This window comes from Podarcis muralis, chromosome 7 (assembly GCF_964188315.1).
Source record: "Podarcis muralis chromosome 7, rPodMur119.hap1.1, whole genome shotgun sequence".
NCBI classification, from domain to species: domain Eukaryota; kingdom Metazoa; phylum Chordata; class Lepidosauria; order Squamata; family Lacertidae; genus Podarcis; species Podarcis muralis.
In genome coordinates, this window is record NC_135661.1 from 41,647,150 (window position 1) to 41,901,871 (window position 254,722).

The window sequence follows — 254,722 nt, forward strand, 5'->3', positions numbered from 1 at the left end:
TGTCATTTTTCCTTTGAGAGTTTGTATGATATGGCATCTAGAGAGAGAAACATAGGGACAAAACTCATAGCAGGGAAAGCCACAGAAAGCTTAATAGTGAAGTTAAGGTATTTTCATTACTCTAGTGTCCCATAGTAGGTCACCTGTGAGGGGAAAAGGGGCCTCATTTCCTCTACCAGTAGCAATATACAAGTTTGTCAAAAGAAGTCAGACTTGACCATTTTATCCTTTTACTACCAAGGGTTGAACATTTTAGTCAAAGCAAGTAAGTGACATGCTATTTCTCTATCACTGCTTCTATTAGCTTAATTCAAATCTGAAATGCAGTGTGGGCAAGCCTGGAAGTGCTAGTTACTCTCTCTCTCTCTCCCCCCCCCCCCCAATTCATGCTGTAGCAGCAGCCGGGGGGGGGGGAGCTATTCCTTGCTACTGCTTAGATTTCTGAAAAGTTTCCAATGACTCATTGGTGTACAAACACAGCACTCTACCAATGTCACAAACTAAATAAGACCAAAAGCAGCCAGCAATCAGAATCAGTCAGATGAAACACTAGTAGCTTTAGTTTAGCTATTCACTGTTTAGATTCTACACTGTTAGTAGCAATACAATCCTGCTTAACAATTGCTTTTTGTGAGCATCTTAAAGGTTACAATTAAAGGCAACAATACATTGTTATACTATGTACAGTGGTGCCTCGCAAGACGAAATTAATTCGTTCTGCGAGTTTTTCATATTGTGAATTTTTTTGTCTTGCGAAGCACGGTTTCCCATAGTATTAACGGTTTTAAGAAAAAGGAAACAAACTTGCAAGACGTTTTCGTCTTGTGAAGCAAGCCCATAGGGAAATTCGACTTGCGAAGCAACTAAAAAAACGAAAAACTCTTTCGTCTTGCGAATTTTTCGTCTTGCGAGGTACCACTGTATTGTTTTGTATTGTATTCTCTGTTTTATTGAATTTGTATGTAGCCATTTTACTACATTTTTTAAAACAAAGAAACAAACAAGGTTACAAGTCCGTGCATGTTTAGGTGGCAGTAAACCCCACTGAACTCAAATGGCATTTACTCCTAAGCAAGCATTCATAGACTGGACCAAAAGAGATTTAGCTACAATAAAGTGTTGGACTTTCCTTTGGGTGGATGAGAAGGGAAAGCAAGACAGAACATCCTATAGATTGTTTTCGGTACTGTCAAAATATCTTTGATTTTGAGGGTTTGGGGAAATGATGAAGCCACCCCACCGAGCCCACGCAGATTTATTCGCAACCTAGCAGAGACACAGCAAAGCAGACGACAGCTATAATTAAACGAGAAGAGAAAAGATGAGAAGAAAGGAAAGGGAGGCCTTGATTAGCTCGGAGAAAAGGCTTTCGCCCGGACTAGGCCCGACTTCTAGCGATTAGGCCCTGAATGGGTTACCCATAGCAACCGCAGCTCAGAAGAAGTAGGGAGGGGAAGGGGGGAGGGGAAAGAACTTTAAAACACGTGACACATCACGCGCTTGTCATCAACGACGCGCTAATCCGTTTGCCCAATCCCAAGATTTGCTTTCCCCCCTCCCATCGGGTCCCTCCTCCTTGCGCCCGCGCGCTCCGAGGAAAAGCAACGTTCCTTTAATCGCGTCGCACGCGCGCTCGCGTCACTCCGGTGTCTGCGGCTGCTCCTCCTCCCTGTTCACCCCTCCTCCCCCTCTTACGTCCCACCCTATATCGTTGCTGCGCCGGCAGCCAATGAGACGGAGTGTCTCATTGGGCCAATGGGGAAGCTCGGCTCTGGTGGCGAGAGCAACAGCGGCGGTGGCCGTGGAGGCTGGGGCTGTGTGTGTGGGAAGGGAGGAAACGGCGCTGGCTGGGCGAGAGAGCGAGCGAACGAGGCAGGCACCGCGGCGGACGAGGAAGGCACCGCTGGCGAATCGGCGCTCGGGACAGCGAGGAGGCAGCGAGAGCCGCCGGGAAGGCGGGTGGGCCATGGAGCGGGCGAGCCGGAGGAGGCGACGCCGGCACTCGTAAAGGCCCGCTGCCCCCTGGGCGAGCGAACGAGCGAGCGAGGCAGGCGGGCGGCCGGGCGAGAGGCCTCACGCACTCGCCCTCACGGGCCTCGGGCCTCAGCGGCGCACAGGCACGGGAGAGAGGCGGCGGCGGCGCAGGGAACCACGCGCTCCGGGTAAGGAAGGCTCCGCACCTCAGTGAGGGCTCTCGGCGGGGGCGAAGGGCCTGCCCGGCTTGGCGGCGCGAAGTCCACGGAGGCCCCGCGCGGGGTAGAAGCGGGTGTTGAAAAGGTGCCGAATGACGGGGGTGCGGGCGGGGCGAAGGAGTGCTAGGATGGTGCCTGACCCGGGTTTGCGGAGCGACATACGTTGCATGCGTGAGGGGCACCCTGGAGGGAGCTGCTGCCGCCACCCCCGAGAAACTGATGAGGCCTACGGTGAAAACGAGGGGGGAAAGGGTAATACTGGCCACGTGTGTGTATTTGTGTGTGTCGAGTATGTGGGGGGCGGGGGGAGGGTTGGAAGGGTATTTAGTCAAAACGAAGTGGTGGGGTTTTGCGGGGGATTAAAAAGAAAAGAGAGGCCTATCTGTATATGAGGAAAGGGCGTTGAGATTACATTGTAGGGCACGTTGGTACGTTCTCTTCTATTTTGGTGAGAAGGAGCATTTTGTTTTATTTCCATAAGCATTTGTGGTAAAAGTGGTGGCCAAAGAGCATTGGGGTGTGTGGGATTTTAAAGCCCTTCAATCTCATCCTCTGGTAGATGCACAAGTGTCTTCCCACATTTCTAATTGCCTCTTTGGGGGTGCAGGTTCTAATCTGTATTAGTGGTTGTAGGTACAGATCTGTTGTACAGGTTGAGGTAACTACAGGACTGTGTTGTATGTCACAAAAAAGTGAAAGGAAGTGGGCAGAATGTGTTGGTGTTCATGAAGCTGATGAGCTGGTGTGTGTGTGTGTGTGTGTGTGTGTGTGTGTGTGTAGGTACGTGGAAAGGCAAGGGTTGAGTCTCTAGAGTTTGACTGGGATGTGATGGGTATGGGAGATTGGGCACGCAGCAGAAATGTGGAGATGGAGTATATTGCATAGATGCTTTGTAGTTGGAAACCAGCTGCTGAAACAGGGAGGTGTGGAGCGCTGGTGCTGCAGAGGCAGATGGTGCAGGATTGAGTGGGGGTGGGGATGGGGTGAGGTCAGAGTCTGGTAAAACTCACAGCAGAAAGGAGTGGAAGTTATGGAGTTGAAAGCCCAGGGTACTAGCAAAATGTCTAGGAGGAGGGATGTTATTTGTTGGAATAGATTCAGTGAAGATTACGCTTGCTATGGTAATTTCCTTTTCCCATTTCATCATCTTTCAGTCGGTGTTAGCTCTGTGTATATGTGTAAAAGAAGAGCTTTTCTGCCTTTTCTTGTTTCTTTTTCTTAGTTTCTTCTGTGGATTGTCTTCCTTTCTCTTAAAACAAGAAATAAAAAGCAGCTGCATGTCTCCAAGCAGAATTTAGGATCCCTCTCACTCCTCCTGTCTCTTAAGAAAGAGGATTGATTACATGTTTAGAAAGGCAAATCGTCCGCCCCCCCCCCCTTCTCCAAGAAGCTTGGATGAGCTGAGCCCTCCAATGCCCTCTGCCCTTTTCCCAGAGAAAGCAGCTGTCTTGTGAGGGATGTGTGCGTGTGGATTGAAAATCAGTCTGTTCATTGAGACACAAGGGCTGGTGTGTTCAGATCGGCTCCTGCTCATTAAAGTTGTGGCTCTGTTTTGATATTCAGTTGCAGGAAGGAACTTGTCCCCTCCCCCTCAGTTTGTACACAGATCTCCCTTGTCACCAGGAACCTGGCCTTATAGATTAAGAGTGAGCAGATCAGTCACTGTCTTTTAAAGCCAAATGCATCTCAGGGGATAATTCTAGAAACTGAATGGGGGACAAAATAGCTAAGGCAAAGAATGTAGTAAAATTAGGTAACATATTTTTTTGTTTGAACACTTTGTAGTTTTAATTCACAGATGATCAACTGTAATGGACGATGGTAATTTTGCTTCTTAGTTTTTCCAGCTCACAGTATTTCTATTTTTTTCAACATTGCCATTCCATTATCAGTTCCATTTCCTGGGTAAAACGCCCTCAGAAAACAAACAGAGGTGTTGCTTTCAGAATGGATTTTAAGCTTTTGTTGCAGACGTTTCTTCTAGTTAAGAAGGGAGCTTAAATCTGTGATTTTTTTAAAAAATGTCTCCCAGAGTTCTAGTGAAAGGGAATTCCCAGAGTAAAATGTCAATATCTGAGGCACTTTTAATGGGCAACAGTGGGTATCAGTAGACGGCATGGTATAGGGAGTTAGAGTGCTGAACTCAGATCTTAGGAAGCAGGGTTCAAATCCCCACTTAGCCATGAAGCTCATAGGGTGATATTGGGCCAGTCATTATCTGTCAGACCAACCGACCTCATAGAGTTGTTGTTGTGAGGATGAAATGGAGAGGGGGAGAAGTGTGTACGGCACTTTGAGCTCCTTGGAGAAAATGTGGGATATAAATATAAAAATCAAAACAGTAGTTGAAAAATAAGTGAATTATTTAAACTGAGAAGTTTGTATATTGTATGCTAGATAGAAAAGTAGCTTAAAATGGGTTTTGTTTTGTAGTCAGAAAGTATGCATTTCTCTCTCTCTCTCTCCAAGTCTACTGGAATTGGATTTCCACATACAGATATGTTGTTTAACCTTAGGAATATCACAGAGGTAGAGTTACCTGGTAACAAGGATAGAATCATACAGGCAGCCTCCATAGTTCACACATGGTTTTCTCATGCTTCTCTTTGCCCTTTTATAATTAACTGCCTAAGCTGGTTGAACAGGACAAGTTGTTGAGGATGTTCTTGAGACTCCTGTCAGTCTAACATTAAAGCACCAGTAGCTCTTCAAGACTGGAAGTGTGGATGAGAGTGTTTCATGTGCGGTTGCCATAGATGGGCAGCATAATGGTTCCTGTATGCACAGCTCTGGTCTCATAGCAGAGGCAGATAAATCTGGTCTGCATTTGAAGACACAATTCTTTTTCACCAGAGAGAAGACTTATGTTAGTAACACACTGCAAAATAATGATTTGGTGTCTCATGCAGCAAATGTTATTGCCCTCTGCTCAAGTACTATATACAAGGAATTGATAAGGCTAGCCTGTGCACATCTAGGCCTTCTCCCAAGATTGAACTGGATAATAAATTTTACATCAGTTTGGGCAAGGCAAGGACAATGTGCTAGTTAGCTGTTTCGGGTTAGGAGGGAAGGAATTGTCTTAGTAGGAAAGCTTTAGAAGAGCTGCAGCTCTGTCCCCATGGTATTTTGCATATATCTGGTTGCATGAATTACTTGAAAGCATTGTTACAATTTGTTCAATATTGCGACCTTTATAGTTAGTGCAATTTGATTATATTCCACTGTGCTAATATTGAGATCATATAGGTCCTTGAAGAATATTTGGTTCACAAGCATAGGCTTCTTTTTCATTCCGCTGTTATACTACTCTGAGTATTGTCTGGCTTTATTTATGCTATATCAATTAGGGAAATCTTTTAATGAAATAAAAACCTTCAATTCTTGCTTTACATTTAGCTTAAGGTGAAATGAAAATATAATATTTTTATTTGCTTGAAAATACTTACCTTATCAAGATATAACAATAATACAAGCTTTAAAAATTGATGAAATATTAAGTACTTTATTTTTTGCTGTTCAAATAATAGAATGAGTATGTTGTTTTAAGCTTCTCTCCTCTGCTTTGATATTGTTTCAGGCTTCTGTTGAGCTAATTAGGCAGATCCTATGCTAGTTTGAGTGGTTAGTTGAGCTGTGCTTAGTCAAGCTGTACTGTAAAAGCAGTATTTCTTTTTTTCACTAAACCAAAATTTATATAACTTCTGTTTGTTTGATCCATATAATTCTAATGTAGTTCATGCAAATAAGGTGCAAATATTTCAGGGATTGGCTTTGAGTTTGCTCATTTCCTGTTCTAAGTGTGGTTTGTAAACATTGGGTTAAAATATGATATTTTTGGTGCTGTTATAGGTAAACATACTGATTTTTAGCAATAGGATTCTTAAGTGGGAAAGGCAGCAGTGAGAGGAAACATATCAAGAAGCAATTGCATGTGTTAATGTTCAGACTACAGGGATGTATATGGTATGAGTGGTTATAGTTACTGAGCTGGGAGTGAAATCGAAATGCCTGCATTGTTCTTTTATTTATACTTTACATCTGCAAAATAGAATGCCTATTCTCTTGGTTTTTTAAAATTCATTTTTTGTGGGAGAGATTTTCTGTACTTCAGTGAATCATAAATGTCTTTAGGATTTTGGTAAACCTTGCTGTTGGCGGAGACACTGATGACAGGAAGGATATTTTCCTAAATGGAATGATATTTGTAAATGTCTGTTTTCTAGAATTCTTTGTAGATTTGAATTTAATGAATCAGGAGTATTTGCGAAGTGTGTTAGAATGTTCTGAATATTGCAGCACTTTTTTAGTAATTACTTCAAGGGCAACCTTTTCTATGTATCCATATATACACACACAGGTGGCATCCATTTTGAGTGGGAGTTCCATTCCTGGCCCCTGTGTGTGCGTTGGCAGAGCACGCATAACCCTGTTCCACCCCCATTCTGCCCTATTCCAGGTCCAAAAGGACCCACGTGCTGGTAGTTGTGTGTCGATTGGGCACACACAAAATGGTCACTGCCTATAGTAGTCAAATGTACTGATCCTTGAGTCAGAACATTTAATCTGACTTGTACTTTGCTGCTAGACTGTATGTGGGACAGTACTTGATTCAGCTTTTGGGAAAAGTATGTTTTGAATCCCAGATGGCATCATTTCCCTTATGATTGTTAGTGTTGGGTTTTAAAGGCCTTCCCTGTTGTTTCCGTATGAAGTCCAATAAGCCAAGTTAAATAAATCAGTTTGAATCAATGGGAAGAGTGGGGTCATTTATAGTGTTAGAGATGTATAGGATACTACAGGAAAGAAGGATAGGCAAGGCAGGAATACATTGTAATGGAGAGAAGCAGAAAGCTGTAGAAACGTTGTAAGTGACTTGCTGATTGCTTAGTCATTGTAAGTGACTAAGGTGAATGTGGAATTGTGTGTTAATTAATAAGCAATTGGAGACCCATGCATCATATCTGCCCTCCTATGTGTGTTGCCTGGTTCCCTAGATGGTGGAAGAGGTTGGAAAACATGATGTGAGTGACAAGAGAACTTGGAAGACATCACTTTAAGGATTGTGGGATGAAGGTTACTTCTTTTTATTATATTTATATCCTGCATTTCCTCCTAAGGGATCTCAGGGCAATAGGGGCATCCCCTTACTTCTCAGAGTGGCTGTCCAGGAAAATTGGTTGCTTGCTTAATATGGATGGAGTGGTCAGAGTTCCAGTGCTGCGATGGAACTCAATAAAAGTCTGTTGACAAACTGGGTTTATTCCTCAGAGTACATGGGTGATGAGCAGCAGTGAGTGTGGTTTGCTTTGACAATTGATTAAATATAACATTAACATTTATTGTTAAATACTTCAGAATTATTATGTATTTGTAAAGTAACCTAAGGTCCCAGCCACAAATACTAACTTCAGATTAAATGTCAAAATTGATTTGCAGTTGAATTTGAGTATATGTTTAGAAATTTGACCTTTAATTGATTTTATTCTCAAAGTCAGAAGTATTTACATTCACTGTTGCCAACTCACTGTGGCTAGTGTTGGCATGCTGTCTACCAAGCAAATGGTGCAGCCTGACATACTGTAAATGTTTAGTTGGAAGTCAGTCCCAGTGTGCTGAATGGGGTTTCTCCCTAATAGGTGTGCGTGGGATTGCAGCTCTCTGGATCTGATGAGTTTGCTTGAGGGTAAATGGAAAGCGTCCAACACAAAGTATCTTAAGATCTACTTTGCAGTGAGCTGTTAAAGATGGATTCAGTAAGTTTCCCTTCAATAGAGCTGCTTTCTTAGTTGTCCTGTGTGTATTAATTTTCTCCAGATGTGTTACAAATGCAAAGGATCGCCTCATAAATAATGGTGGTTTTTTGTTGTATTAATGTAGATACTTCACACATATAATCAATTGTTTTAATTCTGCATGTAGTTGTCCCAGAGGTAGGCAAAGAGTAACAAATGTTTCCCAGAGTGGAAAAAAGGTGTTCCAGAAGCTTGTTTTGTCAGTTCGTCATTCTCCGTTTTTTGGCTGTGCTTTCAAATAATTTTACAACTTTGTAAATATGCTGATGGGGCTTGCTATCTTAGAGGATAACACTGAAACTCAAATAGCCAGGCCAGACCTGACCACCTATCCTTTTTATAAATCTATGGGACATGATATCCAGGTCTCTTCTTTTCTGAAGCTTTTGTTGTGATCTTTGGTTAAACAAACCTAATCATTGTTCAAAAACTGAAAGGCTTACATTGCATATCTTACATGACACCTTGATTATATTTAAGCTGCATTGTAGAGTTATGAAATACCATTTTGGGGAGCCTACAGTTGCTGTTATGAATAGTTTTTATCTCATTTTCAATTCCCCCTTTCATTATCTAAAACCAAGTTTTAGGTATGAAAAATAGCCTCCATGACAAACTTTGCAACTTCAGCAGTAGCTAAATCTGTCAGATTTCCTAGCAAACTGCAATATCTTTTTAGTTCACTATGTGAACCAAGTATGTTCTATTCAACACAATTTGTGTGAGCATAGACCAAAATTGTGCGAGCGTAGATCAGTTGGGATATCATCATTCACTGCCCATAGACATACAGTGAGTAATATTGGGGATCAAGAGCTGAGAGAGAACTTTGGTAACAGTATTTTCTCCCCATTGCCTTCCCAGGTCACGTTTGCAGTTGCTTTTATGCAGTGATGTGAGGCACACACACGACTGTCTGCTTTGTCCCTGCCATCTGGATAAATGCAACATTCCAGTTTGCTGCACTGCCCTTGGCATTTAGGCTCTGAATTATTTATCCTCAAGGAGTCTGTAGGCAGTCTCTTTGCGTCTTTAAAGAAAGTCGAGAAGGGTCTGTTGGTTAAAACTAGTACTCAGCCTGCTTTATATACAGAAAATTTAAATTGTATTTAAAAAGCTATCTGGTTAATGCTTTTGATCTCAATTCACTGTCACAGGCAGGGTTTTTATCTTGGTTACTATCAGATATTTCATGTAAAAAAAATCCAACTTTGGATATGCTTCTGGTAAAAATATGACATTTTTTTAGATGTGTGGACTGTAATGTTAGCATGTGGAAGAAGCTACCAGGCAATATTTGTATATATTTATGCAATAGAGAAAGGAACTCTGCATTGTGGAGTAGATTGCCAGGATGGGTGGGTGACCATAGCTAACTAATGTCACTGCTTCTCAACCTCTGTGCAGCTGGCCTGCATATAGGAAATAGATTTTTTAAAAAAAATTGTGGGGGGGGGGGGCAGCAGCATGCCACTGTTAAAATCCAGTCATGAGGTGTACAGTGTGTGCTAACTGGAGTTCATACTGGAAAAATGGAGGACACTCAACATTTCAGAGGATGTTCCAGAATTGATAAAGTGGAGATGGACTAAAAATTAGTTTTGAACATCTCATACTTTTAAAATGGTTGAAGGCCAATGGTTTTTTGTTCTAGAAATTTGTAAATTATTGAGTGACTAGCTTTACTAAAGCATAATCATTAAAAGAATTGGTATGTTGACCCCTTTCCCTAAATTTAAATCAGAGTTTATTTGCATCTCCGGTGTCTCCTGTAGTTATTCAAAATGACAACCCATTCTGGACCGTCTCCCAGTCATAGGATTAGTATATTAATGGTGGGCAGAAGAAGGAAGGTCTCTGGGTGATTTGGAGTAGATCATTAATCCTTACCAGCTCCAATTAAAATAATAATCATGATAGTTTACGTCAAGTTGCCTATATACTTTTACTGAATGCAAACATTCCTTCTTAAGCCCATTGCATTTAATGTTAGAAAGTGATTAAAAGACAAAAAATTAAGAGGAGAAAATGAGACAAAAAGAGGGGAAAACGATCATAAGTAAAAGGAAAAAAGAACAATACAGTATATATATTTTAAGTGACTTAGTATTTCAATATGTGTAATGAGCCATACCATGAATTGTATTTTAATTCTACATATAGTAGTTCCAAAAATCATGCCAGATGGGTTGAAATTTAGTTTCTTTCAATGTTTTAGTGTATATATGATCCTTTACTGAGCTGTCAGCTTAAAGTGATCATGTGTCCATCCATCAATATTGGGTGCAGTGCATGTTTTAAAAATGTTTCTGGGATCTGACTGCCTTGAGTTTGCTATAGGATTTTACCTAAGGATTGTTGTATGTTAGACTTATAAAGGAAATGTAATTGGAAACAGCCTTCCCATGGTGTCTGCTCTGACTGGACATAGAGAACTACATACCCCATGAATTGTTATTGCACTGTCTGTACAAACTTGGCATGGGAATTGTTCACCATGGGGAGCTAACATGCTGCATGGCACTGGATGAATTTGAGAGACCTGAATTCAAATCCCTGTTTAGCCTTGAAGTAACTGGGGTCAGTCCTCTCTGTTTAATCCTGTGTTAGAAATCAGCCATGTGCTAGGCATGTTTTGCAATTGGCACAGGTCCAACTGCAACCACAAAATGCCAGGTTGGTTTCTGGGGAAAACAAAATGTAATTTAGAGAAGGATCTGAAATATTTTCCTTGAAACTTGAATTTGTTTTATTTTGAATTGTTTTATTTGATGTTTTAATGTCTTGTAAACCACTTTGATTTGTTCTTTAAAATATAAAGTGGTATAGAAATGAAAACAACAGCAACAAACTTCATGGGGGGCATTCCATTGTGGCGACTGTAACCTAGGTTTAAGGTGCCATTGGGTATTAGATTATATTTCTGAGTTTCTAACACTGGTAAACTAATTAACAGGATTGTTGTGAGGATCAAATGCACTGACATAATATACTGCACCTTAAGCTTCTTGGAGGAAGGCAGGGATGCAATTGAGATTAAACTAGTGGTATCACTGTGGTTAAGTATAACTATTATTCCAGTTGTAAGCTACTTCTTCTTTTTTGCTTTCTGAAACAATTAGTGCTTGCTAGAAATAAGCAAATGATCCCTAATTTCAGACAATGCCAGCAGTTAGATGCACATTTGGTGGAGGCCAGGTGATTGTATGCTATTGCCTGTTGCTGTCTTCCTTCCTCAATCCAGAGGAATTTCTGGAGCATTTGTGCTTCTGTAGTTAATTTGAAGACGCCTTCATATTCCAAGGCTTCCAGTTTGACCTCCAAAGCACCTAGAAAGAGGTAATGACACAATACAAATGTTAAAGCAAGATTTTATGGGTGGCCACTGCATTGCACTGATGCTATTGCTGACATTGAGCTTTGTTTTTTCATGCCAAAGCCCTAATAATATATAATCCAATTATTTAAAAGATAAGACCAATGTATGTACATGCATTTAGCTCTCCTTTCTTGTATTTATTTTTAGTTAAGACAGAGCATTAATTTCAGAAGAGCTATTTTTGATAGATTGGTGATTGCTTATTTCAGAATTTGATATGTGAATCGTTATGGGATTTCAACTGAAAAAATGTCCTTCCCACTGTGTCACAACAGTGCTATTTATTCAGCCTGAGTTCTCCCCCACTCTGGAGTTATTTGACATCTGAGTATTGGCTGTAGTCCTAAAACATACTTTTAAGGCAGGCAACAGTGGTCTGTAAATATGGTTGTGTAATTTAAAGATTTTGTTTTGCTTGGGTTTCTGCTGTGGCATAGTACAAATGTCCTATATCTGTATATAGTATTGGGTAGCTGATTCTATTGATCTACTGTACTATAATTGCCCTAGCCCTCTGTCTCTGAGTGGCAGGGGTCTGGATAACTTCCCAGGCAAAGTTTCTCCTACAGAGCCTTTCTATTAATGTACAAAAGGACAACTTAGGCTTTACATACCTTTCATCTTCTTGATCTGCCCTCTTTTTGCATCGGTGTCCTTATGACACTGTACTGTTTTGGGACTAAGAGTGAGTACTGTGACTGGGTGTCATCTTGACACTGGCACAAGGCCAACCGTGGCCTCTGACCACTTGGGCAACAGAGCAGCTCATCACATGATCAGATGCTTAAGAGTATTTATTTTTGTGTAGTCAGTCTAGCAACCTGTTGGCGTATCTAGTATTCTGTTGCCATATCTCCTTACCAACCTGGTTTAGTATGACTTTTTATTTGCTCTGCAAAGAAAAGCAGGGTGTAGCTTTAAACATATAAACAATTTTTTAAAACTTCACTCTTGTCAAACTGGAACAAAAAAAAAATCACACAAAGAAACACATAATTTGTTGACTATTGCTCTGGCATGGCAGTTTTAACAATGTTGGAAGCATGTGTGCATGCTATTTTGTATCAGTTGTGCTCACTATGTTACATCGGGCAGATAATAAGCTTGCTGACCGGAAGGTCAGTGTTTTGAATCTGCGTAATGGGGTGAGCTCCCATTGCTCTCAGCTCCTGCCATCCTAGCAGTTCGAAAGCATACCAACGTGAGTAGAAAAATAGATGCTGCTGCAGCGGGAATGTAAATGGCATTTCCGTGTGCTCTGGCACTCCTCTTGGTGTCCCGTTGTGCCACAAGCGGTTTAGGCATGCTAGCCACATGACCTTGAAAGCTGTCCATAGACAAACATTGGATCCCACGGCCTGAAGCGAGATGAGGGCTCTGGAGGCTAGTACTTGGGAGAAAGCTGGTGGAGCAAATCTGTAACACGCATTGTATAATGTAAGCTGTTCTTTTAAGAGTGTACTATACTACAGAACACCTTATATTTACTCATTCAATTATTTGCATCAAATTGTGCTTCATATATTTAGCTACTGAAGGTACCTATCTAATCTCTGCTCCCCAATCAAGTATATTGAAGTAACTATGTTTAAACATTAAGCTTCGTGAAAAATAATATGCTTCTGGTGCTATCCAGTGAACAGCTTTATAAACAGGGTAGGCAGGGTAGCCCTATGTAACTTTTCCAGTATAATAAAGGGTTACAGTTCTGGTGAGTTATGTACAGTGGTGGTGGACAGGGCAGGGGAATAAGTATCAGGAACCTTGTAGATTCAAGGCACTGTTAGTTTCCAGGACATGAAGTGTCTTAATATTCTCTCTCCTCACAATGCTCCTCAAAATAGTTGAACTGTTTGTAGTTAGCAATGTGAGAGTGAAATCTGTAATGCATAAAGTAAAAAACTGAATGTTTGAATATTGACAGTTTCATGTGGAATACAGTACAAGCTATGGTTTTGGGTGTGTTTTTTACCTAAATCTATCTATTAAGGTATTTATGGTAACATACAAGAAAAAACAACAACTTTACCCAGATATAAGTACTGTAGCTAGAAAAATCCCAGCTTGTTAAAATTCTACAAATTACATGTCCATTTAAGTTGTGGAAGTTCAGTATTTATTACTAGTTTTTAAAGCAGCCACACTGATTCTCGGGCCATTTCTGGACATGATTCAAAATGATGGCATTTATATTTTTAAATTCTGTGGTTTTAGGACTCTGTTTTAATGTGAATTTAGTTCTTTTTGAAATATTTTTTATGAGTGTTTTATTTGGTTCAAATTTTTTGGGTAAATTGCTCCGGGAGAATTTTGAAATTTAAGAGCAGGGTAAATATAAACAAATAATTAGAAACTGTTATGCTCACATTTACTTGTTGCTGATCTCAGCAAAATGGTTGATGAGTAGTTTGAATAAATGACCTTGCTATAGGTTTCTGCCTGTCTGACTTGTCAGTGTAATTGGCATACCTGGTCTACTGTTGTTATTATTTTTTTCTTTGTGGAATGCTTGATTATTTAAACAGGCACTAACTACCCTGTAAGCAGGAGACATTCAAAGTGCAAGTCCTTAAACAATGAAAACAATGTCTTGTTCCAGCCAATTCCAGAATTCTCAGTATCTTAATATATAATTCAAAGCCATATGTTCTCCTAGGAAGCAAGTTACAAACCTATTCACCAGCCATTGTCTACAGAAGTGAAAACTGCAGTCTTAGAATATCCAAATGCCAAATTTTAAATTGCCATATTTTTTTTTTTAAAAGCAACAACTTGGTGTATTGCAGGTGCAAATGGTTTTATTTTCTTTATTTTTGTTACTTTAAGGGTGTTTGCACCAAATGGAGGCAAACAACTGTGGTAAATAAGTCTTGGCAATTATTGTAGTTAATTATTATTTTTCACTGACATTGTACATTGGGGCATTTCATCAAAAGCTGTACTGCAAATGTTCCTGCATTTTGCATGTATTGTCATGGAGTGTAATTTTCGCTTAACTGTAGTTTGCTTTTATATATTTTTCCCCTGGTTGTCATGGAAACTCAGTCCAGTGTTGCACTGGCTGCTAACAAGTGCTAGGTTACGTTGCCTTTTATAATGGAGCTGTGTTAGTCATGCTGCAGTTTTTCAGCGATGGAACCCCGTTTGGAGATGTACTTCATAAAATTATAACATGATTGCAGCATTTTGAGCATCTTTCAGAATGTAAATATTGGATATTTTATGAACAGTTTCTTTTGTTACAAGAGTTTGGTGCCTAAACTGGCTGTTGGAATCTTCACAGCATCTTTTCATGATAGGGTTTGAAATCATCTATATTATATTCATGATATCAAATAGCTTGATTAGTAGTATTTTCTTCCTGTGCCATGGAGCTCTGGTGGAAGATGTTAATGTTCTGGTGGAAGATGTTAATGTTCTTCCTTGTGTTCGTATAACTTCCTTAGTTTTTTTGTTAAAAAAACACTGTCAAACTTGGAATATATTTAACTTTAGGGCCGTTGAGGTGGTTTTTTTGTTTTTTTTTTTTAGCAATGGAGTTCTTATGCAAAATAAATCAAACTGAAAACTGCATGTTCTTTTAGAGTGACAGAACAGATCTTGTCTTCGCTTGCTAGTACAGAAGGGCAAATCATGGCCCACAGTACTAAATCAAAGCACAAAATACAGGCAGGCAAATTGTTCTGCGTGATGGGCCACTTTGCAGAATGTGGGTTGCTTCATATTGTGAATCTGCATATGTTGTTATTGTGATGCGAGACCATTAGTAATGAGGCCTGTAGATCATGGGTAGGCAAACTAAGGCCGGGGGCCGGATTCAGCCCAATCACGTTCTAAATCTGGCTTGCGGACAGTCAGTGTGTTTTTACATGAGTAGAATGTGTCCTTATATTTAAAATGCATCTGTGGGTTCTTTGTGGGGCATAGGAATTCATTCATTTCCCTCCCCAAAATATAGTCCGCCCCCCAAGGTCTGAGGGACAGTGGACTGGCCCCCTGCTGAAAAGGTTTGCTGACCCCTGCTGTAGATGGTTTTCAGCCTTTCAGCTAGCCTATGAAAGACCAAGAGTTCTAGTAACTTAATACCTTTGGTACTCAAAATTGATTTAGTTCTTGAGGATATTTTATAGGCTCAGAGAATAAGATATTGAAAAATAGCACAAATATTGCACAAATCTGTTAATAAAAACTGCCTTCATGTATTCAAGTTTGTCTGCTTAGTCATGTGAGCTGGAAACTTTTTTTTTTAAAAAAGCAAAGATTTCAAGGATTTTTCATGAAGCTGTGGGCTGCACAAATATCTCAGCATGTGGTTTGTGGGCCTTACATTGCTTGCTGATGGAGCACAGTCTGTTCTAATTCAACATTTTCTTTTAGCCTTAGACATGATCTAAGATCAGTAAAGGACAGCTTGTGTAATTCTCCAGAACTGTAAATGTACACAATACAAGAAAGCTATGTATAGAAAAAAGCAGTTCAATCCTGCCTAAATCATGTGAACATAGACTCTAAAATCTCCTTTCAGGTTATTCTCAGTGCTAAGATTTGCTCTTTGCAAGTTCCACCTCAGCTAATTGTTAAGGAATTTTTCAAAGTGCATTGCATAGTTTTTAGGAAAGAACAAATATATTATGTACCTTAGGTGTGTGTGGTTATAACAAACTAAAACAAGTTGTGTTTGTCTTTAATTTCGAGCATCTGTTTTGTTTCAATTTTTTATATTAAAAGGAAAGAGGATTATATTTAGGATTGGGATAGTAGAAATTTTAAAAAAAAATCATTGCTTGAATAGCTTTCTTGAGTGTCATGTGCTTCATGTTATTGTGTAGACTTCCAAAATCATGTTATTTTTCTTGCTGAAAAATAGTCTGAACAGATAAAGGTAGGATCCAGCAAGTATCTTCTGTGTATCCAAGTATTTCCACATGCATTCATTGGGAATACTCTGGATCCCCCCATTTGAATGTGGCTGATTCATTGTGTTGGAAGCTATTACAAAGCATTTCCCTAAAATTTCTGGTGTGCTTATTTGATTGACTACAGGCTGCAGTGAAAAAGGGGAGGCCTCTGTAGTGCAAAAATGGGTAGAAGCATAGAGCAATATTTTCACACCTCTTTGCATCCTGCACATTAGCAGTAAGCCTCAATTGTGGAAATGGTGGTGGTGGGGGAACAAGAAAGTCAGAAGTCTGAGTTTCATTATGAAAGGACTGTGTTCCTGAAGAAGCCTGTTCATGTGTGGAGCTGAACATGAAATGTATGAGTGGAAGGCTGATACCAACTACTGTAGGATCTGGGGAAGTAAGTATTATTATCTGCATTTTTGAAGGCAGAGCCTTTAACACTGGGTTGGCGAAATGTGACCTTCTAGATGTTGCTGGGAGGAAAAAAACCCATCATCACTGACTTGACCACCCTAGTTGGGGCTGATGGAGATAGGAGTCTGACAACATCTGGAGGGCCACAGGTTCCCCACCTCCACTTTAACTAATGGTTAAAACAAGCCAGATATAAATGGGTTTTTGCAGCTTTTTTGTGTGTAAAGAAATAAGATTATTATTTATTTATAGCATTTTATACTGCTCATTAGCAATAGGATTTTAGGTCAATGTACAGTTTTTAAACCATAAAATACACAAATACTGCATAAATATAGAATCAAAGATAATGTAAAACAACAGTAGTGCCCAAGGTTTAAAAAGGGCTTTGACATGTTTGCTTTTCTGATTCCCTTTTAGACCTTGGGCACTGCTGAAAAGCTTTAGAAAATAAAAGCCTCACAAAATAAAAAGGGTATTTACCTGGTGCTTAAAAACACTCAACACAGGCACCAGTTGAAGGCATTCCACAACCAGGACACCTCCACTGACAATGCTTTACCCAAAGCAATTGTTTACCCCACCACATTGGGGGGGGGGGGGCATTAATGCATTGGTGTCCAGTATTGTGAGCCAAGGATACCCATGTAAAACCAAAACAAATGGCTATTGTAAAGTGATATATCTCTTATTGGTCTAAATATGTCATTTGCTAAAGTGATACCTTATGTACCACTGAGGTAGATTAGATGCTATCTTAATTTGTATTGCATTGTCAGGGTCAGCTCAGCAGAGATACACCAAGAAAATGTTAATTTTTACTAGCTGGCTTTAGACGAATAACTGCCAGCTTTTAAGTATTTGACATATAGGCTTGAAGGGATGTGAAGAACTGAAAGGGGTAGACAATACATATATTGTCAAAAACATTCTCTGAGCTTCTTAAATCAGGATTCATACTCTTTAGGTACTTAGCTTCTTTCAGTTTTCTCTTTACATGCATATATCAACATGAATAAATGTAGGTATGCTTACCCATACAGTTCAGAGGCAGCCTTTTGAGCTTGACCCGTGGGTGGTGCTGTGGGTAAAACCTCAGCACCTAGGACTTGCCGATCGCATGGTCGGCAGTTTGAATCCTCGCTGCGGGGTGAACTCCCGTCGTTCGGTCCCAGCTTCTGCCCACCTAGCAGTTCGAAAGCACCCTTAAGTGCAAGTAGATAAATAGGTACCGCTTTATAGCGGGAAGGTAAACGGCGTTTCCGTGTGCTGCTCTGGTGCCGGTTCGCCAGAGCAGCTTCGTCACACTGGCCACGTGACCCGGAAGTGTCTGTGGACAGCGCTGGCTCCCGGCCTCTAGAGTGAGATGAGCGCACAACCCTAGAGTCTGTCAAGACTGGCCCGTACGGGCAGGGGTACCTTTACCTTTACCTTAAAGATAATCCAGTGTGCAGAAGCTGCATGGAGAGTGGGGGAAGTAAGTTCCAGTTTTCATGAATTTATTTTTTTTTGAGAAAGCTAGAATTGTATTAAACAAATATTACTTTCCGTACATGTTTTCAGTCTTCTTTTAGGGATTGACACATTGTGGTCCAGCCTACCTTCTAGTAATTTAATGAAAAATGTCATAATTATCAGATAGAGAAGTTACCTGTAGTATCTTAGACAAATCTAATAATTGAATAATTTTACTTTAAATTGGGGGTGGCTAACTGGCAGATGTTTATGAACTACAATTCTGATCACCCCCAGAATCTGTGGTTAATTGTCAGGGATGATAGGATTATATTCCTGTGGAAGGGAGACTAAAAATTAACAACCAAGGTGGGCTCTGTAAGATATTTACTCTGCAAAGTAAAGTAAACACCTAGGTGTTTCCTTGCGCTGCTCTGGTTCGCCAGAAGCGGCTTAGTCATGCTGGCCACATGACCCGGAAGCTGTCTGTGGACAAACGCCTCGCCTATAGTGTGCAACCCCAGAGTCATTCGCGACTGAACCTAATGGTCAGGGATACCTTTACCTTTATCACCTAGGGTTGTTGTTTTTTTAAAGATCTTGTTGCCCTTTCTACATGTTTTGTTTATTTAAGATACTTGTTCGGACTGCTTATATTTATTTGTTTATATTGAGATTAATCAAATAATCTTATCCTTGATGTCAGCTGGTGATTTTTTGTTTGTTTTGATTTTTAAAAGATTACTATTATTATTTTTCTTATATTAGCAGACAACCTTTTTTAGAATTATAGGAGTTATAGTGTAACAATGTCTAGAGGGAACCAGGTTTGCCACCCCTGCATTTAATGGCATGCTTCTCAGTAACAGTTGCATGTTCTGTAAACTCTCCCTCTTATCCAGGGTACCCCACTCAGGATTATTTTTTTAAGCTGCCAGTAGTTCTTTTTAGCTGAATACAACTCCTGTATTAGAGTAACTGACTATTCAGTTGGTCAGCAGGCTGAAATGAGTCATCTTGAGGGATCTGGTTTTGGCTAGAATTTTGCTAAAACAACCACAAAACACTGTTTACATCTGACAAGAACTTGTTTCTAATAAAAGGAAATTACACGCAATTTCATGTACAATATAGGTTTGTCTTAGGTTTCCAGACAAAAGGGGAGGTAAAGCCCTATTTACAGTGTACTATAAATCCAGCACATTTATGTGCTGCAAATGTGGCTGGAATAGTCCAATATCCCATCAACTGTGGTGTTGGTGACATCTCGCTTTCTGTTAGCTTCTGTTATACTAGAAGTAGGGATTGGCACAAGGGTTTCAGATGGCTGGGGCATTAATTTTTCAGTAGCATGAGCCTATTTACTTAGGATTCCCTAATCATTTATTGCTAATAGTATATAAAGGACTGTGCCTGTGCAAGAAAAGCTGTCAGTCTGTTTGAAACCAAAACCTGGCCTCTAAGATATTCTGTGCTATAGCTGCAGTTTTCCTTTTCATTTGAAGTTCAGTATTTTTCAGGGTGCTGCTTGGATGTCAGCAATGCAAAATCTCAGAATTAAGAATTGGAGGAACAACACCAGAAATATATCAGTGTGAGCAGACCAGGGTGGAAAATAATGAATACACATAAGTGCTTGGTACTAATCAGTGGATGAAATACACTGTGATTGTTGGGTGCACACACTAATGCAGGCTTCCTTAACCTCGGCCCTACGGATGTTTTTGGCCTACAACTCCCATGATCCCTAGGTAGCAGGATCATTGGTCAGGGATGGTGGGAATTGTGGTCTCAAAACATCTGGAGGGCCGAGGTTGAGGAAGCCTGCACTAACATAAATGAAAATAAACTTCTTGAGTTGTGGCTTTTTAAAAAAAAGATCAACATTGTTTTGCAACAATTTGTTCTTTAAAAGGAATAAGGTAGAATTTTCAGATGGACCAGTGTTTTTGCCAAATAGAACCTCTATGAAGGCTTCCATGTACATTTCACTGAAAGATTATAAGAGTATCAGTTGTTATAAAGATAATTTTCAGAAGTGTTAGATTCCCCCCCCCATTTTTGACACATTCTAAGATTATACTTCTGTTCAACATAAAATGCATATTGCTTGCTTTCTCTTTCCTAACTTCTGGAATAGACATCTGAATTAGCTTTTTAGACACTAAGTACCCAACTAAAATATTTATTTATTACACTGCTATCCCGCCTTTCCTTCAAGAGGGTCATACGTAGTTCTCCATCTTCCCATTTTACCACAACAATCCCGTGAGGTATGCTAGGCTGAGAAGTAGTGACTGGGCCAAGGTCACGCAGTAAGCTTCATGGCTGAATGGGAATTTAAACCCTGGTCTCTCAGGTCCCAATCCAATCCTCTAACTACTGTAGTATAGTGACTGGAGTGTTGAACCTGAACTGGGAAATGAGGATTAAAATTCTTCAACGATGAAGCACTGTAGATTGCTTCAGGCCATATTTCTGTCTAAATTGCTTAGCAGGATTGTGAGGATAAAATGGGATAACCTTTTGAACTTCTTGGAGGCATGGCAAGATACAAATACGATAATCAAGGATGCAGGATACTAATATTTTCTACATTATTATTATTATTATTATTATTATTATTATTATTATTATTATTATTACCACCACCACCACCCCACCCACCCATCTGGGTTTCCCCAGCCACTCTGGGCAGCTTACAGCATATAAAGTTTGCAGGCTTCTACAGTCTTTCCCATAAAAATAGGCCCAATAAAATGTATCACTTTACTTGCTTTGTTTCTTCTTTGTATTACATGCAGCTTCCATTCTGTTTAGCATTGCAAAAGATCCCTATGGCAGAAATAGAAGTGTAACATGAGAGAGGCATTATGCTTTGTCTTTTTTTTTTTTTTTTAAGTGCTCTCTTGAAAACTAATCAGTCCTCCTTTGCTTTTCATTTCAACACTCCCTCCCCATCTGTTCTTTACTTTTACCTAGTTCCCTGGAAGTCCATGTACCACCTGCCTCCTAAATTTGCCCTTCTTTTCCAGTTACTTGTCTCCAGACTATATGCTTCTTTTTCATGTTGTTCCTCCTTTTTGATGTTCATGGTTATGTGTTTAAGATTGCTAGTCTGGCTTCACTCTTCTAGCTGACATAGGTGCTATGCACATAAATATTAAAATGTGTTTTCAGGTCATTGTATTAAACTAAAACCAGTTCTGGCTCTGATGTGTGGTTAACTCCATTGCTTAGGAGCATCATGTTAACAGAGCAGGAAATCCTTTGGGTTTTTCTCAGTACAGAAGGCTTGGTACTGCCATAAAAGGAGGGGTTGTTTGTTTTGATTTTTGGTATATGAAGGGTTTCTTTCCAAAGAAAGAATAGTCAGCCTTGCCTTCATGATTAAATAAGTAGCTCATATTTATGTACATGAAATCTTAAGTAGCAATGCATAAATTTCATTTTTTAGTTCAGCCCCTGGAGTTCTTATATGACTTAATTTTAGCAAACATTGGTGGTTGACTAAGCTGGGATACTAGTATTAAAGACTGCTCACCATCTGCTTCAGCATTTTTGAACATGTCAGAGGTTCTCTCCAAATGGAATGTTCTGTACTTGGCTAGGCCTCCTGCTGTCTGGATTGGTTTGTCATGCATTGTAGCACACTGGTTCATTTTCCTAGTTCAGTTCTGGCTTTTATTGTTATATTTGAAGTCATTTTAATATGTCTATATAGAGGTATCGCTATAAAGCAGGCCTGTCCAACTGGTTGATCGCAATCTACTGGTCGATCACGGGCTTTCCCTGGTCGATCCTAAAAAAAACCCCTCAACAACTGTGGTCTCTCCCCCTGAAAAAAACGCTCAACAACTTTGGTGAAGCCTCCCTCAAGAAAGCTCAACAACTCTGGTCAATCCAATGGGAAGATCACTGCCAGTTTATTTATAGTGGGAGTAGATCACAGTCTCTTGGAAGGTGGGCATCCCTGCTATAAAATATTGCTATATATTCAGGTATTGTAGCACAGTTTTTTAAATCCACAATTAAAAGACAGCTCATCCTTTACAAGACCAAAGAGCGTTTTTCGCCGGCCTGGTATGGAGACAGTATAATCCTCTCCTTTTGAATGAGTTAGTACTCTTCAAAGTGCTCTACAACTTATATTTTCACAATGACGCTGTAATGCTAGTTTGTAATTGAGGCTAATTTTTTAAAGGCCAATGTTCAATGACCACTCAGATAGAGGTCTCTGAAGCCCTAGCCTAACACTCCTATTACTCAGTACCCCACAACCTCCAAAAGAGGTTTATGCATGGGACCCAGGTGTTTATAGGGCCAGGCGTGCTAAGCTTCAGCTGTAGAACTGCATCATGCATCTGGCTACAGTTTGATGACGATTGTTGCATTACTTTGCTCAAATTTAAATAGCCTTGCCGCCTTTTGTTTTTCTACTAGAGATTGGTGATTTTTATTGTAGTTGCCTAGTGCTGTCTTTTATAGGTTAGCCTTGACTTCTTTTACTTAAGAACAGCTGGCTTCACTGCAATTATGAGTCACAGTTTGCTTGTTCTGGAATGATAATAGCAAGCACCAGATATCTTATTCTTATGGTAGTGTTAGCTATAAAAAAATATGAAGGTGATACTTAAAAAGGAAGGATATATTTTATTGGTGAATATTAGCTTTGCTAATGTTTATGTAAATGCTAGCATGGGATAGTTATATGATACAATTGCCAGTAAATTTCACGAGCTCTTACCTGTACGGTACTTACAGCATATTGTTATTACTTTTGTATTTAAACCAGGACAAGAAGTAAATAGTTTGATTTTAAAGTAGTATTTTTTTTCTGAGGGAGCAAACCTGTGCTACTCTTTCTTTGTGAATGTACAGTGGTGCCTCGCAAGACGAAATTAATTCGTTCCGCGAGTTTTGTCGTCTTGCGATTTTTTTCGTCTTGCGAAGCACGGTGTCGGGAAAGTTTTGGAAAAGCTTCAAAAATCACCAAAGTCTTTAAAAACCTCAAAAAAGGCTACCACACCACGTTCTATGAGTTGCTCCTCAAAGTCAAGTCTCAACTGTATTAACGGTGTTAAGAAAAAGGAAACAAACTTGCAAGACGTTTCCGTCTTGCGAAGCAAGCCCATAGGGAAAATCGTCTTGCGAAGCAGCTCAAAAAACAAAAAACCCTTTTGTCTAGCAAGTTTTTTTGTCTTGCGAGGCATTCGTCTTGCGAGGTACCACTGTATTGTTTCTATTCTCTTGTCTTGAAAAAAATTCAGTTCCTAAGAGTAACCAGAATGATTAGTAAATAAGTTATGTAGTTATGTGAATCCCAGGTTATCTTGATCAAGTAGGTCTCTATAAGTGTAAGTGCAAATTCAGTGGCTAAGATTCCACCCCTCCCCGAAACCTACCAAAGACCAGATATCTTTTCTTCTCATTTTATTCTGGCTTTCTGAAAATATTTTGTCAAAATTTATTTCAATATTTTCTATGTATGTGACTCTGAAAATAGATTATTTTTTAAGAGGGCTGAAAGGAAAATCCCAGTTGCACAAGTAGGACATCACAGTACTATCACCCAGTGGACTGTTGAAGTAGCAAAGCACATTGGGAATAGAATTCAACAAGATATTTTTATGAGGTATAATAATTTTAGCATGCTTTCCCCCCCTGAAGCTTGCATTGTGAGTCTTTATATATTTATGTAAGATAATTTTTGTTTGTCTTTCAGAATACAGAGCTTCTTTGGAGACATCTCTTTGTTGGATTTTATCCATGTCCTGCTAACCACTACTTTCAGCTATGGAATCGGTAACTATTTTATTGCTTACCCCCCCCCCCCAGCACTCCCCCCCTTCAGTGGAATAGCTTTTGTAATAGCGAATACAAAAACAAAATATGACTATGAATCGTGATAGTGATTTTTCATGTATTATTCTTAAAATGTAAATATTTAATAGGTTTTGATAAGAGTAGTTGTGTTAGAATTGGTTTTGTAGTGCAGATAAAATGTCTTCAGCTTATTAAGAAACTAGTTTTAGTTGTAGTGCAATGTATAGCAGCATCACAAATAAGGCCTGAGGGTGAACTTCCCTGCAGTACCTGACAAAGGTTTTGTAGGGAAATTACAAATACAGGCTATGGCTTTCATTTTATCATCACCAAGACATATATTGGGTAAGTTATCATCTCAGGGAAACTTTCTGATTTAGATGCTTGGATAAAGCAGCACTGTGGCATTTTTCTCTGCAAAGACACCGTTGAATCAGCAGCCAAGGACTTATAAACTACCATAAAACCTGCCTTGCAATTAGGCACTTGGCTGGTTACCTGTGGCAAGCAACAACTATAAGCTGACAATCCTATTACAGTACATGCAAGTTCTCTACAAATTCACTTGCATGCAACACAAGGGAAGAAGGGGAAATGATTGGAGTCACTATTCTTAGAAGTAAAATTTGTAGAACATTTTCAGTGTGATTAAACAAGGTTTATATAACAGAGTAGTCTAGTTGTGGGCCATTCTACAAGACCTGCCTCCTGTGTCCACTCATACAGCTCTCCCTCTCATCCAGATTGAATCTGTCAAAGCTTATACCTACCACACACCCCATGGTGCTAACAGAGACCCAGCAGTGAGAGGCAAACTTAGTTTTTTGTTCCTGAAAGGAAAAGGTCTTTCCCTACTTCTGGAGGATGGAGAGAAATGTCAGATATTTGGCTAAATTGGGGATTGTTTCCTTACTGTAGGTGAGAAGATTCATACTGAATAATGTTCTCTCTTAAGGACTTTTTCTAGGGTAGTTTTTACCAAAAAGAGATAATTAGTGAATGTGATCTAGGATTTAATTTGACATTATCAGGGTGAAATGTAATCAGTTAACAAGAGTAATGTTTGAACTTGGTGATTAAGTTTCTAATTAAAAGAGGATTCATTAAAATCAAGTCTGGACTTGGTTTGAGCTTTAAAAAATTCTGCACCTTCAGATGCACCCAAACTCTGTATAAGAGTGTGCTAAAAATATGTGCTGCAGGTTTTTGTCACTGCTGACAACTTTTTGAAGCCTGTCAGTGGAGCACCTGTCTCAGCAATGACATTGAGATGCATCTTCTGATGTGGGTCTCATGTCAGTTAACAAAACATTGGAAAAGACTGGGATAAAAAGCTGTTTCCTTAGCTTTGATGAGGTAGCAGCAACAGTAGCTTCTTGCCTATTTTGTAATTAGTATGATACAATGCACCCATGGTCGATTGCAGACTCCTGTTGAAGTCCCTTCTTCGAGAGTAATGAGAGAGGTAAAACCTGCTTCTTGGCAGATGGTGTAACTGAGTGTCCTAGTAGTGCATACCAGTGTCCATCACTGCCATTTAGGACAGTCGGTGAGATGGGCCCTTTTAGGGCATTCCGTTATTAATTGTTGCTGACTTGCAGTTTGTTCACATTAGATTATTGTTTTTAATGTTTGTGTGTTTATTTTATAAGTATTAATCCTTTGGAGAGCAAATAAGAAAAATTGGTAGAATGTTGTTTTTGTGTGGAACAACTAACATACACACTTGGAATAGTAATTAAAACCTGAATTCTTTAGATAGAATTATTTAATATCTCACATTTTACACAAAAAGGTTTCTGCTCATTCTGCTCACAAGAGACCTGGAGAGCAGAATATTGCTGCTACAGAGCTTAAAGGTGTATTTTCTCACTTGTGTCATCACCATACCTGTGCACGTGTAGGTAATTTTCCTTACTGCAGGGGCCTTAATGAGATTGTCTTAAAAGTGGTGATTGGAGCATAAATTTTAATTTGTCATGTTGAAATTAGGTGTGCATTCTTCCCTTCCAGTATTGAATACCCAATAAGTAACAGTGCTAATTTCCACCTGCCACTGATGAATCATAAGGGCTTATTTGCCCAGAGTGATGATTTTGTTGGTATATAGAAATTAAGAATGTTTTCAAATTCTTGGAAAGCTTACTGAGTACTTGCATATTCTTGAGTTGGGGCAAAGTGCAAGACTGTCCAGTGAATTGGATGTGTGGTACTTGATTTGCAGAATTCTTCATGGCCAAGCTATTGCAGAATCTGTGACCAACAATATGATGGCTGTGTGTTAGTGCTGGGATTTCTGTGAAAGAATATGTTCTAATGAAGCTGGAGTTGTGGCAGTTTTATGTTCTTTGGTGACATCTATGCAGTTATTTCCACGCAATATTAGTGTCTGAAGTGTATATAGGCTTCTCCTTAGCATTCTTTCTTGTAATAAAAATTGGGTCATGTGTAAATTAATGGAAAGTGGAATAATAATAAAAATGCAGCGCAGCCAAATCACTGTATACCACACGTATACCACACTAATGAATATGCTCTATGTATGTATTATTTTCTTGTTGAAAAGCATTTAGGCTTCCAATGTTTATGTACTGTTGAGTTTCTTGAAGAAGCATGATAATCTGGTGCGTTTCTTTAGCTGTAAGCTGGCAGCTGGTTAAACTCTCAATACTCACATTTTTCATTACAGAAATTGACAGATCAAGACTTTTGAGCAGAAGTGAGATTGTGATGGTGGTTTTGGAAGTGGTATTTCACAGAGTTCATAATGAATATGTAGGTGTCTAGGGAAACTTTTAATATCTGAAGGACTATTGTATTTTAATCTTTTGTTGGAATCTGCCCAGAGTGGCTGGGTATAAATAAATTGTTGTTGCTGTTGTTAAAAGGATGAATATGGTGGGGCTGCTAAGCAGAATTGTTTTTCCAAGCTGGAATCTTGCCTTGTTCTGACCTTCCGAGAAGAACGCTATTGTGAAGCTGAGCTTAGATAGTAAAAATGCAGTTTCAACACATGCTTTAAGAATTGAATTGTCTTCGGAAAAGTCACATTTTACAATGAAGATAGAATTGCTTAGACAAAATGGGGCCAGATCTTGGTATTCATTTAACTCAGATCTTTTCCATTAGTGGCACTTCAGCTTGGATGCATTCACTTTTAAATATTTACTGATTCTTGACTGCATAGGGAAAGGATTTGTAAAATCAGGATCTGTCACAACCTTGAGTTAGATTTCACTCTCCTTTCCTGAATACATTTTTAGATGTAGCATAAGGTAACAAAAAATGTTTCGTTAATGCAAGTTTTAATGACGAGTGAACCTTTGCAACCTAATCACTTTTAACTGTAAATTCAACATCCTTGAAACCAGTGTTAGAAATCCAGCCATATAAGCTAGGCTTCAAATGGCTCTTTAAACCAAAGTTACAGTCTCCAAAATGGAATGTCCAGTTGCCATTTTGGGGCAAGACTGGCAAGTCTTATTTTTCAAATGATGGACAGACTGTGATTGATACTCAGTTAAACATCTGGCTAGTTCAGATGACAACCTTGAGCTGGGTTAAGAGCTTTGAGAACTTGAAATGTCTCAGGGACAGTCCACATATATCTTGGCTTATTCTGACCTCTTTTTCTTAATAGTGACTGCTCCTGCTCAAGCTGCACAGGAATAGCATTTTGGTTCCAGAAATTCATTATGATTGTGAAGCTAATTCTACATGATGTGGTATTAGCATGTGAAAAACAGTCCAGATCCAATCAACTGCAGTCATGCAGCTCCAAATGGTGGAGATGCCAGGCGCCACCCTCGCGCGCAGGCATCTTCACTTGGTTGCAAGTGAACGAAAGCCAGGTGTAAAATGTGCCTGATGTCTGGCTAATTTTTAACACTGCTCAAGACCAAATACTTCAAAATGTCTATTTGGAAAACATGTGAAAAGACAAAAGTAAGGTGATCTTGGAGAATTGGATAACTGCAGTAGGCAGATATTGTGAACAGGCAGAGGAGACATGGGAGCAGGTTTTAAATGTCTCTCTTTGTATTGGCTTCTCTCTGTGTTAGTATGTCCTGGGTGGGTGGAAAGAGCGGGTTTTCTTCTGCCTTCAAAGACTTTGCGTGAAGGGATGAGGGTTGGAGCTAGAGGTGAATTCTCTGGAAGATGATAGCACTACATATATTGCCTCTAGAATACTTTCATATTTAGACTTGGGCCTGGAAGCTCACTTCTGTGGGGTAACTCCGGTCTACCCACTTGGCAGGCATGCACTACCCCAGATAATAATATGGGAAGAGGCCAATAAGTTGAATGTAGCTTTCATACTCTTTGTGCTTTGTCTTCCACTGGGCATTAGTGAGATTTACTTGTTTAAATTTTATGTATTTTTGAGGTTTTTCTGTAATTGTATTTTTTGCTTCTATATTTGTTAGGGACACTGCCAGAGAATGTATATGAGTGGCCTATCCAATGGTCAGAATCCTGTGTTCACTGTTGACTTTAAATATTGTTACCAGAATATGTGAAACTTTCTTTTTCTAGTCTGTGGTAGTGTAGCTTCTTATCTTTGCCAAAGGGAAATACTTGTATTTTATACTCCTCAAAATATTTGGAAAAACTATCTCATAGTTGGGGAGCAAACTTGCTATAAGTTGCTTCAGTGGGTAGGACTTGAGCTAAAATTCAAATAGGATTCAAATTGGAAGAAAAAGGGTTTAAACTAAACATTAGGAAGTACAAGCTGATCAGCAATGGAACAGATTGCCTTGGAAGCTGGTGTACTTACCTTCAGTAGAGGTTTTTAGGCAGAGGCTGGATGGCCTCCCCATCATGGAGGTTGTAGTAGTGGATTTTCAGCATTGATAGGAGTTGGCGTAGATGGCATTTGACATCCCTTCCAACTTTCATTCTCTGCAATTTTTAAAATGAAGCTTTTAGGTATGTCTACAGACATGGATGAACATTTGTAGCTGATAAAAATTCTGGAGATCCGAGAGAAGCTGTAGCCAGGTTGGGATTTGGTGCTGCCCCAATGGACAATAGGCAACATTGTAAGCTTTAAAAAAGAATAAAGGAAGCTGCTTGTCTTAGCTTAGCCTTACTCCTCCTTTATTCACTCCCCCCCCCCATGCTTCTCAGAAAGCAGTCATTTCTTCCTGACGCCTGTTGTTCACCTTTCAGGCTGGTCATTTCCTTGTTTCTTTTACCACCTGTTGATTTCCCATCTGTGTTTAGTCTTATCTTTGGTTCTTCTCTTCAGTGCTCCTTCTGCCTCTGTGGTGGTTTCGTTCATTTTTGCTGCCTTTTAAGCCATTAGTTCCTTTTACAGTATTTGCAGTCCTTTTCCTTGGTAGAGCATCTTTCCAAGGTAAAAGTGACTGCTTAAAAAATCCTATACATAGGATCTAGTCATTGTAAAAATAATAAATATGGAGGAGTGTGTGTAAACTAAACAAAAACATAAATGCATTTACTATCCTTATCTAAGGATGGTGCATGTGGCTGTGGTATGACATAGCAGTTGTATTCAGGGGGAAGACTGATGTCCTATGAAGGCATGGAATGCAGCAACTGTGCCAATGCTAAACAGGCATTGTCTGAATGGAAAATTGTTGGGGGCGTCTCATGTACAGTCTCCTGAGTTTCGTGGAAGAAAAACTGAGTGGACCATAATGTGCTTCTCACAAAAAAATTATTGTTATATATTCTCATAACATATGGACACACAAAAGTGGCTCATGAGGCCTTGGTGATGTTGTTGTTTCCAGATGTAAACATGTTTCCTCCTTGTCCTTTACTATTACATAAGCTATTGAGGAGAGCGTGGACATGGTGCACGAGCACTTTATTGCTCCGAGGCAGATCAAATGACAATTTTTGAAAGAGATGTTCAGTCATATAGTCAGGGGGAGACAGCCTGTAAATAGTTATATGGAGTGGTATGTGTGTCTGATGAACAGGTATGAGAAGGGAAAGTCCAAATGGCCTTTGGTTGGTCGAAATATTGAGGAACTCAAATTGATTCCTTCCGCTAAATTAACAGTCACTGCATTGGTGTTACAGTGTTACTGCATTGGATCTATTTTTGATGTGAAATTCCTTCTATGGTATAATCCTGTTCTTCTTTAGAACTAAGTCCCACCGAGTTAGAAGGGTTTACTCCACAGTAAATGTGTTTAGCATTGCAGCCTTAGTTTTCTGGTCCACAAATGTCATTCTCTGTTACATAGACCCCTCAAATGCTTGATGCAATAAGATGTTGCTAAGTTTGGAATGTAAATTATGTGAAAATGGCTCTTAAATTTTGCTTGCTGAATGCCAGATGAAGTGACAGCCATTTCTGTTATTATTACATGAATATATTCAGGTTGCTGAGTTCATTAAGAAACACTGTGCAGTCCTTCATTCAATGTGTGTGTAAATAAAGGAATTTTTGAATTGAAATTTGATTTTAAAGGGCCCATCTAACACTGCCAGTACTGGAATTAGGAGCAGCACCAGCACCCATAATTGTGTTGCTTATAACAAACAGAGGTAGACATGTTATTTTTGATGTCTAGGGATGAAGTGAACTTAGAAAAGAACTGGATAAAATAATTCTAAATATGGCCATTCACATATTGCTGTAGGCTTATTTCTTGCATTTCATCTTTTTATGATGATGAAAAGGCATAAACCTTGCGTACTGTGCTTTCCAAGCTGAGCACACCACAGAGGATGACTTGATTAAAATCATATGTGACAAGTTAACATTTTAATGACTAATGCTGCTATGGATCTTGGGAGTGGATCAGCTAATTTTAGTTTCTCTCTCCAGAGGCAGAGCTAGAAAATGGAAGAGTCATTTGGGGCCACGATTCCCAATCCTGCATGGTGGAACAATCAGAGTTGCATTTCCTTTTTTCTGCATCATTCTTTTCCTACCTTCTTTCAAATAGCAAAATGATGGGTGAGACTGTTATGTTTTCAGCCTAGAGGGGAAGCTGCCCATTACCTCTGTGTTGCAAATTTAACGCTCAGCCAACCTATCCATTGGTAGTTCGTAGTTTCAGATCAGTGATAGGGAATCTTTGGTCCATGAGCCTAATTGGCCCTCCAGGACTTCTCATTTGTGCCACAAGGCTGTTTTGGCCAAGCCACACTCACCTACCCTACACATAATGACATGTATGATGTATGACAGATAACAGACCAAGTCTCAGCCAGTCGGTGTTTGTCACCATCAGTGATCACCTCACATGATTGCCAATTGCTGCCTAAATACATAGAATTGCAGGAGGGGGGGGGTAGGTGAGGTTTGGCTACATCAAATGATCTATGCCATAGGAGAGGGGCCACTATGTCCAAAAGATAAAAGGAAGAAAAGAAACCAGGGAGAGGAGGAGGAGACAACAAGCATGAAAAAGGAAGGGGCCTGTCTTCCAGCAGTGGGACACTTGGAGGCAGAATGCAGAGGCCAGCTGAGCTAGAACATGAAACCGAGGAGGAGGAGGAGGAGAAGAAGAAAAAAGAAAACAAACAAGTGCCTGGTTGGAAAGAAGCAAAAGCAACCATATATTCCTAGGGCATAGGCGAGTGACTGGCACATCCGTGAACCATTTATAGGGGGAAAGGGAAATGGCTCCATGGCTCCATGGTTTGTAAGCATACTCACTAACCCACATAGGATAAGTTTTGTTTGCAGCTAACAGGTGGATTCTTCGTTACTACCAGTGTAAGTAAGTATGGGATCCTTTGATATTTACCCCAGTGAGCCCTATTGAGACAGATGAGAACAAACTTTTGTGAAATAAGACTTGGAAGTTTTGGGACACTTTAGTTGGCATAGGTCTCCTCAACATGACTACACCTGCATTTCAGATCCCGTTGACTTTTGCTTAATCTTGTGTGGTTAGGTTAACATGGTAATTGTTCAAAGTTATTTAACCATTCTGCTTATTCTCAGGCAGTGATAAACTTATTACTGCAGTCTTGCAAGAAGTAGACTTGCTCTTTGTGTTGTACAAAGAGAATAAAATCCATTTGTTGTACTTAGTCTTTTTTTTTTACCTCATTCTTGCAGTCTTGCCAATATCCTGTATTTGTTTTTCATAGGAAAGCTTTTAACTTTTCCTTAATGCAAGTTGAGTTGTGATAGCTTCTGCTTGTTTTAATGTTTTGCTGTTGTAACACAAGGCAAATATGCTCAGGCACTAAAGCTAATTTTTCAGTTAGTGAAAATGTTACTTTTCTCTACTTTTTGGAATGTTACTTTGAATTAGATCAAGGGATTTGTTGGACTTTGTTGATGCTCAGTTTGAAGTGAGAGTGCATTTTAGAACACAAAGCACTGTGCCAAGACTATGCATTACAGGAGAAGATGAGCAGTGACAGGGAAACTTGGCTGTCATTACTGGCCTCTTCAATGAAGAGTCCCTGATAAGTTTTCAAGGTACTCCAGGGCTGCCCTGAATGCAGTTTGGAAATCAGCAATTTAAATTTAGTGTAATGTGATGGTTATTCTAGTGGGTTGCCACCTTACTAAAACCAAATTGAGGCCAGTGCTCCATTTTCTAATTTATATCTTCTTAATAAACACTGAAAGCTTGATATTTATCTTACATGATATGAAGCTGTATGAGTGTTTGCAGAGGATTGTGCTTGAGCAGATGCTTATTGGTAAATAATATACTTCTGACAAAACCAGTGGGTGGGTGGTGTTGTATAGATTTATAAATTTATCCACGGAAATCAGGGTCTGAGAGACAGTGGACCGGTCCCCTGCTGAAAAAGTTTGCTGACCCCTGCATTAGTGGTAACAAAATGTTGATTGCTTTTACAACTCTTGGAGCAGCTTTGGAAGGAAGGGAATTAGTATATTTAGGTAGAGGATTTTAGTGTAAACTTTTAAAAAGGTAACATCTAGAATGTTTGCTTTTTGTTCAGACATTTTCAAATTGAAATCCAAATCAGAAATGTTTTAAATAAAAGTTGCTTCCAAATTTAATTTTTATTTGCTGCATCATTACTTTGTGCTGCTTTGGTGGCTTCCTCACTGGAATGCAGCTCCACTGCAGTAAGGGAAGCTGTGATTTATATACGTTATGCCTTTTGTTGCTGTTTCAATAACTACATCATCATGTTTTGTCTGAAAACACTATACAACACCGAGAATGCTCTTACACATGTTTGAGGCCAAGCAACAGGATTAAAAACAGAGCATTGATGGAAAAATAGGGCACCGAGTTGAGTGTAATGAGAACCTGGAATTCTGGCAACTTGTTCACAGAGTGCTGTAAAATAATGTAATATGGCTGGAACTATTTTCCATTCACACCCAAAGGTCTTTAGGGAATCTTAGTAGAATTAGTAAGCACAATGTGTTTGGCTTCAGTTAAGATATTGGTTTTTTGGTAATACTTGATCACTTAGCTTTTGATTGAAGGTAAAACTGAAGTGGTTATTTTACAAAGACAGTTTGCAAACTTTTCTGCCTAGGAGTCAGATGCTTGTACAGGGCCATCTTAAGCATATCTGGCGCTGTGGTGCAAAGATTCCTCCGGCACCCCCCCCCCCTTTTCCAGAGTTGTTGACCTTTCCCTAACCCTCTGCAGGGATCGCTCTCCTCCCGCAGAGGCTTGGGAATGAAGCTACACGCCCCGTCAGCCATATGGTTGATGGGGCACAGCTGGAGGGCATGCAGGGAAAGGAGAGGCCGCTGCTAGCGCAGCTCCCCCACTCACTGGAGCGCCACTTAGAGGCCAGCACCCTGGCGCAATGCTCCAGTAAGCCCAATAGGAAAGACGGCTCTGTGCTTGTAGTCACCCTACACACCTGTACACATGCACACAGGGGCAGAGGTACTCACCCTTCAGGTGATTTGTGCAGATTAGCTGATGAGTGGACATATTGTCCCCTTTCTCATCATGATCAGTCTGATGATGGAGGGAGCAATTAACATCTTCATCAGGTGCTGGGTGAGCAGAAAGTTGAAACTTCTATGTCCACCACAGTTTGTGTCTGCTTTAACTTTTTAAATTTTTGCTGCCACGAACATAGTAGGGGGGAGGCTATGGGGCTGAGTACAGCCAATGGGTTGTTCACCCCTGCTCTGAACTGGAGCAGAACCTTGACTTTCAACCATATATGGGCACTGTTACACTGTTACATCTAATGCTGAAATGTTACAAGGCTAAATAAATATTCAGAATGATCAGCTTTAGAATCGTGGGAAAACTCAGAGTGTTGCATTCCAGCTCACTTAGTAATTTAGTAGTGAGTTATCTTCAGTGGGGTGCAGGACCTGAGTTAGAGGATGTAAACTTGGGAGAAGATAGCAAGAGGTGCATGGGTTGTACAACTCTGGTAGAACCTGGCCTTTAAATTGTTGTCTGATTAAAAGACTAGGAAACTTCGCCTGTTTGTCCCAAGCTTCTTGCTTTTGAGACTCCAGTTTTCTTGCACAGAATTTCTAGTCTCTTTATACCAGCATGGTGCTTGGACAGGTAGAATTTTTTTAATGGAAAACTTTCCCAGGGCTTTATTTTTCCATCTAAAATTTTCTTAAGTTTATTAATAACAGTGAATGTATGTCAATTGCATACAAAATTAAGCAACCCTGCAGTTTCAAAGTTGTAATTAATGTTTTTCAGGTGATTATCACTAGCAAGTATGTGAGCCAGCTTATCGTGCATAATTGTTAACATTGTTAACATTTATTACTGTCAACAGTTTTCAGTACATTATCCCCTTGAATGTAAACAATTCAAGTAAAGTACATGCTATTGTCTTTAACTTTTTATGAGTATCCCAATTAAAACATATTAATTGTGCTTCAATTTCCCCCTTGAGTATTTGTATTGGGACAAAAAATGCTAAACACAAGTAAAATAAACATGCTAAATGATACAAACTAAAGGTTTTCCCATGCTGATTACCTTATGCAAATTGACCAAATTAACCTCATTCCTAGGGGGAAATCTGAAAATTTTTCTAATTCAAAACCTTTCAGAAACTAAATTTGAGAAGCAATGAATAAGCTGGTAGTTTTTATTGGTATTTCTAACATGTGATAATTGTGTATGCAAGTCTTTAAGCTTCATAATTTTGTTCTTTATCTATAAGCAGGTCATTTTGTCATGAAGCTTACTTGTGCCTTGGAGTGATGCAACTTGGCTCTGACAACAGAATAGAAGGCTCAAGCACTTCAGAATGAAAATATCAGGCTAATGACACATGTACATTGAAATGTATCTGGAGTGTATGTAATCTGTCCATGACGTGTACTACTGTAGAATGTCTTACTATGAATATGCAGCAGTGTAGAGCAGTTAACAAAGCAGAGCACAAGCTGTTTGCATGCAAAATTGTCTAGATATCATTAGTAAATCTTACCAAAGAGCTAACAATGTAAACACTGCTTTTGGGGCAGCTCAGTGAGAAGGCAAAACATGGGCATGTACTAGTAAAGGGAGGTGTACATTTCCCACCAGACATGTGGTTCCCTTATTGAAACTATAAGAATGGAATCTTTTTCAAAACTGCAGGACCTCTACATCAGCTGAGAGATCCTGGTCCAGCAGGCTTCACTTAGCATCTAGCTGTAGCCATTTCATCAGAATGCAGCAATAGAAGGGCCGCATGATTGGCTATACTGAGAGACCACCTCCTTCAGGCTCCATTTGTCTTTCAGCTGTTTCCCTCCAAGCTCCTCACTATAAGAACCACATGACAACCTAGAAATGGATGCCTCAGTCCCCTCCCACCGTCTTTTTCACTTTGTGCTGCATCTTTCAGATCTAAGCCTAGAGACTGTGTTGTTATATTATCTTCTGTAAGCTGCTCTGGGAGCCTCTTCAGTTGAAGAGTAAGGTAAAATGATGTAAATAAATAAAATTGGAGAGAGAGCGGTTAAAATCTGTAGTAGAAAACGTTTTATTGCAGTGCACTTAGTATTGACTTGCAACAGATTTTATGTTAAGTCCATTTTTTAAAAAACTGAAAACACTAGAGCTACATAGAGCTCACCTATTCTAAGTGATTTGGAATGGTTTGGTCATTTTGACAAGTTAAAAAGAATGGGTAAGACCATGTGTTCTTTTCTTTTTTGTCTCAAATTTATTCAGATCAGTTTGTGGCTCCGTCCTTTTCTTTTCCAGCTGCAATGTAATGCTAGCTTTTATAAATCCCCTCAGGTCCACACCCGGATCTGTAATATAGCTAGTACACAGATGCATTGTTTTGAGGTCCTGCATTCCACAAAGATCAAAGAGTCACTGGACCACATCCACTGAACATCTGAAGCTGTTACAACCCTCTACAGCCCTTCCGGATCCAGGTGCTTCACAATTACTAGGTTAAAGGCAACAAGAGCTGTTGCTTCTAGGCTTTTTTGTTTAATTCTGACTACTTTGATTTGCTACAGCTGGTGAAACAGATTTGGTTCAGGCATGTATGATGGTAGTTCATTTCATGCTCAGAATTGTAATTATGTTCATTCCTTTCAAGCTCACAGCTGTAAAAAAAAAGTATTCTATTATGCTTTACATAAAACTTGCATGGTGTGGGAAACGTTACCAAAATTTACTAGCAACTATAAACTTTTTAATTCTACCACAGTTCCTTGTTTACCTGCCTACTTTTCTTCACGTATAGCTGCTGTAATGTTACTTTTAACTAAAGGCGTGAAGGAGACCATTCCATAATGAAATGTAAGCTGTTTTAACTTGCCCAGCTGTCATTGACATCTGCCTATGCAGCTTGACTATACCATCAGCCTCCATACTTTACTGCCTATTCATTATCTCCAAATCTTTTTGAGACCCTTGAAGGTACAGCCAGTTCGTGTGACTATAATACATTTGATCTACACTGCACACTATTTTAGTTTTCTTCTGCTAGTGGGTTGGTTCCAAGCAATAACCAGCAAAGATTCCATCTGTGATGTAGTTTTAGGGAAAGCACACAAACATTCCTAAACCACCCCTGGAGATTTTGCCCAATTTAAAAATTCTTGACACCATAGTAAGATGTTCTTAACAAAGTAAATTGGAAATGTGTGTGTGTGAGAAAGATCATGAGGTTTACGGAGGATAATACTAAAGTAGTTTGAACTCTAAGGGAAGTATTGATGCATAAAAGGGAAAGGCACTTTAAAAAGGATTAAAGCAAATTGAAATGTGTTGTGAAATCTGCATTGCTTATAGACCATATTGGTTGTGAGTCTTGGAAGACCTGCTCCCTGTCTTGTAGCCTTTTTTTCACCTGGCCTAGGAGGACAGGGCCCTGACTGACTGACTCCAGTTACAAAGCCTGCTGAATAGACTCTTGGGCTGGGGTATTGTTTGGGAAGAAGGTTTGTAGCTGTAGCTGTTGCTTTTTTGTATCTTTATTTTATATCATGTTGTGATTTATGTAGAAATTGTTCAGTTTGGTTGTGTATATTTTAATGCTTTTATCAATAAATGAAAACATACATAACTATAATATTATGTACATAAAATTATGTATCTCTAAAGCTTGAAGCCCGGCACCTTGATTTTAAAGTTCTACATTAGTTGGTTATACACATTCTACAGGTTGTAGAAGTTGTATGGCTTGTGCAGCAGTGTCAATAGGGAACTGTTAAGCTCTTTGACCTCATCCTCTGAACATTGTTTTAAACAACTTTCAGAACCATCTTGGCATGTATGGTTAGTTGGGATCCTTATTCTGAAGCACAAGAATGGAATGTGAGCCCCCGTTGGATAACAGTTCTTTGTGTCAGCATCTTAATACAAGTTTTAGTACCCCATAGACTTAGTATTTTTACATGCATGTTGTGTCCTTGTGCTAAGAAGCTTTATTTTGTTAATGGTTAAATAGTTCAGGCCAGAGGAGAGACGCCAGTGTTGTATTAAACTTTCCACATTGACTTGTCTACTGAGGAACCCCTCAACTGCCATGGACCTCTGTATGATACAGAGGATTCTGGAGCATGCTTTAGGGCAAACATTCAGTTTCCTTGAGCACTAGTCAGTCCTGTCAGCTTGCAGTAGCTAGATGCATTATCCAGAACATACCTTATATTTCCAAGAAGATTACAGGTTAAGATCGATAATAATTTTCAGGCCATCTCTCAAGAAGCTTGTCTGTCATACTCTGAACTTTTAGTTGAAGAGGTCTTGGTATGCTTCCATGGCATTCCTGGTTTCCCAGACCACAAGTTTAAAAGCTACTGGAAAATGATGTTGGGCTTACTGAGAATTCTGAGTTCTTTATGATCTTTAAATTCACCTGCAGGAGCAGGACAGGGGAGTTAATACGAATTGAAGAACTTGGTCAGTTTACAATACTTTCCTGTAGCGTACAATGCTTAAGTATATTGAAGCAGGTTACTTGGATTACAGGCTTATTATTTAAAAAGTTGTTGCAATGATGCCTCCTAGCATGGTTTGAAAAATAGAGTAGATTGATTTTAAATCAGGTTTTCTGTATTGTAATTTATACAGTACTCAAACAACAATGTATACTAATGGGTTACCAAAACAATAACAACATATTGTCTCACAACTAAACAAAGCCTTTATAAATTACTTGCAAACATAATAAAAAAAATTCTGAGCACCCTGTTAGGAGGCCAACATTCTTTATAGACAGAGGAAGAATTGCAATCCGACCTGCACCAGCAGTTGGTCCTTGAAGAGGCTGGGGAAAAGATTTACCATAATTGCTCTCTCTGACATTTGCCTTTTGGTGCTGTTTGCCTCCTCTAGAGGACAGATATGGGCTCCAGCTTTATGTCATTTATCCCTTCTATCTGAACTGAATTTAAGTCAGGTACCTTGGAGTGCAGCAAGACTAGGATCAGAAACTTTATTGTCAGTTAACTTTTTGTTTTGGTTTGTATTTATGTAATTATGCCTAGATTATGTGGGTTTTTTTGGGAGGGGGTAATACATAATTCATTCTAAATCAAATATTTTCCAAATCATTTATTTTTGCTATTTTGAATTTCTGACATTTTCTGTATTTTGTATATTTGTATTTCCAATGTTCTCTATTTTGATGTTTTGAATGTTTGCAGTAAGGCACTTTGGGCATAGCTTGTTGTGGAATAGCAGCATGTAGTAAAATCAATCAATTGATCAAGAGTTGGGAATTAGGGGTTCTGAGCTCAGTACTACTATTAGTTTAGTTCCATTACAGAATGCAGATATGTCTAGGTCCTGATCAGAAATCTTATCTTGTTGCATGTGTGAGAAAACAGGTTGATTTACCGTACTTCTTAGACATTCTCAGTGGAGAAAAAGAAAATGGTTAACATCTTCCTGTTGCGACTTTTAAAGAGGGATCTTCAGATAGAACCTTCATTTAAAATGTTATGCTGTACCTCAGCTTTCAGAATTTGTACATTTCAGATTTTTAAAAAATCAATAACCCCTCGATGTTTTTTTGGACATGTGAGTGCTTACTTGTGTGCATGCACATACTCCACTCTGGTGATTAACCTATTCCCAAAACTGGAATTACAATCTGGTTCGTTGAAGTACTTTTTGGGATTGTCGTAGGAAGGTTAACACATGACTTTAGAGGAAACTATCAAAGTTTAGATTGGCTCCTTTCGCAGCAGCTCCTATTTGCTTTTTCAAATCTATAAAGAGATTTTAGGTGGACTTCAGTTTTGCTTCAGTATTCAGTTTTGCATCTGGGGCAAAGGTTCTACTTTGCTCTGGTCCACTTTAAAGGTAAAGGTAAAGGTACCCCTGCCCATACGGGCCAGTCTTGACAGACTCTAAGGTTGTGCGCCCATCTCACTTAAGAGGCCGGGGGCCAGCGCTGTCCGGAGACACTTCCGGGTCACGTGGCCAGCGTGACAAAGCTGCATCTGGTGAGCCAGTGCAGCACACGGAAACACCGTTTACCTTCCCGCCAGTAAGCGGTCCCTATTTATCTACTTGCACCCGGGGGTGCTTTCGAACTGCTAGGTTGGCAGGCGCTGGGACCGAGCAACGGGAGCGCACCCCGCCGCGGGGATTCGAACCACCGACCTTTCGATCGGCAAGCCCTAGGCGCCGAGGCTTTTACCCACAGCGCCACCCGCATCCCTTCTGGTCCACTTTATGTATGGTTTAACTTTGATAATCAAACTACAATTCATTTCTAGGCATTTTGAATGTGATATGCCGTTTCTGGGGGGCTCTTGTAAGATTTCGTGGGGCCATCCAAGTTTCTGTGAGATCTTATGTGAGCATCCTAGCCTCCAAGAGCCTGCATGCCAAATGGGCTTTTCCCTACAAGCAAGGCGGAGGGCTTAATAGCTCTTTCTGAACTGGGTCTGCCTGGGTTACCTGACACTAAAGATCTCCACCTTGCTTGGGCAAGACCCACTTGGTGCATGGGTTCTGGGAGTATTCCCCCTTACCCACTACCTGCGGGAGTGTCTTCAAGGTTTTAGGTATTATATGGAACCCCTGCATAACATGTGGTAATTTTGAAACTGGCTATAGTTGTTTAAGGTAGCTTGCTCAGCCCCAGTTCAACAGTCAGAGATAACCTTTGGAGACTGGAAATCCCAGTGTGTTCCGTTTTTGATCCAAACAGCTGTAATAAATAAAAGATTGTGTTATCTAAGCTCTACAGAAGCATTGCTGGTCTAGTGTGCTGCATTTTATGCAGATCATGTTAACAGCAGTCTGACTTCATGGGAGCTTGGCATTGTGACTGAACTATAGTTGGATAGTATTTTGAGGGCTTCTGTTCTTGGTCAAAATATGCTATTATGTGGGGAAAGCTTCAGTTTGTTGTGGTGCCATCCACTTGGTAAAAATGAAGTCTCAGACTTAAAACGCTTCAGTGCTATGAATGAAATGCTTTAGTTGGTGCTTTTTGCTACAAGCAGCTTTCAAAAAAGAACCTCTGTCATCATCACATCTTAAACATGTTTATGAAAGGAGTATAAGTATGGAAGAAAATTTTAAAAAATTATGAAGGGTAAAGAAACACACTTGTGTAAAGAAAAACACTTGTGAAGCATTGTGCAGCCTTTTCTTTCCTCTGAGTGACTTTAAAAAAATTCTAGCCTGAAATAGGGAAGACTTAGATTATGCTTTTCACATTGACTGTCTTGGTGCTAAGGAAGGCAAAACGCAAATTTAATCCTTTCTTGTGTCAATTCTTAAAATGTCCCCCCTCTTTTTTTAAAGAAACCAGCATTGTTCAGTGGTTAGATTTGTTTAGAAGATCTGTTCTGAAGATCAGCTATGAAGTCATTGGCTGGCTGCATTTGAACATCACCTTAAACGATAGTTTAGTCTGTAAACTTTAGTGAGATATGAAAGATCTAGGTTCAGGGCTTTTACATTAACCCACCCCCCATTTCTGTTGTTAGTTTCAAACAAGCTAACTTCAATTTATGATTTATTAAAGTCGTTTGTTTAAGCTAACCATAGTTAGTGCTAATTGCAGTTTAGGGTCCAGTTGACTTGGTAAGTTTTGGTTAACCAAGAGGTTGAAGCTTCCAAACTTCTAGCCACATGGGAGAAGCAGTGGGTGGGAAGAGTAGAATTCCAGGAGGAGGCTAGAAGTGGCCACATCTTTCTAAACCATTGTTTGGTGTAATATCTGAACATACCAACTATGTCTCAGGTTAATGAGCAATGTATTGTTGACAGTTGTCTAGCTGAGAGTCCAACAGTTTTTGGCACCTCATCACCTAGAACTTTCTACCCTAAATGGTCATTAGAAGAACTTGTAACTAAGAATTTGTACCTGTGTTTTCTTCTTTCCTCCTTTCCCAACCATTTGTCTGTTAGTTGTGTCTAGTATGATAAATGAAAGTTGTAATTCAGCAACATTTCATGGGCACCAGGTTGCGGAAGGCTGCTCTATTCCTTAAACTAGATTTCCAGATACGAAGCAATTTATAAGATTCTCTTCATAATTTATGCACATATATAAGTGAAGATTTGAGTGGGGTTAAGCTTCATTTATTCTATAAGTAAGGCTTTTCTTCTAATTTTCTTCTAAGTGTAGAGAGAGAGTAGTCTTAACTCTTGAGCTCTTTTTAAATTTGATATTAGGAAAACTGTGATCTGTATATGATTCTGATTTCTACAGCTGAATTCAGCTGGTTAATTACAGATACAACCCTTTATGGTTTGAAAGCAAAATATTTGAAGGACTGCCTCCTGCCACATAAATCTGCATGCCCCCAGTATAGTATGTATTTGAGGACTTATGACTGGGTTGCCTTGATTGCGGCATTCTGACTCTGGAATTCAGTCGCCCTCCCTACTGATGGTTTTTAGGTGAGAAATAAAAACTTTTTATTCTGCAAGCACTTTAACCTGCTTTAAATTATTGCTTTAAATTTCATCACTGACTTTTGATTTAATTCTTCCTGTTTTTCATTTTTGTATTGTGCTATTTCGATTCTGTTTGCCAATTTGTGGGTCACACTGAAGATAGAAAGGTGGAGTATGACTAAATTAAAGTGCTCAAAGAGTGAGGCAAGTTGCCTTGTCAATTCTTATAGCTGTAGTGCTCTGCGGGTCTTGCATAAAATGATTGACAAGAGGATGCTAAGAGATCAGCCACTTTGGGTACTGGTGAAAATTGAGAAGTAGTTTGGTGCTTACCATAGCAGCAAAGTTTTGACAATGAGAGCAATATTTGAGGGAGGGGAGGGTTCAGCATAGTTTGTTCAGATGGCTTCTCATACTCCTACTTAATACTGCTAATACTTCACATTTATATATGGCACATTTCAAGAGTTCAAAATGCTGTACATACATATTTTAGTAATTCTTAGAACAGCCTTGTGAGGTATTCCAGTGTTATTCCTACATAGCAGGTGAAAGACTGAGGCTGAGAGAAGACTGCTTGAGGCCTCCAAAGTTTCTAACTTCCTATTCCCACTCCTGCCTACTCTGTCACACTGCCTCAAATGCTAATTTGTCTGACACAGATTAACATTCAGTTTAGGGAGGGGAATGAAAAATGTGTGGATAACAGCAGAGGTTGTCTGCATTTGATCCAGGTGGACATGTCAGAAAGCTAATATGCACATACAAATTGGATCCAATGCTGGTAGTTGAGTGGATGAAAAGACTTAACCTTTCTGTATCCATGGCATTTGCATCACGGACTGTTGAGTAGACAGAATGGTGTTAGATTCTAAGCAAAATGCTCTCAAAATTGGAAGTCTTAAATATGAGACAAGTTATACAACAGAATCAGGCTGATAGGCATTATCTGTATAGACTCCCTTGAGGACAAGTTGGATGAGGTCATATGAAAGGCATACATGGTGGTAGTTTGCCAGCTGAGGTTCTGTTCATTCCAATTAAATGTTTTGATTGAGGCACAGTCAGAAGAATTGCCTTTGTTTGCTTTTGGGCTTCTAAAATCTTGCAGTGCCCTTTTAGCTTTGTATTTCTGATGTTGCATCTGAACTGTCATGTTGAGGCATATTCCTCTAGTTAACCAGAAAGTAATTGATTATGCTGTTCTTTAGGGGTCAGGCTTTAATGTTAAAAACAGAAGCTGAAGTAGTCTTGGTCCTGAGGAGGTTGGGCATTTCATGTTTAAGGGTTAGGGTAGTCCTCTTCTGTCCAGGAAGCCTGACTTTGGGAATTTTTCCACAGTGGTGATACAGCTGTTTAAAAAGGCAGAACAGACTTTGAATTCTCAAAAGCCAATAAGAGCAGTGACTTCAAAGTGCTATAGCTCAAAGAACATAACACTATTTATGTTTAAATGTTTGAACAGAGTTCAGTTTTTGCAATGATGTGCCTCTCATAAAAAAAAAAAAATCCTTACTCATCACTTATTTCAGGCCAGTAGTTCAAATATATAGTGGTATTCTCCTCTCCAATGAAAGTTATATTCTGAGAGGCTGGGGCTTGAGTTACCTCTTCCTGTTAGTACCTGGTGATTTTCTGCCTCTGCAGAAACAGAAAACCATTTTAAGTTGCAAGTGGAGCCGTTTTCTACAACCATAGCCTGGTTTTTCAGCTAAGTTCATGATTAAGCCCTTTGTTCCTTATTGTAATACTGTAGTTTGATTCATTCCATAACTAATATGGCATGGAAATTAGTTGAGAAGAATTTTGGTTGTATGTGCCAGTCAGTTACTTTCCTTTGAATGAAACTAGCATGCATGCTTGTCCTAAATGCATTGCAGAAATTCCAATGACTTTCAGCTGAATTTTTCATACAGTGAACTCTCCTCCAGAGGTTTTCAAGCAGAGGACTGGTTGGCCTTCTATTAGTAGTAGAGTTGGACTAGATTATGTCCCTTCTGTTTTTTGTTATTTAATGATCACAGACTAAATGATAGTGACTGTGGATGCTATAATGGTTTTACTAGGGCTGTGCATGTGCACAGTAACTTAGAAAAATCACATTTTTTGTATGTGTACTGAATTCAGCATCCTGAGAACTCCGCTTTTATGTTAAAAGAAATGTAGCATATATGCCTGTGAATGTAGGCTAGATATTTGCAGGTCATGTCTTTTGAAATCTTTGATGCATGAAATGTGCTTGTGGCTCATTTTGATTTCCAATCGTCAGTGGCCAGGGCTTCTGCATGCTGGATAGCTCTCTGCCTACTTCCAGGGCTAGCAAAAGTAGAATAAATTAGGCAAAATTAGCAACTGTGCTCAAATTTAATTTGTGTAATTTTTGCAAGTTGAAGAATATTTACTCTTGCATTACCTCTTTAAAGAGTGCATGAACTTGCTGGAGCTTTTGTTTTGCATTTAATTTATATCTGTTTGTAAAATCATTTTAATAATGCACTGTCTGGGAGACAGAGGCTTTTGTTAGAGAGAAGTTATGTTACTTAAGTGCACTTGTTATATAGCACCTTTTAAGTATAAAATCGAGTTTTAGGAAAGCTTTGGATATCTTTGGAGGTGCCTGTCTGTGTTACTGAGGCAGTTCTTGGCATGTTTTGCACACACTGGAATTTAATTTCTGCTGCAATTGAATAAAAGTGTGTTCATATTTGGTAAGCCTCCTTGCACCTGTCTAATCTGCTTTGCAGCCTGGACATTAACAGAACTGCCTGTCATTCAGATAACAGTGTTGTCCTATGTAGTGAGTTTGCATTGCAGGAAGAGAAAAGTATGGTTCAGGAATGGGCTAAACTAAGGTATACCTCAGTGCTCTCAACTTGAGAATGCAGTGCATGGAAATAAATTGTTGAAGGACTCAGGTTTCACATAGGTAAAACAACAACATAAGTTCTCATTTTAATGTGGCCCACTTTATTTAACATATTTGTTAGTGATATATAGATGTCCTAAGGGTTGGGCAGATTTTGTACATGTAAAATGTGAAGACAAAAGAACCATGTCACAACTGAATCCTTACAACAGGCAACTAAATATGGTTGTGAGCCACAATGACTATGCTCTATCTGCATTAGGTGCCGTATGCATCTGAATACCAGCAGTTGGAAATCACAAGCGTGAAGCACTGGAGAGTGATCTTGTTTTCAGGTCCTGCTTACATGCTTCCCAGAGACATCTGGTTGGCCACTGCAAGAACAGGATGCTGGACTAGGTGTGTCTTTGGTCTGATCCAGCAGGCTTCCTCTTATGGAAGGTACCACTGTATATTCAAAATGCCTAGTCCATTGGTACACCTAAAGCTTCAGACCCATTGCAAGCACTCAGAATATGGCCTTCTTGTAAAGGGATTGTTCTACACTTTGTTTCACATTCCTGTCCAGTAGTCTTGAATAAAGGAAAATGTTATATCTCCATGGAGCATAAGGGGAAGAGATTTTCTTGCTGTCAGCAAAAGCCAGGGCAGTAAATCAATCTTCTTTCTCTCAGAGGACAAAGAGACAGGCTAAGTTGCATCCTTGGTGGTCTGGCTGGGGCAGTGTTTATTAGTTAGCCACATGTTATGTTTAGAAGCATTACCTTTCCCCATTATAACAAGCCAGACTTGCCTGCTGTTCTTAGAACTATTTGTTGCATTCTGATGGTTAACTTCTGCAAACAGAAGGTTGGCCTACTTACCATGACATGATGTGTCTAGATTATGTTAAACTGAAGGTTAACATTTTGATGATGTTTGGGATGGTGTGACAGAAGTGGGATTGCATCATTATCTGGTAGCTAAGGGAGAATCCTTTGAAGGTTATAGATAAGGACAAAGCTTAAGGTAGGATAGGGTTATGTGATTAAAAATTACATGTGGTTGAAGCTCGTAAATTACTAGGATCCATATAATAAATTACAGAATCCTATATACTGCTTTAAATAACAATATTTAATTAAAATGGATCTGCAGAGTGGTAGGGCCCACTTTGAGTGCTGTAATTCAAGTTAATGTTGCTACATGTCAGAGGTTGGAGGCTTTGTGAAATAAATCCAGAGCTGCCAAACCATGAGTGCTTAAAGGCAATGCTTATTTTTGCACTAGCTTTGCCTATTTTGGGTGTATATGTTCTTCTAACAGTGGCAAAAGCCATTCTGTTTGCCCCTGCTTTGAAGCTTTTTGTGGAGAGGTTGTTATATTTATGCCAGACTTTTTTCTTTGCATGTAAACAATTTTGAAGTAACTAGGACTGTGTCTAAGAACTTAGCTTTTAATGTTTGTGTTCATCTGCATATTGCTGGTATATAAATAGAGAATTTGAAAATTGAAATTGTGACTGGATTATTTTCTGTTGGCTAGTTCATCAATCCTTTAATAGCCTCTCTTGTTCAAAACAAAACAAAACAAAACAAAAGCCCCACAGTCTTAGCTAAATTACATCCATGCTGAAAAATCTCCGTGCTATTTTTCTGTCATACATTTTCCTTTAGATTAACTGTTAATTATATTTTACGTAGCCGAAACTGTGTCTGTTGGCACCTTAACAGATATATTGTTGCATAGAGACCACTTTGTCAGGTGCATGATTACAACATTTCTGACTCACTCTTGCAACATTTCTCGCTGCCTGATCCCAGACCCATATATATGTTCTGCCAACTGAGGATAACACATGAATTTGACAAAGTGGATTGTAATCTCCTCCTCAGTACTTTGCTAAATGAATTAATTTAGATTGGCCATCTTTCCTTAAAAAAATCTTATACAAAACATTCTAAAATTAAATGAAAAAATACAGAATTTATAATGTTTTAAAAACATTATATATGAAGTATATGGTTCATTTTTCCAATAATCAATATATATAATCCATCTTGTCTTCCCTATCCATCTACCCCAGCCAATATTTTAAATTAGAAAAAAACTGATTTTGCACCTGCCATACAATATCATTAATAACTCCACATTTGGTAGTGACTAGAGTGCTGCATTTAGATGGGAGACAGTGGTTCAAATCTCTTGTTAAACCCCCAGGCTAGTTACCACTTTACCAATCTAACCAATCTACCAATCTAACTTTCCTCAATGGCTACTAAGAGGATATTGGTGGGGGAGGGGTATATCACCCGAGCTCTTTAGAGGAAGGAGGAATAAAAAATTAATACAATTTCATAATGTTTGAAATTAATTTCTGAGTTGCTACTAAATGTGCTACTAATGTTCTACTAATATCTTACCAGTGCAGTTATCACTGATCTGCCCCTGTTTGCATTGTTTAGCGTCTTTCTGGAAATCTCTGTTCAGTGATCTGGATATAATGAATGTAGCTTCTAGCAGAGCATAGGAAATTTATAAAATGCTGCCCGATAGTTAAAAAGTTAACAGTTGCAGGTTTCAAAGTTTGTTTTTTATGATAAAATATATGTTCTGCTGAACAAAAGCACTTTGTATCTGATATCTTAGTGGTATTAATGGAACCAAATGGAACCAAATGCCTGGACCAGGGTCCACAATGCTATGCAGTGATTTATCAGCAAGCATCACTAGTTTAGAGATGGCTAGGTGCCCTATTTGGCCTGCCTTTGAGATTTCATATATTTGTGTGTTTCCACTGAAACCTGTTTTCAGTAATCTCTTCATTAGTAAAGGGGTGTTCTGCAGGTGGATAGTGGGAACCCAAATGAGTCCAAGGAGGTGGATGCTTGAGTCATGCAGTTCTATGGAGAAAGAAAACTGACTAACCACTGGGGGCTTTGCATTTCCTCTGCTTTAGAACCCCAACAGCAGAGAGGCTCCTCAACTGGAAGTTAAACTAAAGGGAGAGAAACAGAAACATTTTCCCCTGTAAAGATGGCTTGCAATAACAATATTAAAAAGCAAAACAAGTTGAACAAATATTATTAGATAAAATTATACATTGAGGGAAAGCAGTAAAATCAAGAAAAAGTTTGAAAGCATATAAGTCTTTAAAGTCTGCTTAAAGGCCATTGGGCAAGTGTGCACAGATGGAGCTTTCCAAGGAGGGAATTTCACAGATGTAGGACCACAACTACAAATGTCCAGTCCCTGATTCACATAAACTAAATTGACAGAGAACAGGGCATCTGGGGAGGTTTATATGGATGTAGGTCAGGGGATAACTAATGTGGTGCCCTCCAGATGTTGTTGGAGTTCCGTTCCCAGCAGCTTCAACCAGCATGACCAGTGTCCAGGGATCATGGGAATTACAATCCTTCATATAAGGTGGCCATAAGCTGTTCAGCACTTTAAAGGTTGGTACTAGCTCTGAAAATGAATGGCTGACCAGTGCAACATATTCAGAGTAGGTACATGATGTTAAAGTCACCTAGCTCTCACAGGCATCGTGGCAGCTGAATTTTGCACCAGCAGGCTGTCTTTGAAAGACAGTCTTACAGTGTCTCGTCTGGATGTAACCAGAATGTGTACAACTGGCCAGGTTCTTTCCCTACTTAGCTTACTTATAAATAGCCTATATTTGCTTAATAATATTTATATCCTGCCTTTCTATTTAAAAACATTCAAGGTGGCCCACAGCACATTTTTTAAAATAGTAATACAATAAGACAAAATAAGTTAAAATACTGGCGTACATCAGACAAATTTCCAAGAGTTTAATGAAGTGCATTCAATTCATCAGGCCAAAGGCCTGATGGAAAAGGAAAGTCTTAAGAAATAGTGGTGGTAGAAGCATCGGAGGAGGGACAATATGAGCCTTTTTTGGTAGAGGGTTCCAAAGTCTGGACATAATCACAGAGAAGGTTTTCCTTCTGTTACTGCCTGCTACACGTCCACCATTGGAGCAGAGCCTTCCTGGAAAATGTGATGAGTGAGTAGGCTCATATGGGAGTGGGTGGTGCTTTAGTCTAAACCACTGAGCCTCTTGGGCTTGCTGCATGGAAGGTCAGCAGTTCGAATACGCGCAATGGGGTGAGGTCCCGTTGCTCGGTTCTAGTTTCTGCCAACCTGGCAGTTTGAAAGCATACTAGTGCAAGTAGATAAATAGGTAGTTCTGTGGTGGGAAGATAAATGACACTTCCGTGCGCTCTGCCTTCCGTCATGGTCCCATTGAGCCAGAAGCTGGTTAGTCATGACCCGGAAAGCTGTCTGTGGACAAAAGCTGACTCCCTTGGCCTGAAGTGAGATGAGCGCCGCAACCCCATAGTCACCTTTGACTGGACTTAACCATCCAGGGGTTCTTTACCTTTTTTATGGGGGGAAACAGCGGTTGTTAGAAATTAAAAGGTGATAATAAACACTTTGATTTGAGCCAGATATAGACAAGAAGCCATTGAAATTGTTGTAAAATAAGCAGTGTCATATGTTCTGGTAAGCACTTAAATTGCAGCTACCAAGTTAATCCTCTCCCCCTCAAAATACGCCATCTGATTTCTTATGCAAGAAAGAAGCCTAGCAGTATATTTTAACAGCCTGCTATAGGGGGATCTTGCATATAATTTCTTTGGTAGTTAAAACCATTGCAGGAAGAGGGCAGCTGTCACTGCCTCTCGATGATATGTGACTGAAGTGGGTTTAACCAGAGTTGGCTGCATTGAGCCAGGAAATGTTGGGGTGAGGGAGAGATGAGATCTTTTCCCTGCTTTTTCAGGGAGTACATTGAATTCCCACATTCTTAATGGTTGAAGCATTGTATTCTAAGTGGTGTAGATTCAGAAATGGAGAAATAAGGGGTTGGAGGGACAGAGGAGAATGTTAATTTATGTAACCTGGTTTACTGCTCCAGGATTGAGGCTCTTCCACAGAATAGAAACAAACCTCCTGCTCAGCCAAGGATTAGATCTTGTTGGCTGATAAAAATAGAGCAGTTTATGATGTCGGTGTCAGTCTTTCTCATCTGGCTGGGTTTCCTGAGCAGATCTGAAACACAGCCTTTCGTGAATCAGTCTCTGTATATGTGGTTCATCCTTCGCCATCTTAAAAAATTGAAAAAAGGAGAAATGTGGCATCATTGCCATTGTTTGCACATTATTTTTATGACAGCTTTGTAGAGGTGTCTGCACTTCCTTTTCGGTCCTCGAATTAAGGGTGTTGTTGAAAGTGTTAATAAAAGGGTCAGTTTTCTCAGGATTAGAAATTACTCCTAAAAAACCTGAAGCCTGGATCTTAAAGTTGCTGAATATGTAGCCCTTGACTACAAAGGCCCACTCTTGCAACTACAGAGTCTCACTGTAGTTCAGTGAGAAGGTGGTCCAAATGAAGTGGATCTTAGTCAAGTGAAATGACTAATACATACAAAGAATTGATTCAATAACTTGGATATGGGGCAAAAAAATTCAGAAAGGTTTTATCAAATGAAGGGCTTACCGTAAGTTGATTTGGAAGGGCTGGGTTGTCAATCCTGTTTTGGATAGCAGTCAAGCTTAGAAACAAACCTATCCAGCTACTGAAAAATCACCATTCCATTATAGCAAAAGACCCACATTCTTGAGGATAAATTAGGATTGCCTTTCTATTATTACTGTTAATAATATTAATATTATTGTAAATTGTGGTATTAAATGGGGAGGAAATCTAAGAAAGGTGTATATGTGCCGCAAATGAGACAGCAGTTTCAGATAGAAAAATAGAAGTTGGTTTTCACCTCTTGATAGTTCAGTTTGAATAATCAGTACAATAACTGTTTCCTTATGCACTCATTAATTGTTTTTTAGAGCACATTCATGCACACTTAGAAGTGCAGGGGTTTTTTTACGTGGAGGACGTACTTTCAATCCAGTAGGGTGTTTGTGTTACTGCAATTTTTATGTTACAGGGGAATTTGGAATTCTGTACTAAAAACTTTGCAATTATTCAAATTTTGCTAGGAGGTAGTTTATGTAACATGTGGAAATATTTCCATATTTATAGTTATCCAGGCATTTTGTGTTTGGTTTGCACAGCTTGTGGAGTTTTGAGTTCATGTTTTTGACCAGTGACTGTGGAAAGGGAAACAAATCAGTCATTTCTGTGTTAGTATACATTCCCTTCAAATGTAAACTAATAGTGGAGGTGGGGGAGTGTAGAATCTTATACCTTAAATGCCAAAATTTCAGTCAAGTGTTTACAACATTTCTCAGGGTGGTTGGTCTAATGAAAAGATTTGGCTTTCCCTTACAGTGGTACCTCAGGTTACATATGCTTCAGGTTACATACGCTTCAGGTTACAGATTCCGCTAACCCAGAAATATTACCTCAGGTTAAGAACTTTGCTTCAGGATGAGAACAGAAATTGTGCAGTGGCGGTGCAGCAGCAGCAGGAGGCCCCCATTAGGTACTTCAGGTTAAGAACAGTTTCAGGTTAAGAACGGACCTCCGGAAAAAATTAAGTACATAACCAGAGGTACCACTGTACTCTAAATATAGCTTATAAGAAAGGTGGGCAGATAGACTGTCTTCTGTTGTGACATGAAACTTCCTGAACACACCTTTGGTAACAGATGGGTAGCCGTGTTGGTCTGCCATAGTCAAAACAAAAAAAATTCCTTCCAGTAGCACCTTAAAGACCAACTAAGTTAGTTCTTGGTATGAGCTTTCGTGTGCATGCACACGAAAGCTCATACCAAGAACTAACTTAGTTGGTCTTTAAGGTGCTACTGGAAGGAATTTTTTTTGTTTTGACACCTTTGGTAAGAACTGTGTATCTGAAGAAGTGTGCATGCACACGAAAGCTCATACCAAGAACTAACTTAGTTGGTCTTTAAGGTGCTACTGGAAGGAATTTTTTTTGTTTTGACACCTTTGGTAAGAACTGTGGTATCCAGAAGTCAACTTAGATGGGCCTGAGTTGTAGTTGAAGTGGGGTAACCTATTTTTTTTCCTCATATTCTAAGCAAGCTGTGAACTGTCCTTGCATCCTCTTCTATGGACATGGAACTTTACAGCAGAGTAGTTCATACGTGTCTTGGTTATTATTGCTACACTGCAGCCTGCTCACCCCCTCCTCCATCATAACTAACTCTCAGAGAATTCTCAGGCTTCTTAAAAAAAAAAAGACCAGAGATGGTTTTGGAAACAGGAAGCCACAATGAAAACGTGCCTTTAGCATAAAATGAGCTCCAAATGCTCTGGCAGCCAGCACTTCAGCTGATTGAAGAGCCACGTTAACTTTGTTGAATGGAGCCCTTGTGTTCTCCCACTTAAAATTTTCAAATAGTGCAGTTGGTTCAAGAGGCAGATGGAGACTCCCCCCACCCCCTGAAATACAAAGTGCTTAGTTCTAGTACAGTCTAAAGGAGTGAGAGACAAGTGGTGCGGCCACTGTGTGTTGCTCTATGTCAGACATAGCTGCATAGCTGCTGCAGACGTTATGTAGCATTTTCTTTATAAGAAGGTTTGTTTGTTTGTGCCTAGACTAGAGGCAAACCAACTACATTCCAGCAAAGCAAGAGACAAAGTTGTGTTGTCTGAGTCATTTCACTGTAGGAATGCTGCCTTTTGTTATGCACAAGTGAAAGAGCCTTAAAAGAGGTGGCTGCCCTCACTTCCATTGTTTCTCTTTCTTTTCTAAGGGCTGTTTTCTGGTCCCAGTGCTTTTGGATGCTCAGCTGCAATTCTTTGTGCTTCTATTTCAGTGCTGCCTTCTTGTCCTTTTGATCTCCACATCCCAGTTTGTATTTTCTTCTGTCTTCTCCTTTCCTGCTCCCTATTTCCCCTTTTATTAAAGTAGGAGATAGTCAGCTCTAAGGTTGAGCAATACGTAGGTTGAAAAGGCTTTGAAGCTGAATTGCATTATTTACTTATAGGTTCCCCCAATCTGCAGATTAAACAAAATGACATTTTACCCTCATGAAGGCAATAACACTCTATTTTTACTTGAAAGTGCTTTCCCAGACCAGACAATCAATTAAAAACTGATGCTGTGATTCACATAAAGTTCACTGAAATTGATACAGATGATGTGTTTGCTTAAAAATGCCTTTGTTTACATTCTATCAACCTAGCAGATTTTTTACTCCAAGAGAGTTTTCCTTGGAATCTAATTAATGTGGCTAGCTGCAATATACTTGGTTTAATGCCTTGAAATTTTTCTGGTTGTATGGTAAAATTTAGGTTGTAGTTCTCCTATGAGCATTAATTTTATTAAAATTGTAATAGACAATGATGGCTAGTTAGCTTTTCATCTGGATTATTTTAATACCAATGCAAATAATTTCTGAAGAAATCAAGTGTGTGCAGTTATACTTTTCATGTTGGTGACACATTTTTTGGACATGCATCATTTCGCGACACAGTAATTCAGTTTTACTAGCAAACTGGAGGTTAAACAAACTCCTATCCAACCCTGGGAGGAGCGTGGGGAGCGTTCATGCATCACACCTACACACTGCAGCTGACAAACTAACATGTCACAACACAGTTTGGAAAGCTCTGGTTAAAGCAATAGTCAGAGGTGCCAGCACTATATTTGTATTGCTGAAGCATCCATACTATACTACATTGTACCATGGTGGTTAGCTCTGTACAAAATTAGGAAATTGTGCCTCCTGCTCTGAAGCTTTGAAAAATTTAATTGGTGAGTCAGATGGTCAGGAAATTAATAGACTGCAGTGGTGGCAGGGAACTTGTCATGATTTATAGATAATTAATGCTGAGTTAAGTGGTAGGGAAAGTACATAAGTCATTGCGGAGGTGTTGGAGGATGATTATGGGGAAGTAGTAGTAAAATTTCAGAAGGGAATGGATAATAGGGACTTGGGTATAGGAGATCTTCAGAGTACAGTGGTACCTTGGTTCTCAAACTTAATCCGTTACAGAAGTCTGTTCCAAAACCAAAGCATTCCAAACCAAGGTGCGCTTTCCCATAGAAAGTAATGCAAAACTGATTAATCCGTTCCAGACTTTTATAAACAACCCCTAAAACAGCAATTTAACATGAATTTTACTATCTTTGATTCATAACATTGATTCATAAAATGAAAGCAATAAACAATGTACTGTACTATAAAATAAATAAAATAGTATTGTAGATGATAAAAAATTAAAATTAATTTTTTTTCCTGCACTGGTGATAGACATTGTTTAGATGGGGGGGCTTTTATCCATTTCTGCAGTCAATCAATCAATCAATCAATCAATCAATCAATCAATCAATCAGCAGCTGAACTGGGATCCACACAGTCACAAAAACAAATTAACTGAAAAAGCCTCAAAACAAAAAATGCAAAATAAATAGCAAAAACAAAAGCACCAAATATAAGCTTCATAGAACACTGCAATCAGAAACGGAAGGCTTGAATTACAATGGGGGCGGGGACTCAAATTAGCAGCGCAATGGGAAACACAGGGGGAAGCACGTTCAGCTTCTGAAAAAAAAAGTTCGAAAATCGGAACACTTCTGGTTTTGCAGCATTTGGGTTCCAAGTTGTTCATGAACTAAGCTGTTCAAAAACTGAGGTACTACTGTATAATGCAAACCAACTTGTTGTGTTGAGATCACAGCTTTGGTGGAAAGTTGTATTGACTACACTTCCAACTTTTCATCTGTGCAATGTCTACACATCATTTCAAAGCAACTGGCACGGAATCTGGCTTATAAGAACCTGCTTCAGAACTCTAAACCACCACCACCCAGGGTCAGCACTGTGTAGACTTGATTTCTACGTGCAGAATGACTTAATTTTGACTGTAGTTATTTCTTTGCCTAGCTGTGTGTACATACACATTGGAAGGTCAGCAGTTTGAATCCGCGTGACATGGTGATCTCCTGTTGCTCTGTCCCAGCTTCTGCCAACCTAGCAGTTCGAAAGCACACCAGTGCAAGTAGTTAATTAGGTCCCGCTGCGGCGGGAAGGTAAACGATATTTCCGTGCACTCTGGCTTCTGTCACGGTGTTATGTTATGCCAGAAGCTGCTCACATGACCCGGAAAGCTGTCTGTGGACAAACACTGGCTCCCTCAGCCTGAAATCAAGATGAGTGCTGAACCTTTAGTCGCCCTTGAGTTGACTTAACCATCCAGGGGTCCTTTACCTTTTTTTTACCCTCTTACATACACACAACGTATGCAATACTTGCTCTCCTCTGTTTTGGCCTTGGTTTGCATCAGCATGTCTGTTCTCACTAAATTTGGTATATATGTGCGTCTGTGTGAAACTACTTTATTTAAAGAAGGTAGCATAAAGAAGGTAGAAGCATATTTCACAAAATGTGTTAACCCAGGTTTTTTTTTGTTGAATGTATGTTTGGGATATACCAGGGAACACCTCAGGTCTGGTATTCATTTTGGGGACTTGTTTGTTATAATTTGTTTCTACAGTGCCTTGTTTTGCCTGAAGTTCAGGTGACTGCAGCTTAATGCTACATGATTGGCTTGAATTTTTTAAAAGTCTTCATTGAAGAATGAGTGGGCAAATTGCAGCATGAACTACCATGGCAACTTTTAAAGGGTTTCTACCATAGCTGCAAGCCAATAGCTTTTAGTGCTCCAGTGATTTCTGATGTGTAATAGTTTCCAGACCATTTAATTATTTTCTCTTCAATTCCTGCTTGCATCCTCTTAGAAACACCTTTAAAAGTCCTCTCCAGAATGTTTGTGTGGTTGGACTTGCATTCAGGTTCTGACTTCTCCCAATTATGATTATTGCCCAAGTCTCAGTAGAGAAGAAATACTTCCATGCATCTGGTTACAACATCACTCTTCTTTAGGTTAGTCAGAGCAGAAATGAAAGCTCTGCAGGACACCGAAATTAGCTAGACAGGGTATTTCCTATGTTTGTCATTTATATGCTATATGCAGCTGTCCAAGAGTGCAGTCTTTATGCACAAATTCTAGTACAAGCCTCCTTTTCTTCTTCCAGAGAAGCTGATTTGCATCAAAAACTAGCAAAGCAGCTTGATTGAGAATGAAAGAAAAGAGAAACGTAATTCAACATGTAATCTTAGTTTATCCTAGGATATTGCATTTTGAGTCATTAGGAAAGTGTCTTGCATAATATTTACCAAAAGAACAGCTCTGCTGGTCTATAGCAGGAAAAAGGTGAATAGTTATCTGGGTATCAAGTGAGCAGTTCCTTGGCAGAAGCCACCTCATGGTTTTTGGGACAGTCCCTCTGCTACTAGAAGAGGCTTTTCCCAAATAGCAATGGGGAGCCAGGCTTTGAAGTAAACCCCAGTGTCAGCTTTGTCGTTTCTTTTAGTTTGACAGTACTGTTGATGACCATTACAACATTGGCTGTGCTGCTAACATCACATTCATCAGTTCATCCTTGAATGTCATGTATGTCATCCATCAGTAATGGTCCTCCCAAGTTGTTAATTTGGCTTATCCTCCAGCTTCCTCTGTGTGCATTATGTTCACACTTCAGCCTTAGTCCACTTCTGCAGCGAATGGTGCATTTAATCAGTCTCTGAGGTGCCACAGCACTTTATTTATTTTTCTTTAATTTAGAATACTTTTAACCTGTTTTCCAACAGTATAATCAATCAAAATATAGAGCCATGAGAAATAATTTCAAACAGCCATGGCAAGCAGTAAATTACATCTTTAACTGGTCTGTTCATCAGTTGAAAGATAATCAGAGAGTTGGAAGGAAACTTGAAAGTTATCTTAGTCCAACCCCCCTGAATAGAAAAGTTTTCGAGGCCAGCGTAAACTAATCAGACTTCAGGATCTGATTAATTTCTTACGGGAGATGGTGGCACAATCATGATGCAGCAGGAAATGCAATATTGACCATTCCTACTATTACAAAAGCAGGAACTTGTAGCAATTTGTTGCTACTAGATTTCAGTGCGAGTGTATTAGGGAATCGTGTTACAAGTGTCCTGGACCCAGTACAGTTCATAGAAACTAAAAGCTACCCCTTCTCCAGAATAGAACTGCCCATTTATTAAGACCTACTGGGGAGACTGAATTTTCTGCACCGTCTTTAGTTGAGGCCTACTGTGTAGCAGTGGGGAACTGAGTGTCTTCTCTTTTAGAGCACTCTCTCCTCTGTGATAAGACTGATACCTACTCTTAAGTTTTAGATACTTGCTGAAGACCTGGTTATTGGCTCAGACTTTTAATGGAATCACTTCTCAGCCTTTTGGCTAAGATCAAGTGTAGAAATTGCTATGCAATAAAAGAGCAGGCAAGAGATTTATTTATTTATTTAGACAGTGTAGGTTTGGGTGTGGGGAGCAAGACCTCCCAAACTCCTGAGCAAAGACATAAATTTCTTAATTTACGGTAGCAAGGACTGGGAATACACCAGCTAGTTTCCTCATGAGGCCAGCCTGGTGATGCCTCACTGAGGATGGCTCATTGAAGAAACAATGGTGCTGATGGCCAGCCATAAGCCCCTCAGTAGAAGCCATCGACCAGGCAGGAGGCTCTGGCAGGAGGCACTGAGGGAGAAATTGCTGGGATTACAGTGGGCAATGGTGCTACCGAATGGGGGAGTTGCATTTTGTAAGGGTTTTCAGGAAGAAGTAAGGGACCAGAAGGACATGCGGGGCTGGCCGAAAGGGGCTACACAGATACCGGGGGAGCATGGATGGCTTCTGTTCTGAACCCAAGCTTGCTGAAGACACTCTTGGCGTGTAATGTTCTGCAGCCCTTCCTCAAAACTCAGATGTAAATATGTACCGTATTGGCCCGAATATAAGCAGCATCTGCAAATAAGCCGCACCTTTAAAATTCAAGGGGGGAGGGGATGGAAAAAAGACAATACCCGAATATAAATTGCTCCCTTAAAATTCTGCAGGCACAATGTTCCGTTTTACCGTATGTCTGTTATCGTAAAAGCCAATTTTTGTAAGGTTGTGAATTTAAACCGCACTTTAACTTTCCACAGTTGGAATTTTGGAAAAAGTGTGGCTTATATTTGGGCCAATACGGTATAAATAAACCATATTTCTTAAAGAAACAGCAGACTCTGCTGTGCCAAGACCCCTGGAATCTTCCCATCCAAGCTTGTATTTTCTGCTGTCTTCTCCTTTCCTGTTTCCTGTTTCCCTTTCATTAAGGTAGGAGGTAGAGCAGATCTCAGGCTGTTCCAGTGTTACTGGTCAAAAATACTTTGTCTACCTAAGGCAGGCATGTCCAAAGTCCATTTCGGGGGCCTAATCCGGCCCCTGTGGCAATTTATTTCCTGGGGTAAAATCCTAAAAAGTTCAGCAACTTTGGGGTAAAAATAATAAAAAAGCTCAGCAACTTCAATCCAAAAAAAGGCCAACAACTTTGGTTGGCCCTTTGGTCAGCCCTCCCGGCCCTTCACTTCACCAAATCTGGCCCTCTTTGAAAAAAGTTTGGACACCACTGCTCTAAGGTCTCTCTCTCTGACCCCCTGGCAAACCTATAATAATACTTTAGAAGCAACTTGAATTTGACCTGCCAACAGACTGGCAAACTGTGAAGCTCATGGGAAATTGGTAGTTTTTTTGTTTTTTGTTTTGTTTTAAATCAGCACTAATAATCAGCCTAATTGCTGTATTCTGTACAAGCTGAAATTTCTGAATTGTTTCCAAGGGTGATCCCACGTCAAGTGCATTGCAATAGTATTAGCATGAGGTTACCAGGACATATAGCATAGTGGCTAAATTACTGTCTTCCCAAAAGAGACATAGCTGACATATAATTTATCATACTTGATAGGACAGTACCTAAACCTGAGAATTCTGGATGAGTCTTAGATCTAGCAGCATCCCCAATATACATACTTGGTTTTTTTCCTATGGCAGTACATCTAGAACTAGCATTTCTATAATATTTCATTGTCATTGTGTCCCATCACCTTTTCCACATTTTCTGAACATAGCATCAGTTTATTTATCCTCCTGCAGTCTATTATCACCTGCAAATGGTTATTCCTTTCCACATAAAGAAATGAGAAAGAATTGGGAGGTACAGCCCACTCCAAAACTCCAGACTTCCCTAGTAGTTTCACATGGAGATTTAAAAGCATAGTGACCAGAGCAGAGCCCTGTGGAAGTCCACAGGGAAGAGCAGCAGTCCACAGCACCACCTTCTTCGAAAACCTATTGTGAGCAGAACAATCTGTGTACATCAATAAGCTTTGGGCCAAATCATCTCCTGCACCAACACATTTGGAATACAGATATCCTAAAATCCTGTCCAGTCTAGTACTTCATTTGAGTGCAAGTAATGCTCAAACATGTAGCCCCCATACCATTTTTTAAAAATACATACAAATGAATGACGAACAAAATAATCTTTGAGCAGTCACAAATGATACGGTCACTGCCATACCACCAATAGACTGTCCTCTATGAGACTTCTAGCATAATTTCTAGCCCAATACAGGCAACTCCCCATTTGTGTGTGCTCTGTTTGCATGTGACCGAGATTTGTGCAGTGCTGGGAAACCAGAAATGGATCCTGGAAATGAGGAGCACCCTGGAGAGTCCTTCTGGCTCATGAGGAGACCTTCCTTAGAGCCCAAAGAGGACATCCTCTTTGGAGAGTCTCCATGCGAGGCTGAGGGGCTTTCTCAGCTGACACCCAGGGAAGCAGTGACTGCTTGGTGTGCTGTCCCACACACCAGCTGTTTGGTGGGGAAGCTGACTCACCAGAATACTCCCCATTTTACACAATTTTGTGTATGCGCACAGGGGGTTGGAATGTAACCCTTGTGTAAATGCAGAATCACCTGTACATGTTTTAGGGCAAGTCATTCTCATGTATGCAATCCCACACCAATAACTGTCATTGTACACATCATGAATAAGGAACTGGGATGTGCAGCAACCAATAAGATTTGAGCTACCCAAAAATGCCACTGCTGCATCACCAGAAGACTGTCTCCTACAAAACTCCTTAGCATTGTGTTAGGTTAACAGTAATTCTTTTGGAATGTATTTCTGCAACTGCAGGGCCATCACCAAGAAAGCCCTTTCTCTTGTACCTGCCAACGTGATTGATCTTACTGGTGAGCATGCAAGTAGAACTTGCAGTCTTGAGCTTAACAAATGGGTCAGAGTGAAGATGGTTCTTCAGGTAGGCTGGCCACAGAGTGTTTAAGGTTTTAAAGATTAATGCTATTAACTTTAACTGGGCCAGGAAGTGCATTGGCATTTTGCACAATTGGTGCAAAAATGGTGTTGTGCTTGGACTTCAAATATTTAGGCAGTTGCATACTGAACCATACTGAAATTTCCGAATCTTGTACATTTTCCAGAATAAACCACAGTCCATTAAGACTCTTGAAATGGTCTTTTGTTGCAAACTGAGACTGGTTGGGCATCTTGAGTGTAGTTAGCACTTAATGCTGCCACTTACTACCAAAAGGAAGACTTTAACAGGAATGGTTAGAGGTCCAGCGCAAATCATATTAAAATTATTAGAAGGCAATTTTGAAAGGCCAATTAATCAGAAAAATCTAATTCTACTGCACTGGCAAAGTAATAGAATAGGATTACAGGCTGATCCTTGCAGAAAGAGATAAAAATTCATAAAGATTTTGTGTTATGATGTATTCATGTTAAAATAGCAAGAAATAGAATGCTGCAAAGATAATCAAAAAGAAAAAAATGAGAACATAAGCATGTACTCTCAAAATGTAAAACCTGTATAGGTACTAAAGAAATAGACATCATATTAGTAAAATGTTGGGATGGGAGGATTGAGATTTTTTAGCTTCAGTTGGTGTTTAGTTCATGCCATTTTAATTTTCAGAGGAGCAGCATCTTTCAGGAAGGAAACTGGGAGCAAGAACAAATGTTTTTAATTGCCTTTATTACTCACTCCTAGAAAGAACTGTTCAGTTGTTTGGAGTGTATGCTTATCAAAAAGTGAAGTGGAAAGAAGCCAGTATTCTATAAATTTGCATTGCATCTAGCCAACATTAATATTTTTTGTTGTTGCAAAGAAAAATGGGATCATCTGCATAGAAGTGCAGCTTATGAGGAAAATGTGTAAGGAATATTTATTTCAAAAGATTATAACCTTGCTTTTCTTTCCCATGGGATTTATACTGTGCTCCACGCAGGATACACAAGTATATTCGGCTAGTGAGTTCCTCTTCCTTCTTGCACTTTATTAATTCCAGCAGATTTTTAGTTCATACAAAGGGCAGCTGTAAAGAACAGCACGCTCACAGTTCCCTGTCACGTGCTTCAAACAGCCAAACTGTTATCTACAGAAAGGGGGTGACGGCAAAGTGACAGTTCAGTTCACCAGTCTTATTTTTAACTGTACAAGGTTTTTCTTCTCTCTATATTTTAGTTTGCTCGTCCACTCTTCAAGCCACTAGCCACCTGTCTCCTTTTCAGCAGAGAGCACAAGGCACTCCTTTTTACTCAGCGATACCTGCTCTGAATGCAGCTCATGTAGCAAAGCAATGTCAATGTGAGAGAGGCAGCACGCACCATTCTGCAGCCAGAGGAAGATGAATTAAAAGGAAGCCAGGGCAATATGAAAGGGCACAGATGTGAGCATCTTCCTTGCAGGGGACCGCACAGTTCACTTGCTAGCTTGTAAATGCCAGAGGAAGGGGTTCTTTCCCTCCCTTCTCTCTCTCCCCCCCCCCACTTATTGATATGGAACATGTAGAAGCATGTAGTGCTCAGTGTGCAATACACAAAGAACTATTAGTAGCAGCCTGTCAGTGTTTGAGGTTCCTAGCTTGACTTGCATCAGTCTGCTGACTGAATGAGCTTCACACATGAATTGATGAAGTAAAGAGGAGAAATGATGACACCAGCAAGCTCCAAGGCACAAGAATTCAATGAGTGACTTTACTCTCAGTAGGGCTCGGTTCACTCATCAGGGGATACCATCTCCCATTGAAGAGAGATACCAATCTATAAGTTTGAGGTGCAGGAGTAGACTATAGTCCAATCTTTTCAGGTCCTTGGGATGTATTTTCACTGTATGAATGCGGCACAGTGCCAAGAATTTAAATTTGTGTTCCAGCTGGATTGCTGGTATTGGCATAAACGGGAAGCGGGTGGCACTGTGTCTAAACCACTGAGCCTCTCGGGCTTGCTGATTGGAAGGTCAGTGGTTCAAATTCATGTGACAGGGTGAGCTCCCGTTGCTGTGCTCTGCCAATCTTGCAGTTCAAAAGCACACCAGTGCAAGTAGATAAATAGGTATCGCTGCAGCGGGAAGATAAACGGTGTTTCCATGCTCTCTGGCTTCCGTCATGGTGTCCCATTGTTCCAGAAACATTTTAGTTGTGCTGGTCACATGACCTGGAAAGCTGTCTGTGGACAAATGCCAGCTCCCTTGGCCTGAAGCAAGATGAGCACCGAACCCCATAGTCGCCTTTGACTGCACTTAACTGTCCAGGGGTCCTTTACCTTTTACCTTTTTTTATTGGCATAAATATCAGTCTGCCATTGCTGCCTAGGGCAAAACAGTTGCCATTTTCTGTCAGTAGAAGAAATGTACATAGTAAGGAGAGAATGAGCAAGAGAGTTTAAATCACGGATGGAGAATCTGGTGTGCCTGCTGGTAGACTACAGTTCCTATCATCTCTGACCATTGACTATGCTGGCTAGGGCTAATGGGAATTGGAGTCAACAACATCTGGAGGGCTCCAGGTTGCTTATCACTGATCTAAATGGAGTGCAAATATTAAAGTAAATGTACACTAATAAATAATGCAACATTTAACATCAAAAGAGTTTCACATACATCTAGCCTAGTTGTTTTACATGCTGTGCTGTTCCAAACCTATAAAGTTACCAGTTGTTTATTGAAAGCTTCAAGTAGGAGTAGTGAAAATCCCTGCATTGCTGCATGGAAATGTCATTTGGAATATATTCTAGGGAATGGAGACCCCAGATTGCTGCAGTCACAGTTTAATGTACTGTTCACTTCAGAAATGACACGTGTAAGAAGTATTCTTGCCTTGCAAATAAGCTTACTGTTAGTTTGGATTGTTTATATGGCTGTGAAAAGCATTTTTTGTTTTTTTTAAAGCAATGACCAACTGTACAAATGTAAGTTAAAAGGCTTAGATGATAGACTACAGTTGCAAACAAACATAATAAGAGCAGATGAAGTTGTGACACAATGTAAAAACCAAAATGCACTAAATCCCTTTTGCAAAAAGCATTTCCTCTGCCAGTCTGGAGTACAAAGGAATGCAAATGTAACATAATGAACACAGTTGAATGCACAACATCAGTGATGCATGTCAAAGTGCAAATACAGCTCATAGTTTGAAATGGTGGAACAAAAGTTGTGGTTGAGCAGCCTGCAAATTGAAAGAGGGCCTATGCACTATTGATGGGAAGGGAAGTTTGGAGGGCTGGAGATTGTGGGTCAGGGAGCCAAACAGATACATGGGTTATATAGAGTTGATAAGTCTCGTTCCAGACTCTTAACAAGAATGCTGCGAAAACTTTTGTCAGTTTTTGCTTCTCAGTCATGAAACAGAAGCTATGTAGGAAAGTTGAGGTTGTTATATTTCATATACTGTATAGCTTTGAACTAAACAGTCAGTCTCAATGAAGGCTTCCAAGTCCTCCTCCTCTTCTATGGCAATCACTCATAGCCGAGTAAGATTGTCTTCCATGAACACGGTCTTAGCGGTGTGTACAAAGCTGAAAGTGAATGAACTGCCGCTAAAACTTTATGTTCATTTTTCACATGGCCTAGTCCTCATCTGAAGACTGCAAAAACAAAGCCATGCTTCCCCTGCTCACCTCTTAAGAGCAGGGGTCAGCAAGGTTTACTTCGCCTGGGCCGGTTCACTCCAGCGGAGATCCCTCTGTGGGCCGGAACGTGTGCGTGCGTGCGTGACTGCGATTTCCAGTATCTGTGTCTGCGCAGACATGATTTCTGGTATCTGCGCAGATGTGATTTTCAGCACCTGAGCATGCGCAGATGCAGACGTGATTTCCGGCACTGCGGAAGCGTGATTTCCGGCACTGTGCTGGTTTAGCGCAGCGTGCAGGGACTCGCTGAGTAGGCGGCTCGGTTCGGGGGTGACTTGGGGGCCAGTTAAACGACCCCCATGGGCTGCTTGTGCTCCATGGGCCTTAGGTTGCCTACCGCTGCTAAAGAGGGTCTCTTCTCCAGTCTTCAGAGAATGGCTGGAAGTAGAGAGGCAGAAAAAGGTCCTCCTTTTACTTTGCAGACAAGCCCTGGATTCTTCCTACACCTTCTTTCCTTCATATAAATATATCTTTTTGGCACCACAGTTAACACATATTAAAGACCTTTACAGCTGATGGCAGACCCACCTTGAGTGTCCAGCTTGCAAACATAAGACTTACCGTATTTTTCCATGTATAAGATGTCCTCATGTATAAGACGACCCCTAGATCTATTGGAAGTCTGGCGGGGAGGAATTTCTCTTCACACACTCTTAGGCGCAGTACTGCACCAAATCTTAGGCGCAAAACTGCACCAAGAGCTCAGAAACAGCTTGTGCCTATGAAATTCGCTGTTGGAAAATGCACCTAGAACAATGGGAGTTTTGAATGCTGCTTCAAAGTCCATGGCACCTTTAGTAAAGGCTGTTCTCCAGCTGAAGCACTCACGGGCCATTGATTGCTTGTTCAAAAGTCACCTAGTAAACTAAATGGCTGAACTGGATTTTTTTTTTATTTAACCCAGATCTCTCAAATGCAAGTTCAAAACAAAATCCATAGCATCACACTGTCCTTCTTAATAGCCCCAGGGCTAGTATATATTACTTCTATGGGGGTAATGTCTAAATCTGGCAGAAACAGAGGATAGATGAATGGTGTGGGAAGTCCCCACACTCTCACTGTTTTTTCCTATCTGATCTACCTGTGCAATTTGATAAGATTTAGATCTGCTGCAGCATGGAATCCAGCCATGGTGAAGTAGTATTAGAATTGGGCATAAGAGAATATTCAGAGTGGTTGTAATTTACATGTATTTTTTATTGATTTAAAGTATTTCCAGGCCACCTTTAAGAGTAAATCCACTCAAGGTGGCTTAATAATATATATACAAGAACAGCATCAGTTAATGAATCATAATTATAATAGGATCATAGAATAACACACATCCACCCACAGATATTAAAATGCAGTACAAAATACAGTGGTACCTCAGGTTACAGACGCTTCAGGTTACAGATTCCGCTAACCCAGAAATAGAACCTCGGGTTAAGAACTTTGCTTCAGGATGAGAACAGAAATCATGCGGCGGCAGCGGGAGGCCCCATTAGCTAAAGTGGTGCTTCAGGTTAAGAACAGTTTCAGGTTAGGAACGGACCTCCGGAATGAATTAAGTTCTTAACCAGAGGTACCACTGTATAGCTAAAATTGTTAACATCAATTAAGCTGCAACCCAAGTGAAAGGAAAACAAACTGACCTGATGGTCTTTACTAAAAGCATCTAATGATGACTCCTGGATGGTAGTGCATTCCAAAGGTGTGTGCCCCTGGAAGAAAAAGGCAGAGTCTCTGTGATATATTCCCTACTGTTACAATCCCAGTTTTCTTCACTTTTTTGAAATTGGTGTGGAAAACAAGACCTATAGGCAAACTGAAAAATTCTCAGTGGCTTAAGATCTGGTTCACTTGTTCCTTTGAGGTCCATGTCTGCTAACAGAGAGAATTATTTGAAGATGGTCCACCACTGGTTTTCCCCATAAGGCTTAGTGCTCCCCATAAGGCTTAGTTTCCAGACCCTTAATTGTCTTAGTTGCCTTTCTCTGCACACGTTCTAGCTTGTCAACATCTATGATTTCAGTCAGTCAACCAGCTACAAATCCACCTAACAGTTACCTCGTTCAACCCACATTTTCCCAGCTTGCTGGTACTGTTGGCAAACAGGTTATCTTGGGAACTAAGCTATGTCTCTTACCCATTTTTGATGGTGCCAGTGCTGACCTTCTCAACAGTAATTCTTTATCTGTTGGTTTCCACTTGTCTAGGGTGGAAAGACACATCTTGTTATTCTGTGGGTGGCTGCCATAGTAAAGGTGTCCTATGCATCAATTGCCTAACCCCTATAATACTTGGGTGGCCACATTCTTAGCCATCTGAATTTATTGTCATCTTTAAAGGCAGCTCCACATAGAGCACATTACAGTAGTCCAGCTTGATTGCCATAAGTGCATGGGTAACCAAAACAAGGCCAGACCTTTCCTTATAGAGATACAGCTAGTGTACAAGCCTATCCTGGTGAAATGCAGTATAAGCCAACACTGCTACCTGCTCTTCCCAAGTTAGCACCAAGTCCAAGAGAACTCTTAAACCACACACAAAGTCCTTCATAGGAGGTGCAGCCACACATAAGGCAAGTTGTAGGCCACTATCTGAAGTACTCTGTGTCACTGCCCATAGTGTCTCAGCTTATTTGCCCTATTCACCTTAGAACCCCCTCTAGGCACTGGTTCAGTAATTGCACAGTTTCCTTGGGATTAGGATATAGAAATCTGAGATATTGATGAGACTTTAGCCCAAACCTCAATCTGACTTCCCCCAACAGTTTTATGTAATTGTTAAAAAGTTGGGGGGGGGGGATGGAACTTAGTGGCATTCCATGCACATACTTTCTTGACCTGCTTTCTCTCCCCACTTCTCTCCTGGTTGCTTCATTTTGCTTCTTCTAGTTTCCTAGATCACCCAGACTCTCTCCATCCCCAGTCACCCCACTTTCTGTTCAACTGCTCAGATGGCAGCCTCAGCCTCGTAAAGCACATAGAGTTGAAAGAGGAAGTGGTACAGTGTGTCACTCTTTCAGCTTCCTTCTGTGTACTTTCCAGTGCAGTGAGGGGAAGTAACCATGCTTGCCATCTCATGACAAATATGGCAGTGAGTGAAGGGGCTCCAAGGTTCATAGGCACCAGGAAAGGTCCTTAAGGGTATCATTGTACCCATAGGCCAGTGTTAGAAACTCATGTATATAAGCTAGGCATTAAAATGGCTCCTTAAATCAAGGTTATAGTCGCTAAAATGGAATGTCTAGCTGACATTTTGGGGTAAAACGGCTCTAAAGTCTTATGTTTTAAAAATGCTGGACTGACTGTGATTGATTTCCAATTAAACATCTGGCTAATTCAGTTGACAACCTTGAGCTAGCTTAAGAACTTTGAGAACTTAAAGAAGAAAAGTCACTTGGTCCAAGGACAGTCCACATATATATTGGCCTATTCCTGCCTCTTTTTCTTGATGGTGACTGCTGCTGCTCAGGCTGTTCATAAAAGCCATTTTGGTTCCAGAAATTCATCCTGTGTGCAGATAAAATGCAACTGATAGAATTCTACAGGATGTGGTATTAGTGTGTGAAAACAGTCCAGATCCAGTGATCCCCAGGCACGTACCTCCAGATGGTGGTGACATCAGGTGCCATCCTGGCACCCAGGCATCTTCACTTGGTTGCGCCTTGTGCCTGGCTAATTTTGAACACTGCCATGGTCATCATGGTGGTAGTCTTGAGTCTAGTAGAACCAATAGAGTTGCACTCCTTCCTTCTATTCCCTCTCATAAGCCATCTACCAGGGTGACGTAAAGTCTTTCTATCATGAAACCAGGTCTGAAAGTAAACTGGAATGGATCTAAATCAGAATCATCCAACACTAACAGGATGGCAGATGTCTGCAGCTTGAGACAGAAGTCATCTATACCTATCTGATTCATTTGCTCCTTCTGTCTTGCTCACAGAGAGCTTCTCTATCACATGGTGTGTTAAAGCTTAAATCATTGTTTGCCAAGCACTTTTGAGATCCCCTCACAAAGGCACTAGAGAGAAGCTATGGGATTATGTAGATTTTATATTTATATCTCTTGAGGAATGAATGAATGATGTTAATTAGGTCTTCAACAGAGAGGAAAAGTGGAAGTCTTCTTTCCACGCACTAGGCACTCTTGGGCACTGTTGCACCTTGGCTCAATGATATACCCAGGAGCACCCCAGACCTTTGAATTTGAGTGACCCAGGGATGCTAAAATTAGGTCAAAGTTTGTTAGATTTACAGAAACCTACTGTTTCAGTGAGATATAGCTATCCTGCTAGAGGACAAAACAGACTTTTTGCATCTGCAAACTGAACTTCAAAATAGCATTTACCTTAACTGTTACTCAAAGAAAATCCCACCATCCTCATTTCAGTCACTGGGGAGCTGATATCTGTTCTTAACTACCTAAATTAGTTAGATTACATTTCAAATGATATATAAGGCTTACTGACAAGAAGGGAGAGGAGCAGTTGCTCGTTCGTGGATGACATATTTGGAAGAGATGTCTAATCAACAGAACTGAATCAAATGGAATCTATACAGTTAACAAAGCACAAAGACACAGAACAACCAGGTCCGAGAGGCAAAAGGTTAACAGGCTCTAGTAGTGGAATGGAAAGACAGAGATGACTGTAGCTCGGCCAAAAGGAGTACCAAAAGTACAGCATATTTCATATCCCCTCCTTCTCCCCATTGTTAGAAACTGGGATAGGAATGCTAGGAGCCACGTGGCTCCTGAGACCTAGGTTGTGGGCACCAAAACAAAATGTCCAGGTGCCCTCCCTTTTTTTTGCTGCCCCCCTCCACCAGACCAGGCAGCCCTGCAGCCAAAATGAAAATAAAAATGCCTCTGGGTGAATTGGGGTCTGCAAAGTAGCGCTGCAGCAAAAGATGCATCTTTTGCTACATCTCTACCCCACCAAAAACCTGATTCATCCAGCAGCAGGGCAGTAAAAAATGTGTTTTAATTTTTTTTTATATAAAAAAAATTCAGCCGGGTGAATCGGGGGCTGCTGGGTAGACACTAAACACCTGATTCACTGGGTGCCACAGCAGCAGCAAAAAACCAAAGATGCATCTTTTGCTGCTGCGCTACCAGGTGAATTAGCTGTTTGGCGGGTAGAACGGTAGTAAAAGATGCACCTGGATCTCTCCATCAAGTCACAAATGGCTGGTTGCCAGTCGCAAGATGTGACTGGCACCCGCTAATTTTGAACCCTGCTTTTCCCTCCATCCAGTCATCTGCAGCTGCCTATTTGCAGCATACCTGGCTACAGATAAACCAATGGCCTCCTATAAGTAGTCTTGTGGTCACAAATCAGGCCAGTCATTGATATTATGGAGAATAGGCTGATGATTCAGATTTCTTTCCAAAGATAAACTTTTAGCGACTTCCAGCCACTTAGAATCCTATAAGTTAAGATTTTGCCCTAGTACTGGGTACACCCATCAAACAGTGGTGTTTAATTGGTTTCAGTATTCTAGATAAATAAGTTAAGATTTTGTCCTAGTAGAAGAAGAAGAAGAAGAGTTTGGATTTGATATCCCGCCTTTCACTCCCTTTAAGGAGTCTCAAAGCGGCTAACATTCTCCTTTCCCTTCCTCCCCACAACAAACACTCTGTGAGGTGAGTGGGGCTGAGAGACTTCAAAGAAGTGTGACTGGCCCAAGGTCACCCAGCAGCTGCATGTGGTAGAGCGGAGACACGAACCCGGTTCCCCAGATTGCAAGACTACCGCTCTTAACCACTACACCACACTGGCTCTCACTGGGTTTTGTTTTGTTTTTAAAAAAAGAGATATCTGGGTTGAGCAGTTACTCTTTCTCTGTGCACAAAACTAACGTATTTGCATGATCATGAAGTCTTAATTTATTGGAAGGACTGTAACTCAGTGGTAGAGTATCTGCTTTGTATGCTGAAGTTCCCTTGTTCAACCTCCAGGTAGGTCTGGGAATGAGCACAGTCTGGAATCCCAGAGAGCCTCTGCCGATCAGTGTAGCACTGAGCTAGATGGTCTTACTCAATATAATGCAGTTTCCTATGTTCCTATGAGGGACGTGGGCGGCGCTGTGGTGTAAACCACTGAGACTCTTGGGCTTGCCGATCAGAAGGTTGGTGGTTCAAATCCCCGTGATGGGGTGAGCTCCCATTGCCTGGTCCCAGCTCCTGCCAACCTAGCAGTTCGAAAGCATACCAAAAAAGTGCCAAGTAGATAAATAGGTAGTGTTCCAGCGGGAAGGTAAACCACGTTTCTGTGTGCTGCTCTGGTTTCGGCGTTCCGTTACGCCAGAAGCGGATTAGTCGTGCTGGCCACATGACCCGGAAAAACTGTCTGCAGACAAATGCTGGCTCCCTCAGCCTGTAAAGTGAGATGAGCGCCGCAACCCCAGAGTCGTCTGCAACTGGACTTAACTGTCAGGGGTCCTTTACCTTTACCTTTATGTTCCTGTGACATGCACATTAACTTGACTGTTTTCTGTTGTCCAAGTGCCCAGAAACATTGAGGGCTGTATGTAGCTTGTGATTTTGCACTACCAAAAAACACTTCCACTGGAGCAATGTGGAGCACCCAGTTTTTGCTGATCTTGCTTCATACTGAACCATTTTATGGGTGGGGTGCAGTTTGCACTAAGCTGTGTGGGATAAGGAAAAATTGGATACCTGGTCTTTCATGAACAGAAGTAGTTTCTTCTAGGTGTAAAGTCATAATTGTGTGTGCATGTGCCTACTGAAGACCATCCTTTTTCAACAAGTATTTTCCATGCAGATTTTTTATGATAGTCTGCATCTGTGTTGGATTTGACACCCTCACAAATAATAGTGTTTATTAGATTGTTTTGGGATGTTTTATGGGAAGTGATTCATCAAATAAATAAATGGAATTTGTAATGTTAACTTTTTACTTAATATGTAACCTAAATCTTTTTCCACTGGCATCTCCAGGGAAGATTGGGAGAGATTACTTGTTTGAAATCTGGTGAGCCGCTGCCAGTTGTTGTAGACAGTACTGAGCTACATTGACCGGTGGATCTGATTCCGTATAAGGAAACTTCCTATGTTCCTCCATTAGGGCAAAGCTTTTCTGCTGTTCAGAAGCAAGAATTTTTCTGGCATGGATAGAAGTTTCAAACTTGGGCTTTGTAAATTCAGACTTTAGACATCTGAGGAGCATTCTGAAAGAGCAAAAATTTTCTTCAGTATTTGAGCATATGCATGTGTCAAATGTTTGCTTTGCTTCTTTTAGGAGGTGGTATGTGTGTTCTCTTCATGGAGAAAAAAAAAGAAAGCTTGGCAATGACTTTGTATAAAGATAGACAGTTAGAACCATTAGTTAGAACCATTTTATTGCTTGGTGTTGAGCATGGAGGCATTTTCTTACAGAGGACCTTCCAGGTATGTTCCAAGCTGTGGCTTAAAATGTCTTTAAAATTGCAGCTTATTGTTGGGAAAAGCACCCCCAAATTTATTTCTTATAACTTTTGGAGAAGAGCTTGTGAATTGTTTGTAGTCTTAGTTTCTGATTCTGCTGTACATATTCTGTAATCTTGTTAATAATATTTTAAGCAAATTTTCTGGCTTTCATCTACTGAGGCAATGTATTCCCCCACCCATCTAGCACCACAGAGTTCTCAACATGAGCCACAGAAGATGGACTTCAGGGTAGAGGGGTTGGGGGTATCAGTTGACCACATAACACCATGCTTGTATTTCTTCTTTAGTGACCTAACCAGGCATGAGAAGATGGAGGGTCATGCATTTGGTAGAGGACAACTGAATTTGCCTTATCCAAATTTACAAGCACCTAATTTTTAATTCCTACAAGACTTTGTCACATTATAAGAAGTGAAAGCTATATTTTATTTGCTCTACTCCTTAAGCCCCCAACCAACTAGTCCTATTCCAGTGAGGTTTGTTACTTTCCAAAACACAATAAGGGCCAAAAGCATGGGCTCCTGTATTTCCAGCAAAACTGATCGACCACAAACAGTGGGTCCGTTTTATTTGGGATGTGTTTAGGAATTTTGTGATGGGCTTCTCTCCACATGATCATTATTTCTTCAGGATTGTGTGTATCATGTGTCACTCCAATCCATTGTTATTTCTTCCTTTTGCAGTATGTAGTGGAAGATCAGGAATCGGCAAGGTTTACCTCTCTAGTGGAGATCCCTCCGTGGGCTGCATCGTGCATGTGTGTGAGCGCGTGCACCCGCAATTTTCGGTGTCTGCGTCTGCACAGACTCGTTTTCTGGTGTCTGCATCTGCGCAGACACGAAGCGAGTCCCTGCACCACGCTACGCTGGTTTAGCACTGCATGCGGGGACTCGCTGAGCGGGCGGCTCGGTTCTGGGGCGGCTCTTGGGTTGGTTAAACGACCCCCGTGGGCCGCTTGTGGCCCATGGGCCTTAGGTTGCCTACAACTGTGCAAGATCTGTATTCATGAGATCTTGCTGTTCTTGTTACATCTTGTGAGGTGTTCATAAGTTCATAAGCAACACAAGTGCTGCTATTGTCACTGGGTTTCCTCAAAGGTTCCTAACCATGGCTAGAGCAGAGTCTGAGAATCAGATTTGTATCTTGCAGGCTCTGGGTCAGAGAGTCTGTACAATGTTTACTTCATTGAAGAAACTTGCCCTGAGAGAGAGAATGAGAATGAATTGAGAAGGCTGAGTGTTGGGGGTGAAATCCTTACCATATCAACTTTGTCAATCTGTGTACAAGTAGCTGAGAAATAGAAAGCTTGTTCCTGCCATATTTTTCTTGAGCCTTGTCTTGGTGTACTATAAGAGGTCTTGAACTGCAGCAGATGATCTGACCAAAGCACGTAGGCTGAAGTAAGCATAGCTTTAAAGCTGCCATTCAGAATTGTGTTAAGTGTAATGTTGTGCTCTCAGCTTCAACCTCACTGTTTAATTAAGTATTTGCAGTTGAAGGGCAAAACCTTCCTTAGTGAGGACCACCACAATGCCATCTGGAATTCAGAGCAGATTTTGAAGGCTGCTCTACACATGACATTTGCTTACACAGGTGGTGAGGAAAATGTGTACATAGTAGTGTTTGGAGATGTTGGCATCTATATGTGTGTGTGTGAGTTTTGAGTAGCACTACCTACTCAAAGTGTACATGGGGGGGGGGGGAGCCATGTGCCAAGTTCAGATCTGGTGGTGTACTAGTGCAGATAAAAATCAAGGGGGAAATGGGCCTTCCTTGAATGAGAGTTTGCTGCTCTAAATTTCCAAACAAAGTCCGATCGTGACTAGACTTTTTGGCATTGCCTTGAAGGTTGTTCCTTTGCTTTGCCTTACCAAAAGTACTGTTGTACTTGAATCAGTTTCTGTTACATGGCTCCATTTTCACAAAAAAATTGTTTTAAATACAGTGATACCTCAGGTTAAGTACTTAATTCGTTCCAGAGGTCTGTTCTTAACCTGAAACTGCTCTTAACCTGAAGCACCACTTTAGCTAATGGGGCCTCCCACTGCTGCCGCGCCGCTGGAGCACAATTTCTGTTCTCATACTGAAGCAAAGTTCTTAACCTGAGGTACTATTTCTGGGTCAGCGGAATCTATAACCTGAAGCATATGTAACCTGACGCGTATGTAACCCGAGGTACCACTGTACTGAACTCATATAAGTTTCTTGTTAGTTTGTTTAGCAACTGTATTTATTATTTCAATTGTAAAATTGTGATTTATGGGCAAGATTCTTGTGTGTGCAGAGATGAGCACAAAACTTTTTTCTTTTTCTTTTGAAAAATCATTTTAGCAAAACATAGTGCAGCTCCAGTTTGTAGGGTGCAGGGAGGCAACAACAGCATTAGCGGATGTAGAAGTAGCTGGAATGAGAAGCTTTTGTGCCATTAATAACAGTTTTGGCTGGCAGCCAAGGCTCAGAGTGTGGGATTAGCCTGAACAATCAAGACTGCAGGATCAAAACAAGGAGGCAGGAACAGCGAGGTCACACTGCTGCCATCTGCGTTGCCGCAGTGCTGGGAGGGGAACGGAAAAAGATGGGGGAAGGGCTGAATGAGAAACGTGCTGCTCATAGCTGCAGCCTGGAAAGCACCTCACTATCTTTTAGAAAGCTAGTCTTTTAAATTGAGAAAGAAACTGGTGCTGCTTGGAGATTAAAATGCCTTCCTACAGCTTACATAGAGCAACAAAACTGTAAAGGGAAGCGTGCCTGGAGAATGTTGCCAATATTTCTGATGTTTAGCCCTTTTATTATCAAGTTGCACACACTCATCTTTTAAATGTTTGGTTTAGTATAGCAAAGGTTCTTGTTTCCGAACAGTATTTATATTTCAGTATTGCTTAAATGTGTAGCACAATATCTTATCACAACTATATTTTTAGGATATTATTTTGGACATAGGTCATTTTGTAACATGCATTCAGACTTCTCAGTAATCTAAGGAAATATTTCTTATTGATCAGGCTGCTGTATGTAAGTGATTGAAGCTATTTTGACTTATCTCTCTGTTCATGAGGTTTCTCCAGGCACACATTGTTTGAAATAGGTGGAAGTAGATGCCTTGCTTAAAGCTTGTCATCTCTGAAAAGTATTTTTCAGAAGGATATTTTAAGTGTTCTGAAGACAATTGCATTGTATCTTTTTGGGGCTAAAAAATAATATCCACATAGTATACCATAGTTATAAATGCAGAGGCAGAAATTTCACAGCAGAGTGTCTTAGTGCGTGCTAAAAATATTCCTGTCTAGTGCAGTTTACTCTCAGCATTCTTTTGTCTGACTGCCTTTGAATGCCCTAATTGAGGTGGGGTTGAAGGCAGTGTGTATGTTAGCTGAATAGCTGAACTCAGTTGTTCAGCAGTGCTCTATTTTTTTGCTTTTCAGTTTTTTCCATAACACAAATCTAAAATTTGGGATGCATTTTATAAAAGGTTTCCAATTTTCTGTGACATAGCCCTAGTTTATTCAGTACATCCATCCACCAAACTGTCTTAAAAGCTTTTTTGCAAATGAGCTTGGACCAAAGTGCCAGCAACGGTTTCTAATTTGCCAGTGATAGAGCTTGGGGAGCTTGCAAGTTTTAAGGAGTCATGCATGTTTTATGTGTTACTGGGGGCAGGGGGAATCATTTTTGCTTGTACATACTTTAGTTTTCGTTTTTCCTGTTTAGTCCCATTATGAGGATTCTTGGGCTTGAAATGCACTGAGGTTCATTCCACTTCTCTTGTATCAAATAGATTTTTTAAAAAAGTTTCTTCTTGGTGGTGCTACCCTTTTAAAGTATGCGGTTAGCTTTTTGGGTAAGCAGATCCTTCTGCAGTTTTTCGTTTACCTCCTTGAAGGAGACAGTTTTATATATTGCAGTGGCTGAAAAGAGCAATTACTGCCTTTAACAGTGCCAATTTTTTAGGGCTCAGAGGGGGGGGGGGATTTTCAGAATTTGATTCCAGCCAATTGGGGAACATGTGAGTAAGCTGATGTCATAATGCTACCTTGACAGATTTTGAGGTAGGTTGGGTAGAAGTACATCATATTACTTTTCTCTCCCCCTCCCTTTATGAAGACCTTTCTCCTTTTTCAACTCTTTATCAAAAAAAATTCCAAGTTCATCTCTAGTTTTAGACTAGAGCATATAAGCAATTCCTTTGTGACATAGAACTGTGTTTACTCTTGATTTATTTTTATACTTTGATTCACTGCATATTTGGCTAAAAGGTGCAGAGAGAGCTGGCCTCCGCTGGAAGCATTTGATTGTGTGCAGGTTTATGTGTAACTTGAAAATGGAAAAAAAGTGTTCACCATAAATAATTTTTGGATGTGGCCATTGTTAAGTGGCTAGATTTCTTTATTAAATTGAAAGGAAAGCAGAGTTTCATGCCCCCAAATTCCTGGTTTGAAGTAACACATGGCTCTTTAAAAACACCTCTCCCCCCAAACTGTGTTAATCTTCCTGGCTTGTAAACCAGTGCTAGTATTGCATGCTTCCTGAACATGTATTAGATGGGGAAATTGTACATAAGTCTCAAAGAAGCTTTTGTTTAGCTACATTTTCAGAAGCCTAGGTTTAGTCTCCACTATTTTTCCTTAGTGTGAAATGTTTCAAATCTGTTTGGCAGTGATGGCAAAGCAAGCAGAAATTAATCTGTTTTCTAGGATAACTGCAGTGAAGCATGCACGGGGGAAGCCTCTGTCCTGCATGTTGCTCTCTCATTACCAAAGAATCTTACCCATCCTCCACTCACGTAAACAGAGCTGGGGAGCATCTCCTCTTTAAACAGAGAGCTCAGTGCTGCATGCAGCATTCTAGTGGCAGACTGGCTGAGAGCCATCCTGTCTTTCCAGCCAGCCCAGTGCCTCATTTACTTACCTTCCATTGGCAGGCTGGAAAAAAGGGTGGGGGTATCTTTCAGAATTATCCCTTGAGGTTTGGGTATTTCATAGTTGTGCTGAAAATTCAGAGGAACTTGATCCTCCTTTGTCTGCTGGAGAGAGGGCATGAGGAGCAGCTGGCCGAGTTGGTGGGTTAATTTCAAATGCTGAATACTCTGCTGCTTTGTGTTGGTTGAAAAGCAGACAGATAACGTTCTTTGAATATTTTCAATATGAGTTGGACTGAATCCTTGTGTCTTTGGGCCTTGGGGAGCGTGGAAAAACCCAGGAGTACAGCTTCTCGGTGCTTGCTGAACCAGTTTTTTAATCACACCACTGGTTTTCTGCGGGGAAGATGTTGGTGTAATTAAGAGTGCCCCGTGGTAGCAATCTACTGATCTGAATGGAGTAGAAAGCTACCAACAGCTTTTGATGGTGCTTGTGTTTGGGGATCATAATACAAGCCTTTCTAGCCAACGCTGCACTACTCGTATCTTCCCTTTGTACATATAGCTTGGGGAAGCTCCGTGCCTCTCCCCAGGGACAAGCCAAGATGATGCATCAGAACAACAAATGTGTGGGCTGCCTACACTTGTAACAGCTTGTTTGATCTGGAGCAAAATAAAACAGGGAACTTTCTTTGCTTTAGGCTTATGTAGTCCAATCTGTCCTGCACATCCTTTTTCTACGAGTTTGCTATGGGGAAACCCCCCAAAGACCTACATTTTGCTAGTTTAAATTCACCTCACAATATCCTTATATGGTCTTAGGTCATATCCCTTGAGCTCTATTACACACTGTGGCCTGCCTGATCATGAAATTGTCTGTTTTATGCAGGAGACACAATGGTTGCCAGCTCCTCTAGCTAGCAGGAAAGACATGGGCAAATAGCCAGCAAACCCCACACTCCACCCCTTTGGAATTTGGCTACAATAGGTTACTTGATGGTTTGCCTTTTGTGGGATGGGTGGGGTGAAGTAGAGACTGAGGGAGCTAGACAGCCTTTTTAAGAAAAGCTTGCTGCAGAAATTCTTGAGCCATTCAGCTCATCAAGTTGAAATATTGTGATTTTATTTTCCATTTCAATATAACACTGAATGTTATAACCCTTTAAAACTTAGGAAGTTTTTAGTGTTCTTTAAGGTAAAGGTAAAGGGACCCCTGACCATTAGGTCCAGTTGTGGCCGACTCTGGGATTGTGGCGCTCACCTCGCTTTATTGGCCGAGGGAGCCGGCGTACAGCTTCCACGTCATGTGGCCAGCATGACTAAGCCGCTTCTTGCGAACCAGAGCAGCACACAGAAACACTGTTTACCTTTCCGCTGGAGCGGTACCTATTTATCTACTTGCACTTTGATGTGCTTTCAAACTGGAAAAACACACACAGAGAGACACACGGTCACACTGCAGATGTTGTAACTGGTCAGAACCTGTACTGGTACTGTGTTCTTGTATAACATGATAGAGGTGATAGGGGAATAGCACAGTTCATTGCTTGGCCTCAGGGATGTACAACAGGAATGTGAAGACTCACTTCAAAGTAGCCCTCTCTCAAAGTAATGTTCTGGTTTCTCAGTTGTCTTTTGGTCTGCTTCAGTTTGCATTTGAATAGTCTTCCTTTTGGGTGCCAACACTGACATTGTCTTTCCCAATAGTAAACTGGACCATGGTCTTAGTTGTTATTGTTGTTGTTGATGTTGTTGTCGATGTTAATTATTATCAACAATACAAAGTAGTAATAGTATTATATTTAAATACCACCCATCCTTCCATAGGAGCAGTAATGTGAATTAGGGTCACAAAACTGCTGCATTTCTGTAACCTCATTTTTTTGTTGCCTATGCTTCTCTGAAATACTTTCCCATGAGTCAAAAATTTTCCATACTTTGTTTCAGGTCAGTAACAACACAGGCAGTGCAAGCCAGGTTTGTGAAATCTTGCAGTGAGGCAATTGGAAAATATTTTCCATTTTAAATAGGAGAGCAAGCTGCCTAACAACTCAGAAGGCTGAACTGGTTCAGTATGCATCTACAGATCCCTTATATACTTTATTCAGAAGTCAGGGAGCATAGATCTTTGTGTTTTATCATATCGGCTATATTCAGCTACAGAAGGTGTTGCTCTGGAGTTCTGCAGATTTTGCTATATGTAGCACAAGTGGGAAAGTGGAGCATTTTTTACTTAGAAGCTTGTTAAGGAAGAGTAGCTGCACTTAACTGTCACACTTTGCTCATTCTAAATTGCCCTCACTTCACTGCACAGCCTTGGTTTCTCTGGAAGGTATAGCCCTGTGTGTGCTGGGAATGGAAGAATCATTCAATTAGTAGAACTGGATATGAAAATAATAAAGGAACCAAGGGACATTCCCCTATATTCATTAGTTACTTTTGATGTTTTCAGGGATTGTGACCAACATTACAGAATAGTTTTGTAGAGTAGCATCTTCTAAGAATGGAGGGTGCCGCTTGATCACAGTTTCATAGGCATTGGTGATAAGTGAATGGTTGTGACATGGTGGTGCAGACTTCTATTCTCTGCATCTCACTCAGGTAAATAAGATAAGGATAAGGTAGAAGGTAGTATTTATAGAGAGAAATGCAAAAGTGAAAAATGTTTCAATATAGAGAATTGGGAAATGAGTCGTTGAGTGTTGACGTCCCCCAACTATGCCATTGATTAATTAGTTTTGTATTGGATGTTCAGTTTATTTATGCCCCTTTCCCGCTTCTTTGCAATTGATTTTTAATTTCGAGTAACAAAACATACCCATTCAAGGAAAGCAGACCATAGTAGTTGTACAGAAAAGAAAGAAAAATAGTGGCCGGTTGTAGTTTTAGGCATTCCAAGTAAAGCAATCAAATGAAAATGTCTCTGCATAAGGTCCCAGGAATCAATGGAGGGTGAAAACTGTGTCTTAACAAAGTCAATAAAAAGATATCATGACGTATAGAAGGTGTGAGATAGTCTCCCCCTCCCCCCCCCGATCAATATTCCTTTTGTGAAATGGTTTATTTGTCTGTAAGCGTGATGTCCTATTCTTGCAAAATCCAGGCTTCAAAAAGATTTGTATTTAATTTTTTTCAATTTTTTTGCAATCACTTATATAGCTGCAGTTAATAAATAGAGGATGTGGTCTTTATTGGTTATGTTATTAATCTGAGGACTAAAATAAGATAGTAGGTCTGAATTTGCATCTGGTTGTAGTGATTTTCCCATCATTTCATTAATGGTTTGAAAAGCTTTTTCCAAAAGGGAATATTTATGGGCAAAACCATCACATGTGTACTAGAGTGCCAGGTAAATTGCATTCCTGCCAGCAAAGGTTGGGTGTGTTATGATTAATTCTATATTATCTAGCTGGGTACATGTACCAGGAATGTGCTATCTTTAAAGCATTTTCCTGAGTTCTAATCGAGTTCTAATGGAGCCAAATGATAGTTTATTCCAAATATATTCCCAGAGTTGTTTTTCTAATTCTTCTCCAAATTCTTTCCCCCATTTAGTCTTAATGAAGTGAGAGGAAGGGTAGCCAGTTGTGTGAGGGTTTTATGTAGATAGATGAATCCCTTTCCCAATGTGTTGGTTGAGTTAAGTAGATGCTTAAAACTACTTAAGCTGCATAGTGCTTGAGTCCTTATATTTGACTGATATGGATTGACTTTATGCATGAAATAGGGGAATCTTATAAAATTAATGTAATTGAAATAACCTAGAGGAGACAAAGTTTAGTGTGCAGTTAAAGAATGTAATCTGGGAACCATAATGGGGTGACCGGAGGCCATGTTGAATCCAACTACAAATTTTTACATACAACAAGCACCAACTATGGAATGAATGTTTATTTTTTTAAAAAATGTATATTTTCTGTTGATTACTTATGTTACACAGTTTTAAAACCAATAAAGCATTAAAAAGAAAAAGAATTTTTTTTTTTTTACTGATTTAGAAAATGTATAATCTTGTATATCTGTAACCAGCCACATGATATATCTCCCAATATAAAATTTATTTCTGAAGCTGTAAGGGGCTTTGGGTGAGTGTAGAAGTCCCTGAGTTCATATAATCCTACTTTTTCCCACCTAGCAAATGAGCCTGATTTGGCTGTTGTGCGAAAGGAAGTGTTGAATTATTGGGACTAAAGGGGAAAAGTTTCAGTCTCTCTCCCTTCTGTATACTTAATAATGTTTTATAGTGTCTTGTTGTCCATTTTGTGATAAGGGAGTGAACAAAGTCTTGACCTTTTAGACTGGTTCATAAAGTCTTGCTCTTCCAATTTTAACCAGGGGACCTGGTCTGAGCCTTGCAAAATCAACAGGATGTTGTGTAAGTGGAGTCTTTATACCATTTTAGGTTAGCTATTGCCATACCTCCTCCTTTCTTGACCCTAAGAAACATAGCTAGCGTCTTTTTTTTCTTTTCTTTTTTGGCATAAATAGAATTTAGTAGAATTTTTAAAGCAATTTATTAACATAAAAGATGGGTATGTTTATTGGTAAGACTCAGAATAAGTAAAGTGTGGCAATAGCATCATTTTTGTTATAGATACTCTGCCCAACCACGAGAATGTTATATTTCACCAGTTTTTTTAGCTTGGTTGTTAAATATTTTATCAAGGGAGAAAAGTTCAATTTTTTCTTGTTTAGATAGATTAGGTATATTCACTTCCAGGTATCAAAGTAGGTATTACTGAGTTGCAGGCCAGTTGTTTTCTGCCAATGCAGTTGTAGGTTTGGCGGGGTGTGCATACACATCAACTCAGATTTCGTAATGTTAACAGTGAACCCAGATATCTTGCCATATATAGCAAATTGGTTCATAACAGCAGGGAATAAATTTTCAGGATCAGAAAGGAATAGCACATCATCTGTGAACATATAGATAAGATAGGTTCCCCCCTCAAAAAAAAAAATACTCCTTTTTTTTTTTTTACACATCATCATCTGCTTTCAGTGTCAAAGCTAAAGGTTCCGTGGCTAGGGCAAAAATAAGGAGAGACAGTGGGCAGCCTTGCTTTGGTACGCAGCCAATGGGAAATGTCAAAAGCATTCCCCATTTACCAAAACTTGGGCCAATGACCCATGGTATAAATTATAAAGCATACCAACCTGGGATGCACTAATACCTAAGGAAAGTAGAATTGTAAAGAGATATTGCCAGTTTAAGCAATCAAATGCCTTGACTGATTCCAGTATCAGGAGAACAGAAGGTTCTGGATGTGATTGACTCCCAAAGAATTGCATTGAAAACCTTTCTAATAGGGAAAGCTAAGCCTTATTAATCTGACTTGGTCATGGTGAGCATATTTGGGTAAAATTTATGAAAGCTTGTAAATTTAGCATTCACATAATCAGTGAAATATGTCTATATAATTCAATTAGTCTGAGGTCTTTCTTTGGTTTGGGCACCCAAGTTTCAGGAATTCAGCCTCTATTCTATATGTCAGCAAACAATTTCAAAAGAAAGGGCGTTCTATATTTCTTAAAAAATAAAAAAGGCAAATGAGTCCATCGGGACTGGGTGCTTTGTGGAACTTAATATTTTTGATCCCATTTTAGATTTCTCCTAGAGTAAAATCTATTGATTCCTTGTGAGTCTACTGTAGTTAAATTTGGGATTATTATTTTTTTGTAAAATGTTGTGAACATTTCTTTTTGTCTGTAGAATTTTTTCACCATTATGCATTTCAGGAGAGTGCACCACTTGTTTTGCTTGCTTTTTGTGTCATTGTCTCGCTAGGAGGCTGAGTTGTTGTTGTTGAATCAAAAAAATATTGCTTTATCTTCTGAGGTGAATTAAGTATACGTGAGTTTTCTAGAGATCTAAGCTCTGCTCCTTTTCTTCAGTACTTTCTGTACACTCTTTGGCTTTGCATGTGTTTGTCTCATTTCCAGATCTTGTATTTCCTGAATTAGTTAGAATTTACCTTTCGTTTTTCTTTTTAAATTCTGTTTCTTTCACTTATAGGTATGCCATAGACCACAGTTTTAAACATGTCCCAAACCACAAAAGTTGTCTGTTCTGCTTTATCATTAATCTTAAAAAAACCAGGAATCTCTTTAAGGACTTTCTTTGTAGTAAAATAAAAAATATTTAATATCCAGGGGTCTAAATTTCAATAGAAAGGTTTAGGTTTGTGTACTCCCTATTGCATACTGGATAACAGGGGCATGGTCCCGAGATATTAAGAAGACCAATCTCCAAGCTGTGAACCTGGGAAAGAAGGCCTTCTGTGGTTAATAAATAATACAATTTGGCATAATTTTTGTACCTTGCTGACCTATGTACATAATTCCTTAGCTCTGGGTTGGCTATGCACCAAGCATCAAAATAATTGTGATTATGTAATATGTTGTAGAAGGATGTTTTAAAAGAAGGTGGCTTGCACGAGTTTTGTGATAGGTGAGGCGTTTTGCTTTTAGCAAAGTACCTTATTTTTTGCTCTATAAGACTCACTTTTCCCCTCCTAAATAGTAAGGGGAAATGTGTGTGCGTCTTATGGAGCGAATGCAGGCTGCGCAGCTATCATAGAAGCCAGAACAGCAAGAGGGATTGCTGCTTTCGCTGCGCAGCGATCCCTCTTGCTGTTCTGGCTTCTGAGATTCAGATTTTCTTGTTTTCCTCCTCCAAAAACTAGGTGCGTCTTGTGATCTGGTGCGTCTTATAGAGCGAAAAATACGATAATCATTAAGTACAAGATTTAACTCATCACCTATCACCATTTCTCCTTGTTTAAATGAGGGAAGTAATGTAAAAGTTTCATCCAGAAATTGTTGTTGCTGGGTATTAGGTACATAAGTAAAGCATAATATCAGCCAGGAGTTATCCATCTGACCAATCTTCCTTTAGGGTCACTTAGTATATAATTTAATTGAAAATAGAGTTTGGGAGAAATCCAGATTGCCGACCCCTACTTTTGGAAGTACCATATGAAGTACACCAATCTCCACCTCCACCTGGGATGAAGGCTTTTGTATTAGTATTGTGTTTCATTTGTTTGTTATGTGTCTCTTATAACACACACACACACACACACACACACACACACACACACACACACTGCTCTGAATTAGTTTGAATGTTTAACTCCCCTTCCCCTCAAGCTTGCCAATAGAGTAATCCCTACACCTATGGTTGAGAGCAGGATATTCCATCTCTTCCTTCATTAGGTGAAATTAGGATACGTAAACATTAACCTAGAAGCAGATTTTTTTTTACTTTGTTATATTGCAGAAAGAAAGAAAGATAGCCCAGTTCTTCCCATTTTGGTTATAGAGGTCATAGCTCTTGGTCAAACTTCTAGTTGGTAGTTTCAGTGGGATCTCAGGCAGAGAAGAAGTCATCTGTGGTTTTTGTTGCTGTTGCTTTTTTCTCATTTTTTTGCATGTGCCTTTTTCGTCATGTTTATCCCCCAGCCACCCACACTTTCCCCCATTTTGTCCCAAGTCTCCTCCTTTGAGTTTTGTGCCTTCCTTATCACTGCCTACTTCTCTCAGTTGTCTTCATTTGGTTTTTAGCTTCCTTTTGTGTGGAGGCAGCTTTAGTTACTTGTTCATAAGTTAGCATTTTGAATGGGTAACACCTCAGTACCTGCTGTGATGTAAATTTTAAGTTCGTCTGTGTTGCAGTGTACCTATGTAGAGATCCTGGTAGATGTTTATCATTTAGTTTTCTATTAGGATTTTACCCAGTGTTCTGAACTTTTGAAATAAGTCATTTTAAATATGAAGGAGCTAAAACAAACAACAATGTCTCTCGAGGGTTCACAGCTTTTTGGCTTTGGACGGAGTGCTCTGTGTATCCTCTTGATGTGGCCTGCTTGTATAATGGCAACAGAAAGTAAAGTAGATCCTTCATCCAGGACACAAAAGCCTCATGTAGTTTTGAAAGCTCTCCAGAGATCCTCGGAGGTGTAGATTATGGTAGTGGTCCCGATCCTGCACAGTTTGCTGTGAGGTTGAGGTTTTAAAAAAATATTTTAAATTATAGTTCTATTCTTCATGCTGAGTTCAGTTGCTTCATTAGCTGTTGTGGAAACATGTGAGACTGTTGGGTTGTTTTAAAATATATTCTCTAAGAGGTTTCAGTGCTTTACTTCAGTCCTCAGGCAGTTTTAATTAGGGCAACTAAAGCTGCAGTGTCAAATGAAGCTTCTGATCTCCCTTAGTTTTTTTTTTTAGTTTTTTTTTTACTGCCTTGAGCCCTGGCGGCCATTTTGAAAATCACTGTGGCCTGAGCTTTTGATTCTCTGATGACCTGGGAAAGGGGTGAAAACCTGTCGTCCAGAGTGCTACTTTGTGGTTCTCTGATTCTGCAGCTCATAGCCCGTTTGAGCAAGACTTTGTTTTGGATCAAGCTAGGCTATTTTTACTTCTGGAGAAGGAAGGAGAAGCAGATCAAGAAACCATCTTGCCTAGTTGATGTCACACCCCTCTATGCCCATTTCCCTCTTTGTGATGGGAGTACAAATCACTGCCTGCCTGCCTCTGCAAAGTCCTTTTTGGTGATCTGTAGCCAATTTCTTTTGTATCTGCTCTGATTACCATCTTTATTATAGTAAAACCTGGGCTGTCTTGAACACAAAGTTGTGCAAAGACTGACTATATATTGTCATGGCATTACAGAAGGTAGCATGTTCAGTGCTTACTTAAGTAGTTGGGTGGATGGGCTGTGATCTTGAGGCTCATTGTTTGCTGCTGTAAGTGTCAGTGCTATCTCTTGTTCCAAAAATAGGGATGGAATGGGTAAAGAGAAACATTTATTACAAAGACAAAGCTTTGTTTTACAACCCAGGAATTACAGAAGTATATTCCACCAAGGTGAATATGATTGTTTTCACCATTGCTTTCTATTCTTTCTGTTGAATTGCATAGTTACTTTTTATGAAACAATCACTTTTCTCCGATTAACCTAATCAGCTTGCTACGAAGATCAGGATTTTGTCCAACATATGGTCAAAAGAATATTGACACCAATTTTCCTGGAGTTTTAAAAGGCAGGAGGTAATCTGGAAATAGTTTTGCATATCTTTTGTTACCATTCATGGTGTCCTTCAGTTAAAAGTAGGGTTTTGCTGTGCTGTGTTTGAGATGCAGTTGAGGGTAGTTCATGAGGTAGTTCATGAGGTTTTTTATTCTCTCACATAAATTATGAACATTTACTTTATCAGAGATGGCTTTTTTAATTAAAAAAATAGAACCTGTGACTCTTCACAATGCATATTTGCCAGTGATCACTATGGCTTTATAGAGAATATAAAAAGTGTTAATTACAGAATGGCAAAAATTTTGGTCCATTCATAATCACAGTCTTTTATAGAATCTTCATTTTACAGCTTTTGCTGTATGCTGAAGATACACCTCTTTACCCTAGCTGTTGACAGTGAATATATTTTGTTTTGTGAAACCCACCTCTTTTGCTAGATTTATACTGTTCTGTTCCATTTGGAATGGTTTTACTTGTTTTTTATTTGTTATGACTTTATCTGTTTTTATAATTGCATATTCTCTTGAAAACAAATATGTAAATAAATAAAATAAAGGCAAGCTAATTTTGGCGAGGCAAAGAGTGGTTTAAAGTGTGTGTGAGACAAGGATTAAGCTAGGTTCTTAGGGCAGCCATATTGATATGTCTGCTTGATTCATAATTTTATTAATAATTCTAACATCAAAGGAGGTGCACAGGTAAGGGAAAACTTCTTCCTTATCTGTTCAGGCACTTTACATGCAGAACACCTTTGTGAGGGGCACTGGGAAGTTCTGCTGCATATTTCTTTTGGTGTAAAAATCAGAACACTCTACCCTGTACACAAACTAGGAAGTCATGTCAGCAGTCGTGGCTACCTCTGTCCTATTTAGTTTGTCCCTAAGATGCCTGCTTGCCTGCTACTAAACATGTTTTTAGGCATCTGATTAAAGTTGAGCTGCAGTACAATAATATGTGCATCGCAATCCTGAACTATTGACCCCCCTTTTCCCCTGTGCTGCACTGTTTTCCTGCCCTGGGATTAGCTAAACCACCTGCTTTACCGTTTTTGCTCAGATCCATGCTGTTGTCTTTGGCCAGAGGTGCTTCTTTCATGTTTAATAATAATTCTGTAAGTTAAATGTTACTGTTTTCCATATGTTGAAGGTTAATTACTGGGTTGTGTCTTTCATTTGCTTGATTCACAGTAATATAAACATTGACTTATTTATTAAAATAGCCTTGCCTAGGTGAGACTGTTGGTTGGTTTTGAGGCCATGTGCCTTAAGTAATGAAAGATTGTAATTTCTATTTAACTAGCAAGACACTTGTGAAATTTTGTTTCCTTTATCCAAGCAAATCAACATGTAAACTTCTAGACATAGTGGTTGACTTGGTCATTCTGGCCATTCTTTTTCAGAAAACAGGTTAATGTTAGATGTTTGGTGTATGACCCCCATCACCACACACAAACAAAATGTACACACACAGAGGCTTGATGTGCACATCATATTAAACCAGGTGTAGCCAGTGCGGTCTCTCCAAATGTTGATGGAGCACTCCCTTTATTTATTTATTTATTTATTTAAATTTGTATACCACTCTATATCCTTAGATCTCAGTGTGGTTAACAACATAAAATTATCTGACCATTAGCCATGCTTGCTGGGGCTAATGGGATTTGTAGTCCAACAACACCTGAAGTGCACCACATTGACTACCCCTGCTTTAAACTATAGTTAAAATAAACTATGTCTTAACATGAACAAGCGGCATGTTGTTGAAAAGGTAGGTGTTTCACTCCTGCTGGTGCTACACTACCAAGAAACAAGCTATAGTCTGATTTGTCACATTGTCTGAACCCAGACTTGTCGTTTGTTTCTCTCCAAACACAGAAGCAAAAGCCACATATGATATGTGGCAAGTGTTTTACAACTGGTGTACAGTGGTGCCTCGCAAGATGAAAATTCGTTCTGCGAGTTTTTTCGTCTTGCGAATTTTTCGTCTTGCGAAGCACGGTTTCGGAAAAGTTTTGGAAAAGCTTCAAAAATCACCAAAGTCTTCAAAAACCTCAAAAAAGGCTACCACACCGCGTGCTATGAGTTGCTCCTCGAAGTCAAGTCGCAACTGTATTAACGGTTTTAAGAAAAAGGAAACAAACTTGCAAGACGTTTTCGTCTTGCGAAGCAAGCCCATAGGGAAATTCGTCTTGCGAAGCAACTCAAAAAACCAAAAACCCTTTCGTCTTGCGAGTTTTTTGTCTTGCGAGGCATTCGTCTTGCGAGGTACCACTGTATTGAATGTGTGTGTTGGGGGGTGTTATTGTTTCATTATTGTTTATTATGAATTTTATGCTTTTATTTTGTATTTTTATGTTGTAAACTGCCCTGAGATCCTGAGATGAAGGACAGTATGCAAACAAACAAATTGCTGACCAACTAACTACAATACCACAGAATACAGTACAGTGGTACCCTGGGTTAAGAACTTAATTCGTTCTGGAGGTCCATTCTTAACCCTAAACTGTTCTTAACCTGAGGTACCACTTTAGCTAATGGGGCCTCCCACTGCTGCTGCGCGGCCGCCACACAATTTCTGTTCTCATCCTGAAGCAAAGTTCTTAACCCGAGGTACTATTTCTGGGTTAACAGATTCTGTAACCTGAAGCGTCTGTAACCTGAGGTACGCCTGCATAGCTTTCTTCAAAAGGCAGCTACGTCATGCCACACTGATCTCCAAAGAAGTCTGTGACTATTCTGCTGAAAATACAGGTGTGGAGGCAGGCCCCTTTATGACTACCTGTTTTGAAATTAAAAAAAAAAAAAAACATTATTTACTAGGTTGATCCATTGCTGATTTTAAATCTTGGCAGAAAAATTCAGTTCACCTTCTTGTAGATGCTTAGAATGCTATCTGTTGATAATTGTAACAGAATGCAACATGCTACTGGGAGAGTTGAAAATATCGTGCCACTCATTTGAAGATAAATTCATACTCTCCTCCAGGCTGAAGGTGTGCTTCAGCCCATAAACAAATATATACAGGCTAGCTAGAGGTCATTAATCTAAAAGCAGTCGAAGCACTTAAACCTATTTAGGCAAAGAAGACTTTCTTGTGTACTATTCCATTGTCAGGGATAGATGTACCAAGATATCTGGGATTAGCCTTTTGGATTAAAGTAATAATTGTTTTAAGTAGTTAAAATGTAAATGTGGTTGCCATCCACAAGATGCAGAGGCCTGTTTCCACATCTTGGGCTGTGCTTTTGCTGATGCAAGTTGGGTGTTTTTAAATATGTCTTACCTGCCTAATGGCTTCAGTTAAGGTTTCTATATTTTTGTAGCCTTTTGGCTGCTCTTGATTTTCCTACCTGGTGGGATTTGTTTAGATAATTCTTACCTTTTTTATTTTGGAGTTCCATTCTTGATTTTCCTACCTGGTGGGATTTGTTTAGATAATTCTTACCTTTTTTATTTTGGAGTTGCATTCTCAAAGAAGAGATTATGCTTTGCATATGCTGCTCAGTACTTTGTCCAGCAAAAATCTTTAGTGAACTTGACTTTCTCAGAAGTCTCAGTAGTACTACAGGAATTGTCTGGAGTCATTGATTGTGTTGTCAGCTTTTATTGAAGGCCAAAGGCTGCTGGCAAGCTGTCTGCCTGCAAATTCAAGAAGGTGATATAGGATGTTGGGTCATACCAATACCAGTTCACCACCTCCCTAAGTAAATGAATGATTACATATGCAGCAACACACAATCTATTCATAGAGATTATCCCTTTAGTCAAAAACAACTACAGTCTTAGTTTTACCCATTTCTGCTTACGCTCTCAGTGAATTTGTGACAGAATTATTAAACCAAATATAAAACAAGTTACTGAGAAACGGAATTCAGGGAGAAGCTCCTGTTTCGAAAGGCATGTATTGATAAAACAGTTATTGATATTTTTAAAAGGCTATGTGGTTTCAGCTTCTACTGCAGCAAGGACTTTTTAGCTTAATGCAAAATGTATTTTGCCATATGTTATATTCATTTGTGGAGTTGCACACCCTGCTAGACACTGAGCAGGCATAGGGGTATTTCAAGTCCCAGGGCAATTTATTATTTAAAAGCAGTAAAATTACATTGCAGATAAGGAGAACACAAAGTAGAGAGAAGTAATGATGTAATGGGCATTCGTACTCCAGTAGCTGTAAGAGCCACTCTGTACATTAGTGTGTTGGCTAGGGTGGTTGCTCCTATCAATTATTTATAGTCTTCTGGCACACTGCCTGGATAGGGTCACATCGCTGAAAGCTAACTTTATCTTCATTGTTCCCATCCTCCTGCCCAGCTGTCACTCTGTTCCCTAATTTAATACACTTTGAGTGTGGTGTGAAAGGATGCAAGGTTTCTGTTAGCCAATGCCCATCACTTAATGCTGAAAGAGTCATAATTTTAATTTAATTTGGTGGCTAATACCCTAGTGTTTATCTGAGTTTTTCTTCACTTTATTTACAATATATTCACAAAGATTATTGAGCAGCATTTTTGAGACCTGCTGTTTTCCCTTTGTTTCATATCTACGTATTAAGTATGCACCAGTGAAACGCAAGGCAGCTGTACTTCTGAGGTTCACTGTTATGCTAACATATCAGATGCAGGGCAGGTGACAAGCATGCTAAGTTTTTCTTCTGTCACAGCAAAAGGTCCTGAAGTAATGGAGTTAAGTTGATGCTAACAGCAGGGGATCCCTGCAGAGTTCTGAACCAAAGGCAAGACAGACTGTATCCTGCTTAAATTTGGTTAGGTGAGACACATACTTTGTTCTGATAGTATTCAGAGTGCAGTTGTGGCTTTTTAACAATTAACAGTTGCTTAAACTAGGGAGGATTTTGGATATGAGGTAATGCCTGTCTACAGTGATTGGCAGGGGCAGGGAAAATAGAAATTTCTCAAAAGTTAGCACTTCCTTGTCCCATATTTGTGTCTGAATGTTTTACTTACTAATAAGTGTATTTTAAAATAGGCTATTCTTTACACTAGATTGTTGTGTAGTTGCTAACACTCTGACCATTTTCTATTTATAGCTCTGGCTTATTAAATTACATTTTCCTGTTCTCTAGCCTTCTGATGCAATTGCTATTGTTAAATACTTGATTTACTGCTGGCTATTCTGTTCCTGATTTGTTCCTCTTACGGTAAAGACTGTAATGATGATGATGATTATAATAATAATAATAATAATAATACCCACTACCTTGCCAGCTGATAGGATGGGAATCATTGCATAATTTATGCAATTAGATGGAATATTTTAGCAAAATATCCCCCGGCTTTCCAAGGCCTACTTAAATACCTGTGTTTCCTGAGAAAGGACAGAAGAGAATAACCCTGGACCAGAGGTTTATGCAATCAGCCCATAAATAGAACACCAACAGCTGGAGACTGTTCTATATCTAATATTTTTTGTTCTTTAAAATTTGCTTTATTGTTATAACTTGTAAACCATCTTGAATGCCTTAGCAGAAAAGCAGCATATAAATGTAACAAACAAACAAACAAACAAACAAACAAACAAACAAACAAACAAACAACTCTTCAAATAGTGTTCATTGTAATTGGGAGTATTATTTTTCTTTATAAAGTACCTATTCTAACGTTTTCCAGGCACTGTGCAAATATTTTAAGAAGCTTGATGGAAGGGAAATCTATCAGCGACTGCTAGCAACATTTGCTGTGTTCTGCCTCCACTGTTGAAGGCATGGTTGGAGAGGGTTGCTGTGCTCAGGTCCTGCTTGTGGGAGGGATGCTTCCCATTGGCATCTGATCAGTCACTGTGAGAACAAGATGTTGAACTAGATGGGCCACTGGTCTGATCCAGCAGGCTTTTCTTGTTCCCTCCTGCAGGCTTACAATTTAATAGACATGATACAAAAGGAAAAGGGAAAACCAATTCAATCACAAATTTTACATAAAGTTAGTAAATATTTAATGATAAGATTGAATGGCAATTGAGGAAGACAGTTATTGGAGAGGAGGAGCCAGGGTGCCAACTTGAAAACAATATTTTGTGGGGAGGTAAGCTCCACCCCGCATAATCAATCACAAGACGCGGCACACTATTTGAATTGCAATGCCCATCAACTTTGGGAGACCCCACCTCCCTCAAATATTTTATGGGTAGGCAAAGGGACCTTGGCCCCTATGAGCTGACATTTGGTCCCAGTGAAGCAACTGTGGGGTGGGGAGTGTCCCCCCCCCCAATGCTCTCAAGTGGAATTGCTGCTAGTAGGATTTAGTTAGAATTGGAGGAATCAAATGCAATTCGATGGGAATTGACCGCAGGGGAGGACTTCTCTCTAGTCAGCTGAAATCATTTGAGTCTGGCTTGCTTCCTCTCCTCCAAAAAGGCCTATGTCATAATGTGTCAGCTGATAAGATAGCAGGGACTAAAAAGAAAAGTTAATACTAGTCACTAACCACCAAAAAATAAATGTGCAGTCGTACCTCGGTTTCTGAATGCCTTGGTACTCAGACGTTTTGGCTCCTGAACCCAGAAGTGTCTGTTCTGGTTTGTGAACTATTTTTGGAAGCCAAACGTCTGATGGGGCTTGCAAATCAGAAACCGCAATTTGGTTTCCGAACATTTTGGAAGTTGAACGGACTTCCGGAATGGATTCCGTTTGACTTCCAAGGTACGACTGTATTGTGCAATGTACATTAACAGCACACATTACTGTTAGCATTTAATTTAGTAATGTATATATGGAGTTGTATAAACCTACCTTGTAATGTCTCTTGGTTGGTTGGTTGGTTTTAAAAGTGTTATTGCAACCATTTGGTGAGTAAGTTTTGTACAAAATTTTCCTAATAAAGTTTTTTAAAAATTGTCTTGTGTCTTGGAAAATTTCTTATCAGATGACATAATTACTTGAATATCATTGCCATAGCATTCTGATGAATTTTACTTTGGCTATATTCCTTCCAGCTATAAAGCTGTGTTCCACAGAAGACTCAAACCACTTAATCTTGGATTTCTTCTCACTTGAGTGAGCAGATGAACATGAAACTAACTAATCTTTCCATAGGTGCATGGCAGATTGTCAGTAAGTGATGGAGAGCTCTAAACCAAGTTGCATTGACTGTTGTTTCCCATACTTGCAGGAAAATGTCACTGCAAGCATCTGAAGGGTTTCCATAATTTGTGGGATGGATACATTGCATCGTTATTGATAAATTCAAGATGGAAAATAGCTGGGTAGAGAAAGTATGCAGAGAAATATAACAACCCTAAGTATTTAGGTATTTTGGAAATGTGTCTCCTAATGCTGATAATGTTGAATGGTTTATTTAAATATTAAGGTTCATTATTGTTTCACAAGATGTGTATCTCTTTAAAGGCCAGAGTAAATATCATGACCTAGTTTTATAGCTGTGAAGCAGTATAGCAGGTGCTGTTAAGTTGTGTTAGTTAAGCTGTGTCAGCAATTGGGTGTAGTATATAAAGAGCAGCGTATATCTCTCTCAGTACGCTGGTGAATGGGTCATACTTATAGATTTAACGTAAGAAATGTTTTGGTAATTAAAGCCAAGCAAAATATATTTTTGTGTTTCTTCATTGTTTCCTGAACGTGTGGTCTCCCCAGCACGCTTTCTGCAGCGCAATTAATCTGCTAAATACGCAACAGATAGGAGTCAGGCATGCCAACACTATAGGGCCAAGGTGTCTTCAGCCCCCTCAATATCTGTTGTGAAGGGGCTGGGCTTTTTCAACGTTGAGGAGCCCGAGCGGGGTATGGCACCTGAGGCTGGCTCATCCTGAGCGTGAGAGAGGAGGAGACAGCAGCCATTGAAGCTGAGCTGTGCTGCCTCCACACTTGCTCTCCCCCTGACAATGCAATGCAGCATGTGTGTCGCATGTGTGTCATGCATATGATGTTACACGAGCCACACAACAATCACATGACATCACATCTGTGTACTGGGCTCCCTCAATCTTGGCACCTCTGATAGGAGTGCAACAGTTATATGAGAGATGTGAATTCAGATAATCGGGGTGGGGGGGAGTTTCCTGCTACCTTCATAAATGTAACGGTATTATGCAATTTCCCCACTGCATTAAGTGTAACTGGGGTGGCTGTTAGTCAGATACTGGGCATCATTTGCCCCTTTAGCTTTGCCTCTGCATTCAGTTGCATGCTATTCTCATCTAACACTTCAAAAGCCCTTTTTGAAAAAAATGTGATAGCCAAGTACTTTTCTCAGCCCTCAATTCTGCTCATCATCCTGGTGTTGAACTTCAATATTAGTCCTACTCCTTTTTCATTACCCACTTCCTGGTGTCCCTTGTTGACTCTATGCAGTGTGGTTTACTTTAGCCAAAATAGCTTACATCATGTATATAAGTAAAATGCTGGACAAAAGTCAGCTGCTCGTTCTCAGAATTGAGAACGGCATAGCGGTGGGGAACCAGTGTTTCTCCAGATGTTGTGCTTACATCAGCTCCAGCTTGCATGGCCAGTGGTCAGGATTATGGAAGTTGCAGCCTAGCAACATCTGGGGTGGTGGTGGCAAGTGGGACGTGTCATAGGCCTAAGGGCTACTTCAAATGGTTTGTTTGTGCATGCAATAAATATATTTACAGCCATGTAGTTTCAGAGAACTAGGAGTGGCCACTTACCGTCCCACCCTGTGCACACATGGCAAATATGCATACGCTGCCATACAATATTAGGAATAGAGTTTAGATGGTTATTTTGCAGTTATGTGTTTTAGTTTGCAGGGAGGTTTGATCAGTTTTAGATAAAAAGACATTGTCAATACCTGTGCCATTATGACAATAGTCTTGTGAGAGCCATTCCTTCCGTTTTTCATTCTCACCTGTTTTACATTCTCAAGTTTTTGCACCTTGTTATATGAGACCACGAAAACACAACAATCTCTGGTTGGTACTGCCCCCCCCCCATCATGGGATTGTATGATGAATGACATACTTTTTTGAGGGGGGAACCCCACTCTTTCTGGTATAGCCAGACATAGTATAATTACAACCTCTGTTACTCTTTTCTATTCACTAATTTTTATAGGGCACCAAGCTTGTTTCATAAAGGAAATGATACAGCATGGGTTTATTTGAATGTATTATTAAGCAAGAGTTTAAATGCACGTGCCTTGGTATCCCCTGAGATCACGAAACAAGGAGGAATACAAACACTCTTGAGGTTTACAGTTAAGGTGGTCCAAATACATAAGTGGGTGACTAATGCAGTAGCTGTGCTGTCTCCTACATTCATTTAACATGCAAACTGTCATCTTTGCACAGCAAATTTAGCTTTCAAGCCCACTGTGTGTGTATGCTGTGCACGAATGGTACTGCTCAAATTTTTATTATTATTTGAAAATTCTATTAAGCCTATTTCCTGTTTCTTTCTCTATGTTGCTTTACCCTTCAGCCATTTAATGCATAGAAACAAGATGCAAAGCAGAGGCTTATTCATCTTCCTAGGCACATTTTAAAAAATCAGAAATATAGGTCAGAATGAAATGAATAAAAAACAAAAGTATATTGTCCTCCTGTTGTGTTCTGGTAGCTGCTGAGTGGGAGGCTCTCTAAATAGTGTAAGATCTTAATGAGGTACCAAACATGAGGTAATGCTGGAATATGAACTGAAAGTCTTTCAGCTGCCTGCTTGTCAGCTTGGCTTCCAGCTTGTTCCTGCTGACCTTATTGCTAGCAATGACTTTTGCCTGCCCTTCTCCCATGAATTGAGATTGGCAGCAGCGCTGTCTTCCCTCATAATGGTCACACATATGCATTAGGCGGTATGCTGAATGTCACCTAGCATATTTGTTAGTAGGTACCAGCAACATGGGGGAAATATATCTACATCAGGGAAGCTGGTGGAAAATCCTAGGCATTGGTCTCCTTAAATCCTAGAAATACCATTTAAAAGATGACGCTTCCACGTCTAGGAATGTGAAGTATTTTTCCTGACCACACCAATTTAAAATAGGATGTGTGGGTGTGGGGAGAGTGAATATGCATCAGATAGCAAAACAAACTGTCTTACTCTTTCCTCTTCTAAATTTGTTTTGAAGCCCTGGGCAATGTAGCCCTCCTCCTAGCTTCCCATAGGTGGGGGAAACCCAGAGGGAGCAAAGAAATACATGGTTTGGGGGGAGGGTGCAGCAGCAAACAGAGGGAAACCCCCATCAGCAAGTGATTATTTCAGGCCTCTGGTAAGGGTAGCCTGTCTTTCCCCTGACAAGCCCACAGGGCAGAAGAGGAAGGGAGGGGATGCCCCTGCCCACTTTTGCTCTGCCCTGCCACTGCCCCCAATGACTTCAGCCCTGCCCACTGTTTTCATACAGTCCTTCACAGATTACTCCTGAGGAAATGTGAACCTTGGCAGAAAAAATGTTCCCCTACCCCTGCTTTAGTAGCCAGCTGGCTATTTTTAAACCATGTGTAATTTATGCAAGGACACGAAGCTAATGGCTTTAACTGTAATTATACACCTAACAGTTCCAAAGATTTGAGGGAAGAGGGGTGCACAAACAAGTTTGCATACATTGAATTACTGACAGTATCTTAATAGTGTGGGTTTTTAGGGCTTGGCTTGGATCCAGGACCCCACCCCCATGCTATTATCCTCTATTTACAGCTTTCAAAAATCAGCTGATGTCACTGCACATATGTTTAGTGCTGTTGCTAAGGTGATTAGCTGCAGAATTCAGCACCTACGCAGTCCTGTTGAAAGGCTGAGAAGCTCTTTGGTTTAATGCCTGTTCTCATATTGATGCATGATCAACCCAAACTGTTAATAAGCATGAAGGAACATTCTGTATTTGGGGTTAAACGCTTTGGCCATGAGTGATAACTGTTGTGATAGCCAACACTTTTCACATTTGTAGGTTTTCTTCTGCACATTTGCCTGTCATGAGCTGTGATTTGCACAGTTCAGCAGAATGCTGTTCCTCTGTCATGAAACTGCTTTATTGTGCTAAGCATATTATTAGTCCCATTTATGTAGCTCACTGGGGTTCAAAACTGTAGAGTTATTATTATGCCTGTTTGGCGACTGGATTTCTGAAGCAAAATGAACCACTTCCTATGACAGGCAGGATCGGAACTTGGATCTGCTTGCCACAGTGGTTCATGGCAGATTTTGTAGGTGCCATAGGTCTAACAATTGTACATCATCATCAGAGGAGAGCTGTGGTAGTCACTACACATGCTGCTATGCATACCTATATTGTCGGTAGCTTTCTGATTCATCAAAAGGGCTTCCACTATTGCAGTCACTGTGCTTAAAATCAGGTTCCCCTGTATCTTAGCATGCCCAACCATTTTGCTGCTTGGGCTTGTGAATTCTGGCATGTCATGTTTTGTCCGGGGTGGGGGTGGGGGTGGAATCAAACCATGATCTGTGTTCTGCAAGTCTGTTCATTTCTGGCAGGAATGAAAGCAATTTATCTTTCACCACCCTGCCTTTAAAAATATGGAACTGTATCCAATTGCTTTTTTACACCACAGCTGAGATTCTATTAACGTGCACCCTCCAGACTTTTTAGTAAAGCAAGAGAATGCCTTTTATTCATAACAAGGAAGCCGTGAAATACAATAAACCCAACCCACAGCCTCCACTGAGCTTTGGCAAACAAATTACTCTTTGACAGCACTATAGGCAACCCTCCCTCTTGGTGCATGCAAAATAAAACAATATTTCCTCAAAGACCTGAGTAATCATTAGCTTCATTTAGAAAGAGCTTGTTTTTTCAAACATAAAGGGATTTTGTTTTCACTAACAGATGCACTCCAAGTTTCTACATTTCTTGATGTCAGCATTCTGTTTGGAGGTCTCTGCCTTCCTCTGTATAGTTACCTTTCAGTATAAAGCTGGAATTACTTGGTTGTTGGGGCCCAGAGACAATGTCTAGGATTAGCAGCCAGCCATTATTTCTAGAAACCACGGTCCTTCCTCTTTCCTTCTCAAACCCGCTCTCCACTCATTCCCTATCCTCCTCTCAGAATTGAGATTACTAATCAGAACACCGGAGTAATTATAATTACGCATCTAAACAAATACAAGTTTATTTTTCTCACAACTTCATTTCGCTTCCAGAATTAGATAGTTGGGTTTGTTTTAAACCCGCCCCCCCCCCGCCAACTTCAAGGGCGGGGTGAGGGGAAGCATGCTTCTTTGAAACAGTCTGCTAGCATTGTTTGACAGGAAGATTGCAAAGGAAGTCAGGGGACAAAGATAGCCCTTTTCAAGGCAGAATCTCTCTCTCTCTCTCTTTCTCTCCCCACACGTGTAGCAGGGGAATAAGAGCCAAATTGATCTAGTGGAATTTGAGTTCTCAAGTAAGCATGTGCAGATAGTACTTTCCCATCACATTTATTAACCACAGCATATATGTGGGGCAACTCTGTTTATTTATTAAAAAAAGGGAAATACTGCAATAAACAGTTGGAATCAGAAATAAGGTGCAGAGGGAAAAAAGCTCATGACAAGAAGCATACTATTAAGGCAGAACGAAGAGAGCAAAAAGAGGTGATGGGAGTTGAGAGAAACCCAAAGTAGGAAGGGAGGGAGGTAGAAGAAAGATATTAGTATCAAAACTTGAGAGAAAATGAGTATTGATGTAGTAGAAGGTGCACAAGTAAAATAGGAGGAAAATAAGAAGATAGAATGGGGACAGAAAAGTTGCAGGAATATTTTACTGAAGTGAAGATGTGTCCCTTTTTTCTTGACAGCACACAGGAAAGCAGCTTAAATGCAATTCAGCATGGAACTGTGCTGGTAGGTGGGTGTGCAAGGGTTTTGGGTACTGGCTCCACAGACTGTAAACCAGAAAAATGTCAAGAGGGTTGGCTGCTGCAGCTTAGTGAGTCTTAAAATGTTATCACCATTGTGCCATACCTTCTCTGCATCTTGTTGACGTGCATGTAACTAGCAAACTAGAAGTAGGAGGATGATCACTGAAAATCAGGTGCTGCTTTAGAGCTTGTCTTATTTAGAGCAATGGTTGCAGTCCACACAAAATCTCATTTCCCATAAATAAATATATTGTCATTGCTGGCAATCTGACAAATGTGTTCCCAGTCTGTTCATTATTACACAATTCTTCTTGGAACCCAAGTTAGACTTGCATCTTCACTTAAGGTCTTGGGAGGATCTGTGTTGTATTACAGCCTGTTTTAGAAGCATCTGAGTGGGTGTGTTTAGTATACAAAAGAAGTTCCTTGAATGCTTTCTTTCTTTCTTTCTTTCTTTCTTTCTTTCTTTCTTTCTTTCTTTCTTTCTTTCTTATAATAGAAATTCAGGACAGATGCTGTCCTCCTACTATTTAAACCTATGCAACTTCTTAGCATTTACTTTAAGGATGGATTCTGCATGTTGTCCACAAGACTCCCCAAAAGTCAATTTTATTTGAAAGTATTGGGCACAAGTGCCAGCTTTAAAACCTGTTTGGCTACCAAATGACTTTGAGTTTGCAAGTATTTCTGCAGCTTTCTAATAAATGCTACTGGAATCTTCAGAAAGTCTCTATTGTATTTTCAGTTCCTGCTACAGTGGTACCTCGCAAGACGAATGCCTCGCAAGACAAAAAACCCGCAAGACAAAAGGGTTTTTTGTTTTTTGAGCTGCTTCGCAAGACGATTTTCCCTATGGGCTTGCTTCGCAAGACGGAAACCTCTTGCAAGTTTGTTTCCTTTTTCTTAACACCGTTAATACAGTTGCAACTTGACTTCGAGGAGCAACTCATAGTACGCGGTGTGGTAGCCTTTTTTGAGGTTTTTGAAGACTTTGGTGATTTTTGAAGCTTTTCCGAAACTTTTCCGACACCGTGCTTCGCAAGACGAAAAAAATTGCAAGACGACAAAACTCGCAGAACGAATTAATTTCGTCTTGCGAGGCACCACTGTACTTTAGTAGTGCTTAGTAGGAAAGAAATTGATGGAATTTGAATGAAGTTAAAGCAGATGGAGAAGTATCAGGTGTCAGAGCTTGCCTGGAGAGGGCAAAAGCAGGATTTCATTCAAAATCTACTTCCTTTCCTTGGAAACTTGGCTTTTTAATGTTAAAACCTCTTGCAGAGCAGCTTACTTTGTTGGATTCAGTGATACTCAGCTACTGTTTTATGGGAGTCAGTGAGGAAAAGGTTCAGGCAACATTTTCACATTTTGTAAAAACACTCATAAGATCATTCATTCACAGCCCTGTTTATGGAAGCTTTTAACATTTAATAGGTTATTGTATTTTAGTGTTTTGTTGGAAGCCGCCCAGAGTGGCTGGGGAAACCCAGCCAGATGGGTGGGGTATAAATAAATAAAGCATCATCATCATCATCATCATCACCATCATCACATTGTGTTTTTGCTACTTTTAGTGCTAAGGATGCTGAAAATGTTAAAGGGTGTATCTGAAGTAGCATATACGAATTTTGAAGGCATTCTTAGGATAAAAAGGGAGAGGGACCCCTGACCATTAGGTCCAGTTGTGGCTGACTCTGTGACTGCGGCGCTCTTCTCGCTTTACTGGCTGAGGGAGCCGGTGTACAGCTTCCGGGTCATGTGGCCAGCATGACTAAGCCGATTCTGGCAAACCAGAGCAGCACACGGAAACGCCGTTTACCTTCCTGCCGGAGCGGTACCTATTTATCTACTTGCACTTTGACTGCTAGGTTGGCAGGAGCAGGGACCGAGCAACGGGAGCTCACCCCGTCGTGGGGATTCGAACCGCCAACCTTCTGATCGGCAAGCCCTAGGCTCCGTGGTTTAACCCACAGCGCCGCTTAATAAGGTATTGTTGGTTCTGTTTTGACAATTTTTGCTTGGCTAGCTTCATTACAGTTATATATTTTGCAGTGCTAATAATCTGAGCATGATCTGCCCATGTTTCAGCATTCATCTCAGTACTGGCCTGAGACTGGTCCCCACTCCCAAGGTAACATGTTTCAGATTAGATCACTGTGGTTAAATTCCTGTGCTGTTAATCAGTGCAGATCACCTTAGAGCTCTTAGTGAAGGAAAGAAAATAGGTCAGTGCAGTATGTCATCCCTTCCACATCAGTCTTGTTCTTAAACTATCTAAACTACCTAACTCCTCTCTCTTACCACCCCCACTCCCCTGCTCTCCTGTCCCATTCCCACTTCTCCTGTCACACATTGCAAAGATGCCTTAAAGAGAATTAAAAATTACCTAACTGGACTTTAACTTTTAAGGGCTCGATGGTACAGAATAAAACAGAGATGTCCTCTTGTGAAGGGTTAAAAGGCTGGAGAGATCATTGATGTGCAGGTGATCTGTGCTGGAGCATTGGTATTGCATAGAGCTGTAATGTTCAAGACTAAATAAGCAGATGTAATGAGCACTTTATTATCTTGAACCATGCATTGACAAATTATTTATCATGTTGATCTGTCATTCCAAGGAGCTCATTATGACGTACCTTCTGCTGTCCCAATATATCCTCAACAGCCCTGTGAAATAGGTAAGGCTTAGTGTGTGTAAGGTAGGGCTTAGTGTGTGTGACTGACCACAGCCGCCCAATGAGCTTTAGAGCTTTTCCGGAGCCTGAAGGCCAGCATTATTTCCAATCAGCCACATATGTTCTTATATGAGGGGTGGTGTGTCCCATTTCACTGCACTCTGCCACCCTCCTCTGCCACTGGCAGAAAAGTAGCACCAGCCTTGGCACCAATTTTTGGTAAGATTTCAGCAAGATTTTTTGAGAAATTGGTGGCAGGGGCAAGTGGGGGAGCTTCCACTGCCTTAGGTGGCTGCTTCATACTGCCTCATGGGATGAAAAAGAGCCTAAGAACAACCAAACTGTGATCCAGCCCATCTAATACTGCAGTCTGTTCTCACAGTTGCCAGCCAGATGCTGATGGGAAGCCCACAGGCAGAACATAAACGCAATAGCACTTGCCTACTCATATAAATGTGAGATCTCTTGCCAACAAGATGGATGAATTGAGGCTGCAGGCAGCAAAGAACAGCCTTGTAAAAGATTGCTGCGTTTTATTTGTCATTGAGACATGGCTTCAACCGTCCATACCAGACACAGCTATTCAGTTGGAAGGCTGTGCGGTACATCGTCATGACCGAGGCATGGACTTCGGAAAAACCAAAGGAGGGGGGCTGTGTGTATATGTGAACAAATGCTGGTCCAATAATTCGAAGACTGTGGGCAGTCACTGTTCACCGGATTTGGAATATGTGGCTGTTAAATGTAGACCAGCCTATCTCCCTAGGGAGTTCACAGCTGTTATGTTAACTGGTGTGTACGTGCCACCAGATGCCAATGCCAACTTGGCTTTGGGATGCCTGCAGAGCCTTATCAGCAGCCAGCAAGACAAGTATCCTGAAGCTGTGCACATCATTGCGGGAGACTTCAACCATGTTGAACTTAAAACAGTGCTCCCAACGCTCTATCAGCATGTGAAATGTCCCACAAGAGGGGACAAGACACTGGATAAAGTTTATTCGAATGTAAATCACGGCTATAGGGCTTTACAGCTGCCACACTTGGGCCAGTCCGACCATATGTCTCTGTTCCTGGTACCAGCATATATCCCACTCAGGAAACGGGCTCCCACAATATTAAAATCTGTTAAAATCTGGCCTGAAGGTGCTATTCACCAGCTGCAGGACTGTTTTGAGAGAACCAATTGGGATATTTTCGATCGTTCAGACCTGGAGGAGCACACGGCGGCAGTTCTGTGCTATATCAATCACTGCACAGACACTGTCACAGTAAATAAATCCATCCGGTTTTACCCCAATCAGAAACCCTGGATGAATAGAGAGGTCCAGTGCCTGTTGCGGGAAAGGAACAGGGCTTTCAGGTCAGGCGAGGTGCAGCTTTACAGTGTGGCAAGAGCAAACTTGAAGAGGGGTATTCGACGGGCAAAATTGGATTATAGGCTGAGGATTGAGGATAATTTAAGGAGCAACAACACAAGACAGATGTGGCAGGGGATTCAGCATATTACCAACTACAAACCTAACCTTGGTGCTGTCGACGGTGACCCTTTGCTGGCGGAGGAGCTTAACCTCTTCTTTGCTCGCTTCGAGAAGGAGCCACCTGAGACGCCGGTATTACAGCCACCAGCCCATAGGGGCCCCTCATTCACGGTAGAGGAACATGAGGTGAGACAGGTATTGAGGATGGCGAATCCGAGGAAGGCGGCTGGACCTGATGGCATCACTGGAAAGGTGTTGAAGGGCTGTGCGGATCAGCTGGCGAGGGTCTTTACTAAGATCTTCAATAAGTCCTTACACCAGTCTATTGTCCCACCCTGCCTGAAGTCGTCAACTATTGTCCCTCTGCCTAAAAAATCCACAATCAGTAGTTTGAATGACTACAGACCAGTTGCACTGACTCCAATCATCATGAAGTGTTTTGAGAAACTGGTGCGCCGTCACATTATTTCCTGTCTTCCATCAACTTTTGACAACTACCAGTTTGCATACAGGGCAAATAGATCCACAGAAGACGCTATCACCACCACTCTCCATGCTGCTCTGTCCCATCTGGAGCAGCCGGGGAGTTATGTGAGGCTGCTGTTTGTGGATTTTAGCTCTGCTTTTAACACTATCCTCCCCCATAGACTGGTGTCCAAGCTAGAGGCGATTGGACTCTCCAACTCCACCTGTCTCTGGGTTTTGGATTTTTTGTCAGAACGTTCTCAGAGGGTTAGAGTAGGGTCACATATGTCCACAGCCCTTAGCCTTAACACCGGCTCACCACAGGGTTGTGTGTTGAGTCCCCTGCTCTATGCTCTCTATACGTATGACTGTACAGCCATCTATTCCAGCAACAAAATCATCAAGTTTGCTGATGACACTACGGTGGTAGGGCTCATTTCAGGAGGGGATGAGTCCGCCTATCGGGACGAGGTGGAGCGGCTCTGTGTTTGGTGTGGAGAGAACAATCTGGCTCTTAATACGGCTAAGACCAAGGAATTGGTGGTGGATTACAGGGAAAAAAAGGCGGACATTCAGCCCTTGTATATCAACGGGGAACGGGTGGAGAGGGTGGCGGAATTCAGGTTTTTGGGAGTAACTATCGATCAGGGCATGACTTGGAGCGCAAATACCACTGCTCTGGTGAAGAAGGCCCAGCAGAGAATTTATTTCCTCAGACTTTTAAAGAAGAACAATCTGAGTGAGAGACTGCTGGTGTCCTTCTACCGAGGCTCCATAGAGAGCATTCTTACATACTGTATTTGTGCTTGGTTCTCCAGTTGTACAGCTAGGGAGAGGAAGGTGCTCCAGAAGGTCATAACCACAGCCCAAAGGATTATTGGTCATCCTCTCCCATCTTTGGAAGAACTGTACGGTTCCCGTTGTCTTAGGAAAGCAAACAACATCCTGCAGGATTCATCTCACCCGGGACACAGTCTGTTTGCACTACTGCCTTCTGGCAGGAGATATAGAAACATCAAGTCAAGGACAAATAGACTGAAAAACAGTTTCTATCCAAGAGCTGTGGCCTTTTTGAATGCTGTAACTCGATAGTGTGACCTGGGAGTTTGATGGGTGTTGGTGTGGGTGTGGCTGGAATGTGGTTTGTTTGGTTGTTGTTGTTGTTTTGCTTTTGTTGTTTTTAAGGGATGGCATCCAATTTCGTTGCACTTGTGCAATGTTGCACTTGTGTAATGACAATAAAGAATCTATTCTATTCTATTCTATTCTATAAAGCCCAGCAGCTGATACTCAGAAGCATACTATCTCTGATGCTAGAAGTACTACGTAGCTGTCATGACTTGATGATAACTTTTTTCTCCATTGATTTGTTTAATCCCCTATTAAAAGCTCTCTAGTGGATGTCCATCACTACATCTTGTGATAGCAAATTCTACGGTATAACTACACCCTGTTTGTAGAGGTCATTTCTTTTGTCTGTCCTGTATCTTCTGGCATTTCAGCTAAATTGAATGAGCCTGAGTTCTAGTATCAGAGGGAGTAAGATGAACTTCTCTTTACCCTGTTTGTCTACTTCATGCACAATTTTATATACGTCTGTCATGCCCCCCTACTCATCTTAAAGTAAAAAGACCTAAATTTTGTAACCTTTTCTCAAAAAGAAAAGCCCCCTGATCATTTAGATTGCCATTTTTCTGTGCCTTTTTAAACTCTACAACATCCTTTTTAGAGGTGTGGCAGCCAGAACTTGTATGTTGCTTTAATTCATTGCTTTTTGACACGACGTTCTACAGAGGCAGATTGTATTATTATTCCAAGTTACGGGGAACCAGGCAGAGGGCCTTCTTGGTAGTGGCGCCCACCCTGTGGAACGCCCTCCCATCAGATGTCAAAGAGATAAAGAACTATCTGACATTTAGAAGACTTCTGAAGGCAGCCTGTTTAGGGAAGTTTTAAATGACTGATGTTTTAATGTATTTTTATTCTTTGTTGGAAGCCGCCCAGAGTGGCTGGGGAAACTCAGCCAGATGGGCGGGGTATGTATGTATGTATGTATGTATGTATGTATAAATAAATAAATAAATAAATAAATAAATAAATAAATATTTAGACACTCATCATTTTGATTGCTAAGTAAGAAATTTAGCTGATGCCTATTCTAGTGCTGTCCACTGACATACTTGTTTTGAGTAACCCATTTGTTCATATAAGTTCAGTCTGCCAGCCTGAGACAGCTGTGGAAGGCAGGTGTGTCTGTTCTGTTCTGCTTGGTTTTTTCAGGATGATACCCATTTAAGTCATATTCAGAGTAGATCCATTGATTTCTACTTGAGTACTATACAGCTATCACCATTGGTTTCTAAGTTGCAACTGTATATTCTACACTATGAGTTGGGGACTTTGGGAGAGAAGCTGATGAATTTAATTCAGATTAAGAATTTTTATTTCCAAAACTTGTTATACATATTTTTCAAATAACACTTTTCCAGACACCAAGGAGGCCTTGGTGCTATGGGTATTGATGAGATTTCATTTTCTGTTCTCGGTAAGAAGGCTGTGCTCTTACACAGTACATCCATTTACAGGGCCTAATACAATGGGAGTGGAACAGTTGGAATGTAGATTAGCAGGCAAATCCCCAGACTAATCAGTGTGTCTGTGTGGTGGCCTTAGCACCAGTGTGAAAAGCTGAGCATTGCTGCTGCACTGCTGGCTTAGGCTTTATGCTGGGAGGTAAATCATTGTGAGCTACTTTCTAGCAAGTTTTCAGACAGGAAAATAAATCACATCCCAGTAAGAAGGAGGTATGTGAAAAATGGCCAAGTTTTAAAGGAAGGCCAACAAAAAAAGCAAGCCTTGTTTGTTGCTGTTTAATCACCATGAAGGTCAGAGACCAGTTTTACAGAGGCAAGCGGGGAAGAACAGCCTTTTCTGTAATTTGGATTATTTTAAAAACAATACAAAAACTCCCAAATGAAAAGAATCCCAGTAGTAGTGGTAGTATCATTTTCTGACTTTTGAAGTGCAAGGCAGAAGCATTAACAGGTAGATGGTTTATTTTTAATCATTTAAATTTGTGTAAAAATTTTATGTCAGGGGCCTAATTTGTTGCAAAATGAATTTAGTGTTCTAGCTGTTGGCTCGCAGTAGTTAGGAGCTCAGGGCTTTCTCAGGGTAATAGTCAGATTTGCTTAACTGATTGGGAGAGACCTAGTTTGCTTTGAAGCCCTATATTTCCTTGGATTGGCTTTTTATCTGCTCTGTTTTATATCATGTGCTTGAGCAAGACAGCTGCTGCCAGTGTTCTAAGTGTACTCTATAGTAGCCATAGTTTAAAATCTCATACAAACACACTTCTTGTGCGTGATGAGTCTACTTGCCTCTCATACAGGTCTAACCACTGTTTCAAATTTATATTTGAAATACTTCTATATGGCTCTTTGAATAGCTGTGTGGTGACAAATATGGGAATAGAGTCAAAACAGGAAACAGCTTTTCCAAATGCCATTTGCCTGATGCTGGAAGCAAGTACACACTATAAACACTTGATACCATATCTCTCTCTTGTACAGCCTGGACAGTTTTGTTAAGTAACCCCAAATGACAGTAGGCAGCAGGACGGGTCCAGAATTCCATGACACCAGATTATGATGCTTTGATGTGTTCCAAGCAAACTGATACCTAGGCCCTACTTTCACTAGCAAATCTGGCACTGTGATGAGGAAATGCAGTTTGGCACATTCCTGACTTTCTACTGACCCAGCTCAGGCTTACTGCATCAGTCAGCTTGACACTCTTCCATTATTATGTTGCAGTGTCTTTCCAGTGAGTCCAGACCCACAAACCATTAGGGAAGGCTTTCAAAAAGTAACATTAAAAGATGACATTTTAATGAAGTATTTTCCATAATAAATTCTCTACCATGCAATCTCTTGTACCAGAGACTGTTTCTCTCCGATACAGCCACTTTTTGTAGTTTAAAATTGGTAAAACCTGGTGCTTTGAAGTTTTCCAGCTGGAACTGCTGTTTTTCCAGAGGAGGTTACCAGCCAAGCCTCTATTAGCTTTTCACCATATTACTGCTTTGATAAAAGCAGCATTAGAAATTAGAGAAGGGCAGATTGGAACACAAAGGAAAATAAGCATGAAAGAGCCTGGACAAAATAGCCCAGAAGATTAAATGTGAGCAACCGGTCTGAGTGAGTGTGTCAGGCAACTTCAGCAGCAAAAGCCAAGCATCTTTCACACAATTTAAGCCAGGGTAGGCATACTTCTGGCATCTTGGATCTACTTTGTTTTTTTGTTTTACTAGAACCCCAGATTTATCCAATAGCTAGGTGCAATATAAGAACAGGGTATGCTGGAAATCTGTACGAGACTATGAATTTGTTTTCAGTAATAGAATGGAACTGAGCTCACATTCCTTTCACACAAGTCTACACCTGGGTAGCTTGATTCATTTCAAACCCCACCCCCCATTTAGGAGAAAAAAGGTAGGTTTGTTGATAATCAAGTTTGCAATCAGAATCACTTGCCAATTCACGGCAAAATTCCCAGATTTACCAGTGGATTTTAATCTACCTTCTGCCTACCCCTAATTTAAGTGAGTGAGACTGAAACCTTAAAACTGAAACAGTTGCTTAATCTATATGAAATTTAATATACTGTACAAAGTTAAGCAACCACCCATTTTGTCTGTATATCTGGACCTGAGAGACTGGCTGTCCTCCGTGCTTTCAGTTGCTAACTACATTAAAAGAAGCCCCCCCAAAAACCTATCTTGGTAGTTTTCTAAGTACAGTCATACCTCGGGTTGAAGTAGCTTCGGGATAAGTGTTTTCGGGTTGCGCACTGCAGCGACCTGGAAGTAACGGAGCGCGTTAATTCTGGGTTTCGCCGCTTGCGCATGTGCAGATGCTCAAAATGACGTCATGCGCATGTGCGGAAGTGGCGAATCGCGACCCGTGCACGCACAGACGTGGGTTGCGTTTGCTTCTGGATGTGAACAGGGCTTTGGAATGGATCCTGTTCGCATCCAGAGGTGCCACTGTAAGCAATTGCATTAGTTGCCCAATGGTGTATGCTAAAGCAAATGGTAATTGCTTGTAGCACCCCAACCAAATTACTAAATTGTTAAAATATTGATATGAAATTGAGGCTTCTATTCCTACAACTCCTATACTGCAAGGCTTTATGGCAAGAAAGGCACCACATCTTTCTGGCATTGAGACAATAACATCTTATCCCAAATGAGAACAAAGATTCCAGGTTGCCATACTACCAAGGTGAGACCAGTGCTGGATTTACGTATAAGCTAAACAAGCTATAGCTTAGGGCCCCACTCTCTTGGGGGCCCACAAAAAAATTTAAAGGAAAAACCCAACGATGTACATTTCCAAAATATAAGATAAAAAACAAAATGGCTTTAGATACCTATTGGGTCCATAAATTAACCATATAGCATATATTCAACACAAAAAAACAGTGACAATTTGTTGTTGACAAAGGACAGCTGGACATATAAAGGGCCCCATTACCCTTAGTAGCTTACCCATTACCCTTAGTAGCTTTGGGCCTCATCAGACCTAAATCTGGCCCTGGGTGAGACCTTTAGCCAAGAGTGCTTTTCACTTAGACAGCTGTGCCAGCAGTTTTTCAATGAAAGGCACATCTGGCTATAGTCATATATGCCTTAGTTACATCAAGGTTGCATTACTGTAACATGTTTTCTGTGGGACTGCCTTTGAAGAGTGTCTAGAGACTTCAGCTAGTGCAGAACTGCTGTGAGGTTTCTGACCAGAGGCAGTTATTTGAAGTATGTGACATCTTTCTTGTTGGCTGATCTGTGCAGTGTGTGCTTGTCTACTCTTTCTAGAATACTGGGGTACTGGGCATCTGAATATCAGGTACTGGGAACAAGTAGCAAGAGGTAGCTGTTTCACCAAAATGGTACTGTAACACGAGATCTTCCAGAGGAAACAGACTGAGCACTGTTGGAAACTAACTGCTGCACTAAATGGACCTTGGTCTAATCCAGCAAAGCTATTGTTTTGTTCTCATCAGATGGGCACATGTCTAGTTGGTGATAGTCTATTGGCTCTTTGTTTCAGTTTGACATCTATTTGATCCTGCCCTGCTGTCCTCTGTCCTCTTCTCTCTCTCTCTCTCTCTCTCTCTCTCTCTCTCTCTCTCTCTCTCTCTCTCTCTGAACTAATCTCTGGAAACCACCTGTATTATGTTTTCCCTTGTGAAGGTTGACTCCTGGAATCTCATGAAGTACTCACTATGCTTCCCCACTTGTTCCTCATATCTGCCTTTGCCTTGCCTTCATTCAAATTGAGTCCTGATTTTGTGATGCTATATGGCCTCTAATTCTGTCCTAGGGCCCTGGTCTTGAATGTGCAAGAGTCTACAGCCCGCTTTCCTTTCAATAACCATTTCTGTTGACAGCTTTCAATACAGAATTCTTACTTTTTTGAACATGGGTGTTCTCTCTCTGATGTTTTATTTTTAAATTGTTTTGTTGTTTTCTGTAAGCTGTGTACACTGTAGGGTGGAGTATAAATGTGCTTAAATACATTCTTAGAAAAGACCGACGAAGCTAAGCCAAGAGACTGTGGTGCAGGCCACCCAGTGTGGATCATAATTGAGTAGGGATTTGACGCTTGGCCTCCCATGTTCAAAGGCAAGTTTCTCTTCACTGAAATGGCATTGAACTGGACTTTACATGAACTCTGGCTTTAGTTTCTCTGCTGCCTTTTTCTGTGCCTTCATGGTTGAACCTTCTATCAGATATTCTGTCACGTGAGGGCTCTCCTTTTGCAACTCTGGAAATGCACGAGTCCTTGAAGGACCTCTAGCAGTCTCTGATGGAGAGTGCTCATACTTTCAGAAAGTCATCATCATTTATAAGGAAAAAAATGAAAGGTTTCTTCTTTTAAAAATGAATGTATTTATGCTTCCATCCTCAAAGAAAGATTTTAAAAGGTTTGGAACCACTTGGGTATTCATTTCAAGTATTTGTAGATGTGCAGCCTGTTCCTTGCTTCCAGAAATAATTTGAAGGAAGGACAGGGCTTGTGCATGAATGAGAGCTACTGCTTTTCTTTGGGTCTCTGCAGCATCATGCAGGGCATGGGGCAGAACCAGAGAGGAAATGAAGGCTGTCTCTTCATGTTGATTTCATGCATGTGTGCATGTACTTTCCCAGGAACAGCCATGTCATTCATTTTCCAGGCATCTGTATGAAAAATCTATAGCTTTTATTTCATATTTGCCGTGTGTTTCTCCAGAAAAGCCAATTATAGTATCAAATCGTATGTAGTATCAAAACAACTTGTGTTTGTCCAGCATTTAAAATTGTGCATAAGCCACATTGAGAGAGAGAGAGAGAGATTCTAGTAATGACTAGTTGTGCAATATACATGTAAAATTGTTTTGTTAATAAGAATTCAGATCTCTTTACTTTGGCTGGGATTATTTTAATACTATTCTCAAAGGAGAGCTGGATATTGAGGGTGAATGTGGGGGTGGGAGAATGGGACATGTGGGCAGAAAACCAATCCTTCATAACACTAATGCAGGGCTAGGTTTGCTATTGGGGGCCAGTGGTAAGTTAGAGGGAGTGATTACTCTTCCTTTGCTAGTTGTATTCACCCAGGATCTCTCCCCCCCTTTTATTATTTTTCACCACAGCTATTATCTGAAATTGTTGGGGGAGAACTGGCTTTTGGACAGGGAGTGGCATTTACAGGTGACAATTGGCAGATGCAATAAGCATTGAGCACCCCTTCCAAGTGCTCCCCACACAGGTGACCTCTGTGTCTATAGTCCTTTTATCTCTGCAAACACAGGCTTGGACCTTGCCTTTTTAAGATAATGCCTAGTTCTGCTCTCAAACACTTAAATCAGAACTAAATTGCAGTGTGCTTAGTGTTCTCAGTGTGTGGCACCCCTCCTCCCATAAGAGACATTGTGTGTATTCACAGGTGATCATGCTTTTTCTCTGTTTATAACGTGAAATATAGTTCTAGGGAGTTCGTAGTTGTCTTGGTCTAAAGGAATATCTGAAATGTTTGTTAGTTAGCCCCCAAAGGGCTTTCATTGTCTGCCATGGAACCAATTAGTTTGGCCAGCTACAAAAAAATTAATGGCAAGAGTATCTTTTCTTTTTGAATCCTTCCCTTCAATCTAATCTCATAGATAGTAATCTGGTTTCATACAGCCTCCCTGTAGAACAGGCATGGCCAAACTTGGCCCTCCAGCTGTTTTGGGACTACAACTCTCATCATCCCTAGCTAACATTACCAGTGGTCAGGGATGATGGGAATTGTAGTCCCAAAACAGCTGGAGGGCCAAGTTTGGCCATGCCTCTGTGGAACATGAGATGGGCTCAATAACTCTAGAAGTTGAGGAGGACCACCTCACTTTCCCTTTTTATAGAGGTTGCATGCGTAAGAATGGGTAAATTGTCTGTTTCCTCTTCTGTATTTTCCTTAGGGTTTCTCAAGCAATATGATGAGAAAACTCATTCCTAATAGGTGATAATAAGCTGAAGAGATTTTGTTTAACTTCCTGAAGCACCTTCCCTTTGAAACCAGCATCCAATGATGTTCAGATATCTACAGCTTAGTACCAGGTGTCATGTAGGGATCTGTACTAACATCACTGAATCTGTGTGTAAGCAGTGTTTGAAATTAGCCAGGCACCAGTTGCATTTTGTGACCGGGAACCAGCCTTTTGCAACTGGATGGAGATGCCCAGGCGCCACCCTTAACACCTAGCATGTCCACCTGCCTGGCTGCAGTCAGCTGGTCTGCAGGCACAGCGGCAGCAAAAGAAGCTCATCTTTTTGCTGCTGTGCTCCCCCCGCCAAACACCTGATTGCCCAGCAGCGCAGCAGCAAAAGACGCATTTTTTTTTGCTGCTGTGCTGCCAGGTGAATCAGGTGTCTGGCGGGGTAGTGGGGTAACAAAAGACACATCTTTTGCTCCCGTTCTAACTTACAGACCTTCCGATTCCCCTGGCAGCAAAACAAAAACAAAACTGCCAGGTGAATCAGGTGTTTAACACGGTAGCAGAGGAAGAAGAAGAAGAAGAAGAAGAAGAAGAAGAAGAAGAAGAAGAAGAAGAAGAAGAAGAAGAAGAAGCACGTCCTTTGCTGCCATGGTACCTTGCAGACCCCCTGATTAGTCTGGCAGCAAAATGAACATTATTATTATTATTATTATTATTATTATTATTATTATTGCTGCTGCGCTGTCAGGAGAATCAGGTGTTTGGCGCTGTAGCAAAAGACACATCTTTTGCTGCCTTTCTACCCTGCAGACCCCCTGATTCTCCGGGCAGCATTTTGTTTTTTAACTTTTTTTGTATGCTGCAGGACTGCTTGGTCTGGTAGCAGGGCAGCAAAAAACAACAACACAAGCACCTAGGTCCCAGGAGCCACATGGCTCCTAGCATTCCTGTCCCACTTTGTAACACTGTGTATAAAATGATTTCACTCAGCAGGTTGTAGATATGTGATTGCAATTATCCACATAAATTAGAAAAAGTGAAGTACAGTGATGGGTCACGCTGCCATTTCTAGTCCTGTATGTTCCTGGTCACCAGCATGTGCATTTGTTCAAAGTTATTACAGTAATAGTTCTAACTACGCAGATAAGAACACTTTGCAGTGAACATTAATGACCCTCATTTTCTTCCATCCCTGTGTGGGAGTATTAATGTTCTAAGTAGTGTAACTACTGGTTTGAAAGCTGGCTTTGCTGAAAAAAGGCTGAAAAAGTACTACCAGCATCTTACTTGGGCACAGACTGATCACAACAACTGCTGTGGTGGTTACTGATTCTGTAATGTGAAGTTCATGCTTGCTGGCAGTTTGCTTTGTTGAAAAATAACATGATGCAAACAAATACTAAAATACTGTTGTTATTTCTTTTGTTTTGGGAAGAAGCCAGTTGGACAATAGCTTGCTTCTGTACCAACATTTGTATTTGATACCTGGTCATTTTTCTTGGTCTTTATATGTGTGTTTGCAAGATTGCAATGTATGTAGCCTTGTGTTCATTATTATTGAGTTTGCTCATGCATCGGTTAAAAGCTTCACATGTAAATGTTGTAGAGTTTTTAATAGAGGTTATCATTTTTATAATTTTTTAGAAAGTAACAAGTACACACATGATGGGGTGTAAAAATAATAACATTTAAATACCCTGAAAGATTCTTTTTAAATTTGCAGATTATTTTGATTGATTGGTCCCCTCTGCTACATGTAAATGCTCTACAGCAGTTTTAGATAAGCAAGCTAAAAATATCATTCGAAAAGAAAGTCAGGCAAATGGGCTAAAAGGTAGAAATCTATACCCATCCCCCTACATAGTGGAATACCAGACTTCAAAGTTTACCTGTTTACTACTGCTTCTGCTACTCACACCAGGTTAATAATTACCAGAATGTACTTTGGTGCCAGGTATTTGTTCTCCTTCCTCATGATGTGCAAAAGCAGATAATGAAATCAGTTTGCTCATTTTGTAGATCCATGAAGCTGGCTTTAGCCACGTTGCCAGGAAACTGAAATGGGCCAGGCTGCTTCCAGGGCTTGTGTTTGCACAATCAGCTTTGGGGCAGCAGCCTGCTATCATTTGCAAACAGTGCTCACAAGAGAAAATGTACTGGAATCATAAGAGGAGCTCTTTTCAAAGGCAGCATCAAGCACGTAGGTGGATGTGTTAACATCATGATTTGAATGCAGAACTTTTAGTTTAGTTGGTACAGCCCTCTTATACAGTTGCCTACATTCATAGAGTGAGGGGGTTGTGAAAGCTCCATGAGGTTAATAGTCAGCAAGCTCTGTGCCCCAGTTTGGCTGTTCTTAATCCTAGGATTTTTTTCTGAAGAGACTCTAGGAGAGGGGAATCCTGAAAATGTGCTTTCATATTTTGAATAACACAGAATTAATATATTTTGTACATAAGATGCTCTGGGAGCCTTTTCAGCTGAAGAAAAGGATAACAATTATTTAAATAAACAGACTCCATCCACCCCAGAATTATTATTTTGGAGGAACGAAAGGATACAAATGCAGTAAATAAACTTACTGTTTTGTGTACTCATGTCAGGGAATGCCCATGAGCCTGATAGTTGTGGTATGTTAGTTCAAAAGTGATTTGCCAGAGGTCCTTAATATCTAATGTTAGTTAAGGTGAACATAAAGGCACTTGCCTGATGAGCTTATTGTAAAGCAAGGTGGCTCATCTGTGCCTTCCTGATATTCTTCAACTTTTATTAGCCCCAGCCAGCATATTCAGTAGTCAGGGATGATGGAAACTGTACTGCAATAACATCTGCAAGACACAGCTTAGCCACCCCTGTTTTATAGAGCACCCCCATCTCCACAAATAAAGGGAACATTTGCCCAAGCCTAATATTAAGTAGATTGTGAGCAAGCCTTACTCGAAACATAGGCAAGTTACACCCACCAGGAGTGACACCTCAATGCCTTCCATATATGCTGTGCCAGGAAGATTTTGGGCATCACATGGCAGGACACAGTCTCAAACAAAAATGTGCTCTCCCAAGCCCACATTCCCAGCATGTTCAAACTTCTCAGTGACGTCTATGCTGGCTTTGTCATGTCTACAGAATGGAAAATGGCAGGATCCCCAAGGATGTGCTATCCAGGGAGCTGGCTTCAGGTACCAGGCTTGTTGGGAGACCAACTCTGCATTGTGCTATGAAGACTGGCAACATTAACTCTGCCGTGTGTGAATCCCTTACAGACAACCATGCTGCCTGGAGACAGACAGACACACAGGTTGTGTATCCACAGCAGTGACCAAAGGAGAAATGACCACTTGGAGGAGCTCCATGGTGCATCTGTAAAAGTGAAACCAGATGCCTTCATCTGTCACAACTGCAATAAAACATTTCTCTCCAGTACATAGTAGACACTGTAACTTGACTTTTACCCTTGATGGCACACTCTTCCATTGTCTCTTGAGACAGATTGTAACAATGTTGTGGGAAATGAAGGCTAACAGTATTGATACATACAGAGTTTAAATATTTCATGAAGGAGGAAACATAGTTGAGGCCTGCAATTCAGAGTTAAATAATTGGGGGACATTATTTTTTTAAACAACCAGAAAGAGGTTTGGAAAAGGAGAGATGGTGCTGGCTGCTCTCCTTAGAGCAGGTATAGGTAGATTTCTGGTAACAATGTTTTAAATGAAAGTTAAGCTGTATTCATCTTTTAAAGGCATTTTTCAAAACTGAGCATTCTCGATACTTTGTCTTGAAAATAGTAAATTGTAGCAAGTCTGTTATTTTTACAGTGGTACCTCAGGTTAAGTACTTAATTCTTTCCGGAGGTCTGTACTTAACCTGATACTGTTCTTAACCTGAAGCACCACTTTAGCTAATGGGGCCTCCTGCTGCTGCTGTGCCGCCGGAGCACGATTTCTGTTCTCACCCTGAAGCAAAGTTCTTAACCTGAAGCACTATTTCTGGGTTAGCGGAGTCTGTAACCTGAAGCGTATGTAACCTGAAGCGTATGTAACCTGAGGTACCACGGTATATAGAAGTGTGCCTGCTTTTGTTTAACATATTTTCTGTTTTGTTATATAGTGCATGCTTCCCTTAAACTTTTTTTTCGTGGATGGGTAGATATCAGAGATGGATTATTGGATAGCAGGGCAAGGAAAGGAGATCCCTGAGACTTTGGGGTACTACTCCAAGTTCAGCTCTGGTGCTAGATCAATCATCCTCAACCTGGTGCTGTTGCAATGTTTTAGAATCCAGCTTCCATCACACCTGCCTAACATTGCCAATGGCAAAGAATTATGGAAGTTGTATACAAGTCCAGCAACATCTGGAGGGCACCTGATTGGGAAAGGCTGGGCAGTTTCATATATTCATAATTTACTTTGAATTTACCTTTTTATTAAATTTGGTGGGGTGGGGAAAATCAATATCCTTTTTCTATGTGCCATTGTGTCCATGGCCATATGGATAAATTTAAGAGTTCTATATAGCTTGATTATGGGAGGATGTGTGGCACACTACTAAGATTATTGGCTTGTGTGACAGTATAAAAGTGAAGATACATAGAATATGCACTGTGTAGTTGTTTTTCTATAGTGGTGAGAGCTATAAGTGAAGACAAAATATCTTGGGCTGTGGAAATGTATGGAAGTAGGAATAGCTGGAGTGGGGGAGTAAAATGGTATAGTGCACAACCAGTTCTCCAGAGAGCAACTTATGTAGCAGAAGAAATCCATTGACATACAAACAAAAACTGCTGCATTTAAGCAGTTCTTGGAATCCTTCTAACATGCTTAAAAGGAACAAGTTTTATTTGAAGGAGGGGAAATATTTTATTCAGTTCTGGAATTCCAGCTTTGGCCATTGCATTTGTACTATAACACAAACGTTCAGGCTTTCTCTTGAAAGAGAATTCACAGCAACAGTGAGGGGCTCATAAGCTATGCTAGTCTGGCTGCCTTTTTAGGAAAATTGGTAGGAAGAAGGATGATAGAATTGTGGAATGGTGTTTCCACGACATATGCTCTGAAATTTGCAGTTTCTTGCCAAAACCCAGCAGTACCAACCGTTTCTTTTGCTGTCTCATTGCCTAGTTAAACATTACGAGGATAGTTCTTTTTCTCTTGTGAGGCTGCTGCTCTACAGAGATCTGTATCTCATACTTGGGGATGAAACAAGCTCATTGAGATTCTAAGCTCCCTTTCAGAACATTTCAGACGATATGTGATCCTTCTTATCTTCTAAAGTAATATGAGAGGCAGCTTTTTCTAGGTGCACATGCTAGACGAGAAAAGAATCAGAATAGGATAATGCACGCCATATGAAGGTACAGAGCAGCAGGAGAATGTGTACTGTGTGTGAATTTCCTGGCTTCTGTGCAACAAACTTTCTGTCACTTGAGTTTTCTGTATGCACATATTAAACAGCCACCAAATAATTATTTCCATGTGGGAGAAATGTATGAAAATTCATCTATCTGAACAGACTCCTCAGCAAAGTGCATCATGACAAATCATCCTCCCATTGGAATTCTTTTTTTTTTTAAGTAACAAAAGAAAGCTTATAATATTGTTAAAGGACTGGCAATATCAATGTGTGCTACTTCCAAACTTTCTTGCCCTTTACCTTAGAATGTTACAAGAAGAATGAATAAGCAACATTCACACCAGCTGGGTGGCATTACTTAACTCTACAGATAGGGCTTGGCTCACAGTTTGTAAAAACCTAGGTTACTAGTTTGTCTAAAGTTAACTGAGCCAAAGGGTAAGTAAGCATATTTGTAATCAGTAACCTGCTAAATTAGTTGATAATTTCTGCTTCCTTGTATTCCTTGTATCTGTGTATTCTCAAGGAGGAAATGAGAAACTCAGGAAAAATAATTGAAGCCATGAAGGTGTTGCCCTTTTTTCTTTGTTCTTGTTATCACAATAAGGTTCACAGTATTTCATTGCTTAGTACTATAAAACACATGTCTGCAGTACAGTAACCAGTTTATCTAAGATGGGATGGGTATGAGGAGCTGCTTATTCCACTTGAAACAAACCTATATCCAGTATGACAAGCTGAATCTCACGGGGCTTCAATCTCCTAAGCACTGTGTAGTAAAGCTGAGCCAAAAGAAGGAAAAGCCAACAAGTCTTTATTTCATATGCTTTCACTGTAAAACATGAATTCCCAGTTTCTTAAAATCAAGAATAAAAAAATGCAGGTTAAAATTCAGCATTCTCAATAGTGACTCATTTGTGCTAAATGTGGGCCATCCTCCTGCTGTGACAGTGATGCTATTGTGTTTCGCAGAATTACCTTTGCATTATTGTTTCCTCTCAGCCTTGTCTTTTCCTGGCTCTAGCATGTAGGCATGTTGAATCATAGTGGCAGACTTCTGGTCTAGCCTGCCCTCCACCCATACAAACCAGGAAACATCTTGCTAAAAAAGCTAAGCTTGTAGGATCTTAAGCAGATCCAGAAAGCCCACAGTGATAGGAGTCTGCAACAATGAAATGAATATAGGGGTTTGAGTTCTCATGCATGGCTCTGCTCATAAGTCACTTGAATTGCACTTTCTTTTTCTTTGGTTTTAGCAGAACACCAAGAGTGAATTTGCAGCTTTAGAGGCAGCCAAATCCTGTGAACAGTTTGCACTCCCTTCCCCCCCTCTCAAAACACTAAGATGGAAGGCTTTAATAGCTGCTGTAGTACATATGATGCTTAGTTTTTGTCAATAGCATCTCTTAGAGTGGTGAATGGCACTATTTAGAGGGAAGAAATCACAATGAAAATCCTCATCATTATATATTTTACATGGCTGTTTATTTGTATATATTTTAAAATTTTATATATTGATTTTTATGATGGCCAATATTTGTAATGCCTAATAAAGGACTGGTGAAGCGAAACATATCATGCTGTAGTATCATATCTAAAGAGACTTGCATTTCAAATCTTTCATCTTAATTCCTGATTATAATTTAAACACAGGAGCATGTTGTATGCTCCCTGGCATTCTGGTTCTTTGCAGGTGCCTCTCCAAAAGTAGTATTACTTTGAAACCATATTTTCCTGCATGTATTTATAGAGATGAAGCTGACAACCTCAATTACCAGACATCCTCTAAAAGTCAAATCATGTTTTAACATCTGGCTGGATAATAATTAGATCCATGTCTTAAATGAATCAGGGCAGGGGCCATAGTCTTGTATGCAGACAGTCCCAGGTTCAACACCTGGCATCTTCAAGAAGGGCTGGGAATGTCCCTTGTCCAAAATCCTGGAGAGCTACTGCCAGAGATAATACTGAGCTAGATGAACCAATGGTGTGACTCAGAGTGTGTTCCCAAAGTTAGGCAAATGTCTGGAATCTGATTAAATGAAACAAGTGTTTGAGGTATTTGCCTTACTACTTGCAAATTACAAAGATGGCAGCATATTATTTATGTGCAATAGAGGAAACCCACGTGAGAAATGGGTGAATTGCTATAAGGCTCTAAAGGCAGCTGACATGGAACAAAATAACTAGGTCAGTGGTTTTGAATCATGCTTCCAGGACCTTCATTCCCAGTATCTTGTGTTTGAACCTCCTCTGAATTTAATATTTGTAGTGAGTTTACTTACCTAAGTATTGAAATCTAATCAAGTCATGTAATTACCACTAAATTACAATCTAATTTAATATCCAATTTGAGCTATTGCTTGAAAAGAGAGAGAGCCAAGATGACTAGGAATGTCACTGGCATGTGAGAACAGTTTTGTGGTTCTTATGGGACTAGCCACCACACAATATCTTGGCAATGAATTCCTTAGGTTAACTTAAGCATTTGTAAATGACCCCTATACAATACCATGCAAATTAGAGTTAGAACTAGCACATGAAAACTCATCTGTTGTTTTTGAGATTGCCCTTCTGCTGAAGTCTCTGTGGTGCTTTCTAGAGGGGATTCAGATGAAATTGCTTTTTGGTGGTGGGGTGCACGCGATCAGATGAACAAAGGGAGCTAAAAAAAGTAAACCTGCTGCTTCCTAGCCTCTTTGATTTTAAAGAAGGGATGTTAATGATATTTAAGAGAAGATGATAATGCTTGGTTGGGAAGGGCAACAGGAACAGAAATAGCTTGCACATGACAGCTCAGATGTTAGTCCCATATCCAGCTTTACCTATATCAGCCTGACCATAATAAGGTTTCACAAATCAGCAGGCAGCTTTGATTTATGTGCTGTTATGTCTCAGGAAGACTTTTCCCTTACCCCATGCACCCTTTGTACCATTCCCCCCTGGAGAGATCTTGTTGAAACCAGTATATAAAAAATATTTGAAAATGAAACAGCTTCTTTTGCTGTTTCATAGAAGTGTGGAGGATTATATAATGTTTCTTAGCCAACTTGGTCTCCTGCTTCCTTACTTCCTGACAGCCATTAAGTTCTCTGGTTCAAGGAGCTAAGTTAGCTGTTTAGAAAACAGAACTGTTTGATGACAGAGTTCCAGCACAGGAAACAGAATTCTGAAAAGTAGATAATAGAAATGCTAGCCTACCCATGTTGGGGGTTAGAAGGGATTTGGGCCAGGTTTTGTATAACATGGGCCCTCACATTTTTTAGCTGGAGTGCAGTTGTACAAAGCGAGCATTTGTTGTCTCCTCTTTCCCCTCACCTCAAACTCCTTAACAATGTGCTGTAAAACAAAATGGGGATTGCAGGCACTGCTGGTAATTGTTGTGCAAATATAATACTCCCTCCAAGCTGCTAAATAGGCCAGTGCTCTGTTTACATGAAGAGGCAGCCAGCTTTCCAAGTGTAATGAGTCAGCTACATGAACAGAAGGGGTGCGGAATTAATCTGGCATCCTTTTGACTTTCTCTTAGTGAACTCTGTTTCAAAGCTCCCTGTAAAATAGGTGTTTACCCTGGTAACAAATGGTCACATTGACATCCAGAGCAAACAGATTTTTAAAAATAATAAAAATCATAATTGATCTCTCCGTGCATGGGCAAATGCCTATGGTTCATTTTGAATTGGAATCCTCATTTGGATGTGGTTGTCAGTGACTGAGCCTCTGAGAGGATTGAATGTCCTGGGTCCCATTTCCCACATGTTTCTTTTTATGTTACCTTAACTGTGTGGCCAAAGGAGTTTAGTACACATGCTAATATGCAGTGTAGCCTGAATCTGAATTGGCATCAGCTGAGGCCAAGTTATTTTGGGTATTTATTATGCGCCTGGCTGTGCTATCAGTTTGTGGCTGTTTGGCTACAACAGTCAAGGTGGTGCAACTCCTTTCCCAAGCTAACAAATACCATACACCTAGCATTTCTTCTGTGTTTGCTAATTTACTTTGAGTCCTAGATTATAGATTAGACTTTTTAAAAAGAAGTTTAAGAAAAGGTGTAGGATATAATGGCAATTTCCCGTCGAAGGGCTCTGAGGTGAACTATCCACCTTTGGTTTCATATTAGGTACTGGTGGGGGGTTGCTTATCTAAAGATGAATGCCTGAGTAGCATAGAGTGAAGAGAAGACAACATACTTTCACTGTTTGATTTAGCAAGAGAAGACCTCAAAAGCCATTTAAGCAAGGAGCAGTGCACTGAAAGTGATTGTTAATTGACCCTGCAGCCGGCCTTTCAGATTATAACATACAAAATGAAATACACACCTTGCACCATTCCCCTTCAGTTGATTATTTTGTTCATGGCATTGAATACACGAAGGCAATCTTACTTCAAGGGTAGGGGTGCCCTCCAGATGTTGCTGGACCCCAGCTGTTCAGCCCCAGCCAGCATGGTCAGTAGTCAGGGATGATGTGAGTTACAGTCCAGCAGCAACATTTAGAGGGCACTATATTAGCTACTGCCTCTTAATTCCAGTTTAGGTACTTTGCCAGACTTGCACAGCACTGCTCAAATTGGTTCTGCTCATTCCTGGGATGGAGGTTCCATAAGGTGTTCGTCATCCAGTCAGAACCTTTCCTATAGAGCAGGCATGGCCAAACTTGGCCCTCCAGCTGTTTTGGGACTACAACTCCCATCATCCCTAGCTAACAGGACCAGTGGTCAGGGATGATGGGAACTGTAGTCCCAAAACAGCTGGAGGGCCAAGTTTGGCCATGCCTGCTATAGAGGCTGGTAGGTAAATCATTTTTCAAGCAGGCCTGTTAACTTCAGAACAAAAAAGATGGGTTTAGTGAATAGTTGAGGGGTTGGTGAGAAAGGATACTTACTTGTAAAGATTATTTCTTTTTCTACACAGTTGCTATGTAGTTGCTACATATGTCTTTCAATTAATTTGATCTCTCTCTATCTTATCACTATCATTGCACCCTCAGTCTTGACTTTTTTGGGGGGGGGGGAATGTAGCAGCAACAGTGTGCATGGAACCTTTATAGAGATATAGATTATTTACATATTATTGTCAGTTTCTTTTTGCTGTTCCATTGGAATGCTGAATCCATACTTCAGACACATGAAAAGAGTGTTTGTCTGAATATCTTCTGAAGTCATCTTTACACTTTTCGTTTGCTGAATTTTGGTAACTGGATTTGTTTGCTTATTTGATTCAATGTTTACATCCCGCTTGTCTACCCGACACCAGCCATTCTAGGGAATTATTAATTTGTCTTGCATTAGGGAGGACAGGGGTGTGGGGATTTTTATCAAGTTAATGTTTATTAGGGTTCAGTTTTGTATGATAGCATTTTTTTCTTCTTAAAAAAGAGTTGCCATAATTGGGCAAGAGCTCTTGAAATAAGAGTAAACTAGATCAGTGTTTCCCAACCTTGGGCCTCCAGCTGTTTTTGAACTACAATTCCCATCATCCCTGACCACTGGTCTTGCTAGCTAGGGATGATGGGAGTTGTAGTCCAAAAACAGATGGAGGCCCAAGGTTGGGAAACACTGAACTAGATGTCTGGCTGAAGTCATGTGATGCTCACTCAGACTGTAAGTGAAGTCACTACTGCTGCTGTTCTATAGAATATTTTATAGTGAATATTTGTATTTGAGGAAGCTTAGCATGATCATAACTCATTGTGTTCTTTCTCTGGAGTTAGTTAAGTTAAGCAGGTCAGTTTGGGATTGTTGTGCTTTTCTATTTTTTTCCTCAGTACAGCTACATGTGTGCTCTCTTCTGTGTTTTATATCCTACTTAACTAACATTATGTATGAAGGTGGTGTTTTGGGTTGTTGAATTTCTCATGTTGCTGCCCAAAGAGGGAGCATGAAGCATTTTGGATGTATGATGTATGGGGTCCACCCGAGCCTTGGGGTGGATTTGAAAGGGGAAAAAAAGACTTTATGTAGGACTCGATGATGTACCCACTGCTTATGAAAGGTGTTGAGTAGAAAGTTGTTTAGGCTTTTGACTTCTTATATTGGGGCCAGACACTGCAAAAGCCATTCCTTTCCATCCAATTTCCCTCAGGTTTTTGTCAGTTTCCCCAGATTTTAAAACTCATATTTGGGGAGGGGAGGGGAGGGGACACTTTTTGGTTTTCATTGTCTCTCCCCTTTACCAAACCTGTTCTTCACTGACAGTGAAATGGGGAGTTTCCCTGTTCCTGGACCATTTCCTTTATTTGTTTATTTAAAAGGGAAATAAAACCCTGCTGTTTATGTAGCTATGTTGCTAAATAGTGTCTATCTTATCAGGTGGCAGTTAGATTTTTCCAGTGACCATTTCAGCATTTCTGCTTCATGGCAAGTAGCGTAGGGTTGCCATATTTCAAAAAGTAAAAACCAAGACATCCCAAAAGTTGTTTAGCTTTTTTAAGGAAACCCCCAAAATTGTTTAGCTTTTTAAAGAAAAACCTCAAAGTTGTTGAGCTATTTTTTATTTTTTTTTACAAAAACGCCAAAAGAACCTGAAAAATTGGTAATTGAAATTCTGGTAATGTCCAGGAAAATCCAGATGTGTGGTAGCTCTAAAGTAGAGTAAGAACTTTACACTAGCACTTAATTGACTGCTCATATGATATTTACCCCAGGAGAATGATAAAGATGGCTGTATACCATGTTTCAGATCTCTGTTACAATGCACAATTCTTATTGTATATTGCAGGTGTCAGTTGTCTTTTCCACCCTGTAACTAAGCAACTCATAGCATGGGCAACAGAGTTTTGTTGCTGTGCTTCTAAATTGTGCCTCACCTAGACTTACATACAAAGGCAATACCTACCCAAACAGGGAAGGCTGCATATCAACTCTGCTGAGAATATTAGAAGTTGCCTTTATGGTTTACCATCTTTGCTTCAATCTAGAAATGGTTCTGCATAAGAAACATATTTCTTAGGCAGATTGCAGTTCACAAATTGCTTTATGTGATAGTCATGCGAGAATCAGGCAGATTAAGTTTTCATTGCATTAACCATGTGCATAGGACACCAAGGCATCACAGAAGTCTTTATGTGTGTCAACACAAACAAAATTTTTGGATAGCTTTGGTCACTCTATGGGCACCTAATACCTACCCTAAGAGCTATAATGTCTAAAGGAACCATAAAGTATTACAGTCGTATCTCGGCTCCTGAACACCCTGGGAGTTGAACGTTCCAGTTCCCGAATGATTGAAAACCGGAAGTGAGTGTTCCTGTTTTCAAACTTTTTTTGGAAACCAAATGTGCGGTGTGGCTATTGTTTCTGGTGCGCCTGCACAATCAGAAACCAATCGGAAGCCGTGCCTTGGTTTCTGAACTTTTCAGAATTCCCTTCAACTTCCACGGTATGTCTGTATTCACAGTTGGTATTTGAGGGACTGTTGTCTATCTTCTATCTGTACAAAGGAAGACCATGTTGGTTCCTGACTCTCTTGCAACTCCTGTTTTGGGAATTTGCATCTTTGCCATAGAGCAATACTCTGAGAATGCCAGCACAGTACTTCAGTTCATTAAAGCAACAATTACTATGCCTCACCCCCCTCTTTTGGTTAGCTGTGGCTTGAACATCTGTGTATTTCCTTTATCATTGCAGACTGTTGATGACGAAGCGATGGCAGCATAAATGAAGGCCAAGTAAGGAAGGCAGAACGATGCCCAAGGGTGGGTGTTCTAAAACACCACAACTGGAAGATTTCTCTCTCAGCAACGACATGGTGGAGAAACAAACTGGGAAAAAGGTACTGTGCCTTTAGTATACCTGTCTTCCTCATACTCTCTCTCCCCCCCCCCCCCACTGTAGTGTTTTTGTTTTATAGTGAGATGGTAGCACAACAGGCCTGTGTTCTCAAACTTCTGTGTATGCTGTACTGATTACCTCCTGTGAACTACCAAACAGAACACCTTTCCATAATTTATTTTAGATTATGTCCCATTTGTCTGTCCCCCCCCCAAAAAAAAATAGTAGTTCATGGGCCATGAGTGGTCCATCACCTTTTTTATGTAGTCTCTGGCATGCCTATGGATTTGTAGCTGAAGACAGCAATGAGTATATCCATATTATTAAATATTTGTGGTAATTTTTAATGACATTTTAATTGCTTATTTTATTAAATAAGGCTGTGAGGCATGAAGGCCGCTTCCTGCAAGGCCATTTCCACCTGGCCTAGGGGGTGAGGCCCAGACTCACCCAGCCCTACAAAAGAGGCTCCTCGTAAGGCTGGAGGAGCATCGCCTAGCTGTGAGGGGTGAAGGCCGCTCCCTGCAAGGCCCTTTCCACCTGGCCTAGGGGGTGAGGCCCAGACCCACCCAGCCCTACAAAAGAGGCTCCTCATGAGGCCGGAGGAACATCGCCTGGCTATTGTTTTATTGATTTAATATGCTGTAAACCGCTTTGAGATTTTTATTAAAAATATAAAGCTGTATAGAAATAAAAAAATCAAAAAAATATTTTATTTTATTGCATTACAGTTTGAATTCTATGGAATTACATTTGCTACAACAGGCAGACAAATGATTAAGTGATCCACCAAGACCCTCAGCAATTTTCAAGTGGTGTGTGAGGGAAAAAGCTTGAGACCCACTGATCTAGGTGATGCTACATTAAGTTGATAACTTCCCCCACAATTAGCTTCTGTCATGGTCCATAGCATAGCTGAGAATGAGAAAGCAACAAGAATTAAGGTAGAAAAGGTACGCTGTGATACTTCCACCTTCATCCTACTCCTAGCTGTGAACTATTGTTTTAGTTAGGTAGAAGCTTTGTGTCTTTAGGCCTCACCTACTGCTTGCGTCTGTTGATTTATTTGTTTGGTAGTGAATTCATCACTGCATTGGTCTGAAATGGTGTTCAGTAAATGAATATCCACCCTGTCTTTTAGAGTTAGAGTAGAGCTTAGAATCTGTCAAGATGGTTGTGAAAGGTAGCAAAAGGTGACCTGAATGTTGAGGTATAGCTGCCTAGTGTTAACTGATTGGCATAGGGAGAAAGTGCCAGTGTGGCCTAGATCATTTTGTGCAAAATAAAGCTGAAACCCAGGAATTATGAGTGCAGGAAGTTGCAAAGGGAAATACCAGTTTTGTGTGGTGTAAGGCTTTTGCATTAAGAAAGTATGCTGCACACTTGATTTGTTTCTGTTCTGCTTTGGTTTTTTGCCCTATTTCAGTTACTGTGTCTTTTTCGAAAGATAAAGCTACATGTCAAAATTTAAAATTAATAAAAGCTGAGAAGAAAAACCTGTTCTAACTTCAGGCTGGGTTTTGTTGCTCCTACTCATAGCTGAGAAGCTGATGTTTATATATGATAGTGTGAATCAAAAGGCATTCCATTAGCTGTGAGGGTACATTATACATGACATATTTTCCTACCTACATGAATTTGGGGTTTGTGAAGGGGCCAGTATGCACACATTAATATTTGAAGATGCTCCTATTTACCAATGTAGCTAAAATGTGTCATATGAAGCCGTCCTGACTTGCGACTTTTCAGGCCCAGGAGCACTGGGAACAATAACCAGTTTTGTAATAAAATAACCTGGATGTGATTAAAATGACTTTCCCACCATATACAACAGTGCAGATTTGACAAGGTTTAGCAAGAATAATAGAATAGAGTGTCCCTGCATGCCTATCCCTGAACTTCTCAACCTGTAAAGTGTTCAGTCTAGGGTTCCAAAGGGACTGAGCTTTAGAGCTTAGTTAATTGGCTGAAGGAGACTGCACCAACATATCATTGCTTTCTATTTAACTTGAGTGCTCTGAGCTGAAACAATGACTAAGGGGAAAGGGAGTTGGCCATTAGACCTTTGCTTCCAGGGATTGCTGTGTGGGAGCATAGCTTTTAATTTATCTTGTGTTTGTCAACACTTCCTAAAGGCCTCTCTGCTTTCATGACTTCAGCTGTCTCAGATTCACTCTGCTGTGAATACTATTCCAAGACTGCGTTTGTGGAGCCAAAGGGCCTGAAAGCAGTGATAGGGGCTGTGGTGGTGAAGTAAAAGTGCCTGTGTTGTCCTTGCAGAGTGAAGAATTTTTGGAACCTAGCTGCATTGTGGGATACCAGCTCTGATAGAAATGGATTAAGAAGTTCGGATCACATTTATTCATGACTGAAGTACCATTCTAGGTTCCTCCTAAATTCAGTTGTTCTTATGACATTCTGCAGCAATCACACACATATCTGTCCAATTGGAAACGTCAGCCTTTGCAGCAAAATAGTGCTGCCATTATGTGAGATCTCATTGCAATTTCACAGAATTTGGCTTAATGGTTACATGCAACCAAGTTGAGTCAATGGAGTGACTGGTTTTTTCCTTCTCAGCTTCTCTTCATTTTGCTGTTACTTTTCCACTTTGCCTCAGTTGGGCAAATTATCTCAGACCCTGACATTTTCTTTGTTTTATTGAGTCAAAGGGCAGGGAAGAGGGTTCCAACCTTAAACAGTAGTTTCCTGCTCTATTATTGAAGGCATCTGAGAACTTCATTGCTGCAATGCAGTGTTGGTTTGGGGGAAAGCTGACTTAAATATGATTATTATTTTCATTAATTGTGTGAATTGCAACTTTAATCTACATGACACTTTATTGAGTGTCATTGAAAAGGTCAGTTCGTTGAGGAGTTTGTAGTTGTAAGGTTCATTAGAGAGGAAGACGCCATGGATGAGGAGCATGGCAAAGGCACAGGTAGTGGGGGTCTTCGAGCTATGCTCGCTTCTCAGGTAGGACAGCTCGATTGTATGGTTGCTATGCAGTCTTTGGGCACCAAGAATTTGCAGAATATAAATGTTGACACAATCTGGCTATCCTGTATGGAAACTCAACTCATATATTTCCAGTCTCATGTAGTCCCAACCACAGTGTTGCAAGGATATATGAATCAGCCTTTAGAGTTTGGGGCTACATGTGAGAGCTATTCCCTACACACACTCAGCACAGTGAAACTGATGAATACACATCTGTAGAGCATGTGTTAACCGTCGTCATGAGCCTATAATCTGATGTACTTATTCCAGCCACAGAAGAAACATTACATTCTAAAGGATGTTTCCACTTCAGACTGTTGTTAAAAAGGAGGTGCAAATGCTGCTGGGAATTGTTTTGGCTTACAATTTTGTCTTCAGGAGAGGTGGGATGCAATGCATTACCTTTTTAGCTTTGCTGTACATTTCTCTGAGTAGTTATAGTCCAAAATGTTACTGTGGAACTTGCCTTGTTGCAGCACAGCTGGGATTGGGGATTTCCATCAGCCTGTTATGCAAAGCTTTCAAAACATACTGGAAAGTTCATTGGTTTTTAAGCTTCAAAGTGAAACTAGCATCCTGGATGAAGTGCAAAGAGAATCAGAATTGTGTTGCCCACAAGCATGCATATAATAGTAATTCAACTTTTTGGATAAAACTTGTGATGCCGCTGTCTTGACCAGCTGGATTAGACCAAAGATCTATCTAGTCCTTCATCCTCTTTCCCATAGTAGCCAACCAAATGAATTGGTTCCAATCCATTTTTACCCTGCCTTGCCAATAATAATAATAATAATAATAATAATAATAATAAATATTTATACCCCGCCCATCTGGCTGAGTTTCCCCAGCCACTCTGGGCGGCTCCCAATCGAGTGTTAAAAACAATACAGCATTAAATATTAAAAGCTTCCCTAAACAGGGCTGCCTTCAGATTTCTTTTAAAAATAGGATAGCTGCTTATCTCCTTGACATCTGATGGGAGGGCATTCCACAGGGCGGGCATCACTACTGAGAAGGCCCTGTGTCTGAATAATAATAATTTCAAGGAACACAAAGTGGTGTACTTGGTTCCTGTTATAAAAACAACCCTATGAGGTTGTCATGACTGTCCCAAGGTCACCCACCCAGAGAGTTTCATGGCTGAGTGGGAATTTGAATTCAGGTCTCCCTGGTCTTCATCTGCCATTCTAACCACTGTACCACACTGGCTCTGAGGTGCCCCTGGAAAGTACACAAACAGGTTATGAAGTCACCAGTCTTTCCCAATGCTCAGCATTATGGAATTCATAATACATGCACTTCAATCATTTTCTGTTAGATTCTTAGTCTGGTACACTGTTATATTCTATCTCGTCCATCATCCTGCTTCCCACAGTGGCCAACCAGATGCCCCCAAGAAGCAACAAGTAGGACACGGAGGCAATAGCATTTTCTCATATTTACTCTCTAGCCACTGGTTTACAGTAGCATCCTTGTCTGAACATAGAGTTGCTATATAGCCACCATGACCAATAACTGCTTAATATACCTGTCCTCCTTGAATCTGTTTAATCCTCTTTTATATCCTTTTGAACTTTCAGCTACCATCACTTCTTGTAATAGCAAAATTCCACATGTTGTGCATTGTTTGTGGGGAGTTGCACAGGAATCTTCTTTTGAGTGGCTTACAGGGTATGTAAGGGGACTTGGGGCCAATCACTGTAGAAGTCGATCCCAGGGATAGCAAACATAATGCTCTTCAGATGTTGTTGGGCTTCAGCTTCCATCATCCCAGTCTGCATGGCCTGTGGTCAGAAATGGTGGGAGTTGTTTTCCATGAACACCATATTGGTTGCCCTTAGCCTATCTTGTTCAGTAATCATGTGAACTAGTTTGTCTTCTTGGTTGAGACTTAGGCAAGTAGTTCCTCACTCACCCTTGTCCACACAATTTGCCTCTTGCAGCCTGTGTTTTACACTTCATAATTAAGTACAAGCACCCTTCTATTTTATTTCGAAAATGTGCACCCTACCTTTCTTTTACAAAAACCCCTCAAAGTGGTGAACATTACATTTGAAATATAAATAGAACAGTAACAAAAATGTGGTATTGCAGTAGCAGCAGCCAGCAAAATTTCTGCATTAACAACAACACAAATAACAAAACTCAGTCAGCAGGTGCCACCATCATCAAAGGTCGTTTTTCACCTGGCAACACAGTATTGACAGTGTATGAGGCCAGGTGTGCCTTTTGGGTGGCGTGGAGGTGAGGGCATTTCTAAGTGATAGTGCTGTGACATGTGTAGCTGCTCACTAGTGGGTCAGACATGTAGTAGGACATCTGATATGGCTCAAAGCATATAGAAGGAAACTAATGTCTGGGGACAATAAAGTACTGGATAGAAGCGAACAAATGTACTCTGTGCAAGACAGGACTAATATCTGGGGGAACAGTAGGTCTATGGATAGGTGTACAACCAGCCTTGAATGAAATCATACTCCTTCCTTGAAGATGCAGGTTCACAGCTTGGGGTGCTTCTTGACCTAGCACTACTCTTGAATGCCCATGTGGTATCAGTGACTTTCTTTTACCTGTCACATTAGTTTGTTTTATTGTATTGCATGATGAAAAGTTTCAATAAAGTATATGAAGGGGGCAGACAGAAGGTCACATGCAATGAATCTTAAGTTTCCTAGCATATGGATTTACTGTATTTTTCCATGTATAAGATGTCCCAATGTATAAAACACTCCCCTATTTTGGGGGACTCCAAATTAAGAAAACACCTCTTAGCACTACCCGTGTTTAAGACGAGCCCCAATCTTAAAAAAATTTTTGGGTAAAAAACCCCTAGTCTCATACATGGAAAAATATGGTACTTGCCATGGCATCTTTTTGAAGTAAGCATTATTAAAGTTGCTTTGGCAAGTTTATAACTGTTTCTTAAAACTATGAGCAAAAAATGGAAAGCAGGATAACAAATCCAATTTTGATTTCAGAAGGGATCTTCTAGGGTTCTATTCATGAGAGACAGAGAGCACCAGGAATTTTCACCCACTGAAATTTATTCTTAAATAGCAAACAATGCTGGAATTATAATTTTTGGCTTGTATACACAAGCACAATTGACCCCTTGTTACTGCTGTTCTGAGATTCTCTGCATCAAGCTTTCTACATAAGTGTTTATTGTTTAAGAAATCCCAGTTTTAAGGGTTTAACTAGGACTCTGCCTTTCATCACGGAATGCGCACACATGCTTATGTACTTCAGTAAGCGCTCTGCATTCTCCATGTTCTAGAAGTAAAAGTTGTAGCAACTTATGTTCCCAGGACTACATGTACTATGAAGATGATATTATTATTCCCTGTGATTGAAATGGGATTTCTGAGTGTATTTGAAGAGGTACTGGTACATTTTTGGGGGAAAGGTGATTGATTCAATTAACTCAAGGTTGTTCTTCAAGAACCTGCACTGTGGGAAAATACTTTTACAATGTTGTTAGTTTCCAGTGTCAGGATGGGCCGGGGAAGTTGCCCATATTAACATCCTAAGGCTTTTCTTGATCAGAAAAAGGCAAATTTTGTGTGTGTGTGTGTGTGTGTGTGTGTGTGTGTGTGTGTGTGTGTTAAGACTGGAGTCTCACTGTGGAGTTTGCCAGTCAAGTTTCTGGCCCATTTGTTGCTGAGAGATTAGAAAGGTGGGTAGGAGCTGAGAACTGTGTACATGGTTTAGGCAGGGCTTCAGTGCCCTACATAGTTCTGTACCCTTTTCCCTTGGCTATTCAATTCCACAGTTTGCAACCAATCTTGTTCCTTTCTGCCCTAAATGAATTAAAAACTTAGAGGCAGAATAAACTACAAATATGAAAATATGTGCAGTACACTGATGTACATCACTACTCCAGTCAGAACCTTGAAGATAGTGTCTTCCATCTCTCCTACGAATGGTTCACAGGCTAGAGAATGCTTTTTAAAAAGAGTGTTCATAAAGAGAAATTATAGTTTTTATTTTGGCTCTTGCAAATTTGTTCTGACACCCTAAAATTTCAACAATGAGAGAATTTCTTTTAATAAGGGCACTTCTCTTTTTTACTTACAAATATTAATAGCATGTCCCCCTTTCTGAATGTTGCTTAATTCTTGACTGCCCACAAAAGCAGAGTTAGACTCTTGTTACATGAAAGCAGTTTAAGAATTCTTGTATGAAACTGAAGCTGATCATACTGCATAGGATTCCTGATTTATTAGTTTGGAACCCATTTGGCAAATACTTTATGACTGAAATGTACTTTTTGTTGCTGGTGACTCTGAGGAAGTGGGGAGTAAATAGAACAGACCAGTGGAGGAAAACATATTTTTTAAAATCCCCATCCAGGGTCCATGCCAGAGAATAACCAAGAAAGAGGAAGGAGTAATGTGTATTCATTGGTCTTATGACTTCGAGTCACCTGCCACAATCTTATGAGTGATGCAGTCAGCATTGTTGTGTTGTGTCTCTCCCCCCAATCCCAGTAGATTGAATAAATTGTTGATACCATTACCCACGTTTACTTAAAAGCAGAATTAAAGTGCATTCCCTTTGGTCTGGTACATTCTTGAAGTAAAACAGAGTCCCAGACACACATACACATATTTTTGGTGATGTTTGTGCAGGTAAACAAATGGGCCCATGGCCTGTGCAAAACACATCCCAGAAACATCCTAGAGTTGAAGCTTTGGTGCTGGCACTCATATCTCCTCTCCTGAATGATAAGACATTTTGCCTCTAGTGCTAGAACAAGTGACTTCCTACTCAGTTCTAGTCTGACTGCTACAAGAGCAGCATTGCAGAGAACTCTCACTGATTTAAAAAGCAAAAGTACTCAAGCACATGCCAAGCTTAATAAAATAATTTATATTTTAAGCTTCCAAATGCAAATTCAAGAACACTAACTGAGCTCGGTTGATGTGAAAGTGAAGCTCTTGGCAAAGTCTTCTTTTGGAGATCTAACCACTTTTATATGTAGGTTTCTTACAAGTGCTCTGGCCCATCAAATGGTGCTTGCATATGCATCAGAAATGAGGGTAGCCATCATATGGAATACAACTTTGACAAAAGACTCCTTTTAAATAAACAGACATAAGGCCTTGGTAGGTCCTTGATAGATATTTGAATCATTGGTCTGTAACTTCTTGTTCATGGCATCCTTAAAATTTCTGAGTTTATAAGACATGCAATGGTACATGGTGCAGTAGGTCATTTAGTAGGTTATTTTGAAGCATTTCATTCTGAGGGAGAGGGATCTGTGGTACCAAGAGCTTCCGAAATCTCAGAGGAAGAATATGTGTGTATGTGTGAGAGGTTTTCCATAAAAGGCTTCAAGCCTCAGTCATAGCTGCTTAAGATTATAGTAGATGCTTCTAACAGATTTGGATTTTAGAAAATGTATACTCCCTTTATGGGGATTTTTAAAAAGCTGTCTCCCCACCCAGATGTAAAACCAGAAACAGGTTTGAGAGTTGCCATTGTTATTTAATGGGATTCCACAGTGACAGTGAAGAGTGAAACACTCACTGAAGTGGGATGTTCATAGGAGATTGTTACCATCTTTTCCTTCTGGTGGGAGAACTGACCATCCTTCTCCCCCCTCCTCCTTCCCCCATCCCTTCCTGCACACAGCGGGGACAAGATTACAAGCTGATGTAGACAGAACATATGCTTTAAGTACATTTTTTTCTGGTAGGAAGGGTGATCCTATAAATGGCTGGGAAGCTTTGCAGCAGGCTGGTCAGCTGCCAGAATATTCTAATAGTTTGAGCTCACAATGTTATGTGCCACAGGGAAAATCTCTGCCATTTTGGAAGAAGGAATTTCACTTTTTAAATCATAGGATGTATTTCCTCCCTATAAGCTCCAAATAAGTTTTCAGGAGAAGAAAAGAGCCAGTAAATATTTTTATTTTATTAAAACAACAACCCTAAGCAATGGAGAGGATGTAAATAGTGTTGCCCACTGTAGGCAATGGCACAGACAATATTCAGTGGTGCCTGCACCACTCATGTTCAGAATCACAGTGATTCCTATTGCTGCCAGAATGAGTACAGCCAAGCTGATTCCCACTCCCCATCCATTACATGTATATTGGATGTAGCACACTTGCTACCTAATCAGGTATTTCAGGACCATTCTACGAGGCTAAAATGTTGCAGGGGTACCATTTAAATCAATAGTCTGGTCAATCCATTGGTGGTGGAAAGTCCTGCAGCTGCCATTTTGGCTTCTGGGAATGTGCAAATGTGTGCTTCTCTATGGACAAACAGGTTTGGTAAGGTCTATTGAATATCCTCTGGCACTATAAATTTGCTTAGCAAAAACAGCCTTGCTGATCGCAAATATTAGATTCTTATGAAGATCTCTTATTTTCCCTTCTAGGATAAAGATAAAGTTTCTCTAACCAAGACTCCAAAATTGGACCGGAGTGATGGCGGCAAGGAGGTGAAAGAGAGAACTACAAAACGGAAGCTACCTTTCACTGTTGGAACAAATGGAGATCAAAAAGATTCGGATACAGGTAAGGGACTGTTTTACAGCTGATTTTTATAAGCCTTTCTGAGAGCCTCTTAGGCTAATGAGCAGGGTATAACCACTTAAAATAACTTCATATTTGCAAAATGTGGCCTCCCGTGTGGAATGGTGCAGGAGGAATGCTAAGGTCTTAAGCAGCCTTCCTCAATCTTGTGTCCTCCAGATGTTTTCGCCTACAACTGTCATAACCTCCTGCCAGGATATTCATGCTAGCTGGGGCTGATGGGAACTGTAGTCCAAATATATGGGAGGCATTAGGTTGGAGAATGCCGCTCTGAAGGAATGTCAGTCCTCTGGGTGCCTCCATTGTAACTGAGGTGGGGAGCAACTGGGGAGAGGAGCTTCTTGGTGGTGACACCCTATTTCTGGAATTATTGCTGCAAGTGGCTTGTTTGGCTCCTATTTTGCTTTCTTTTGGCACTAGGCAACTATTTCCTTAGTTTCCCAGAATTTAACTGTTAAAATGTGTTTATTTTGTTGCTTAGTTTTTATCTGATGTTCTGTGCTTATTGATTTTTAAAATTGAGTTACGTAGTTTTTATTGTATGTGTTATCCTGAGATTATATTGAAGGACAGCATATAAATTTTACAAAGAAAATAATGTCAGCCTCACTGGATAGATAGAAGCTTTTGACTTCAAGGGTTCCAATTACTTTTTTAATTAACTTATTAAGAAAGCTGTTCTGAATGACATGCTAGCATGTGCTTTTGACATATTGCATAAGGTGACACACTGACTGTCCTAAATAGTATGCATTAGGAAGTTTAATGTTTCATAATAGTTGGATTTACTACACTTTTGAGCCCTTGCTATGCAAAATTCTGAATTCACAACATCAGTTTACACTTTCTTCTCTCTGTGCCATGTCTTACTGTTTAAAGTTTAAAGTTATGTTGGTATAAATTGTAAGGAGGGTCCTGTTGGAAAGAGGAACCCAAATTTATAGTTTAACAATGGACTCCCACTACCAAGAAGAAGCCATTTGCTTAACATTTGCACACCATATGCAGGTACCTAATCTGTGCCAGGGATATCAATATGGTGGTAATTGAACATTGGATACAGTTGAAAAGGTGGTGATTGTTTGTTTTGCAGGCAGTGGCTGGCAGTTTACAGGAGGAGGGAGTGGTGCCAGATAACTACATTTGTAGTTATCATACACTTGAATGTTTTTGCTTCTGGCATTGTTGAAATGCACTAAGGTGTGCTTGTTCTTGCCAGAGGAATGGGGCAATTTACAGTGCTTTCTTCTTGTTTTGGTCTATGCTAGCTTTCTCCAGTCTGCTGTCCTCCATATGTTTTAGACTACAGCTCGCATAATCCTTCACCCCCTTAGCTGCACACATTCACTTTCTTGACCCATGGACATATTTGGCAACTGGATCTGAGAAGCCACCTTCAGTTTTATGTACCCAACATCCTCCAGAGTAACTCATGCCAGTCAAATTGTAATATTGTGGAAAATAATGCTAAAATCTTCCATCTTCTTGTACAATAATTTGAGTGCATGTTCTGCAGTCTTCCTCTAGGCTGAGCTTAGGGCAATGAGGTTGACATTCAATACCCCTGCCAAAAGAATGAGGAAGAGCTCCATTTGTTGGTCAGTCCAAACATATTGGTTCAAATAGAGTTCCAGCAAACTCCCCCCCAAACTTAATACCATGTTAATGTCCATTTTTTTCCTGCTTTTTGCTTGGTTTCTGGTATTGGGGCAAAGCAATATTCTGATAGCTGCCAATTTATAACTTTCAGGGTTTTTTTTTTTTGGGGGGGGGGGAGGAATTAAGTTGCACTTCTCTCTCTTTCCCCCCATCTCCCATCTCAATGAATTTGTGTTGTGTTACCAAAACAGTGCAGCAGTAAAGTACATCTGTCACCTTTTGCTTCTTATGATGAGTGTGCTGCATAAATAGTGGGCAACACAGGAAGGCTGTTGTCAGATGTATTTTTACTGTTGCCTGCACTAAGAAGCCACAGTTGGCCCCATTCTGCTGAGTGCAGTTATCAACATGGCTAGATGTGTCTCACAGGTGACTAATCATTCCTATGATGCAGCCTCCCCCAAGCTGGTGCCTTCTGGAAGGTTTGGATGGGTGGGAGTTGTAGTCCAAAACATTTGGAGTGTACCAGCTTGGTGAAAGCTACCATAGTGCATCCTTGTTTGTGAAAATGCTGCCTCTGTGATTCAATGTCTCCAAGGACTTCTTTTCCCCCCAAGTGTAAAATTTGCTTCTAAATATATATAAAGTGGGAATTAGGAAGTCTCACTTAATGCTAGATTTTCTCTGTCCCTAAAAATCACAGTAGAAATTGGTGGAGCCCTTAGTATAGCAGCAGGTATACTGGGAATTAGAGGTGCCTTTAGCTGTAAGCCACTATGTTGGGCATGTCAGTCCTCAGAATGTAAGGTTGCCACCTTCAGGGTGACAAGTTTCCCAAATGTCATGGTTAGTAGGAGGAAGAGCACCAACCCCATCCTGCTTTCCCTATCAGTGCTGTGTAGGGGCCTTATGCCAATATTGTGTTAAGCTGCTTGTGGGCCCCCTCATTTTTATGAGATTTTTGCTGTGTAAGCTTGCAGGGTTGTGTGTGTTAAGGCAAGTGAGCAGTGATCCACAATTTATGCCATGTCTAGGTAGCCAAGCCAAAAATTATGCTTGCCAGGATGCTGTGCCCCTCCTCTGGTCTCTGACCTTATGAGGTCAGAAACAACCCCTAGCTTCATGTCTGGACCTGAGAAGGGGGATAGCAATCATACCTGCAGTTGCATCAGGCTTCTACAGCCCAATGTAACTGCTGCAATGTTCACTACTCCCTGTTCCCTGCTCTAGCTCCAAATGTGGAACTGTGGGAGGGAGAGCAGGAGATAGTTTTTGTTCCTGGCTGCCAGGGTCCTCTTAGTGTTGACACCCAAAATACTGAACTGTCCTCTCCAACTTAGAACTGGAGTGGGGTCTTGGGTTTCCCCCATTGTTGCACTGTGCTTCTTTGTACAGTGCAACTGCAGGGAATATTTCAGACCTTTTGAAGCTGTACAGGAAGACTGGAGTTATTTGATCACAAACAGGGGCTGATGGAACACTCAGCACAGCAAGCAGACTTGTGGACCCCTTAAAGATGCAGACAAAACTACTGTAGGTCTCATTTTTTTTAAAAATTGCCCCAACCCACATTAGAGAAGGGAACAAATGCTACAACTTCTCCTTCACCCCCGCCCTGCAACATTTATTAAGTCAGTAAAGCCCAAGTCCTTAGATTCCATAACTTCAAGAACAAATCATGACAAATCAAACTTGTAAAATAAATGGACATATGAGAGTGAGGTGCTTGTTTGCCATCTGAGTTGATTAAGCCATTGTCTCCATGGCTGCTAATCCTGGGATAACAATCGTTGTTGTTGTTGTTGTTGTTGTTGTTGTTGTTGTTGTTGTTGTTGTTGTTGATCCTGGGATAACAATAGTTGTTGTTGTTGTTGTTTATTTGATTGTTACACAAGAAAATCTTTAATAAATACAGTGGTATCTCTTGTTATAGACGCTTCAGGTTACAGACTCTGCTAACTCAGAAATAGTACCTCAGGTTAAGAACTTTGCTTCAGGATGAGAACAGAAATCGCGCAGCTGCTACACAGCGGCAGCGGGAGGCCCCATTAGCTAAAGTGGTGCTTCAGGTTAAGAACGGACCTCCAGAACAAATTAAGTTCTTAACCTGAGGTACCACTGTACTAATAAAAAACCCAAAGTGAATTCAGCACTTGATTTGTTTACAAAGAGAGAATTGGCATTGATGACATTTGAAAAAGGAGGGAATACCTCAGGATTAGAAGAACTCTGGGTGGAGATTGCTCTTGAAGCAACTCTGTATGGCTGTTGCTTCTGGTGTATGAATAATGCATGGTTGCACTTATGGTCCAAAAGTGGGCTATGTGTTCTGTCCATTATTTCCCTGATGTGACAGATTACACATGGTTCCTTCTTTCTTGTTTATCTTACTCCCGTGTCCACTCATGTGATAAACTACAGCAGCCTCCAGAGCTCTTTCCTCCACTCCTAGTGGTAAGATGCAGTTAGTAGGCATCTGTTCACTGGAAATGTTTTTGAAGTCACTCCCACTCCTCAGCTTGAGCTGAAAACATGTAGGGCACACAGGAAGGCTGATGTGTTGAGGAGAAATAAGCAGCTTTATTATTAAGCTGCATTATTTACATCTCAGTGTGATGATTTAGAAGCACATTCTCAGAATGCTAAACAAAGGCATTTCCCCCACTTAGCGTGACATGGAGAACATGGCCTGCACACAGTGTTCAAGCTCATGTTACACTATCATTTTTTATTACTTGTAGGACAAATATCATACTTCTTGAACCCATTCAAATAGTCAGGTTTATAGAATCATAGAGTTGGAAGGTACCTTGCAGGTCATGAAGCCCTGCTGGTGGGAAAAGCACACTGCAGCATCCCTGATGTCTGCTTAAAAATCTCTAAACTAAGGTGAGTCTGCCACATTTAAAGTCAGTTGAAGCTTCCGATCTTTGTGCTGCAAGCAAAGCACAAATGTTGGTGATGTGTTTGTTTTAAAAGGCAGACCAGTATTATACAGAATGGTAGAGGTGGCATCTTTTTATTGGTTCACAGAATTCCTGAGATGGTTTCCTGCCTTGTTCTATATAAAAAAGTGTAATCTGTTTGGGATACCTGATACAACACACTCTGTTTTGAGGGAACAGTCCATAGTCTACCTGATATTTCCCACTTCTGACAGTTCTCACATTTTGTTCCTCTCATCCCCCATGCCACACCCAGCAGCCTCCAAAGTGTGCTAGAAACATTGGCCGTTCCCCATTTTGGGCAACTGTATTCTGTATATAATTATGTATGATGCAGCCAAGACAGAATGGAACAAGAAAGCAGAGGCCAAGAACATATTTTAGAAATCCTTTCTCACTAATGCGGCCCCAGGCAGCTCTTTGGTGCTGTGTTGAGACAAGGGCTTGGAGCTCTTCCAAATCTAAGCTCTGCACTCTTCAGATCACTAAATCTGGTGATGGGGTGTCTCAGCAGCAGGAGCCATAGTAGAAGGGCTTTGAAATGACCTGAGTGATGGTAAAGCTGCTGCAGTTGGTCAGCAGGGAAAGCTTCCAAAAATTCTGTCTTTGCTCTTGTTGGCTGTAATCTCCTGCCTGATTTTTTGTGAGCTGCTGGCTGAGTCATGGATCTGACTGAAGGTGCCAAATTCCCCCTCCTAGAGCTGTATGCCTTCTTCCTTTCTGTATATCTGTATTGTGTCATGTAGTCTGCCTGCTTCTACAGTTTAAACACATGCTATTTAGTGGTTGGCATGCTATTTCAGTTAGGCCACACTGAATGCTTTTAACGTATGCTCTGAATTCCCTTGACTCCTCTGTTTCTGGTGGTTGGAAGATGCAGCTATGGCTTTCTGAAACTTGACTGGGTTGCAGGGCATAGAGCATGGATGGAGAACCAGTGGCTTCTAGGTGTTTTCAGACTCAACTTAAATTAGCCTCAGCCAGCATGGCCAGTGGTAAGGGATGATAGGAGTTGTGGTTCAGCAACATTTGGCAGTCCATAGGTTACTCACCCCTGGCATAGAGAGAGGCCTGTTTAATATTAAAGCCTTCAGGAAATTGGCCATTTTGAAACTGAGGAACAGAGCAGCTTCTCAAAGCCACACACAGGCTACCATAGTCCTTTTTGCTCCTTTCAAATGAGAATAATATGGCTGCTGCTGTTACAGAGGGAGGAGAGAAAGTGTGTGGTAGACTTTGTGAGAAGAAAGCCTTTTCTCTTTATGGAGGTCCAGATGGTGGTAGTGGGCAAATGTCAAGTAATTATGGGAGACTGTTTATTTCTCTCTATATTAAATATTTATATCAAATATTGATATGCCACCAAGCCCTCCCAAGGTAGCTTACATAAAACTCTTAAAATAAGCAGTTTCCTTTAAAACATAAAGAATTGTTTATTTTTTCAAAAACCCAGTGATACAGCTAAAAACAGCAGCACTTTAAAACATTATGCATCCTGCTCGCAGCACTCATAATAAAAATACTGAAACAAGCCTTTGCAAATTCTTAGTTCCAGATTGCTCCAAGGTAAGCTATTATGATCTGATGTCTAGGCTTTTAGGAATAAAAAATAAAAATATAAAATTGTCCAGTAGCACCTTAGAGACCAACTAAGTTTGTCTACCTGAATCTAGGCTTTTAGGGTTTAGTCTTGTATTGAGAATGCAAAATGGGTTGCAATATTTAACAATTAAATCCTTGCAACAATACTGTGAAAATTGTCATTCTGTTTTGTAGAGGTAAAAGGACTTTTCTTAGCTACAAGGGTGCTCCATGGTTGAACTGTTGTTTAAAACTAGGGCCCAAGTTCAACATTCCTGCCATTGGCTGCTATTTAGTAATGTTATTTTGAGGGGGAAATGAACTTCAATGGCACTTCTCCCTACCACAGTTTTATGGGGTAAAGGAAATCCACAATACTAGAGAAATAAATAGAAGATTCTACATTTCCTTTATCTGTCACCAAAACATTTTTTTTCTTTTTTCTTTTTTAATCTTTATTTATACAACAACAAAAACACACACAAAAAACACAAATACAAAATTACACACAAATTACAAAAATAACCATAGACACATAATTTTCTTGGCAAACAATAAAACATCTATTGGTCTTAACACTAAAGACCCAACTTCCCGTCTATTCCATATTTCAAATTCATATTACTTATTGCCAATACACATTTTCATAATTAAACTTATTCTCAATAAATCTAATTTCTTCTATCTACCTAGCAACTATTACTGAAGTTCCTCGAATGCTGCAACAGAATTTAAACTACTATATTTTTCAGATATTCTTTAAAAACCTCCCATTTAGAAACAAATTCCTGTTTTGATTTATTCTTTCTCTTTTCTGATAAACCATCTAATTCGGCATATTCTGTCAGCTTTTGGATCCAATCTTGTATAGAGGGGATTTCATTACTCTTCCATTTTGCTGCGATCAAAACTCTTGCTGCTGCCGTCGCATATAAAAAGATACCCTTCCTCTTTTGTGGAATATCCAAATCTGTTATTCCCAGGAGGTAGGCCTCTGGTTTTTTATTGAAAGATATCTTTAGCATTTTTTGTGTCACCAAAACATTTTAGGGAACACTTCCAAATATTAAATCATTCCAACATCTCTCCTAAGATGCAAGTGAACAGCATGTTATGGGCAGTCTTTGGGTCAGTCGAGCTTGGCTATCTTTGGAGTGGAATGCAGCAGTTGTTTACCAGCGCAGTGCAAGATTTCACTGTTGGTTACTGTAGGAAGGGAGAATCCAATGCTCATTCGAAACTGGGGGTGTGGGGAAATCTTCAGAAGGCAGAAGGCAATTTAAACCCAGTGTGTGGTAATCTGAAAACTGCTGCCCTTAGATCCATCTGTGGAAGATTGATCATTAACCTGCCTTTTTGCCTGTCATTCTAGCAGCTGCAGATTCTGCCCTGTCATTAAGCTGCTGTGTTTTAAACTGCTTGGGTGGTTTTATGCGCGCGCGCGCGCGCACACACACACACACACACACACACACACACACACACACCTCTCTCTACCTCTACCTCGTCTTGTTTTGACTTTAATCCTGTATTCTGCAGTTCCTTGTTAAGGTAGGGGAGGGAGTAGATGATGCCTGACTCATGATGTTTGTCAGAGGTGCATAGTCCTTGCAGTGTGATAGCAATGCTGATACTGTGAATGTAAGAGATTGTGTTGCTAGCCATGGTCATCTTCCTGACTGCTGTAGCAGTGCATTCAAGTTGTGAGTCACACTTCAGTCCAAGTCCGGAGTCCTCTTTAGCACCAGAGCAAGAGAGAGTACCGTAAACAAGCACAGGTGGAAATAATGGAATTTCCCCAAAACAAATAATAAAAGGTCCCCAAAACCTCACACTGCCTGGCTTCTCATCTGTGCAGCTACTATGGCTAAGACTTAGTTTAGGTGGAAATAGCCAACCTGTGTTTGGGCTGTGCCACTTCAGGCAGCAGGGGTGTGTGCACATGACAGTATGATCCATCCATCCATCCATCCATCCATCCATGCATTCATGCACATAAGAAAACTATCAAGTCAAAGAGAATGACAGACTTGAACATTCTTCCTGATATATCTGCAGTCTAAAGTGGTACAGCCCAGCCACAGATTTTTTTAACAACAACAACAACAACAACAACAACAACAACAACAACAACAACAACACCTCATGAGGACTAGACATAAGTTTTGGTTACCTCCCAGCATTGGACATGTTCATAAAAATTGGAATTTTGCATTGCACTTTACACAGTACGTACATGTGATTAGGGAATTTGTGGAGGACACTTAGATTCTTGACTCCAAGTGATGAGAAAAATGTTTTCTGCTTCTTCAAATACAGGCCTTTCATGCTGCAATAGGATGTAAGTTTCCTCTGAAGTAAAGAACCATAAAACACACCGGTGGTCTCTGAAAGCAAGCCTTGTATTTACACTTATCTGTCTTACTCCAGTCCACCTCTGTTCAGGCTCAGGAACAACTTTTCACATACACAGTCACAGTAATCCTTAAAACAATCTGAATGACCAGTATTATCATCTTCATATTGCACATGGGAGACTGAAAGGAAGTGCTTTGTCTAAAGCTAAGGGTTCATGCCTGAACTGAGATTGGAACTGAGATGCACTGATGTGATCATGAGATCCTGGGTTAGGAGACCTGACAGGAGGCCACAATGAAGCACTAGAACTAACTGCAATGTGTTGCAGGCTTTCAGATAGACTTCTTCACATCACGAGAGCCAGAAAAAAGTCTGTTGCTACTTTCATGAATACACATATGCACATCGTGTGTCAGATTCCAGGACTAGGAATCATATTTAAATTACTTTAGAGTCAGTATTGTTTTTGTTGTTTGTTATTACTATTATTGCAAAAGTGACACAAAGTGATTTACAATGCAATAATAAAAACCTAAAACCAATTACAGCAAACATACGTATTAAAAGCAAAAGATCCCCACATCCATGATACGACCAAAAAGACACGTCTTATAGAATCTGTCCACTAAAAGAGGCCACAAGTATTTGAAATCCGTCAAATAAAGAGCAAGGTCCATATCAGTTCATAGTCAGCTGTTGAATATTTTCCCTAATAAATTCCATGGAAAACTCTGAACAAAATCAACTTTGGCTACAGTGTTATATTTACGATATGCCATTTCTGGCATCAGCAGCTGCTCCTGTTGAAGTGATGTTACATCTTCATGGCCCTGCGAAGCACCAGATACACTAAGGAGAGGTGTTGCCTAACCCCCAGATTGTCTTCATTTAGCAAATAGGTGGCACTGAATCTTTCAGGCTTTGAAAGAACAGGGTTATATTGTGACCTACCTTGCTCTACACACCTGATCACCTTTGTGGCATGAAGAAAGGCAGGTCTAGTTGACTCCAGTGTCTTTACAAAACACTGCTGTGTTTCAGCATCCACTGTGTTAATCTTTAAACGTGTTTGTGATGCTAATTAGTGGATTAGCAATGCGTGATGAGTCAGATGAACTGTCAGCTATTATTCCCTACCCCCCCATCCTGGAATATGAACATTGTTGGGTTGCTTAACCGGCTGCTGCTGATATAGGTTGAACTGGCTTCCATGGGAACAGGCTTGTTAGTCACAAGTTGCTTAATTGGCTGGAGAATCCGTGAGAATTGCTGGCTTATTGAGAAATGTCTTAGTGTATGAAACTGTTACTTGTTTGTATTTCTGTTGCTGGCTTTAATACCATCCGTGCAGCTGTGGACTCCAATGGGCTGTTCTGCATTGGGTCTTTATTTGTGTAACTTTAGCCCTTTTGCTTAAGGGGAAAAGCCAAGAGACTGTCCTCACCTAGCAACCATAGAATTAAATGAATGGGGGGGTGTCCTTCCGAGCCGCACCCTATAATGGTAGTACATTGTACCTAGTCTAGCACACATCATTCTTAGAAACTGCAGCACTAGTTACTCAGCCATCTGTGAAATTTGGCATCGAGGATCTGGCTTGGGAGGGGGGAGGGGTGCTGTCCTGTCGTTTTGGCCCTGGCAACTTCCTTTCTGAAAGGAAGAAATTGAGAGCAAGCTTCAGGGACTGAGAAATATATCCATCAATACTAGCATTTCCTTGTTGACAAATGCTGTTATGAACAGTGTCAAATACTTCCCAGCCTGGTGGGTTGGTTTAGGGATAAGGAATAGAAATGGCTTCTTTTCATTTCCTGATGGGCAACAGTAAAAGTATGAAAAATATTTTAAATTCCTTGGCAACAAAATAATTTTTAGGAGACTGGGCAGGAATAGAAAGTATGTCAGAAATATTTTCATGCAACTTGTCCCTAAGGAGGGAGTGGAAACCTCAGACTCAGAGTCTAGAAATGGCCCTTCAGCCTTCTCCATGTGGCCCTGAAGATGCTCCCCAGTCCACACCCATTACTGGCCCTGCTCTGTGTTCTCCTTGATTGATTTTGGCTGACTGGAATGTGTGCTTGAATTGTGATAAGGCCATGCTTGCCCGGATGGAAAGGTGTGAGGGGTGTGTGGAAACCTCTGACTTCTCTGTGGCTGTATGTAGCCTGCTGCTCAAAGGCAAAAGTCATACCTGTTGCCCACTTTAGCCTCTGTCTGTGGTCATCACTGTGAAATGCTGTCCACAAGTGAATTCAGCTGTTGGACTGAAAAGGGTCCCTCACCACTGCCATACATTTGTGAGTACAAAACATGCCATTTGACCCACACTGTTTGTGGAACAAACCACAGCTTCTAAGTGACAATCTCCACAATTGCAGAGAAGCATTTTCCAGCTGTTGTGATCACAGGAATAATTTTCAACTAACTCTATCTGCATTCAACCAAATGCTTCCCCAATAGCAACCAGGGCACATCTCATTTTGGATGTCTGAATCCTCCCTAAATTATTGTATTTGTGTGTCTGGGGCTGCATTGATCACTCTGATTTAGACAAGAGCTTGAAGAAGCCTCTAAATGGGACCACGGGGCTATCTAAGCTGTGAAGGGTGGTTGTTGTTTTTTAAATAATTTTTATTGACATTTTCAAAAATAATAACCCATTAATACAATAATACTTCAAGCATCATATAAATCATTTCTATCCCAATTTCCCCCCATCCCCCTGGACTTCAATCAACTCCCATTCTGGTTATTTTCATATCACCCCAGTTCTTGCTATTTCCCTATCCTATCCTAATTTGAACTTTATAATCTTTTAGTAACAATTAATGCAGCTATTTGTAAGTGTTTACTCAAAACTTACTAATGAGTCCAATTCCTTATATTGTTTTTGTAAATAAGCCGCAAATGGTTCCCAGTCTTCCTTAAAGGATTTTTTGTCCTTATTTCTTAATCTGTCCGTTAATTTTGCCATTTTGGCGTATTCTGTAAGTTTTCTTTGCCATTCTTCTTTAGTTGATACCTTATCACTTTTTCATCCTTGCACCCATAATATCCTTGCTGCCGTAGTCGCGTACATAAAAAGTCTGTGTTTCTTTCTTGCCAAATCTTTACCTAAAATTCCAAGCAAAAAATCTTATGGGGATTTTATGAAAGTTTTTTAATTTCATTATATATCATTTCCCAATAACTTTTAGCTATATTACAATTACACCATAAATGATAAAAAGTACCTTCCTTTTCTTTACACTTCTAGCATTTGTTGGAACTTGATTTATATACATTTTAGCCATTTTTCTTGGCGTAATATACCATCGATACATCATTTTGATGTAGTTTTCTTTTAGTAAAATACAGTCAGTAAATTTTAAATTTACTGCCCATAATTTCTCCCAATCCTCCAATTGTATGTTATGTCTAATATCCTGAGCCCATTTAATCATTGTAGATTGTATATTCAAATAATATATTATAAACCTTTTTTAATAGTTTAAAATTTTCACCTACAATTTCCTTTTGAAATCTAGCTGTGAAGGGTTTTTGATTTCACTCGGATGCCTATTAGAACAATGAGTTTGGTGCCTCTTCATCTTTGCTTTAAATTGGATTTACAGGTAATCTAAATGGGATAGTGTGAAAATCTATACTTGTCATCCCTGTTTTGAATAGCTTGGATGAGGAATTGCAATCCTTTTTTTCTTTTACTTTTTCATGTGTGTTAAGATAACGTGCAGGTCACCGGGGTCTAACATGGAGGAGGCATTTGAGTAGGTAACACTGAGATCAACAACTCTGCTTTGTTTTGTCATGAGGATATCAGCCACGTACTACATAGGTCTGATGGTGGAGGAGAAACATAGGAGACAAAATCCAATTTTTAGGAGCCTGTATTTAATTTTCAGGCATGTGGGATTTTTTTCCATAATTCACCTGTGCATGTGAAGCATTTGAAGATTCTGCGCATTGCAGTAGGAATCATAACCACCTTCAAAAGCACCAGGATGGTTAGAACATAAGGCATATACATAATCATAGAACTGTAGAGTTGGAAGGAAATTTGAGGGTCATCTAGTCCAGGGCCCTGCAATGCAGGAATCTCAACTATACCATCAAACAGGACATCACCTGCAGATCCTGCAATATAATTTAGGTCAGACCACACCTGGAATACTGTGTCCAGTTCTGGGTGCCACAATTTAAGAAGAGTATTGACAAGCTGGGACATGTACAGAGGAGGATGACCAAGATGATAAAGGGTCTGGAAACCATGCCATATGAGGCATGGTTGAGGGAGCTGGGTATGCTTAGCATGAAAAAGAGGAGACTGATAGCCATCTTCAGTATAGGAAGAGCTGTCACATGGAAGATGGAGCAAGCTTGCTTTCTCCTGCTCCAGAGGGTAGGACCTGAACCAATGCATTCAAGTTACAAGAAAGGATCTTTCTACTAAACTTCAGGAAGAACTTTCTGATGGTAAGAGCTGTTCAGTAGTGGAATGGACTCCCTCAGAAGGTAACAGACTCTCCTTTCTTGGAGATTTTTAAGCAGACGTTGGCTTGCCATCTGTCAGGGATGCTTTAGTAGAGATTCCTGCATTGCAGGGGGTAGAACTAGATAGTTTGCAGTAGCTCCAAATCTGGGAGAGTTTTGTACAGTTAATACCAAATGGTTAATACCAAATGAAAAACAACAAAGCCAGCAGACCTGATGGGATACCTGCCGAAGTCTTCAAAGTGGACAGAATTGAACTTACACAACAACTTCACAAGCTCATCAGGGGGGGGGGGGGACTGGGAGAGAGAGGAGATCCCAACAGACTTTAGGGATGCCAAAATTATCCATCTCTTTTAAAAGGTGATAGAATGGATTGTGGACACAATCGAGGCATCTCTTTGTTAGCTGCGGACAGCAAAATTCTTGCAAGGATCTTAGCAAACCATCTCCTAACAGTATCTGAGGCTACCCTTCCTGAATCCCCAAATGGTTTTTGACCTTTTAGGGGGACAGTGGACATCATTTTCACTGCTCAACAGCTTCGCTTCAAGAAAAATGCAGAGAGCAAAACAACCCCTGTACATGGTGTTTATTGACCTGACTAAGGCCTTTGACACTGTAAATCATAATACCCCGTGGACTGTCCTTCTGAAAATTGGTTGCCCAGATAAATTTGTGAACATCCTTCGGCTCCTCCATGATAACATGACAGCAACAATTGCAGATAACAAGGGCTTTCAACGTGAACCACCCACAGTGGGATCAGGTGTTAAACAGGGCTGTGTTATTGCCCCAACTCTGTTTGTTATTTTCATCACCATGATCCTACACTTTGTCGAAGGGAAACTCCCCACCGGAGTAGAAATCATATATCGGACAGATGGAAAGCTCTTTAATCTGAGTAGGCTGAAAGCAAAGAGTAAGGTTACCATAACTTCTGTCATAGAGCTTCAGTATGCTGATGACAATGTAGTGTGCGCACACTCAGAGGATGACCTCCAAACCATCCTAAATATCTTCACTGAAGCTTACGAAAAACTTGGCCTATTGCTTGACATCCAAAAAACAAAAGTGCTGCACCAACAAGCACAAAACAACGCCTCTGCAGTGCCACAAATCCAACTCAGTGGTGTACCGTTGGAAAGTGTTGGATTGCTTCTTCTACCTGGGCAGTTATCTTTCCACAAGGGCTGACATTGATGCCAAAATCCAGCATCGCCTGAGCTCTGCGAGTGCAGCTTTCTCCTGATTAAAGTGAAGAATGTTTTAGGACCGGGACATTCACAGGGAAACAAAAATGTTTGTTTACAAAGCTATTGTACTGCCAACTTTACTGTATGCTTGTAAAACATGGAGTACTTATAAACGCCATCTCCAACTCCTTGAAAGATTCCATCAATGGTGTCTCTGATAAATTTCACACATCACTTGGGAAGACAGGCGAACTAATGCAAGTGTACAGTGGTACCTCTGGATGTGAACGGGATCCGTTCCGAAGCCCCGTTCGCACCCAGAAGCGAGCGCAACCCACGTCCACATGTCTGCGCATGCGCGGGTTGCGATTTGCCACTTCTGCGCATGAGCATGACGTCATTTTGACCGTCTGCGCATTTGCGAGCGGCGAAACCCGTTACTTCTGGGTCGCTGCAGCGCACAACCCGAAAATACCCGAAAATTCAACCCAAAGGTATGACTGTACTGGAAGAAGGAAAGATCACCAGTGCCGAAGCAATGATTCTTCAACATCAACTTCATTGGACTGGTCATGTTGTTTGGATGCCTGATTGTTGTCTTCCAAAGCAACTACTCTATTCCGAACTTAAAAATGAAAAGTGTAATGGTGGTCGTCAACAAAAGAAGTTTAAAGACTCTCTCAAGGCAAATCTAGAAAAAAGGTAGTATAAAAACCTACAATTTGGAAACACTGGCCTGTGAGCACTCCAGTTGGAGAACAGCCTTTACCAAAGGTGTCATGGACTTTGAAGACACTTGGATTCAGGATGAAACGTGCTAAGATGATGAAACGTGCCCATTTGGCAAACTCTCACCGTTATCAACTCCCACACAGAAACCTATGTCCCCACTGTGGAAGGACGTGTAGATCCAGAATCGGCCTCCACAGTCACTTACGGACTCACTGTTAAGACCATGTCCATGGAAGACAATCTTACTTGGCTATGAGTGATCGCCAAAGAAGAAGAGTGGAGATTTCTGCGTTGCAGGGGGTTGGAGTAGATGACCATTTGGAGTCCCTTCCAACTCTACAATTCTATGAGTCTATGATTCTATAACTATTTGTATTTTTGTTAGAGAATTTGTGTGAAGCTCTTCTGTTTATTAATGTATTTCAGGGCAACTTTTCAGGTTTCCTCTTTTCTTGATATCCTTCTCTTCTTTCACCCCCTCATTTCTCCTTCTCAAGCAAACCTACTTGGCTCACCAGCCTGGCTCCAATTTTCAAACTTCTAGCTCTCCCATATCAACTACTGACATGTTTGGCAACTTATTCCATTTGATTGGTCAAGCATGCTCTAGGCTTGTCCTTCCTCCCCTGTCAGTTACCGTATTTTTCGCCCCATAGGACGCACCTAATTTTTTTTTTGGGGGGGGGGAAATAAAGGGGAAAATTTTTTCCCCTCCCCAGGCACGGGGCAGGCGCGGGGAAAGCCCGAGCTTCCCCCGACCCCAGCCCCCAGAACAGCCTGCTATCTGCAAACCTAGGGAGCCGCGCCGGTCTCCCCAGGCTTGCGGAGAGGTGCGCGAAGCCCAAGCGCGCTCTTCAGCGCGCACCAGGCTTTGGAAGGCAGGCAGCTCTGCGCTACCCTCCGGAGCCCCGCGCGGCTTCGCGCCGGGATCCGGAGGGTGGCGCAGAGCTGCAGGAAGCCCTGGTGCGCAGGCAGCTCTGCACCACCCTCCGGAGCCCCGCGCGGCTTCGCGCCGGGATCCGGAGGGTGGCGCAGAGCTGCAGGAAGCCCTGGAGTGCAGGCAGCTCTGCGGCACCCTCCGGAGCCCTGCGCGGCTTCGCGCCGGGATCTGGAGGGTGGCGCAGAGCTGCAGGAAGCCCTGGAGTGCAGGCAGCTCTGCGGCACCCTCCGGAGCCCTGCGTGGCTTCGCGCCGGGATCTGGAGGGTGGCACAGAGCTGCAGGAAGCCCTGGTGCGCAGGCAGCTCCGCGCCACCCTCCGGAGCCCCGCGCGGCTTCGCGCCGGGAGCAGGAGGGTGGCGCAGAGCTGCAGGAATCCCGGGAAAGCCTGCATTCGCCCCATAGGACGCACACACACTTCCCCTTTATTTTTGGAGGGGGAAAAGCGCATCCTATAGGACGAAAAATACGGTACTTTGTGCTAATTATGTACTGCTCTTTTTAGTGTCATTGCATGTTCCTCTGGTCCCCAGCCCATTTCCCTCCTGCTGCCTTTTGTATATTGTGGTCATATGTTTGTGCATTTTACATTAACAAGCTTCAGCAATCTCTGTTTGTGTTCTCCCTACATGCATTCCCTTCCCGATTTCTTGCACTATGCACGGCTGCCCATAGAAGCTGGAGCTCCAACCCACACATTGCAATTCTGCAATTCCCCCCTCTGAGCCTTGGATGTGCTCAGGTAAAACCCACTTCCTTCCATCTGAACTGACATTTGCTAAAGCACAAGCATTTTTATGTACTGCCATGCCTACTGTAAGAATGAGTCACACTCTGCATATGAGACTGTGAATAAGAAACGCAAGGCCTGTCTTGTGCTTCCTCCCAACTAGCCGTCTGGAGAGCTGAAACGGAGACCTCACATAAGACAGACACACATACCAACAAACTCCACAAACTAGAGAAACGCCAGAAGCCCAGCCACCCTCCACAACAACCCATGAAACAAACAGTACATAACATATCAGACAGGATCCTCACCTCAACTGAAACCAAAGTACTCTCCAAAGGTTTCAACTTTGCAGTCGCCCCGAGACGCATCCCCACGGAAAACATCATATGCGGAGTCGAAGCTAGCCTAACCAAAATCAACCCAGATGAAGCCAATAAAATCAGACTTGAAGTCACCAACATCCTCTGCTCCAGCAAACCACCCAGAAGCAATTTACACAAAGAAGAACAGAAAGCACTCACCAACCTGAGGAAAGACAACAACATAATCATCCTCCCAGCAGACAAAGGTAATGCCACTGTTGTGATGAACACATCGGACTACCAAGCAAAACTATCAAATCTACTCCAAGACCCTACCTACCAACCTATAAAAACAGATCCCACCACCTACCTGGAAAAAACCACCAAATCCAAAATAAAAGCCTCTCCTATCAGTGAAGAAATCCAGCTAAGAATCATCCCCAGAGAAAAATCATCCAGATGCCCCAAACTCTACGGCCTCCCCAAGATACACAAAGAAGGAACACCACTCAGACCAATAGTCAGCTCCATAGGCTCACCTCTACAAAATCTCGCTAAATTTCTCGCCAAGCAACTCCAGCCCTATGCAGAATCCATCTCTTCACACGTTCCAAACTCCTTCCAGTTCATAGAAACAATAAAGAAGCAAAACCTACATCCCAATGACCTACTTGTGAGCTTCGATGTTGTATCTCTCTTCACACAAGTGCCCATTAATGAAGCCTTGACAGCCATTCAAAACAAATACAATCCCCCCGAATACATCTTGGACCTGACCAACCACTGCCTAACCAACACGTACTTCATCCACAATGGACAAAGATACAAACAGATAGAAGGAGCACCTATGGGATCACCCCTCTCACCGGTCATCGCAAACCTGTACATGGAACACTTTGAAACCAATGCTTTAGACAAGTCAGAACACAAACCCAAACTTTGGCTCAGATATGTTGACGACACCTTTGTAATTTGGCCACACGGGAAGGAAAAACTGGACAGCTTCCTCACACATCTCAACAGCCTACACCCCAAAATACAATTCACTATGGAAATAGAAGCCAACAACCAACTTCCCTTTCTTGACGTCCTAATCTACAAAAAACCTGATGGCTCCCTAGGACACACTATCTACCGGAAAAACACACACACCAACCGCTACTTACATGCACAATCACACCACCACCCTGCACAAATAAACTCCGTAGCCAAGACTCTCATCTCCAGAACCAAACGCCTGGCTGACAAAGACCACTTGACAACTGAGTTACAGAATCTCTCAAATGTGTTAATTGCCAATGGATACCAGCAAAACAGGGTTACGAAGCTAATCCAAAAAGAAACACCCCCCAAAAACCAAGACACAGAAGAAAACAATGGCATGGCCCTCCTTCCTTATATCAAGGGCACTACAGATAAAATTAGCAAAATCCTCCATAAACACAATATCAAAACAGCCTTTTGCGCCAACCAAAAAATAGCCAATATCCTCAGAAACCCCAAGGATAAAATCCAGTTGGAAAACCAAGGGGTCTATGAAATACCCTGCAAAGTCTGCCCAGCCACGTACATTGGACAAACAAACAGACGAATAAATGCACGTATCGCAGAACACAAGAATGCCGTCAAAAAAGAAGAAAAAACTTCCTCTCTCTTCCAACACATGAAAGAAACAGGACACGATATTAATTTTGCAGATTCCAAATTGCTCTCTAACATGGAACATCACCACAAGAGAATAATCATGGAAGCCATCGAGATAGAGAAACACCCTCACAACATGAACAAGCGTGACGACACATCCCGCTTGCCAGACATCTGGAAATTAGCCCTCCCCACAAAAACTGACACCAGATCCAGAGGCACACAGAACGCCATCACCAATCAACCACACCAGACCCAAACCCAGACCCTCTCCACAGATAAATTACAGACACCATCCAGTAGCCAAACCATGGTGGCACCTCCGGATGCTGCACCCCCCTGCAATCCCTACACAGATCTGGCTGGCACAGGCCACAAAACCACAGCTCGCCCCTATACACGAAGCCAAGCCAGAGCACAACTAAATGTAGTACACCCATCTTCTCAGAAAAACTCTTCACAAAGTTCAAGAGGTCAAGACACAAAGGCTTTAGCAACTAATCCACACCTAATGACCCACCTAAGTGGTACTCAGGATATCACTCAAGAAATCACTCAAGATATCCCTCAAGCAATTAAGGAACAAAAGAAGAAAAGGCACACTAGCCTGGGAACTTCCTCTCTGCCCAGAACCTCCTCAACAGTATTTATAGGAACTCAAACACTGAGATCCTGCTCTGTTCCAGTAACAAGAAGCCGAAAGCACCAGCCTGAAGATGACGAGTGAGACCTCGTCGAAACGTCGCCTAGACACCCCAACTTTTACACGGGAAGATACCCGAGGACACCAAAACCTGCATTCCTGTACCCGTGAAAATCTACGAAAGCATATATATATATATATATATATATATATATATATATATATATATATATATATATATGGTATATACATGGTTCTCATTTATTCAGTGTAGGGAACCTTTGGTAAATTAGTCCTGCTGTTTGTTTATGAAATAGATTCCAAGTCACAAATGTTGCTGTAAGGAATTATGAAATAACTATGACTTTTCAAAAACATCTTCACCTTCCAGTTCTGCAAAAGGTAGAGAGTAATAAACCAGCCAGATAGCAAGTTAAATCTATAGTACTGTGTTTCCATTTGTAAATCTAGTGAAATTCAGGAAGGGCCTGTTCAAACTCCTTTTTAAATAGAAGTTGTGGGGGGAGGGGTCACAACGTAGAGAGGATGTACACATTTTTATCACAGATCTCCTGCAAATCCTTCAGTATATTTTCCCAGCCACTAACTATTTCCTGTCATCTGCCTACCTTCTAGGAGAGTAGAGTCTTTTCAGTTGATTTTTCTGTCTCAGTTTCTAAACCAAACACAAGAGGATGACAGCACATCCTCTGCAGTTTCTAGTCAGCTTTTCCCACCCCCTCTTTTGTCCTTCCTGTTTACATACATACTTGCTTGCAGGCCAGCTATGGGTCTTACTGTTACACTTAGTTGACTTTGCCAAAACTTTTCTGAGTGACTTACAGCAGACTTAACCCCTTGAATCTGAGGACAAAGTCCAATGTTTTCCTGTGGTTCTTCCACACAGGATGGATATAAATCCAGATTTAAAAAATGCTTTACAAAATTTAAATAGGATCTTTCAGATTTCTCAAATCTTCAGTTATAGAACATGTATACTGTTTGAAAAAATATAAATTTAATACAAATGTGTTAAAGCATGCACATAGTATCTTACAAATGAATTATGACCACCTAACAAACATACTGCGTTAAAAACTCCTTTTTTGGAGGTGGGGAATGGAAACCATGGGCACAGCAGAATACTTAATTCATAGGTATACAGGACACTGGCTTATATTGAGTCAGAGAATTGGTCCATGTAGCTCAGTATTGTCTACACAGACAGTGGCTCTTCAGGGTTTCAGACTGGAGTCTCTCCCAGCCTTACTTGGAGATGCCAGGAATTGACCTTCTGTGTGCAAAGCAGATGCTCTACCAGTGAACTGTGGCCCTTCCCTGAGGTTATTGTTGTGGGGTGTGTGTGCTGACTTTTCTAATTCCTGCGGTCCTGGTCCAGCAAGGGTTAAAACAGTTTAGTAAGTCTAGAATAGATAGAATTTAGTAGGTCCTTGGTTGAGAAATGGGTCTGCCTGATCAAACTGTCCTCTTTCTTGTGTGTCATGTTAAGACCAGAAATCAAGCAGAGTGATCAACATGTGCCCTATCTCTTTAACTGAGCATCAGCATTTTGAGGTCAAAGGGGCAGTATATTTCATATACTTTTTCCTTCTCCAGGGTCCCAAGCATTCCTAGTATAGTTTCACTGAGCAGTTTCCATGATTTGCAGCTCACTAAAGTACAGATCTCCTGAGCCTGAAAGTCCTCTTCAAATTGGAAACACAATTTGCCACATGAAGCAAACTATGCAAGTGAACCAGTTTCCTTTCTCTGGATAGTTTATTCTAACTAGAAAATATGTAGTTGTATTTAGAGCACTTGGAGTCAGGGGCTAGGTCATGGGTAGGCAAACTAAGGCCCAGGGGCCAGATCCGGCCCAATCGGCTTCTAAATCTAGCCCGCGGACAGTCTGGGAAGCAGTGTGTTTTTACAGTTTTTATATGAGTAGAATGTGTGCTTTTATTTTAAATGCATCTCTGGGTAATTTTGGGGCATGGGAATTGGTTCATCCCCCCCAAAAAAAATAGTCCGGCCCCCCACAAGGTCTGAGGGACAGTGGACCGGCACCCTGCTAAAAAAATTGCTGACCCCTGGGCTAGGTGAATGAACAAAGGCAGATGATAAGCCTGACAGGAGAGAATAGCCTCACAGATATGGAACTAGGCAGAGAAAAGGCAGAGCAAAAATAGCCTGTCCCAGCCAATCGGGAGGCAAAGCTGAATTTGTAAAAAGGCAGAACCACATATCATTTCTCTCAGTTTTGCTGTACTGCAGTACACCTTATAGTTCAATTCTAAAAGGCCTTTCCCACTCAGATACACATCTGATGCTATCACTGTTTTCTCCCTGACAGAGACCCTAACCCTTCCCATCACAAGTGGTGTAAGCTGCTCCTTAGCTCAGAATTCCCAAGGTGTAACCTTTACGGTACCTCAAACTGCCGCCAACTACCTCCAGACACAGTGAGGTAAATTTGAGTTAATTCTCTCCCTCATAGCATCATTGGAGTGGAGCATTTCTCCTCCACTAATGATGTAGGCCCTTTTGAGCTGTCTCTCTCCATTTCATAGGTAAAGAAGGTGAAATGCCAAAAGAGACAAAGAAGATGGTAAAAAAGTTGAAGCAAGCACACAAGGCTAGGAACCAGATTCTGCATTGCATTTACTGTAACCACAATATTCCTTCCTATGAAGGATGTAAATTGAGCATCTCCCAAAGTCTGCATTCACTCAGTCAGGTCCATCTGTCTAATTCCAGCATGTTAAAGTGAGAGTGCGGAAGTCTCTTCAGTTTATTTTTATCCCTATCGATTTCAGGCTTCTAATGTTAAGTGTTCCACAGAGGAGGAATTTTCTACAGTTGCAGAGTTGGTAAGATTAAAAATTTAACAGTCACAGTCAAACTTCAGAGGCAGAGTTTTTGTGTGGAGGGGAGGGTGACTGTGGGCTCGCTCTGACAGCCCTGTAGCATCTCAGTAGTATTAATGAAAGCATTGGTGTTCTAATTATATACTCACTTTGTAGGAATATGCAGAAAACAGCCCTTCAGCATCTATTAACCTTCCACTTCAGTTTGTTAGTATTTTGTAGATCTTGGGTAGAAGGGTCTGTCTGGGATTTGTTGGATTTCTTCTGTTACACAAGTATCACCAAGGAAAATCTTACCTTCCTTGAAAAAGTTACATAGGTGAAGAAAATGCTTGCTGCTTTTTTCACTCTCGTGGCTCCTATTACTGGTATTTTTCTCTGATCCAGGCACTGGCAACTTGACCGCAGCACAGACACACATGCAGTAGCTCACTTGCATTTCAATATACAGACAGTCTAGCGTACTCTGCATGAATGATCATTCTCCCCTGAAAATCTTGAAAGATGCTGGAAAAAAATCATGGTCTCTGAACGTATGTTACATGCAGATTTCTTATTTCTACCTCCTAGTTATAGATCACACACAGACAATCATTGTGTCTTCAGAGTGCTTTCCAGAGTGATAAAAACTGGATATGTGGGTCCCCCCCCCCCGTGACTTACATTGCTCTGCTTCTGCTGAGTGGCTCCCCTTTTGTCTTTCTTGTCCTGATAGGTGGCACATAGACAGAGGCTTCTGTGAGCTGTGTAACAATTTGCATGGAATCAGGTGTATTTAGTTAATTGCCCAGTATACTTGTTTTGCAATTGTCCCAAACTAAATCTTCTCTCCAGTGAAGTCATATTCCAGTTTGGGTTTAGATTCAATAGGAATTCTTTGGAATATACATTATTCTAGAACATTATTATTTCCTCCAGTAAGTGTGGGTGCTCACACATAGCCCTGGAGGCATGTTCCTTCCTAAATATTTTCTACGTGGTTCAGAGTCCCCTGAAATCTGTCCCATTAGAGGATATGAAGGGGCCTATTTGGAAACAATTTCAAGGAAATTATCCACCATGATCTGGATGCCACCATTAATGCAGATCAGCCAAGGGATCTGCTCGGGAAACCATCTGGTTCAATTTAGTTGGGTGATTTCATTTATTAAGGAACAAGATTCTTGGCTGAATCCAACCAACCACCTGTCTTCTCAGTTACTGCCCATCTTGGCTTATTGCATCTAGCAAGGAGCATCTAGCAGGGCTGAAACCAGGAAATAACTGTTATAGAGACAAAGAGAAAGAAATTCCAGCTACCTTTAAAGGAGACTGTAGTAAAGTGCTCCCAGAAGAAACCTACCTTGGACTCAAAAGCTGAGAATAGCTGTTGGCTGACATTCCATTATTGGGTGAGGTGCTTAAGAGGGTAGGTTGTAGCCAGTTCCAAGGACAAAATGTATGAAACCAATTTTCTCACTTCATTTCAGAAGGGTTTCAGATACGGTTTTGTAATGGAAACTCTTGTTTGCTCTGTGGTATTACTTTTGACAGGAGACAGAGAAGGAGGAGCATAATTCTCCTAGATCTCTGAACAACTTTCAGTACCATTGACCATGATATCCTTCTAGAGATACTGTCAGAGTGAGTTGTTGCACGATCCAGTCATACCTGAACAGCTTATTCCAGAAGGTGGTGCTTAGAGGGCTTCTGCTGCATTCCATAGCATTTATGCTTTGGGGTCCTTAGGGTTCCATGTTATTCCCCATGCTTTTTAACATCTTCATGAAACTGTTGTGGTCATCTGGAAATATAGTGTGAGGCGTCATCTATATGTGGTTGGCACCCAGCTCTACATTTCTTTTTTTATCTTATGCAGGTGAATTGGTGGGAGTGCTAAATCATTTCCTGGAAGTGGTAATGGTTTAGATGAGGACTAATGAACTGAAGGACAATCTAGTCAAAAGATGGAAATAAGTGGTTCATCTGCCCAAGAAAGTGGTGTTCAACCTTTATAGAGTTGGCTACACTTCCCCTAAAGAATCAGGTTTGTAGTCTGAGGCACTCATTGGTCCAGCTTTGTCATTGGATCCACTAATAGGGTATCTAGCCTTGAGCACTTTTTACCAGCTACCCTGCTTGGACTGATAGCCTTGCCTCAGTGGTAATCTCCTGTTCAGACAGTTGAAATGCATTGTATGTAGAGGTGCCTTTGAAAGTGGCTGGGAAACTTCAGTTAGTTCACTATATGGCTGCAAGACTGCTAACTGGGACAGGGTAATATGAGGCACATCATTCCAGTGCTTTGCCATCATTGCTATCACACAGTCTGTTTCTGGGCCCAATTCATTGTGATAGTTTTGACCTTTAAGGCTCTTCATAGTTTGGGACTAGGGTACCTGAAGGACTTTCTGTCTCCACATGCACTACCTGGACTTTAAGCTCTTCTTCATAGGGTCTCCTCTGAAGACTACCATAGAATGAGGGGGATTTTCCAGTGATGACATTGTGGCTGTGGAACACCCTCCCCAGAGATAGTAATCTAGCACCTATCTTTCAGCACCAGGCAAAGACCTCCCCCTGCCACCACCTTTTAATCTGTTTTAGTTTTAAGCCATTTTTACTCTCTGCAGTAATGCCTGGGGTTGGCTGTGTTTATAATTTTATTGGGTTTATGGCTGTGGAATTTTAAATATTGTTACTATTTGTGAGCTGTCCTGAGATCCTGAGAACTTTTCTTTTATAGAACGGCCTATAAATACTGCAAAAAAATAATAATATAAAGTCATGGTTGTGGTTGTGTGGTGGTAAAGGAAATACTCTTCATGCATTCTTCTAGGCCACATTTTCCAGGCTTTAGTCCTTGCACTGGAAGCAGGTGTTGGAATCCCCAGTAAACTGTGGCTTAAAGAAGCTGTATGTTATTTTGGCCCCCAGAAACTGCTTATGCCAGGGTGGTCTTGTTAGCTTCTGTTGAAATTTATGTCTACAGGCTGGTCATTAAACTGCCTGCAGAGTGCAGGATGAATTGGGGAAAGAGTTTTTTCTGATACAGAACAGCAATATGTTTCTTAAAAAAACACAACAAAAACTTAGAACATCAAATGAAACATTCCAGGGAATGTGCCTGCCTTCCCCTTTTGTTGTTGCAGTCCTGTATATGCAAAAATAAAGTAAAAAGTTATAAAAGGAGCAGCTGACTGTTGCCATACTTAATAACAGGAATCTTTCCCCATGTTTAGCACTAGCTAAATGACCACAAAGAATAGAAGAAAATGACCAATAAAGGGGTTGTTACTAATGCACTCTAGGGATTGGTGCAAGAAGCAGCATTTGGTATGTACAATATAAAAATGGGTCAGGAAAGGGCTGCATGGTGGGGAGGCAAAACTTTGCTGACTAACAGATTTTGGAGCTTTCGAGGCTTAAGGACGTGACAGAATTGGGTAATGGCAGAGAAACAAGGACAGAGGATGCAGGAGGTGTTGGAGAGAACAGTGTGCACCCATTGTTCTTGCTTTGTTTTGATCAAGTGGCAGCCCAGGGAAACATCCAAGTGTGTTTAGCAGGGTTAGATCAAGGAGGCCACAAAAATGATGGCTGCTTTGACAGAAGATATTCCCCTCTCCCCTTCCAGTAGGAAAAGGGCCCAGAGAGAGCACGTAACAATCTTATTTTTTATATATAGAAAAGGTGTATATACCCTGCTTCAGCAATCTCTCAAAGCAGCTTACAAAAAGCAAGATAAAATACATAAGCTAACACACAAGTAACATTAACTGGAGACATAGAAAGTAGACCCCAAAAAAGTACTACTTCGTACAGCCCCTTGTTGTTTATGGAATCCATTGCAACTAGATATGGTGGCAGCCAGCGTCACAGGTGGCTTTAAAGGAAGTCTAGACAAATTTTTATTGAGGATGATGGGGATTTTTTTATCAATGGCTATTTGTTAGGATTGCTATATGGAACCTCCATTTTCAGAGACAGTCTACCATTTAATTCCACTTGCTGAGGGACAGCAGTGGAAGAGCTGTTGCCTTGTGCCCCGACTACTTGAATCTTGTAGACATATATCTGGTTGACCACAGTTATAAACAGGATGCTGGACTAGAGGGTCTGATCCAGCAGGGCCTTTCTTACATTCAGTACAAGAAGCAGTGTAGATACCTACAAAATGGCAGAGAATATCAGCAGCCTTCCCCATCATCACCCCAAAGCATTTATGAAGTTGGCAAAAATGAAAGTGCTGAAGGGAGGGCTTTTTACTTTTGTTCCTAATTTTTAATGGAACCACCCCTGGTGGTGGCTGAGGTATTGGAAATTTGAGGCAAGTAATTGCAAAGTACAGGCTATTTCCCAGCACAAAAGTAATAAAGCCCTTCTCAGGCCCTGTAAGAAGGAATCCAGCAGGTTTCTGTTCCTGTCCTCAGCCAGCTATGATGGGCTGGTAAGTGGAGCACAAGATTTCCACATCTCTTTTAAGTTATTTGATCTCTAATATATTCAAGTGTTGACTTTTTGGTGTCTGAATTGTTGTAACAACCATTCCTCTTTGGGGCATGAATGAAAAACTTTTCCTCTATAGAAAGTAATTCACATTTTCAGCCCCTGAGATCTTGAACCATTTTTGTATCAGGAACAGAGTCTGCCCCCCCCCATGCTAAGTTCACGAGTCTATCTCCACTGAGTCTGAATTATGTTTATATTTTTTGCAGTGTCACCCTTGTGTGATGAAGGTTCTTTTTTCTTTGTTTTTTTAATAACAGAACTGATGCTATGATTCATGCTTATGAAAAGGCTGTGGTCAGGTTAAACTGGTCCTGGTGGCCTAGACTTCATTTCCTCAGTCAACATACACCTCTGAATATGGCCACAGCCTAGTTAGGAACAGAGTGCTTGGAGGTGGCCTGGTGGGGAATGGTGTTCAAACAAACTCCAGCTATCCTTTCTTTGGCAAAATAGGCACCCAGGGAGTGTAAAGAGATGTGACAGGTAGCATCTGGAATCTCTGCTTCTTAAGTGACATTTTTTGAGGGGAGAACTAGATGTTAAACAATGGAGGAAAGTGTTAATTTGAGATGGTGCAATAGAACTGAGTAAAGCCTGAGGTTGGCTGTCTTGAGAGCAAGCATTTTGCTTCCAAGGCATTGCATTGCCAATACTCTGGGTTCAGGAGTTCACATTTATCTCTTGACTTCATTTTAGTCAGGCTATTTAAGACCATCTGTCCACCCACTAGGAATGGTTTATCCCACTGAGGCTTTTGTTTTCAGAGAGAAGATGTCAACCAAAAACTTGAGCTATTTAAGCAGTGTTGTGTTTGGTATGTTGCTGGCTCAACTGTGACTTCGCTGATAAGGCATCCAGACACAAGCACAACTATGCAGTGCCCTGGTTTATTTGGTGCCCTAGTTCACTTTAGCCACTGAAATGAGGCAGCACTCCACCAAGACAGGTTTTGTCACAAGCTGCATTTTTATAAGACATTGAAGGGGGAGCACAAAGTCAGAATAGCCCATGCTATTCCAGAATCAGAGCAGCATGCTCTTTCCCAGCACGAGATCTTTTTGCTCTATCTGTAGTTACATTGTACACTGTGGATAAATATTTGTCAGGATATGTTGTGGAAAGGACTGAACCAATGAAGAGGGGAAGAAAAAAAGAGGCTGTACGTTTCTTTTTCTAATAAATTTTATTTTATTTTACTTTTTTCATTTTGTGTCATTTTATGCCACTGATTTCATTGTTGGCTCTACTGCATCAGGATGAAAGAGCATTGGTCAAAGGTTTATTGTTGAAGCAATATAAATTCTCTGTTTAACCAGGCTATGGAGCATAATTTCTTTTCTTTTCTTTGTACAGTTGTTAAGCAACATATGCTACAGTTCAAACTGGTGTGTGGTGTGTGTGTCTTTTCATTTGTTTTTGCCTGGGGAACACATAGTTGTAGTTCCCTTCTTGGAACAATCTAGGTGGTGTTTGTTGTGGAGGAATCACATGGTCCTATCATTCAAACTGCAACATTGAGGGGGGAGGGAACTCTAGGGTGGGGAGGGTGGAAAGACAGGTGTTTGGGGAGGGTGTGGAAAGAGAAAAATAGGAGGTGACAGACTGGGGTCCAGAGGTCTGTAAAAGAGAAAAGAGCTGCTAAGGAATGCAGATAATAAAATGGACTAATAGAGATGGGGTGCAATGAGAACTGTGGAGTATTGAAAAGCGGGGGAGCCAGATGGGGAAGAGATAGAGAATGCTATAGGATGCAGAGGGGAAAGGGGGCACTAAGAAGCAAACAATTAAAATGTGATAAAAATGTTTTTCTATTAGCTGTGTAGCCCTCTTGAAATAATGAAAAGGATCCTCATTGATTTGTGTAGCCATATTATAACTGGTCAAATAAGCACATCAAGGTTTTGATTGGATTTGGTTGCATATATATCCTTCTCAGTGTTGCTGTGCATGGGATGTCTAAGTTGTCTCCTATCAGGCACTGACTAGTTTGAGGCCTGCTTACCTTGTAAAGATTAAAAGTATCGTTTGTGATCTGCCTAGTCACTGGTTGGAAGCAATTTAGAAAAGGAAAGAGGAAGTCTTATGCTATCTGTTCTGTGGAGATTTTAGGAGATTGGCTATTATACTCAAGGATTCCAGTTGTTTAAAGCCCTTGCTAATTCTGGACAGAGGCTGTGAGAGATAACAGTCTAGGGGATTTCCTGTCCACTGGAACAAGATACTTTCAGCCCTTCTACTGCAGTGTCCCTAGATTTATTTTCATTCTATGAAAATCCTAAACAGTTATCTTCTGCCAATTGATAATGGAGTCATCAGGTGTGACCTGCTTTAAGAAGCAAGGAAACTTGCTTAGTTGAAAATTATATTTTCCCTCAAACTTAGGGCTCAGTTTTGAAGATAGCAATGTTTTCTGACATCAGCATAATCAATTAAATAATTGCATTTCTATTTATTTATCTAGCTCCTGTGCAAGAGTGTTGTATTTTGTGTTCAAGTATTTAGTTTCTTGATTTTAAAGGAAGGAGTGCTCACCTAAAGTTGAGTGTGTGTTTGTGCATTTAATTTGGGTCTTTCAGGAGCCATGAGATGCTTGCCTGTTTTTTCTCTGGATGCCTAAATATATTTGTTTACAGTGAGCCACTGCTTGGGCTGGACTAAAACTTCTGGTAAAGAAGTTGCTTTAGATAATGCTTATGTTATTCACATTGTAAGCCACACAAAACTAGTTGGCACAGATGTGTCCAGTATAAGTTCAATGCAGCATTTGATGTGGTTATACAGTACCATCTTTTTCTATTGAGTCTATTGAGTCTTCAATCATCGTATGTGTTAAAACTGAACTGGGACATGCTCCACTGTCTACTCCCTATTCGTTGATGCTTCTCTAACATATTCTGGCATTACTAAAGCATATTTAGGCTTGTCAGGACTAGGTTTTTATTCTACTGAGCACGGAAAAAGTAATAGGAGTGAAACCTCCATGGAAAACAGAAGTGTTTACCAGTAAGCAATGTGATGTGCATGACAGTGGTTGTTCCACTTTTCTCATAGAGTGTAAGCAAGTATGATTTTGTTGACTTATACCTTCTTATTTGGACAGTGTACAATAAGAACTTTTTATTTTCTACATATACTTTTGATTACATATTTATTGATCCTGAAACTTTAATTGCATAGAAATACTTGTGTCATGCCTCCTGTAACAAGTTAGCACTTGAATAAGAGAGTATTGAAATGGCCACATTAATTTTAACTGCTTAAAATGACTGCATTAATTTTGGGGAAGGTGGAGTGGGGAGCTATGGAGAAGATAACTCTTCTGGCAAGGAGGAAATTAGAATGCTCCTGAAGAGAGAGAAAAAATCACATTCATTGAAATTTGCACACTCGAAGCTGAGGAGAATGGGGGAAGGAGGAGACTTAAGGGAGGAAATGGGATAGCAAATCACTTTGTCAGGTCCTGCCTTGGGGCTCAGGGAGAATGGTGTTCATGCTCGGCCACTCATTCAGACTTGAAGGCTGCTGCTGATTATGCCATAGGTCTGTTTGTTGTACTAAAAATAAAGCTTCCCATTAAGCCATCACAAGGCTTCTGAAATATAAATATGGGCCTTATGAACAACTATGTAGCCCACAGTGACCTCTCAAAATCTGAGTGCTGCAGATGGAAACTGTTGGTAGATGTTCAGTGAAGTAAACCCTTTCCCCCAGAATTTGTGAGTGGCAGCACTTACCCATTGCTATTGCAGTGCACACGTGTGTGTGTGTGTGTGTGTGTGTGTGTGTGTGTTGATTTGTCTTGTTATAATGCTGTAAGTCTGTGTGTGGAGTGGCAGATTTAGTTATAGTTATTTAGTTATACTTTATTCTGATTTTTTTATCTCAAGTGGCTGATCTGGCAAACTCTTCAGAACGTTAGCTCCATCCGATACAGTACCATGAGATTAACGCTCCCCTTTAAAAGGAATGATTTGGGTGGGGTGGGGTGGGGCTTTGAAAAGCCAGGCAGAGCAGGGCCTACTTTTGGAAGTAGGAATACCACAGCAAGACTGAGGGAGTTAACAGTACCACTCTGTTCTGCCTTGATCAGACCACACCTGGAATACCGCGTCCAATTCTGGGCACCACAATTTAAGAAGGATGTTGACAAGTCGGAATGTGTGCAGAGGAGGGCAACTAAGATGATCAAGGGTCTGGAAACAAAGCCTTATGAGGAATGGTTGAAGGAGCTGGGTATATTTAGACTGGAAAAGAGGAGACTGAGAGGAAATATGATAGCCATCTTCAAATATCTGAAGGACTATCACATGGGAAATGAAGCAAGCTTGTTTTCTCCTGTTCTGGGGGGAAGGGACTCAAACCAATGGATTCAAGTTGCAAGAAAGGAGATTCCAACTAAACATCAGAAATAACTTTCTGACAGTAACAGCTATTTGTCATTGGAACACTCGCCCTCAGGAGGTTGTGGAGTCTCCTTCATTAGAGGTTTTTAAGCAAAGGATGGCCATCTGTAATGGATGCATTAGCTGAGATTCCTGCGTTGCAGGAGGTTTGACTAGATGACCCTTGGGATCTCTTCCAGCTCTACAATTCTATGTTCTATTATTCTAAAGGTTTGGGGTAGCACAACCTGTTTTAGCTTGTTAATGGGCTGCCTCAGAAAGTGTGTACACTTCCACACAATTATGAAAAAAGTGTGCCTGCTTCAGCACGTATCTGTTAACTCATTCCAGTGTATTTACCCCAAGTAGCTGATGAGTGGCCCCATTATTTCCAGTCCACACTCAGCCACTATATCTTTTTCTTTTCAACTAGTTATTTGGGAAGGTGCTCATCAGCTGCGGAAGTTTGCTAAAGGTGCTGATCGTATTCATACAGCAGCTCTGACTTTTCCCCAGCAATTGTCTTGTTCTGCTTTACTAAGCAAACCAATTGCCAGGTCCTTGCTTTTCCTATCAGGAAACCCCTTGCTTCTGTTCCTACAAAATCCTAAACAGAGATAGGTGTAAAATAATTATGGGCAGGGGCAAATTGCAAGGGCCTAATTAAGAAGTCTAAACATATCCTCCACCATGTATTGAGTTTGACAGATGTTACATCTTGTGTGTTAATGAGCATATCACGCCCATTTTACAGTAGCTACACTTGTTTTCAGTTTGTTTCTGGGCATGATTCAGGGGGCTGGTAACTATGCTTGAAGCCTGAGTCCAGGTAACCCAGAGAGCAGCCTCTTTGTGTACCATCCTGATGCTCCCAAATATCTGAAGTTCTTCGCTTCATCCCAACTATGGCTGAAGCAAGACAAGTGGAATGTGTGAGAGAGCCTTCTCCCTGGCTGTACCTAAATTGTGTTACTCTTTTCTATGGGAGGCCCAGTCGACCTTGTTACTGCCTGACTCCTGGCATCTTGCTAAGATGCTTTTATTTAGACAGGCTTTTAATCTGCTTGTTTAGAAATTTGTAATGCTAACCCTGACCCTGCTGTTTTTAATATTTACTACTTGTCACAATTGTCTCTTTTCATTGATATTTATTAAGATGTGCTATGTTTTGTTTTCAAATTTGTAAGCCAGCTTGCGTATGGTTTTTAACAGGGATATAAATTTTCTAAAATAAAAACAATGAACCCTAGGACTGACTTTGCAGGAATTTAGACAAAGGCATATTCAGTATCTTGACACTGTCAGGAGCAAAGGTTTGAACACACTCTGTAAGGGAAGCTGCTGTTAGCAAATATAGCAAATATCTTCAGAACGAATGAATTTCATTTGCAATTCCCCCCCCTATCTCTGTTTTCACAGAAAAGCAGGGTCCTGAAAGGAAGAGGATTAAAAAGGAGCCCGCAACTCGGAAGCCCAGCCTGCTGTTCGGAATGGGACTTCCAGGAATCCGTGCAGGTTATCCACTCTCTGAGCGCCAGCAGGTTGCGCTTCTTATGCAGATGACAGCAGAAGAGTCTGCAAACAGTCCAGGTGTGGACAGTATAATTTGTGTTTAAGGTAGAATTAGGCCCTTATGGTTCTCCCTCAAAGTCTGCAGTTGCTGTCTTTGTGGGGATCTCAGAAACATCCAGTTGGGTGTTCAGCATACAAGCCTTGGAGAACTCCCCAGTTTGCAGCTAGTGAATCTACTTCACTTCTTCCCTTAGATCTCAGGCCCCTTCATTCCTGAGAGGAACCACAGCTGCTTTCTACAGTATTTGCTTAATCACAGTCTTCCATTAATGTCTCCATTGTGCCTGCAGAGGCATTCCTCTGCTTGGAAAGATTAACTCTCCCATCCCCCAATCCCCCAGCCATTTCCTCTGCTTCAAGGCAAGATTGTAACTATATGGCAACAGCTCCCTCTAAAGGCTTTGGGGTTTTGGCTTTGAACTGAACTCCTCCTTCATGTGTGCTTTTCCCCACCTCTCCTGCCAGCAGTAGATACAACACCAAAGCATCCCTCTCAATCCACAGTTTGTCAGAAGGGAACTCCTAATTCTGCCTCCAAAACCAAAGATAAAGTAAACAAGAGAAATGAACGTGGAGAGACTCGGCTGCACCGGGCAGCTATCCGAGGAGATGCCCGACGCATCAAGGAACTCATTATTGAGGGTGCAGACGTCAATGTAAAAGATTTTGCAGGTAACCACTCTATTCATTCTGAATTGACTGCTGGAGTATGGTGGGGTGGGGGTAGAAAAACAATACAATTGTTTCTTGGCTGAGACACTGAAGAAAACATTATACTTGAGCCCACATAATTAAGTTGCCCAGCTTGAACTAGGATAGGACTAGATTCATCAGAGGAGTAGGTGAGCAACCTGTAGTGGAACAGTCAGAGTAAGTTGCTGAACAGTGATCCAGCTTGGGGACGTGTTGTATTTTGTTCTGTTTTTTTTTTTTTTGCTGTCAAGAACCTTGTGACGTTGTCACTGTTTCAAAAACACCCCCCCCCCCCCACACACAAAACCAAAATGCGAGCAGTGCTGTGAGGAGGCCTAACAGATCCATTGCCTTGGATCAGGGATTCTATCTATGACTTTCTCTTTTCCATTTCATGTTGGCTGCATATTTCTAGCTGTGGCAGAGCTCAGTTACCTATAAAGTTTTCACCTTCCATGCTGTATTTTCCCTCCTGATAGTTGCTGCTGTTCTGTCTTTTCTTTTTATTCTTTCCTCTTTTCAACTGCAGTGTTGTAGCCTCTGTTGTCCTAGCTCCAGCCACTGTGATACCTTCACATGCTAATGATTGTCGATCAGGTTTCCCCCCCTCATTCTTTAGGTAGTCCAAATTAATCTCTTATGTCCCATTATTTTGCCAAAAACTCCGGTTGTGCAAAATTTAACAGGTGCCAAATTGTGTTCATTGGGAGATCTAGGACTTGCTGCTTTGCTATCTTAGTATGCAATTCAGAAGCTACAATAGATGCTTATTTGAAATGACCTAGCACCACCATTCAAAGGTTAAGGTTCACTGGACTTCTATAATGAGCAGCAAGTGCCTTGTCCTGAGCCTTGTAATAGTTAGTACTGGTTTCTGATCAAGACACATACTAATTATGAGTCATTTATGCATCTAGATAACACTCATTCAGTAACTCAGACAGAGGCTTTCTAATAGTGAAGTTGTAGAAATAACTCTTTTGGGGAAACTTTTAAGGATTATTTTATTTGGAAATCAACCTGTTAGCATCATTTATTCATTACATTCCAGGAGGCTTCAGTTTTTTTATTCATTACATTTTGGTATTCTTGTTTCTGTGGCAGCATTCTCTACCTACCACCTGATGCTGCAAAGCCACCAGAAAGCCAAGCAGACCTGTTTGTGGCATTGCAGCTATTTGTTAATATTCCAGACACTAAGGTTCAGGTGAGAACAGGAATTCTGTGAAAAATAACATTGACCATCTTTCTACATCAAAAGATGGTCCCTCCCTCATGCCCCTTTATTAAACTTCTGTTCTTTCCTTATTTCTAGTGGGGAGCTGGATGTATATATTATGTTGCCAGACAAAAGAGCCTGGATGGGCTAAATACCAGGCAAGAGTCAAGCTTCTGATGTCTTTACACTAACGCAGGGCTGGCGGGTGGTTCTACAGGCAAGCCTCTGTGCTGCCAGCCAGCATAATCAATGGAGGCACTGCTGTGTGACATAGTTACTGATCTGAAATAGGCCATCCATGTCACGTGTATGTTTTGTATGTGCATTTGCAGGTTGGACGGCTTTGCATGAGGCATGCAACAGGGGTTACTATGACGTTGCAAAACAGTTGCTTGCTGCAGGCGCCGAGGTCAACACCAAGGGCTTGGATGATGACACTCCGCTGCATGATGCAGCCAGCAATGGGCACTACAAGGTCAGTTCTTGCCAGATTTGAATAGTCAGCTGTTACACAGGCCCAAATGATCTCTCCCTGTGGCCACCATCAGGCTCTTCACTGTGTACTTTTTATTCTTCCCTCCTACTATTGAAAACTTGTGGTTGAGGATAAGTTGCAGCCTTTGCCTTCTTCCCTTTACCTCCAGTAATGTCTTTACCACCTTCCTGATGTGTCCAGTGTCCTTATTTCTAGGTATTTGAAGTGTAGCTACCCTGTTCGGTCCCAGAGAAACAAGAGAGACAAACTGGGTAAGGTGATAATGTATGTCAGGGTATTCCCTTATACTGAGACAGGCCAATGTCTATATCTAGCTGCAAGGAATTCAACTAAGGATCTTACACTTGTAGAGCACGTTCCCTACCACTTAGCTTTAGCTCATATTTCTCTGATCAATGTGCTAGACTTTAAGCTACTTTATCACTAGCTGACAGTGAGCTGGTTTGTCAACCTTTTGGGTAATCTTCATTTCTGCTCCTTTGTCCATTATAGATGCAACTTAATGAGACTTTGTTTATGTCTAGGTGGTGAAACTGTTGTTACATTATGGAGGAAATCCTCACCAGCTTAACAGGAGGGGAGAGACACCATTAAAAGTAGCAAATTCCCCCACAATGGTCAATCTGCTCCTGGGGAAAGCCACATATCCTTCCAGTGAAGAGAGCTCCACAGGTAAGAGGTGGGAAGTGGCAGAAGGGTGTGGTGCAAATAACCTGTACCTCCATGCGTAATGTAGGGAAATAAGTAGACCTTCAGAGGGCTGTATTGTGCCAGGAGCACACCCTGAAACCTTTTGCTTAGTGTCTTCAGGGGCTTTAATAATGACCTCTGCTCCCTTGAGATTTGCATATTGTTCTTTATTGTTGCATGCTTGCAACAGCCCATCATTGGAAATCAAAGACTAGGCAGCTCCCTAACAAAGACTCCAGGAAATGCTCCAGGTTAATGTGGAACTGAATGCTTTGCTGTTCTCCACCCTAAGGTTGATGGAGCAGAGGCTGAATGTGATGGCATTACTTACCATCACTTTCTCGTGATCCTGAGGAAGATCAGATTTTAGTATTTTGCTATTTTGCTTTCACTAGAATTTATTTGTGAGGTTAAGCAATCAATTTGCCTCTCACCATTGCCTGTAGTAGAGTCAAGGCCTCCCAAACAGCACATGAAAAGACAGAAGCAGGCCATTTGATACTTTGCCAGACAACTTTGCAGTGTGACATATCCAGAAGTAGCACAGTTAATGCATATAATAAGTGGGGTCAGGAAGACTAAGTGTGTATCATGAATGGAGTAAGATACCCACATTTAGTACCCTCACTCAGCTGGTACCCTCTCTTCTGCCTATAACAAGCCTCAGCTATAAGATGCTCTATGATGCCTATTCGCTGCCTCCTCCCCAAGCCACATGTTCTATGCTGTAACATAATGATGCATTGTGCAGGTGGTTTTGAAGCTCAGCAGGGATGGGATTTTTAAGAAATTTGCTTGGCAAAGAGAGATGCAGAAAGGACTTGTGTCCAGCATTGCTTTGCAAGTAAAAGCTTGTAAAAGAGAGTTGTACTGTATTGCGTAGGGATGAAGAGGTGAGCCTTTGAGAAAATGCAGTAAGAGGAAGTTTTTGCAGAGTGACGAGGAGTCTGTGCAAAGAAGTGCTGATTAGCCAAGAGTGTGAGGTGTAAATACTTCATTCAGATCTCACCTTCACCTTGGACTTATCAAATGCCCTTACACAAATCACTGTTTATCCTAGTGTCATCCCTTCATCTGTAGCAGAAGGAAAACAGTTGGCCTTCCTTATAGGGGCATTGTAACAGTTGGTGGTGGAGTGCACACCAAATCCCCTTAAAGCACTATATAAATACTGTGTAGTAGCTTTGAGGCCTGTATGAGGGTGAAACACTTGGATGTGGTAGGGATGGGGCTGAGCATGACCAATGCTCCTGTGTTTTTTAAAAAAAGGCAGCACCTGAGATGAGGGGAATGGATGCACCATTTGCCTGATAATAAATTGGCACTGCAGATGTCTGGCTGTGCTGCAACTTATGGAAGCAGTCCCCTTTGAAACAAATGGATATTACACCCAGCAATCGCTCTTATTGGATTTGCACCCTTTCTGCCCAGATGCTCCAAATGGATTCCTGTCATTGACTCCCCTGCGCAGCTTTGGCCTTTTATTCCAGAGGACCCAGCAGACCACCGAGTAGGTAAAGCAGCCACAGCTATGCTTTGCACATGGAAGATAGATTGTCTGTTCAGGTATTGTGAGCAGGTTTCTGTGGAGAATGATGCTCCAGCTCCAGGTGAAAGTAGGTGTCGTACCTGACTCTTTATTTGTGCTCTTGTTTTTTCAGAGAGCTCAGAAGAGGAAGATGCTCCTTCGTTTGCACCATCCAGTTCCATTGATGGCAACAACACAGACTCTGAGTTTGAGAAGGGCCTGAAACACAAGGCCAAGAATCAGGAGCCTCCCAAAGCTGTCACACCCGTGAAGGATGAATATGAGTTTGATGAGGATGATGAGCAGGACAGGGTCCCACCAGTTGATGATAAACATCTTCTGAAAAAGGATTACAGGAAAGAGACTAAAGCAAATAGTTTTATTTCCATCCCCAAGATGGAAGTAAAAACTTATACTAAAAACAGCACAATCACACCAAAGAAAGCATCCCATCGTATCCTTTCAGACACATCTGATGAAGAGGAGACCAGCCTGCCTGTGGGGACTGGGGAAAAGCTGCGGCTGACAACCCATTCTATCCTCCCCAGCAGCAAGGCTCGAGAACCTTCTAATGCCAAACAGCAGAAAGAGAAAAGCAAAGTGAAGAAGAAGCGCAAGAAGGAAGCAAAGGGCAAAGAGGTTCGGTTTGGCAAAAAAAATGACAAGTTTTGTTCCTCTGAATCAGAGAGTGAAAACCTGGAGAGTGAGGAGGATGACAGAGACTCTGTACAAAGTGCTACCTGTGTAAAGGACTCCAGATTGGTGTTGAAGGAGTCATCCTTGTTTAATTCCCTTTCTGCTTCTTCTGCCTCTTCCCATGGGAGTTTGGGGTCTCAGAAGCATAATGCTACCCTTGCAGAGCAGCACTCCAAGCACTGGAGGACAGACAACTGGAAAACAGTCTCTTCTCCAGCCTGGTCAGATGTCAGTTCCTTATCAGATTCAACAAGGACGAGGCTGACCAGTGAGTCTGATTACACGTCTGAGGACTCAAGCCTGGAATCATTGAAGCCTGTGAGGAAGAAGCAGGAGCCCAAGAAGCGCGCCCAACATGGAGCTGCTGTGATTGTGGAGAAGAAAAATTCATTCCATGCCAGTGTTGATGGAGCTATTCCAAAGCGAGACAAGGAGGGGAAAGTTGTAAAAAAGCATAAAACGAAACACAAACACAAAAACAAAGAGAGAGGCCAGTGTCCTGCCACCCAAGACATTAAAATAATCAAAGCCTTTTCTTTTGACTATGAGGACTCTAAGCAGAAGACTGATAAGGCTTTGATTGTGGAGACTGAATGCCCTGTTGAGAACAAGCTCAAAGTGCTTAAGCATGAGAGGGAGCACTTCAAGAAGGAAGACAAATTTCAGAAAACTAAATCTGAGGAGAAGGAGTGGCTGTTTAAAGACGATGCTGGAAAAACCTCCAAAGAGGAGAAATCCTTGAAAAAAGCCAAGGAGGCAAGTAAAGATCTCAGTAAAACTTTCAGAGAAGAAAAGAGCAGCAGATTGGAAAAAGAGAAGCCCATAAAGGAGAAATCTCCTAAAGAGGAAAAACCTCGAATACACAAGGAAGAGCGAAAGAAAAAATCTAAGGACAAGCAGTTCAAGGCTGATAAGAAAAATGAACTGAAGGAGGAAAAACCAGCAAAACCAGAGAAGGAGAAAGCCCTGAAAGAGGAGAAAGAGAGATGTAAAAAAGACAAAGGTTACAGGGAGGAGCCCAACTTTGAAGAGTTTAGTAATAAAAACCAGTTTTTAGAAAGCGAGGACACAAAGTTCAGCCTCTCTGATGATCAGCAAGATCGGTGGTTTTCAGATTTGTCATCGGATTCTTCTTTTGATTTCAAAGGAGAGGATAGCTGGGATTCACCAGTGGCAGACTACAGGGAAATTCAAAATGACACTGTGACAAAACTCATCATAGAAACGGTGAAGGAGGAGATAAAAGACAAGAAGCGGGATAGTAAAGCAAAAGATAAGAGGGAGTACAGCGAGAAACGTAATGAAAAAGATACTTTTCTAAAAAAGAAAGAGAGGGAATATGTTGAGCGGAACTCTGAGAAGAAAAAGGACCAAGTTGAAAAGCATAAAAGTATTTCTAGTTATCTGCCTGAAAAGAAAAGAAAGGATTCTGCTGAAAGCTTTAAAGAGAGAAAGGAAAAGGAGGCTAGTGAAACTAACAGAGAGAGAAGAGATTTGCCCGATAGCTCTAAAGATAGAAAAGAAGTTAAAATAAAACAAGAAGAATCCTACAGAGATGAATTTAAAGACTATGGCTGTGAAACATTCTTCAAAGAAAAATCTGAACCCGAATTTAGTGGGAAAAATGTGGAGAACTGGGATAGGCATCATTCAGGAAAAGAGAAGAAAGATGTGCCAGAGAAGGACAAGAAAGAGAAATTAAAAACAGAAAAGTACAAGGAGAAATTCAAAGTGGAGGACAAAGAGAGAAATGAGAAAGCTTTGCCGGAAAAAAACCAGAAGGACAAAGAATTAGATAAAAGTTTTAAAGAGAAGAAAGATACAAAGGAGAAATATAAAGATCCTCACAATAAAGATAAAGAGAGAAAGGGTTCACTAGACCAAGTTAAAGAGAAGAAAGAGAAGAACTTTTCTGGAGATAGAGAGGATTTCCACGAGAGGAGGGATGAGAAAAAAGGCCGGGAGAGGACATGGTATAACATCTTAGATATCTTCACAGATGAAAGCGAAGATGAGAAGGATGATTATAGCCTAAGTGGGTTCAAACTTGGAGAGGGCCTTGGGAGCGAAATGCACCGTATGGATAGCATGCAAGACAAAGACGATAGCATGGTAGCTGAGAGGGACCTTTATGTCCCTGACAAGCACAGGAAATACTCCTCTGACCGGCAGCATTCCACTGAGAAACAGAAAGACAAAGAGTCAAAAGAGAAGAAGAAGGACAAAGGGTTACCAGAGGGTGGAAAGGAGAAAAAAGAGAAAAGCTCCTTTGAAAAACACAAAGAGAAGAAGGACAAAGACTCAGTAGAGAAGTATAAAGACAGGAAGGAGAGAAGCTCAGTGGACTCAGCCCAAGAAAGGAAGGCAAAGCAGAAATTCCCTGAAAAGGTGGAAAAGAAACATGCTGGGGAAGAGAAGGTTAAAAACAGGCACAAGGAAAAGCCAGATAAAGAGTATACTAAGGAGAAACGGTCTTCGAAAAGCGGAGAAGCAGAAAAGAGCTTGCTGGAGAAACTGGAGGAAGAAGCCCTCAATGAATACAGAGATGACTCCAATGATAAAATCAGTGAGATTTCTTCTGATAGCTTCACAGACAGAGGGCAAGACCCCGTACTCACCAATATCTTTGAGTCTTCCAACCTTTCACTTGCAGATGCCACCGAAGAGAAATTTAAGGAGTCTCTGCCTTTGCCTTGCCTTCCAGATAAACTCAAAGAGAAAGAGAGGCACAGGCATTCTTCATCCTCATCAAAAAAAAGCCATGAAAAGGAAAAAGCAAAGAAAGAGAAAGCTGAAAAGAAAGATAAAACAGATGAGTTTAAAGACTCCAGCAACAGGAAAGATTCTACTCAGTATGAGAAGGACTTTGCCATGGATGGAGAAGGCATTAGTATTTCTTATGGAACAAAAACAGAGGCTGAAGAAGAACTGGACAAAAACATGGAGTATTTGTTTCCTGAAAAAAAGGAAAAGAATGATGCTGAAAGAGAACTTCCAAAGAAGGCAGAAAAAGACAAAGCGTACAGCTCCAGCACAGTCAGCACAACCAAAGAGAAGAAGAAGAGGGACAGGCATAAAGAAAAGTGGAAAGAGGAGAGAGAGAAGCACAGAGACAAACACACTGATGGTTTCTTTAGGCACCACAAGGAGGAGCAGAAGTCTGCCAAAGACAAGGATAGCTCTCAAGTGATCACTCTTAAAGACAAATCAAAAGAGGAAACACCCAAATTTAATGACCTCAAAGTAAAGGAACGACTCAAGGAAAATCAAGAAAAGGACAAATCAGAGTGTCTTAAAATGAGCAACGGGAATGATAAAATAACCTTACCCAAAGAAGGCACCAAGAAGGACATCAGACCCAGGGAAAAGCTTTTGGGAGATGGTGACCTAATGATGACCAGCTTTGAGAGGATGTTGAGCCAAAAAGATCTTGAGATTGAAGAACGCCACAAGAGACACAAAGAGAGAATGAAACAAATGGAGAAGATGAGGCATAGATCTGGAGACCCCAAATTAAAAGACAAAGTCAAGGCCAATGAGGATATGCGCAAAAGGAGTCTGGATATGACTACAAAGAAACCACTGGCGCCTGACACTCAGTTAAAGGACAAGAAACTCAAAGATCTAGGCCCACTGGCTCCAGTAGTATCCCCAGATAACAAGAACCAACCTGTTGTTGGGGTGGATTCCAAGGATTGGATAGCCGGCCCCCAAATGAAGGAAATCCTACCTGCGTCTCCAAGGCCAGATCAGAACCGGCCAACAGGGGTTCCAACACCAGCATCTGTTGTTTCTTGCCCAAGCTATGAAGAGGTGATGCAGACACCAAGGACTCCATCTTGCAGCAATGAAGATTACACAGATCTGATGTTTGACTGTGCTGACTCTCAGCATTCATTGCCCATATCCACCATGTCCATGAACGCTTGTTCTCCATCTTTCTTTGACAGATATTCCAACTCTTCAAGTGGATTCCCGGAGAACCCAAGTCAGACCCCAACAAGGACTATTCCCTCTACAAATCTTCACCGTTCAATGTCTGTAGATATCAGAAGAGCAGCAGAGGAAGAGTTCAATGTTGGGGACAAATTTTTCAGGCAGCAAAGTGTCCCAGCCACTTCTAATTATGATTCTCCAGTTCAGCACTTGATGGAGGAGAAAGTATCTCTCCCCTCCATTCCCATAGAAAAGTTCCCATGTTTGTCCCCAGAATATTATTCACCAGACTATGGAGTCCCATCCCCTAAAGCAGAGGCATTGCATTGTGCACCAGGAACTGTGGGCAATGTTGTTCAGTCCCCTGAAAGTGTATTTTCTGGATTGCAAGCCAAATCTTCCCCTTCTCATAGAGATGAACTGCTTGCCCCATCTGTTGAAAGTGCTCTCCCTCCAGATCTTGGCCTGCCTTTGGATGCCACAGAAGAGCAACAAGCAACCGCTTCCATTATGCCCCCAGAGTCCAGCTTTTTACCACCAATTGAAGACAATGAGTTTGGCTCTAGCATTCCGGAGCAGAATAGTACTGAGTGGGAGACCACTCCAACAAGAAATCTGGATCCTCCTGTGCCTCAGAGTTTGGTTGGCAATCCTTCTGATCATGCTGTCAGCTGGACAGTGGGATCAGAGCTGCTCATTAAATCTCCCCAACAGGGTCCTGATTCCCCAAAGCCTTTCTGTTCTCCAGACATCACGCATCCCACACCTGTGCCCTTCATTTCTGCAGATTCCCTACATCCCAGTTCCCCCGTTTCCTACTCTCTCTCAGTGACTGAATCAAGGCTTGATACAGCAAAGGAAGATGCTGAAGAAGCAGTTCCAACAGAAATGGTGACTGCAGAACAGCAGGCTTCATATGCAGATTCCCCTGCTAGATTAGACACTTTCTTTAGTAGTGGTAGTAAGCCTGTTCCAGAGGAAGCATCTGACACACCTTTGCAACCAGCTAGCATGCCAGCAGAATCGAAAGTGGAGGCTGTTAATGCTCTGGAAAACTTGGAAGAGAGCACCATTGCCCCTGTAAATCCCGAGGAACAAGCTGCATGGCCTGATTCATTTCCAAATTCAGAGGATGACTTAGACCTGGGTCCTTTCTCTTTACCAGGATTGCCACTTCAATCAAAAGATGGTCCAGAGGAAGAATTGGCAGCGTCAGCTGAAGACACTCATGCGGCAGATCAGGAAACCACCAGTGCAGACTTTGTGGATGTTGGGGTGTCTTTGGGGGCTACAAACAAGCAGGATGATCTAACTCTTAACCAAAAGAGCATCCTTCCTGAGGAGCCAGATCTACACACTGATGAGCAAAAGGCCAATGAGATTTCACTAGAAGTTGTGTCAGAAGCATCAAGTGCCCCGGAACAGAAAAATATAGAAGAAGCGGAGGCTCCCCAGAATATTCAGGAGGTGACACCAGCAGATCTTGCTCAGTCAGAGACCAAGGAGGAGGAAACCAGTTGTGAAGAACTCTCCTCAGCTACTCTTGCATCAGACAGTGGTTCTCAAGTTAGTTTGAGCCAAGCAGTCCGAACTGAGAGCACTGATGTTCAAGACGTAGTGGTACCCGGAAGCAACAGCCAGATCCCTTCCTCTCAGACAGAGGTGCTGCAAGGGAGTACCCAATTAGAATCCACAGAGCCACCACCCAAACCAGTCCCTGAAACCCCAAAGCCCCCCAAAATCGAAGAGATCCCACAACGGATCACCAGAAACCGAGCCCAGATGCTTGCCAATCAAAACAAACAGAATGCTGCTGCTGCTGCTGCTACTACTGCTACTGCTACTACTACTACTACAACAACAACTACTACTACTACTTCTGAAAAAGAGTTCCCCCCTGCTTCTGCCCCTTCAACACGAGCAAAGGGGCGTGTCTCAGAGGAGGAAGATGCCCAGGCACAACATCCGCGGAAGCGCAGGTTCCAGCGCTCCAATCAGCAGCTGCAGCAGCAAATCAACACCTCCACCCAGCAGACACGGGAAATGATCCAGCAGACACTGGCTGCAATTGTTGATGCCATCAAGTTGGAAGACATTGAACCTTACCACAGCGACAGGTCCAATCCCTATTTTGAGTACCTACAGATCAGGAAGAAAATTGAGGAGAAGCGGAAAATTCTCTGCTACATCACTCCCCAGGCACCTCAGTGTTACGCTGAGTATGTCACCTACACAGGCTCATACCTGCTGGATGGCAAACCTTTGAGCAAGCTGCACATTCCAGTGGTGAGTAACCTTACACCGCTTGTTGTCTTTATAAACCGTGCTAGCATGGAAAAATCCAATACCACCAGCAATATCTTCCCTTCTTGCATCACAAGTGCATGCTGTAGCGCTGGGGAAGGTATACCTGAACTCTGTTACCTCGGCAGAGGCCCCTAAATCAGTGCTAGTGCACTCGGATCTGCTGCCACTTCATATGAGGAAGGAGCCACCATCACACATTCCTGGGCACTGGTGGACCACCTGCTGTTTGTGGTGTGTGCAGATCAATGGATGTGAATTAAAATTCACTAAACCCCAAATCAGGCATTCTAGACATTGAAAGCAGATCTGCAATTAAGCACAGGCACATGCAAGTTCTGCATGTCTTTGTTTGAGTATATAGGAAGGAAAAACTCAGAAAGCTCAGCAGTGGAGCACCTGCTTTGTGTGTACAAGATTCCAGGTTCAGGTAGTAGCACTGGGAAAGGCCCCTGCCTGAAAACCTGGAAAGCAGCTGCCTGCTGTTTGTGTAAACAAGACTGAGTTAGCAGCTTTGGAGAAGCCCTTTACCTGTCCAGTTGCAACACAACAACCCTGCAGTGATGCCAGTAGGTTTTACACTCCTGTAGTTGTTGCCACCACCCTCCCACTTACTTTTGCATCCCAGATAGGAGGAGACCTGGGATGCACCAAAATAATTACTTTAAAAAGGATCTGACCCAGTGCACCCAGCACTCCTTGGTCCAGTCTACACACACAAATTGCTGGGGAAAGCAGGGCTTTTGTAGTCCAAGATCAAATCTGCTTACTCATTTCTCTAACAATAAAACAATGAACATGGTGGTGATGCAATGACTACTGCAATTGACACAAGATAATATCACCAAGGCAACTATCCGTAAACAAACAACAAACGTCCATAAAAATAGCAAAAGTAGTTTCTTTCTCAAATAGGTTTTATCTTAAATAATTGCAAACACAGTAATAAAGAGTCCACTTGTGATATACCTGTGGTTCAGTGCTCTACAGTAATCAGATGTTTCGTCGCTAAAAAGCTTAGTCATCAAGCTTTGTAGTAAATAATATACAAGAGAAGACAATATGTAAATGACTTAAAGCAGGGGTATACCTGTCCCCATCTGCATGTTTCCATCGGGAGGAGCATAGAAAGATGACAGTATTCTTCAGTTTGTTAAACCTCCTCCTCGTTTCTCTGGCAGACCCTCTAAACTTCCTGAAACCCAGGAACGCTGAGACCCACACACCTTCTGTTTTCCAGACAGTCTCCTTATAAGCTACTCAGAATGTAAAGGCAGCCCACAGTCCCCAAGTTTCTCCCAGACCCCAGAAGAGTGTGCTCGTCTTTTACAACTCTGATCCTAAGCTTGAAGTTTCACACACACTTCAGTGGTCAGATTGGTCAAATTATGAAACTTTACTAAAAATAAAAAAGCAGACAAAAGGTCAAGGCAGTATACAAAATAAACCAGAGCACTGTGGCTCTGAAACTGGACCAACCATAACCTATTCACTAAACTATAGTTGTTCTAATCGACTTACAAGTAAGCAGTGAGGATAGTCAGTTTCATAGAAACTCTCGTCTGCATCCCTGATGGTGGGAAGGGAACTCAACTGCAGAGCAGCTCAGCTTCTTAAGTCTCTCTCCCCCATGCGATCCAGAGACAGTTGCTCAGGTAGGCATCTTAAATACCCTTTTGCGTTTGATTGACTTAGGCCCCAATCTGCCCCACCATTCTCTTTCTTGACAGCAGCTTCCTGTGATCCTATTTGAATCAGCCCTTTATTGAGAACCGTGTGAACTGGATTTTTTTTTTTTAATACTTAAAAGAAAGATCACTACCCAGGTAGAGCACATGCTGCCCATGCAAAACGGTCTTAGGTTCAATCCCCACCTCTGAAACCTGGTCTGAAACCCTAGTGAGCCACCACTGCCAGTGTGGACAGTGCTGTGGCAGATAAACCAGTGTCAATGGCAAGGACCTTTCCTGTTTATCTGAGTACAAGAAGGAGGAAATTAAAGCAATAGATGGAACAAAGCTCACAGTAGTAGGTTCTGCTTATCAGCTGACCTGTCTGAAAGAGGGACATAAACTTTGGTGCTAACAATGTAGGTGCTTTGCTTCCAACTTGGCATTCTGCAGCCTCTTAGCACATTCCTTATGCTCTGCAACAAGGGGAATGTGCAGGTACAAAAGCATCTGTTGGGAAGGAATGGACTCCTAGGCTCTAAAGGAGCTGAACTCAGGTCTCCGTGCTGTGCTGGCCTGTATACCCTGTGGAAGCTAATAGACAAATACTGAACTACGACGTGCAGAGTAGAGCTGAATTCCTTACAAGTGTGCTTGTGGAAAGCATCATAATCAGCTGGTGAGTGGGCGGCAGCATTTGCTCCTTGCTTTACCATGCAGCAGTCAGTTTTCAGCTCACTGTTTTCTGTTCTTTGCAAAATCAGCATGGAGAGGGGCCCCTTTGTGTGTGTGTGTGGGGGGACAGCTACAAGATGTGTGTGTGGGGGGGGGAAGAACCTCTCCGCTCTCACCTCTTATTGTGTAGAACAGGGGTTAACATCCCAAAGCCAAGAAAATTTCTGTCCAAGTCTTCAGAGTTAAAGAAGCAGTTGCAACAAGATACCCCATGTGAGTTGGCTATTGATTTTAAGCAGGCTGTTTGTGGCAAACTATCAGAACTACTCTCTGTGCCTCCTTAGAGAGACTATATATTAACTTTAGGAGATGCTAGTGTAAAGGGGATCAAGGGCGGGAGGGGGGCTGTATGGAGATAAATTAGGTATGGATTGGAAAGTGTGTACTCCAAAGCCACATAAATGATTAACAGCTTCTTGGTTAGAGTATCAGAAAAAACCCAGCATCCGGACTGAACCCTCAGGGGAGCCTGGCGATTCTCCTGCATGCAAGAGCAGGGTGTAAATTGCTGAATATGTTGTCTGCTGCAGGAGCGAGATGGCAATCACACTCCAAGCTGCATCTTGTTAGACTGGTTCAAAGAGCTGCCGCTTCCCTGCTTTCTACTCCACAGCATAAACAGCCAGACATTTGGTGTATTTGGGAGGAGGGGATGTCTCTGCCTGAAAGGTGAACAGGAAGAATACATGAGAGTTCTAGCCCCAGCTGTGTCCTGCTGCGTAAACAAAGCTCTGTTTGGAGCAAGGATGCCTGTGGCTGGGTCTTGACCTCACTGCAGCAGCAGGAAACTTAAGACTTCTCCAGGCACTGCTTGAATGTGAACAGATCCGTTCATTGGAAACAGAAGTGGTGGCTGAAGGTGCTGCGGCTTTGTGACGTTTTTTCTGTTTTCTCTGCATTTCAGATTGCACCCCCTCCATCGTTGGCAGATCCCCTCAAGGAGCTATTCAAGCAGCAGGAAGCAGTCCGTGGCAAACTGCGCCTCCAGCATAGCATTGAGCGGGTAACAGCAAATGCTTAGGTGTCCAAAGGCTGCTGGGGGGCAGGCCTCCCCACTACCCTTCAGGAGCAGGGGTGCCTTTTGCTCCTTGGTAACTCTGTCCTCCTCTCTCCAGGAGAAGCTGATTGTGTCATGTGAACAGGAGATATTGAGGGTTCATTGCCGAGCAGCAAGGACAATAGCCAATCAAGCAGTGCCCTTCAGCGCATGCACCATGCTTCTGGATTCGGAGGTGTACAACATGCCTCTGGAAAATCAGGTCTGGGCCCGTCTTCTGATGGTGATTATGAGTGGGTGAGGCAGAGATGACGCTTTTCTCACCAAGGTGGCTCTGACTTCATCACTCGTGCATTGGGCCTGTGCCCAAAAGAATCTGCACTTTTTGTAGCTTTGGCTGGATCGAATAATTATTCAAAAGTGTGTGTGTGTGTGTGAGAGAGAGAGAGAGAGTGAGAGAGAGAGAGAGAGAGAGAACGAGAACGAGCAGGTATCTCCTGGTGAGCAATGCTAAATTATCCACAGGGTGTTTGCTTTTGTAATTCCTTATGGCATCTTTTCATTAAGCTAATAATGTTGCTTCAGAACTTTTACATTAAAAAAAGAAATGCTGGGCAACTCTGGGATTGTGGAAACTGAAGCTCTGTTCTCCACCTGCATTTTCTTCCCAACCCCAAAATAATTTTAGTACCAGCAAATACCAAAGATCTGGAGCTGTAAATGAGTCAGACTTGAGCACCCTGTGTTGCTTTGCAGCAAGAAAAGAATTTACAAGTGGCTGCAGCTGAACAGAGCAATGACACCAGCACCTCCTACTGGCCACGTGCTTTGCAGCTGCTTTGCTTGCTTGCCATAAAGCTGTCATTTCAGTGGGAAGCAAGTGCTGCATTGCAGACGTCGGTCCCCATGCACTAGGCGGGATAAGGGAAATTTATTAGCTCTCCATCGTATTGATCTTTTTCATCTGATTTAGAGCTCAGCAGTTCCCAATACATGCACTAAGAAAGGAAGATGCTTGGTGCCACATGGCTGGAGGGGTGAGGGTTTTGTTTAAAACAATGGTTGTCAATATGGTGCCCTTTGGATATTGTTGGACTATAACTCCCATAAACCCCACCCAGTATGGTCAGGCATGATGGGATTTGTAGTCCAGAAACACCTGGAGGGCATCACATTGATTATCCCAGTTTGAAAGATCCAAGGGAGATCCTCTTTGAAAGGACCAGCTGAATGGTGTGGTGTACTCCTTAAATATTGCAAAAGTAGAAGGCCCTCCACCTGCATGCTTTAGACTCTTCTGTAGTGAGTCATATTTGTGTGCGAGAGAGAGCGGGGGGGGGGGGGGAGGGAAGAGAAAACAAGCTCAGAACTTATTTTGGTCTTTGTTTGCCTCTCCTAAACTCCCCTTCATTCTATGTCTCAGGGAGATGAAAATAAATCCGTCAGAGATCGTTTCAATGCTCGCCAGTTCATTTCGTGGTTACAGGATGTGGATGACAAGTATGACCGGATGAAGGTGAGCAGTAAAGCCAAAGCATTGGCAGCACCAGGTCTATGGGGGATCCCCCCCCCCACTTGCATTTTAGTAGAGAGGGTTGGAAATAGAGACTTCTTCTGAAGCAAGGTGGTTCTTACCACTTGCTGTTGCCTGCTTGGGAAGTAGGCCCTCTAGCCTGAAATGTGGAGTGATATCTGTCCAGAAGAGTGGGGGTGGGGCAATAATAATTGTCTTCACAGAACATCTCCACAGTGCATCTGATGCTTCCCAGTTGAAGGTGCTGTGAGTGTTGAGCATGGTTAACTTGGACACAAACCAGCTGGCATCTGCTGGAATTAGAGGATTGTGGAGTTAGAAAGGACCCAAAAGCTTATCTATTCCAACCCCCAACAATGCAGGAAAAAATTAAGGCAGCTTCAGGTGTTTATTTATTTATTTACATCCCACATTTTACCCTGACTGGGACTGTAGGCAGCTTACAGATAAAATGGGAAAACTTAAGTATTAAACACAAATAGAATTAAGACAATATATAAAAAGATTTATTAAAAATACAAATAACAACAATAAAAACATAACAGCACCAGCGCTTTCCTTAAAAACAGTCAGTTCCTAAAAGCCTGTTGGAATAAAAAGGTATTTACCTGCCAGCAGAAGGACAACAAGGAGGGAGCCAGTCTAATTGCTCCAGGACAGGAGTTCCAAAGTCTGGATGCAGCCACCAAGAAGGCTCTCTCCCACATCCCCACCAAGTGTGCCTATGAGGGTGGCAGACTGAGAAAAGGGCCTCTCAGAGCCCCAGCAGGTTTGTATAGGAGAATATGGCCTTTCAAATAGCCTGGACCTAATCCTTTCAGAGCTTTATAGGTCATAACTAGCACTTTGAATTGTGCCCAAAAACAGACCAGTAGCCAGTGGAGCTGTGGTAACAACCTTTGGGCCCTTCCGTGTCGGAAAAAGTATGATGCACTCAAGGTTTCCATATTTTCCAAGCAGAGCTTTCATGTGCTGTTCCAAAATGCAAAGATACTTTTCATCCAAGAAATAAAGAAGGTATTACTGCCACAGATGAAGAAAGAGTGGGTACACTTGAAATACATTATGATTCACATCTGACAGTCAGAATGCTTTCTTCTTCAACATCTTTTGAGGTTTGCCTCTATTTCATGGTTTGGAGGTTGTGCCTCTGCATCACTCCCACTCCCGAGAACTGGTAACATTTGAGGTTACCCTTACAATAAGTCCACATTTCACTGTGCCTTACTCCAGGTAGACTGAGCATACTTATCCCCTATTTATTGTGTTTGTTTCCATTGCAGAGCAGGCTCACAAGGCCCGTTGCTCCAAATGCCCCTCTCATCTGGTGGTGTTTCAGCTGGCTCTTCACTGTCAATTCCTTTGCTCCCATCCTATCTTCTCCCTTAAACTATTCTGTTGGGGTTGCCAAGGTCGCTTAGCTGCTCATCGTCCACCTTCTCTGAGTCAGGAGGCCTCTTTCTTGGTGCCTGACATGCACAACCCCAACGGTATCAATTCTGGGGGAGAGGGCACACCAGAGTTCATGTTCCCTGCTCCCAGCCTTTCAAGTAAGCATCGCAAAAAGCAGGTCCAGTTGCAAATGGCACAACTCCTCCTTTGATTCCCTCCCATACAGTCAGCTGCTTTTTCCATTAGACTTTGAAATGTACAGAAAACGTACTAGGTTATAAGTGACTGAAAATGTTTACATTTCTGATAACAGTCTGTTCATGAAACTCAAAAACATTTGCTTTTCTTTAGTTCATTTCCCAGGTTTGCTAATGCCTCATTGCCTGTTTATCAGTAATGTAAATGTTTTCAGTCAGTTGTACCCAAGCGTGTGTTCTCCATCACCAGCCACTTACTTTTTGCTGCCTTCTCCCTTTCTTCAGAACTTGAAAATTTGTCAAGGCTCTTGCCTGATTTAAAAAAGACATTCTAATAAATTAAACCTGCATATATACTTCATAGTTTTGAAGAAAGCAGCATTCTTTCCTTGTTTTTGGAGGAAGCACACACTCAGCACAGCAGGCACCATCTGTGATGAGACATCCCCTTCTGTGTGTGAGAGAAGAATGTATGTGTCTTCTGAGTTGATGTTTGCTGCCTGCTGTCTTTTATAAGTACTTGCATTAACAATTAAAATTTAATAACCTGCTGCATTACTTTAAAAAATTGACTGAATGCCTTATCCCTGGCCCTTTCCTTATTTCATCCTTAATTGGCCCAAGAAGAGAGATTATATTACCTGCTTAGAATCTCCTCACACAGCAGCTACTATCTGAGGACCTAGTTTCTCTCTGAAATGAGCTCCTTGGCCTTTGGATCCTATTTATGGTTAACATTCTGCTTTTACAAGAATAAAATGAAACAATAGAAAAGCACAACTTACAACAAAACACTGATGAATAAAACAGTAAAAAGTAGCAGTCAGAAAAGCAGGAATTAACAGCCGAATAATTAAATGCTCAAACCTTAGTGAGATGGAAACATCTTCAACAACAGATAGATAAAAACAGAAATTGGGGCCCCAGAAGATCTCTAACAAGAGGACAGTCCACAGGAATAGCCAACATGGTGACCTCAGTATGTTGCTGAACTACACCTCCCACCACTCCTAACCCATGAACATTTTGACTGGGACTGATGGGAGGTGTAGTTCAACATCATCTGGAGGGCCCTCGATTGGCTATCCCTGCTCTATTGGTCCTGGGCTGTTCCCAGGCTAACATCAGCATTTCAAATGCTCCACCCCCACCTAATTGTGTTTGGTTTTCTTTTCTGGTCCAGACGTGCCTGTTGATGCGACAGCAACATGAAGCAGCGGCCTTAAATGCAGTGCAGCGAATGGAGTGGCAGCTGAAAGTGCAGGAGCTGGACCCTGCTGGGCACAAATCGCTCTGTGTGAACGAGGTGCCCTCGTTCTACGTGCCAATGGTGGACGTGAACGATGACTTTGTGCTCTTGCCGGCATGACAGTACCAAGCCTGGAGACATTCTCACTGCAAACTGGCATGGGTGGGTGCCCCCTGAGGATGGGTGCAGGCGCTCACACACACCCCAACCGCTTGCTGATGAATCCCAAGTCAGACAAGGAGGAAGCAGGAAAAAAAATCAATGAGAAAATCAATGGCACTTTCTTCACACTGTCTCCCTGCGCACCAGGCAGCAGGAGCAGGGGAAGGTGAGGTGCAGGCAGCTCCTTTCACACCGGTTGCTGTGTCGGAAGGCAGGCAGCTTGCGCACGGCAGCATCTTACCAGACTGGAGGGAGGAAGGAGAGAGACCGATGGAAGCAGGGAGCAAGAGAAACCCTGAGACACCCCCCTCTGTGCTGCATCGGCTGCCAAACAGGGAAGGGAGGTGACCAGGGCCGTTGACACACTCACAATCACAGCAGTTGTTTCAAGCGCTTTGATTCCTCCCACCCCCCATTTGCCCGTGGGTGGATCTTTCCTCAGATAAACTGCAGGGCAAAACTGTGGGGGTAGGTGGGTTCTGGGGAGGGGTGGGAGAGTTCTTTGGTTTCTTCTTGCATCCAGGCTACAGTAAAATAAGTTGATAAAAAAAGAAGAAGAGAGCACTCAGCCAGGCCCTGGAGGTGGCACAGACAAGGGCCAGGCCACTGGACTCGAGACCCAGGACATGCTCCAGGTATCCTTCAAAACCATGGGGAGGCAGCAGCCACCTGACCCTGTACAATAAGTGGCGCAGAGCAAGGACTTTGCAATTCAGTTTTTAAATGGAGTAAAATCCGTATGGTTTATATATATATATATATAAATATATATAAATATATATATTTTTCCTTTAATCTTGGGCATTTTGTTTCTCTTTCAGAGAACATAACTTGAAAAAAAAGATAAAACACTACAAGAGCCAATACTCGTATAAAGATAAATTGTATCCCATAAAAGCTGTACAGTTTTTATATTCATTAACAATGTACTTTTGCTGCCTTCTAGATAATTTATTTTGCAACACATTACTGCACAGTTGTAAATAACTTATGTACTGTAACATCACTTTCAGTCATGTGTAAAGAAATAAATAAATTAATTAAAATTACCTTTGTATGTATAGTTCACCCTAGGCAGCACCCTCCCACCACCACCCCTTTCCCACTGCTCACCCCCAGGGAAGGGAAAAGCAACACACACCAATACAGAGGCCAGAGGGGTGAGGGATGTGGCCTTGTTGATCCTGTGGAACAGGTGGCCTGCAAAACAGGCAAGAGCAGAGCATGCCAAATGCTCATGTTTTTACGCTCATCCGGTTTCTTTCCTTCCCAGTTTTGAATTTTGAGCAAAGACCCATTGTCTGTGCAGAATCTGCAGCTACATAACATATTTAAACAGGGTTGCCTTGGAAGGGTCTAAAGGGATGAGATCTCAGGCAGGCCCTTGCACATTCAGACTTGTGAGAGTCCTGCCTCCTCATAACAGGATGGAGTGAACCAGGGCCCCTGTGGGCTGGGGAGGGTGGGGAGTGGATGAGAGGGAGAGAGAGCAGCCGAAGCCATTTCTCAAACCAAAGCCTGAAGCTGTGACAAAAGGACACAGGTGCTTCAGAAGGATGTGTTTGGAAGCAGCCCCCAGCCTCAAATGCTGTTTGAGAAGGCAAACGTGCAAAGCAAGGGGCCCTGTAAGCCCCAACATCTCTTCCTCTTCGCTGAAGAGGTTTCTGACCCAACATTTCTCAGGGTACAAGTTGCTGATAATATGCCAGAACTTCAAATTAGGGAAGTTCAAGTGCAGACATTCTCCTTGTCCTGACGTGGCTCCCCCATTGTTAGTGTAAGCCTGCTGGATTGCTTGCTAATTTGGTGGTCAGCAGGCTGAAGTGTGGTTTGCAGTTTGATAGTTTGGGCTCTGCCACTCTTGCCTTGGAGCACAAGATGAGGCCAGAGTATTCCTGAGTTGAGCTAACAGAACTAAAAATACACCCCCTTCTCCTGAACTGCGTCAGAAGGTGTTATGTGGGCTTGTGTTGTTTCCTATTCCATAGTTGCCTTCTGATGTTGCCTTGGCTCTGTACTCTGGACAGTTGCAGAAAATCATGTTGAGCATCTGTGGCACACTATGTAGCCCCTTCCAGATGTGTAGCCACTAGTCAATCACATTCTGGGCAAGAGGATGGCTTAGAGAAGCAAAGATTATATTCCCCCAGAGGGAATTTTTTGTGGAGGCAGGCTGAGGAATTTGTGGTTCTGTAGCTTAAGGTCTTGTTCCCAAATCCTCACCATTCAGGAAAAGTGCATGTTGTGTTGCAGGGGGGGGGGGATGCCTTGCATTGTGTGGTTCCTGTGTTAGCAGAGAGCATCATTTCATTTGTCTTTTGGTTTAGCTGAGTTGAGCTCTAGGCCCACTTTCTGGCTGGTGTGTGACATTTTCTGAGAGACCTTGCTTCTTTCATCTTCTGTGATTGAAGAGAACCCATTGCTCCCCAGTTTTCCATTAGTGTAAATCCCCTAGCTAAGGCAGGCAGCAAGAGTGTTGCAATGTGGGTTGCTTGATCATGCCCAGTCCTTGTTACACATTCTTAGGTGTGCAAACACTCGCCCCTGGTGACTATGTGAGAGGAAGCAAAGTGCTTGTTGATGTTAAAAGCCATTCTCTTCAGTGCCTGGTCAGTCTGCCCTCCTCTGCTTTGGCTGACCCACTTTGGTAGGAGTTCCTCCCACTCCTCCCAAATTTTTTAAAAATGATTTGTATCAGGCCAGGTGTTCCTTTGGCACTGCTTCTCTCTCTACTTTGAGTCATTGGGTGGGGTGGCAGCTTGATAATCTGTGAACCATTTTAGAAGACTGCAGGGAAGGGGGAGGCAGGCAGCTAACAAGCCATCAGTCCTACATCATGCCTTAGCAGCAAAGGTTCCTTTTGAAATACAGTTTAGTGGAGGAGAACCCATCTTCCTTTAAACCTTTTGGAGGGAAAAACCATCTAGCAGATAGATGCCAGTTTGGCATTTAAAAAAAGAACTAAAACCCAAAACCTATACACAGAACAGGCCAGGAAGACTATTTTATATTTTACTTTCACGTGCATATGATATTTTAAAAGTATCACGACAGTTGCCTCCTCTGAATTGTTTGTTGCTGCTTTAAAGGCATGGCAGTAGTTGTGGCAGGTGCTGTGGAAGACATTTGCTAACCTAGTGATTCCCTTACCCTAAGCAAGGAGGTCTTCCAAATGGCCTTCTCACTCACCATTCATTGGTCAGAATTCTGTGGCTTTGAGAGCAGCCTCTAACATTGATGGGGTAATGACTTGACTTCCCAAAGATGGCATGCCCTGCCAATGCCACCTCAGCCACATACGTCTCCCTTGCTGATTGGCTCCCATATGCCCATCCTTCACACACAGGTTTTTCATGCCTACCTCTAGCTACTTTCCTCTCACCCTAGCAAACTGCTTTTGTGCTGCTTACTGGACTGTTTGGGTCCTTCATGGTGGGTGTCTGTGTGCAAGAGACACATTGCCTGTAAATGTTTGTGTTCCAACGCTTTAGAGCCTTGAGAGCGAACATTCTGTGCCCTGGAAGAAACGCCGGTTGCTTTTACCCTGCGTTTCCACAGGAACAACTTTAAAGCACTGTACTGTTCTCCATTCACAGCCAGGGTGGCTAAGGAAAGGAATGGCTGTTTTAGGTAGTCTGCCCTGTTCAGAAACTTCCTTTATAACCACACAGTCACAGTGTAGGCCCTGACATCCCCCCTCCCATTATTATTTTTTATATCCGTGAATGGAAAGACTTTCTAAAATCCTCAGTTTTAAGACCAGGATACTAGCACGAGCATAACACCCTTCGACACATGCACTCTGTTGATTTGGACTTCAGTGTAAATTCCCCTCCTTGTTAAAAGGCTTCTACCAGACAGTGTATATACATGTAAATAACTCTCACAGGTCAATTCACAACCTTCTATTTGTACTAGTGTGACTTGCGTAGAATGTGGGGTTTAAAACAGCGGCGGGGTGCGTTGTCTGTAATGTAACAATGTACTTTACTCTTTTTTTACAATGTAGTTTGTGTACATATTGTTTGGTGGTGCTGGTGCTGCCGAGGCCCCTGTTCTGCCACCACACAACTGTCCTTTAGCTGTACAACTTCCTGCGGAAAGAGACAAAGCGAATACAGATGTTATTTTCTACAGTTGCATGTACAGAGAGAAGCGCAGAGATACTGTTGTCCCTCAAGAGATAATGTTCATAAATAAATTTTTATAAAAAAACAACAACTGGGCTCTTAATTTCTCCAGCTTTGCCGAGGTATTAGTGTTGCTTCCAGTTTAAGAGGTGAACACCATCTTCTTTGTGTACCCAGGCTTCAGTCTTTACCAACCTGGTGCCTGCCAGATGTTTTGGACTACAATCCCCATCATCCCTGGGAGTTGGGACTGATAGGAATTGCATTCCAGAACACTTGGAGGGCACCAAGTTGGCGATGACTGATCCAGACTTTTTGGGCAAAGTGTTCCACATACTCTTGTACTACTAAGTCCTCATGCATGTCTGTTTTTACAGATACAGACAGGGATAGAATCAGTCCATGTCTGGAGTGAGGTTTGAACCCAGATCCCCAAGATTCAACTCTCCCTCCTACAACATACCATCTTGGGCAGGCAAGGTAAAATCTCACCTGTGTCATTCTAGCAGATACCAAGGGTATTTGGGTGGGCAGCTGGGATTCTCTTGCACTAGTTGCTCTGCACTGCAGAAGATCCCAGGCTCATTCCCCAGGCAAGACTGTGAAATATTCCTGCCTGCAACCCTGGAGAGCTGCTGCCAATCGGTGTAGATTACTGTGCTAGTAGGATCAGGTATCTGACTGTAAAATGCAGTTTCCTTTGCCCTTTAGTGTAGCCCCAGCTGCAGGACAGGCTCATCACATCCAGTATGTCCATCAATCTTGACCTGAACAATTTCCTTCCTGCCTTTTGTGTTTATGCAAATTATGTGGGTTTAATCCATACTTCGCCCCACTGAAACCAAAGTTAGACAACTAACTTGCCACTTGATTTCATTGGGACTAAAGCATAACTAGGGACGCGGGTGGCGCTGTGGGTAAAAGCCTCAGCGCCTAGGGCTTGCCGATCGAAAGGTCGGCGGTTCGAATCCCCGCGGCGGGGTGCGCTCCCGTTGCTCGGTCCCAGCGCCTGCCAACCTAGCAGTTCGAAAGCACCCCTGGGTGCAAGTAGATAAATAGGGACCGCTTTCTAGCGGGAAGGTAAACGGCGTTTCCATGTGCGGCTCTGGCTCGCCAGAGCAGCGATGTCACGCTGGCCACGTGACCCGGAAGTGTCTCCGGACAGCGCTGGCCCCCGGCCTCTTGAGTGAGATGGGCGCACAACCCCAGAGTCTGGCAAGACTGGCCCGTACGGGCAGGGGTACCTTTACCTTTAAAGCATAACTAGCTTAGTCTGGATCCAACTCTGTTCTTCCCCCTGCCCCTTTTATACCACATTAAATGCACAGCCTTGGATATATGCTGCCGCCTTGTGTGTTTTCAAGAATAGAGCAATGCCAGATCTATACCACAAGCTTTTATTGAAAAATGCAAGCTTCAGCCATGAAGACACCAGACGTGGCTGGCCTGACTCACTCACCTTTCAAGGTCTTAATGCTGGCTTCTCTGCTTAGCTTCTAAAACCAAAAAATGGGGGTTGGGATCCAGGTGTACATCACCTGGAGCACCCCTTTTTTTGGTTCACTTAGTGGCCCCTCCTCTTAATTCAAAGGAACTGTGAGGACTGAACTGGGATTAGGCATTGGATAAAATGCTCTGAGTGGCCATAACACGCCAAAAGAGCTAAGTTCTTCCCTTAAGGGAGAGCTGGGAGCATCTGTTGCTACTTTCTACCTCTAGCATTTTGCAACATCTCTCCACACAAGCACAGGTCCCATGCAAAGGTCATGAAGGAATAGACTGCACCCACACAGAAGAATCCATTTTCTAACACACAGCATCAACAGATCTTGTAAATAACCCCTCTTCTTTCCCTTCACCAGGTGTGGTGAATTTTTGGCCCTTGAGATGCTGAGCCGCAGCTCTTATTATTCATAGCCATTGACCAGGCTTGTTGCGGCTGATGGGATTTGTAGTTCAACATCTAGACCATGGGTAGGCAAACTAAGGCCCGGGGGCCGGATCCGGCCTAATCACCTTCTAAATCTGGCCCGTGGACGGTCCGGGAATCAGCATGTTTTTACATGAGTAGAATGTGTCCTTTTATTTAAAATGCACCCTTGGGTTATTTGTGGGGCCTGCCTAGTATTTTTACATGAGTAGAATGTGTGCTTTTGATTAAAATGCATCTCTGGGTTATTTGTGGGGCATAGCAATTCCTTCATATTTTTTTTCAAAATAGAGTCTGCCCCCCCCCCCACAATGTCTGAGGGACAGTGGACTGCCCCCCTGCTGAAAAAGTTTGCTGACCCCTGATCTAGACACTCAAAGGGTTACCCACACCTGGTTTACACACACAAATACATGTGCCGTATTCTCTCTCTACAATACTACAAGGCCAGGCATGTTAGCATCCCACAGGTGTTTTCCTTCATGTTTTGGTGAGGCTCTTCCATGAAGCTTGTCTTGACAAATGCCAAATTGTATGAGGGAGGGCAGGGATAGTGTGTTCACCACCACTCTGTGTGTGTGCATGTGTGCGTGCATTCACTACAACTGCTCTGTGTATCTAGTGCCACTGCCATTAGGTGCTGTCCAGTAGGGATGGAGAACAGCAACTCTTGGCAGCTGTGACCACCATGGTCAATAAGTTTGGGATAATTGGCAGCTGAAATGCATCAACATTTGACTGCAGGTTGCCCGTCCCTCCCATACAGAATCACCAAAGTGATGCAATTCCAACCCCAGTGAGCATATCTTGGGAAAGAGGCATGAATAGGGTACAAAATTCCCAAACAGCCCCGAAGCTCACTGTGCGACCTTGGACCAGTTGCTGCTGCTCAGCCTAACCTACCTCACAGCGTTGTTGTGAGGATAAAATGGGGAAAAGGGAAACCCTCATATGCCACCTGGAGCTTGGAGGGAAGGTGGAATGTAGATGCAATAAAATAAAGATGAGGTCTGGGGAGAGGGAGATGAACATTTACAAGCCTGTCTTATGCTGAGTTGGACCATCTATTCCAGCATTGTTTCTTGACTCACGGGCATGCTTATGGTGATTTTGTTGTTTTATCACTTTTTTTGCCACCCTGGGCTCCTTTGGGAGGAAGGAATAAATTGAATAAATGAATGACTAATAAACCGGGATGTGCTGTGATTGAAGCTGGAACCTCTTCAGTCCAAGCCACATATTCTGCTGCTGAGTTATAGCTTCACTCCAGGCTATGCCTATGAACATAAGAAGAACCCTGCTGGGTCGGGCCAAAGACTCCCCTCAAATTGGCATTCTTTTATTGGCAATTTGCAGAGTTGGAGGCATAAATAGGAGACAGCCATGCACAGCAATAAAGAGTGCAAGGTGAGAGTTCCCAGAGTCCCTGACAGCATCAGCTTTGTGGCTTCCAGATGTTTTGGGCTAGCTGGGACTGGTGGAAGACAGGCTAGTGAAGTTTGCTATATATACAAACAGGTGCACAGTGAACTTTTGTCTTCCACCACTAGGTGTCACCAGCAATTTGCTGAAACTTGCTCACCAGACAGAGGCTAATCAAAAGGGCTGAAATCCCAGCTGCTTGTCAAAGCACAGCCACAGCTTGCAGGGAGGTCATGGCAGGGAGCAGAGAAGATTAGCAGCAGCTGCAGCAGAGGTAACCTACTGTTTTATTACATTTAGACTCTGCTTTTCCATGTAAAGTGACCAAGGTGGCTTAACAATTAAAAGCTACTTCTAGCCCCCTTGGGATCAGCTGGGGATCTGGAGAAAATATGCCGTCTTTTCTGCATACTGTGTGTGGACAGGGTCTTGCTATTCTGGAAATATTAATTACCAGGGTGAGAATGGAATGGGACACTTTGTTTAACACCTTTGTGCCGATCCTTCCTCTTAAGATGCTCAGAGGGCTGTTTTAGTCACGCATCGTGAGGTTGGCTCACTTTGGCTTCTGCTGCAAAGATTGTGAAAGAGTTGTCACTTCCTCATTGCAAGGTTTCCATTTCTTCACTGGAAAGAAAGCGTGTTTCTGGCTCAAGGGACTCTGAATTTTGCAAGACCTGGAAACACAAGAAACGGCCTCACCTGGTAACAGATCATTGATCCATCTAGATCAGGGTGCTCTATTATTTATTTATTTATTGCATTTATATTCCATTTTTTTCCTCCAAGGAGCTCAGGGTGGCAGAGACGCTCTGTTTCTTGCATCCCCCTGTCTGAATCCTTGCAGCAGAAGTTGGACACCCCACTGCCTCACACAAGCAGGTGCTGCTCCCTCTTCCCTTGTTAAATGATCAACCTGACGACCAGGAAGGTGACAGTTTGCATCCCCATCAAGGTGCTGTGCTTCTCCACTGCCACTCAAAGGAGAGGTCTTGCAGAGAGGCAGTGGCGTAGCGTGGGTTGTCAGCACCTGGGGCAAGGCAAGTAATTTTCGCCCCCTAACCCGTGGATTTGCGCCCCCTAACCTGTGGATTTGCCCTAACCCCAGATGTTTCGCCCGGTGCGGCCGGCCCCCCCCTGCACCCCCCACGCTACGCCACTGCAGAGAGGGAAAGCAAAAATTGCTTGGGGGCTGGATCAGGTGTATACAATACAGGGCTAGATAGACCCAAGAGGCTGACTCAATATAGAGCAGTGTTCCCTTCCCTTAAAAATAATTTTTAAAAGGAGTTCTCAGAACAGTCATAGTTGAGGGCGACCCCTGCCAACAATTATTTTGATGATGGCAGGCTATTTCCTGCAGTTAACCCTGGGATTTGATCCACATGGACAGGAGTTTCACAGGATCTGTTGCTACAGCTCAGCTTGCCATGTTCTAAAGATTTGTTTTGCTGGAATAATCAGCTGGTGAGACAAAAGCTGGCTGTGTTTTGTCCTCTCAGAGCACTTTGGAGCGATGAAATAGCATCCTGATTCACCTCTGCAAACAAGAATTTGAAGTGGGTTAAATTGCTGAACAGTCCAGAGATTTAAAGAGCAATTTTCAGGACACGTCTTAGCACTGGGTGAGATTCTGATATCACCTGGGGGACAGAATATTTAAAGACAACGCTGACATGAAGTAATGTAGTTGTTTTGCTGGAGGGAGATAACTTCAACGTAGGCTGAAAAAACACAGAACACATTTAAAGCACATTCTCTGCCCCTGCTCCCACACATACACACAAAAAAAGAATCCTGGGAACTGCAGTTTGTTAAGGATGCTGGGAATTGTTCCCGGGATTGTTTTGTGTGTGTGTGTGTGTAAGGGGGGAATGAGCATTAAATGAATGGTATGCATACAGCCAACGTGTCCCAGTAGGCAGAACCAGCCTTTGCCCTGCAATACTTGTGTTAAGATTCACCATGACTAGTCTGACGGCCCCACAGTCCCCCAGTCTGTTGAGGTGCAGTGACAAGCTTCTCGCAGGGGTGGAGGTTGTTTGGAGCAAGCACAGCAGCACTTGTCAAACACACTTGGCAAGCTGAAACCTGATATAGGATACAATCACTCAGAGGTAGTAGCCGAAAGAAAGCTGCTTGACCGGAATGTGCTTGCTCCTTCTCTGTCTCAGCTGCTAGAGTGCTAATAATCTTTCCTCCCTCTTCCCCAGATTCTCTCTCCCTGCCCAGATGAGTAAATTGATAAGAGCTCCATTTACAGACAGGGAGGGGCCCTTAGAACAAAAGGCCTTTTTATCAGCAGCCACTCTGTCCCAACTGTGCAACCTCAGCTGCTGTCTCTGAGCCTTCTCACTGGGCAAAGTTAAAAGCAAGGCCTCTTCTTGACTGTGCACTCCCTGCCCCTGCCCCCCCATCACCATTTAGGAATTAACATTTAAATCTGCATTGCAACATGGAGACATTCCCCCCCCCCCCACCTTGGGAAAGGTGAGTCTAAGAGGCAGGAAGCCAGGGAGGGAAAGCTGACCAGTCCCTGGGATCATGTGACTCTCAGGCAAGGTGTTTCTAGGACGTTAGGCGGCTGGGGAGTGATTTCAAACTCTGTGTCTGTTTTTATGCAATAACAGATGGGGAGGACGCTCCTCACTTCCCTAAAAGGCAACTGCAAAGCTCTACCACCAGGAGTTCGTTCTGCTATGGAGTAATATGTAAAACACTATTTAATATTTTTTTTGGGGGGGAAGCATGGGGATTTTTAAAGACTAGAAATAGGGAGGGGTTGTAGCTCAGTGGTTGAGCATCTGCTTTGCACAGAGCAGGTCCCAGGTTCAATCCATGATGTCTCCAGACAAGACTGTGGATGTGCCTTGTCAGAACACAGACAAGAGAGGCACTATGTGTTAGCAGTGCTGAGCTAGATGGCCTGACTTGGTATAATAAGACAACTTCCTATTTTCCTAAAAACAAAAGGAAGTAGCTGTAAGCAGGTTGGAGTTTACATTTGGGTGCAGATCCTGGGTTTGGAGGGGGCTCTTTGCGAAAGAATATTGGGTCAAATTGCAGCACCTGTCTGTTCTAGTTTCTTATTACAAGGGCACACCAAGCTAAATGGTGCACTCGTCAGTCCAGGTAAAGGGCCTATGTATGACCTCCTACCATCTTTCCTGGGTCCTGCAGAGTCTTCCTTAATGTAGTGGGAGAGGCCACCCAATGAAGATGACATGGGCGTAGCCAGGATTTTTTTGGGGGGGGGCATGCCTTTTGTTAGGGAGTGCAGGTCTCATTGGGGGGCAGCAGAACCTTAGTTAGCTATGTTTTTATTTATTTTTATTGATGTGGGGGCCAGCTGCTCCTCCCTGCTCCCCCTTGGCTGTGCTCATGGGAGCTGAATGCAGGAAAATACAGGGCAGACAAAAGGAAGCACTTCTTAACAAAGTGAAGTTAAACTGCCAAACTGGCTCCTACAGTTTGTAGTGATAGTATAGCTGTAAAAGGCTTGGGTAAATTCATGGAGGACAAGGCTGTCTTGTACATCCACTGTAGGAGACAGTGATGCTTCTGAAAGCTAGTGGCTAAAAATCACAGGAGGGAGGGAGATCCCTTGTGCTCACACCCTGCTTGCAGGCTTCCTGTGGGCATCTGGTTGGCATCTGAAGAACAGGGGGGGGTGGGGTGGGCTAGATGGGACTTTGGTCTAATCCAGCTTCAGGGCAGAAGCACAGCCAAGAGGCAGCTTTGGTCCCTATATGAGTCAGAAGCTGGTGGTGCCCAAGGAAACTTGGTTGAAGGGTGGTTTAAAAAGTGTATTATCATTACTCTCGCAGGATCAATGACAACAAAGAGTCTTGTGGAATTGCCTTAAAGGCTACCTGTTTTGGCTTAGTGGACTGCAGCCTGTTTTATCAGATGCAGCCCACTCTATCCTCCACAATGTCCAAAGGAAGAATGCTGGGGACACACACACACACACACACACACACTAATTTGCAAGGCTGGTGGGTGAGCTTTGCAGAGGAATCTGCCTGGCTTCTCCTTCTAGGATCCAGGACACAGTACTGGGCTGGATGGCTCGTCCCAAAAAGTCTGCTCCAGCCAGGCTCTTGATCTAAGGGGGTGGGACTTCTGCAATGATCCTCAATCTCCCTCCTGCTTTTGAAGGGAGAAAAGGCTTTTATTTTGCCTACAGCACTCACACTTTGGAACTCCCTGCCTATCACAATCAGGCAGGTGTCTTCAATGACTCTTTTGGGCACCTGCTAAACTATTTTTGCTTAGGCAAATCTACCCAGACATGCAGAATGTTGTAATGTGCTTTAATTTTCTGTTTTGTTTTTGTTTTTAGTTTATCGTTTATTTTAATTATTTTTGAATAATATAGAGAGTAATTTTAACTGGGATTTTTTTTTTTTACTGATAACTTTATTGTTTTATCCTTTTTGTAAACCGCTTTGAAATTTTATTACTATCACGCGAATATATGTTGCCAACCCACCACCTTATTTTCTCAGGTAAATCAACAGGCAAATCTTAGGGAAACGTGTCCGGAATCCTTTGAAGAATCCAACCGGTACGCCTGCTTGGTGTCCTTACGCGACGGGGCGGACGAGAACCAGTAGGCGGCGCTGAGGAGGAGGAAAGGCTTGTGTCTGCGTCGGCGAGCGGGCCGTCTAAAAAGCGGGAGCCGCAAGCAGCCCTCCTTATCCCGGCTGCTTTCCCTCGACGGCTCTCTTGGCGCAGTCAGGCCGAGAGGGAGGAAGCGAGCGGCGGCACCGGGGCGAGGACCGTCGAGGGTCGCTGCTTCGCCGTGCGCTCCCCAGTCCTTTCCTCCTTCCGTGCTCCCAGGGGGCGGCTCCCTCCGGCCGGCCTCCTTAAGCACCCGCCCCACCGCGGCCGCCTAACTAGCCAGCCAGCTAGCCAGGCGGCGCTGCTCTTTTGCTCCAGGTGACCGTCCTGCCCGCGGCGCATGGACTTCGACGGGCAGCTGCTGCGGCAGGTGGGCGGCTTCGGGCGGCGCGCCCGGCTCCTGGCTGCCGCCTCGTGGCTGCCCAACGTGCCGCTGGCGCTCGGCCTGGCCGCGGGGCTCCTGCTGGCCGCCACCCCGCAGCACCGCTGCCGCCCGGACCCGGCGCTGCTGCCGCCCGAGCTGCGCAACGCCAGCGGGCCCGAGCTGCTCAACGCCTCCACCCCGCCCGGCAGCCACTGCCTGCTCTACCGCTACCCGCCGCCCGGGGGCGGCCTCGAGCCCAACGGGACCGGCCCTTGCACCCGCGGCTGGGAGTACGTCCTGCCTGAGGCCGGCCTCCTCTCCACCGTCGTGACGCAGGTCCGTGGGTCAGAAGGGTGCCTCTGAGGATGTGCAGAGTGGCCCTGGGAAGGGGACGGAAGAGGGAGACCCAGGTCCACCTGCCCAAATGACGCCGTGGGTTCTGACCTAGGCAAAACCTCTCGCTGTTGCACATTTTGTAAAGAGCGGGGAGGAGCTTGGCTTGGGCCTCCAGATTAAAGTAGGCCTCAAATTTAGGGTTAATTTTGATTTTTAGGTTTAAAATTAACTTGTTACTTTTTCTGCATTTGATAATTTTTGCAGCTTGTTTTTATGCGGGGGTGAGGGAGGCATTTAAACAAATAAGAGGTGCCATTTGGTAAAATGCATGATTTTTGTTGAACATGAAATTTATTATGGTCAGAGACCAGCTTGATGATTTTTGTTGTTAACTGATTTTTAGATAATTTTGCTTTTGTGCGCCATTATTTTTAAATTTTATTATGGCTGGGGGCCTCAAAAGCTGGAAGTGGTCCCTCTGGTGTCTCTGTATCTATGAGAAGACCTAAAGGCAGGCAACACCACCAGCCTCCTGGTTCTGAAAAGTTTCCTCCCTTTTTCTTCTAGTGGGACTTGGTCTGTGCCAACCACTGGCAGGTGCCCCTGGAGCAAACCACCCACCTCCTGGGGTGGTTGATTGGTTACATGGCTTTTGGATCGGCCTGTGACAGGTAAAATATTTCCCCATCACAATGCTGCTTTGCCTTCGCTTGAGCTTGTAGCAAGCCTTGCCTGCATGCTGTGAATCCTCAGTGAGGACTGGAAGCTTTTTACCATGTTCTTAATTAGCGTCCCAGCGAGCCCAATACACTCTTTGTGTACAGCTACTGTATGGTATTGTGGTTCTGCAGTCTTGTTGAACCAGGATGTTCTTATCCCCAAGGGAAGTGAATGTAATGCTCAGTGGTAGAGCACGGGTTTTGCATGGAGTAGAGCCCAGGTTCAGTTCCAGTTGTTTTTGTTTTGGTGATAAAATGGCAAGTGGCAGGGAAGATCCTTCTCTTCCTGAGACCCTGGAGAGAGTGTTGTCACTCAGAGTCAGTGCTAATAGTCAAGAGCAACAAAACAGCTTGACTTGGTATTAGAGCCAGTGTGGTGTAGTGGTTAGAGTCCAGTCCAGCATGCATCATGTTCTGCATCCTGTTTTCACTGTGGCCCCCCAGATGCTTGTGAGAAACCCTCAAACAGGACCTGAGAACAAGAGCACTCTCCCCTCCTGCAATTTCCAGCAACTGGCATTGAGAAGCATTATTTCCTCTGGCCATGGAGGCAGAGCACAGCCATCGTGGTTAGTAGCCACTGGTAGCTTTATTGCCCATGGATTTATCCAATCTTCTTTAAAAGCCATTCATATTGGTGGCCCTCGCTGTGTCCTGTGGGAGTGAGTTCCACTGCTTCATAACATTGCTATTGCAAAGGACTTTTTCAAAAAGTCCAAGTTAAAAAAGCCAGACTCCCTTGCTTGCACACCCGCGGACTGGTAACTGAACTGGCCACTTCTACCCAGGGGGCTGGAGTGTTTGAGCAGAGATGCAGCCAGTGAGAGCTGTAGACTTTGTACTGGGGCATCTGGCTGAGAGCAGGATGCTGGACTAGATGGGCCTTTGGCTCTCCTGTAGAACCCCCCCCCCCAACTTTGTATCCTTACTCACTGCTCTCCTTTGATTTTCTAGGTTTGGCCGCCGGGCCACTTTCATCTCCTCCTTGATGCTGTCCATCCCTCTGGGCATTGCCGTGGCACTGGCTGTGAATTATGTTATGCTTGTACTTACCCGGCTGCTCTTTGGGGCACTGCTGGCTGGCACCTTCCTCTCCCTCTATGTTGCAAGTGAGTTGCCCTCTTTGCTACCCCACATCCTTATTAGGTCCTCTGCAGTTGCTTCTGCTTTCATATAATGGGTTGGGAATTCTGGATCTTTGCCAAAGCAGAGACCTGTTTGTCTCCCAGGCTACCAGCAAACTCTGCCTGCCATGTGCACCTCTCCTGTACATTCTGCCCCTGTCTCCATTTCTTGTGTTTCTCACTGGCTTTTCCTCCCCAGGGCTGGAGTTGTGTGACCCTCCGCACCGCCTGGCAGTCACCATGGGCGCTGGTTTCTTCTGGGTGGCTGGGGAGCTGCTCTTGCCAGGGCTGGCGGTGGCTTGCAAGGAGTGGCGGCTCCTCCAGGGGACAATAGTGCTGGGACTCACTCTGCTGGCTGCCTGCTGGTGGTAAGTCTGCCTCTCAGCCCTGAATACGAAGGGGGTGGGAAGCCTTACAATGGAGACACATGACTCCTTGAAATGAGAGGCACAACAAGCATTGCGGACCTCATGTCAGTGAGGAGATCAGTGTGGTTCTCACACTCCCACCGCACTTTGAGAAAACTCTTCCCAGGGTGGGAACTCCCTGTAATTCTCCTGGTGCCTTAAAATATGGGTAGGGAACCTTTTTCAGTCCAAGGGCCACATTATCTTCTAGGCAACCTTCTGAGGGCCACATTCCATTAGACAGAGGCAAAGGCAGGCAGAGCAACACACATTTTGTCCAGTAGACCAGTTTTGGCACCAACATCTCTCTCTTTCCTCCATCCAGGGAAGCAAGAGGCATTATCAGAGCTCAAGGGCACATTCCAGCCAGGCAAAAAACACTCAGGACCTGAAGTTGACCGAGTGAGGGGTGTGGCCTGGGGAGAGTTACGAGGGCCACTCCTGCTCCGTACACACTGCCTCCTTTGCAAGATTTCCTTGCAACCCTTCCAGGCAGGAGAGGGTGCTGCTGTGAGCCACTCTGCTGTGAGCCACTCTGAAGCCTCAGCCCACTTGGCACTTCCTCAGCCTTGTAGAGGTCACCACCTGAGTGTGTTTGGTGCTGAGCAAGCCCTCTTCACTAGAGCACCCCCTTGGCAGAGCCCTTCAGTTCAAGGGCTGAGGGAACACACTTGATCCATCTGCAACTTGGAGCAGCTTCCTTTAGGCTTGAGCAATGTGGGGTGTGTACTGCAGAGGAAGGAGTGGATGTTTAAACATTGCAGGGAAAGGGAGAGTCATGCTGGGACACTTAGGGGAGAGGCCCTGGATCCATACAAGAAAGCACTAAAAAGCACACTTCCCCTTCTTTCTCTCTGCACTGCACAAAGGCAGTGTCCCCAGTTTGAAACCAGGAGAGGGTATGGGCCCCTCCAGACAAAGGTGTTATTGTGGGTGTCTTCTGCAACATGTTTTGACATAATAGTAGTGCATCAGTGGCAGGTTTGTTCTATTTAAGTTTGCTCTGCCATCCTGCCCCAATGCTGCCACATTATTGCTCTCCAGAGGGGCTATAGCGCAGCAAAAGCAGGGCAAAAAATTAAACCAGAATGATTGCGGTATAAAACATTTCAGGGCTGTGCACTGTTTGGAAATGAAGCAGTGTGACTGTTCCAAAACACCTTCAGGCACAAACAGTATTGAGTGTGGGATCCGGTGTGATGGTCCTGTTAGCATGATGAGCACAAATCCTCATGAACACCCAATAAAATGGATGTCCAGAAGGGGAGACCCCAAGTTGCTGTTATGTATACAAATGACTCCCTCACCCTTTCCTCCCTCTCTTCCTTCTGGATTTTAAAACACTTTCTGGTTGGCGGGCAGAGGCCATCAGTATGGCTCACTGACCTAGCAGCAAAAGGCTGCACAGTTCAGCTGTTCCTCGCTACTTGAGATGTGGCAAGTTGACTGTTCTTCTGAAAAGCCCCCATCTCACCACACAAGCCACACTTCCTTAAACACCACCTAAGGAGAGTTTTCAGTGTCATATGCACTCAAGGCTCCCTGCCCCCATAGATCTTCTGAATTGGTTCATGTTTGGGAACATAACAACCATCAGCTTTACCCCCCCCAAAAAAATTCTTAATAATAAGAATAAGAATACCTGTTTTAGATTTTTAATAAACTTTTGGTTGTATTCTCCCTCCCTCTTCTCCCCTGAAAGTTTTGCCTTGTTCATTTTTGCACAGTGTGGTTGTGGTTACTCCTGTTTGTGTAGGCTGTAGCCAAGAGACTGGGTTTCCCAAGAATATCAAGCAAGCTTTGGGTAGTTGCTCTCCATGTGGGGATACACTGTCCAGAATGAAGGAGCAGCTACACTCCAGCTCTGCCTGCCAGGATGCCACTGGTCATGCCAGCGGTGCTTGTTCTTCTTTTTTGGGAGCAGGTGTCCTGCCCTCTCCCCTGAGTCGGGCCGCTGGCTCTTGGCCACTCAGCAGCTTGAGGAAGGCAAGCAGGTTCTGCGCGATTTAGCCGAGGGCAATGGAATCCGCCTGGAGGATGACTCCTACACTTGGGAGCACCTGTTTGCAGGTGAGGTCTGAGGGGCTAGGCTTGGCCCTCACTCTAAGCCTTGCTGCTTTATCAGTTTCTGTCTTGGAGCAACGGGATGCTGGGTGCTCATTTGGAGCTCAGGTTGGTGGGGCTGCCCTGCCAGGTTACTTTGGGTGCAAGGTACAGCATCCTCATGCAATCGGAGGCTGGAAAAAGCACCAATTGCCTTTTTGGGATTAATGCCTCTTGACCCACTGTGAGAGAAGCAGGTGTGCAAGCCACAACATGGGTGGATGTGTTTCTCTGATGTGGGTGGAGTTTTTTGGTCCCCTAGAGGAGGGGATGGGGAGCCTGTCACCTTCCAGGTGAAGATAGACTTCCATCCCCCGTGAGTGTTAGTCATGCTGGATGGGGCTGATGGGAGTCCAACATCGCCTAGAGCACAGCTGGAGAAACTTTCCCCTTACCCCATCAAGCAGGCCAGATTCCTGTAACTGCCCTCTCAGGCCAAATTTTACAGGAAGCAGGGCTGTTTGTCAGTTACCTGATATCACAGTGGCTTCTCTTTGAAGGTGTACTCTTGCTCCAGGGGCAGGCAGCACTTTCCACTGAAGCCACTGTGAAAAAACGAGTTTCTTTCTTTCCCATTTTAGCACCAGTTTCAGTGCAAGCTTTCTCCTGCTGAGGAACAAGGTGCACTGATGGCTAGTGGGAGCCCACCTTCTTCCGGCAGAGGAACAATCAGGAGCTCCTGTTAAGCTCCCATTTGTTCCTTGGAAGTTGCATATGCGGTGTCCTATGATGTCAGTTGTGGGGCAAGTAGGTGATGGTTTCTCAGGAACAGCCTCCTGGGCCACATTTGGCACATGGGCCAGAAGTTCCCCATCCCTGCCCAAGAGGATAAGCATTACTTGTGAATAACTCAGCACAGATAGCAAAGAGGATCCACACATACATCTGTGAAATGATGGAAGAGGACCTTTTTGGCTTTGGCACACCCAAGGATTCTTGGCTGCCCTTTAGGCACCTGCCACTGACCTTGAAAATGTAAATAAATCTCAAGACTTCTTAATTCATTCTTCTGACATTTTTATTTGCTGTTTGGTCTGTGGTTTTTCCTGCATTGTTGAGAGATTATTTCATTGTGTTAACTTTTTGCTGTTAGTTGCCCTGAGAGTATAATTGAATGCCAGCATGTATATTCTTCATGTCAATTAGTTAAAAAATATATATGCTGCAGGTTTCCTGGATTAGTGGTGCTGGTTGTCTCACAATATGTTTTTAATTCCGTCTCCAGAGCTGGACAACCTGTCTGGAGGGGCCCCTCTGCCACAGTACCACAGCATCTGCAAGATCTTCCGCACCCGGGTCATTTGGAAGAACAGCCTTATCCTGGGTTTCACTGCGTAAGAGCCCGATGTGTTGTGGGTTCTTTGAGAACTGGTTGTGGGAGCTGGGAGCTGTGCTGGGAAGTGTCGGCAGCCACTCTGAAGTTGCTGTGGTGGTGAAATCTCCCAGCAGTGACGATTAGTTGTGATGCCTTCCTGGAACCTCCACGTCCAGAGGCAGCCTACCTTTGCATACTGTACCAATTGCTAGTGAGCAACAGTGGGAAGAGGGCTGCTGCCTCCCCCCCCCCCCCCCGCTGCCAGTAGGCTTCCCGGGGCATCCAGTTGGCCTCTTCACAGACCTATACATTGATCCTCTTTGCTATCTGTCCTGAGTTACTCACAAGTAATGCTTCTCTTGGGCAGGGATGGGGAACTTCCAGCCCATGTGCCACCCTCTTTATTTGACCCACCGGACCCATATCCCTGCTCACACTGTCAAACTCTAACCCCTGGTCCATCCTCCTAGAGTTACTGCAGAGCATTTTATCATCTCTCTGCCCCCGCCTCCTGTCTCCTCTACCGTCCAGGTTCATTGGGAGTGGGATCCGCCACAGCTTCACCCGCAACCTGACCTCTTACGCACCGGGCTTCTACTTTCCCTACTTCCTGCTGGTGGCGAGTGAGGCGGTTGCGCTCCTCTTCCTGTGCCTGACCGTGGACCACTTTGGACGCCGCGCCGCCCTCCTGCTCAGCACCATCCTGACGGGCGTTTCATCGTTGCTGCTACTGGCCTTGACTCAGTGTAAGCAGACAGTGATATGGGGGAGGTGTACCACAAGTTCCCAGAAGAGACCCCCACCCCACCCCTCCCAGGCTCTCTTCTCCTGGCTGGGTTTAGCAGCCACGAGCCATCATCATCTGTGCACATGCACTTGCGTGAGTTACCTGCTAAGGCAGGGGTTGGGAGCCTTGGGAGCTGTGTCCCTCCGAGCCTGTGTACCTGGCCCTGTTTTGACCCCTCCCCGCTCCCCAGTGTGTTTGCTTGGCTGGAACAGTTCTTTGACCTCTGACATGGCCTCTTGCTTGCCTGGTTGGAGGGGTGTGGCAAGTGTGTGGGGAAGTCTGCCTACTGCACCAAAGGGGGAAATGTGCGTATGTCACTCCACCTACTCTGGCCCTCTGGCCCACCCAGCACTGGCATGTGGACCCTGGAAAGCAGCCCAGAAGGGAATGTGGTTTTGGACTGCCATGGGTTCCTCTCCTGTGCTGTGGTTTGCTCTATGAAGGCCTCTCTGGGCCATCCACTTTGGTTAGCAGCTGGGCAGACCTGCTTAGCCTGCCTGCCTCTCTATTCTTCCTCCCTTAGACCTGATGTCCTGGCTCATTGTGCTGCTCTCTGTCCTGGGGATCCTCGCGTCACAAGCTGTTTCTGCTCTCAGCGTCCTGTTTGCCGGCGAGGTGCTTCCCACCGTGGTCAGGTGAGGCGTCTCTCCTCTCCCTGCATGTGCTGTGCAGGCACATGAGGCCTAGACTGTATACTGTAAGCCGTCCTGTGTTCCACTGATGAAGGGTGGTATAGAAATGTAATTATACTGATGAGGATGATAATAGACTGACAGGCCCAGATCCCAGAGTGGGAGGGTGACTGCTGCATTATCTCGGCTGGGGGTTGGGATGGGAGGAACAGGAGAGGCCCAATTTGCGCAGGTCTACCCAGATGAAAGGTCCTACCCAAATAATGGGTCCTGTGAACATTTAAATGCCTGGTTGCCACTAGGGAAGAAGTAGGTCTGTGGTAGAGCATCTGCTTTGCATGCAGGAGGTCATATAAATACAGGAATCTGCCTTCTACGGAGTCTGACCATTAGTCCATCTGGCTGAGCGTTGTTTCAAGGGGCTCGCGCCCCTGCTTGCTTTGCTTGCCAACCATGCAAATCCTCCCAACAGGAGCAGCGTGATGACAACATTACATTTTTATGTATATAGGAAGATATACCGGCAGCTCTCTAATTAAGATGTCATTGGGGTGGAATGTGGGAACTTCTGGATGCAAAGCAGCTGCTCTCTAGCACTGGGTGGGCCCCCTCCTGAAGCTCCAGTCATCATTCTCTGATACTGGATTGCAGGCCTGGTAAAAGCCTTCCTGGGCATGAGGCCAGCCCTGGGAAGAGGCTGCCAGCCAGAGTTTGACACTGATCTGCCCTGGCCAAAGGCAGCTCCTTTGTGTGTTTCTCACATAGCCACACTAGCCATTAAAATGAGTGGGCATCTGTTTTGTAACACAAAAAATCCTCAGTAAAAACTACATTTTTTTTTAAAAAAGAGGAGTGGGCTTGGGGGAGGGAGAAAGACCTTGGGACATGGCACACAGGGTTAATCTTGTGGGGAGCCCCACTCTCTCCTTAGCTGCTGAGCTTGTGCCTTATGTAGCCAGGCCGGACTTCCTCTCTTCTACCCCCCTCACCCTGCCCAGCACTTCTTGTTCCCAACACTGCTGCCCTTTTCTCTTCTGCAGGGGTGCTGGGCTGGGCCTCATCCTGGCCGCTGGCTTGGTGGGCCAGGCCACCACTCCACTCATGGAGATCCACAACAGCCATGGCTTCTTCCTCCACCATGTGATCTTCGCCTCCTTCGCCATCCTGTCGGTGCTTAGCATCATGCTGCTCCCGGAGAGCACCAGCAGGCCCCTTCCGGACTCTCTGCAGGACGGGGAGAGTCAGCACCGGCCCCCGCTCTTCCACTCCAGTCAGCGCCAGCGCCACAAGGACCACCTGCCGCTGCTCTCCACCCGCTCCACAGCTGGCCCCTACGACCCCGACAGCTACGCCCGCCTCGTCTCAGCCACCAAGAAGATGCTGGGCTCCCACCATGGAGCCAGCTCTGGGCAAACAAGACCGCTGCTCCCGGCGCGCTCCCGGCACAACAGCACTCTGGAAGGGATGTAGTGGCCTGGACTGCATGCCTTGGGGCAGCGAGGAGGGTGTTTAAGTCAACCCCGCCACCCCGTTGAAGGACTGCACCACGTTCCTAAAAACTGGAGTGAGGCTGTGAGCACAGAGGGCGACTGGCCGTCACACAGGATCATCTGCCTCTTGCCCCCCCAGACGTTTGGGGCTAGCATGGGAGTTGTAGTCCAAAACACCTGGAGGGCGCCAGCTTTTTGGATTCTCCTCTCTCCGTCTCGCAGGGAAAGAGCCACTGCAGCCCTACCATCAGTGCCTTATAGGCTCTGGTTCCCGCAAGCACTTCTAATAAAAAACTGTGTGACACCTTTGTAGCTCCATCTTCAACTGCTTTATTTCCAGCTGCTCCCCTCACAGCTCCAAAGCGTCCTGGATCTCTTTCTTAAGGGGTGCAGCTGGGGCCCAGCAAAGTGTCTTGAGTCTTCTGCCTTAGCCTGCTCAGGAAGGGGTGTGGAGGGTCCAGAGCCCCCATCTAGCCCAGTGGAGGTCCCTTCATCCGGGGGCTCCTGCTACGGTCTTCTCCCCCCTACCCAATTTTCCCAACCTAGGTTGTTGTCATCATCTGGCTCCACCCACTTGCCTGCTGGGTGCTCAGAGCCTTGGGTGAGAATGGCCAGTGGGCCTATAGCAAAGGGCCCTCATCCCTATCTATGCCTGGGACTCTGCCTTCCCTCCCTGCTTTGGGCTGGCTCTTCCCAGGACACGGTGCTGACTTTCGGGAGCACCTGAGTTTAAGGGTCGCTGATCCCCTCCTTCCCCACAGCGGGCAGTGGTCATCATCTGCAAGATGGCTGCCGGAGAAAACTAGGTGGCATAACAGGAAGTGACCCCCATAACTACTACTGCAGCAGCAGCAGCTGCTGAGAGGAGGGGGCGTTGCTGGCAGTGGGGCCAGCCAGAGACCAAGAGGGTAACTGGGCTGCATGGTCTCTTTCCACAGCTGGCAGAGTCCAGCACATACTTGGCTGCTGGAATGGCCTCTCTCCCCTTCCTGCCCCCCTTCTTCCCCCCGCTATTGACCATACAGCTCTGCCAGGCGCCGGAATCGTGGGCCCCATTCGTTGAGATAGTCGTAATCCTGGTCTTCGTCGGCCAAGCTGGAGAGGATGGAGCTGAGAGAGCCGCCGGCTGAGCCTTCGCCCTCGTAGTCGTAGATGAGAGCCGTGTCGTACGGAGGCACGCTGGGGTCGCTGTCGGCCGCCTCAAGGCCCTGCAGGGGGAGGGGAGCTCAGCAGAGGACCACCAAGACAAACCACATCCTAAGGACCCTCTCCCCTTAACTGAGACTTGGATAGTGACAAGCGGGATATACAATTTTTAAATGACTAAAATAAGATTTAAATGTTCTGGTTGCAGCCCCCATGGAGCCAAAAGGGCAAGCTAGCTACTTGCCAGGCCTCCTTTTTCCTAGCCATTACCTCTTGCACCGCAAGGGGGGGATGCCTACAGCTCTGCAGCAATCGCTGGACTCCCAATTCCCAGCACAGCCAGAGGCAAAGGATGATGGGAGCCAGGAATTCGGCAACATCTACCATTTGCCAGGTTCCCCACTCCTGCTGTATCGGCTGCTAGGCCCTGCAGCTTCTTGATAACTTGTGCCAGCACCAAACTGAGAAGGGGGTAGCTCCGTGTGGCCAAAATCAGGGAGGGTCCCCCCCCCACTTCCTGCTCTGCCCCAATTGGCCTCTCCCATCCTCAACAGTTCCTCTCCCCATGCTGCCATCCTCCCAGCCCCTGATGTGTCTCTTCAGTACCTCGTTGATGAAGTCCTCTATGTCGGAAGGACAGGCAGGCAGCCGCCGGGGGTACTGAGGCAGGCCGTAGCTGTAGGGGGCGTCCCTCCGGTGCGGCGGCTTGCTCCGAAGAGATGGTGGGGGGAAGAGGTCGGGGTTGCGCAGCTGGTTGAGGTCGTAGGCATCCTGAAAGGCAGGAAGAGGGACCTTACAACCATGATGTGTGTGAGAGAGACAAAAGGCTTCCAGGCCCTGCTGGGGCCTGGCAGATGAAGTAGGGGAGGATTCAAGTTGGGAGACCCCCAATCAAAAATGCATACAAAATCCTGTTCTCACCATGGCCAATGGGAAACCTGTAAGGAGGACCCGAGTGTGACATCACCTCTCCCCACCCATAATTCTTGGCCACTGGCATCCAGGGCCCTCCTGCCTCCAACAGTGGAGTTACTACCAGCCGTTGTGGCTAGCAGTCATTGGCAGTCTCATTTTCCATGAATTTGTCTAGTCCTCTCTTAAAGCCAAACCCAGTTGGCGATCACTGCCTCTTGTGGAAGGGAGTTCCGTAGTTCTTTAAGTCCATCATAAATTGTTCAGGCTGCCTTCTCTGCCGTGCTCTCCCACCCCACCCCCACATATAATTTGGGGTCTCACCTGGTCCTCTTCTCCGCCGCCTTGTTCGTTGTAGTTGACGATGTTGTCCCTCAAGTCATCCTGAGAGCCCCCCAGGAGACCCTTGTGGAAGGCCTGACGGCGGGAATGCTCCAGCGCAGCCACCAGCAAGGCCAGGACTGCAAGCAGAGAGGGAGAGGTTAAAAGCAGCAGGAGCCGTGTGTGTGTGTGTGTGTGTGTGTGTGTGCGCGTGTGTGTGTTGCAGAGCATCAAAACATGTCTTTTCCCCAGCCTCCTGCAAGTAGGAATGAGCAAATATCTCAACTCTGGTTTCTCTCAGTTTTTCATTTTTGTCCGATCCTAAATTCAATTCTCCATATTAGTTTGCTTTTTTTTTTTTAAGTCCTCATGGAATTTCTTCAGCAGTTTTGCGAGAATTTCTCCTCATATGCACACCATTATGCATTTTTTCGTAATATGGGGTGTGTGTGTGTTGCACAGCAATTTTCCTTAATATATTACATTTTCGGATGGATGGATGGATGGATAGATTACAGCAGAAAATCAATGCAGTGTGAGAAAAGTAATAATTAGTACTCAAAAGGCCAGTGGAAGCAGAAACGATTCTCCCCATTTTTGGAGGAGCAGCAGGGAGGACTTGATGAAAAGTTCCAGAGCAGAGGCCCAAGTTCCTTCCAAAAAGGCCTTGCTATTTGTGGTGGCTGCCCAGGCCTCTGCATAGCATGACACGCAGGTGCTGTTTGGCAGCTCCTACTCATGAGCAAGTAAGAGACACAAGAAGCCTGCTCTAACATTGTACCTCGGGTCCCACTGGCCAGGCCGGCCCTACCATTAGGTTGAGCTTGAGGGACTGAACCACATCAGACATGCCCCAGCATAATGCCCTTTTAGGAACAGGCCCTGAATCTCACGCCAGAAGGCGTGTTGCACTTACGCAGGAGCAGGATGGTGCAGCTCAGGATGATCATCAAGGCCCCGAAACTCAGGCCTGCCACAGCACCCACCACGGCAGCAACGTGAGCCTGGCAGGAGCCCCACTTGTCACAGGCGCACACAGAGACATTCAGGAGCTGCTCTCGCACCTGTGGCGGTGTCCCCGAGTCACTGATGAGCAGCGGCAGGACGTGGAGCCCTACGTCCACTTCTCCTTCAGTCTGCAGCAGCGCATGGGTGTCTGTAACAGATGGGAGTGTTTCAGGGAGGAGGATGGAGCAAGCAGGAGCCTGACTGTATCTATTCTTCTGCACCCCCCTTCCATAATGCTTTCTGTTACCTTTGCAGGAAGACCAATCCAAGTGGGTCTGGGGGGGTCCCAGGTCAAGGTGCCCACTGGCTAGCTTACTTGGGAGCAGCAGCAATGGCAGAAACAGCTGTGTTGAGGGACAGGCAGTGCCAGGAAGCTGAGCCTAGCTGCCACTTTAATTTCCCACAATACCTTGGAGTGATGTTGAAGGATATTAAAATGGTGGCTAGACTTTGTGGTCCAGCCTTGCTCAGAGAGCCAGGTCAATGTATTTTTTTTTTAAGGTGGCGTGCTCAGGACCCTTGGAATTGACTGGGAATGCCAAACACTGATGCCATCCCTGGTTGAATCTCTTTCCCACCCTCTGCTAAATGTAGGGGTGCTGACTCCCACCAGGTCAAGGTTACCATTGATGTGTCCGAGAGTCCAATTCTGAGCCATGTCAGGGCTGAGGCGAAAGTGGAAGGGCTCAGCGTGGGGAGCCAGGTCGTCGTCAGTGGCGCTCAGCACCAGGCGTCCGCCCTGGCTGCATAGCTCGCTAGTCACCGGAAGCAGAAGAGGAGCATGGTCGTTGACTTCCAGCACCTCAATGGACAGGGTCCCCGTAGCTGTCAAGGATGGGTTTCCTAAACAAAAAGCAGGAGAATGCATTCCTAAGGGATAGCTTTAATTGTGACTAGGGCCGGCCCTAACAATAAGCAGTGTGAGGAAGCTGCCTTAGGCGGCAGACCACTGGTAGGTGGTTGCAGGCTGTTCTTCCTGAGCCCCTGGGAATTCCCTCTGGTTGGAGGCTAGAGCTCTCTGTTCCATGTGGCTTGTCCTAAAGTTACTTGTCCCACAGTCCCTAAACTAGCTTGCTGCCTTCAGATGCGTACGATGCTACCCTGTTGGCAGCAGATCCAACTACCAGCCCAGTCACCTCCTGTGCATGGAAAGGCAGAGGAGACATCTTGGCCACCTCCATCAGCAAAATGTCTTGGCTTTGCCCTGTCACTGACTATTACCTTGGAAAGAATAGAACTTCCATGTGGAGGGGAAATCTATATCTGACTACCAGAGGCTTTGTGGCAAATAAGGGATAGATACTTTTTTTTTGCAAACTCTCCCAAGGGCATCTTCTGGCTACCGGTGGAGCCAGACTATTTTCTATGATCCAATATACCCTTCTGAGACTCTCTAAAGGCAGCTTCAGATGCAGTATTTTGCAGGGGGTATTCAAGCACCTATCATAACATTTGATTTGTGCACTTGAAGTGGATTAAAGGCCTCTGCTGCCCCAGTGTAACAAAACCTCCATTATAAAGAACAGCCCTCGGCTCTGCTGCTTGAAAAGCGACGAGGAAATACATTGAAAAGTGTGGGAACGAATGAGTGACACTAACTGAAAGATGTGTAGATGCTCTGCAAGCGACATGATCAGGTGTCTTGCATCTCCATGCCGGCTGTTTTGCAGTGATTTCCTGCCCCTGTTACAGTGACCTTCTAGCCATGGGCTTGTTCCTGTCCTTTCCCACTCTCTGCCTGACCTTCTCACCATTATCGCTGGCCAGGATCTGCAAAGTGTACCAGCCGCCTGGGAATGTTGAGCGTGGGGGAACCGTCTGTCGTGTCTGCACCAGGCTGGAGTCAGGGTCCACTTGCAGCCAGCTGGCCAGGTCAGAGGCCTGGAAGTACCTGAGGATGCAGGTCAGAGAAAGAGATGCTAATATTGTGTGTGTGTGTGTGTGTGTGTGTGTGTATTCATGAACAGCACGAATACCTAGAGGCAAAGTTACACTCGCCAGGATGTCACACACATCTGGGAGGCAAATTGGGCTTGTGTGGTGGAGGAGGCGCCTTGCAGTGGCTCATACAAAACACTGTCATGACAACTATGCTCTCCCCTGACTGCTGGAGGCTGTATGCCTTTGAATACCAGTCGCTGGGAATCACAATGGGGAAGAATGCTGTTGCGCTCAGGTTTTGCTTGTGGGTATCCTATAGACATCTAGTTGGCCACTGTGAGAACAAGATGCTGGACTAAGTAAGCGTTTGACCTGATCCAGCAGGACTTTTCTTCTGTTTCTGCAAGTTGGTATGTTTTTCTTCTAGGCCATAAAGGCTAGAGACTTATTTAAAACAAAAAGGGGAACAGGAGCTGCAGTTCTTGTGGTGCTGAATTTTATGCCAGGCACCAAGCCATGCCTTTGGTCTGCAGCTCCGGAAGGGCAGAATCCCACCAAGCCCTGGAGGCCAACCCTGCCAGGGGGTTTTCTGCTCCCTTCCTCCTTAAGATCACCCACCTGCTCCCAATGCAGGTTAACCTGGAGTATCTCCTTGGACGGTAGCCTGAAGCCCTCTGGCCCAGCTCACCTGAGTTGCTGCCCTTGCAGGGTGTCTGGGTCACTGGCACGGTAGAGGGTTATCTCTGTGCCAGGGGGTGCACCTTCATTCACGCTTCCCCTCCAGGGATTCTCCCGGAAGAAGGGGGCTTCATTGGCATCGAGCACGTGCACCCGCACTGTGGTCAAGGCCCTGGCAGCCTTTGGGGCAGACAGCTCCAGGGGACTTTGGTTCTGGACAGAGACAAGTAGTTCAAACCGGTCCCGTTCTTCGTGGTTGAGGGCCTGACGATAGGGACAGAGAGTTGGTGAAGCCGTGGTTAGTGGTGTGGGACCCTTTTGCTCCCATCGTTGCAAATCCCTCAAACAGGGCCAGCATTCCTGCTTCCCAGCCTTTTCTCTGTCTGCTCTGTTTTGAGCTTCAACCAGCTATTGATAGCTAAAGCAAGAGTTGCAAGAGCTCAAATCCACTTTGCGTATTGTGGCTTCTGGCCCCAGAATCCTGCTCCTTTCATCCAGGCGGACTGGCGACTGGTTGTGGCTACCCTGTGCTGATGGACCTGCCCTTAGCGCATGGTGAGAGGTGCTCTTGTTATCATTATCTTGCTTGCTTAAAGTTTGGGATTGTGCGCCTTTATTTAAACTCTACAAAGACAGCTAGCCTGTAAATCCCTCTCCCCTCAAAGTCCACACCCCAGGCCTCATATTTAGGGAATGGGGGAGGCTATGGCTACTCCATGGTGAGCAGAACACACTCTGTGCATGCTCATTAGCACCCGGTGCTTTGGCCATTGTTCCCAGGTTGAACCCGGTGCTCTAAACAGGCTCCAGGGATGGGTCCAGCTGAATGCCATTCCTTACCTTCACCAGGGAGATGACGCCATCGTTGGTGAGGGGGTCGGTGTGGATGGCGAAAGCCCCGTTGGGGTCCCCCTCCAGAATAGTGAACTTAGCCAACCAGTTGGGAGAACCAGGGAGGTCCTTGTCTTGGACCAGCACTCGCCCAATGACCACGCCTTGCTTGTTCTCAGGGGCCTCCATGGAGAACTGCAAGAGAAGGGGGGTGGGTGGGAGTTATTCAGTACTTTGGCCTGGCTAGATCTGCCAGTGCACACTTTGCAGGGCACAGTCTTCCCCTTCTTTCTTGTTTTTGATGGAGAACTGGAGAAGGGGCAAAACTATGTGTGACATCTTGAACTCTTTGTGGGGGAAGCATTGGGAATAAACAAGAATGATAAATAGAAATTGGATGCTGCCAAGGGGCTTGGCAGGAGCAGCCTATGTGCTATGGCCCACACTTGATGCGTTTTGTGGGCTGCACTGATTCATCAGCATGGATCACCTCCTGCTTCACAACTGGAGTGGGATTTGTTGCTGTTGGTATTATGCAGGAGATATTGGAGAGGCCAAACAAAGCCCTGCTCCACTGCACTCTCATGCCCCTAACTCCATTCAAATGGAGCAGAAGGAACTTCCAGCCACACCAGCCGGATAAAGAACCCAGCCAGGGTCCTTTATAGTCTCCTCTCCCACCAGTTCTGCCTCCTCAGTGGGTGGGTGCGTGGGGGTAGGCTCCCCACCTCTTTCTCTGTGAACTCAGGCGGGTTATCATTTATGTCATCGACGTAGATAACGGCTGTGGCGGTGGTGGCCAGACCCTCTCCGGACATATCTGCCACTTGGAGCGTCAGGTTGTAAATGCCGACGACCTGCGTGGAGAGGAGCAGAGGTAGGTGATGGTGTGGGGAAGAGGGTACGAGCCAGAGAGGGAAGCATACCATTCACATGGTTCTAGGATCTGCCTATTCCTCCCTGGGTTCCATACCTACAATACCTTTCGGAAAGTTGTTTGCAGTTCTTTATACGTTTGGACACCTCTTAAGATGCTGTAACCAAATTGCATGGTGGTTCTTGAGCTTGAGTAGCAGATTTTAAAAAAATCTATATTTGGATACATCTGGGCATCATTCTGAATCAAGATGGTGCAGCGAAACTTTAAAAATTGCACCTATTTAAACCCGATTTCAAAACTGCACTGATTTTTGTTGTTGTTGTTTCTTAGAATTATTCAGCAATGCTGGGTGTGAGGCTACTAGTGTCAGATAAGTTTAAAAACCTGGTTTTCTGTCCCACCTTTCTTTCCAAAAGACGGTAGGTCAAAGCTTATTTGTACTGTACTGGATTTTTGCAAATAAAATAAAGTAAAATTTGGGTGTATTTTTAGAATACTGCAAATCATTTCCTGACATTTCACTCTTTCAAGTATAGTTTTGAGACTGTGTGTGTGTGTGTGTGTGTGTGACGCTATTAAAAATAATTCAGTGCAATAATGTTACAGCATTAATATGCTGCATTCAAAATGATTGCCCCCGTTTTTTCAAAAACATCTCAGCCCACTACCTTTCAAAATTGGGAATGTCGTAACAAAATAGACCCTAAGGATTTAAATGATCAAAGTTTGTGTGCAGATTCAAATGAGAAATAATGTTTCACCCCAGATTTCCACTGGCTTCATTCTTTGGTGCAGCATACAGTCCACTCTGCTCTTTGGCGCCTACTGACCTGTCACCCACGACTGCATTCCACCCTCAAGCTCTGAGACAAACATTGACAGGCTTGTACCTCCCGGTCAAACCCAGCTCGGGCTGTTTGAATTTCTCCTGATAGCTCGTCAATTGTGAAGACGTCTCCCATCTCTGGTCCCAGGATGGAATATCTCAATGCGGCATTGTCTGTCTCAGGGTCGTCTGCGTCTGTGGCTTCTACCGTCATCACGTAGGTACCTGAGAAGGAACAGAGATGCCTTATTCCACCAGGACAATCTATTTTCCCATCTAGCCCAGTGGTGTCAACACTGACTGGCAGAACTCTTGAAGGATATATATATATATATATATATATATATATATATATATATATATATTGGTTTTAATTATAACAAACATCATATACAGTAGACATTAAAAAATGTTTAAACCATCAATACAATATCAAAATGTGGGATTTCTCCAATCCCTTAACTTCCCTCTACCCTCTCCATGGTTCCATTATTGTTAATTCATGCATGTCCACATAATATCTAGTTCGATCTGTTATCATAATACTGCAAATGTTTTTTAGAATCCTGCTGATGTATCAACTTGTATACAAGGCTTTGACATATATGCAATAAAAATTTCCCATTCATTTTAAAATTTGTTATTGTCCTGATTTCTGAGTCTTCCTGTTAATTTAGCCATCTCAGCATATTCCATTAACTTAATTTGCCAATCTTTTTCCGTGGGAGTTTTTTCCTCTTTCCAGTTTTGGGCTATCAATATTTGTGCAGCCGTTGTCGCATACAAACTCTCGAAGGTCTAAGGCAGGGGAAGGTCATTCCTATCAGCTGCTCCTTGTTTCTCACAGTTCCCCACCCTTAGCTTCCAGTTCAACCCACCTTGATGGGCTCAGAGAACTGGCCCATCCGTATTAAACAAGAACTATGCAAGGGTCTGGCACACCCACCTGGGGGAGCTTCTTCCACCACGTGCCCAGCAAACACAGCCTGCCGGAAGAGGGGCCGGTTGTCATTCTGGTCCATGACCAGAATCTCCAGGTCTGTGGGATCCTCCAGTGGAACTCCACTCAGGTCTAGTGCAAAGGCCCTGAGCTGGGCATGGGCAAAGCAAGAAGCATCGAGTTATTATCATCAAGATAAGCCTAGTTCTGTCTTAAAAGATCCACACATAACCAGGGAGACTGTCCCCTTCAAGATCCACAATAAGTATCTTTGATCAAAAGCACTGTTTTCGTGCAACATTCACAATGATGACCCCAAATTAGGAACTGGGGATGTTCATCCCATATTAAGCTTTGGGCTGCCCAAAATGATGCCCCACAGCTCCAGAAGAGAGTCCTCTATGAAATGACATTGCAACTGGGCCCAGCCTAATGCTTTGGTTAAAGGACGCCATCAGGCATGGCACCCCCAGAAGGTAGAAAATAAGTTTTGTGAATCTCGAAGGTGACCATTTCCTGAGAGAGATAATATGGGGCAGCCTGAAGTTTATTTTGGAGCTCTGAGAACTTTAGTTCCTTTTCCAGTTTTCTGGCTGAGCAGGGTTTCAAACTTTTGGGCAAATAAGGAACTGGCAACCAGCCACCAACTTCACCACTGTCTCTGACTACTCAGTTGGTCTACCAGTTGGCTTGCAGCACAGACTTGTTCCTCACCTCCTGCCCCCTCCATCTGCCATGACCCTGCCTCTCCCCCCACTTTGGAACAAGGCACTCACTTGTCTGTCTCCACTCACAGTCTGTGTCCTGCCCTCCTTGCTGACTGGGGTGTGAATAGTCTTCTGCTTGGGAGGTGAGAGAGAACTGCTTGATGGCCAAACTTATCTGCCCTTTGGCTTATCTATTCTTGGGCCAGATTTTGCATTTAGCTGTGATTCCTGCATTGCAGGGGTTGGACTTGTTGACCCCTGGGGTCTCTTCCAACTCTACAGTTCTATGATTCTTCCATCCTTAAAATATTCTGGGTCTGGAAATTCATCAGCTTCAGCCAGCTTGGCCTGTGGCAACCCAACATCTCGGACATCTCAGGGTTGGCAGAGTCTACTCAGGGAAATACATTTTGCACATGCTCAGAAGCACCTTATCATCACTACCACCACCATTTGCATGTGTTCCGGAGCTCAGCCCTGACATTTAAAACACCCTCCGGAGCTGCAATGAACCACGAAGCAAGTTGGGCTTTCCTTACCCGAAAGCGGTCATTCTTTTCCCGGTCCAGCACAGTGTTGAGGTAGACTTTCCCGTTGCGTTTATCAATGGAGAACACACCCTTGGGATCTTCATCCACTCCTGGACCCTTGATGCTGTAGATCACACCTCCAGGCTGCTGCTTGTCTGATTTAATCTACAAAAGGGAAATTAACCCTGTGTGCTGGGAGAGGGCCGGCACTTCCCCTGCTCCTGCCCACAGGTGCTGCCCTCTTCCCCCTCTCTGTACCCAGATGTGACTTAAATCCCAACAAGGCTCAGGGACATAGAAGGCTGCCTGATTCCATCTAGCATGATATTATCTCTACGCTAACTGGCAGTGGCTCTCCAGGGGGATTCAGGCAGGGAGTCTTTCTAAGCCCTGCGTGGAGATGCCGCTGGGGATTGAACCTGGGAGGACTTTCTGCACGCAAAGCAGATGCTCTGCCACTGAGCCAGGATCCTTTCTCGATGCATGGTGCAATGAAAGGCTTGATGCACAGTGCAACATCCTTGGAAGGCAAGGGCCAGTTTTCTTGTGAATGCATGTGCTGTTGTGCAAGGAGGGGCTGCCACGTGGGTGCCTGCAAGCCGCAGGTGTGGGGGAGCCTGCCGTGCAAATGCAGCTGTGTCTTCACCATAACAAAGGCCACTCACACACATTCAGTGCTTACGGTCAACATTCATGGTGTAATGAACCGGTGTGGCCATAGGTGAGCACTGCATGTCTTGAAGGATGTGTGCCATTGCCAGACTGTATTTTTAACCTGCCTTCAGAGGCAGAGTGGGAGGGAGAGGAGCAGCCACAACCTGGTTGATTGTGATGGGGCTGTAAGGAAGGGTGGCGGCCCCTGGACTGGATCTAGCAATGAGCACAATGAGCAAGTGGGTGTGTTTCTGCAGGGTGCTGTGCTATTGGCACATGGCAACACTCAGCATCTCAATGAAGGTCACTGTGGGGAATCTCAGGGCTGGCTCAGCCCAGCCATTTCCTTCCAAGGCACGATCCTGGGTCAGAAGCCTAAATGCAGACCTTGATGGGATGCAAGCAGAGAGCAGGAGCAGCCATGGAAACATCACACCAGGGTGGGGAAGAGAGGGGCGCTTCTTTGCTTCTCAAGCCTTCTCCTGAACCAACACTGTCCACCACTGTTGAATACCAAGCTGCCCATTCTCCTCCTCCTTACCTGCACCAAAACATGGGGAAGCCGCTTATGGTTCTCTGACACGCTGATGGGAGGGATCACCCAAGCCCTCTTCACCCTTCCTGTCCCATCCTTCTGCTGCTTTAGATGCAGTACTGGGGGGCTGCTATGGACCTCCTCTTCAGAGCAACAGACATCCTGCCAGGGGGAAGGAAAAGGTGTTGTATCAGTCTCAGACATATTGAAGACTTCAGAGGCTTACTATTGTGTCTGCTACACCCCCGTTTTTTACGCCTTCTGTTCTGACTTTAATTTCATGGCGGTTCTGTTGCTTTGGCTCATCATGCTTTCAGCTGAAAAAGCAGGCTATAAGTATTGTAAAATGAAGATCTGGCAGAAATAAAACTCCTTTGTCCTCCAGGGGCCACAGTCCCTACCTGGCTTGCTTCCTCACTCCCTGCCATACACAGCTCCAGCATTTGATTCAACTAGGTTGAGAACTTGGGTGTACAATCAGTCCTTGAGTAGATTTAAAATATAGAGGAATTCATGGAAGATAAGGCTATTTACCAATGTCTCCTAGTCACTGTTCTCCCTCCATGTTGGAGGCAGCATGTCTCTGAATACCAGTTGCTGGAACTCACAAGCAAGGAAAATGCTGTTGCACTCAGGTGCTGCTTAGGGGCTTCTTCCAAGAGACACTGAGGGCTTGTCCACACTTCTGCTGGTCCCGTGCCTAGAAAGCATGGGCTGGAGTGGTCTCCCACTTGACCTGCACCTTCTAGGCATGAGTTGGAGTGGTTTTCCCCTTGCCCCACTCCTACTCCAGAGAAAATGTGCTCTTTAGTACTAACTCGGAGCAAACGTCAATCCAGAGAAAACCTGAACTGCTATTTGCTCTGATTGAGTGCCAAAGAACAGTTTTCTCCGGGGGAAAGAGCAGGACGAAAGGAAATGTGGATGAGCCCTTATAGCTGGCCACCGTGAGAACAGGATAAGAACATAAAAAGAGCCTGCTGGATCAGTCCAAAGGCCCATCTGGTGCAGCATCCAGTTCTCACAGTGGCCAATCAGACCCCTGTGGGAAGACTGCAAGCAGGACATGAGCGCAACGGCTCTGTCCCTATCCTGAACTTTCCAGCAACTAGCACTGAGAAGCATCCCGCCTCCAACAGGGGATGAGGCTGGACTAGATGTGCCTGATTCAGCTTCAGGGCTCCTATGTTCTGTTCTTATCTTGCAGCAGCCAATGGCTGAAAGCATCTAGCTGTGGGATGTAGTGATTGCTAAGAGCCAGGTGTGGGCTGTGCATTCCTCTCTGGTAACCCAAGAACCCTTTGTGGTAAGGAGCAGCTGCATGTTTGCCATCTTTGGGGGAAGGGGCCTACAGTCCTGGAGGAAATGGTGAGGAAGGGTCTTACTCAGCCCAGGAGATGCTAGAGCACAACAAAGGAGGCAGGCTGATGCCAGGGAGTCAGTGCAGCAATGTTCTGATTGACAGGTAAGCAGGTAACAAGGCGGATTCCCAGTTTTTGGTATACTGTACAGAGACGGACGGCTGTCAATGAGTGGTCCCAGTGATATGGACAGTGGCTGGGGCCCTTGATGTAGTTTGTTTAAGGCAGAGTCCCTAAACTGTGGTCCGTGGACCACCACTGACCCACAAACATCATGTTGGTCCTTGCTGTGTGCATGGATTTGTGGCTGAAGGTGAAAGACATTCTGTTGCGTTAAATACTCATTGCTTTTTAATTGGATTATTCTTACATTGCACTTTATTATATTGAAATTTGAATTCTATGGAATCCAAGGTGTAATACAGTAAAATATACTATAATTAAAAATGCAAGAAGCAATACAAAACTAAATTTAAAAATACAACATCTAGTACAGCACATTACAAAGGCTACAACAGGCAGAAAAATCAAGACCAACAGCAATTTCCAGGTGGTCCACGGACAAAAATGTTTTGGTGAACTACTGGTTTAGGGCATTTATATGTCACCTAATCACCAAAGTTTTTTAAGCAGAATACATTAAAATTATTCTTTGTGATTTGCTCAACCCACTATTAGGAGGATGAATCCTAGGTTGCTCTCCCAACAAAAGTAGCCCAGGCTCTTATCCCAAGCCATTTGGGCTTCCCAGAAGCATTTGGTCAGCTACTGAGAGAACAGGGTGCTGGACTAGATGGGCCCCCTCTGGCCTGAACCAGCAGGGCCCTTCTTATCTTCTCCTCCAGGCCAGAGGGGGCAGCACCCTGGACTCAGCACCCTGTTCTCATGGTGGCCTGTGGGAAACTGGCAAGCAGCACCCAAGTACCAGAGCCTCTCCCCTCCTGCTGTTTCCAGCATCTGGCATTCAGAAGCATGACTTCCTCTGACTGTGGGGACACAGAACACAGATATCATGGCTAGTAGCCACTGATATCCCTCTCCTCCATGAATTTGCCCATCTTCCTTTAAAGCCATCCAAGTCAGTGGCCATCACTACCTCCCTGCAGGAATGAGTTCCATAGTTTAACTACGTGCTGCATGAAGGAGCACTTTCACCTGTCCTCTGACTCTTCCAACATTCAGCTCCGCTGGATGTTCACAAGTTTCTAGTGTCATGAGGGAGAAAAAGCTTTTATCTGCTGCCTGTCTCCATGCCATCACGGTGTGGATACTAGCAGAACCTGTTGTCTATAAAAAGCAAGGGGACTGTGGGGGCCGGCTGAGAATGTGCTGCTGCTCCTCCCTGCTCCCTCCACATCTCCCCTCCCTGAAGCAGCTGCATGGAGACGGCTGGACTTCTTACAGAGGAAGCTGCCTTAGATTGACTCAGGCCCATCAGTCCCTCCTAGCTTAGTATCACTTGCACTGACTGGCAACCTCTCTAGAGGTTCAGGCAGGGCTCTCTCCCAGCCCTACCTGGAGACAGAAGCCGGGACATTCTGCATGCAGAGCAGATGTTCTAGCACTGATCTGCTTTGGCCTTCCTCGTGAGCCAGCCAAGATCCCAGCCCAGATTTTGGCACAGGGCAGGCTACGCTTCTGAGCTTCTGACCCAAGGGAGGTGATGGCTGCTTCCTGCCTCTCATTCCTTCCCTGTGAGATCTATTTTTGTTTCTATTTTGAACGGCCGGACCCTCCTTCAGCTCCTTTCCCACGTTATTCCCATCTTGCTTTGGCAAACTTCCCTGGCACCCAGCTTCTAAGGAAAGACCCGCTTGCCCTACTGCTGCGGCTGGGAGCCTTGCAGAGAAGAGACTGAGCTGAGCTTCTGCACCACCTTCACACAAGCCCCATCCCGTCAGCCTCTCCCTGGGTCGGGCAAAGACAAGGCTGCAGCACAAACTTTGGCAAAAGCTCTCCAGAGACCGGTTGCCTTGTTCAATTTTTATGCTAGTGCATTTTTTACATTTACGTCCCCCCTTTCCTCCGCGGAGCTCAAGGTGCAATATATGGCTCTCCCCATCCCAATTTTATCCTCACAACAACCTTGTAGGTGAGGCTGAAAGACAGGGACTAGCCCAAGGTCACCCAATGAGCTTCATGGCCAAGCAGTAGATCTGAACCTTGGAGTTCCTCTGAATGACCTATTTATTGAGCACTCATCCTGATTTGCTTGTGGGGTATCCATATGTCTTCCTGACGGTCATTTCTTCATCCCACACTGCAAAAGTCTGATTCTTTCTTAAGGAGTGGATTCGTTTCAGTAGGGAGACAAGAGCATTTTTTATACACAAACCTGAAGCTCCAATAGGGACGCGGGTGGCGCTGTGGGTTAAACCACAGAGCCTAGGACTCGCCGATCAGAAGGTCGGCGGTTCAAATCCCTGTGACGGGGTGAGCTCCTGTTGCTCGTTCCCTGCTCCTGCCAACCTAGCAGTTCGAAAGAACATCAAAGTGCAAGTAGATAAATAGGTACCGCTCTGGTGGGAAGGTAAACGGTGTTTCCATGCACTGCTCTGGTTCGCCAGACGCGGCTTAGTCATGCTGGCCACATGACCTGGAAGCTGTACGCCGGCTCCCTCGGCCAATAAAGCGAGATGAGTGCCGCAACCCCAGAGTTGGCCACGACTGGACCTAATGGCCAGGAGTCCCTTTACCTTTAAAGCTCCAATATGCACCTGAACCACCCCTCTGCCACAAAATGGTGACAGTATGGAGGCGCCCCTGGTCTCCTGGGCCACAGGCGAACACTCTAACAGCAATGCCACACTGGCCAGGAGAGATGCTTTGGTAACTGGTGTGAATTTAACTTCACATTCCCATGCAGCATTTCTGCCAGTCGTGACCCCCCCCCCCATCCCTTCCCTCCTGCTCCCGACTTGCCCTGAAATGTAACCCAGCTCCCAGCCCTGGATTCCATAGCAGCAGGTGGCCAAGGGGGGATGCACACACGCATGCAAACCTCCTGGAGCGCAACAAAGAACGCCACATCCCCCCGTCCTCCGCTGTAAGGGGATCCTTTCACTCTGCCCTGCTCACGCAAGCTGTGAGGGGCCCCTTTGGTGGAAAGGCTTAGGATTTGGGTCAAGGCCTTACAGATCTGCAACTGCATGGAAGGACATCTTCTACTTGGAACAGGGTGCAGTATAAAGTTGGGGGATGCAGGACAGGTGTATATGCACATCAGTGCATACAATGGTACCTCGGGTTACATATGCTTCAGGTTACAGACTCTGCTAACCCAGAAATAGTACCTCGGGTTAAGAACTTTGCTTCAAGATGAGAACAGAAATCGTGCTCCGGTGGCAGTGGGAGGCCCCATTAGCTAAAGTGGTGCTTCAGGTTAAGAACAGTTTCAGGTTAAGAACGGACCACCGGAACGAATTAAGTACTTAACCCGAGGTACCACTGTAGTGCCCACCTTCCAACTTGTTGAAGGGGGTGTACATAGAATCATAGAGTTGGAAGAGACCCTGGGGATTATGCAGTCCAACCCCCTGCAATGCAGGAATATGCAGCTGTCCCACATGGGGATCAAACTTCCAACCTTGGCATTATCAGCACCATGCTCTAACCAACTGAGCTATCCAGGCCAATGTGCGCACTCTCTCTCTCCCTCTCCTTCCCAAAGAAGCAAGAAGCTGACCCCACAAAACAGAGCATGAGGGGCTCATCTCTCTGCAAGTAGGGAAGAACCCAGAAATTCAGCATAGGAGGGAGGTTTGTGGAAGCACCCAGCAGTCAAGCAGAGGAGAGGGATGGTGGGTCACACCTCAGGATTTTGTATGGGGCTTTCCTTCCCTGCCCCGCCACTTCACTCCCTGGCCATCATTCCAAGAAGAGCTCTGCTGCAGGGTGTCACTAATGCAAGCCACATGGAATTCCAGCTTCTTTGCTCTCGGTCACTGGGGTGGGTTGCATTTTTATGCTCCCAGCTGCCGGCATGGACATTTCACGCTTGTTGTTGACTCAGGGGGCAGCTGGCAGAAAGGGGGAGGGATGTCTCCCTCACTGCTGCAGAGCTGCAGGATATCCAGTGGCTGGCTCTCCAAAGTCCGAATCGCTTTGCTCTCCTCCACATCTACACCACCCTGCCCCCATGAAGAACCCTAGAATGTCCCTTCCTTTTATCTCTGAAGCTTCATAGTCTTTAATGTTCATTGAAAGAAAGTTTCCCATTCCAAATAGGTGGTTATTGAAGAGAGTAGGGGTCCTGTGCCCTCCCAGGAGTCAAGAGTCTCTGCGTCTTTCTATGCAAAGCAACTGATCCCATCCAGCTCTTTGGAGGGGGAGGTCCAAGGGCCAAAGTGCCATAAGGGCAAAATGGCTTCCAAGGTGCAAGGGGGTGGGATGGAGAGGACATTCCAGTTGCACAAGCCCTCCGTGAGGAAAACGAAGGCTTGGGAATCTGTAGGGCAGCCTGATGCAAAGGAAGAGGAGAAGGGCTTTCCTTTGCAAGAGTCAGAAAAGCTGCAGCAGCTGAAAGACCTTGCTCTACGTGCCTATGAGACTCATTGCTGGTGGGTTGGGGGAATCCTTCTTTACATGTCTTCTCGCCCTAACAATTGAGGATTGTGAAATGAGAGTGTGGACAGCATCCCTCTCTGTGTGCGGCTAAAATGAAGGCAGGCTCCTTTGGGACCTGGAGACATCACCTTTCTCTCGCAGGGCACAACAGCCCACATTTGCAGAAGGTCTGTCTCTCCCTGAAAACACATTATAGTTTTCTAAGCAGTCTGTTGGGACTTCCTCATGAAGCCACCCTGTAAACTGTATTTTCCCCCAGGCATTGAAAAGTTCTGTTGGAGAGAGTTCTAAAGCCCCCTGATAAAACTTTTCTTCTTCTTCAGTTATGACAGAATAGAGTGGAGGGATCCCAGGACATTTACGTGAAGCTACTTGGAGGTTAAAGGAACAAGCCAACATCTCCGTCTGAAGAGGCGGGGGCATTTCCCGAGAGTGGTGAACTGCCACAGGGTTACCAACTTGCACTCCAAACAGAGTCACCACCACCCCTTCGACATAGGTGCTCTCCCTATTGCAGAAATCAGAAAATGGCCTGTAAGGGCAGAACTTCATTACTTCTCCCCCCCGACCCAAGACAGATGTGTCCAAGCCAAGTATTCTCCAGGGGCTTGGAGTCTCCTTTCTGAAGTGGGGTGAGACTTGTTCAACTTAACTCCCAAAAACTCCTCCTCCTTCAGAACACAGGTGCTGGACTTACAGTGGATTTGTTGTGGATTCAGTGCCACAACTTGGTAATTTCACACCCTGGACTTAAAGGGTCTTATGGGGGACACTTTAGAGGGCCAGGTGTAATTATGTCAGTTGTGGAGCACACCATGAGCATTTCTGTTCTCCCCACCCCCATCCCATTTGGTGCTGTCCTCCTCCTCCAATCCACAGTTTGCCAACCCAGATTGAAAGAAAAGAAGCTACAAGTGCAGTTTTGCATTTGGAAGACATGTAAATGGCAGCACCGCTGTGACTATGGGAATAAAATGAAATTTGCTCTTGCTGCCCTGATGCCAAATGAATTTACTGGGGTGGGGGATGTTATAGAAAAGGAAAAATATATTTTCCAAGTAAAAATAATAACATAAGCATCTACATTGCAGGGGGTTGGACTAGATGACCCTTGAGGTCCCATGTCTCTACAATTCTATGATTCTGTGAACTGTGTACATGCCTGCCCAGCACCCCCTAACTATGAAAATGTGGGTTGTTCTTTTTTCTAAGTTCATGAAGCTTTAAAAAAGAAAGAAAGAGGGATGGTGTGGGGTCTGGTGTGCCAATGCCGGTCTCAGTTTTCAGAACTTTCTAAGAAGGGACAGAATGATGTGTAAGAATTTAATGTTTAATTAGGATATTTGTTTGATTAGGTGAAAGAATTTTGATCTGGAAACATCTACAAACTTTCTTATTATTATCTGGTCCACCAAGTGCAGTCACCTGAGTTCCACCTTGGTGCAGTTGGAGACACTTGTTGGGTTATGGTTTAAGTAAAGCTTTATTACAGAAACACACACACACACACACACACACACACACACACACAGAGAGAGAGAGAGAGAGAGAGAGAGAGAGAGAGAGAGAGAGAGTGTTTTGCACAAGCATTCGAAGAGAAAATTAAATCAGAGCTTGGAAAATTCATTTCGAAAAGGAACAAGTTCTCGCTCACGTTCAACATGCCTCAAAAGGAACGAATTCTGGTTCTCGTTTGTCCCTATACAAAACTAACTAGTTCGGTTCACATTCAGTTCAGCTGAATTCAAGTTTATCCAAATGATCCCCAGCAATTTTTCTTTCCCAGCACTCAAACTGTTACAAGCTGCCTGTTACAAAACACACTTAAGAAGACCAAGAAAACATCCAAGAGCACACACAGTGGCATGTGAATGGCTTAATTTACTTTTCCAAACAATGATCATCTTGAAGCTTAAAGACCCAAAGAGGAAAAAAAACCAAAAAATACAAACAAAACCCACACAGAGTTGAACTAGAGAAATTGTCTCAATGTCTACCCCCATAATGAACAATGCCGGCTCGGTTTACCTGGCAATTATGGGAGCCACTTTGAATTGTGCTCCAGACATTTCTGAACTAATTCAGTGAACTTTGTTAAGCCAAACCAGCTCATTCCAAGCACGGAACAAAATACAATCGCATAGGTGTATACAGAAAAAGCACAGATTAATCTCTTAAATTCCCAAGGCAGTAGAGATTACAGGTAGAAAAGGCAATCTGTCATCCAGGATCCCATACAACACATACAAAAGACCGAATTCCTACATTATGAGGAGCAGACTGCTGGGTAAGATGTGTTTTTTTTGGGGGGGTGGCTATTGGGTTGTTGTTTTTGTTTTTATTATGCATTTTGTGGTTTTATATCTTGATATTATTCTCTGAACTGCCCTGAGACCCCCGGATATAGCGTGGTATATAAATTCAATAAATAATAATAATATCTGCAGGAGGCCCTCACCTTCAGAGCTCAGTGACTGATTGGCTAGATAAGGGGGGAGACGATGCTTCAGATATCCTGTATATACACCCAAACCAACACCTTGAATGTAGCTCAGCAGCTAGCTGGAAACTTGGACATGTAAATTCCACCACATGCTCTGTCTACTGTCCACAGCATAAGCCTTGTTTAGGACAGAGAGGCTGGCAAAATTCCTCCTGGCTGCAAATCAGTCAATCAAATGGACCCTGGTGGCGAGGGAAACCCCCTGATTGGTTCTCCAGGTAGAAATGACTTTGGGATGGGACTCAATTGCATGCAGGACCCTCACCTAATTGAGGTCCCTGATGCCCTGGAGTGCATGCAGAGAAGGACCTCCACCGCCCCATTGCTCTCTGCTCCAGGCTGACACACCTGCCCTGTCCGGTGCTTACCTGAGCCCCCAACATGGCCAGCAGGAAGGAGATGAGCCAGAAAGGGGTGGCCATAATGGTTTGCTAGTGGTTGTGCCTCAGGCAGAGCGCAGAGCCGGACAGCCTCCGTCCCCTTCCTTCTCTCTCTCTCTCACACAGACGGAGCGCCTCTGCTAGGAGCAGAGCTAAAATAACCGAGACCAGGCTCTGACAGACAGCACATGTGCTGGGGCCTGGGAGAGGAACGCCGGATGGTGGCGGGGAGAGGGGGGGGGGAAGAGATGGCCTGGGAGCTGCATGGCCTGCATATCTCCCCTGCCCACACACACCCTGAGAAAGGAGTGTGTGTAGAGTGTGTGTGTGTGTGTGTGTGTGTGTGTGTGTGTGTGTGTGTAGAATTGACACTTGCTATCCCACCCAGCCCTCGCTAGAAGTTTGTAGAATTAGCTTTTTGAAAGAAATATTAAATCCCAGATACTAAAGCCAAGTCATAGCGAGGATCAAGAATGGCCTGAAAAGAGGATGTGTCCTCTCTTTGGCCCTTTCCTCCACAGTGGGCCAAATTGTGGACTGGTTGGATGGCAAGAGACAAAGAATAACTATAAGGAACCATGGAGAGCTGATGCCTCCCAGGAGCTGGGCCCCTAGAAATTCCATCCCTTCCTCTCCTTCTTTAGAAAAGTACAGTGGTACCTCGGGTTAAGTACTTAATTCGTTCTGGAGGTCCGTTCTTAACCTGAAACTGTTCTTGACCTGCAGCACCACTTTAGCTAATGGTGCCTGCTGCTGCTGCGCGATTTCTGTTCTCATCCTGAAGCAAAGTTCTTAACCCGAGGTACTATTTCTGGGTTAGCGGAGTCTGTAACCTGAAGCGTATATAACCTGAAGCGTATGTAACCCGAGGTACCACTGTAATAGCTTTGGGCCCCTCCAGATGCCCCATTTATGAAGTACCTGATCTGATTTGCTCGGACAAAACCTACACAGAGGTTAGGCTCTGTCCAGCCTTTATCCAGCATTCGTTCTGATATGTTTGCAGGGAAGTTACGCAACAATGAGCATTCATCCTGATTTGCTTGCAGTGTGTTTACAGAGCTTCCTGCTAGTCACCCATTCATCTCACGCATTTCAATGCATTTCCCCATCGCTTTCCAAACCATAAAAGTCTGTTTTTGTTTTTAAGTGGATTTGTTGTGCTAAGCTGACAGAGCACCTGACTCCACTTTAATTATGCAAATTCCCGGCATGTGATCAAATCAACGCTCTGAAACAGCGAGAGGCCGGAGGCATCCTTTGCAGTGAGAACTCACCCATGCAACATCACTCAGAGACCTGGATCTGCACCTATTCCTTTTATACAGATTCTGTACCAGGGGCCTACACTCTGGGTCTTTTAAGCACTGAGAAGTGCCCCAATGCAGAAGTTATTTGTAGCCCACCTTTCCTCCAAGGAACTCGGAGAAGCATTCAGAGTTCCTAGGCGGTTTCCCACTCAGGTGCTCCCAAGCCCAAGTTTAGCTCCCAAATTTGGTTTCAGAGGAGCTCTTTCTCTGGATTACTTGGGTGGAATAACAAGGCCTGAGAAGCACTGCCAAATGGTCAGGATAGGGTGGTCAGGAGGTTGGCCACTGGCTGGAAAAAACTCAGACGGAGCTGTTTCCCCCTGTTAGTTTGTCCTATGCACCGTATTTTTCGCTCTATAAGACGCACCAGACCACAAGACGCACCTAGTTTTTGGAGGAGGAAAACAAGAAAAAACACACATTATGGATCTCAGAAGCCAGAACAGCAAGAGGGATCGCTGCACAGTGAAAGCAACAATCCCTCTTGCTGTTCTGGCTTCTGGGATAGCCGCGCAGCCTGCATTCGCTCCATAAGACGCACACACATTTCCCCTTACTTTTTAGAAGGGAAAAAGTGAGTCTTATAGAGCAAAAAATAGGGTAATTTACTTATATTTTATTGATTTATATACCATATTTGGAAGGCTATGTATTCTTCTTTTTTAAAAAGGTATTTGATCATATAAGAGAAAGGAGAATTATTATTGATAACAATAAAAAATAAAAGTATGTAGGATATGCATTCTACCAAATTTAAGGCTAATATACCTCTCCTGAAGGCACTTTACCACCACTCTGAATGTGAATGAACTTAACCAGAGAAGGAGCAATTTTTTTTAAAAAAAGTCATAATTGTAGTCCATAGGAAATTATTTGTCTGCTTTGCTCTTTCAGCTAGTTGCCAGAGATATTTCAGACGATATGGAGAAAAGCATAATTAAATATACTTTATATGAAAAAAACAGCAATAATTATGCCCCGCCTTTCCACTGTATTGATATCACTCACGAGGGCTTACAGCCATTTAAATCAGGAAAGGGGAATTTGTGGCCCTCCAGATGTTGCTGGACTCCGACTCCCATCAGCCCCAGTCAGCATGGACCAATGGTCAGGGATGATGGGAGTTGTAGTCCAGGAACATCTGGAGAGCACCAGGTTCCTCATTTCTGATTTACTACAACAACAACATCAAGCCTGCCCTCCCCCAAAAAGCAATACAGAAAATCAGAAACAACAACAATAAAAACAGTGGTGTAGGAAACAAAGCTAGGGGCCTGAGCAACCTTATTCAATAATTACATGGAGTGACAGTAGAGAAGATGTACCTCTGTTATGATGGCCAAAGCCTATACATCTAGGGAGGGAAATCTTTTTCAGACTGAGGACCTCAATTCCCTTTTGGGCATTCTTCTGAGGGCCACATATGGGTAGAGAGGCAAGTGGGGGAAGCAATGGATGGGTATTGTTTCTGCACACACACCCCTCCAACCTCCATCCAGGTAAGCAAACATGATCAGAGTTCAAGGACCCATTGCAGCCAGGCAGAAACCCCCCAGGAGGGTCGGAAGCAGAGCTGTGTCCTGGGGAGAGTCCTGAGATTCCTCACCCTCCGGGGTTTAAAGACATTGAACAGACGTAATTGAAATAGACCTTACTAACAGTCACAGTCAGCCTCCCGTATGGACAAATCCTATGGAAAAAAAGGGTAGGCTGGGAGAGAGCAGAGTCTGGGGTTGAACTTTCCTGGCAGAACCATGGAAAGTTGGTTCAGGGGCAGAAGGGAGAAAAGACGTGAGGAGGTGGCAAGGAGCCAAGGGCCTGGAAAGAGTTGTGGGGGAGACAGGGCAGAAGATCGCTGGAGGCATCTGACTGCATTTTTGGTTAGCTGTTCTGTCGCCTGGAGGGCTAATTAACCATGACCGCCTCTCCCTCCTTGCAAGCCCAGGTCTGCTAGCCGGGATGTTTCTGAACAGCTGCTGCAGGAATTCCAAATGCTTACATGGGAGGGTGGTGGTCACAATGGGGGAGGGGGGGGGCAAGCAGAAAACAAGAGCGGAGGCTTTTTTGCTGCTCCCTACCAGGCTCTGCTTGTGTCTTAGAGGTCCATGTTTCCTGTTTGCAACAGGTCGCAATGTGAAAATCAAAGCGGGGAGGGAAGAGTTTTCATCCTACCAAGTTCCCACTCATCTTAGTTCCTTAAGTCTGCATTCCCACCCCCAGCCACCAGCAACCTTGAGCTGCATTGAAGGTGAAGCCCAAGCAAGTTTGTAAAGAAAGAAGGGGTGAGGATAAAGTAGGGAGGATGAATATTTAAAGTATTGAACGAAATTATTTAATTTGCATTTCAGGCCAATAGCTTTCCTAAATATGTGGCAAATGCAAAACCGCCAAGGCATCTGATCCCACTCTGTGGTTAAGGGCACACAGTACATCACACAATGCACCACCCATCTGCAGAACTTACTGCCACACAAGGGTGGGGTATAATATTTTAAAAACAAAATAGTGATGGCAAATAACTTAGATGTCTTTAAAAATGGATTAGGCAAATTTGTGGAAGTGGGAAGGTCTGCCAGTGGCTCTAAGGAACCTCCAGATACAGAGGCAGTCTACCTCTCTGAATACCATTTGCTGGTATTTCATGCCCTGCATATGGGCTTTGGAGGCACTGTGAGAAAGAGAATGGTGGGCTAGGCAGACCTTTGGTCTGCTCCAGTAGAGCTGCTCTTGTTCTTAAAGCAAAAAGGGTACATTTTAGAAAAGAGTTCACTCAATAACCCAAGGAAATACAGTTGTGACCTCTAAACATCATTTGATGGCAGTTTGGTTTCCATTTATAATTTTTATGAATGGCGCAGTACAAGGTGGAGGTCCTGTAGAGCTGAACCTTTCATTCTGTATGGACCTCCTGAAACCGAAACTTTCATACCACCTGCTTATTGAACTGCTTGCCTAAATCTGTGCTTTCAAGGCACATATAAGAAGCATGCCAGAGGAATTTCCCTAAGCTTGTTTCTTAGGATAAAAGAAATACAAATACTTTTTACAAACCAAAAAACCCAAGCTCACTCAATGCAATCCTACAAAATAAAGCGGTATGGACTTTCCAACATAGGTTCTGGGACTGGGGATGCCCAGCTCAAATCAGTTCCCAGGGGGTGGTCTGAAGGAACGTGATGCAGCAACCTTGCTGAAAACAAGCCTCATTGCATCAAGTCGGCACCAGGAGGGGATGCTGGTCTGGGACAACCTGCCCCGTGTTCCACCTGGAGTTCCATCATGAATGGAAAATGGCCAAGCTTAGGTAGAGAGCTACCTAGAAGAATAGCTGCCATTAAGAGAGTGGTTGTCCAATCAACAGAGCTTCCAGTGCCTGGGGGTGAGGGTGGCCAATGTGGTGTTGAATCGGGGTCCAGTAGGGACTACTAGAAAAAGCTGTGCCTTGAGGAACTGTTGGGTTCCTCTTCTGAGAACTAAGGATACTGGCTGGTCAGCAGGAGTCCGCAGGACAGCCGAGAATCAAGCTAAGTGCCTGCAGGATGTCCCAGTCAGAGAGGAATGTCACAGTTGTTCATTTCCTGGGGTCCCAATGCCAGGAATGAGCCCTTCCCGCTCTGCAGGCATCTTCTTGTCTAGCTAACACTGGAGCCAGCAGGTTTCTCTGGGAGTGGAAACTCTCTCTCCCCGCCCCTCTGGTGACACCCAGAGGGGAAGAAAATTGGCTCAGTTCAGTGTAATATGTGCTTATGAAACTGGCACTCCCCCAAAAGAACACACAGATTGCAAAGCAGCTATCCTTCAAAATGCACACTTCTCCAGATTTTGAAACGGAACTCTCCAGTGAAAAGAATGTGCAGGAATTTGTACATTAGGGAAAAGTGTACATTACAACCCATATATTAGGGGGGACAATATACCAACATGCACATATATTGGGGGGAATTGCTCACGTATAAAGTTGTATTGAGGTAAAATTGTATACAAAACCATGTTTGCACCCACTAAAATGCTGTCAGCCGCTTCTCAAAGTGTGTGCAATATACACACTGACTTCAAAAGAGATTCACAAACCGATACAGAGATGTGACGAACTGAACTTAAGACTGGAAAAATGAGAAACAGAGAGAATGACAAAACTGTGGAAATGCAGAGTTTGAAGAGTCATCTAGTCCAACCACCGCTAAAGAATCTCTGAGCAATGGGTATCCAATCCAACCTCCAATGAGAGTCTACTACCTTGCGAGGGAGTCTGTTCGACAGCCAAACAGCTCTTACTGTAAGAAAATTCTCCCTAATGTTTAGCCAGACTGTCCTTTCTTGTAATTTGAATCCATTGCTTTGGGTCCTATCCTCTGGAGCAGCAGAAAGCAAGCTTCCGTCTGACAGCCCTTCATATATTTGAAGATGGCCCGTCTTATTTCCTCCAGGTTAAACATACCCAACTGTTCAAGCCAGGTGTCGCCTATCCTATATTTAAAAATGGAAAGCGTAATGCTGGTGGTCAACAAAAGAGGTTAAAAGACTCAAGGCAAATCTAAAAAAAATGTAGTATAAACACTGACAACTGGGAAACACTGGCCTGCGAGTGCTCCAACTGGAGAACTGCCTTTACCAAAGGTGTCATGGGCTTTGAAGATGCTCAAACTCAGGAGGAAAGGGGGACATGCACTAAGAGGAAGGCATGCTTGGCAAATCCACACCATGATCAACTCCCACCCAGAAACCTATGTCCCCACTGTGGAAGGATGTGTGGATCCAGAATTGGCCTTCACAGTCACTTACAGAATCACTGTTAAGACCGTGTTGATGGAAGACAATCTTACTCGGTTACGAGTGATCGCCAAAGAAGAAGATTTGCACATCTAATTTCTCCTGCCCAAGCATAAAACGAAAAACCAAAATGGACAGAGATCCATTCATCCCCAATGGCTCCTTCTTGGCTTTGTCTGCCCTCCTTGCCCTCTGGATGATGCAAAGGCATTAAGAGTGCAACACAGGGCACGCTGCTGCCCCACGGGCTGAGTATCTGTGGTCTGCGGGGTCATGCAACATGTCCTACTTTCCCCCTAAAATGTCCCCCCCCCTTTGCGTGCGTGCGTGCGCACACACACACACACACACACACACACACACACACACAATGCACACATTGCAGGTTTGTGCTAGCAATTTCCCGCCCTCACCTAGCCAGAAGGGCCTCACTCAAGGATAATCTATTCTTTGGGCAGTGCAAGGCCTTCCCTCAACTGATGCTTGGCCCACTCAGCTGCCTCTGTCTCCCCTCCAGACTGCTGCTTTGATGCCCAGGTGCCGAGACCATCTGGCTTCCTGCAGGGCCTGGGCGAAGTCCAAAGACAGCGTAGCAGCACCAGCACAAATATGACACACTTGGCTGCCATGCGCGAGTGTGAGCAAGAGAATGCAGCGCTTCTGCCCCTTCTCTGCTAGGCCTAGGCAGCACCCCCTCCCATCAGCACGCCAGCTGGTATCTGTACTGGGGAGGACAGTGGCAGAGGCGGCAGGAGGAGCTGTTTTCGTCTCCATTTGGTGGGCATCACATCCTCTGACCTGGGAGGGAGGGAGGAAGCCACAGTCACCTCTGCTGGCTCCGAGGCTGAAGCAGATGGCTATTTTGAGGATCCAGGAGACGACAGAGGAGCAGCAGGCGCCAGCTGCGCATGGTGCTCTCTTGTGCCCTTCCCAGGTATGGCCGTGGTACAAAGAGGCTGCTCCCAGTGCAGCAAGTCACACGCACTTGCAGTTTGTGCCAGCCAAGGCAATTAATTTGCTAGCAGATGGCACAGCTCTTGGCAAAGGGCTCTTTGCTGTGAGCGAGGTGCTGGAGGGAGCCCCTCTCCTTGATCTCCGCTGGGCGTTTAAAAGTGCGGAGGAGCAGAGGATGGTCCACAGACGCCATGGCCAGATTTCCCTTTCCCTCTCTGTGCTGATTTTCAGAGTGGAGCACATAGCTTCATATTAATTTTGGAAAGGGCATTCTGCTCATGTGCAATCAGCCTCACAGATCAGTGGTGTTCAGTGAATGGATACGACTGTGTGGAGTTTGGCAGGATAACGCAGAGGAGCTGAAAGATATATTTGGGGGAAGGCTGCTGTTAGGGATGGGAGAGAAAGTCACACTTTTTGAAACAGTACACAAACTGAAACACAGCCCTTTGAAATCCACACTTTGAATTTGGCAATGCAGTTCTCCAGCCAGGTAATGTATACCAATATGCTTATACTAAGCGAAATAGCTGTGAAAACAGATTCCTACTCCCTTTGCAGTGTATATAACAGATGTCCTCAGTATTGCACCTTGCTCCAACATTGCTGTTCTTCTTCTTTTTTTAAAAGTGTTGCAATACTTTTATTGATTTTAACCTTCATTCGTTGCCTTATTGAACTTATTTATTTATTTAAAAAGCACAACCGACTTAAAAAGCATCACAGAACTGCTTTGGGGATGTGGGAATAAAGGAGTGTGTATGACACACAGGGTATTAGCAATTGGTGCTGTGCACAACTGGTTTCTGCAGAAATGGTGCAGAACCACTTTCCCTTTCTGAGTTGGACCCTGAAGAGAGAAGAGCACCCTCTTCCAGCAAAACACAATGAGCTCGCTTCCGGAGTGGTGCAGGCCTGCAGATATCCTAAATATGTTCGTATGTACATAACGCTGTGAGTGAACTACGGGCTAACAAGTGACTGGAAATATCTGCACTATTGGAAAATGGCTTCTTCCAAAGCATAAACCATTTTTAATGCCTCTTTGAAGCTTGCAAACGTGTCTGTTCCTGTGCCAATCTATGCTGGTCCAAAGAGCTGATTTTATCCTGGCACCACTGAGGTCACTATCTGCTGAACTCAAGATCAGCCTGGTCACAAATATTCCCCTGCAATGGATGTCAACCACACCTCCTGCCCTGGTTGCCTATACACCTGCAATCTTTAACACCACTGGAGGCAGGAAAAGGGGAACGTCCCAGGCTCAGCTTGTCCTGGTTGTGCAAAAAACTCTCTGTGGTTAAGGATAGGATGAGCCACTCTTTTTAGGCGGGGCCAGCAGGGGGAGCTCAAGCACCAGCAAACAAAGCCTGGAAAATACAGCCATACATTCCTGCTGTGTCCAGGAGATGGGCTGGAGGGGCAGCTATGGCCCATCATGGGACAGCCAGCCAAGGGAAGCCTGGCAGCAGTTTGACTCCAACGGAGTCCAGCTTCTCTCTTCTGGTAGAGATCCTGCTCCCACCTGTTGTCTTTCCCACTTTGCAGTTGGGGTGCGCCTTCTCCTGTGATGAGCACCTAGTCTTGTGATGGGGGTGGGGCGGCTGCTGCTGCCACATGGCAAGGAGGAAAATGTGTGTGTGCGTGCTCTTGCATTTTCAATGTAGGTTAGCTCTCAAGGTTATGTATTTGGAAGATACAATCCATGCATCTGATGAAGTGGGCTGCCCTCCAGGAATGTTTGTGCCATAAAAAAACGTGCTAGTCTTTAAGGTGCCACAAGACTCTTCGTTGCTCTTGCTGCAAGAGATGGAGGCTGTGCATACCCACCACACCTTTGAAAGTGCATTCAAAGCACCTTCTTTCCCCTCAAAGAATTCAGGGTGCTCTAGTTTGCTAAGAGTCGCTGTAAGTCTGTGAGCGGTAAACTACAGGGCCCAGAATTCTTTGAGTGAAATAAGGCGCTTTGCATGTGCTTTAAAGCAGGCTGTATACACACCATACATTTAAAGCTTCCCCCTCAAAGAACCCTAGGAAGAGTAGCTTATCCCTCACAGAGCTACAATTCTCAGAACCCTCCACAAACTACAGTTCCCAGGTTTTGGTGGGTGGAAGTGTTTTAAAGGGAGGTACTTTATATTACAAGCAAAGTAATTATTCATCAGGATATTTAAGGATCGTGGCTAACACTGTTTCCCAAATGAGCAAAAGGAGTACACTGGATGCAAAGTGAAACAAGAGTGTGTACACAGCCTAACATAGCTACCCCTCTGGAATTTGCAGGGTATATTTCAACAACCCATATACTCCTTTCAAGTCTTGCTGATGAATTTTAAGACAACAGCTGTGTAAAAAAAAAAAAAAGTGGTTTAAAATCCACTTGGAAAAGTTGTTCTCTATTTTTATGGTGCTGTTGGTTTGCCTATTTAAACTTTACAGAATGTAAGAGGACAGGTCCCTGCCCCAAAGTGCTTGCAGTCTAAGATTTGACCTGGAGGTGGATGGGAACAAGAGAGGAAGGAACGGGAATTGGAGGCGGGGTAAACAGGGGAACATTATCAAGCCGCATGGCTGTCTACCTCCATGGGTCAGAGGTAGGGTGCTTCTGAACACCAGTTGCTGGGAACTGCACAAGGGGAGAGGGCTGTGCTTGAGGATTTCCCACAGGCCCCCGGATGCTGAACTAGGTGGGCCTGGTCCAGCAAGGATGTTCTTATGCTCTTAATAGGCCATTGTTCCACCTGCTGAATGCACCAGAGGCCATAAACCAAAACAGTTAAAATATTTTTAGGTAGAGTATGACTTTAGATATTGGCAGTAATGTCCGGCTGAACTGAAACGATTTGAAATCCTGCCTCCCTCCAGCATTTCTCAAGCAATAGGGACTCCCTCAAAGAACTTCCAGCGAAGACCTGGGAGTGGGGGCAGGCGTCAGAAGAGGCATTTCCAAGTGGGGTATGGGGCACTGGACCTTTTATTTCTCCACTGAAGATGCAAAACCTGAGCCTGACCTCGTCGCTGGAATGATGGCAGAGGACATTCCGAGGAGATCGGAGAGCAATGGGTTTTAGGAGAGGCAAAGCCCAGACTACCTTCCGTGTGGAAAGATGACAGGGACAGTTCATACCATGCCCTGGAGGATTTGGAGGGGATCAAGCAGCTCCTCCGATACAACCCCCTCTCCCCCCCCCCCCCGTGTGTGAATGTGTGCAGCGTGTGCATTTGAAGGAGGAGAGATGGGCGGGCGAGGGAGGTGTCGCCTAAGGGCCTGAGTCGAGGCAAAGAATCGCATTGAAAGGCCATTGGCTGTACTGTAGCTGTCACATCTGATGTTGTCGAGCGGAGCCACTGATCTGTGCAGGGTGGCTAGTGGCGATGCCACCTTGTCAGCCCACATATGCCCATCGCCTGTGATCCGAGGGTGACGTGCGACAAAGAAGCCACAATGCCAGCTGAACGGGAGGCACATGGGAAGGGCCCCCCAGGTGGAGACATCCCTGCAAGGCCTTCCTTGTCATACAGAGACTGTCAGGCTTGCTAAAGTAGAGGGGGTTATTTATTTATTTATTTAATTTTTTTTGAGGCTTGGGTTGAAAAAAAGTGGGTGGAAGGAAAAGCTTTGCAAGACAAAACGGCTAAGTGCAGAAACATATTTCTCGGTTTCATGCTCAATCTCTTTTTGACCATCATCCAAGCAAAGGAAGAGCCCTGTTCAGTTTGAAAGCTTGCACCATGAATGTGAAAGGCAAGTTGAGCCATAAGAAAATAAGAAGAGTCTGGCTGCTGGATCAAGCCAAAAGGCCCATCTAGTCCTGCATCCTGTTCCCTATCACAGTAAATGTCTCTGAGTAGTTGGCAAGCAGGGGTGCAACGGTGGCACTCTCACCATTTGATTCCCAGCAGCTGATGTTCAGAGTCACCGTGTCTCTGATGGAGCAGTGTTTCCCAACCTTTTTTGGGCAAAGGCACACTTGTTTCATGAAAAAAATCTCGAGGCACACCACCATTACAGCCCCGTGACGTCAGCGCGCAGCGTCACGCCGGGAGGGACGCACGAAAGTGTAAGTTTCAATTTTTTCCCCTCCCCCTTGCCTTCCTTCTGTGCCAACCGCCAAAAAGCCAAGAAAAAAGCCAAGACTTTAGGGCAGCAGGTCGACACGGAAGAAGCTCCTACCTAAGGACAGGTGCGACGGCAGTGTCCTCTTCTGCCACACTTGGCAGCCCTGCCTCACGGTCGTGACTCCCACCCTGATTTCTCCCCGCAGGTCGAGCGGCACAGGCAGCCCAATGTGTCCAGCCCAGACACAAGCCCCGCTTCCCCACTCTAGATCCTGAATGCGACCAAGTGCTCTGGATTCCCGAGCAGGGTGGGAAAGAGGACTCGCATCTGGTAGCCTCCGGGCTCCTCGCCTGCTCGAGGGATGGCATTGCAGGCAAGCTGCCGGCCGTCGCCATCGCCGCCCCCTCATGCGAGTGGACCTGCCCGGAGTGGTGGGCCGGGGGAGGCTCGCTCTCTGTGGGGATGTGGCCCGCACGCGCGGCCCCGTTTCCTCCTGCCCAGGGCTGAGCTCCTTACCCGCAATCTCGGTCTCGTGCACGCGGATCCCACTTATTCTGAAGCTCGCGCCACTAGCCGGGGCTCTCACACCGTGCCAGGGCGAGGCGGCGCGGCCCACTGACGTCATCGTGGCTCGCCGCCGCCCTCTACTTCCCTGTTCCCTCCCCTCCCTCGGGTCGCCGTGGTTACCGAGGACTGCAAGCTGCTCAGGCGAGCGTGGGGCATTAAGTGGGAGAAGGAAAATTAAAATTAAAACTCGCCTGAAGGCCGCCTCTCCGGATACAGTGGTGCCTCGCAAGACGAAATTAATTCGTTCCGCAAGTCTCTTCGTCTTGCGAGTTTTTCGTCTTGCGATGCACGGTTTCCCATAGGAATGCATTGAAAATCAATTAATGCGTTCCTAGGGAAACCGCCTTCAGACCAGGTCCGGGGACAGTCTGTCCCCCGACCTCTTCTGAAGGCTGGGGGGGGGGGACAAGGGCTTTTCTTCCCACCCCCAGCATTTTAAAAAACCCTGGGACAGCGGAGGACTTCTCCGCTGTCCGGGGCAATCTTAAAATGCTAGCGGGAGGCATTTTAAAATCGCCCGGGACAGCGGAGGACTTCTCCGCTGTCCGGGGCGATTTAAAAGCCCCTGGGAAGGCAGGCAGGGGGGACAAAGATTTTCGCCCCCCACCCGCCTTCAGAAGAGGTCCTGGACCTCTTCTGAAGGCCGGCGGGGGTCAAAAGTCTTTGCTCCCCCCTGCCTGCCTTCCTGGGAGAGCGGAGAAAGGCAGTGCGTTTCTCCGCTCTCCCGGGAAGGCAGGCAGGGGTGAAAGTCTTTGCTCCCCCCCGCCTGCCTTCAAAAGCCGTCGGGGACAGCGGAGAAACGCGCTGCCTTTCTCCGCTCTCCCGGGAAGGCAGGCAGGGGGGAGCAAAGACTTTTGCCCCCCGCCGGCCTTCAGAAGAGGTCCTGGACCTCTTCCGAAGGTGGGCGGGGGCGAAAGTCTTTGCTCCCCCCTGCCTGCCTTCCCGGGAGAGCGGAGAAAGGCAGCGCGTTTCTCCGCTGTCCCGGACGGCTTTTGAAGGCAGGCTTTTGAAAGCCGTCCGGGACAGCGGAGAAACCCAGCGCGCCCTTCCCGCTGCCCCCCGACTTGGCTGGAAGGCTGGCGGGGGGAGAAGCCTGCTCCTCCCTGTCGCCAGCCCCGCAAACTCGGGGGACAGCGGGAGAGGCGCAGCGCACCCTTGCCGCTGCCCCCCGACTTGGCTGGAAGGCTGGCGGGGGGAGAAGCCTGCTCCTCCCCATCGCCAGCCCTGCAAACTCGGGGGACAGCGGGAGAGGCGCAGCGCGCCATCCCGCTGTCTCCCGACATGGTTTGGAGGCTGGCGGAGGGCTTCCTCCTCCCCCAGCCCCGCAAGCTCCCAGAGCGATGCCAAAGCTGCGCGCAGCTTCGGCATGGCTCTGGGTCCCGTTCTGGGGGAGGGGGAAGCTCGGGCTTCCCCCGCCCCAGCCCCACGCCTGGCGGTGGGGGAATAATTTTTTTCCCCTTTATTCCCCCCCCCCCCGCCAATTTTTCCCGCGGCACACCAGGCAACGTATCGCGGCACACTAGTGTGCCGCGGAACACCGGTTGGGAAACACTGTGATGGAGGAAGCAGAACACTGCCCTCATGGCTAGCAGCTTAAAGAAAGAAAGGCTAAAGAAAGTGTTTGCCTCACATGCGCTGCATTTTGGGCTGTCAGATCAATGAGGCCTTTTCCTCATAAGGAACATATCCCAACTTCCCGATCATTTTGGTTGCTCTTCTCTGCAACCACTTCCAGCCCCAGAAAACCCTCCAGAGTGATGTGCTCAGCCTATCTCCCTAGCTGCCTTTGGACTTGGAAAGATGTACTGGCTGTTCTATAAGAGGAAAAACTTCAGCTCCTCCTGGTCTGCCCTAGTACAGTGTCACCAGTGTGCATTGAATTCCCATTCAATGTACATCCAAACAGTGGCGGAGCTTCATGCTCCAGCACCAGGTGGCGGAGAGCAGGTAAGGGCGGGGCGTGCGTCCTGGGGGTGGGGTGCGCGTCCTGTGGAGGCAGGGCGGATAGCTTGGGCGGGGTAGCTGTGATGGCACCCTGCTGGGATCATGCTGCTGGGGGCAATGTGCTCCCCCCGTGCCCCTCTTCCTCCGCCAGTGCATCCAAAGCACCCAAAGAACCCTGGGAACTGTATTTTCCCTCTTGCAGAGCTACATTTCCCAACACTCTTAATGAACCACAGTACCCAGGATTCTCTGGGGCAAACCAGGTGCTATAAATGTCTGGTGTGGATCTGCTCATAACAGGCCCTTCCTGGGAGCCAGCGCAGGGACACCTTTCAGTGCTCTCAGACCCTTGCACTGAGCAAGGGAACAGTGGCAACATCTCCAGGCCTGGTAGTTTCCAGGCATGAAGCTCAGAAGGATGGCTGAAGTTAGCTTAGGCAACAATGATTACAAAACCAGCCCCTGGAGTCCTCCAACCTTGCTGGACAGCTCAGCTCCACCCAGTTCTGGGTCTTTGCCAATCAACTTGGGGAGGGCATCCCACCCACCCCATCCTCCCCTGCCATTTGTCTTGTCTTTAATGCATGGAGACACACAGAAAGAGACTTTTCATTTCCTGGCAGTGGGCAGAATAAGTGTTTTGACTTTGCTGCTTTGGGTCCCCGGTGGCCTCTGGCCGAAAGAGGCCTCTTTCCTCCCTGCGGGGGCCCTTGATTAGCTGGCTCCACCCTGACCCTAATGCGCTCTGGCAGGAGGGCAGTCTAGCAGATGGTCCCTGCCACTGGCACCCTGGAACTCCGGTGAAGTGGGTCAGGCTGGGGTTGGCATGTCAGGAGACGGAGAGGGAGATTATGTCAGATCATCTTTGACGAAGGAGGAAGAGGGGTGTGCGCAATGCCATGGCACGGTGGGGACGGGCGCAAGAAAAGCATATTGTCTCTATCTTGGCCTCTGGCTCCCTCACGTGTGCATGCATGTGTGCAACTGGGTTTGTAATTCAGAAACTTGGGTGGTTGTGAGGCTGGTGGCCTTAAGGGCTGAGTGGGGACTTCAACCCTGCTCTCCCAGGTTCCAGTCCAACACTCCAACCACTACGCCACACTGGCTCCCAAATACACTGTCTGGCAGGAGCTGTTTGGGGCTTCAGACCATGGACATCTCCAGTCCAACCTGGAGGTGTCAGGGATCGAACCTGGGACCTTCTGCATGCAAAACAGATGTTCTGCCACTGAGCTACAGTCCTGCTTGCCAGACACTGAAACTGATTGCTTTTAGAAGGCTTCCCTCTCTCCATCACCTCACCCCATCCTGCACTCCATCTGCATGAAAGTTGGCCTTTGGTCCACCCGTTTCCCACCCTTTCCTTACAGAGTTCAAACAAATGGTTGCCACACAAGTCCTTTATGGCACAAAAGCCCCACCAGAAAAATACAAAAAGTTGGCCACTCATCTGATTCTCCAGAGAAATCACTGTGGGCGGGTTGGAAAGCAAAGACTTCCTCGACCTATATTGGCACCAGGAAGAGAATAAGCCCTTCTTGACACTCCCCCTCCTGCGCAGGGTGTGATTGGACAGATTCATTATATTGCACCCCGCAGCAAATACAAATACTGCTGATTTGGTTCCAGCAAAAACAAACTGGTTGCATTTTGCATTCAGGCAAAGAGGAGCGGGGAGCCAACACAGGGATTGTAAATGGGAATCATGTTGCTTCACTGTTCTTCACAGCACTTAGCACTCTATTGGCACTGCATAAATACAAAGGCAACCCTCCTGCATTCCTCTGGGTTACAAGGGCCTTGGATTTTTGGTTGTGATCCACACAGGACACACTCACAGAAATAAGCTCTGTTACAAGTTACAGCAGAGCTCTCTGATGCTTGCATTGGGAATGGAAAGTTCCTTATGTAGACTTTCCCCAGCTGCAAAAGCATGCATCTCTTGCTGCAGCTGTTGTTGCATTCACACTGGGCCAGCAGTGTACACAATGCTTTACATAGATAGGCCTCTGCTTGAAGGATCTCACAATCCTGAAAGCCTGAAAGGTGGCAGAGAAAAGGGAGAGAGAAACAGCCACAGTGACAGTTCTATGACAATGTTACCTGGGAATATGGACGGCCAGCTCACCAACTGGTAAGATTTGAGATGAGGTTGTCATGCCCAACATCCCCTCCAGCGAGCCTTTTGATTTTGCATTCATAAAAGACTTGTGCTCATGATGGTGTCAGGGCAGTTATCCTGCTTTCAATACCATTTGCACCTCCAAGAGTTTCAGGGCGAACATTCATTTCCAATCGGTGCGTGTATTGGAAGACTTCAGGCCAATTACTGATTAGAGCTCTTTGGTATGTCGAATGAGCAGTGTATGGCTTGTTAATTTTTTGTTAGAGAGCAGACTTCACACATTGCAGTCACATACAGAGACTGATTGTAGAGTAAGAAAATAACAAAGCAGGAGGAGAAGGAAGTTGTAAACAGGATGCAACCTAAGATATATCAGTCTAGCTTCAAACAAATAGGGATGTCAGCTAAAAGGTCAAAAGTGCAGGGATAGTCCCCTTCATGGATCACTGCCTTGCCGTGGTGAAGGGGCTTGAATAACTCAGAGAAGCTATGAGCTATGCCGTGCAGGGCCACCCAAGATGGACAGGTCATAGTGGAGAGTTTTGACCAAACATGATCCACCTGGAGCAGGAACTGGCAAGCCACTCCAGTATCCCTGCCAAGAAAACTCCATGGACAAAGACAACAGGCATATAAAAGTTATGACGCTGGAAGATGAGCCCCTCAGGTCAGAAGGTGTCCAACATGCAGGGATAGTGTGGGAATCTGGAGGCAGGGATAGTGTGGGAATCTGGAGGCGCCTTCCTCCATCTGTCTCAAGCCCAAGCAAATCCCTCTTCTACAAACTGAGTTGCACCTGAAACTTCCAACAGCATGTCCCATAACTTCCTGCTATAATCCTGGAACTTTCCATACTACAAATGTTCTGGGTTTTTTTGTGGCACTACAACACAGGAGTGTCCCTGTGCACAGCAACGGTGCAATAACACAGACCTAATAAAGTAGAATCATGTGTGAATGGCCTGGTAGAAATCTACCACTAACACAGCACTGTTGCATCAATGGTATGTTGCAGAATACACCCACAACAAACCAACCAGTCTGGAGGGGTTTAAAGAGCATCCTTCCCAAGAAAACTGTGCCCCCCATCTCTCCCCACGCTTGTCTTTGCAAGCTGTTCTCTGAACTCAAGATCCAAGAACTAAACCACATAGGCTTGGTTACAGTAGGGTACCGGGATGAAGGGGCTGTGCCAAAGGCTTCAAGGGAAAAGGTGGGTTTTGAGGAAGGATTTGGATGAGATAAGGACAGTGGAATTGTGTGGGGGTTCTTCAAGGCAATTTCAAGCATAAGGGGGCAACAAGGGAAAATGGGCAGAGTAATTTCAAGGTGTGCAGGAGACCTTTGGCCAGTGGAGGCTGGAAGAACAAAGATCACGGGTGTCATGAACTGGCAGGACAACAGGGAAGAGGAAGAGGATCCCAGAGATGGGTGTAGCCAGGACTGGGACACACCGGGGCAAGCAGGGAATGGGGAAGAAAGTACTCACAGCATGGCAGAGAATGGCGAAGGGTGGAGGTCAGTGCACAGGAACCAGAGCAGCAGGACCCATCATTAGAGCCAGAGGGGCCCCTGTCTCCATGAATATGACGGGCTCTGAGGCATAGGGAGCAGCAGGAAGCTGAAGCAGGCAAGGGCCCACAGCCCAGATCACTAGCTGGCCAGGTGGGACTCACTAGCTCTGGGAGGAGCTGTGTGATTTCTCAGCTGGAGTAGGCTCAGGACAGGTGAGGGTCATGTGCCTCGTCAAGCCCAGATGCTGCAATCAGCAGGCAAAGCAGGAAAGGGAAGCAGGTCTGCTCAACTGCCCATATTGATGGACCTCAGCTTGGATGCTCCAGGATCTCTGTGGGACAGTGCTTTGGTTTGAACACTGGGCACTTGACATAAATCCCCAGGTAGGGCTGGGAGAGTGCCTGCCTGAAAATGGACATCCCCTGCCAGTCAAGGCAGACAATGCTGAACTAGATGCAGCAATGGGTCTGACTTAGTATGACAGGTTCCTATGCTCCTATTTAAACCAGCCCTTTATTCAAAACCATGAGGACTGGGATCTTACTTTATATTTAGGGACAGTAGCAAAGTGGCAGAGCAGCTGGTTAATAATAATAATAATAATAATAATAATAATAATAATAATAATAATAATATTTATACTCTGCCCATCTGGCTGGCTTTCACCAGCCAGTCTGGGCGGCTTACAGCAGATATACAAAATTGTAAAACACCAGACATTACAGGACTGCCTTCAGATGTCTTCTAAAAGACAGATAGTTGTTTATCTCCTTGACATCTGATGGGAGGGTGTTCACAAGGCAGGCGCCACTACTGAGAAGGCCCTCTGGGCTGAGCGAATGGGGTAGAGAAGCTCCTTCAGGTATACTGGCCGAGGCTGTTTAGGGCTTTAAAGGTCAGCACCAACACTTTGAACTGTGCTGAGAAACATACTGGGAACCAATGAAGGTCTTTCAAGACAGGAGTTATGTGGTCTCAGCGGCCACTCCCAGTCACCAGTCTAGCTGCCACATTCTGGATTAGTTGTAGTTTCCAAGTCATCTTCAAAGGTAGCCCCACTAAGAGCACATTGCTGTAGTCCAAGCGGGAGATAACAAGAGCCACTTGTACCACTCTGGCAAGACAGTCTGCGGGCAGTTAGGGATCTCAGCCGGCGTACCAGGTGGAGCTGGTAGACAGCTGCCCTGGACGCAGAATTGACCTGCGCCTCCATGGACAGCTATGAGTTCAGGATGATTCCCAGACTGCCCCCCTGGTCCTTCAGGGGCACAGTTACCCCATTCGGGACCCCATTCATGGTTTGCATGCAGAAGGTCCCAGGTTCAATCCCTCAAGTTTCCCAAAGTTGGAAAACTGCTGCTGCCTAAAATCCTGCAGAGCTATCGCCAGTTAGCATCAACAATACTAATTTTGAGGGAGCCAATGGTCTGACTCAGGATAAGGAAGCTTCTTATGTTCCTGTAGTTTGGGGAGGGGCAGAGAAGAAATAAGTGGTTGGGTGAGGGAGTAAGTTCATAGAGGATTTGGAATGTAAGGACCTGGAGGTTATGTTGAATGTGGGAGCAGATTGGGAACCAGTGCAGGGGTTGCAGGAGAGGCATCACCACCACATACTGTCCGTGCAGTGAGAGACAAGAATGGTTTTGGCAGCGCACACACAGGTGGAGAAGTTGACCTTCTACTTGCTGAGCGAGGTGTCAGACCCCCAAATGAACAAAGGCAGCCTGCAAAAGAGGGTGTGTGTGTGTGCGCGATTGGCTTGCACACAGGCGCGCACACACATAGCAGGGAGATGCACCACCAGGGAGAGGGAGATGCAGCAGCCCGTCTCTGCACCCCCCACTGCACAAGATGAGATGTGCCATTCTTGGCAGACAGCAGCCCTGCCACTGAATGCCGAAGCAGCAGCAATAAAGGCACCCGAGCCTAGGATTTTATATGGCAATAAAAGATAATGTCAGCTATAAAGAGCGCAGGCAGTTCCCAGCTCTGGAGGGGTGGGGTGGTGGTTGGGGAGAGATGCTGGCTTCCCTATCCTCACGCAGGCAGAAGAGCCAGGAGCAGCTGGGGGAGAAAGGGGTTAGGGTGTGCATTTGGGGAGGGGGGCTGCTGTGTGTGTATGTGTGTCAGGGAAGAGTTTCCTTTCCGCCTTAGGCAGGGGCACAGTGGGGCCTTGCTGTGCCCCCTTGCCACCTAGATGAATGCCCCTGGGAGTACACACCACCCTCAAAGGCCAGAAGCTGGTTCCTCTAAACTGCGTCTCATCGTCCATGCTGATTTCAAGCCTAGCTGTAGAGCTGTAAAAGCCGCAGAAAGGGAGCCAAGGAAAAGCTCATGGGGCTGGAACAACTGCCCCAAAAGGAAAGGCTACATTGTTGAGGACTTTTAGTTTGTGGGGGAAAGTGAGAGAGAAGGGATAGGACAGAGGTGTGTGGAAAGAGGGTTTCTCTCTCCCCCCCCTCTCAAAACGCTAGAAGCCCACAAGGTCACGCAATGAAGCTGATTGTTGGAAGATTGAGGACAGACAAAAGGAAGCATTTATTCAGAGAGAATTCTCTCCCCCAAAAGAGGGAGTGAGAGCTAACTTGGATGACGTTAAAATCAGTTTAGACAAAGGGCTAATCCACACTTACCTTTTGCCCTGCTCTTTCCAGGGGGAGGTCTGCACTTTAAAGCTCTGTGTCCAGTTCTTTTTTTACGCCCCCCCCCCCCCGAGAATGCCCACTCTTTAAAGTTGAAGTGCAACAAACGGCAATTGGGGTTTTCGGCAGATTGTCGTTGGTTCAGATTTAGCTTTAAAGAATGGGTTTTCATGGGGAAAGCTCTGGAGAGGGAGAAAAAAGCAGACTTCAAAGTGCGGACCGTGCCTGGAAAGCACAGAGGGAAGGTGAGTGTGAATAAGCCCAGGGCAGGTTATCAAGGATTACTAGCTACGATGGTTATGCTAGAGGCAGTATGCCTCAGAGAAACACCAGTTGCTGGGAATCACAAATGGGGAGAACACTGTTTCACTCTGGCCTTGTTTGTGGACTTTCCGTAGATGCTGGACTATGCTGGGTCTTTCATCTGATCCAGCACAGCTCTTAACTTATTATCTCCTCCCATACCAGCTCCTTGTTCTGCTCACTTGGGACCTCAAAAATTTTCGTGTCAATGCAGTTCCTTGCAGGACACGCCCACTTCTTTCCCACAAGAGCTGTTCACACTGGGGTTCCTCTGCAGCATAGGAGCTGTGTTGGTTCAGAATGCAGAGAATGAGCATCGCTGAAAACCTCTGATTGGATGTGTGTTAGATTTCACAGAAGGTACCGTGCGATTCACGAGGCTGCCAAGATTTGAGGGGTAATATGCCAAGTAGTGAGAACCCCCAGAGTTTGACCATTTGACTTACCCAGCTGTCATTCCATTGATACTTCACTGAATCCTTGCAATTCAGATGTTCTTTTAAATGTAACTCACTTTATTTACATGAGCACATACTGCAGCATGGGGGAGAGCTGTGTGGTGCAAAAAGATGGCGACCTAATGACCCCCACCCCACTGAAAGGACTGCCCCAAACCAGCCAGTGGAGCTGAAGTCCAGAGATGGTGCACTAACTTAAGCCAGAGATAAAGCTCCCCGGGGGAAATCCGTTCAATTTCAATTTGGCCATTTTATCTACTAGCTGAAAGGTTTGGAGGGGCTGAGCCACGTTGGATCAATGCAGGTCTGGTTGGGCGGCTGTGGCTCCTATCCTCACCCTGATCCAGTCAATAGCAGGGGAACCAGTGACAAATTTAAGAGAAAAGCATGTGGAGCAGGTATATCCATCACATTAATGATCCGTCCCAATTCAATCAATGGGCAGAGTTGGAATCTGCTCCTCGGTTACTTCCTGTCCCAAATTCTTTACACTTCTCTGTTGCCTCTGCACTTTGCATGCTTCCTGAAGCTACTCCACAGGCCCTTGCTTTGAGATTAGCCTCTGCATGGGGGAGGGGGGAATCCATGGACGTTATGATGCCTGAATCAGTGGATGCTATCGCTGAATCGTTGGGCAGCATTGTCCGTTCATGAACACAAGAGCCATTGTACTGGCAGACAGGTTGAGCTTTGATGCTGCACAACAGAGCAATCCAATGCAACAGACACACTAGTGGAACCTTGATGCTCAACAGACGGCACATTCTATTGTGTGGCAAAGTTACCAGCAACCTGCTTATGCCTTCGTTTGAGCAACAACGCTCTGCTGGTACAAAGCTTCTCACCACCGGGACAAGTATAGGGCTAAGTCACTTTCACATTGGATACAACCCCATAGTTTCATAGACAGCTTACAAGACCCTCTCATTTTAGGCTATCTAGTCTATTCTCTGCTTGCTGCAAGAAATCCTGAACTGATGCCTGTTCACCTCCTGGTTGCAGGCAGCCTACTACCCCACCCCCGCTCTGACTGCTCATGCCAACCAGACATTTCTTCAACCATAATCTACCCTCCTGTGACTTAAGTCAATTTGATCTCTAATCCTGCCCTCTGGAGCAGCAGAGGACCAGCCTTTACCCTCTTCTAGCTGACAGCCCTTCAGGGATTTGAAAAGTGCTGTCATGTTTCTTGTTTCAAAATTTTGTGGTTTTAATTTGTTGCATTTTATCTGGTCAGGTGTGTTCGAGATGTTCTCTTTGGTATAAAATGACTGATAAATGTATAGAGTGACCATAATAACGAACGAACGAACGAACGAACGAACGAACGAACGAACGAACGAACGAACGAACTAACTAACTAACTAACTTTGACGTCTCGGGTCTCTCTGTACTTTTTAAAAACCAAGCCGCAGTATCCACCCGGATAATAAGGCAGGCGTGATAGAGAATGGCACTGATCTGCTAAGGGGGGAGCGATTTGGGAGGTTGGCATGTTTTTAATTGCTTTTATTGCATGGTGTCACTGAAGACTCCTGCAGGCAGCAGTGAAGTAGACAGATGACTTAATAGCCTGTCGACGCTGCAGTCTAAGGGAAGGGCTGGCTGCATATGATCCGACTGTCAATGGGGCACATGGGTCACAACTAGAGAGGAGGATGGCAACGAGCAGAAGGGAGGAAGAAGAATGAGCTGGTGGCCAATGGCAACAAAAGTTCGTGGGTCATGGCTGCTTCCAAAGGGGCAGTTTCTAGTGCTACCCAGGCTGCAAGTGGAATTGAACTCTACACTAAGGAGAGCACTGTGCTCTGAGTGTAGAGCCCACTATGTTCCATCCACACGGTGTGACATGGGGGGTGGGCACTTGAAACTCAGCACATAGTCACTTTCAGCCCTACAACCCTTTTATCACACCATATATATTTAAATTCCATCTTGTAATAAAATGCTTATATGTTGTTATGAGTTTGCGGGGGGAGGAAGTGAGCCGTTTGTGAGATCTTTCTAACCCCTGGATCCAGCAGGTATTAAAATATAAGCCAGGCTAGCTTCCCATGTTGAGGAGATTGCCTGGGTGGCGGGCCATTAAGAGAACAAAGGAAGGGGTACTGTGCAAGATGGCAAATTAGGGGGCTCCCTCAACTCAGAGATAGTTAGAAGACAAAATCCAGGGTTCATAGCTGGGTTGAAGTGATGTCCCCTAGAAGTAAAGCAGCAAGCTGGAGGGAGAGTCAGAGCAAACTATGAGAGCCGCGTTTGATGTCTGTTTGAATCACGCTTTGGGGTGTTGATGCTGTGAACCCCTCCATCACAGGCTCACGTTGTATATATGTGCATCATAAAGACACAACAGTCTCTGTTGGGCTTCACTTCAAAGGAAACACAAACCCTGAGTAAGTGCCTGGAACCCCAGGAATCTCACACCTCTCAGAGACTGGGTTGGTGTGCAACGATATGTGTGTAGCAGCATATCAATATAGCACCATAACAATATAGTGTTAATCCGTTGTGTTGTGGTGTTACAGAGTTATATGGCACTATAATGCTAGAATAGAATGCAAATTTAAATTTATTTATATACTATATATATATATAACCATGTACACACATTCTCTGGTCATAGCAATTTTATCCACGCTATTAATGGGGTGATTGGAAAAGGCTTTTAAAAGAGAACTTTTTAATATAAAATTAACATGATACCCTCATGGTGTTATAGCACTGAACCTCTTTGATTTATTTAATTACTAAAGCAAGAAATTGGCGCTAATAATAATAAAAAGATAATAAATGGGGGTCCTAAAAAAATGGTTCCTGTCCCAAAGGTTACAGTTAAATCTGTTCTGCTGCTGTGGTAGGTTCACTTTTAGAGCTATAATTTCTAGAGTGGTTTCAAGGCCTCTCCACAGGGAACTCTAGAAACTGTTATCTCAGTGCAGGGAACAGGGGTCTCCTAACAACTCTCAGCTCCCTTAACAAACTTCAGCTCCCATAATTATTTGGGGGAAGCCATGATTGTTTAAAGTGGCACCACAGTGCTTTAAATGTATGGCGTGAATGTAGTCTTCAAGTCTGGCCAAGTCCCTCATGTCGTCTGCTCTGGAGATGGGGAAGCCTGTGGTCCTCCCATTATTCCTGCCAACTGACTGTGCTGCCTGGGACTGCTGGGAGCTGGAATCTAGCAACATCAGGAGAGCCACAGACTCTGGCCAGGACTCTCCAGTGCCTTGGGCAAAAGCCTTTCACTCACCTTTTACCTGGCAATGCTGAGGGTTGAATCTAGGGGCTTTTGCAAATGCCCTTCCACCCAGCTACTGCCTTCCCCTACGACAGCAAGCCCAGCTGGACACAGCTGCTGTCCCTTTTGGCACCTCCTACTGCAAGGAGTAGAAATGATAAGCAGGGGCAGAGACAGGAGGGAAGCTCCCTCTCCTTCCTGCTTTACCTACAACACTGTCCCCTCTCCGCCCCACTTGGCACCAGCAACAGTCTCCCACCCAGGCAGGGAGCTCAGGTGCTGAGTTCAAGTGTTCATTGGCAAATGCTGAATGGCCTTTAAAGATCTTGTTTTTCCTTCCTTTCAAAAGAAAGCCCCAAGGAAAACGGCGCAGCCTACCAGCAAGCCCCCTTGGCGGAGCTCACATCCCTCACCCAAGCATGACAGGCAGCTGTTTTACTGTATTTGCTACCTGTGCTCATCCATCAAACCCATCGATCGGGCAACGGCGGAGTTTTATTAATGATCTTGTCAGTGGCCTGGTGCAAGGTGCAGAGGCTTGTCGGGAATGATAGATCACGGAGCGCACCGGCTGCTATTTATTCTCCAGTGACCTTGTCTCTCCCCATTGTTGCTTGCTTAAGAGTTATGAACGCGAGACATGATAATTTGATATTGATCTATATGGTAAGTGAAAAAATTTACTGCGTCGTTGATGTTTTAACCAAGGGGATGGCACGATAGCCCCAAACAGAGCGCTCCTTCCTGGCACCCATGGCTTGGGGATGCGCCCCAATGGGTAAATGGGGGTGGGAGAAGAGGAACTAAGGATGCTTGGCTCCTGACCCCCCCACCTCCCCCATTTTTCACAATAAGCTCTATGATGCCGCTGTGAGTGGCAGGATCTGTTATAGCTTGGCAACAGAACTGCAACAGAAGTCAAAGGGAAACCTGGGATCCCCCCCATTCTGGGTTTCTGGGGGAAAAATGTTGCCTGGGAGAGGGATTTCCCTCCCCCCTACTTTTAATTATTTTTAAAACTGCCTTCTTCTTGCAGACCATATGCTGCAGCTATGGTTCCAAGATTTTCTCTACAAGCAGAAAAGCTGAAAAAGGGGCTGGAAACAATCTGCCATTATCTTTTTCTGCAGAAAGAACCCCAAGAAAATGAATGGTCTCCCCACAGCCCTGGAAGATAATAGGGCCAGGGAGGGGTTAGCGTTATGGCAGGGAAGAGGCTAACCTTTGGGGGCCTGGGGGCCACATTCACCATTGGCCAACCCTCAAGGGGCTGCGTGGAAGCACTGGGTGTGGCCAAAAGTGCATGTGCCCCCCTCCCCCCCCACAGAGTCCCCCCCCCCCCTGCTCATCAAATGATCACTCCAATATCTGGCAAAGCAGTGATTATTTGCATTCAGGAGGCTGGGCAGGGCAGATAGGTTTAAACCTGCACCATCCAACACAGCACTCCAATCTGTTTATTTATTGCAGCTCTGCCAAAATCCTTAGGGTCTTTGGGGTAAAGGGAAGCAGGTGGAAACGACAGGCATCTGGTTGGCCACTCTAAGAACAGGACTCTGGACTAGATGGGCCATTGGCCTGATCCGGCAGGCTCTTCTTATGTCCTTAAAAATTTTCTCGGAGGCTGGATCAGATCCCTGGACCAGGAGCTAGCCAACCCTGATCTATGGACCCTAGAAGAATGCAGCTACACCCTGATCTAGGTAGGCATGAATGACTGCTGGTGTTGGGGTTGTAAAAGGAATCAGGAGAAATCTGTGGAGCAAAATGCATTTCAATGGCCAGTGTGGTGCAGTGGTTAGAGTGTCAGGCTATGACCTGGAAGACCATTGTTTGAATCCCTACTCGGCCATGACAGCCCCTGCCTCTCAGCCTGTCCTACTTCACAGGGTTGTTGTGACAATTACACAAGGAGGGAAAGAACCTCTTGGAGGACTGAAAATTTCGATTTTTATTTTTTTTAAAAAAAGAGCCTCTTGGAGAAAAAGCTGAAATACAAATGTAATAAATAAAATAAATATTGGCTGTGGTGGATTGACAGGTGAGGGCTATTGCTCTCATGTCCTGCTTGTGGTTTCTCCTTGAGGCCAAGGCTTGTCTGCTGCGCTCGACTACCTGAAACCTTCAGGCTGAACCACAACGGCTGTTCTAAAATTATTTTGCTCTTAAGCGTTTCTGGGTTATCTCAAACCAGAGTCATCCTTTGAAATCTTCTGAGTATGCAGACCGAAGTGGGTTGTGGATTGGCCTTATCTTGGCATGTGCATTAGCTATACTTGAGCAACACTGGCAGGAAGCTCCTGTGTGCAGAGCCAGCCCCTTGGATGAACACTAGCATGAGCAGGTCTAGGCCTGTGGGGTCTCCAGGTTGAATTGACTCACCCTAGGAAGCCTGTTGGGAGCAGCGCAGAGAGGGGGGGGGGGAGAGAGGCGTTTCTGGGTTATTAAGAAAGGCTGACATTTATTTGCTCTTCCCTAATGACTACTCCCTCCCCTCCACCACCCTGCATCTGTAGCCAAACAGAAGGAGAGTGTGGCAGAGCGTGCAAAAGGACAGATCGCAATTTACGGTGGGTTATTAGCCGTCCTCGCTCTGAGATTACACTCCCCTAATGAAGGACTCTTTTACGGCACCATAAAAATAGAGGGGAAAACCCCTCAAAAAGGAGAGAAAGAGAGAGAGGGGGGGGGAAGCAGGGAGAGTTGGCTGGAAAGAGTGGAATGAAGAGGGGCAGGAGGGGACCAGGGTGCGGAGCAAAGGGTGTTTATGTGCATCTGTGATACCTGCTGAATGAGATATTATTTCATCTGAGATGGAGCCGCATGCAGGTTGAAGGTGAAGTGGATTGAGGACTGATGACAGAAAAGAAGCACCAAATGGAAGAGACTCCCCATGGGGAACGTCTTCAGCTGCAGGAGAATGGGAACTGAGTAAAAAGCATTTTAAAGCACATTGATCAGAGCAGCAGAATCCCCAATGACGCTCATTCCACAGCACACGCGAGAGCTACGATGATGATTCTCTCA

General features: G+C 43.4%; 3 protein-coding genes across 10 annotated transcripts; 2 read left to right on the plus strand and 1 right to left on the minus strand.

Annotated features, from left to right (window-relative positions):
* The first annotated feature begins 1,769 nt into the window (after nt 1-1,769).
* ANKRD11 (ankyrin repeat domain 11) lies at nt 1,770-186,814 on the plus strand. Of its 7 annotated transcripts, none has more exons than XM_077931577.1 (13): nt 1,770-2,162; nt 23,865-23,944; nt 124,104-124,248; nt 133,638-133,776; nt 166,115-166,285; nt 166,733-166,939; nt 168,512-168,654; nt 169,200-169,347; nt 171,027-177,811; nt 181,139-181,237; nt 181,350-181,514; nt 182,655-182,747; nt 185,538-186,814. In XM_077931577.1, exons 3-13 carry the CDS (start codon nt 124,162-124,164, stop codon nt 185,721-185,723), a joined length of 8,223 nt encoding a protein of 2,740 aa, XP_077787703.1. In that variant the 5' UTR covers nt 1,770-2,162; nt 23,865-23,944; nt 124,104-124,161; the 3' UTR covers nt 185,724-186,814. The 7 variants fall into 7 exon arrangements, with proteins under 7 accessions (XP_077787703.1, XP_077787708.1, XP_077787705.1 ...); XM_077931582.1 differs by having other exon boundaries at nt 166,772-166,939; XM_077931581.1 differs by having other exon boundaries at nt 1,771-2,162; nt 181,350-181,493.
* A 152-nt stretch (nt 186,815-186,966) lies between these two features.
* SLC22A31 (solute carrier family 22 member 31) lies at nt 186,967-207,462 on the plus strand. 2 transcript variants are annotated; one of them, XM_077931585.1, is made up of 11 exons: nt 186,967-190,375; nt 193,376-193,521; nt 197,759-198,573; nt 199,141-199,244; nt 200,247-200,401; nt 200,616-200,784; nt 202,748-202,893; nt 204,152-204,260; nt 204,773-204,987; nt 205,552-205,663; nt 206,701-207,462. In XM_077931585.1, exons 3-11 carry the CDS (start codon nt 198,214-198,216, stop codon nt 207,128-207,130), a joined length of 1,800 nt encoding a protein of 599 aa, XP_077787711.1. In that variant the 5' UTR covers nt 186,967-190,375; nt 193,376-193,521; nt 197,759-198,213; the 3' UTR covers nt 207,131-207,462. The 2 variants fall into 2 exon arrangements, with proteins under 2 accessions (XP_077787711.1, XP_077787712.1); XM_077931586.1 differs by lacking the exon at nt 186,967-190,375 and having other exon boundaries at nt 193,234-193,521.
* A 2-nt stretch (nt 207,463-207,464) lies between these two features.
* On the minus strand, nt 207,465-227,975 carry CDH15 (cadherin 15). The gene is made up of 14 exons (XM_028739995.2): nt 227,798-227,975; nt 219,006-219,161; nt 217,820-217,975; nt 216,580-216,724; nt 215,698-215,858; nt 214,656-214,784; nt 213,937-214,122; nt 213,107-213,360; nt 212,289-212,428; nt 211,162-211,380; nt 210,446-210,685; nt 209,533-209,669; nt 208,903-209,067; nt 207,465-208,358 (listed from the first exon to the last, which is right to left on the minus strand). The coding sequence occupies exons 1-14, from the start codon at nt 227,849-227,851 to the stop codon at nt 208,161-208,163; spliced, it is 2,340 nt and encodes a 779-aa protein (XP_028595828.2). The 5' UTR covers nt 227,852-227,975; the 3' UTR covers nt 207,465-208,160.
* Nucleotides 227,976-254,722: the final 26,747 nt, after the last annotated feature.

Bases quoted from the DNA above. Each gene is read 5' to 3' on its own strand.
- ANKRD11 (XM_077931577.1), top strand. From the start codon at position 124,162: ATGCCCAAGGGTGGGTGTTCTAAAACACCACAACTGGAAGATTTCTCT. The intron at 124,249-133,637 runs GTACTGTGCCTT...TTTCCCTTCTAG, and splicing joins AGAAACAAACTGGGAAAAAG to GATAAAGATAAAGTTTCTCT. The intron at 133,777-166,114 runs GTAAGGGACTGT...CTGTTTTCACAG, and splicing joins TCAAAAAGATTCGGATACAG to AAAAGCAGGGTCCTGAAAGG.
- SLC22A31 (XM_077931585.1), top strand. From the start codon at position 198,214: ATGGACTTCGACGGGCAGCTGCTGCGGCAGGTGGGCGGCTTCGGGCGG. The intron at 202,894-204,151 runs GTGAGGTCTGAG...TTCCGTCTCCAG, and splicing joins TTGGGAGCACCTGTTTGCAG to AGCTGGACAACCTGTCTGGA. The intron at 204,261-204,772 runs GTAAGAGCCCGA...TCTACCGTCCAG, and splicing joins CTTATCCTGGGTTTCACTGC to GTTCATTGGGAGTGGGATCC.
- CDH15 (XM_028739995.2), bottom strand. From the start codon at position 227,851: ATGGCCACCCCTTTCTGGCTCATCTCCTTCCTGCTGGCCATGTTGGGG. The intron at 209,670-210,445 runs GTAAGTGCAACA...CTCTGCTTGCAG, and splicing joins CTGCACCATCCTGCTCCTGC to TCCTGGCCTTGCTGGTGGCT. The intron at 208,359-208,902 runs GTACTGAAGAGA...CTCCCCCTGCAG, and splicing joins TAGAGGACTTCATCAACGAG to GGCCTTGAGGCGGCCGACAG.